Source organism: Rhineura floridana, chromosome 1 (genome assembly GCF_030035675.1).
Source record: "Rhineura floridana isolate rRhiFlo1 chromosome 1, rRhiFlo1.hap2, whole genome shotgun sequence".
Lineage (NCBI taxonomy): Eukaryota > Metazoa > Chordata > Lepidosauria > Squamata > Rhineuridae > Rhineura > Rhineura floridana.
In genome coordinates this window covers 302,722,828-303,011,185 of record NC_084480.1, presented here as the reverse complement: position 1 = coordinate 303,011,185, position 288,358 = coordinate 302,722,828, and the positions used below count along the sequence as shown (strand labels likewise).

The 288,358-nt window shown below is 42.8% G+C and overlaps 2 protein-coding genes and 1 long non-coding RNA gene across 4 annotated transcripts; 2 read left to right on the top strand and 1 right to left on the bottom strand.

The window, feature by feature from the left end:
• Positions 1–52,185: 52,185 nt before the first annotated feature.
• On the bottom strand, positions 52,186–184,348 carry FER1L6 (fer-1 like family member 6). The gene is made up of 41 exons (XM_061606195.1): positions 183,916–184,348; positions 168,719–168,801; positions 166,969–167,098; positions 163,377–163,431; positions 163,145–163,276; positions 161,873–161,935; positions 160,872–160,950; positions 159,139–159,295; positions 155,462–155,648; positions 151,734–151,926; positions 150,335–150,687; positions 149,418–149,526; positions 144,918–145,104; positions 131,076–131,196; positions 126,749–126,849; positions 125,832–125,922; positions 122,648–122,767; positions 121,441–121,593; positions 119,302–119,488; positions 117,970–118,094; positions 114,807–114,941; positions 113,402–113,551; positions 108,449–108,559; positions 101,805–101,966; positions 100,181–100,364; positions 96,230–96,447; positions 94,523–94,645; positions 93,745–93,784; positions 89,362–89,480; positions 87,474–87,605; positions 86,478–86,603; positions 86,094–86,221; positions 80,671–80,841; positions 80,146–80,306; positions 78,829–78,971; positions 75,789–75,877; positions 71,147–71,245; positions 66,756–66,997; positions 64,738–64,901; positions 56,832–56,932; positions 52,186–52,422 (listed from the first exon to the last, which is right to left on the bottom strand). The coding sequence occupies exons 1-41, from the start codon at positions 183,954–183,956 to the stop codon at positions 52,236–52,238; spliced, it is 5,652 nt and encodes a 1,883-aa protein (XP_061462179.1). The 5' UTR covers positions 183,957–184,348; the 3' UTR covers positions 52,186–52,235.
• A 2,139-nt stretch (positions 184,349–186,487) lies between these two features.
• LOC133374896 (uncharacterized) lies at positions 186,488–204,799 on the top strand. The gene is made up of 4 exons (XR_009760012.1): positions 186,488–186,572; positions 190,759–190,885; positions 201,183–201,232; positions 204,425–204,799. It is a non-coding gene; the product is annotated as an uncharacterized LOC133374896 (long non-coding RNA).
• Positions 204,800–243,273: 38,474 nt separating this feature from the next.
• FAM91A1 (family with sequence similarity 91 member A1) lies at positions 243,274–285,426 on the top strand. 2 transcript variants are annotated; one of them, XM_061606166.1, is made up of 24 exons: positions 243,274–243,496; positions 247,995–248,079; positions 250,183–250,334; positions 253,512–253,569; positions 254,988–255,055; positions 256,301–256,414; positions 261,525–261,615; positions 266,336–266,398; positions 266,910–267,016; positions 267,348–267,386; positions 267,522–267,634; positions 270,602–270,720; positions 272,271–272,383; positions 272,663–272,749; positions 274,273–274,405; positions 277,124–277,272; positions 279,362–279,496; positions 280,530–280,643; positions 281,786–281,858; positions 282,542–282,691; positions 283,188–283,295; positions 283,407–283,530; positions 283,667–283,736; positions 284,656–285,426. In XM_061606166.1, the coding sequence occupies exons 3-24, from the start codon at positions 250,251–250,253 to the stop codon at positions 284,863–284,865; spliced, it is 2,322 nt and encodes a 773-aa protein (XP_061462150.1). In that variant the 5' UTR covers positions 243,274–243,496; positions 247,995–248,079; positions 250,183–250,250; the 3' UTR covers positions 284,866–285,426. The 2 variants fall into 2 exon arrangements, with proteins under 2 accessions (XP_061462150.1, XP_061462140.1); XM_061606156.1 differs by lacking the exon at positions 243,274–243,496 and adding an exon at positions 243,504–243,771.
• Positions 285,427–288,358: the final 2,932 nt, after the last annotated feature.

Here is a 288,358-nt window from a genome sequence, read left to right as displayed (position 1 = left end):
ACTTTAAGAGCATTGGGTGGGTGAGTGGGTGGGTAGGTGGGTGGGAGAGCAAAAAGATAATATCAGAACAATACTGGTTAGCCATGGCTTTGTACTATCAGAAGTAATTTAAGAGTACTGAATTTACAAAGACAATAACAAATGACTTCTTGCCCTCACCAGTGTTTCACAATCATTCCATTTGGCCTGCTTTCTGCCTCCACTTAGTCAGAGTGCAGTCTTTGTGATGTGATACGATTGTGCAAAGGAATAATCAGACATATATGCAAAGGAATTAGGACAATCTACCTTGGTTGTGTTAGAACTGTGGCACAGGTCCTATGGAATCTGGTGTGCATCTGGTAAGGCTGCTGGGTTCCAGAATTATTAGCATTAGTATTAGCTAGGGATGGGAAAATCTGTCAATTTCTGTTTTCTCAGTTTCTCATTTTTCCAATCTTAAATTCAGTTCTCCACATTTCTGCAGCGATCTGCAATTTAAAAAAAACTCATGAAAATTGTCTAGCATTTTAGTGCAAATTTATCCTAATAAACACATTTTTGTAGGCCGTTTTGGCATTTCTGCAAGCAATTTCTCATCATATAACGTATTTCTGCATGTTATCTTTACTCATGTATTCATTTTTATGCACACTTTCCCCTAATATATGCATTTTTGTCAACATTGGTTGGCTGGCAAACTGCATGGCAAAATTCGAATAAGTGCGTATTTCAAAAGATGGCTGTGTTTTGGTTCTCATATTGTTTCTGAAAGGGCTAATTTGATAAATTCAGCTGCAAATGAGAACTGAATTGAAAGCCTTGCCCATCCCTAAAATCAAGGCAACTGGTTAGCTTAGGGAGTACGGTGCAGGCTAGCCTAGGGAGCTCGACGGGAAGAATGGCTTGGGTCTGCTGCTACAACTGCTGTGCCCCCAGCCCCTCACACATCCTGAGACAGCTGCGTAACGGTGCCTAATGGTAGGGCCAGCACTCTGCACAGCCTATAGCTAGATTTCTCCCCAGATTCACTAAGGTTGTTGGTGCTGATGCAAACAACATTACTGTGAGTGACAACTTTTTTATTCTCTTCTGGCCTGTTCCCTGTTCTATATTGATGACAGACACAGAGGTCAGCATTGATTTGGGCTGGGAAGTTCCCACGCCCAGACCTCCTGCTGAGGTGTTGATATGCTGAAATGCTAACTCAGTAAATCCTGCCATTTCTTGCACATTATCACCCCAGCTGCCGAAATATTATTCTGTCCAAATTATCAGTGGTATTTCAAACGTAGGCACGAATGCCAGCCAGGAAATAAATAAATGTAAAACCCCCAAACCAGAGCCTTGGCTTGTTAAACCTCTAATGAATTGTGTATGTGTTTTAAGCGCAATTATACTGTGTTGTTTCAGCCTTCCAGAAACTATGTATCTGAAAGATTTATGGGATGTTGGGAAGGTGTAGTAAAAGAAGGATGTTTGATCTGCTTTGTTGAGAGATCACATTTTCATGAGCCTCTGTGAGGATGAGACAGAATGAGATGAAAGTTAAAGGATTGTTAATAGGGCTCGTGTGCAGAGGATTCCTTCGCTGCAAGTCCCGCTGTGTGATCATGGCTAACAACCGGATCCTGCATAGTGGGCGTGGCGCATTGTTTCTCTCATCTTGCCCTCCTGGGAAACCTTTCCTCCAAGGCTTTGCTTCATCAGCAGAGGCAGCCCAAGCCTGCCCCCAGTCCCTAGCCTCCTGTACCACTGGCAACCGCTGCTTGCCCAGTGCCGAAGAGAAGCTCCCCAAGGTGCACAAGACTTGGCAAAATCTCATAAGACTTAAGCCAAGCTAGTAGCAAAATCTCGGGAGAATTCACTAAGTCTCATGAGATTTGGCTGGGTGAAACTTCCATGGTCTGGCCTCAGTCTACAGGCAGGGCTGCTGCCTTGTCAGGTGCTCCTCCAGCAATTTGCTGCCCAAGCAGGAAACTAGTAGCCATGCAGTGCCTGGCCAGGCAGAAGCCGTCACTCATTCACTTTCTCTTCTGCTTGAAGTGCCGTGACTCATGCACGTAAATCAGCAGAGAAAATTACCCATCGATGGCGAGGAACCTTTAACAGACTGAGGGCCACATTCCCTTCTGGGCAACGTTCTGGGGGCTGCATGGCAGTGGTGGCGGGGCCAGAGGGAGAAGTGAGCAGAGCCAAAAATGCCAAAAATGTTAAATTTAGTATGATGATTTGTTACATTTATATCCCGCCTTTCTTTCATCATTGAACCTAAGGCAGCATACGTGATGGCCTCATGTGCCTTCAGACCATACCCTATACAAATTTTCCTTTGTACAGTAGGCTAGTTTCTTCACATTCACAGTCCCGTCCCCTCCTCCATCCAGGCAAGCAAAGAAGCATGATTAGAGGTGAAGGATGCCCTGGGCTTCTACTGGGAGGAAGGGCGGGATATAAATTTAATAAATCATCATCATCATTTCAGCCAGGCAAAAACAGTCAAGGAAGGTGTAAAGCTGGGCCATGGTGGGGGATGGCTTGAGGAGTAGGCCCAGCCCATGGAGAGTTCCAAGGGCCAGATAAAGAGGTTTGGAAGGCCACTACTGGCCCCTCGGACTGTGGTTCCCCAACGTCTCTACAGCCTGGGTTGTAGAGTGCTTGCAGCTGCTCGAGCAGGAGTGGTGATCCATAGCCTGGGAGGGTGCTGGCTTGACCTCGGAGCTCCCAGCCAAGCTGTGGTACCTTGAGTGGTGAGTAGCAACAGCTAGCTGGGTGTGCTTGTTCCGGCAACTTGGGTGAGCCAGAAGCAAGGGTTAGGGCAGGGGGCAGCTCATGATAGAACCAGGCCTGTTCACTAGAAGCTGGCCCAGGACCAGGCTTGCCAAATTTTAATTTCAAAACAACTGGCCTGCAGTGTAGGAGCAGGAGGTGGAGCCAGAGTGCAACCAGTTGAGAGGATATACCCGAGACTCTGGACAGCTGTTGCCAGTTCCAGCAGAGCAGGGGTGGCAAACCTTTGGCCTGAGGCTGAATATGGCCCTCCAGGCATCTCTATCTGGCCCTTGGGACTCTCCCCAGGCATTACCCCCACCCTAGGCCATGCCTCTCGCTATTCTTGCTCCATGCCCTCCTTGAGTGCTATTCCCTGGCTGGAATGCTTGTTGGAAGACACCAAAGAAAGTACTTCTTCGTGCAGCGCAGTTAAACGGTGGGAATTCGCTCCCACAAGAGGCAGTGATGGGCACCAACTCGGATGGCTTCAAAAGAGGATTAGACAAATTCATGGAGGATAAATTACTAGCCATGCTGGCTCTGCTCTGCCTCCATAGTTGGAGGCAGTATGCTTCTGAATACCAGTTGTTGGAGAGGAGAGGAGAGTGCTATTGCCCTTAGGTCCTGCTTGTGGTCTTCCCATGAGCATCTGGTGGGCACTGTAGGAACAGGATGCAGGACTAGATGGCCCCAGGCCTGATTCAGCAGGCTCTTCTTATGTTCTTAATGTGCCTTTAAACTGCAGTAATGCCCCTTGCTTGTCTGGATCAATAGCACTGTGTGTAGAAACCTCTAACTTTTGTATGGCTGGAATGTAGCCTACTATAGAAAGGTAAGAGGTTGCACTCTTGCTCCGCCTACTGTTCTGCCACTGTCCCTCTCCTGGCATGCGGCCCCTGAAAGGTTGCCCGTGAGACAGTGCGGTCCCCTGAGCTGAAAAAGATTCCTCACCCCCGCAGTAGGCTTTGCTTTATAGCCTTCAGCCAAAGCACACCAGACGTGTGTACTGTGTTAGGGATAAATGGATTGATCAGTTTTGATTCTCTCCGTTTCTTGTTTTTCCACTCTTAAATAATTCAGTTCTCCACATTTCTCCAGGAATTTATGGGTTTTTTTTTTTAAAAAACCCACTAGCATTTTAGTGCAAATTTTTAGTAATAAACACATTTGTATGCAATTTTCCCTAATATACACAGTTTTGCACAGCAATGTTCCCTGTTATAATGCATTTTGCAGGTTATTTTCACTGGTATAAGCATTTTCATGCACACTTAACTGTAGTATATGCATTTCTGTACACTTTACCTGGTTGGAGGTCTGCATTGCAAAATTCAGAGATGTGTGAATTTTGAAAGATCCTTGTGTTTCAGTTTGTGTATTGTTTTGGAAAGTGCACATTTCATAGGTTTGCCTTTAACCTTATCCATATTTTCTCCATCCCTGGTACTGTGGAAATCAGATACATTCGCTCTCCTAAATAAAAGTCATGTGGATGTGCCCATAGCGAGGCTACACTGAGTTTGTGGTATATCACTGGGAGATAAAAGACTGGAGAGAGCGCATCTAGTTTATTGTAATGCCTGTAGCTTGTGCCATTTGGGGTCATAGATTTTGAAGGTAGGAAAAGCCATTGTTTACGACCACAGTACTGTGCAAGACACAGTTTTCTTGCTTGTCATGCATTAACTGATCTGTTTTCCTGTGTTCCTGTTTTATTACAGTGGGCTTATGGCATCAGTTAGCCATCTCTAATGATCAGACCTCCCGTCTTGCAGCATTTGCTAATGGAACTTGGACAGCTCTTCTCTGCCTAAATAGCTTTTGGGTTGTTAGGATAAACAGCGGGACACAAGCTTAATTTTCCTCTCTTATATTTTCAAAGCATCATTACTATGGAAGTGGGGGAGTGGGCAGATCCTTTTTGATTGTGCCTGGTAGTTGCTGCACTTTGCAATAAAAGTCCCAACAATGCTGCTGGGTTCCTGCAATTAGGAGACATAGCCTGGCATAGGGAAATTTGCATAATCTTCTCCATCTTTTGTTTGCATTTATCTTGCGTTGCACGTAAGTGGCATTTACTTTGATACAAAGGAAAGCATCTCATGAGGCTCTACAGCAGCTTGATGTGTTGTGTGCATAGGTGTGCAAGTGTATTTACTTCATCTCCTTGATAATGATCCTTATAACACAGGGATGGCCAACCTTTCCCGGTCTGTGGTCACATTTGGATTTTTCAGCAAGTGCCATGGGCACCATCTCTTCTTGTTACTTGTCTGCCCTCTTCCCCAGATCAGCCCTCACCCCTGGGAACTGAGAAACTTTGCCCACATACTTCATTTTTCTAAGGGATCTGGGTAAAAGTCAGATCCAGTAGAATTAATCTGAGCCTTGAAAAGCACATAGAGTTGAAAGAGGAAGTGGGAAAGAGCAACATTCTTTCACTCCAACTTCCCTCTTTGGCTCTATGTGCTTTTCAAGGGAGAAAAAGATAACCACACTCACCACCACATGACCAAGGCAGTAATGCTGGGTGGGGGGACTCAGAGGCTTCGTGGACATCAGGGGAAGACCTCAGAGATACCACTAGGCCCAAAGGCACCACATTGGCAACCCAGCTATAACACAAGGAAGCAACAACAATAATAAAGATCCATGGAATTAGCAATGGCTTGAATGGCTTTTTAAAAAGTTAAATAGAATAGGCACAGGCTCCATGATCTGATTGGGACCCCTGGTGGTGGATAGGAGGGTTTAACCCTTTGCTCTCCTGCTATGGTCTCAGACCAGATTCCCACCCCCACACTTGCTATTTGCATTAGAAGGAAGGATCCCATTCAGACCACGGGAAGCTTTTCTTTCAGTGCAAATAGCCAGTGCAGCCTCCACCACCTTACCCAGTCAGGGCCAGCACCACAACGGGAGGCAAAGCCCTCCTACCTACTGCCAGCCCTCCAGCCCTGTTATTTACTTTTTAAAAAAGCCATTCATGCAATTGCTATTTAAATGAATGGTATCATGTCTGGTTCGGCCCTAAATTTCAAACTATGTGATCAACTAGCATGCTGTGCCTACAGGGCCGGTATTGGCAGTGGGGGGAAATTACTATTACTATTAGGCTCCATCTGCATTGTTGTTGTTGTTGTTGTTGCTGCTGTTTATTATTGTTGTTGTTATTATTATTATTAAAGTTGCTTTCCTTGCAAAGCAACCCAAAGTGATTTACAATAAGACTAAAACCAATTATAGCAAACCTATTAAACCGTCTGATACCCCTTTAACCAGTCATAGTTTTCCCCAAAGAATCTTGGGAACTGCAGTTTCTGAAGGGTGCTGAAAGCTGTTAGGAGAGCCCCACTCCCCTCACAGCGCTACAATCGTCAGAGTTCCCTGGCAAGAGGGATTGATTGTTCACTCACTCTGAGAACTGTAGCTCTGTGAGGGGAGTAGGGGTTTTGTAGTGTATTGGCCCTCCAGGCTTGCCATACCAAGAACTGCTGAGTCAGCCCCAAGCGGTGGCAGTTTTAGTTCCAGGCCTGCGTTACAAGCAGCAGCATGCTGTGGGCCTTGTTCTCTGTATTATACAGCCATGAGAGTGGCTGCATACTATAGCCAGCATGGATTTTTCACATTCCGCAATGTGAAATGGAAAATATGCCCCCATGCCATTCTGAGGCTTCCCATAAGCTCATTTCAAAACAAAACCTTACAAAACTTATAGTTCTGAACTCAGAAATGCTTGCTTAACAACCCTGTCAATTTTCATGGCGATACACAAAACAGTCAGAGAGAACCAAGAGTTCAGAGTCTCAAAAGAGAGAGAAAAACCTCAGAGCCCTTTTGGACTTTTTTCTGCCAGAGTTCTCATAATCTGTTGAAATTCATTAAAAATCAGCCATGTTCACAGAGTACCTGTAATCCTAATATTGACCTTGCCCCATACTCTGACCTTCATCTACTGCAGTTTAAACGTTTTAAAAAATGCCTGGTTGATTTTTAATTAATTTAAGAAATTTTGGCTGGAAGCCAATGTTAAGGGCAGGCATGCTCAGTAAGGACTAACTGTCAGTGTTCTAAAAGCCTCACAGCTGCTGGGCTTGGCTAATAAGAGGGCCACACCCACACCAGACTTGATTTCACTTGAGACAGTCATGGCTTCCCTCAAAGAATCCTGGGAAGTGTAGTTTGTGAAGAGTGCTGAGAGGAGACTCTTATTCCCCTGAGAGAATGGTTGTCAGCCACTCTGATTGAAGGTCTGTGAGAGGAACAGGGCGTCTCCTAGCAACTCTCAGCACCCTTCACTAACTACACTTCCCAGGATTCTTTGAGAGAAGCCATGATTGGCTTTGAGCCATGGCTTTGAGAGAAGCCATGATAAATTCTTTTAAATTGTTTTTAAAAGATGTGTTTTTAAATTTGTATATTTCTTTTTATTGTTTTTAGTTATTGTAAACCTCCCAGAGAGCTTCGGCTATGGGGCGGTATATAAATACACTAAATAAATAGATAAATAAATAATGATTGTCCAAAGTGTAATAGAGGCCTGGTGTGAATGTGGCCAGGGACAGCTTTGTTTTAAATTTGGGTGGGAGGTAGGGTTGCCAGATTAAGGGGCTGAGACTGATCCTGTATCTTTAGTAGAAGAGAAAGTCAGCCAAGTGCCAGTGTTCTTGCAACATTGTAATGGGAACAACCACAAGGTAGAATTCTCCCTTCCCCCTGCTCAACTTTGAAAGATACAGAAGACAACTTGGTTGCCAGGCCCAGCCTGGTCAGTTTTACCTATCCTAATCATGATTGCATAGGAGTATATCCGATTCAACTCAATAATCATACAAATGATCAGACCTACCTTTTCCCTCCTTCCCCTTTCCTCTCCCTTTTCTCCTCCCCTCCCCTCTTCCTTCGTCCACCTCCCCTGCCCACCCCAGCCCTCCGTCCCTCCCCCCTGGTCAGTTTTACCTATCCTAAGCATGATTGCATGGGAGTAAATCCCACTGAACTCAATAAACATGCAAATGACCACATCTGTCCTTCTTCTCCCCTCCCCCTCCTGCCTGCTCCCATCCCAGTCCTCCCCTCTGCCTTTCCACCCCTCCCTCCTACCCCTCCTCCCTTCCCCATCCCCTGTGGTCAGTTTCACCTATCCTAAGCATGATTGATGTGTGTGTGTGTGTATATCCCACTTAACTCAATAAGCATGCAAATGTTCAATCCATTCTCAGCAAATTGCGCAGGATCCCATTTCTTACCTCCCGGATTAAAAAGCAAGGAAATTCACTAATACGCAAAAAACCTTGCGGTTTAAGAATGTACCTATAGCCCACATATATTTCTACCAAACTTTAAAAAACAGGGAAATTGGGCAGCTATAGTGAATGCACCAGGGGAGCAGGAGACCTGACCTCCTCTCTGAGATATTGTACTGCCCTACAAATTTGTAAAAATGCAAACACAATTTGGGTTGGTCTTTCACAGTCCAATGCACTTCCTGTGTAGCTTGGAAGAATTTGGTAACATGTGCCTCTGAGCATATGGTGAGTGGTGGCAACACCTGTAATCAGCCCAAATAATAGAAAGAAGATATGTCCTGTGCTGATCTTGTTTTAGCCGGGAGGAAGCAACATTATTAAGACAGTTGATATAGTTCAGATGGTCACTTTAAATATGTCTGATTTACTTTGCAATTTTAGTGAAGTTTCCTGTAGGAAATCATTTTCTTTTGCTTTTGTTTCTATGAATATGTGAAGTACAGCAACACTTTGCAAAATTTATACTAAAAAAACTCCAAACATAATTGTGGAATAATGGCACTGACTTCTGCAAAATAGTCTCCAGTGGACCTCAGAAGTATCTCAGTTTGTGCAAGATAAGACAGTGGAAGGTGAAATATATTCTAGCAAAATTCTAGATGTGGTCTATGTTTTTAATTGATCGTGAACACCTTGCCTTAAATAAAGTGGTTTAAACATAGCAGGCTGAAAACATGCATCCTCTTTTTTCCAACAGCTAGAGTCATTGCTGAAGTAGCAACATGTGATCAGTCTGATTTTACATCAAACTGGAGTTTCAGATTCAACTGTTAATGCACCCAAAATAGAAATAGAACATAACCTCCAATATAAAACACAAAAGGCTGTCTTCACCATCACATGACAATGACCAATAAAAAGGCTTTGAAATTAATGAAAATACATTTGACACAGATTTCTAGGATGAATAAGGAGGGGGAAATTTTTCTGGTTTAGATTCTCTGTAGAAACATTAGTAACACAGGAAAGAAGCAAAGTAAGAAGAACACCAACAAACATACAAAAATATAATTCTCCATCTTTGGAGATGGCAGGTGTTGCCACCACTCACCATATGCTCAGAGGCATATGTTACCAAATTCTTCCAAGCTACACAGGAAGTGCATTGGACTGTGAAAGACCAACCCAAATTGTGTTTGCATTTTTAGAAATTTGTAGGGCAGTACAATATCTCAGAGAGGAGTTCAGGTCTCCTGCTCCCCTGGTGCATTCACTATAGCTGCCCAATTTCCCTGCTTTTTAAAGTTTGGTAGAAATATCTGTGGGCTATAGGTACATTCTTAAACCGCAAGGTTTTTTGCGTATTAGTGAATATAATTAGTTATAGTAAAGTTCTCAACTGAGCCAGTGTGGTGTAGTGGTTAAGGTGCTGGACTATGAGGGTTTGAATCCCCACATAGCCATGAAGCTCACTGGGTGACCTTGGGCCAGTCACTGCCTCTCAGCCTCATGAAAACCTATTCATAGGGTCGCCATAAGTCAGAATCGACTTGAAGGCAGTACATTTACATTTTTTAAAGTTCTTGTTATTGTTATATCCTCTGGGTGTCCTCTTCCTTCATGATACTTTTCAGGTTTTCTAACAACTTTCAGCATCCTTAACAAACTACAGTTTTCAGGATTCTACGGGGGAAGCCATGATTGTATATGGTGGAATAACTGCTTTAAATATATGGATGTGGCCTTAGAGATGTAAGTGGCTAATAGCTCAACTCTCCTCTCCTCTCCCTCCTTTTTTTCCCAAAGCAGCCTGTAGCTTTATTCTTTTGCCTTTTGTTGCTACCTGATTTCTCCTGTGGAGCGGCATTGGCTCCCTTCCAGTTAACTTTAAGGGAGAAATGGACATTTTCATATAACACTTTTTTAATGGCTGAGGATTCTTTTTTTCCCCCTTCCCCGATACAAAAGAACAAAAAGGTCAAGACATCTCTGGATATAGAAATTTCACAGCTTTGGGGAATTGAGAAGAATATTAAGCAGTGGAAGCCTAAAGAGCAATTCATATTTTACTTTCAAAACTCGGGTGCAGAAAAAAAAGAGTATTTATTGAAAAGCATTTCTAACTTTTCCTTCCTCTCAAGGAGCCCAGGGCAGGCACAATACAGCAAAATTAAATCATGGCAGCACTTCAACAGTGCAGCAATGCAATAAATAATATATCCAGGACAGAAAATATACCAACTAGAATAGCATAACAACTCATGAAAATTCACAATTAATAAATGCCCAGGTAAATTATGGGCCTTTGCAGTTGTGACTCCCCTTGTGGAATGCTCTCCCCAGTGAGGTCTGCCTGGTGTCGTGATTAAAATCCTTTTGGCAGGCAAATATCTATTGATGTTTTTTGCTGCTGTTTTATTGGGTCTGTTTTGTAGGCTTTTATTGTCATGCATTGGTTTTTTTTCTGATTTTATGTTATGCTTTATGGTCTTAAAATTTTGTAACTTTTTTTTCCAGACGGTCCACAGGGATTAAGGTTTGCCAAAATTGTGCTGGATATCTGGGAATACAGGTCCCTAGAAATTTGGGTAGACTTTTTCAATTAAATTATGTACTGATCCTTAAAAAGATATCCTCACGGTTGGAAAGGTGGAAAGTTTTAGAACTGTCAATATTGGGTAGAGCTGCTGCATTGAAGATGGGGGCCCTTCCTAAGTTGTTTTCATTTGTTTCAAACTCTTCCAATGTTAATTTCAAACAAGAGTCTCCACAAATGGCAAGCACTGATTAATCAATTTATTTTCCAGACCAAAAAAGTAGACTTTCTTCTGTTCTTATATACTAAGAGCCCATCCATACCTAACCGTAAAATCCTCTTTTTCATATTTGGTCAGTTCCACAAAAGTCCTGTTTGTGGTCAGATTATTGTGAAAACCCAATTATCAAGCATCTGTATGTGTGGGCTTTTTTTGGTCTAAATTGCTTTAGCACTGACCACTCCCCTAAATTCACCCCTTTTCAGTGATTGTTCCATAACAGTCATTTGCTTTTTGTGCACTTTTTTGGAAGAGGGCAGAAAAGTATATCTTTTTTTTTAAATTCCTACGCATGCACAGGTTTGTGGATGTACTATTGGGTGGGAAGGAGATGGGGCTTGGCATATGATGGGGGAATGCCCACGGATCACTTATTGCAGGAAAGTCCACGGCATTGCTTCTGAGTGCACGGACATTAATGTGATTGATTATTGATACAGAAAAGCATACCGTTTTTCGGTGGTATTTCTAATGCTGATTTGTGAATGCAAAAATCCGTACTAGCGTGCAATGTCATATGGGCAATGGTGAATTAATGAGGACACAAAGCTATAACATTGCAGATTATACAGTCATATAATCCTAAATCTAGACTAGGTGGATGGAGTTTACAGCACGTATCGCTGCATTCCAAATTCATAATTTGATTCCTGTGTTGTTTTTGGACCAATCTAAAATGTGGGTGAATATGAAGGCAGTGGAAATTCCTTCTCAGCTGCAGAATGTGTTAATTCTCTCATTGGTCTTACTCACCCAATGGCACCATTTGAGTGATCTTTATACTAGGTGCATGTTGGAGGGTTGGAGCAGATGGCAGTGGAAATTAATATCACAACCATCTCCTTTGACTCTGCTCCCATTTCTTCACAGAATCATAGAGTTGGAAGGGGCCTATAAGGCCATTGAGTCCAATCCCCTGCTCAATGCAGGAATCCAAGTTTAAAGAATACCCCATAGATGGCTGTCCAGCTGCCTCTTGAATGCCTCCAGTGTAGGAGAGCCCACCTCCTCCCTAGGTAATTGGTTCCATTGTCATACTGCTCTAACAGGATGTTTTTCCTGATGTTGTTGAAATCTGGCTTCCTGTAACTTGCGCTCATTATTCCGTGTCCTGCACTCTGGGATGATCGAGAAGAGATCCCGGCCCTCCTCTGTGTGACAACCTTTCAAGTACTTGAACAATGCTATCATAACTCCCCTCAGTTTTCTCTTCTCAAGGCTAAACATGCCCATTTCTTTCAGTCTTTCCTCATAAGGCTTTGTTTCTAGTCCCCTGATACATCCTCGTCACCCTCCTCTGAACCCGTTCCAGTTTGTCTGCATCCTTCTTAAAGTGTGTGTCCAGAACTGGATGCAGTATTCAAGATGAGGCCTAACCAATGCTTCACACGATACTTTCCCTTTTTCAAGCCATTGATAAGGAAGCTCTTTCTGTATTACTAAATGGGGTGGGTTTCTTTTGTCTACATTATTTCCACTCTAATAATAATCCCTTGACTGATATGCAATTGGTGGCCCGCGATCGAGGTTTCAGTTGGACTTGGCTACATATTAGACAAATTAGCCATTTTATATCATTAGTAGAAGTAAAGGCATGGGGTACCAGAGCCCTGAAACCATTTGAGAAAACTGTTTTAGAATCCTTAGACAATTATAAAGGGATGGTTTCCAGGTATTATTATTATTGGATGTATTGTTTTTCCCCTTTGAAAGCCTTTGGACAGTATGGGAAACTGATTGTAGAACAGAAATTAATCAGGTCCGATGGAATAAGATTTGGTCATCGCACCCCTTCTGACTGGTCTCGGTCAACGTCCAAGAGAACTCTTTGAAAGTAGTCTACCAGTAGCATTATAATCCAGTTTGTATGTTTCATGTCCTGCCACTGTGTGCTTCATTTTGCTGGCAGGGGTGTTCAGAGTGAGGCACCTATTATCACATGATTTAGGACTGTAAATATGTATACAAGTTCTCAAATTCAGTTGTTAAGGAGATAAGTTTAATTAATGGTCAGGAGGTATTTTTGGGCCCTAGGTTATCTTTGCTATCTCTTTTTGATGACCAAAATACGGACATACCTTGTAAGGTGCTGATTATCATCTACTGGCGCCTGCGAGATAGGTGGTCACCCAGGGCTGGAAGTATATCTTGACCTAGGACAGCCTTTCCCAACTAGTGGGCCACCAGATGTTGTTGAACCACAATTCCCATTTTTCCTGACCATTGGCAATGCTGGCTGAGGCTGATGGGAGTTGTGGTCCAGCAACACCTGGTGGCCCACTAGTTGGGAAAGGCTGACCTAGGAGATGTGATTTTATTTGGTGCTCCTGATGACAATGAATGTTGACATTCCCTTTGGATTTCCCAATATATTATGAAGGTAGTAATGAAATTAGGAAATTATAAACATTTCCCATTAGTTATATGCATTGTTAAGATGTAGCACACTCCAAACCATTGTTGTTGTTGTTTGATTATTGTAATATAAGTTTATGTATTCTGTGGAAAATAATAAATTTAAATTTAAAAAATTGTAAGTCACTTGGAAACTCCTTATGTGGCAAGTGACTAGTAAACTGAATTATTATCATTATCATTATTATCTTTATTATTTCAATTTACCAATTCAATTTAGTAATTTTAAGTTGGTGGTGAGAGCTCACCAGTTTCAATGTCATCTGAGTCCCAAAGGGCCCTTTCACAAATTACTGCATAAGATGTGACATGTCCACATGGCACTACTGATGGGCCTCTTCTGCTGATTTTCAGACATGGGAGGTTGGTATGGAAGAAGGCACTCCTAAGCATCACAAGCACCTTGAACCTAGCCTGGTAGCATACTGGCAGCTAGTTCAGTTCCTGCAAGACCTGTGTCCTGTGGTCCCATAAGCAGAGCTATTCAGTATTCCAGCATTCTACATGAGCTGCAGCTTCCAGACCATCTTTAAGGGCAGCCCCATGCCCATGGATTTAATCCTAGGGATAAAGGAGGGGTCATTTAGATGCCCAGTTAAATTGGTCGTCTTAGTGACTCCCAGGGGATGCCAGGATACAGAGAGGGGTAAAAACTCTCTTAGAACCTCTGCTTGTTATAGAACCCCTCTTGGAACCTTTCTTTCAACCCAGGAGTAAGAACCTCCGGGTATTTCACAGTAGGGTCTCTAGATGGTTGCTCATCCAGAAGCTGCCCAATGCCAGACCTTCAGCAAGGAGGCGGTATCATTAGATTATTTACAGAGTACACTATTTGAGGCATATAGCAGCCCTAGTCAGGCACTTGGTACTAATTGAGTGGGTTGCCCCACCCTTTAAAGGTCACTGTGTCTATCATAGTTCCTGGCCTTGTGGCACACATTTGCTTTGGAGAGGCCGCCCAGTACTGCTCTGGGCCTGATTTGGTTGTCCTGACTGAAAGAACTGCCAAGACACTTAGGAATATCTGACATGGCTCATAATAAAACAAGGCAGATGGAAATCCTAAACTACATTATGTATAATTCTCGTGATTTCAAGGAATTCTTGACAGCCACTGTGGTGAAGTGGTTAGAGTGTTGGACTATGTCCTGGGACGCCAGGGTTCAAATCCCCATTCGGCCATGATGGGTGCCCTTGGACCAGTCACCATCTCTCAGCGTAACCTACCTCACAGGGTTACTGTGAGGATAAAATAGTGAGGGGGAGAACCACATACACCACCTTGAGCTCTTTGAAGGAAAGGGCTTATAAATGCAATGATAAATAAAATAAATAAATACATGTACCCCTGTTCAGATTAATACCAAACTTGCAGTACCCTGGGAGGGCTGGGGTTAGGAGGTGGGACTTGCTAGCTTGTTCTTGCCAGAATGCACCTTCACCCACACAGTTTCCATGGGTCCTAGACACCTGAATAGGGCTAGTCTGAACAGGATTTATCTACCCTGCTAATGAATTCTGGACTACATTAACATATTTTGTTTCCAAAAGTATGAACACTTTATGATTGCTGAATAATATCAATTCAAATGCACTCCAGGAATGTTTGATAGACATTTTCTCAGCGTATTTCACCCTCTTTCTTGATTATCAAAAGGCTACCCCACCATAAAGCCAGAACTCTGATTGAAGGTTATATTTGAGAGGTTTTTATCAGCATAATTATAAAAGATTTGAAATGTCAATGTCACTCAGTGAAAAGGGAAGATCCTGTATATTTCAGACATCTTCTGAGAATGTCTCTGTGGAAGGTTTGCTCTTATCGAAGAAGGCAGATTATACCGATGTCCATTTCTGTGAATCAGTGCTCATTTCTGCATGGCAACGGCGATAACGCCGCATTTCTTGCTCTTTATTTATCTCACATTAGATAAGATCCTCAAATTGCAGCAGTTCTTATGTTCCAGCAGCTACAGGGTGAAAATGTGTGAAGCGGAATAATGTTCAGGCAAACTCATAGGTAGAATATCTGTGGTACCTCCAACGGAAATAAAGAAGTAATTCATAGGACTGAATAAACAAAAACATACTCAGAGCTGAGCCACTGAAATTAGTGGTCTTAGGTACGTAAATTGATTTCAGTGGGTCTGCTCTGATTTAACCCATTATACATGTGTATAAATAAAAATTATATCCCATCCTTTTAGTGCCTACATACCACAGAGTGGTCGACAACAGATGAAACCAACCCTAAAATTCACTACAATTCACCCTTCAAAATAAAGTATAATAAAAGCAGAGACAGTTCAATAGATTAAAACAGAAGCACTGCATGAAACTTATAGGACTCTTGTTTGGGGCAGGAGGAGGGTAGTCTGGATGTCATCTTTAGGTCTATTCTAAGCCTGTGGTTTTATATCTGCAAGATGGGATTCTCTAGAACAGCCTTTCCCAACCTATGGATCCCCAGATGCTGCTGGACTACAACTCCCATCAGTCCCAGCCAGCATGGCCAATGGCCAGGAATAATGAGAATTGTAGTTGAGCAACATCTGGGGACCAAAAGGTTGGGAAAGGCTGCGGTCTAGAAAGAGAAGCTGCTCAAGTGGTCAAACCAGTCTCTTCGTTAAGTTAATGGTTCTAGCAAATTCTGTTACGTATTTCTTTGCAGGGCTAAAGAGTACAGGTGCATGGTTACCAAGGACACTACTAGCTGAGAGAACTACTACTAGAGAAAAGGCGGGTCAGAGGAGACATGATAGAAGTGTATAAAATTATGCATGGCATTGAGAAAGTGGATAGAGAAAAGTTCTTCTCCCTCTCTCATAATACAAGAACTCGGGGACATTCAAAGAAACTGAATGTTGGAAGATTCAGGACAGACAAAAGGAAGTACTTCTTTACTCAGCGCATAGTTAAACTATGGAATTTGCTCCCACAAGATGCAGTAATGGCCACCAGCTTGGATGGCTTTAAAAGAAGATTAGACAAATTCATGGAGAATGGGGCTATCAATGGCTACTAGCCGTGATGGCTGTGCTCTGCCACCCTAGTCAGAGGCAGCATGCTTCTGAAAACCAGTTGCCGGAAGCCTCAGGAGGGGAGAGTATTCTTGCACTCGGGTCCTGCTTGCGGGCTTCCCCCAGGCACCTGGTTGGCCACTGTGAGAACAGGATGCTGGACTAGATGGGCCACTGGCCTGATCCAGCAGGCTCTTCTTATGTTCTTATGTTCTTATGATGCTTCCAGAAGGGGGCAGGCCTTTCCCTGCTACCCTAGCTGACAATAACAGAAAAAATCCACCAGGAGCCAGTCTTGTCTTGTCTTGTCCTGGGCTGGGAAGAAACACAGAGGCTAACCTTTCTCTCTGCTGAATCCAAAGCCCTTCCATCTTATGTTCAGCTTGTATATATGTGTAAATAACACCATATGTCATCAAGACACCTCACCTTCATTCCAAGATAGGGATGGGGGAAGAAATTCAACATTGTTCACATTTAAAGCCGAATCTAACAATTCTCCATTTCCAAAACAGTATCAAACACTGAAACACAGCCATCCTTTCAAATTCTTGTTGTTGTTATGTGCCTCCAAGTCAACTACGACTTATGGTGACCCTATGAATCAGCGACCTCCAAGAGCATCTGTCATGAACCACCCTGTTCAGATCTTGTAAGATCAGGTCTGTGGCTTCCTTTATGGAGTTAATCCATCTTTTGTTTGGCCTTCCTCTTTTTCTACTCCCTTCTGTTACTTATCTGAATTTTGCGATGCAATTCTCCAACCAACCAATGTTTTAAAAAATGCATATATTAAGGGGAAAATAAATATAAGTAAAAATAACATAGAAAAATGTATTATGTTACAAGAAATTGCATGCAAAAATGTGTACATTAGTCAAAACTGCATACAAAAATGTGTATTTTAGGAGAAATTCACACTGAAATGCTGAAGAATTTTCATGAGGATTTTTTAAAATGCAGGAATGTGGAGAACCGAATTTAAAACTGGAAAAATGAGAAATAGAGAGAACTGAAATTGACATATCCTCCCATCCCTAGTAATGATACAAAGTTCTTCCCAGTGGCATTCTTGGTTGAAAAAACAAATATGGCTGCCACCACTCTCCCCCTGCCCCTGAAATGCCAGGAAGTCTGGGCTGAATGCTTTGACCCAGTATTACTTATACTTCAGTGGCTGAGCTTATGGTTTGCATGTAGAACAAGGATTGGGAACCTGTGGCCTTCCAGATGCTGTTGGCCTACAACTCCCATCATCCCCACCCAACATGGCCAATGCAGTCCAACAACTTCTGAAAGGCTACAGGTTCCCATCCTTGATGCAGATCCCTGGTATCTCCGGTTAAAATGATGTCAGATACAACATGATGGGACAGACTGAGATCCTGATGGGTCACTGTTTTTCTAACTTTAATTGCCAGATATGGGCATGGAGTGGAGTAGGTTGATTTTAATCAGAATTGCAGCTGGGGAGGGAAGAGTTAAGCCTTCCCAGGTGCAGCAACCTGATGAAAACTGGTGTGTGGTTGCAAACCCTGCAATTAAAGAAGTGTCTAGTTTGGCCCTGTCTACTTATTCCTGGGTCTGGTGAGAAATGGTGAGGAATGAAAAATAAAGGGAATTCTGAAAGCTGAGGTCTTAATTATTCCTCTGTGAGAGACGTTACTGAATGAAAAACAAGTCAATGCACACACAATGCACACACAACAATAAATCATCCTCCCCAAAAGCTCACAAATAACAAAGCAACAATAATGTTTATTTCTTTTTTTACTCCAACACCGAAGAGGCAGCCTGAATATAAATCAGGATAATGAATGCTGGCTGGACCTTGTGGGATCATTTGATGTCAGGAAGGTCAGCAGTCAGCTGGCAACATACAAGACAGCAGCTGAAAAGGGGATCTGCATTGCAAGAAAACTGCATGTCTTATTTTAAGATTTCTTTGCAAACAAATATTCAAAGCTATGCCATCTATTAGAGAGCCAGTGTGGCGTAGTGGTTAAGGTGCTGGACTACAACCTGGGAGACCAGGGTTCGAATCCCCACACAGCCATGAAGCTCACTGGGTGACCTTGGGCCAGACACTGCCTCTCAGCCTCATGAAAACCCTGTTCATAGGGTCGCCATAAGTCGGAATCGACTTGAAGGCAGTACATTTACATTTTTATGCCATCTATTGACGTTGCAAGAAACATTTATGAGGTGTTTTTCAGTTCAGATGCAGTTTAAAAAGTTGTGAAATGTTATGTTATGGTTTATTTCTAGGCCACCTTTTGGCCAAAAAGGCCCCCAAGGCAGCTCACACACAAACAGAAAAACACAATACAAAATACAAATAAAAACAACACACTTTACAAAAATTCAAGCCAACAAAATCCTAACATTTCTAAAAAGCAACAACAGCTAAAAACCAAACGCACTCATCTTCCTGATAAAGGACAGTCCCCAGAAAAATGTCACTAAGAGCAGGGGTGAGGGGGCAAAGCAGGTGGAAAAGCTGGAAATCTGTACATGAGCTATATGAGAGAGTGAGCAAACAACGCTTTGAAATGAAAAACGCAACAGTCCAAATAATTTAATTCTCTTTTTGTGCAGCAGGTCAGTTCCCTACAGAAACAAGTTGTCTGTGATGAATTTGCCTGCAGCACGAGTTGCCCCAATGTCTGCTGCTGACTTATGGCATTTTTAATTTATAGCTGTGGAAGGAACAGTTTCTCGTACCAATTATCTGCAAAATGAAAACAGCTAGCAAACCATGGCCGTTTTCCACATTTGGTGTTTTCTTGTCAACTAAAATGAGAACTGTGACATTAAAAAAAAGTATATGCATGCTAAAGGAAATTAAAGGAAAAGAACATTCAAGAGATGTTCACCCTGAGTCAGCTCCATACGCATGGCTGATCTGAGTACATGTTACAATGCTCATCGTGTCCCTATTGAAGTTCATGTGCATTTGTTATGCAGGAGGTAGATGAACAGCTCTATCCACACACAATAAGGTGCAATTAGAGTAAGCTATGAAATCAGTATCTAGAAGAAGTTCTGTCTGACCAATATTTCTAATTTTCTTTTTAAAGAAGAGGTGGGCTACTTAAGAGTATCTGTGGGTACTAGGTGTCCCATAATTTCACAAAGTCATAAAGGCATGCTCTTGGAAGTGTACAAAGAAAAGGATAGGTGTACTCTGCAAGCTGTTTGGAGTGTAACAAGATCAAAACATTAGAAGCTACTCTGTACCAAGTCAGACTGGTCCATCTGACTCAGTATTATCTACCCATTGACTGGCAATGACTCTCAGTGTTTCAGATGGGGACATTTCCAGCCCTACCTAGAGATACTAAGGGTAGAAGCTGGGAGTTTCTGCAAGGCAAGTGATGTGCTGTGCCACTGAGCTATGGACTCTTGCATCCTCTTTATATGCTTCTGATATAACAAATGCATACATAGTTTGTGACTCTTCTGTGTGATCTGCACAGGTTCCAGATATGCGGCAAGTTGATGCAGTTTCCCAAAGATGACATGCATAAGTGGCCATTCAAGAGTTGTAAGAGAATGCACAGTACTCATGCATCTTCTTCACTATATTTATTTATTTTATTTATTTTATTTAATTTATATACCGCCCTAAGCCAAAAAGGCTCTCTGGGTGGTGTACATCAGAGATAAAACAAGCACAATATATAAATACAATAAATATAAGAGAATCAAAAAAAAAAAAAAAAACAAGCAAGGAACCAAACTACACCAAAATACAACAATAATGCAATACTATTAAAATACACTATAAAATACACATAAGATACAGTTTAAAATGCCTGGGAGTATAAAAAAGATTTCACCTGGCGCCGAAAAGATAGCAGTGTCGGCGCCAGGCGCACCTCATCGGGCAGACTATTCCACAGTTCGGGGGCCACCACTGAAAAGGCCCTAGTTCTAGTCATTACCCTCCGAGCTTCTCGATGGGATGGTACTCGGAGGAGAGCCTTAGATGTTGAGCGCAGTGTACGGGTAGGTTCGTATTGGGAGAGGCGTTCCACCAGATATTGCGGTCCCATGCCGTGTAGGGCTTTATAGATCAAAACCAGCACTTTGAATTTAGCCCGGAAACAAATAGGAAGCCAGTGCAGACGGGCCAGAACAGGTGTTATATGGGCGGACCTTTTGGTCCGTGTCAATAATCTGGCCGCTGCATTCTGGACTAACTGTAGTTTCCGAACTGTCTTCAAGGGCAGCCCAACGTAGAGCGCATTGCAGTAGTCCAATCTAGAAGTTATCAGAGTGTGAACAACTGAGGCGAGGTCGTCACTGTCCAGATAGGGACGTAGCTGGGCTACCAATTGAAGATGGTAAAAAGCATTCCGTGCCACTGAGGCCACCTGGGCCTTGAGAGACAAGGAAGGATCGAAAAGAACTCCCAAGCTACGAACCTGTTCCTTCAAGGGGAGTGTAACCCCATCAAGAACAGAATGAACATCCACCATCTGGGCAGTGAAGGCACTCACCAACAGCGTCTCGGTCTTGTCTGGATTGAGCTTCAGTTTGTTTGCTCCCATCCAGTCCATTATCGCGGCAGGCAACGGTTTAGCACGTTAACAGCCTCACCTGAAGAGGATGAAAAGGAGAAGTAGAGTTGCGTGTCATCAGCGTACTGATGACAACGCACCCCAAAACTCCTGATGACCACACCCAGCGGCTTCATGTAGATGTTAAAAAGCATGGGGGACAGTACCGATCCCTGCGGGACTCCACAATGGAGAGTCCAGGGTGTCGAGCAATGTTCCCCAAGCACTACCTTCTGGCGACGACCCACCAAGTAGGAGCGGAGCCACTGCCAAGCAGTACCCCCAACTCCCAACTCCTTGAGTCTTCCCAGAAGGATACCATGGTCGATGGTATCAAAAGCCGCTGAGAGATCAAGGAGAATCAACAGAGTCACACTCCCCCTGTCCCTCTCCCGACAAAGGTCATCATACAGGGCGACCAAGGCTGTTTCAGTGCCAAAACCGGGCCTAAAACCGGATTGAAATGGATCAAGATAATCAGTGTCATCCAAGAGCCCCTGGAGCTATAATGACTAACAGTGCCCAGAGTAAATAAAATTTTATTTATTTATTTAAATAGCTGCACTGGCTGGGGCAGATGGGAGCTGTAGTCTGAAACATCTGGAGGGCACCAGGCTGGGGAAGGCTGGGTTTTTCAATGCACACTATTTCTGAGGTTAAGTGTCAACATTCTATTCTTTAGGAATTGAAGCAGGCTTTTCACAGACCTTTGGACTAATTGCAGTTAGGGATGTAAGAAGGCATTGTTTCCCATCCCATCCTGTATTTGTCGCATGCAGCACTGTTTCTGTTCTGCTGCAGTTGGTCTTCTGCTAAAACGATGCTAGTCTCGCTGTCTGCTGTGGTGAAATTTCATAAGCTGCATTGTCATTATGTTATCTCTCCCCATTCACTCCAGCACAAAGGAAATGCAATGCAGATGAGGAGGGGATGTAATTAATTACTTGGACAGCTCTTTGAGAGTTTGAACTAAAACCCAGAGCAGATTCCAGTGCCCCACCGACATGAAGCCACCAACCACCACACAGCAATTATATATTGTTTAGGGATTGAAAGCAACAACACCAGAGGATACCAATCATATTGGCTGGATTGATTTCCATTCTGGAGATGGGACAAATAAGCAAACATCAGCAATTTCCACTCCCATTTCTGTTTTCATTGGAATTCTCCAACATCCCTAATTGTAGTATGTCCACAGCTGTCATTTGACATCTGCGAAGGCTCTCTATGTTTAAAGAATACCTGCCTGAAGCCATTTTCAGCTAAAGAGATATTTGACCCATTGGCTTGTCATGGAGGGAGGAAAAAGCAGGAAGCATCTTCCTCAGGCTTAGAAGCAGGGGCCACAGGACCAGCTTTGTCCTCTCTCCTATTTTGGGGAGCCAAGAGCCCCAACCAATTAAAACAGGCAAGGGAAACATGGATGGCTGATAGCGGCTTCCTCTGTTTTAAAGGGGGAACTGTAGGTAGAGCCTGACACTGATTTTATGCCTTCTACATTAATTTTTTCTTTTGTAGTCCCTTTAGTACCAATCCCTATATATATGTATATGTGTGTGTGTATAATATTTTATGTATTTTAATTGTATTTTATGTATCTTAATTTATTTTAATGTTTTTGTGATTTTACTGTTTACAATTTTATTATGTACATGTTTGATTTTACTTTTGTAAGCCGCCCTGAGTGCCCTATTATAGGGTAGAAGGGCAGGATAGAGATATTTTAAGTAAATAAATGAAATGGCTGCTGGTGTGGGTGGGATAAAGAAGGCATCCACTCGCTTCTGAGTCTGTTAATTTCACAAACTAGTGAAGAAAGTTATTGCTTCACTATTTTGAAAAATATGCAATTAGAGTTAATAATGACTTTCACTAAGTGTCTGAAGATTAGCATTTAAATAACAAAGCATCTCAGTGTAACGTCAGTGCAGCTGCAAGATCTCCTAGATATCTCTGAACACTATTGCGTGTGTTCCCCTCCCCCTCCCAACAATGTGACCTTTTGGAGTTAGGAAAGAAATTAAGCATTGTATTGCCATATGCTCATTGCATAATTTTGCCATAAAACATTTGCCAGAGCTTGCTTTTCAGTCATCCATTCTGTTCTTGCTAGCATTAGAACAATATGATTTAGTGACCTGCATGCAGGACTGAGCAAGATCCTGAGCAAGGCTGAGTTCAACCCCCCCCCCACCTCCTCAGATGCAAGCTTGCTGCATATCCTTGGGAAATCACTCTATCTTGATCTCAGTTTTCCATCTGTACAATGGCACTTACAATCACCTGTTACTCATATTTGTTGGAAGGATGGGCATGATAAGGACTGTAGCACGCTCTATCCCATTGTGCTGTATCCCATTGGCTCTATCCCATTGTGCTCAAGGCGAGTACCCTGTAACGTGATAAAATTGTGCAAATGTGTGTACACTTGTGGGTGAGCCGTAATTGACAGTGGGTTCCACTCATGTACATAAAGGATGCACATGCTATCTTCACCATAATAATAGAAATAACAATAATACCATTACTAAGAGCCTGTTGGATCAGGCCAATGGCCCATCTAGCCCAACATCCTGTTCTCATAGTGGCCAACCAGATGCCCATGGGAAGCCCGCAAGGAGGAACTGAGAGCAACAGCACTCCCACCACTTGTGATTCCTGGTATTCAGAGACATACTTCCTCCAACAGTCAAGGCAGAGCATAGTCATTGTGGCTAGTAGCCACTGATGGCTTTATCATCCATGGATTTGTCTAATCCTCTTTTAAAGCCATCCAAGTTGGTGGCCATTTGGGATGGGGTTTGGTAGCTGGGTCCTGTCTGTTTGAATTCTGACAATCCAGCTTTCAATACCGCTGCCATTTTTTGTTCCCGATTGTTTGCGCAATTGCCGATTTGCAGGCTTTTTTCCAGTGAAAAAAAAATTGCTAACAGAAATGCTAATGAAAATGCTTATGCTGTAGTGTAGGCACTTCTTCTACTGAGTTAAGAATGTATCAGCTTAGAATAAAGCTGATTACGAAAACAAGAATGTAAACTTTGGAGTGGAATTTTTTAAAAAACAACAACATGCTGATAACAGCTGCAACCCGCCGCAAGAAATCAATGCGGATTGTTGAATTATGTCAGAATCTGATAATAAATCCTATTTAGCAAATATTCTCCCCCATCCATAGTGGCCATCACTGCCTCTTGTGGGCGCGAATTCCATAGTTTAACTATGTGATGCTCTCTAAAGAAGTATTTTCTACTACTATTAATATACATATTCATAAAGTATTTTCTCAATGATCCTTACAACCAGCCAGTAAGATAGATCAGTATTATTATCTAAGTATGGTTAGGAGGAGCTTGAGGCTGGGAAACCGTGGCTTAAGATCACCTAGTGAGTTCATGGCAGAGAGGTGAGATATGCATATGCTATGGGTGGTACCGAATGTTAATCCTATTCAGAGTGGCCCACCAAAGTTTAACAGACTTGACTAACTTAGGTTCATTAATTTCAGTGGGTCTACTGTGAACAGGACTTAGCTGAATACAACCCAGTGTGTACAGGTGTATCTTATTTATTTTTCTTCAGCCATCTGCATTTGTATAGGTAAAATATGATCTGAGAAGTGACTCTTCATCCTCTGCACCAATGCAAATATTTGCATTCTTCCAGGAAGATCAGCTTATGTCTACTTCAAGGCTAGTGCCTGGATTCCTAATTGGTTATACGCAATGGATGAGCCAGCTGTTATTATCCTAAGGCAGGGATAGCCAACCTGGTGCCCTCCAAATGTTTTAGACTGCAACTCCCATAATCCCCAGCCAGCATGGTTAATGTAGTCCACAACATCACAAGGACACCAGGTTGGATACCCTTGTAAGACATTGGAAGCTGGTCTTATCTGTTCATGTATCTCAGATGACTATGAGCAAGCAGTGGCTATCCAGAATCTCAGGTTGAGGTCTTCCCTTCACCTGTTACCTGATTCCTTTTTAACTGCAGATGCCTAGAACTGAACCTGGGACTTTCTACATGCAATGCAGGTGCTCTGCCACTGAGCTATGGCTTCTCCATAGTTCCTATTTGCTGTCCCCCGCCCCTTGCACTAGGATACTAGGAATAGTTAGCCTTTGTCAAGTTATTAACAGCCTGAGTCACAAACCAGTTAAGCCGTGAAAATGTGGTTTGAAACTGATTCCTCACTTTGCTGAACTGGATCTTGGAAGAAAAGAAAAAAGAGAAACCTTTTTGGCTTCTTAGCAATATAAGCTGGGATTGTTAGCACTTACAAGATCTGAACAGGGTGGTTCATGACAGACACTCTTGGAGGTCACTGATTCATAGGGTCACCATAAGTCATAATCAGCTTGAAGGCACATAACAACAATAACAAGGGAGGGCGCCTCCCCTAAAAAGAATTCCAATAGCTCCCTTTGGATATGCAGACTGACCATTTAATAAGTCCATTTAACTCACAGGCTAGCTTAACAAAGGAAACTAGTCTGACCAGTAGAGCTGGTTTCTTGCTTCCATATCCCAACTTCAGATACAAGATCATAGGCTTGAAGGGGACACAAAGAACTCATCTATCTCATCCCTCATTCCCATAAAACTATGAATTTTTGTAAACAGTGCTTGTTTGGAGAACTGCATCACAACATTCAGAAAAGTGTGCATTTCAGAGGATGACTGTGTTTCAGCTCATATTGTTTCAGAGAGTGCGCGTTTGATATATCAGCTTGAAATGTGAACTGACTCAATCCCCCCCCCAATCTGGGCCATTCATAATTATGAAAGCTGCTGCTGAATGCTGCTCCACTGCTGCTTGATATGGCAGCAAAACCCCTTTTTAAAAAACAAACCAACAAACAGTTATTATTTCTGACATTTATAGACTGCTTTTCCCCATAGATGGTCACAAAGCAGTTTGCACAACAACAAAACAATCCATGAATCAAGATAATGAGGAGAGACTGAAAGAACTGGGCATGTTTAGCTTGGAGAAGAGAAGACTGGAGATATGATGGCACTCTTCAAATGCATGAAAGGTTGTCACACACAGGAGAGCCGGGATCTCTTCTCAATCGTCCCAGAGTGCAGGACATGGAATAATGGGCTCAAGTTGCAGGAAGCCAGATTTCAACTGGACATCAGGAAAAACTTCCTAACTGTTAGACCCATACGACAATGGCACCAATTACCTAGAGAAGTAGTGGGTTCTCCGACACTGGAGGCATTCAAGAGGCAACTGGACAGCCATCTGTTGAGAATAGGGTTGCCAGGTCGGAAGCATCCCAAAACCTGAGATGTCATGGGGCGGGCCCTAGTGATGTCACAGGGCGGGGCCTAGTGACATCATAAAGCATGATACATTAAGTATCAACCACAGTTGCTTGGAGCATACCATTCAAACAAACAAAAAATGCCTTTCCTGTCCAAAACACCTTCTCTCGACTTCTGTGCAAGAACCCAGTAAATTCTTTGCAAACTTCAAGAGATGGACACCTAGGGATATTGGGAGGGGTGTGTGGAGAGAGAGAGAGAGAGAGAGTTGGGTTTGATGGCCTTATAGGCCCCTTCCAACTCTACTATTCTATGATTCTATGATAATATAGGGTTTAACACAAACAAAAACCATAGACCAAAAACATAAGTAAATTAAATCAGCACAGTGTAACTTAGTTGAAATGCCTGCTGAACTAAGAACTCCTGCCAGGTAGGATGGAGTTCCACAGAATCAGGCCCACAATAATGAAGGCATAGGCCCTAGTGGATATGAGCCAAGCATCTGAGCCATGAGGGACCACTAACAGAGACTCCCCCACAATCTTAACTAAAAGCAAGGCTGACTACAATCTTCTGCTGCTTTGTATCTGTCAGGAAAGCCCTCCATTAAATATAAGAAATTTCTCCCCACTCCAGAGAAAGCCTCTGAAAAAGCTCTCCTTCACTGTTGCAAGAGATGAATAGCACATTGAAATTGTGGTGGTGGAAAGAGACACTCCTAGCCCATCTTGATCTATCTGCTGCCAATAAATCACAAAGTCTGAAGTTTTGTGTAGGTGGTGGCTGTATTACTGAATGACCTAAGGGTGCTTCCAGACTGTCACTGTTTTCAGGTGAGATTCAATCACATACTGACAAATTCAGGTTGCACAATTACAGTTAACTGGGAGGTCTTGTGCAGCAAATCCACTTCAGCAGGGCCGGATTATCCATTAGGCTTAGTAGGCTGAAGCCTAGGGGCCCGGAGCTCTTGGGGGCCCATGCGGCACTGGCCTGAGGGCCCCTGGAGCTACAGGAGGCCCTCCACTCTCCTTCCGCAATCTGCGGAAGCATTCACAGACCGCCATCCCCCCGCTATTCCCCCGCTTTACCTACCTTTCCGTTGTTTTTTGCAGCACGCAGATTTGCCATCAATAAAGACGGCGGCTGAGGTTTCCTTAAGGGGCTGAAGCCTCTGCCGCCATCTTGGCTGATGGCACGCATGTGTGCTACACGCGTGCGTTGCTGCCATCAACCAAGATGGCGGCAGAGGCTTCAGCTCCTTAGGGAAACCTCAGCCGCCATCTTTATTGATGGCAAACCTGCGCGTGCCGCAAAAAACAACGGAAAGGTAGGTGAAGCGTGGGGATAGGGGGGCTCAAACACCAATCAGCCTAGGGGCCCTCCTCAGCTTAATCTGGCCCTGCACTTCGGCCTTTTGGACTTTTTTGCAAAGTGACTGGGAAATGCACTGGAAAGTGCGGGATAAGACATCATCTAACCTCTCCACAAACAAGTCGGGAGGAATGCTCAATAACCAGGAGGCCTTGACAGACCTGACTTTCCAAGATGCTTTATTCCTTCCAAAAAACCCTTGGGTGCCAGAGCAGTGGTTCTTAACCTTTTTTGGGTCACAGACCCCTTTGAAAGTCTGATGAAGGCTATGGACCCTCTCGCCAGAAAAATGCACATAAACACATACACACAGAACTATTTTTTTTTGCAACCAGTTCAGGGACCCCCTGAACCTTATCCATGGACCTCCTAGGTAAAGAACCCCAGGCCTAGAGTGACCACTTTTAGAACTGAAGGCAGGAACAAATGACCAACTCCAGAAAAACATGAAAATGGAAATGGACTGCCTTCAATTCGATTCTGACTTATGGCAACCCTGTGAATAGGGTTTTCATGGTAAGCAGTATTCAGAGGGGGTTGATCATTGCCTTCCTCTGAGGCTGAGAGGCAGTGACTGGCCCAAGGTCACCCAGTGAGCTTCATGGCTGTGTGGGGATTCAAACCCTGGTCTCCCAGGTTGTAGTCCAGCACCTTAACCGCTAAACATAGCACATGGTTAATTATTTTTTCCCTGTTATCTTTTCAGAGGAAGCCGCTATCATTAGAGAAAGCTGCATTTGTCAAATGAGGTCTCCCTTCAAGCTTAATTTCATTATCTGCTATAGGCTGCTTTGCTTTTTGTCTTTTACTACTTTTCTCCTGGGTTTAGTGGACAGCCATAAATCCAGCTCAAAACTAAAACTGGAATTATGGTCCGTGCACCTACCCTATCTATTAGATTGTAAATCCAGAATACTGGCTCCAATAAGCATCTGAAAGCATTGTATTTCCTTCTAATAAAAGATGCCTCCTACGTTGATTGGTTTCTGAAGAATAGATGCTCTTAGCACTTTTGGTTATATTTCTTCACTTGGATAACAGCTAGTGATTAGGTGGGAATGGCTCAGTGTAGATAGATTGGAATCTTGGTGGCCACACAGCCAGACCTTATGGCCAGGGCAAGAAACCTTTGTCAGCCTGAGGGCCATATTCCTTCTTAGCAACCTTTTGGGGGCCGCATACCAGGGGGGCAGTTGCAAAGTGAGCAGAGCAAGAGGCATTATCACCATTCAAGGCCACACTCCAGCCAGGCAAAAGCACTCAAGGAAAGCATGGGAGTGGATGTGGTCTAGGGAGAGTCCTGAGGGCCAAGCAGACAGTCCTGGAGGCTTGCATTTAGCCCAGGGGCCTCAGGTCCTCCACCCCTCCATTATAGTTTTGGCTGGGATATCTTGGTCCCCGTTTCCTTCCTTATGCCAGCATGATCAGTCATGACGTTGTACCGCGTGCCCATGAAAATACTCATGGTGGCCCCCTGTTGTTGCTGTTAAGTGGCACCCGCAACAAAAATGTGGAGAGCTCCAGTTCAGGGTCTGGCCAGCTGGCCAGGCTTTCTTTCAAGATACTCCATTCTCCTTGTTTTGCATTCCTCCCTCCTCAACAGACACTAGGAATCGGGGAGAAATTCAATGCAGTTCGCATGTCAAGCCAAATTGATCAAATTTGCACTTTCCAAAACAATATGAGAACTGACACACAGCCATCCTTCGAAAGTTGCTCTTGTCCAAATTTTGCAGTGCAGTTCTCCAACCAAAAATGATTACAAAAATGCATGTATTAGGGAAAGTGCATGTAAACATGAATATATTAGTGAAGATAACATAGAACTATGCTTTATATTAGGAGAAACTGCTTGCAAAAATATGTACATTAGTCAAACTGCATACAAAAATGTATTTATTAGGAGAAATTTGCACTAAAATGCTGAAGAATTTTCATGAGGATTTTTAAAAAAGAAATTTGCACACTGCTGCAGACATGGTACAGCTCGAGGATGTGGACAAGGTGCTTGGACAGGTGCGGGCGACCACGTCTGCTCTGGATCCTTGCCCCTCGTGGCTAATAAAAGCTATCAGGAATGGAACAGCCGGATGGGCCAAGGAGGTGATCAATGCCTCTTTATGAGAGGGAGTGGTACCACCCTGCCTGAAACAGGCAGTGGTGAGATCGCTCCTAAAAAAACCCTCCTTGGACCCTGAAAACCTTGACAACTATAGACCGGTAGTAAATGTTCCATTCCTGGGCAAGGTTCTAGAGCATGTGGTCGCTAGCCAGCTCCAGGCGCTCTTGGATGAAACTGATTATCTGGACCCATTTCAATTGGGCTTTCGGCCGGGGTTTGGTACAGAAACAGCCTTGGTCGCCCTGTATGATGACCTCTGTCGGGAGAAAGACAGAGGGAGTGTAACTCTGTTGGTTCTCCTTGATCTCTCAGCGGCTTTTGATACCATCGACCATGGTATCCTTCTGGGGCGACTTGTGGATTTAGGAGTTGGAGGCACTGCTTGGCAGTGGCTGTGCTCCTACCTCGAGAATCGTCTCCAGAAGTTGATGCTTGGGGAGCATTACTCGAGTCCCTGGGTACTCCAATATGGGGTCCCGCAGGGTTCAGTTCTGTCCCACATGCTCTTTAATATCTATATGAAGCCGCTGGGTGGGGTCATTAGATTTGGAGTGCGTTTCCAGCAATATGCTGATGATACGCAGCTCTACTTCTCCTTTTCATCTTCTTCAGGTGAGGCTGTTAATGTACTAAACCGCTGCCTGGCCGCGATAATGGACTGGATGGGAGCTAATAAACTGAGACTCAATCCTGACAAGACTGAGATGCTGTTGGTGGAGGGGCTCTCTGCCCGGATGGTTGATGTCCGACCTGCCCTAGATGGGGTTACACTCCCCCTAAAGGAGCAGGTCCGTAGTTTGGGGGTCTTATTAGATCCGCTCCTGTCACTGGAGGCGCAAGTAGCCTCGGTGGCACGGAATGCGTTCTACCAGCTTCGGCTGGTAGCCCAACTACGACCCTATCTGGACAGGGAGAACCTTACCACAGTTATCCATGCTCTGGTAACCTCTAGATTGGACTACTGTAATGCACTCTACGTAGGGCTACCTTTGAAGACGGTTCGGAAACTTCAGCTGGTGCAGAATGCTGCAGCCAGAGTTCTTACTTGGTCTAAAAAATCTGACCATATAACACCTGTCCTGGCCCAGCTGCACTGGCTACCAATATGTTTCCGGGCCAGATTCAAAGTATTGGTTCTTACCTATAAAGCCCTTAATGGCATCGGACCGCAATACCTGACGGAACGCCTCTCCCGCTATGTACCTACCCGGTCGCTGCGCTCGACGTCGAAGGCCCTTCTCCAGGTTCCAACACATAGGGAGGCCCGGAGAGCAATAACTAGAGCTAGGGCCTTCTCAGTGGTGGCCCCCGAATTATGGAACGCCCTCCCTGACGAGATACGCCTGGCGCCTTCCTTATTATCTTTTCGGCGCCAGGTAAAGACCTACCTCTTTGCCCAGGCATTTTAAATGTTAAATTTTAAATTTAATCTATTTTAATTTTAATTTTTTGTCTTAATTTTGTTTTTAAATATGTTTTTATATTGTATTGTACCCACACCTGTATTTTAATCTGTTTTTATCTTGTTGTACACCGCCCTGAGAGCTTGTCGCTAAAGGGCGGTCTAAAAGTGCAATAAATAATAAATAATAATAATAATGTGGAGAACTGAATTTAAGATTGCGAAAATGAGAAACTGAGAGAACTGAAACTGACAGATCCTTCCATCCCTAACAGACACTCAGCATTTGGTAGCCACTGAGCATGCTTAATCCTCACTGGTCTGTTGGAGGGGTACCCCCTATATTTTTTCAACTTCTGAAAATTTTAGGTTACTCCCAAGCATGCTAATACCTCTTTCTCTGTACTCAGTTTTGGCTACAAGGCCATCATAACTGAGCTCCTGAGTTTGCTATTAGCAGAGCTTGGAAAAGTTACTTTTTTGAACTACAACTCCCATCAGCTCCAGCCAGCATGGCCACTGGATTGGGCTGATGGGAGTTGTAGTTCAAAAAAGTAACTTTTCCAAGCTCTGGCTATTAGTATATATGAAGAAGAGGTCACGATAATATAGCACAGATAGGCACTTTTGACAGTGACTAGGAAGACAGTGGCTAGGAAGACAAAATCTCCTGAGCCAAATTCTCTAGCCACAGTTAAAAATAATTTTATATTCTTTTCTCCAGTGCAAAACTGCTCAGATTAGATGTAAAATGAGTTCCTGATTACAAACCTAACTTCTGTTTAAAGCAAAAGTTACTAAAGGCCATGATAATGGGAAAGTGAACCTTTCAGAAATCTCCACTCATTTAATCATGTCTGCTCTCCATTAAACTCTGTGAAATAGGAACATCAGATAAGATCAACAAGGAGGATATGATGTTTAGAACTTTAGAGGGAAAGTTGAGGAGACTGTGAGGGGTGGAGTTAGCAAGAATTCTGGAGCAGCCCTCTTTCCCTTCCCCTTCCCAGGTTGAATCAGTGCTGTCTGGATTAAGAATCATTTTTTAAAAATGTACTTACAAGATTCAGGTAAGCCACACAGTAATCTATATTCTCTGGGCAGCTGATAGAAATTTAAAAAATGAAAATACATCATTAAAACTCAATGATATACACAAAGTGTAGCATAAAAACCCTTTCTTTTCCAGCAGAGAAATCAAACCAATTTAGCAATACAGACCACTAATCAAACATGGTGAGCCCAGATTTCTTTGAAAGAAGCAAGCATTATTTAAAAGACCTAATTCAATTAAAATATCTTCATTTCATGCTGAAAAGGCTACAAAGAAGGTGTCAGGCAAGCCTCTTTGGAGAGACTATTCCATAGCTCGGGTGCCATGACCCAGAAGGCCCTCTCCCTGTTTGGCAGCTGCCTACCTCACGTCACTTGACAGCAAGACCTGGAACAAGAACTCTGAAGACAAACTTAAGGTTAAGATAGGCATATACAGGAGGAAGTGATCCAGATTGGACCTGGAAACAGACTGGAAGGCAATGCATTGGCATAATATGACCAAAACAATCCAATTTTGGACCAACTGGATTTTCCCAGATTGTTTCCAGACCCACCTGATGCAGGTAGGGAGCTGTTTTCAGACGGAAGGCCACAATCCCACCTGGACAGCCTTCTGGGGGCCACATGCCAGGGGTGGGTCAGGCCAGAGGTAAAAATGGGCCGACCAATGAATGTAACGTTTATCCTTGTGCAATAGGCTAGTTTTTACACGTACTCCTGTCCTCCATCCTAGTAGCAAAGAGACATAATTAGAGTTCAAGGATGTCTTTCAGCCAGGCAAAAACTCTCCAGAAGGGTATGAAGTAAGCTGGTGAGGGGTGTGGCCTGAAGAGAGAGGTGTGACCGAGGGGGGAGGGGGGCTTGGGAGCGTCCCAAGGGCCAGATAGATGGTATTAAAGAGGGATGCATTTGGCCCTCAGGCCTGAGGTTCCTCACCCCAGCATTAAGGGCTTTATAAGCTAAAAGCAACACTTTAAAATAGGCCTGGAAACAGACTGTGAGTAGTTCATAAAGTTTCCCCTTCTACTCTGTTAGGCCCTGTTGTTGTTGTGCTAATCAGCTTACCTGTGTTACTCCGGCTATTGCTAATGGGATTTCCTAGATAATTCTTCTTTTTATCAAGATGAGAATAAGTTGTTTTAGGAGTTTGGCAAACTGGTCTGCTGAAGTGCAAATATGCAAGCGGGAAATTTGGGCACCATAAATCTGGCTGAGGCACTAGCACTTCTGCAGACAGGATTTCAGTGCAGTTTCCGAAAGGCTCCTAAGACAGTTGTAGCTGCCTGGGTGGGATAAAGCAATCAAAAGATTGTGGCAGTCTTGCTCAAATAATTACAAATTGCTGTCCAGACAAATGCAGGGTGAAGTGTCTGTTAATAATTGGAATGTAAAATTCCAAGACAATGTCCAACCTTATATATTATTTTCACTCGTAAAACTGGACATCCTGCTTAGACTCAAATAACAACCAAGGACACTTAATCACTGTATACAGCATTTTTTAAAACCATAATGAACTTTTTGTGTATGAATACATGATAATTAGGAAATTATATTTGTATGTCACGTTTACATATATAGATGAAATATTTCATTTCTTTTGTAGTTACCTTATTTTTTGCAATAAAAAACATAAAGAAATTCCCAAACAAATGCAAATTGACAATAAGGCAAGGGGGTGGGGAGAATTTGAGGAGTACACTGCAAAAAAAAAATTAAGACAAAGAGTAAAAATGTATTTAAATACATGGCAAGCAGACAACCAGCTAGGGAGGCAGTATATTAGATGAAAATGAAAAATTATTAGAAAAAATTACTCCTGAATCAAAATTGTTCAGAAATATGACCACAAGAAGCTGATTTATGTTTAATGCATTGGGTCGTACTCAGCTAAGGCCTATTTAGGAATCAGAGTATTTATTTATTTATAAAATTTATGTCCCACTCTTCCTCTCAAAAGGAGCCACAGGTGGCAAACAAGAAAACACCAAAAACATCTATAAAACATAGTGAAAACAAAACATCTTTAAAAACATCATTTTTTTAGACACATTGAAATTAATAAACCTATGTTAGTCATGCCTATTAATTTCAGTGGGTCTACTCTGAGTAGGACTAACATGGAATACCACCCTCTTTTTCCATTTCCTATTTCAGTGATGATCCCTATGTTTCTAACTCCTGAAACCTCAGACGCTGTTCTAGAAAGACTCTCTAGGATGAAAAGGCCATGAATGTTGTGATTGTGAAAGTGCTTGATGTGATGTATTAGCTGTTGTTGCTCTTTATTAATGGCAGCTTATTTTTAAATTATGCAACGCTTACAAAATTTATTTATTTATTACAAAATGGTGCCAAAGGATTACTGACAGAGAAGATTATAGAAAGCCTTGATCAGCCTTTACCAAGTTGGTGCCCTCCAGATGTTTTGGCCTACAACTCCTATCCCATTAAAAAGGCTGCTCTATCTCTCTATGAGATCTAGCATCTCAACTTATCAGGTTGTCAATTAAGACATTTATAAAATTAAAAATGATGTGGGGAAACTGGATAGCAATACTCCCCCCCCCAATAACTCAGGAAGATGTAATAAAATTGATGGGCAGTAGCTTCAGGGGGACAGAACAAAGTACTTCTTCACACATCACATAATCCACTTCTGGAACTCATTGCCACAAGATGTGGTGAAAGCCGCTGATTTATATTACAGGCAGGACCGGTTCTAAAGGGCGGCCAGGTTGGGCACTGGCCCGACGGCCCCTGAAGCAACAGGGGGCCCCTCAGCTGCCCCTCTGCTCCCCTTCTGTGATCCACAATCCCCCCACGTCTCCCCACTTACCTGTCTGCTGTCTTTTACCGTTGCTCTTAAAGAAGATGGCGGCCATGGTTTCCCTAAGGTACTGAAGCCCCTGCCGCCATCTTAGTTGATGGCAGAGATGCGTGCGTGTAGCACGCACGTGTGCCATCAACAAAGATGGTGGCGGAGGCGTCATCCCCTTAGGGAAACCACGGCCTCCATCTTCGTTAAGGGCAATGGTAAAAGACAGCAGACAGGTAGGTGGGGGGGCATGGGGGGCTGCACGTGCACGTGCATGTGCGCACGCACACACACACATGCCGGGCCCTGGCATTCCTGGAGCCGGCCCTGATTACAGGGCCATTTCAGTGGTGGCTCCCTGTTTGTGGAATGCCCTCCACAGTGAGGTGCATTTGTCTCCATCACTATTGACTTCAGGAGGAATGTGGAAATATTCCTGTTTACTCAGGCATTTGATGGCTGAAGAGAACTGTTCCAGGCAACCTGAAGATCACTGATGAAATAATGTTTTTAACTATATTTTAGAATATTTTACTTGTAATTGAGTTCTTGAATGTTTTTAACTGTTTTTAATATGCTTTTCTTTTTTTGTTGTTGAATTGTTTTGTTTATGTTTGCTGCCCTGGGCTCCATCCAGCCCACATGCCAAATGCTCAGGGAACATGGGATTTGTAGTCCTGCAATATCTGGAGGGCCTGAGGTTGCCCCACCCTGATACTGCCCCTTTGATCAGTAATAAGACAGACATATAATAAAATAAAAAGTAAATAAAAATTAAGCTGTATAGCATCTGCTGATACTTCCACACCACCACCACCAAAATGTCTTCTGGCACACTGTATACCCATTCATCCCCCCCACGTTATTTTAGCAGATGATCTAGTTATGAGTCATAACAATCCTTTAATCTTTGGATTTCATGCCAGCCACACAGCTTAGCCAAATGCTCTCACATGGAGATAATCGCAAGTATGTTGCTACAGCCAGTGGTAAGGAGTATATTTTGTGCATTAATGCAGACAGGCAGAAGCTGTGCCACTAGGTAAGTGTGAGTCCTGTGGCAATTAGGGTAAAAGCACAGCTGGAAAGGTTTTACTGCATGGACAGGTGGTCAGTTGGAAAAAGAAAAACTCTAAATTGGCCTGGTAATTAAGTGCTAACTTCTGGACTTGGCTCAGCTGTTATTTAATCAAAAGGAGATAGAGGATGGATCAAGAGGTGTTTCCCCTCAATTAAATGCTGGTGAACTTTAAACCTCTGTGGGCACTGCAAGGTTTGGAAGGCAGCAGCCAGAAACACAACTAATTAAAATAGCCTCAAAGTAGTGATGTGCCACCTCAGGCCTAATCCTTCAAGCTGATGTAGCAACTAATTGAATCTGGAATATTTGTGGCCTGGTCCTAGAGTGAAGGACAAAAATGTTAATTGCTTTCTACCAGCCCTGATGTTGCTCTTTATAGATGGCGGCTTTGTTAGACAAGCAGTTTTTTGACTCAGGGAAAGGTGAGGGAGCTAGTGATCCTTGGGACCAAATTGCTGCATTTCTTCACATGATCGTGTATTTGAGTACTTGACTGCAAGGAGGCTTGTAAGTCTGAATGATTGAATTATTTGCCATCAGGGCCGGCCTTACCATTAGGTAGAGTGAGGCAGCTGCCAGGTTGGCAATAATTCCTCCACCATTCCCCCTAACCTGGCCTGCTCTGCATTTCCTAACTTGGCCTGCTGCCCTTGGGTAGTGATGGTGTTCCATTGCCAGTGCTGAAGTAAGATTGAACTGTCAGTCTGATGACAGATTCTGTACATAGAAATCTGGGGACACCGTCCTGCCCTTCTCCTCAGGCAGCCAAATGTCTTGGACTGATCCTGGTTGCCGTTTATGAAGGCTCAGAAGTGAGTAGCCACACAACCACAGAAACATCCATGACTATCCACATATATACAGTCACATTCATGATTCTCTTCCATGCGCCAGCCATGGAAATTAGCGGTGTCGGTTGACCTTTGGCTTTCTGCTTCTGCCATGATATAGCAGATGATTTCAGTTAGCTTTTAATGGAGCTAAGCTATCTTGGGAAGCCTTTGCTTTGATATAGCAAACTCAGCTGCTGGACCGCTGGCCTGAAAAGTCAATGGGGGTGGAATTCTAACTCAAAGAGAAGGTAGCCTCCCTCCCCACTGCCCTAGATGATATGAGACACCCAGCACAATATGTTCAATTGTGGCTCCTTGTACGCCAACATTATAGGCCCCTTTCAACTCTACTATTCTATGATTGTAATGGGAAAGGAAGAAAATGTAAACAAGGCATATAGTTTATTTACTCCACATGTAGCTCAAAGAAATCAAGCAAAAATTGTCTGAAATTTGTTCTCTTTTTGTTGTTTGATATAAAAGATCTTTCCATTGGCAGCTAGCACTAGGCAGTCATGAACCTAGTGCTGGCAATTCTGCAAGACCATAAAGCGGTTCTGTTGGCATATTCGAAAACTGCACTTGCAACTTACCTGAAGGAATTTGGGATCTGTTTCAAAGCAAACAGATTTTACAGGATTCAGCCCCTTAAAAGCACTTATATTATCCTAGGGCTCATCCAGACGACTGCAAAATGTGTGACACGCCTGCTATGTGTGTTCATTATTTTTCGGTCGTCCAAATGACTTCTCGCGCTGTTACGCATTTTCGCGGGTTAAATCCGCTCCTTGCAATACCGGCAAAAATGCGATTTGCTGTTTAAAATCAGGAATCATCCGCTGTGCCTTCAGGAGTTAGGATGCAATACCGCAGACTTTACAGCTGATGGACGGTTCTTGGGCGTTTGCCCTTGCCCCTTCTCCTCATTCCAGCCAATCACGTATCTGCACTTTTGTGCATGTGCGAGAATAAGCCCGGGAAAATTGAACCAATCATTGCAATGGTGGGGTGTTGGGGGGGGTGTCTGCAACTACTGCGCAGATGCATTTTATTTTTTGCCAGCCTGCAAACTGGGTGGCCAATCTGGGTGAGATCTGCAATGCACAGCAAGCGAGAAAGGGGGGGTCGGTTTCAGCCTGCCTCCGGAAAGCTTTGTCAATTTCATTCTACTTGCTGGGGTTTTTGCTTCAAATCAGAAAAGCATACATTTGTTTAAGTGTAATATCGCAAATCCAAACAAGAAAAGGGCTGTTGGTCGGTTTCACGCCTGCTCTGGAACGCTTTGTCAATTTCATTTTCGTGGGAAGAAAAGGGAGAAGGGTGTGTGTGTGTGACACATTTCTTGCCTTTTTGGAGAAATAAGTGCAATTGCCAGCGTGTGTATCTCCTTAAATATCAATAAAGACAGAAAAGCATACATTCGTTTAAGTGTAATATCGCAAATCCAAGAAAAGGGCTGTTGGTCGGTTTCAAGCCTGCTCTGGAAAGCTTTGTCAATTTCATTCTCCTTGGGAAGGAAAAGGAGAAAGGGGGGGTGACAGGTTTCTTGCTTTTTTGGAGAAATAAGTGCAATTGCCAGCGTGTGTATCTCCTTAAATATCAATAAAGGCAGAAAAGCATACATTCATTTAAGCATAATATCGCAAATACAAACAAGGCAGGCATGAAACCAACCAGCAGCCTTTCCTTCCGAGGCAAGAACTCCTTTACAGCCATATTGTGCTTCGCTGCAAAGGGGGAGAGGAGCATACGTAATTTTTTTGCTGACCAATTGGTTGATAGGAGGAGGTTTTAGAGGTGGAGCTTGGAAAAAGCGAAAAGAATGTAGGGGTCTTACTGCTGCACGTGCGAGTGCAAAAAAGCGTTTTTTTAAATTGGGAAAGAGCGAACTAAAAGGCAAAGTGAGGACTATCAGATGACAAACCAAATATGGAAACCGTGGATTATCCCGCTCTGTTTGGATAAGCCCCTAGTGAGGTTAGCTTAGTCTGGGGGTGGGGGCTGTCTGCATTCAGACATATAATTTTGGCTATAAATCATCATCTAATCTATCTAGTGATATATCACCCTTCAGTCACATCAATCAAGACATGAGTGTCCCTCGATGACTCCAAACCCATGACAGCCTCACACATTTATTTATTTCAATTTAATTCCCACCCTACCTCTCAAAGGAGCCCATGGCGGCAAACACATCAATAACCATATCATTAAAAACACTCTGAAAAAGGTTACAAACAATTGCATTCTTTCAGTCAATGATTTCAGTGTTGCCAGGGTCAGTATCTTTCAGCCGTCAACTGCCTGGATAAACAGGAATGTTTTCAAATTCCTCCTGGAAGTCAATAATAAGAGAGACAGATGCATGACACTAAGGAGGTCGTGGGGTGCCTGCTTTTCATCCTAAAATTTGGAACTGACATAACACAGAACAGAAAAGTGCTTTTTGCCTATACCATTCCCCATCTTCCCCCTCTCACTAGGATGTTATTTATATGTTCACGAAAATCTTCTGTAAGACACTTGGATTATGGCCAAGACAAATCTTGTAGGGAATTTGTGTGTACAGGATTTTGGAAGAAGCATGTCTTTGCATAGAAAAAGAAACAAAATAAAAAACAGGCCCTTATTGTGCCATGTAGTTATCAGTTCCTAGCTTTCTCATAGGCTAGACTGAATTTATAAGAAGCTTGAAGCAGCCCAAATTAGGGATGGGGGAGAAATTCAATTCAGTTTGCATTTATAAGCAAACCTATCTAAGACTGCAATCCAATACATGTTTGCTCAGAAGTAAGATCCACTGGGTTCAGTGGGACTTAATTCCAGGTAAGTGTGAACTGGATTGTAGCCTAATTCACATTTTCTGAAAGAGTTTGAGAACTGAAACACAGCTAGCTATCCTTCGAAATTGACACTCTCTTCAGTAGCTGACACCCGCCCCTTTCATGCTTATTGGCACCTAGGGGTGCCTATTGTTGTGGGAGAAGGCATTAACAAGGATCTCATTTTCAACCCACAGCAAAAAAAATGGGGGGGGGGGCGTGGCTGTAACTATCATGGAGAGACCCTGCGCTTCTGAATTTGGAACGACACTACTGGTTGGTGTGCAAAGCACTCAGGGGCGGCAGCTCCTAGTTAGGCAAAACTATATACAAAGATGTAGATATTAGGAGAAATATACAGTAAAATGCTGCTGAATTTTCACAAGGATTCCCCCCCCCCCAAATTACAAACTGTTGTAGAAATGTGGCAAACAAACTTGACTTGAAAAATGAGAAAGTGAGAGAAAGCAAAAATGACAGATTTGCTCATCCCTAGCCTGCATGGAGGTTGCATGTGGCAGTTGGTGCTACATGAGAAACTTACTCAGCACTAGAGGCTTAGTTTAACAGCTGATATACAAAGATCAATTTATAGATATTTGGATGCCATTTATAATATATGCAGGCAAGGTGTTGCCTAGAATCTTTCCATCAGTCTCTCAGAATTGCTTTAGGCTCCAATAACAGTTGCTGTTGCATATTGTAAGGCAGTTGCAAAATATTTGCTACTGTACAGAAAAGAAATGGTTTGTATATATATTTTAATAATGATTGTTGTATTTCAGGAAACTACAATATGGTAAAGAGATAGCTCCACCTACTGGCAGAGGTGCTCCCTGCAGCAATTTCTGCAATCAGTTGAACAGAGGTGGGGAATCTTTGGCCCTCCAGATGTTGCTGAACTATAAGGGAGTAGAAAAGTTTCGGTGTTGCTATATGCTGATGATATGATCCTTTTGTCTATTGTCCCTATTGGCCTACAGAGAATTCTGCAGAAACTCCAGAATTATTGCTCCAAGGAAAAGTTGCAGGTTAACTACGAGAAGACAAAAGTAATGGTATTTGACAAAAGACACGTCAAGCTCAAATGGTCAATAGCTGATCACCACCTAGAACAATGCCGACTCTTTAAATATTTGGGAATATATTTTACAGATACACTTTCCTGGAAAAAACACATTGAAATGACTAAAGTGCTTGCGGCTAAAACATCAGGGGCTATTTTAAAATTTTAACACACGACGGGTGGTAATCTAATTGAACCTGCTTTAAAAATCTTCCAGAGTAAGGTTATTTCCCAGATTCTGTATGGTGCAGCAGTATGAGGTTCGGATGAATCTTCTATCTTAAGCCTAGAGTCTATCCAAAATAATTTTTTGAGAAGGGTTTTGGTGTTACCCTCTGGTACCCCTGCAGCGATGCTCCGAGCAGAAACGGGATTTCCCATGCTGAGAGCTCGCATTCATAACATTCTTCTTAATTTTTGGAGATTGCTAAAAGAAACCCCGACTAAAGTACTACTTAATCTCTGTTTTGACCAAGCTCTAGGTGTTAAGTTATGGAGTCTAAGAGCTGATAATTTACTCCAAATATATCATATACTACCCCAAGACTCCTCTCTTTTAGCTAATAAAGTGAAGTTACGTGACACCATCTATCGGTACAGTGATTATCTAGATGGTTTGTCTTTGATTAACTCCAGAGTTTCCTGTTGGTATTGGACTTTTAAATTTGATCATGCTAGAGCTGCATATTTGACTCTTTCCCTCCCTGTAATACTTAGACAGGCATTTACAGCTCTTCGCTTTTATTCAATGCCAAATGTGATAAGAGAGGGGCGTTTTACTGGGACTCCATGGGCTCAGAGATTTTGTGTATGCAGTGGACGGAAGGTCGAGGACCTTCCCCATTACTTGCTGCTCTGCCCTATTTATTCGAACCCTCGGGTTAAATATCTGATGGGACTGCTGGCAAGTCAGAGAGTGTTCTTGCACTCGGGTCCTGCTTGCGGGCTTCCCCCAGGCACCTGGTTGGCCACTGTGAGAACAGGATGCTGGACTAGATGGGCCACTGGCCTGATCCAGCAGGCTCTTCTTATGTTCTTATGTTAAGTCGAGATCTGACTTCTGATCGTGAAAAAATATGCTATTTGATGGCTGATGTAAACGCTGATGTTACCCATAGAGTGTCTTTATATGCTTTGGCAGCTCAGAAATTATGTGCACAGTACACGTCGAATAAGTATGTCGATTCCAATTTTGTTTTACCCAGTGATGGTATAAGCCCTTGGTTTGTTAAATTTTGTACGCTTCGTTGAGCTGTTTGCTCATTTTATAACGATTTTACTAATGATTGTATTAACGGGTTATGGCCAAAATGCCTTGTGATAATTCTGTTAAATGGCCTTTTAGTATTGGTTTCAACCATTTTAACGTGGGCTGTGCTGTATTTGCAATGGCCTACGGCTCTGCAATAACGTTTAGTTGAGTATAAGTCCCATCAGCCCTAGCAAGCATGGCCAATAGTCAGGGATGATGGGAGTTGTCTTACCCTCAGGCCAGGTCTGGCTTCTCTTTCCATTCACTCTCCCGGAATGGCTTTAGGCAAAAAATTGATGTGCAAGGAGCAAGGAGCACAAGCACCTCACACTTCTGCCTCACCAGTAATAAAGATGTGCAACACAGTCCTGATTCAGGGACATACTTGAAAATGAGGCCCACCCAAATCCATTGGACTCACGTCCACTTAAGCTTGGAAATGGAAGACTTATTTCAGCAAAATAGGCTTACTGGCTGTAGCAATCAAAGCAAACCACTTGAAAGTGCTGCAAGGCCTTTAGAAAGAAACACTCCTCTTTATCTGAAGCTTTTATGTGCCTTCCCTCTATGCTGCCATTTAGACTGCTGACTGTCTGTCAGTGGTTGTCTGCAGAGTTTTCAGGTCTCGCAAGATTTGGCTGTATGGCAAATCACTCCAATATAGCCAGTGGCCTATGCCAGCCTCTATGTTATACAGGAGTTGGGAACCTTTCTTTCAGCCTGAGGGCCATATTCCCCTCTGGGCAACCTTCTAGGGGCCAGAGGAAGGAATAAGGGGTGTGGATTTTACTTTTACAGAGTGGACTAGTTTCTTTATGCACTCACAGAATCCCAGGGTAGGGCACCAGGCCATGCTCTGGGAAACACAGCAGTCTAATTTTGCTCCAGCTAGAAACAAGCTGAAAGGGATCCCTTTTATAGTAGTAGCAGCAGGTGCAACCTGATTGTTAGCACCACCTGTGCTGCAGGATGCTGCTCTGTTTAAAGGGCCCAAACCTTCTCTAGTAATCTCCTCCTGTGACAGAGCAGGGGAGACTCAGGTCTTACAGGCTCTTCTACAGTTGAGTCCTTAGCGTTTGAGGATGGCAGTGCCACAGCCGTGGAATGGGGGGGTCATTGGCCCCACAGATTCATCTGGTAGCAGCACCTGCATGTCCTTCTCCTTGAGCTCCAGAGTCCTTGCCTCCATCACCTGATGAAGAGGAATCAGATGCCTGGTCCCTGACAGTCTTCAGGATTACACACACAAGTGCAGATTATGGGGGTGGGGCCAAAGCATCGACAGAGTGCATGTTTTGCATGCAGAAGGTTGTAGGATGAATCCTTGGCTTCTCTAGTGAAAAGGATCTGGTAGCAGGGGATGGAAAGATGTCTGCCAAAAACCCTGGAAAGCTGCTGCCAGACTGTCTGTCTGAGATAGGTGGACCCCAGGGGAAGCAAGGTGCTGAAAGCACTTTGGACAGCTCCTTGAAAGTTCGGACTAAAAGCCGGAGTGGATTCACTGCCCCACTTACATTAGAATCACAGCCTCCACTGATGGACCCAGTCCTTCTCTGCTGGTAAAGTGTTGAAATTTGAATCCAGTGTACCTTGCTGAAAGGGATCCCACAGGCAACATTAAGAAAAAGTTCCTCTGCAGAGGTCTAGTCATTCAACTGTTGCTTCTTTGGAAACAATTAATAATAACCCCCCAGTAGGCAATAACAGCAGACATCCATTCACGGAATGATTGATGGAGAGAAAGAAAAATATGGATTTCTGTGGAGTTGCAATAGTCTGGAGAACTATTTTTTTTAGAACACAAAAGACATGCCCTTCTGTCTCTTTCCATGGTTGCTCCCCCACCCTAAACTATAGCAGGATCTATGAAGCATGCTCAGTCCCTAAACTCTGACTACCCACATCCATCCACCTGCTTACTTGTTTTCCTCTCAGGGCCAAGCTAAATGTGAAGTTAAATGCATGTAGGGGTCTAACGAGCACTTTTTTAAAAAAATTGTTGGTTAATTATACTGTTTGTCTTCTTACAAACATTTCATTTTACTAGTACGTTAAAAGGCTTTGCAATTCATACAATGTATTTTAGATTATTTATATATAATTATATATTTAATAACATTTACTGCTTTTTACAGTCCTGCCTCCTGGTGTATACACTGTGTTTCACAGCCATCCTTCGAAATCCACAATGTGGATTCCCTGCCAAAAATGCATATATTGAGGTAATGTAAGAATGCATATATTTCTGAAAACAATGTGCAAAAATGTATATATTGGGCAAAATTGCATTAAAAGTGTATATTAGGATAAACTTGCACTAAAATGCCAATAAATTTTTAAGAGGACTTTTTTTAAAATTGCAAACTGATGAGAAAATGTGGAGAACTGACCTTAAGATTGGAAAAATGAGAAACTGAAAGAAACCAAAACTGACAGATTCATCCATCCCTGTTTCAGACCTATATTGCAGTAGCTGTCCCTATAAAAAAAATTGACAGCTCCCAAGTGTCAGAAATCAACATCTGACATCAACAGTGTCAGAAATGCCACCTTCCCCTCCTCCCCTTCTTTCTCAAAATTTCTATGCAGTTGTAGCTAAATTAGGCAGTAACTTAGCAAGTCCTTGCACAGGTTCTGGCTTGGTATCAACTATCTGCCGAGCTTCTTCTATTTTTAGAATACTCATTCCACTTATCATCAAACAGTTGGAGAATCAGTTGACAGGATTGCAGAGAAGATGGATAGTGTCTGGCCACGCTCAGGAAACGTGTTCCATATGAAAGGAAAGGAGGGGAAGAGATGGATAGGTGAGTAAGTGATGAATGGGTTGAGAAGGCTGGCTGTCCAAGGCAGAAAGTACACTGATGGGAAAATCTGGAGTATGACAAACTTTGAACAGAGGGGGACAAAACTATTCAAGGCATCGAGGGTGCTAGGAAATAGCACAAACTGGATGCACCGTGCAAGAAATGGGAAGGAAGGAAGGAAGGAAGGAAGGAAGGAAGGAAGGACCAAACTGAGCTCATGGGATCTGCATTTTGTTTTGGTTGCAATCGAGAGTAAATGGATGACAAGGGGAGTGGCTGCTCAACTCTTCCACTTCCTGCTTTTTATTGATTGATTTTATTTAACTAAATACATATACCACTTAATTGTAATAGAACCTCAAAGTGGTTTACAGTTACCTGTTCTGGATGGGGTTGTACTCCCTCTAAAGGAGCAGGTACATAGCTGGATACATCTTTGTAATTGGAAGCCCAAGTACCTCAGTGGCTAGGAGTGCCTTTTAGCAGCTTTGTCTGGTACCTCAGCTATGGTCATATCTTGATCAGGATAACTTGGCCACTGTAGTCATGCACTGGTAACCTCAAGACTGGATTACGGCAATGCGCTGTTTGTGGGCCTACCCTTAGGCTTGGTCCGGAAGCTTTAGCTGGTGCAGAATGTAGTGGCTAGACTGCTAATACATCTGCACTGGCTGTCCATATCTTACTGGGCCAGGTTCAACGTGTTGATATACAAAACCTGCATTGAGTAGAGGGTTGGACTTGATGGCCTTATAGGTCCCTTCCAGTTCTACTATTCTATGATTCTAAGCCCTGAACAACTCGGGTCCAGGATATCTTAAGGACCACCAGAGCCTTTCTATTGTAGCCCAAACACTGATATTATCTAGAGAAGTGCTGTTAGTTGTCCCCCATGTTACAGAGGCCCAACTGGCCTCAACAAGAAGTTGGGCATTTAGTGTTAGTAGTCCCATACCATGGAACACTCTTGCAGCAGAGATTTGGCAGGCATCATGTTGCTGCTGACTGACCTGATGTTCTGTGAGAGGCTGGTACACTTTTATCAGTAGATAAACAATGTTTTAATTAAAATCAACAATAAGCTAAAAAGAGATTAAAACATATGTCAACTTCTACATGTTTGGATAGGCTCCCCTGCCTCCATTGTTTTAAGCAGGTGCTGAAAAGAGTACAGTGAAGGCGTATGCCTAATGTCAATAGGCGGGGAGTTCCAAAGTGTAGGTGCTGCCATGCTAAAAGATCGATTTCTTACATGTGTGGAACAAGCATTATGTGGCACCTGTAACAGTGCTATTTCCACAGACTGAAGTGGTTGATCGGGCACATATGAGCTAAGGTGGCCCCTCATTTGTTTGTTCAGACATGCTCACCCCACCCCAAAGTGCTTTTCTATCCACATCGGGAAAGAGAGGAGATTCCCATCAGCACCCCTTGAAAACAACACCTGCCAGGCATTTGCTCTATGCTTGTCACTGATTGGCATAGTGGAGCTTTAGAGTCAAATCTGAAGTTGATACATTTACAGGGCAAATCAGCTCCGGAAAGAGGGTGATGATGCTATTTATTTGGAGTACAGCTGAGATCGGGAGAGGAAAAGGTGGCACAAGGACAAGCCCTCAGTAAGCTAAGTCTCAGAAGGAGGAGGGCAGATTGGGAGAAACTCTGCCCTAACGAATCTGCTCTCATCCCCAGCCATTCCTTAGCTTTGAGTGCCCAAATCAACATTTGCTCTGGACACCAGATGTAAATATTCAGTGTCTGGGTAAAAAATGAGGAGATGAAGAATAATGCAACCCAAACTACATTAATTCCATTCCAGGTCTGGCTTCTGGTTAGCACTTGACACACTAAATGTATACAACTGATGAAAGCTACTAACAGGTAGTGAGATGCCATGGATCATTGCTTTTTACCCTGTAGGCAGATTCTCAGATGTTATCTAAGAGGCAATGATCTGTGATGATGACTTATCCCCTAGTGTTCTCTGCTAGCAATTTAAACGTAAGAATTCATTTTCAGTTCGATCAAAACAACAACCATTAAAAAACATTTTCCCAATGGAAAGTGCACTTATATGAAAACAAAATAAAACAAACTATTAAAAATGGCTGTGAAAAATATACCCCATTTGATATAAAAGCCAAGCAGTTCTTTGCCCTCAGGATCCATTCACTTTTGTTGACTCTAATTAACAGCACACTACATTTCCCATTTTAGGTATGGAAGAGAAATTGCATTTAAAGGAAAATCTATCTAGTTTGCATAGATATGTAAGCCAAAACACAACCATCCTTTGAAATCTGCACTTCTCCGAATTGTTCTCCAGCCAAGTAATGTGTACACAAACACATATTAGGCTAAAGTGTGCAGGAAAATGCATATATTAGTGAGAATAACATCATGCATTATATTAGTGAAAAATGCTTTGCAAAAATGTGTATATTAGGAGAAATTTGCATTAAAATGCTAATGAATTTTCATGAGGACTCTTTTTTAAAATCACAAACTGATGTGGAACTGTGGAGAACAGAACTTAACACTGGAAAAATGAGAAAGTGAGGGAAACCAAAATTGACAGATTCACCCACCCCTACTCATGATTCCCTGCAATCAGTGTTCTCCATGCAGCCAACAGTATTGGTAGATGTGCAAGAATTCCAACACATGTATGAGAATCAAGGGCCTCCGTATGAGATATAAAAGCCACCTGCACTTTTGTATGCCAATATCTGAGAATTGTGGAGTGCTCAGTACAGCCATATCTTGGACAACATGGCAGCAATACCTTGTCTTGCCAGCACCCCCCCCTCAAAAAAAGCTCAAGTGGGAGAACGTCCTAGGCAGCTGTAAAGAGAGCCTTAATTTTAATTGCTTTATTTTATCTTGTATTTTCTTACCCCATTTTATTCTTCTGTCTATTAGGATAATCTCCTCATGAGAGTTTTATGTCTCTATTTTATGCTGGTCATTGACAGTAATACAGATTTGATTTGATTATTTAATCTTGTAGGCTGCCTGAAGGTCTAAGGCCATTAAATTTTTAAAAAAATCAGTTAAAATATTGAAATAGCACACATACTTATATTTCATACTAGGGTTGCCAGGTTCAATCCCTGAGACTGATGCTGTATCTTTAGGAGAAGAGAAAGTCAGCCAAGTGCAGGTGTTCTTGCAACCCTGTAACAGGAAAAACCACAAGGTGGAATTCTCCCTCCCCCCCCACAACTTTTAAAGATACAGAAGGCCTCCTGGTTGCCAGGCCCAGCCTCCAAGACAGCCTTTCCCAACCAGTGTGCCTCCAGATGTTGTTGGACCACAACTCCCATCTTTCCTGACCACTGGCAATACTGGCTGAGGCTGATGGGAGTTGTGGTCCAACAACATCTGGAGGCACACTGGTTGGGAAAGGCTGCTCCAAGAGGTCTTCTGTATCTTTAAAAGTTGTGCAGGGGGAAGGGAGAATTCCACCTTGTGGTTTTTCCCATTACAGTGTTGCAAGAACACCTGCACTTGGCTAACTTTCTCTTCTCCTAAAGATACAGGATCAGTCTCAGTGATTGAACCTGGCAACCCTATTTCATACATATATTAAATGTATATCCTGCCCTTTCTCCCAAAGGAGTCCAGGGCAGCAAACACATCAGTGATAAAACAATATAAAAGAAAAGAAAAACAGAACCTTGGACAGTTCCTTGAAAGTACAGACAAGAAGTACAGATTCACTGTCCCACTGATATTGGAGCCACCAGCCTCCACTGCTGTCCCTCTCTCTATTATAGGTAAGAATAAAACAAAACCTAAACAGATGATGTCGACAGGCAATATCAGAGACAGCTGTCTGAGTACTTGTGGCTTTTGTTTTGTTTCTTCCATATGTAGTTCTCTAAAGGCATTGCCAACAGTGCAGAGCCCTGTGCATGAGGTTGCCAATGTGGCGCCTCCCTCTGGCACCCACAGGATTCCTCCTCTACTGAAATAAGGCTTGAAACAAGCTTTCTATTGTGGCTGCTAGAATTCATTGTGGTGTGTGTGTGTGTGTGTGCGGTGCCCACAACAGTGTCCCAAGTTTTCAAATATGCCCAGAGGCTCAAAAAGGTTAGCGGTCCCTGTATGTGTACACACATACACACAGAGCAGGCGTGGAGAACCTTCAGATATTGCTGAACTACATCATTCCTGGCCATTGGCTGTGCTTGCTGAGGCTGATGGGAGCTGTCATTGAGGATCATCTGGAGGACCAAAGGTTCCCCACACCTGACAGAGTGAGCTCATATTGTGAGCTATAGAGGAGAAAAAACACAACCCATATGGGATTTTCTCATAGACAAGAATAAGAGATTCCTTTTTACAAAAGGGTTGGCTGTGACAGACCGAGACATTGACATCCTGTAGCTGTGGCCAATGCTGTGCTCTAAGTTATTGTTTAGGAATGCTCCAGTCTGCTCAGTGAGGTCAGCTATGTAACAGGTGTTTCACTTTCACCATTCCTAGAGATGGGGGAGAAGTTTGATTCAGTTCACATTTAAAGCTGAATCTATCAAATCTGCACTTTCCAAAACAATATGAGAACTGAAATTTGCACTTATCCAAATGTTGCAATGCAGTTCTCCAACCAATGTTTACAAAAACACATATATTAGGGGAAAGTGTGCATAAAAACAAATATATTAGTGAAAGTAACATACAAAAATCCATATTAGGAGAAATTGCTTGCAAAAATGTGTGTTAGTCAAAACTACATACAAAAATGTATTTATTATGAGAAGTTATTATTCCAATGCTGAATTGTTTTCATGAAGATTTTTTTTAAATTTACAAACAGCTACAGAAATGTGGAGAACCAAATTTAAGATTGGAAAAATGAGAAACGTGAGGACCAAAACTGACAGCTCCTTCTGTCCGTAACCATTCCTACCTTTATCAGATCCAACCTACCCTTTTCTAACTTGCCAATAAGAACCAGCTAATGACTTTGCTTATAGCAGTTATTATGCCTCATGTTACCACGCATCAGACCTCTGCTTGTTTGCTACACCACTTAGTTGCTGTTACCTTTCCCGTGCCCTTTACACAGAAGGCCTGCAGATTGTGCAAATGTTTTTGCAATGCATCTACAGAGGATGTTCCCTCAAAGCAGTTTGGAATCTTCTTCTCTCTCCATTCCATCTGTGTTTCAGCTCCCTCTAAAAACTTGCTTTGTCTGTGCTTTCATTTCACTTCATTTGTCACTGGTGACCTGTGTTATTTTGGGTTTCTCTGGGCGCAGTGCAGTTCTTTCTCATGAAATGATTTGTCATCACTTTTCAAGGTCTGATTGTTTCTTTTCATTTTTGTACAAATCACGTTGGAAATATAACTGTACAAAAGTTGGTGGCAGCAACATCTGGTGCAAAAAAGACAGACACAATACAAACACGTAATTGCAAACAATTTTTATACATTGAATGTAATTTCATGTTTAACACACATGGTAGTTAATTATTTATATCAGAGCATACACCCATGATGCACCTCACCACTGGTGCAACACAAGGAAGTTACACGCATGCTGTTCAGCAAGTGGATGTGCATGAATTTGCACAAGTGGAACTGTGTTTTTAGATTCCCTCCATTAACCTCATAACATGTGCAGGTTTTTGCATACGTAGGAGAAGTGATCCAGATCTCAAAGACCTTTCCTCCCACATGTAGATTGCATTCTTTGGATTGCAATTAATAGCTACATGCTTGAGAAAGTTATTGGTACATTATGTGAAATCACTACAACATAAGCAACAGTGCACATAATCCCTACCAACTCAGATACAGTTTAAACCACTTTAATCCCCCCGCCCTGGACTCTGCTCAGTAGCCATGACCTCAAATTGTGTGTGTCCTCTGATGCTTGAAGGGAGAGCCATGCATGCATTCATTTGTGTGCATAAAGGTCTCCCTTCCAGTAAAGTGAATGGGAAGACCCTTGAATTGGAGTTCCTGTATCCAAAAGATGAACTGGGATAAATAATGCGACTGCAAGGGTTTTGTTTTGGTTTGGTTTTTTTTGCAAGGGATGCCAATGAAATCTAGATTTTGACCTCAGACTCTCACACACCTTCATTTTTATGGGCTCCTGAGCTCTCTAGATGAAGCCCAGAGAAGTGCCTTCTGTGCAGCGCTTTTCTGGGCATCACTATGACTGAGGCTTGGCATGGACTGACATCATCAGTGTACCAGACCTTAGCCCATATGTAGGGAGGGAGCCCTATTCTGAAAACAACCACACCTACCAGATTTGCAGATATTCAGCTGCCATCCAGGAAAATAAACCAGATGGCCTGGATTATCTTCAAACCAGAATAGGGAATTTGAATGTTCTTAATTTTGAATCCAGAATTTTACTTTTGACTGATATACAGATTTTTGCAAGCAATTTCCCCTAGTATAATGCATTTTTGCATGTTTTCACTCATATTTTCCTTTTTATGCACACTTTCCCCTAATATGTGCATTTTTATATACTTTGTATTTTTGGAGAACTGCAATGCAAAATTCAGAGAAATGTGAATTTTGAAGGATATGTGTGTTTTGGTTTGCATATTGTAATAATCTTATGTAAACTGCCTTGTGAGATCTGTCTGAAAAGCAGTATATAAATGCCTTAAATAAAATAAAATAAAAATATTGATTTGAGAATTGCAAATTACTTGTGTGGCAGAAGTAATTCTACATTGCTGCTACCAAAAAAGTCAGGTTTCTACACATGCCCACATCTCTCCATCCTCTAGCAAGAGGCATTATCACAGCTCAAGGACACATTCCAGCCAGGCAAAAGCACCTGAGGAGGGTGAGGAGCCCAACCAGTCAAGCATGTGTTCTGGAGAGAGTCTTAAGGGCAGGATAGAGAAGCCTGGAGGGTTTCCAGTTTGGTTTAAACTGCCCCCCCATGGTGTCTAGTTTGGCCCTGAAAGAGCAATCAATAGAGAAATGGGGGAAGATGTTAGGAATAAGAGATGGGGAACAAATATGATTCTGTTCACCTAGAAAGGCAAACCTACCTAATTTGCACTTTCTGAAACAATCAAACTGAAGCACAGCCACCCTTTGAAATCACACTTCTCTGAATTTTGCAATGCAGTCTCTAGCCAAGTAATGTGTGCAAAAATGTATACGGTAGGGTAAAGCGTACACAAAATGCATAGATTAGTGAAAATAACATACAAAAATGCATTATATTGAAGAAAATTGCTTTGCAAAAATGTGCATTTTAGGCAAAATTGCATACAAATATGTGTAGTGGAAATGCACATAAAAATGCAAACTAATATGGAAATGTGGAGGAGTGAAATTAAGACTGGATAAATGAGAACCTAAGAGAAGCCAAAATTGACCAATCAATGCCTCCCTATTAGGGTCATATTGGAGTATCACACAAGACAGGGTGATGTGTTATTCTGAGCATGGGGGGAAAGAGCTTCAGTTTATTGATTTTTTTTGCCTTGCTACTGCCATGATACAGAGATAAGTCATCTAAGAACTCCCCACAACAATCTTACGACTGATTGCACCGGGCAGAGTGTAGATGAAAAGTACTAAGAATATAACCAAGATCAGCAGAATTAGCCCAATGATGATGTATTTCTTGTAATTTCTCCAGATGAGGTGATACAAGCACTTGAAAGGATTCATAAACCAGGAGAAGGAAGTGTCAGGCCGGCTAAATAAGAGAGAGAGAAAACATTAATTTTGACAGATTCATATTAATCCAAAGTAACTGCATTATTTTAATTTTTGGAAGTCACTGGAAACGAAAACTGAAACAAGATGCAGATTTTGCATTTCCCATACAGTGTTTTTTTTAAAAAAAATTATACTGTAATAACGTGTTTTTCTCTCTCTAGATGCCTGCCAGAATCACATATGCTTGAGCAGACAATTAAGATAGGGAAAAAACAAGGCTGAATGGAAAATGGCGGCAACAAATTATTTACTGTCTTGTGTGCAACAAAGGATCCGTTCACACATTACCATTGTAGTGTGGAGCTGCTTCCACGTGGCTAGATCCCACACGGCATCCTGGCAGTGACATGGAGCCAGGGAAACACAGGAACATAGGGAACTGCCATACAGAGTCAGGCCACTGGTCTGTCTAGCTCTGTATTGTTGACACTGACTGGTAGCAGCTCTCCAAGGTTTTTCTCAGCACCATCTGGAGATGCTGGGGAACGAATCAGTGAGCTTGTGCATGCAAGGCATGTGCTCTTCCACTGAGGTACGTCCCTACCATGACATCTCCCCATCTCAAGTGGTGATTACAAATGCAGCATGGGACCTAGCCACATGGAAGCAATTTCAACATCAGGACTCCCCAAACCCCCAAAACTGTGTAACACAGCGCAACTTTCTCTGGGGGTGGTGCAGAAGTCATGTTACTACTGCACACAAGAGAGATTGGGAAAGCACTGCTCATCCTGGATCAAGAACATAAGAGCCCTGCTGGATCAGACCAAAAGGTCCAGCATCCTGTTTCAAACAATGAATAGGTAGATGCCTCTGGGAAGCCCCCCACCAAAAAAGGGACGGAGTGAAGGCAAGAGCCTTTCCCTGTTGTTTGTTCCCTGCATCTGGTAGTCACAGCATGTTCTGTCAGCTAAATCAGGAATGAGGAACCTGGTACCCTCTAGACATCGCTGAACTCGTTTCTATCAGCCCCAGCCAGGATGGCCAAAGATCAGGGATGATGGGAGCTGCAGTCCAACAACATCCAGAGTGCCACAGGTTCCCCATCCCTGACCTAATTGCGCACTGCAGTACCCTTTTATTTATTTATTTAAAATATTTCTATCCTGCCCCTTTACCCTACAGTAGGGCACTCAGGGCAGCCTACAATAAAATCACACACATACATAATAAAATTATACACAATAAAAACACAAAACATTACAGTAAATTAAAATGCATAAAGCACAATTAAAATACATAAAATACAATATGCATATATATACAGACAGACAGACATGTATATATATATATGCACAGATATATGGGGGAGTGATACACAAAGGACTCAAAAGATAAAATTAAAAATAAAGAGCGTAAAAACAGTGTCAGTCTCACCTGTCAGTCCCTCCCAAAGGCTCTCCGGAACAAGATAGTTTTTACAAGTTTCCGGAAAATCATCAGGGAGGGAGCAGAGAGGGCTTCTTGAGGAAGGGAATTCCAGAGCCTGGGAGCCACAACTGAAAAAGCTCTCTCACTTGCCTGTCAGTCTTTTATCCAGGCATGCAGAGGAGACCAGAGGCAGATCTTAAATCCAGGATAGGAACATATGGACATAAGCGGCCCCTCAGATACACTGGTCCAAGGCCATTTAGGGCTTTAAAGGTCAAAACCAGCACTTTGAATTGAGACCGGAAACAAATTGGGAGCCAGTGGAGTCGATAAAGCACAGGGGTGATATGCTCCCTGCGCCGTGCTCCAGTTAACATTCTGGCTGCTGGATTTTGAACCAACTGTAGTTTCTGAACGGTTTCCAAAGGCAGCCTCACGTAGAGTGTGTTACAGTAGTCAGGCCTCGATGTCACCAATGCATGTGTCACTGTGGCCAAGTCAACTGCTTCCAGGAATGGATGCAGCTGGTAGACCATTCTGAGATGGCCAAAAGCACTCCTGGGTACCGCAGCCACCTGATATTCAAGCAGCAGGGCAGGATCCAGGAGGACTCCCAAACTGTGAACCTGCTCCTTCAAGGGAAGTGCAACCCTATCCAGAATAGGTTGCAACCTTATCCCTGGCACAGTTTTCCCCTTGGCCAGCAACACCAACATCTTGTCTGGATTAAGTTTCAGTTTGTTAGCCCACATCCAACCCTTCACAGCATCCAGGCACTGGTTTAGGATGAGCACTCCCTCCCTGCAATCAGATGGTAGGAAGAGATAGAGTTGAGTGTCATCAGCATACTGATGACATTGTACTCCAAATCTCCAGATGACCTCTCCCAGAGGTTTCATATAGATATTGAAGAGCATGGGGGACAGAATGGAACTCTGCAGGACCCCAATAGAACAATGACCAGGTGGATAAGCAGTGGTCTCCCAGCACCATTTTCTGGGTCCTGTCCATCTGGTAGCATCAGAGCCACCATAAAACAGTGCCTCCCAAACCCATCCCAGCTAGATGGCCTAGAAGGATACCATGGTCCATGGTATCGAGGGCCGCTGAGAGGTCCAGCAGCACCAACAGGGATGCACTCCCCCTGCCTGATGCCCGGCGTAGGTCATCAAGCAGGGTGACCAGGGCAGTCTCTGTCCCATGACCAGGCCTGAAGCCTGATGGAAAAGGGACTAGATAATCCGATTCATCCAGGAAAACTTGGAGTTGAGCAGCCACCACTCTATCAATCACCTTGCCAAGAAAGGCAAGGTTTCCTACATTTGGGTTTATTTTTTAGGTGGGGGAGCTTTAAAATAGCTGGGGAAGAGGTTATCTGCAGGGAAAAATCAGTGAGTGCAAGAAGGATTAAGCAATTCCTCAACCACTTGCATATTCTTTCTTGCAGATGTCTCCCCCACCAACACTTTAGATTAGGTATATTTGCCTTCTAACATGTAATTTCCTCCTAAATCAGTTGCACCTTATGAAGCTACTTGTGGGGCATATAGTCAGTTATGCAGCATCCTTGGAGAACCTTAGTTATTCTGATCTCCTTTTCCAGGCTTTCACAGACATCCCAATAAAATAATGAAAATTAAAATAATATATCACGGTGAGTAACTGCTTTGTTTCCCCCTTTAAGCTGGTCTAGCACCATGCATCTTATAAATACATTATAGAGAATGCCAGTGTGTCAAGGTCACACAGTGCCAACTTCAGTTTTCTGAATGTCCTTGGGAGTTGGGGGGACTGACTTAAAAATGGTTTCTAGAAGTTCTAGCAACAAGGACTATTATTACAGAATACTGTATTCACATGGGACTGGATGGTAAGGACACACAGTTAATTTGGATAACCAGCAGGTTTTTTGGGGGTAGGGGGACATCATGTAGCTGATCTCTCTGCATCCTCTGATGTCTGGCATCACGAGCACATAACCTAGATTGAACCAACTATCAGCAAGAGGAACAGTACTCTGTCTCAAACAACCAGCAATATACAGAAAAGGGCCACCAGGATGATCAAGGGCCTGGAGCAATTCCTCCTTGAGAAACATCTGTAGAGTTTAAGTTCAGAACAAAGGTAATTAAAGGGTGGGCTTGATAAAATGTGCTCAACATTATTCATGGTGTGGAGAGAGAGACGTTTTTGTCCTTCTCTCATAATCCTAGGACACAGTGAAGCTGCATGTTGGAAGATTCAGGACAGACCAAAATAGGTACTTCTTCACATAGTGCATGTTTAAATGATGGAATCTGCTACCACAAGAAGTGAAGGCCACCAACAGGGATGGCTTTAAAAAGGAGATTAGACAAATTCCTGGAATATAAAGCTGTTGATGGCTACTAGAAATGATGGCTGTGTACCAGAGCTTGGAAAAGTTACTTTTTTGAACTACAACTCCCATCAGCCCAATCCAATGGCCATGCTGGCTGGGGCTGATGGGAGTTGTAGTTTAAAAAAAGGAACTTTTCCACTATTGGAGGCAGCATCACGAGTGAGAGAATGTTATTTACGCTCCTGCCCGTTTGTAAGCTTCTCAGAAGCATCTGGTTGGCCACTGTGAGAACAGAATCCTGGACTAGATAGGATGTGCTCCAGGAGGGCCCTTCTTATGGTTTTACGCTTCATTTTTCCAGCCCTTCCCAGAGTTTTGAGAATCCAACTCAGATATTAGTTTTGGATCTTCAGTTCCTCTACTCTCTGGGTACAATAAATACAGATATTTACTTACTTGGTAATGAGAAGATATGATTCATTAGAAAAGATAATAATGCTGGGAAAAACAGAAGGGAGTAGAAAAAGAGGAAGGCCAAACAAGAGATGGATTGATTCCATAAAAGAAGCCACAGACCTGAACTTACAAGATCTGAACAGGGTGGTTCATGACAGATGCTCTTGGAGGTCGCTGATTCATAGGGTCGGCATAAGTTGTAGTCAACTTGGAGGCACATAACAACAATAAAAACTTACTTGGGTTTTTCCAGAGGTTCCGGCTCCTTCCGAGCTTTGCCTACCGGATTCTTCTCGGCTTCCTCCACTGTGACTAAATGGAATTCAGCTTCCACTTTGCCCTAGATTGAGAAAGAGAGCCTGTTTTGGTTCACAGTGTTTAAATAGCTCATAAAGAGTGCATGGGCTCCGGCCGTGAGGAAGGGTGGGATATAAATCAAATAATAAATAAATAAATAATGAATTCTTCATTTGCTAGCATTTTTTAGCTATTCATTAAAAAAGGGTACTATGAAGTTGTAAGTTAAGATGGCGACAATAATCAACAGTAATTACCAAAATGACTCACTAATTGCTAGTGATTAATTAGCAATTAATTATTCAGGATGGTATTCAACTAAGTCCTACTCAGAGTCGACCCACTGAAATGGATCACATCCATTAACTTCAGTGGGTCTAGTCTGAGTAACACTTAGTTGGCTGCAGCCCTAAATTAGAAATTCATGAATAGGGTCATAACCCGATTCATTCCCCTAAATCTCCAAGTAGGTTTGGGGAACCAGGTCTGCCAACCTGGAAGGGCTGCTGCTGGGAAGTGCCAACAATGCTGAGCAAGCTGGACCACTGGTCTGATCTGGTATACCAGACAGAAACAAAAAATGTATTTTAAATGTTTGTTAAATGAGTCATTTGAAGTGTGGTCTCTAAAATATTTTGTTTATGTTCAAGACCACAGTGTTGGCTTCACTATAGTGATTTGAGTTTGTTTTAATGTTTGTAGCTCCTGACGAAGGACCAGTTCCGACATGCATTGAGCTTTTAATAAACTTCTTCCAGCACCAGAGCTTGCCTCTCTATCCTGCCCCCTGACCTGGTATAAGACAGTTCCTGCCTTCCTATGTTGCCTGACTCATAACATTTATCTTTACATTAGTTAACAACAATGATGAGCTTGGTGGGCAGGGGAGAAATAAATTACTTTCCAGAAAATAGCCCAACTTATTCCAAGCCTATTTCAGATCCTGGTGCACATGCAATCATGTCATAAGGAGCACAACAGGGTTCATTTCCTTCCCAACCCTTCCAGTGGGCTTCCATCCCGTTCCCTTCCTCTCTTGAAACTCCAGCCTCACTTAACTCTATTGCTGCTGCTCCCATGGCGGGAGGTGGGAGGGATCTGTCTCTCCCCTCTCCGATCCCTGTCACATTGCTATGGCTGCATGCAAAGCACAAGGAGCACTGGGAAATCATTTTCCCCACTGCTACTTATTTCACTAGTGTTGGGGAAACTATATTTCCCAGTACTCCCTGTGCCTCTCTCTCCCCATTAAAACCTGAGCCAGAAAGGAACATGCAATGCCTGCCTTGTACTTAAAGAGAGTATTAGGAGCCTTCCAAATTTGTATTTCTGAGCCAGGAAACACAAATTTTGGGTGTATCTCTAATAACAGCATACCTGAGAGTGCTCAAAGTGCTAGCATTATGTTGTTGCAGCTATAGTGAAGGTACATAGTTAATTATTATGATTGCAGAGAAAAAGCTGAGTTTTTGTTGTAGTGCAGATATACTGCGTCTACATGTAACTTACAACCTTCACCGGCAATTTAATTAAGCAAAGGCATCTTTGACATATATGTATCCTTCAAAATAATGATGAGAAAGTTAAATGCAATAACACTGTACTCTGTGGTGTGTGTGGAAAAGCTGGGGAATTACAACTAAGTATTAAAAAGTAAGTATTAAAAAGGTGCCTCGGGGAAAAAACATATCCTTTCCCACTATTGTCAACTGAAGAATGCTTCTGGGATAATTATGGCCGTTTCATCTGCCATAATCCTTTCCCTGTAATTTGCATTTACTCAACGCTAGTAAGGAGTGCAAAAATAGTATCAATCAAAACACTGCAGTCTGAGCTATATAGGAAGTAATCAGACTCTGAAATGGTTTAGTTCCTTTATATCCTTAAAGAGTTCTTCTTTGTGGGTGACAGTGTTTTTGCATGTCAAGTCAACATTCGTGAGGAACTGAAGTTCTCAAAGCAAACTGAGGGGACAGGGCCCCTCCAGACATCCTTTTTATTGTGTGTTCATGATGATTTGTGCTCATAATGCTATCGGGGCAGTCACACGTGATCCTGTGTTCAATATTATTCCCACCTGAAAAGGTTTTGGGTTGGGTACACAGCTTCATTTCTAATCAGTCCATATCCTATAACTTCCTGCTGAAATCCTGTAACTTTTTATACCAAAAATGTCCTAGTTAATTCTTGTCCAGCTTTTGTTGTCCTATAGCTCCTACGGGCAGCTATAATTTGGTAGCATTGGGGAAGCATCGCAGAACAAGCCAAATGAGAACAAATCCACCACTAATTTAATTAATTAATTTATTTATTTTATTTTATTTATTGCACTTGTATACTGCCCCATAGCCGAAGCTCTCTGGGCGGTTTACAGCAATCAAAAACATTAAAACAAATATACAATTTAAAACACATATTTTAAAAACAATTTAAAACATAATTTTAAAATTTAAAACAATATAAAAACAATTTAAAACACATGCTAAGATGCCTGGGAGAAGAGGAAAGTCTTGACCTGGCGCCGAAAAGATAACAGTGATGGCGCCAGGCACACCTCATCAGGAAGATCATTCCATAATTTGGGGGCCACCACTGAGAAGGCCCTCTCCCTTGTTGCTACCCTCCGAGCTTCCCTTGGAGTAGGCACCCGGAGGAGGGCCTTTGATCTTGAACATAGTGTACGGGTGGGTTCATATCAGGAGAGGCGTTCCATCAGGTATTGTGGTCCCAAGCCATGTAAGGCTTTATAGGTCAAAACCAGCACCTTGAATCGAGCTCGGAAACATGCAGGCAGCCAATGCAAGCGGGCCAGAATCGGTTTTATATGTTTGGACCGTCTGGTCACTGTTAGCAATCTGGCCGCTGCATTTTGCACAAGCTGCAGTTTCCAAACCATCTTCAAAGGCAGCCCCACATAGAGTGCATTGCAGTAATCTAATTTGGAGGTTACCAGAGCATGGACAACTGAAGCCAGGTTATCCCTGTCCAGATAGGGACATAGTTGGGCCACCAACCGAAGTTGATAGAAGGCACTCTGTGCCACTGAGGCTACCTGAGCCTCAAGTGACAGAGATGGTTCTAGGAGAACCCTCAAGCTATGAACCTGCTCCTTCAGGGGGAGTGCAACCCCATCCAGGACAGGTTGGACATCCACCATCTGGTCAGAAGAACCACCCACTAGCAGCATCTCAGTCTTGTCTGGATTGAGCCTCAGTTTATTAGCCCTCATTCAGTCCATTGTCGCAGCCAGGCACCGGTTCAGCACATTGACAGCCTCACGTGAAGAAGATGAAAAGGAGAAATAGAGCTGCGTGTCATCAGCATACTGATGGCAATGCACTCCAAAGCTCCGGATGACCGCACCCAACGGTTTCATGTAGATATTGAACAGCATGGGGGACAGAACTGTCCCCTGCAGAACCCCATACTGGAGAGTCCAGGGTGCTGAGTAATGTTCCCCAAGCACCACCTTCTGGAGGCAACCTGCCAAGTAGGAGTGGAACCACCGCAATGCAGTACCTCCCACTCCCAACTCAGCCAGTCTCCCCAGAAGGATACCATGGTTGATGGTATCGAAAGCCGCTGAGAGATCAAGGAGAATCAACAGAGTCACACTCCCCCTGTCTCTCTCCCGACAAAGGTCATCATACAGGGCGACCAAGGCTGTTTCTGTGCCAAAACCAGGCCTGAAACCCGACTGAAATGGATCCAGATAATCGGTCTCATCCAAGAGTGTCTGGAGCTGGCCTGCAACCACTCGTTCCAGGACCTTGCCCAGGAATGGAACATTTGCCACCGGCCTATAGTCATTAAGATTTTCTGGGTCCAAGGAGGGTCTCTTCAGGAATGGTCTCACTACTGCCTCTTTCAGGCAGCCAGGGACCACCCCCTCTCGCAGAGAGGCATTAATCACTTCCCTGGCCCAGCCAGCTGTTCCATCCCTGCTAGCTTTTATTAGCCAAGAAGGGCAAGGATCCAGCACAGAAGTGGTTGCACGAACCTGTCCAAGCACCTTGTCAATGTCCTCAAGCTGCACCAACTGAAACTCATCCAAGAAATCGGGACAAGGCTGTGCTCTGGATACCTTGCTGGATTCACCTGCTATAACGCTGGAGTCTAAGTCCTGGCAGATGCTAAAGATTTTATCCTGGAAGTGCCTAGCAAATTCATTACAGCGGGCCTCAGATGGTTCTACCATGTCCCTGGGGCCAGAGTGTAATAGCCCCTGGACAATTCTGAAGAGCTCCACTGGGCAGCAGATTGATGATCTGATAGTGGCAGCAAAATATTGTTTTTTTGCTGCCCTCACTGCCCCTAAACAGGGAAGTCACTAGGGGGGTGCGGCAGGTGCGGGCCACACCGGGTGACACCACCAGACGGGGGTGACACCCAGAGCCGCCACCCCCAGGCACCACCTAGGCACTAACGAGAGTCTTCGTGGTGGCGCGCCGGCTGCCTTCCTCAGCTCTTAGGAGGTGGAAGCGGTGGCAGACAACGAGGCGGCAGCGCGCTCCCGGGCCCTGTTGTTCGGCCGCATGCTCTGCCGCGCACGCGATCGCTCGGAGTCAGAGAGAAGGCGCTGCAGGCTGCACCGGGTGACACCAACCCTAGTGACGCCACTGCCCCTAAATACAGCTTACCATAGGCACTTACCAGTGTATAACTGCATCCACTAGGAGTTCGCCTCCATCTGCACTCAAGCCGTCTCCTATATTGTTTCATCGGTCTCAGCTCTGGGGTATACCATGGAGCCGTATGAGCTCTACACAGGAGAGGGCGCTCAGGAGCAATCATGTCAACCGCCCGAGTCATTTCTGTATTCCACAGTTCAACCAGGGTTTCAACAGGAGCGCCAGCCCTATCAGCCAGAAAACTCCCCAGAGCTGTTTGGAAACCATCCAGATCCATTAGTCTCTGGGGGCGGACCAACTTAATAGGCCCCCCACCCTTGCAGAGGGGAAAAGCCACTGTAAGTCTAAATTTCAGCAAGCAGTGATCTGTCCATGACAGAGGGACTGATGTAAGGCCCCCCAACATTCAGATCACCAACTCCATGTCCAGATGCAAAAACCAAGTCTAGAGTATGCCCTGCTATATGTGTTGGGCCAATGGCATATTGGGACAGTCTCATGGTTGTCATGGAGACCATGAAATCCTGAGCCGCCCTGGATAAGGTGGCCTCAGCATGGATGTTGACATCCCCCAAAACCAATAGTCTGGGGGATCTCAACAGTACACCTTAGACCACCTCCGTCAGCTCAGCTAGGGAGTCTGTTGGGCAGCGGGGTGGGCAGTTCACCAACAGAATCCTCAGTCTGTCCCGCTGACCCAACATAAGGTGCAAACACTCCAGACCAGTAGTCACATGGACGGGGTGTTTGCAGAGGAAGATGGAGCTCCTATAGACCACAGCAAACCCCCCTCCCTGACCCTCAGGTCTACCCTGATGCTGGACCAGGTACCCTGGTGGACATAGCTGGAAGAGACTGACTCCCCCCTGCTCACCCACCCAGGTCTTAGTCATACATGCCAGATCAGCTGCCTCATCCACAATTAAATTGTGAATGAGGGAGATCTTATTATGCACCCATCTGGCATTTAGCAGCAGCATCCGGAGGCCTGAGAGCTGGCTGATACGGCAACCAACAAACCTGCGGGTGTGGGGAGGACCGGAACAAGGCACAGCCATTAACTGCCTGGGCCACATTCCCCTTATCTGGCAGGTCCTCCTCACAATGCCATATCTCCCTCGACCCATCACTACACTAATTGGGGGGCCCTCAAATCTCCCCACTTGGCTCTGAGTCCTCTCTCCCAGGCACGTAACTGAATACCCAGAAAAAGGCAGACAAAACAGGAGCCACCTCAGCCAGCCGGCTTATGTATCCCCTCCAGAGAAGGGACAGGTGGAAAAAATCAGCCACAGCTGGCTGAGTACCTGGGGCCTGGTCCTGCAAGGCGTGACCCCCGCAGAGCAGAAGTCCAACCGGGAAAGGGTGGTGGTGGTGGTAGTAGCCGAGTAGCAGCAGCAAACAAGCAGGCAGGCAGGCAGCAAACAGCTCTCTTTCCCTAGAAGGGATGGTGGTGTTCCCCTTCCTCCTGCAGGCACTAATGCACTATTATTGTGTCAATAATATGTTTCAGAATACACCCACAATTAAACACCAGACTGGAGAAGCCCATTGGCATATAGAGTTAATGTGAGCTTCCATTTGTTTTCATTTGGTTTGTTTGTTTGCTTTTGCACCATGAATGCTCTTCTAATGTTTTATTCCCCAAAGTTTTAAATTAGGATATTGTATTTTTTCATTTTTGTAAGTGGCTTTGAGACTCAGGGCTCATTCACATGGGCGGTAAACTTCATATTAAAGACGCAGCTTTTGCTATTGCGATAGATTTGCAAGGTTCACACTTCCTACCTTCCAATCTGCTGTTTTCCATTCACACTAGTTGGCATTCCTCTGGAAAGGTTTAGTAGCGCCATTTCCTTTTGGCCCCGCCCCCAATTTTACATGTTTACTCCCTCCGGAGTATGGATATTGCTAATGGATGAGGTTAGGTTTTTTTGTCAGTTTCATTGTTTCTTGTCAATTGCACGCCTCTCCCAGCTGAAGACTGGAGAGTGTTGAGGTGCAATTGACACAAAACTATATGAAACTGAATAGAGAGGGGAGTGACGGAAAGGCAAAGTAGGCAGCTGCTACAGCAGCTTTTGCAACTGGCAGAGAGAAAGGGAGCTGGCGATGGGGCATAAGAGAGGCCGCTCACTAAAAAAAATAGCAGCAAAGTGCCTACATGGAGGAGTGCTGCGAAGTTGAGACAGTGTTTCCTTTCCTTCTCACATTATAATTCGAATGGGTTGATATGGATTTAAAGGGGAAAACTGCGTTCTAGCTTCTGCTTGCCTGCAACGTCATGTGAACCATGTGAATTACAAAAGGATGCAAGTAGGACCACACACACACTAAATCGCTGTGTGGATGAACCCTCAGATGTGGTATAAACCAGGATATTTAAAAAATATATATTAATAATAAAGTTTTAAATGTTGCATATTGTATTTTTTCATTTTTGCACGTGGCTTTGAGACCCAGATGTGGTGTAACACGGTGCATAAATTTTTAAAATAAATAATAATAAAACTGTGAGGGAGTTTCTAGATCCTATTTTACATAAACAGGAACATAGGAAGCTGCCCTACACTGAGCCAATCCCACTGATCTATCTAGCCCAGTATTTTCTACACTGACTTGCAGTGGCTCTCCAGGGTCACACCGGGAATCTCTCCCAGCCTAGCTGGAGATGCCAGGGATTGAACCTGGGACCTTCTGCATGCAAGGCAGATGCTCTACCCTTCAGCTATGGCCCTTCCCCTAAAATGTGTTTTGTTTTGTCACAAAAAATGTGTTTTGTTTCGGTTGGAATGGTTTTACTTGTTTTTATAATTTCATGATTCTTTTGTTGTAACCTGCCCTGGAAACTTATGGTGAAGGTTAAGAAATCTTATTAACAAATATTAAGCCAGGGATGCTGCAGAAGGACATGGAGACAAGGAAAAAGACAGAATTATGAGGAAAAAATTGGATTTACAACATTACTGTAATGTTGTTGTTAATTAAATTTATATCCCATACTATCTCCCAAAGCAGTCCAGGGCAGCAAACACAAGTGATAAAAAGAATTTAAACACCTAAAAACAACTCCAATACAGATGCAGACTGATCTGTTGCTGAGCTGTGTGCTAGCTGAGTCTTCACATATTTTTTAAAAGCATCCGTCGCTGTTATCAGTTTGACAACTCTAAAGGCTGGTGGGTTGTTGTTTTTTTAGCAACCTTGGATTACTTACTGTGAGTTCCCCAGTTTTGATAAAAGGCCACCAGCCTCTGACCCGCTTCTGCTGAAATATGGAAATCTTGTTCTCCTCGCTGGTTGCGGTCACCATGCTTACGTCACAGCGCTTGGCAGATTTGGCAGCTCGAGGAAAACCGTTCAGGTTCATTTCAAGGGAGCCTTGGGGGAGGGGCAGGGGCGAGACATAATTCCACATTATTCAGAGATCTAATGGACAATGCAACTTTCAAAGAACAGCTTCCATCTCTGATAAATTCAACCTATCTTCTGCTTATAAGGTTCCATAATTGTTATTATTGTGATTAGAGAAGGATGTAGGATGGCATATTAGCATGGAGCTGCCTTTCCTTTTGTAGGTAAATTAGCATGGTCTTCCCCATCCTCCATTCACAGGAAGGGCTGAGTGGCAGAGCACCTGCTGTTAGGGTGGCCCCTTATGTACTGCCACAAAAAAGAAGGCAGATTTGCATCAAATTTCCATATACTAACAAGTGTATAGGTGCAAATTTGGAAATGCAATATTTTTCACTACAGTGGGGAAGACTGTGACCAGGTGACCTATAAGGCTGCTCCGACTGCTGTCCTAGTGCTAACTGCTGACAGGCAACTTCAAGACCCCCCTGCTCTTCCTTCTTAGGGTTCTTTATCTTTAAACAAAACGTGGACCAAACCACCCTTCAAATAGAGAGGGCTGTCCTCTCTAATGGAAAACACAGAGCCACCCTGCATGCTTTCCATGCAAAAGGTCACAGGTTCAGTCCTTGGGATCTCCAGGTAAAGCTGGGAAAGACCCCTGTCTAAAACCCCAAAGAGCTGCTGCCACTGCCAGTCAGTCTACACAATACTGAGTTAGATGCACCAACTGTCTGACTCAGAATAAGGCACCTCCCCTTTCTGTCTTGCAGCAGTTCAGTATATCAAAAGCTTTTGATGCCTACGCATTGTTGTTCAGGGAAGGGATGGGTGAAGCTGTTCATTTCGGTTGCTCTTAATTTTTCCAATCTTGGGTTCAGTTCTTCACATTTCCGCATAAGTTTGCAATTAAAAAAAAATCCCCATGAAAATTCATCGTCATCTTAACCGAATTTCTCCTAATATACATGCTTGTATGCAATTTTGCCTAAAAGTACAATTATTGCAAATCAATTTTCTCTTATATAATGTACTTTGAATATTATTTTCATTAATATATGCATTTCTGTGCACATTACTTGGGTGAAGAACAGCACTGCAAAATTTGGAACAGTGCGCATTTTGGTGCACGGCTATGTTTCAGCTCTTGTATTGCTGTGGGAAGTGCGGTTTGTCTTTAAATGCAAACTGAATTGAATTCTTCCTCCATCCCTAGTTCAGGGTGAAAGGATCAGTCTGACTTTACATGAAATGACTGTACTGGATGATTCTTTAAAAAGTATTTGTTCTTCCTTAGCATACATGCACTAGCTCTAAGACTAATATCAGGATCACGCTATCCTGCCCCCCCATGCAACAAATGCAGTGTATGCGTGTACATACAAATGTCCATTCATGGGACGGCCTTGCTACGAAGAGATGACTGTTATTTTTTATTTTGGATGCAAGTCCACATAGGAAGCAACCAGAACTCTCTCCATTTAAGATGGCATCCAGCAGGCCTCAATTGGGTGGAGTACATAGGAACATAGGAAGCTGCCTTATACAGAGTTAGGCCACTGGTCCATCTAGCTCAGTGCTGTCTACACTGATTGGCAGCAGTTCTCCAAGGTTTCAGATGGGGCATTGCCCAGATCTACCTGGAGATACCAGGGCTTCAACCTGGGACTCTTTGCATGCAAGGCAGATGCTCTACCACTAAGCTATGACACTTCCCTAGTCATGCGATGGAATATCTTGCCCCTCCTGCTATTCCACCACTACCCACAGTATTCCACCCAAGCAGGACCCATAATCTGCTCTCACAGCCAGCATCACACGGATTCTACCAGTTAGCCTTTAGTCCAAAATCTGGATCATGCCACTCCTTTCAGGGCTTACCAAGAAAATCATCTGAAGAAAGCCTTTCAAAGTCCCACACCTGGAGCAACAGTTCTGCAGGTATTTTGCGCTCTGTCTTATCCAAAGAAAATATATTCTCCCTCTTGCTGACAACCACTTGTTTCTCAGCCGGGAGATAATGGAAAGGAAACACAAAGCGCCAGTTGAAGTTCCCTTCTCCCGTCAAAGAATTGTAATGCACATCCGTCTCTTGCTTGTCATCTTCAAGGCCTTTCAACCACCTGTTGCAAGTAATGTTGAGTGCATGTAAGAAGAATCAAATGGAGCTGGAGGGAACCTGCAATGATTAAACTAGCCTAGCCCTCTGTACCGAGATAAGATAGTTTTATGCATAAGGCATTCTGGAAAGGTATCTTGTCCAACTTGCCTCTCTTAGCATTTCCCTGAGAATTCCAAGAAAATTCCACAATCTGCTTGGGCATCCTGTTCCATTGTTGAACTGTGCCTCACCCCTGGTTAACGCAGTCTGCAGAACGTAAGTAGTTTAGGGCAAGCCCTTCCACTGCAGTTCTGCTTTCCTGAATTTATTTGAAAAGCAAGTAAGAAATGGTGGCTTGCTTAAGGCAGTTTGTTCATGGCAAAGGTGAGAGTTGGATACTTTCAGTCTCTTAACCACTGCACTAGATCTCTAATACAGAGAGCTACCTACTCATATCTCGCCAAGCCAAAAGCAGCCCACCTGACATGTACTTTGGCCTACCAGGTGCTTTACACAACTCTTATTTTGGGTAATTTATTTATTTATTTATTATTTAATTTATGTCCCTCCTTTTATTTATTTATTTAATATATTTATATCCCGCTCTATTTCCGAAGAACTCAGAGCGGCAAACAAGGAAAGAAGAAACAATCACATATAAAAATTAGAAAAATTAACATAATAAAAACATAATTAATTAAAAAACACAATTAATACCAAGCATAAATCAAAAATTAAAAGTCAACCTATGTAGCACAAATGAAATGGTTGATGAAATAAAAACGTCTTAACCTGACGACGAAATACTACAAGAGAGGGAGACAGTCGCACCTCTACCGGAAGAGTATTCCAAAATTTAGGGGCAATCAACGAAAAGGCCTTAGTTCTGGTTCCCATCTGATGAACTTGGGAGAATGGAGGAATCATAAGAAGAGGATCCATAGAGGATCTCAGGGGTCGGGAAGGTATATAAAAAGATAAGCGATTAGATAAATAGAGGGGGCCCAAGCCGTGTAAGGCTTTAAAAGTTAAAACCAGCACCTTGAATTAAGCCCGGAAGCAAACTGGCAGCCAGTGCAATTGTTGTAGAAGTGGCGTTGTATGGGCCTGTAGGTTAGCTCCTGTTAGCATTCTAGCTGCTGCTCTTTGAACCAGTTTAAGCTTCCGAGCTGTTTTCAAAGGCAATCCCACATAGAGCGCGTTGCAGTAGTCCAACCGGGATGTAACTAAGGCATGTGTTACCTTCGTCAGGTCGGGAATCTCCAGAAACGGGCGCAGTTGGCGAACCAGTCTTAGCTGGGCAAAAGCGCTCCTGGAGACCGCCGAAACCTGGCCTCCAGGTTCAAAGCCGAGTCCAGGAGCACACCTAAACTGCGAACCTGAGTCTTCAGGGGGAGTGTAACCCCATCCAACATTGGTATATTCCCAATATCCAAATCTGTCCCATGACTAACTAGAAGCACTTCTGTTTTGTCTGGATTTAATTTCAGCTTATTCACCTTCATCCACTCCATCACTGATGTCAGGCATTGGTTCAGGGGCCGGACGGCTTCCTTAGTATCCGGGGGAAAGGAGAAATAAAGCTGAGTATCATCAGCATATTGGTGATATCGAACTCCAAACCTCCAGATGACCTCCCCCAGCGGCTTCATATAGATGTTAAATAACATCGGGGACAGCACCGAACCCTGTGGGACCCTGCACATTAGGGGCCAAGGGTCCGAGCAGAAGTCACTGAGTAAAAACTCTCTGTGTCCTATCCTCCAGGAAGGAGCGGAGCCACTGCAGAACAGTACCTCGTAGTCCCATCCTGGAGAGACGGTCCAAGAGGATACCATGGTCAATGGTATCAAAAGCCGCTGAGAGATCAAGAAGAACCAACAGGGACACACTCCCCCTGTCTAGTTCTCTGCGAAGGTCATCAACCAGGCAACCAAAGCCGTTTCAGTCCCGTGGCCAGGCCTGAAACCAGACTGGAATGGATCATAATGATCTATTTCCTCCAGAAAACGCTGGAGTTGAGTGGCAACTACTCGTTCAATGATTTTACTTAAGAATGGTAGATTGGAGACTGGGCGAAAATTGTCTAAGCAAGAAGGGTCTAAGGAGGGTTTTTTCAACAGTGGTCTTACAATAGCCTCTTTTAGACATCCCGGAAGGTAGCCTTGTTGGAGAGAGGCATTAATTACCCCCCAGACCCAATTGACCAGTCCTCCTCTAGCCTGCTTTATGATCCAAGAAGGACAAGGATCCAGCGGGCAGGTAGTAGGTCTCATCCCACCAAGAAGTTTATATCATCAGGCTGAACAAGCTGAAAAGAATCCAACTCAATAGGACAAACAGAGTCTGAAGGTACATCCTTAGAGACTGCATCAATATTGGCATCCAAGTTCGAGCGAATCTGAGCGACTTTGTTGTCAAAGTGCAAGGCGAACTCTTGACAGCAAATAAGTGAATGGTCAACATTGAATTCATGATGGTCCGGATTAAGCAAACTTTTGACCACTCGATAAAGTTCTGCTGGTTGGTTGTCGGCTAAAGAAATAGAGACTGAAAAAAAAGATCTTTGTGCAGCTCGTCTAGATGCCGCATAGCACTTAGAGAATTCCTTAACACAACGTCTGTCAGATAAGCTCCGAGTTTTCCGCCAACGTCGCTCTAGACCCCTATAAGTGCGCTTCATAGTTAACAACTCACTAGAAAACCAAGGGGCTGATCTGGCCCGAGAACACACAAGGGGACGCTCGGGAGCAATAGAATCCACTGCCCTGGACATTGAATTATTCCATAAATCGACCAGGGCTTCGACTGAATCGCTTACTCAGGGAACAGGAAACTCCCCAAGAGCTGATAGAAAACTGACAGGATCCATTAATCTCCTGGGGCGGATCATTTTAATGGGTCTCTTTTCTCCCAGCAGGAGCCCAGGGCAGCAAGGTGGCATATAAACATGGCTCTCCCCCTTCCAATGTTATCCTCACAACAACCTTGTGAGGTAGGTTAGGCTGAAAAACAATGATTGGCCCAAGGTCACCCAGTCAGCTTCACAGACTGAGTGAGGATTTGAACCCTGGCCTCTCAGATCCCAGTCTGATACTCTAACCACTACACCACATTGTCTCTCAATAATAACAATAACAATAATATGGGCAGCCACTTTGGCAATTATTTTTCTGGACCGCTGAGGCTTCTTTGGCAAAGTAGTTGTGGCAGCAACTTTCTCTTCCTTTCCCAAATGTAAATGTCACCACGTGCAGTAGCAGAGCTCCTAATGGTAACTACAGGGCTTCCTAATCCTGCCCCCCAGAAAGCCTCCCCCTTGGAACTATATTGCTGTCAGCTTCATGAGAAACAAAATGCATCCATTCCCGACTCAGAGGTTTAACTGCTGGAGAGGGAGCTGAAGAATGAATGCTAGCAACTCGCACTAAAACACAATGTTAACAATGCAAGGAGACAAATTCAGACACAAGTATTTACCAGGGAGAGGGACCAGGAAGCAGAGGCTGTTCCTGGCCAAAAAGGGAAAGCTGGAAGGAATATGTAGCAGTGGGCTTAGGGATGAGCAACTCTGTCCATTGCAGTTTCTCTCTGTTTCTCATTTTCTCAATTTTAAATTCAGTACTCCACAGACGTCAGTAGCATGGTAACATTGGGGAAGCTTTGCAGGTTGACTGATGAAATGGAATGACGATGTGGATCGACCCGTATAAATCCACCACTTAGGCACTATTATTGTGTCAATGACATGTTGCAGAATACACCTACCAACCCCCCCCCACCAATCTGGAGGGCCCCCCAGTCCTACCTTCTCATAATTAACAAAAAAAACCCAAACCATGCCCCAAGTACATCCTGTGCAGTAAGGCATGTGTGAAGTGGGCCTCTGTTGCTTCAAGAAGTTTGAGGTTTCATCCTGGGGATGCAGGACCGCATTTTCTAGGCGTTGTCAGTTCTGTGCCTGCTTAATTCTAGTCAGATGTTGGATGCTCAATGGGCCACTGCAGCAAAATGCCAAGCTGGCAGGGTTGTCACATCCATGCACAGTGTGCACAGAACTTGCTAATACAACTGTGACTCATTTTTTGCTGAATGCCTTGGGTTATAAAATAAAACCATCCTGTCAATCAATAAATGAGAAGATCCATAGGCTATGCCAGGGCGAACTTACCCTTTTACATAGATGTCACTTGATTTTTGTCCTGTGAAGATATTCTCATCCTCTAAAATGACATCTTCTGTATTCCAGATTATTACTCTCAGTTCGTAACTGGGGGGGGGGGAGAGAAAGAGGTGGAGAGAACCAATGCAGATTGTGAAATCAGTTTAGCAAAAATGCTGCTTGTTAACTTGCAGTCAATCAGTTTTTTGGGGGGGATAGATCCTAATATTACGCTACCTAAATTAAAGGAAAAAGAAAGTGGCTGTTGACGAAAAATAAAAAGCAGGGCCTGGCCTCTTTTGCTTTAGATATTAACTTAAAATAGAGCAAATAGCTGTGTTAAAATGGAATGAGGGCATATCTACTCTGCAAATGTAATTTTGGATTTTATGATTGCTGTGTCATGGCTTCCCCCACCTACTAGGACTGTAGTTTGTTTGGAGAAGTCTGTTTCAAAAAACCAAAACCCTGTGGCTACTCACAGAACTACATATCCCAGAATTCATTTGGGAGAGGAAATGGCAATTGTCCATTTAAGACTGTAGTGTCCATACAGAGTCTGAGTGCAACTGCAACAAAGTACGGGCATGACTGCACCCATTGCTGCTGCTGCTGGCAAGAAAATGTAAATGTACTGCCTTCAAGTCGATTCCGACTTATGGCGACCCTATGAATAGGGTTTTCATGAGGCTGAGAGGCAGTGACTGGCCCAAGGTCACCCAGTGAGCTTCATGGCTTTGTGGGGATTCGAACCCTGGTCTCCCAGGTCGTAGTCCAACACCTTAACCACTACACCACACTGGCAAGATAGCCAGAAAGAGCCAGTGTTGAAGGGGTTGGGGTGAGCTTTAGGGGATGTGCATGAGGCAGGGGAGAGCCTATTCATTCAGGGAGGGCATGAACTCAAATGACCTCACCCTAGAAAGAAGGCCCATTGTTTAGTGATAGAGCATCTGCTTTGTATATAGAAGGTCCCTGGTTTGTAGAAGAGTTGGAAGGGGCCTATAAGGCCATCAAGTTTAACCCCCTGCTCAATGCAGGAATCCAGCTTAAAACTTCCCCAACAAGTGGCTGCCCAGCTGCCTCTTGAATGTCTCCAGTGTTGGAGAGTCTACCACCTCCCTCGGTAATTGGTTTTATTGTTGTACTGCTCCAGCAGTTAGGAAGGTTTTCTTAATGTTCAGATGAAGTCTGGCTTCCTGTAACTTGAGCACTTTATTCCATGTACTGCACTCTGGGATGATCAAGAAGAGACCCCAACCCTTCTCTGTGTGACAATGTTTCAAGTACTTGGGTTCCTGGCATCTCCAAGTGTGGCTGGGAATGTCCCATCTGAAACCATAGAGAGCTGCTGCCACTGAGCTAGATGAATCAATGGTTTGACTTGGTATAAGGGCAGGCTCATATGTTCCCAATAACAACAACAATGATCATACACATGTTTGGTGTTTCACAGACAATGAGATGGAACCTTCCCCAGAGGCTTTCACATCTACTGTGTTCATCTCAGAATGCACATGGGGGTCACTTCACTGAAAATGACCTAATATCAAAATGTAGCTAGTCTTTTCTTGGATGTCTGCATCTTCCATATGCAGACAATTTTGGGGGAAAGTGTTTTTTTCATACAAGAAAACCACCAAGCACATCTGAGTGGGCAAGGAGTTATTCCATCAACATTTTCATAAGCAACAAATTACCCTTTTTGGTAATTTTTAGGTATTGATATGAAAGAGGACAAATGGGGTTTTGTCCTCCATTTGCTTGAAGAGACTTGGTTTACCTTCAGCAATATCATCATGCTAGCTATTGATCTACAGCTGGTATAGCACAGTGGAGAGAAGAGCCTCGCTGAGAGTCCAGAGTCTGTGAGTTCAAATCCTGGCTCGTGACTCCTTGGTGTCAAGGGCCAGCTAAAGATCACCCCACAGGGAGTGGCTCAGGAGTTACGTGCCCTGCCATCTGTGCAGCTGTGGGCAAGCTGCATAGTCCCAAGGAGCCCAGTTGCTCCCCAGCTGGCAGTTGCAGACAAGGAAGGGGCTGGCTTGTGCAGCTGTGGCAAACTAAGCAGGCCCTAGCCAGCTGGGGAGAACTAGCCTCAGAGGGAGGCAATTGTAAACCCCCTCTGAATACTGCTTACCATGAAAACATGATTCATAGGGTAGCCATAAGTCGGGATTGACTTGAAGGCAGTCCATGTCCATTTTTCAACTATTGATCCCTGATTACCTAGGATCATCCAAGACACCAGTCTAAGAACCACTGCCCACACTCTAAATAGGCTTTGTTGTCCCCTAGGGATGTCAGCATGTAGCCAAATCTGATTGGTCAAATGTGGTGTCATGCTGTCATACATTCACTATATGATTAACTATGATACAGTAGTCCAGAAATGAGGGGAAAAAACCTTACCTGGGAACAAATTGTGTAGAGCAGATAGAGAAAAGAAAAAGTACTGTAACAAACAAGACTGAAAGAAGGCAACATTCTTAAGGGCTTTTCCAGAAGTTATTTGCCCCCCTCCTATCCCAACCACTTTGCCCTGATAATTGGAATTGGCAAACGTTCAACATAGTCCTAGGTACAGTCACAAGATAGGGTTGTACCATATGCCACCCCTCAGGGTTTGAATTTATTGTAGCTTGGCTTCTTCTGACATTATAACCTAAAGTTCTAAACTTTTGAACTGATAGATACATTATTGGTATTTTGAACTTCCTTGCAAGAAAAATGCTCAATTAAAAGCATTAAAAACTTCTTAGCCGCTATGAAGGCTACTTCTTTAGCCTTTCATTAATTCTTCATGCACAGAGATAAAAGTTTAATAGAGTCAGCTTCAAACTGAACATAGTACTCTTTTCTCTGAAACTACTCAACACTAAAAAAATTGCTGCCAAAGAGCCATCATTAAAATTATTTTAAATGTGCCTTGAATCTTCTCCTTGGCTCTTATATCTGTATTTGTATTCATCACACTCTCTCTAGCAGACCAGCCTATTCAATGAAGTTACAGGTTTTGTTATCTCCAATTATGTAGGTCAGGCCTTGTCAGATTTCCTCAAATTGTAGGACAGAAAAAGAAATCTTTGTGTGACTCATGGCAAATAAGGACCAATTTGCAAATTTACAAACTTATTCCAATAGCTTCTAGCGCTACATTTGGGGAGTAATGCAAATATTCTTGACGGGTAAAGGACAAAAGTTAAAATAATTATGGAGACATAGTTCAATGTAAAAGAATAAAGCTGGAGAAAGACTACAGTTTTTTCAGATAGCAGAAAGCAATTTGAAATAGGGACTGCTGCTTTAAAAACATCCTACTTTTGCCTCTGGTAAACAGACCTTGCAAGCTTTTATATTGTTTTTAACACTTGCAAAGCTTCTTTGGCTAGAGATGACAGTGGAGCAAACAGGGCCAGCTCCAGCTTTTCAAGGGGCCCTAGCAACATGGCGTAGGAGAGCTCCTTAAGTATCTGGAGGTGGGAGGAAGTTGAAGGGTGGAAAGAAGGGAGGACAATGTATTGAGAAACTGCCCTCGATTCCTTTGAGCCACCACAGAGAATGCTGGGGCACAGTCTCTGTTGATGCTTGGATATGTCACATTAGTGTGTGTACTGCCTCTGACCTCTGTTGGTTGACTTCTTAAATTGACAGCCCACCTGTCAATTACCTGGAGTCACAATGACATCAGGTGACCAAGTTTTGGCTTTGCATACCCTGCCGATCAGCTGATGGTAGAGGTGGGAAGGATCTGTCAATTTCAGTTCTCTCTATTTCTCATTTTTCCAATTTTAAATTCAGTTCTCCATATTTCTGCAGCAATTTGTGAATTTCTTTCTAAAAAATTCTCATGAAGATTGTCCAGCATTTTAGTGTTAATTTCTCCTAATAAACACACTTGTGTATGCCATTTTCACTAATGTACACATTTTTGCAAGCAATTTCTCTTAACATAATGCATTTTTGTATGTTATTTTCATTAGCGTATTAATTTTCATGCACACTTTCCTCTAATACATGCACTTTTGTAAGCATTCTTTGGTTGGAGAACTGCACTGCAAAACTTGTATATATGCAAATTTCAAAAGGTGACTGTGTTTTGGTTCTCATGTTGTTTCAGAAAGTGTGAATTTAATGTATTCAGCTTTAACTGTGAACTGTATCATACTTCCAGACCCTTGCCTTAATGGTCTTGGCTGTCAAGAACTGTCAAGCTCGCCAACATCCAATCACAAGACAAAAGAAATGCATGGGTACTCTATGGGACAGGAAACCACTCTCAAACCATTTTGAATTATTGTCTGTCTCCAGCCTGCTTTTATAAGGCACTGCACTGACTTCTTTTGCAGTTTGTTAATAAATTGATACTTCGCAAGCTTCATTTTCTCTACAGGCTTTTTTTTAAAGAAAAGAAAAGAACTGACTCTAAGAACATCCTTTAGAATGAGATGCACCAATTATGAAGATTGTTGATGAGAGACAGAGAGTGGAAGGGAGATTACTGTAAATCAAAAAGATGCTCCAGTCACTGTAGGTTTTAAGTTCCAAATTGCGTGAAAACCAATTTACACATCACTTGAAAGATGCAACACTACTAACAGGAAGTTAGTGAACCTATGTTTGCAGGCAGAGGGTGTGCATAATGAATTACCCTTTGGGCTTTCTTGGTGAAATATCGACAGGTGGTCCTGGGAGAGGCATATCCTTCGGAAACATGTCCACCCACATCTGAACACGGCCCTTCAGGAAAGAAAACACAAAACATGGAGAATGAGGCTCTGGTTTGGTTGAGAAATAACAAGATTAATTTCAGACACTTGAGAGGTCCGGGAATGGCCAGTTCCTAATGCTTCAGGTAGAGACATGCTTACTAGTTTGCTGGTTCCAGTGCATCTCCACCTCTCTTTTCTGAAAATGGAGGCACACGACGCTGGTCACACCCTGCCCCTTTTTCCTGGAAAACTTGGTGGGATCAGATCAATTTTTTTTTAAAAAAAGATCAGCTTCTAACAAATTTTGCAAATGATTGGCAGATCAACCTGTTGCTCCTCCAGGTGTGGCCGATGGAAACACTTTGCTAAAGGTGACTAGTGTGCTTGTAGCCTTCGTAAGAAGAGCCCTGCTAGATCAGACCAAAGGCACATTTATTCCAGCATCCTGTTCTGACAGTGGCTAACCAGATGCCTTTGGGAAGCCTGCATGCAGGACCTGAGTGCAACAGCACTCTCCCCACATGGGATTCTCAGTAACTGGTATTCAGAGGCATACTGCCTCTGAGAGTGGAGGTAGAACATGCAGAGCTTGGAAAAGTTACTTTTTTGAACACTCCCATCAGCCCAATCCAGTGGCCATGCTGGCTTGGGCTGATGGGAGTTGTAGTTCAAAAAAGTAACTTTTCCAAGCTCTGATCATGGCCATTGTGGCTAAAAGCCACTGATAGACAAATTCATGGAGGATAAGGGTAACTCCCTTTCAAAACCATGCAAGTTGGAAGCTTCAAGGGGAGGCTACTATGATGCATGCCCAACACCAAGGTGGCATGGAGGGGGAAAGCTATGGTGGATTCAAATGGAGCCACTACACACCCTCTTCTCTGTGGGTAGTGCAAGTAGGATTGCAGCTGTAGCATTTCAGGTGCTAAAGGTCTCCATCACAAAATCAGGGTGTTCTCATTCTTTAGCTCCAGATGTAACTGATTTAACATTCATGCTTCCTTGAATTCCACATTCCAGGTTCAACCTGTGCTTATGGTTTCCCCTCTATACACTGATGTAAAATTTCTATCCCACCCATAGGCCCAACACAGCGCCTCTTCAGGGTGGCTCACAGTGATAAGAGCCTAAAACATTTTTTAAAAAACCACAAGACCTGTTAAATGTCTGAAACCAAATTCACCTCACAATTAATAGCAGCAATATATGATCTATCATTGAACTGATTACACATTTTTTAGATTGATTGCAATTAGGGTCCCAGTTAGTTGGGTATTGCTCTGCCCAGACCCCCAAGCAACCTCATTCCAGCCAGTAGAGACTCATGGCTCCAATGTCGATGGGGCAGTGAATCTGCTCCAGGTTTTAGTCTGAACTTTCAAGGAGCTGTTCAAGGTGCTGAAACCTAACCTCAAAATAGGTTCAGCACCTTGGACAACTCCTTGAACATTCAGACTAAAACCTGGAGTGGTTTCACTGCCCCACTGACATCGGAGCTACAAGTCTTCATGGATATCGAGCTCTGAAATATAGGAGAGCTTGTGGCTCTCTGAAGGGGCTGCACCTCATCACACCCAGCCTTCCATCATTTTCTTTTCACCTGGCCTGGGGGAGATGAATTGTGGCCCTTCTCTTGCTGGAGAGCTGCAAGTGCTTACAAAATCCAAAGGAAGTGCTGCTTACTTCATGCTAACTGGCGTCTTAAGAAGCTGCCTTTCTTGAACTTTCTTGATCTAGTTCAGTACTGTCTACACTGACTGGAAGCAGCTTTCCAGGGTTTCAGGCAGGAGACATTCACTGCCTTACCTGGAGATGTTGGGGATTGAACCTAAGACCTTCTGTATGCAAACAGATGCTCTTCTGCTGAGCTATGCCCCTTTTTGGCAGAGACACGTGAGGTGCCACTTGCTACATGCCAAGGAGTCTTCTTGGAATGAGGGATGGGGGAAGAACATGCCTTCACTGGTACTCTCAGCAGGCAGCAGGCATGATATTCAGTGGGGAAACAAAATACTTGTTGCTGAGGGGCATGTTGGGGGGGGAGTGCTGGGCAATGTTAGGAGCAGCATGTTGTATCACCAGGATAGCCAATGTTGTGCCTTCCAGGTGTTGCTGAATTCCAACTCCCATCAGCCTCAGCCAGCAAGTCCAAAGGTCAGGGAAGATAAACATCTGGAAGGCACCACTTTGGCTACCACTGCTGTATAATTTAGACCTCTGATGTGATTTTCTTTTAGCCATTATAGCTAGCAATAGAAACTCTGCCCACAGAGGCAATATAACTTTGATGACCAGTTGCTGGAGAGAAACAACCATGGATGTTACAAATACAAAAGGCACTTGAACACACAGTGTAGAGGAATATGTAATTTTATGAAGTATGTTCGCTCAACAAATGGATGGAAGATTATAAAAGATAATTAAAGTTTTGGATTTGGTGAATACGAAATTTAATGGTATACTGAGAATTAATCAACAAATGTTTCTTTAACTGAATGACAGGGGAATAGGAGTCTCCTAACAACTCTCAGCACCCTTCACAAACTACACTGCCCAGGATTCTTTAGGAGAAGCCATGACTGTCTAAAGTGGAATCACAGTGGAATAAATGTATGATGTGAAAGTGGCCTAAGATTACTTCCAGATAACCTGTTTATTGTGCATTCATCCCTATTTGTTTGTGGGGAGATTAGATGACATTGGCTGTTTCATGAGCATCCATTCTGATTTGTTTGTGGGGAAGTTAGCCAATGTTACATCATGCAAATGTTATCTAACGCTTTTCCCTGTCACTTTTCTTATTGGAATAAATCCAATTCTGGGGGCAGATGGAGCAGGTTTGTTGTACAAGAGCCCCAAATCAATTTTAATTGTACAACCTGAATTTGCTAATATGTGATTAAATCCTACCTGAAGATAGTGACAGTCTGGAAGCACCCAAAGATCCTTTTTGCCATTTCTCTAGGCTGAAGCACTTACCTGCTCCATGCCAGGCTTATCTTTGTGGTAGAGAGGCCGAGTCTCAATGTGTTCAGGCACCAGCTTACATCCAACTCCAGGGACATCATTCCAGGAACGTAAAACCTTCAGAGCAAGGTGTTCATATGATTCTACTGGCTCCTCTGCATGAGAAAGGACAGCATAAAATGAGCAGTCAGAGCTGAGGTAGCACATAAAGCATCTGATTCACATGGTCAGGTCCGTTAACAAAGTCGTTTGTTACAATCTGTTTCAGTATAAAGACATCAGAGGAAGAAAATGTCATAAAATACATTCGCTACTTGTACACGAGAATGCACTAGAGAACTATAAAAAGTTCCATGCAGGAAAGGAAGCTAATTTCTAGAAAACTGTGAATTGTTGTAATATACAATGTGGCAAGGCTAAGGAGAGCCATGCTCATAAACAGGATAATGCATGAACATCACTTGCATAAATTGGATGAGTGAGGATGTCCTGTCCGCAGTGCTTTGAATGAGATGCACATGCCCATGGGTATTCAAATGTGCATCTCACCCATATTCTTATACACTCACCTGCATGTTAAATATCTTATTTATGTGCATGACCATAAGGTCATAGTCCATGTAGAATTTAAAGAGATTTGCTATCTCTCATCTTTAGGGTTCTGCCACCTCTCACAATCATTCACTCAAATACTCCCTAGAGATATTTTACTTGATTATGAGTTTGGCGGCTGTTATCTTGTGGTTTTTAATCTCATCTCTGTTTTTGTAAGTTTAGTAAGTTTGCAAATTCAGACAGGTTTATCACTGCAGCAAGACCCAGGCTTAGGTGCCAAGTGTATTTGTCATGGATACTCTAAAATGCCATTGGTGTTTGCTGTAAAGTAGAGACATATATGGATGCTGCCTTATACCAAATCAGACATTTAAACTATTAAGCTCAGTATTGTCAACAACGTGTGGCAGGAGCACTTCAAGGTTTCAGATACAGGTCATTCCTGTCTCTGCCTGGAGATGCTGGTGATTTAACCCGGGACCTTCTGAATGAAACTCACAACATCAAACACGGAATGGACTACCATGTGTCAAGGAACCATGATCACCTCAGTCGTTCAGGACTTGCACCACTTGCCATCGACATATCTCTCTGTGTTTGGAGATGCATGTCTTCACTTCACATCATCATCATCTATTTATTTATTTTTAAAGATGGTGATGATGATTTATTAATGCAGTGCCATCTATCTGCTTTACAAAAATATTTGTAATGTAAAGATATACTATTGGTGCAGTAGGTAAGACTGTAAATGACATCATAGAGCAGAGTTACCATTTTCATCTTCCTGGAAGACTGTCTGTCCCGTAAAGGCCTTGTCGCCTATTTGTATCTTCCCAGGTTGCATGTAGGGCCCGCTTAGCCTGTTATCTTTGCAGAGCTTGGTCAGGATCTCAGTTGGCTTGGTGGCATCTCGCCAGGCATTATATCCTTCACTGCAAATTAGAGAAGATGGTTTTGGATGAATGGTTGTAACAGTTGTTGTTAAAAGCCAACGTTCCTTTCAGAATGGAGCTAATCAAAACATTTAGTGTCATAATTCAGTTTTGGTGAAAGCCACAAAACTACCAAAGATGTATCAGTTCTTGGCTTAGAGGAAGGCAATGATAAATCACCTCTGCACACCTCTTACCATGAAAACCCTATGAATATATCCAAAAAAGATTCATAAGGTCACCATAAGTCGTAATAGACTTGAAGGCATATAACAACAACAAGCAGCATCTAATTTCCATTAGAACAACAGAAGTTTCTGAAACTTCACAGGCTGATCATTTGTCAATTAACGATAAGGCTTACATTTCGTATTGACTCTGTAACCCACAGGTAGCTCGGTGTCTGCTGTAAAAACGGTTTTCCAAATCAATTTTAGTTTCTCCAATGAGGTCATCTGAACCAATCAAATCATGGTCGTAGATCAGAACTGAAAGCAGGGATTCCTTAGGGAAAGTTGCCTGGATTTCAAATGACCTAATGCAAAAAGATTGATAAAATTATGTCAATTAAGTTGCAATCTTGAGTATGCTTACTTGCAGATCTGAAATCAATGGGCTTACTTTTGAACAAAGTCGCTTAGGATTGTTTAAGCTATAAGAATATGTCTAGCACAGGTTTCAGAGTTTAACCCAAAAAGATCAATAGCAAATTCTACAGTTGGGCAAATTCTCATTTTTCCACACTTCTCAGAAAAAATATCCTGAACCCATAATGCAGTTCCACAGGCCATTGCTCTCCCCATCAGCAATCAAGCTTACTCCCCCTACCATTTACTGGGTGATGCTGGAAGGAGAGGGTTTACATTTCTCTTCCCTGTTTCCCCATCATGTCGGCTAACAGGGTGATAGCGTGTGAGGGATTATGAGAAGGGAGTTCTCTCAAGGGAAGGAGGGAAAGTATTTGGCAGGGGTCAGCAAATACAGGTTTGAATTTCAGGGCTTTTGAAGGCCATCTTGTATTTTGAAGTGAACGTTATGTGCTCCTGAAGTTCTTATGTAAGCCTGGCTTGCTGACATCTCTACAAAACAATGATTGAAACAGTAACAAAGAATAAGATTCAAGAGAGATTATAGTTGCCTTTAAGGAAGTCAAAAGGCAAAGGCAAAATGGTTAATTCATGTGAAATCTTTACAGTTGTTTACATTTGCTTCAATGTTCTTCTCAACTTCTGTGGAGCCTCTACAAATTTAGCAACACCACTGCATGTAGCAAACTGCTCTTGGTTAGGCAAATTATCTTGGAGATTTGGATTAGATATATCAGTCAACAGGTTAACAGCAAATTTCCCTGTAGGTTCAGTATATACCATATAACTGTGAAAGAAATGCACTGAAATAAAATATAAATCCTTTATGAGGTCTGTTTGGGAGATTATGAGATTAAGTTGTTGGTTGACACACAGCACTGTGTGTGTGTGTAAAGGTGTCACAAACTAATTAGGGAAGTCTCAGTTGTTTTCTTTGAAGCTTCTGAAATGCTTGTTGATCGGATTGTAAATCAAAGGGGTCTTGAGACATTTACATTTGGATTAGATTAGAGGTTGGATCTCAGACAGAAGAAGTTGCAAATTTAATGTGAGCCATTAGCATTAGGGAACTGAATAGGTGGAAGGAAAAGGTGGATTGTGTTTAAACCTGTCTTTATTGTGGAGTAGAGGTTAAGGTGCTGGTTCGAATCTCCTCACAGCCATGAAGCTCACTGGGTGACCTTGGGCCAGTCACTGCCTCTCGGCCTCAGAAGGAGGCAATGGTAAACCCCCTCTGAATACTGCTTACCATGAAAATCCTATTCATAGGGTCACCATAAGTCGGGATGAACTTGAAGGCAGTTTATTTTTTATTTGGCTGTACTTTTGCTCCATTGGGAAGCTGTTCTGTGTGGATTGTAACCACCCTTATATTAAAACCTATTCCCAGAGAACAACTTTTTTAAAAATCCTGTTAAGTATTATTTTAAACTTCTAATATTAATTCAAAAACCTTGCAATGTCTCTTATTTGAAAATCAGCTCATGTCTAAGCCACATTCTACACTTTGAGGTGTTCTCAGAAAATGCAAGGAGATGTTAGGTTGATTGGTGAAATGCAGTCTTGTAGAAAAATGAATTCTTTCATTTAACGCAGCAATTCCCAATGTGGGCGGTAGCGCCCCCCTAGGGGGCATTACAGCCTTTCACGGGGGCCTTGGTGTGACTACAAATTTGGGGGGCGTTTGGGTTCATTAGGGGGGCATTGACATTTGGCGGTCTGATGCGACAGTTGAAGCATTTAAGTTTAATTTTATGTAATACACAAATCATTAATTTTTAAACTGTTTTGTCCCCAGTTAGAATGTATTTAATAGTCTCAGTTCATGGAAATAACACTATAAATAGTGTGTGCTCTTTAGTAAAGAAATTCTGAATAGCGGCCAGTGTCATATCAAGGAATGGGGATATTAGCCACGTTCCAGCACTTGGTAATGTTCCGATGCTGTCTTGAGGGATGTTGGAACCAGTCACGAGAGAGTCTTTGATAAGCTGGGTGTATTGGTGGAGGGCACATTCTTCCAACGGATGAGTGCCGTGTGACACAGACAGTCAGTTATTCACTGGGTTTCTTCAGGAATGGGACACACTCGCTACCCGTTGTTTCTGTGATGTTTAAATGAACTTGTTTAACGAAACAATGCCGGTAAACTGAATGAGTTTGTTGTTAAGTAACACAGTGTATTCTATTGGTTCATACTATGTGGACTTAATTAGTTTTTGCTTATGTATGTATATTAATAAATCATACTAAGAATTCAATGTGTAATCTAAGTGTAATAAACAGGCATGATAAAAACGATCAGTAATAATTAATCATTGAAAATACCTTTTATGCATTACTCATATTTTAAGGGAAGAATAGGAAGCATTGGCATATTCTTAATCTAAGGGGGGCATTGGGCACAAAAGGATTTTGCAAAGGGGCGTTGGGTCAAAAAAGGTTGGGTAACGCTGATTTAATGGGAAGGGTTAGCAAGCAGAGAAGAAAAACAAGCAAACTCAGGCACCACATTCTAGATGTTACAAAGTTCTTACAATGACCACCTCAGATGCAGACAGGTTTCTTGCAGTTAAAAAACAAAAAAAAGTTATGTCAGAAGTTGGCAACCTTTTTGGTCCAGTGGGCACATTTGAAAAAATTATAAAATGCCATGTGTGGCAGTCACACAACGGCTGCCAAAGGGCATGGCATAATACAAAATAGCTGTCACATCTAGAAGAGCAGAAAGAGAGAACAGTAAAAGGCGCAGCCATGCCCCCCATCAAACCGTTCTCCCCAATCAAAGGCACCTACGTCAGCCACGGCTACACTCACACACACATACACGTACACAAACAAAGAAGTTCCTTGCACCTCAACAGAAGAACGGGTAGGTGTCCAATCCTGGCATCCATTGAAATGTGGGCATGTTTAATGGGGCAAATAGGAACTGAGTTGGAACAGCAAATAGTCTCTTGTGCATTATGAATTTTTGCGGGGATCTTTACAGAGACTTTTCATGAATGCCATTGAATGTACTGGTGGGCACACTGTTGCCCGCGAGCACCATGTTGGTGACGTGAATACCACAGCAGCATATTAATATCAGCTAGCAGGCAGTTTCCTGCATTAGCCATTAGCATTTGGGCGAAATACATTAATACACAGAAAAACAAATATTCCTTCTAGTCTACTCTCACTTCCAAAAGCCAATATATGACCAAAGTAATCCTAAATTGAATGAAGTGTATAACAATTGACATTCTAATATAAACCTCTTGTCTGTGCAAAACACTGGCCTAAATATTTTGCTTATAGGATAGTTGTAGGCAGGGGTGTAGTTATCTGGGGTCACGGGGGTGGGGGGGGTTGTAGACCACTTTCTTTGTAGGGAGCAGGGTCCCAGCCAGGTCACTCAGCATGAAAGGGGAGTGTGTTAGTCACTGAGAAGAGTCCTTGGACTGGCATGCTGATTGGAGCCAATCAGAGCCAGAGTAAAAGGAGGTGAGTCAGTCACTGAGAAGACTCTTCCCAGTAGCTAACACAGCCTCCTCTTTCATGCTGATAGGTCCTAGAGACATCTGTTGTAGTGGAGTGTAGACTCGGAGATAACACAGAGAGCAAGGGAGATATGGAAAAGAGTGTGTGGCTGTGAAGGGGCATAGGGTAACCACATACAGGGAACTTGCACTTCTGAATTTGCCACTGTGCTACTGGTTGTAGTAGGATTAGCTTGTATCTACAGGTATATTGATGGATAAGGTAATCTATGTGATTATAAAAGAAGAAATGAAGCAACGAGGTTTAATTTGGGGAGATGCTGGACAAGCATAATTTGCAATTTAGATAATGTGACACACATCGAAAGAGACATGCACCAGTGTTTCACAATGTCCCAAATAATGGGAGGGAAATTACCTGTAGCTAGTTCATTAAGTTTTTTTTTTTTTTTAATAATTTTTATTCAAATTTTTCCAAAAACAAACAAAACAAAGTCAAAAAAACATAACAATACATCAACAAAAAATGAAAATAAAATAGTTGACTTCCGATTTGTCGCAGATCAGCTATAAGTATATAATATACATCAAACCTGTCCCTTAATGTATACATACAGAGTCCCTTTTCTCCGTAAGCTGTCTTAATTAATCGTCAAATCCCAGTATCATCATTTTATTTTGATCTTTCAACAAAAAGCCTAAGAGAGGCTTCCATTCCTTAAGAAATGTATCTGTCGATTTTTCTCTAAGTAAACATGTCAATTTGTCCATTTCTACTAAATCCATTAATTTCAATAGCCATTCTTCCATTGTTGGTGTTGATTCCATTTTCCACTTTTGTGCATATAATAATCTTGCTGCCGTAATCATATATAATATTATTCTTCCATATTTCTTTTCTATTTGTTTATCCATAAAACCCAATAAAAAAATTTCTGGTTTTGACTGAATATTTATCTTTAGAATTTTTTGCATCTTCCTACCTATCTGTGCCCAAAATGATTTTGCCTTTTTACATAACCACCACATATGATAAAATGATCCTTCTTGTTGTTTACATTTCCAACAAACATTAGAAACATTACTATACATTTTTGACAACTTTTCTGGAGTCATGTACCAACGGTACATCATTTTATAAAAATTTTCTTTAAGATTATAGCATAGTGTAAATTTCAAACCTTTTTTCCACATATTTTCCCATTGATCCATTTGTATGTTATGACCAAAATTTTTTGCCCACTTTACCATACACTCTTTTACTTGTTCTTCCTCCATATCCATTTTCAATAAGAGTTTATACATTTTCGCAATTATATTTTCGTCATTTGTACACAATCCTATTTCAAAATCAGATTTACTTATTTCAAACCCATACATTTTCTTGTCCATTTTATATCTTTCTAACAATTGTAAATAGGCAAACCATTGAAAACTATATCCTTCCTTTGTCAGTTGTTCTCTCTCTTTCATTGTATATTCTCCATGTACATTTTCTAATAGTTCTTGATAAGTTAACCATTTCTCTTTTCCAGCCATTTCTCTTCTATAAAACGCTTCTTGACTTGAGACACATAATGGTATTTTCGAATAAAACCTTGGTTTATATCTATTCCATATTTTCAACAGAGGACGTCTTATAAAATGATTGTTAAAGTCTACATTTACTTTTACTGCTAGTTCATTAAGTTTGGAACATCATGCAATTTTAAACTTACCTTCCAAAAACTGGGTTTAACTGCTTGGGAATATAATTATCTCTGTCTTTAATTTCTGTTTTTCCTAGTCTAAGCACAATATAAGGGTCTGATTTGCCGTCTGGATCAGCTGGACTAAGATTAAATGCCTGCAAAAAGAGAAAGGTTACTTAATAAATCCCAAACAATGCACCGCGCTGGCCAAGGCTCCAGACACCCAATGAAACTGGCAGGCACTTAGAGAGCCTGACCAGTGCAGCATTTTGCATCACAGTGCATGCCATGGTTTGATTCACCTCCATCAGCTGCCACTCACTCTCTGAAGTTGTTTGGGGCCTCCTTGGCTGCAGGGCCCTAGACCTTGGCCCCAAAGACCACACCAAGAGAGCTACTGGTTATACTTACTGCCACAACATATACTCTGATTAGAACTTTCACAGAGTGATTTGGAGGTATGCCCTGTAGAATCTTAGGCTGCCCTCCATCTCCTGAGCAGCAATCTTCTGGACTTTTGTATATGCAGAAACAGCCCTGTTAATACACATCATGGATATAGTTACTAGTGCCAAACCCAAATTAGTAAATGGAGACAAAATGCCATGCAAGCAACTGGGATTTTGCAAATGCATTCAATCCTTATTTCAAAAAGGGATTATTACATTATTCTTCCCTTTCATTTCCTGTGAACGATTGTATCATTTGGTATTTCTAAGGCGTCCCCAGCAATATTTTTAGGTTCCTATCAAAAGCTCCAGTATTAATGGATGAATGCAACAGCTCTGGGTGATCAAGCTATATGATTAATGCTCAAATCCTCAAATCAGGTCATTTGCATTTCTCCCTCTTACTTAAATGGGATGCCACCAGATTACCTCCCCAATCCTATAGGTTTATCCACTAACCCTATAGAGTCATTTATGGCACCAGAAACTGCATCTAGCAAATGGGGAACGTAATGGTTATACTTGTTATATGGATTCTAAGTTCTTTAAACAAGAGAAAGAGAGCCTTTGTCAACCACTACTTGGTTCTTCAGGGGCTGTTGGATTAAGGTGGAATAAGAGTCTTAACATTTTAATTAAGTGATTTGAAAACAACAGCCATAGGGCACATTTTTTGGTATGAAACTGAGAATAATTCTCTTGTCTTGAGTTAACTGAATTTATGATAGAGGTACTGAAGGCTTGTCTTCTTCTTTTTTTTACACAGATACCCTGCAGCTTTTCAGTCAATGAAGAATCACAGATTCTGCCAAAAACTTGCGATCAGCTTGGTAAATCTATCATGTACACATAGTAGAGGAACATGCACACAAACTTAAAATACAACCAAGTAGAATTAATTTCCGTGCAAGGTGGGTTTCTGTATTTCACACAGTATTGAATCTATATTTCACAATACCTTAAACTTCCCTATAATCCTGTCCTCATAGTCGCTGTGGTCTTCATCAGTAGATTTGCCTCGGAAAAGTTCAAACGTTTTTACCCAGTCTTCAAAATTGTTAAATTCAGTTTCCAAATCTCCATCATAGATCTTTGAAAGAGATTAACCATAATTCAGCGTTTCACAAGAAGAAAAAGCCAAGTTTGCTCCACTGGAAACAGCTGCAAAGCAGAGCTTCAATCCTTTAAAATAAAATGAGTGGGAGTAGAAAACTAGGGAAGTCTTCTGTCCATGCCCCACTAACATGGGCATGAGTCCTCCAAAGCGACTCCTGTCCTGTGGCTCAGTTCACAGTTGGATTTATGCATAAATCCCAGTGGGTAAACTCCCCACAATTTGTAGAGTCAAAGGCCTGCTATACACAAAACAAGTGGCACATGGAGTTATCTTGAAATTTCATTCACATATTGGCTGCCGCAGAAACAAAACAAAACGAAACAAAACCCTGCAGGACCAGACCAGAGGCCTGGTCTGCAGGGATGGGAGGGTTGCATTCCATTCTGGGCAACCTCCTGCAGGCCACATGACATTGGTGGGCAGGGTAAGAGGTAAAAGTGGGCAGAGCAGCTACTGTGAATTTTACCCTTTGAGCATAATCACAAATCCCTCTCAATTTTCCATCCAGGTAAGTAAGAAGCATTATCAGAGTTCAAGGATGCATTCTGCTCAGGTAACAACTCTTGCAGAAGGTGAAAAGTAGGGCTGTTGAGGGATGTGGCTTGAGACTGCTGTGGCCTACAGAGAGTCTCAAGGGCCAAACAGACAGGCCTAGGGGCCAATTTTAGCCCCTGGCTCTGAGGTTCCCCAATCCTATCTTCTGGCCTATTTAGGTCAGCATCCTGTTTCTACAGTGGCTAATCAGCTGTCTATGGGAAGCCTACAAGCAGGACATGGGCACAATAGCCATGTACCGCTGTTGTTCCCCACCAACTAGTATTCAGAGGCATTTTGCCTGTGATCCTGGAGACAGTGTACATAGCCATCATGGCTACTAGCCAGCGATAGCCTTATCCTCCATAAATTTGTCTAAATCTTTTGAAAAGCCATCTAAGTTCAGATCACCATATCTTGTGGCAGTGAATTCCATAGTGCTACATAAAGAAGTATACACCAAGCTATTGCTCTATAGATCAGCTGGCTGCTGCCAGAGGCCGTGTATCCATATCACCACAAAACTTTCTGCAGCACGGGGGTAGGGAGAGAAACACAGGGAGAAATATTCTTCCCTTTTTCATAAAGGAAGTGATGCACCACACCAGTAACTTGCAGAATTCACGGAATGAGAGATCTATCCATGTTCAGAGGTTGTGTACCTGAATGCCAGAAGTGAGGCGGAGAGAGCAGCAAATAGGGGCTGTCCCTCACAATACGGAACTTGATCTGATAGAGGACAATGGCCCATTTATATCCGCTGGCCATGTGCTCAGCTGCTGCACCCCACACGGTTCCAAGTATGAGAGCACCTGCCAGACCTAATTTGGCCTCCACATAGTAGCTGTTTTATGTGAAGGCCAAATTAGCAATTGTTTTCTACAAATGACAGCTAGACGGAACCTCTTTCTTTGGGGAAAACAGGGGGAAAGTGTTGCCTTCATGCCCCTTGAGGTGCCCACAGGAATCAGTTTGAATGCTAAACTGATGCACATTTCATCTGATCCAGCAGGTCTCTTCTCATGTTTTTAATTAAATGCAATTAAAATGAGAGGAAAGCAGAATTTGAAGCAGCTTCACGTTTTAGTCCATAGGACCAGTCACCTTGGATTCCATAAGCATCTATGCCAATTCTCCAAACCAGATATCCACATCAGCAGAATGATCGGAACTTCCAAGTATTAATGAACTCTACCTGCAGGGTTGCTAGATTGGGAGGTGCCTCTTTCACTGTCTTCTTGAGCAGTTTGTCTTTCTTCTTTCTGTCTGGTTCATCTTCAACGCTCAGTGCTACGTGGCCAGAAGTCTGCTTTGCTAAAGAGATGAATGGGACAGTTTTTACTGTTACAAATGACTCCATCGAAAAGTGAATCTCAGGGCTGCCACCAGTTTAGAGTTTAGAGTGCATTTGTGAATTGCAGCTCATGCACAATCCTATTATTTAGTTTTACAAATAAATAACATAGCAGTGAGGTAAAACTAGGGATGGAAGACCATGTCTTCAATAATGATTGCATTCCTCCTCTTTTTGAAAATAGTATGTATTCTAATTATATCCCACCTCTTACAGAGAGTTCCCAGGTATCTCCCATTCAAGCTACTGATCATTTGTTGAACTTCAGCAATGCTACAGCATCAGATTCTCAGAGGAAGGGCCAGAATTCAGGGGTAGAGCATCTGCTTTGCATGAAGAAGGTCCCAGGTCAATCCCTGGTATCTCCAGGTATGGCTGGCAGAGGCTTGTGCCTGAAACCCTGGAGAGCTGCTGCCAGTCAGTGTAGACAGCACTGAGATAGATGGATCATTGGTCTGACTCAGTACAAGGCAGCTTCCTCTGTTTCACTGCTGCAGTGATCGCACTCTTTTTACTCTCCATATTTTTCTCCCTCATTTAATTTTTTAAAGCGATTATTTAACAAGATTTATATACTGTTTAATCATAAAAACTTCTAAGTGGTTTACATAAAATAATAAAATATACATTAAAATTGCTGATATAAATCAGATGTTAAAAACAAGTTAGCTTTTAAAATGTCAAAATAAAATCAGCAGTTTTAAAATATACATTATAAAATAAAGTTACATATTAAAATATAAATGTCAGACTTACATAACTGGGTAGGCTTGTTTTTAAAAAATGTTTTCATTAGGCACCAAAAACAGAACAGTGAAGATGCCTGCCTAACATCAATCAGCAGGGAATCCATAGTGTAGGTGCTGCTGCTATTAATACACCAAGATGCTTTTTACACAGTGCCTAACCTCAGGTTTTGGCAAAATATTTATAATTCCTTTGCACCAGCATCAAGATTTTATGATCTAATATCAAATTAGTTGACACCCAGCCCTACATAAGACCAAAATAGTATTTCAAAGGCCTTGGGTTCACACAAGTATAAAATGCCCATGTGCCCAGATGCACTTTCCTATCCCCTATTCAAAATATACAGGCAGGATGTTTCATACAAATTCTTACCCACCATCTTCATCAGAGTAAATGGAAAATTATAGCCCACTGGCAACTGAACTGCAAAATTCTATTAAAGGTGGCATGCAAAGTTATTTTGGACATAGACATAGCATTCAGGAAAGGGGCTCTGTGTAGCTTGCCTGGCCTATCAATACATTTCACTCATGCAGAGATGCAAATCGCCTGCATAATGAGATTTCTGGCAAGCTCTACTGCATCAGTGACTTAATTATTGCAATTCCATTCACCTGACACTCAGGCCAACAGTAAATTAGTTTGCATCTACTCTGCATTAATGGAATTAGGTTTCAAAAGAAAAAAAAAAGATGAAACACATTTATAAAAGACAAGATATATCAATAACTGTAGGTTTAAGGACCCTGCTCTTTAGCAAAGCCTGGCTTGATACAACTCCCTTCTTTCCTCTCATTTGATTCTTTCTTAGTACATCTACATTAGGGCCACACTAGATGTGTTGGCAAGTGCAGAAATGCAATTAATGAGCATGCTTTTTGTTATGTAAACAACAGCTGAGGGGGAGCCTGAGCAGCACTGGAACCACAGGGGGTGGGAGTGGGAAAGAATATTTGGTCCCAACAAAAATGCCCCCCTCCAGCTGAGGCATCATGAGAGACGGCTGGGAGAGATAGATATTTATTTATAAATATATTTGTATAACGCTATTTTGTTAAAAATATCAAAGCAGTTTACAACATATTAAAAACAATAACAACAACAAAAGCAACCATAGAATAAAAACATTAAAATACAATTAAAAAAAAGGTCAACTGTTGCACATTGGGAAGGATGGTGGCAAATTTGGTCAGGACCATGAAGGGATGAATGCATAACAGGGTTCAGACAAATCCCCTCATACGTTCAAATAATATGTGGAGGGATCTCAGGCTCCATGGGCTAGCCTCACCAGGTGGGGATGTCCCATGCTACCTGTACTTTTGGGACATGCAAGAAAGAGCCGTACACATGTACCAATAAATGTGCGTACAGCTCTTTCTTGAAAGGGGATTATCCTGTTTAAGAACATAAGAACCTGCTGGTTCAGTCCAATGGTCCATCTAGTCCATCCTATTCTCACAGTGGCCAACTGGGTGCCTACGGGAAGCCTGACAGCAGGACCAGAGTGCAACTGCACTCTCCCCACCTGTTATTCCTAGTAACGGGCATTCAAACCCATATTGCCTCTGTCACTGGAGACTAAACATTGGCCTAGGGTCCCACAAACACATGGAAGAGCTCTATGTGAATATGTTGGTGTGCACCTGCAATATGGCCCCTTTTCAAATGCACCAAATGAAAGGCCAGAAGGGGCATGACTAGAGCGTGCATTGGCCATGGAGCAATGTGGCTCTCCTCCCCACTCAGTGTGTCTTCTGAACACCCTATGCACATTTCAACATCTGGGACATATTATATTATAGAGATGGGGCTTCCAGCATGGTACATGAAAGTCCAACTCTAGAAGCAAGTTCTGTTGTAGCACATATTGCTGATGCTTCCCCTTGATGGCACCTTAAGCAGAAAGAGTGGCTGGCTCGATAATTGTAAAGAATGGGGTTCATGACTATAGCTGAGTGGTAGAGCATCTGCTTTGCATGCAGAAGGTCCCTGGTTCAATTCCTGGTATCTCCAGGTAGGGCACGTAATGTCCTCTGCCTGAAAACCCTGACAGCTGCTGCTAGTCAGTGTAGGCAATACTGAGCTAGATGGACCAATAGTCTGACTCAGTATAAGGCAGATTTTCCTACGTTCCTATCTCTACAGGAGACCCACAGCAGGTGGGATGGTAAATACACTATGAAAATGTGTATGGCACTTGGCATGTTTGTCTGGGTTGCATAACCAAAGCTGCTAGACTCTGATCCACCAGAGCCCTTCAGACATCCTTTTTATTGCACATTCATGATGATTTGCACTCACGATGTGTGTGTGATAACAACAACAACAAGATCAATGCTTTTCAATACTGTTTGCACCTGCAAAAGTTTTGGGATGGTTATACTGCTTCATTTCCATCTAGTGCACATCCTGCAACCTCCTGCTGACATCCCATAACTTTTCATACTAAAAATGTTCTGGTTTATTTTTGTTCCACTTTTGTTGCACTGTAGCCCCCCCAGACAACAGTAACGGGGTAGCATTGGGTAAGCATCTCAGAACAAACTAAGGCAGAATAAATACACCGCTAATGCACTATTATTGTATCAAGAATGTGTTGCAGAACACACCTGCAATAAAACACCAGTCTGGAAGGGCCCCTTGTCTGTAAAGTACACACAGTAGCTTGGGATTGGTGTTTCCATGAGCAGAATTCTCACACTGGTGGGAGGCAGGGAAGATGGTTCTTGTTCATACTCCCTCCCCCCTTCCATCTGGCTGTGCTGGATGAAAATCTGCTCTGAGTAGTTGGGGCAATCCTTTGTTATGCTGGGAAGGTGGTACAGGAGGTTGCAGGGGCAAGGAGGAAATCAGAAAAAAACTGTCTTCTAGGGATGGAAGAATCTGATAATATTGGTTCTCCTAGTTTCTCATTTTTCCAATAATAAATTTAGTTATCCACATTTCTGCAGCAAATTGTGGTTTTTTTTAAAAAAAATCCTCATGAGAATTCTTTTAGCAGTTTAGTGGGAATTTCTCCTAATAAACACATTTTTGCATACAGTTTCGACTAATGTACACATTTTTGCAAGCGATTTCTCCTAATGCATTTTGTATGTTATTTTCACTAATATAATCATTTTTATGCATACTTTCCCCTAATATATGAATTGTTTGGTTGGAGAACCACACTGCAAAATTTGAATAAGTGCCAATTTTGAAGGATGGCTGTGATTCAGTTCTCATATTGTTTCAGAAAGTGCTACCTTGGTAGATTTGGCTGAATCAAATTTCTCCCCCATCCCTATTGCTTTCCTAGCTGGAGCATATGAAAAGAGTCCTTTCGTTCACACAAAGGACACTCAGGATCTGGGCAGTTAACAATAAGAAAAATAAAATAACCTTTCCTGGAACCATTTGATCAGTTAATGTGTAGCTTTCATCATGAACCAAGACAAAGAATGTTATAACAAAATGTAAATCTATACTCACTTTTTTCTGGCTTTCCATCACTGAAATCGAGCACTTTTGCCTTTCAAAATAAAATAAAATAAAATAAAAAATATATTAAAAAAGAGAAAGAACAGGAGAGACACTTGCAAAAATGGAACATTACAAATCAAGCCCGGTTATTGACAATCCAGCTTTAACATCCCTATTTTTGCTTATCAAAGTAGGAGTAAAATTGCTTCCTTTCTTTGCAAAAGGGATTCTCTGCTACCCCCTAATAATTTCAAATGTTTGAGTTTTTTAAACTTTCCCCTGGAGTTTCATAGTGATAACAAAACACCCCCAATGCAAAAAGGAAAAAAAAAAGAATCCTGTGGCATATTAAAGGCTACGAAGAGGTTGAATATGGCATTTTTTTCTGGACTACAGACCACTCAATCCAGTAGTACAGAAAACGCTATCCTCAGCTGGCAGATGTGGGTGCACCGCATATACACATACATGCACACAGGCCAAAGCGTCATTAAATATGTTTATAAATGTTGTTGTTGTGCCGACAGGCATATGCCTATTTTACACACACACTGCACTGCCCAATGTGAATTTTAATGAAAATCTATTAAAGAAAACTCTTTTCTACATTTTCTCATGACTGTTTGCCTCCCTTGGAAACAAAGCATTCTGGGCATTCACATTTCCCCCCACTACTACCTGTTCAGAAACGATAAATATGTGAAATTTTGTGTTCCATACTCACATTTTAGGTATATAATCCTATATCATCATACATAAGGAATGTATGCTCCTCCACGGTCCTTACCTTTTGTACTTTTTGTACAGAAGCATAATACTTTGACCACCAATCAATAACATTTTCAGCAGATTCATCAGCTATTGTCCTCTTTTTTCTCCTGGTGGAACGCCGAGTTGATTTTCTTGCGTCCTGGAAAGGAAAAACTTGGGGTAAAAGTGGTTGAACTTCTGTGCTTCATGATCCAGGTATCGTCTTTGATGTGCACACCCTTTGTGGGATCCTGCTGTGCATGTACAAGGAAGCAATGGGTTTGTAGAACTGCTCTGTCCTCTGCATGTGGAAGCCCATATATTATTTATTTATTTATTAAATTGACATCCCACCCTTCCTCCCAGTAAGAGCCCAGGGCAGCAAATAAAAACACTAAAAACTCTCTAAAACATATTAAAACAGAGTAAACATATTAAAACAAAACATCTTTAAAAACATCTTTTTAAAAAACCTTTAAAAACATCTTTAAAAGCAATTCCAACACAGACGCAGACTGGGATAAGGTCTCTACTTAAAAGGCTGTTGAAAGAGGAAGGTCGTCAGTAGGCACCAAAAAGATAACAGAGATGGCGCCTGTCTAATATTTAAGGGGAGGGAATTCCAAAGGGTTGGTGCCACTGCACTAAAGATCCACTTCCTATGTTGTGCGGAACGGACTTCCTGATAAGATGGTATCTGCAGGAGGCCCTCACCTACAGAGCGTAGTGATCGACTGGGTATATAAAGGGTAAGACAATCCCAATGTGAATAAGTAACAATGAGTGGATCTGCAGATCCGTTCCAGCAGGACGAAAAATTGTGATATGGGAGGGACAGCTACTTGCATCTTAATATGAATGTGGCTATATATCTTCATCAAAATACTATGTGCAGAAGTATCCATGTGCAATGCTTGCTTGCTTGCTTAATTAATTAATTAATATCCCGCCCTTCCTCCTGGCAGGAGCCCAGGGCAGCATTTAGCGCACATGAACTGAACACTTCAGTAATAAAAACCTCACTGAGGAAGGTGCTCACTTTTAAGCATTGTTCAGACCCAAATGGAAAAGGTCTAGGTCTTACTTCCATCTGAAGACTGGAAAAAATGGTCCTATCCCCTTTACCCCTTTGTCAAGAGTGTACAGCGACCTGTTGTTGTTCAGTAAAAAAAGATTTAGGCTTAACTTTAGGAAGAACTTCCTAATGGTACAAGCTGCTCAACATTGAAACAGACTGCATGAAAAGATGGCGGACTCTCCATCACAAGAGATTTCTAAGCAGTGGCTGGAGAGCCACCTACCCAGGATGCTAAAGTAGAGGTTTTACTGCATTAGCAGGGAGTTGGACTACATGACCTTTGAGATCCCTTCCAACACTACAGCTCGATGAATAATCCCCCGTTGTAACTGGAGCCTTGTGAGCAGATTTATCATGGCTGGGGCCTTTGGCTAGATTTATTATACTGGGACCTTATAGGTGATATGCTTGTAGTTGTTGCCTACAATAGTATCATTGCCCATTAGTGGTCCTAATTCCTGTCTGGTTATGATAGAGTCTGTTTAACTCCTAATTTTGAGAGCTGCAGAGGGTACCACCTTAGAGTCACAATAAGGGTTACTGATTGATATGGAATGGAATATTGATAGAATATTAGATTCCATTAATATAGAAGAAAATGTATTGTCTAGAGGAAAACATCAAGAGCTCCAAGTTGAAGAAGCCAGCTATTGCAATGCTACCTACCTTTCGTTTCTCATCTTTTGTAGGTTCCGAGGTAGGAGAAGAAGTAGGTTTCAGTGAAGGTGCTGGAGGTGCTGGTGGAGGCAATGTGGATGGAGCAGGTGGTGTTGCTGGCTCAGGGACAGTGAACTCAGGTATACCATGTTCTACATCAATGTAGACATGATCTGTTGGAGGCTGTTCAGATTGGGGTGACTGAAGTTGTGCTGGAGTGGGTGAAGCTGGAAACCAGAAAAGATTATTGTTGTTGTTGATCTTTACACACCCTTCATCATGAAATACCAAAGGGTGTTCCAAGAATTTCAAAATACAGGGTGGTATGGTATCCATGTGCCTGCATGCCCCAACACCCCAAATCTGCTCCAGAGGTTTGGGGAAACAGATTTAGGGGGATGTTGGGGGCATGCAAGGAAAGGAGAGGAGAGGGAGCGTAAGTTCCATTATGCAGCAAAAAGTCCTTGTGGTGGCAGAAACACTCTATTGGATACCACTCAAAATATTAAAATCCTTGAAAACAAATCACAGTCAAGAGAACAGGGTGGGTCCTAAAATATATCATAGAATCATAAAATAGTAGAGTTGGAAGGGGCCTATAAGGCCATCAAGTCCAACCCCCTGCTCAATGCAGGAATCCAAATCAAGGCATTCCTGACAGATGGCTGTCCATATATCTCAGGTGTCAAAGGACAGCGTAAGGAGGTGCACCTTCTTCAGCATAAGATGAATCTGCATAATGAAGATGTCAGATATACCTCTGTGGGGAAAGAATTCCACAGCTTAGGGATTGCCACAAAGAAAGGCCTCTCCTGAGCCACCCACCCCCCAGCTTCTGAGGGTAGTGGAACTAAATATAGATTTAGATGACACCATACAAAAATATGTTTAACATACTGGTTCAGAGAGCATGTTGAGAGATTCAGGGCATATCAACAACACAACCCTGAACTGGTTTAATAGAAATTCCCTCTTCCAATGGAAGTCTGGTGATTGTAGTTCTGTGAGACCTGTTAGCAATCCCTACAGTTAATTCTCACCACACACCACAAACTACGGTTCCCAGGATTCATAATAATTAATGATGTACAAAAGCAATACAAGCTTATTGTGTAGATCTGCCTATAAATTGTGATGGCGGAGATCAGCCTTTCATGATAGCCATTTTGGATATGACAAAAAAGCAGCAAGGAGACAGGATGCAGGGCAGATCTGAACTTCCTGTTCCCTTGTGAGGACTGTGCTCTGGGCAGTGGTCTAGAGTGAATCAGGAGTCACATACCTATGGGGGCAGCCATTTGCTTGTCCATACAATATTATTGTAAGGCTACCTGGACCCTTGTATGGAAAAAGATGGCTGCCATTACGGGTACTCTAAACAGATTAAAATGTTAAAAGGAAAGAAGAGACAGCTCTTGGAGCACCTCATAAGTACAGTATGGATCCATATGTGGTTTGGTCCATTGATTATGTGGCTTAGTCCACATATCTATGTTCTGATCTGTATGTGGGTCCAAGGGAACAAAATGAGTTATTTACTATTATTATTTATTATGTTTATATTCTGCCCATCCTCCCAGTAGGAGCTCAGGGCAGCAAACAAAAACACTAAAAACACTCTAAAACATCTTAAAAACAGACTTTAAAATATATTAAAACAAAACATATTTAAAAACATATTTTAAAATACCATATTTAAAAACATATTAAAACAAAATATCTTTAAAAATATCTTTTAAAAACAAGCTTTAAAAACATCTTAAAAAGCAGTTCCAACACAAACACAGACTGGGATCAGGTCTCTGCTTAAAAGGCTTAAAAGAGTTCGCTTCAAAATGCAGAGTGAACCAGAATCCTCTAGCCCTAGTCAGGACCAAAGCACAATCTAGACCAGAAGGCAGGACTACTAGAACAAGGAGGAGTTAGGACCAAAGAGCAAGACCAGAAGCATAACACATGCTAGAGCTGAAGTAATCCATGTTGCTCAAGCAAAGCACCACTGAGGCAGGAAGCCTTCTTATGGAGACAGTAGGGAGGTAAGAAAACATCATTTTGGGTTCTGCCCCTATATTAATCATAGGCAGCACTGTTTCCGTTCTGTTGCAGCATGCCTTCTGCCAAAACTTGTCTACTGCAGCAAAATTACATTATTTATGTAATTTATTACATTAATGATGTAAATTACATGGTCATTATGTTATTCCACCCCATTCATTCAGTGCAAATGAAAGATAACGCACTTGGGGAGGGGGCATAATTCAATTATATATCATTTGTGGACTGAAAAAAAAAAACAGGGAATGCCAATTGTATCCACTGGATTGATTTCCGTTCCAGTTATGGGATGAATAAGCAAACTCTGGCAATTTCTGCTCCCATTCCTGTTTTTGTCAGAATTCTTAAGACATTCTGTGGAACCAGGCTAAGTCCAGAATGTTGTGCCCCAAGAGGCTGCAGTTACGTGGCTCACCACATGGGAGAGAAGCCAGCAGTTCCTGGCATCCTTGTTCTACTCCACCGCAGCGGAAATGAGTAGCCCCAGCTGGGAGATCTGCAAACTGCCTCCATAGGAGCCAGGCTGGTCCTGAGTCACTTTGGTCAGTCTGACGCAGCACTTTCTACTCCAGCTGTCAGCTGCACTCTAACATCTCACTTAATGGTCTTTCCTGGTTCTGCAATCTGAGAACCTTTCATAGAATCATAGAGTTGGAAGGGGCCTATAAGGCCATCAAGTCCAACCACCTGCTTAATGCAGGAATCCAAATTAAAGCATACCCAAAAGGTGGCTGCCCAGCTGCCTATTAAATGCCTCCAGTGTTGGAGAGCCCACCACCTCCCTAGGCAATTGGTTTCATTGTCATACTGCTCTAACAGTTAGGAAGTTTTTCCTGATGATTCAGTTGAAATCTGGCTTCCTGCAACTTGAGCCCACTATTCTGTGTCCTGCACTCTGGGATGACTGAGAAGAGATCCTGGCCCTCCTCTCTGTGGCAACTTTTCAAGTACTTGAAGTGTTCTATCATATCTCCCCTCAGTCTTCTCTTCTCCAGGCTAAACATGCCCAGTTCTTTCAGTCTCTCTCTCCTCACAGGGCTTTGTTTCCAGTCCCCTGATCATCCTTGTTGCCCTCCTCTGAACCTGTCCCAGTTTGTCTGCATCCTTCTTAATGTGCAGTGTCCAGAACTGGACGCACTATTCAAGATGAGACCTAACCAGTGCCGAACAGAGGGGAACCAATACTTCATGCGATTCAGCTGAAGATCCCAGGGACTAAACCTGAAGCCTTATGCAGAATGATGTGCTATATCAGTAAGTTGTGGTGCAGCTCTCAGATATAACAAGGCTGCATAATATTGAGCGTCAGCCACTGACACATCTACTGGACAAAGATAAGGGGATAAGGCCATCAATGACTATGTTCTCCCTCCACTGTCAGAGGCAGTATACCTCTGAATACCAGTTGCAGGGAATCGTAAGTGGGGAAAGGGGTGTTGCACTCAGGTGCTGCTTCTGAGCTTCCAATAGGCATCTGGATGGCCACTGTGGGAAACAGGATGCTGGACTAGATGAGCCATTGGCTCTTCTTCTGTTCTTTTGTCAGATCTTTCAGCCCTGCCTGACATCCTGTAAATGGAAATCTCAAGGACTGAACCTGGGACATCATGCCTGCAAAGCAAGTGTTCTTCTAACCCTTTGCAGGAACGTCTGCTGAGGAATTATGGTAGATATCTGGGTAAGAAATCGCTTGGATCACACACAGTGATAATGAGGGAATCCTGTGGTGGGCCACACCAAAGGGTTCATTATTGCCAGGCTACATTGATCAACTTCAGTCTATAATGCCAGCCCCCTGCAAAAAGCTAGGCTATAAAAATCTTCCAGATATTTTCTGCATGAGCTCACACATCATGCAATATATAAATACGAGTCTTTTGGGTGCAGTTGCTCAGCACTTCTTACGTTTGTCAATTTCCACAATGTCAGGTTGTTTTGCTGATGCAGCAGGTAGCTCCTTAGGCTTATACAGAAACTGTTTAAGGCAATTGATGGTGTGTGTCCCAACCAGAGTGCTACGTCCAAAGGCTCTCCAGTCAACAACACAGATGCTGAGTGGTGGGTGCAGCAGTTCATTTTCAGGCAGCTCCTAGCAGAGAAGAAAGTACAAGACCCAATCATAATCCATTGTCTTCTGGTGCAGTAGTCACCAGCATTTACTCACTGGGCTGACTGATAATTTTGTTTTGACCTAAGATGTATCATCTATCTATCATAGAGATGTACAAGAAAATCCTCTAGAAATATGGTTTCACTAATAGAATTGAAGATTTTTTTGTTTCAACAGAAATTTGGCCTCGTTAGGACCTTCCATACTGATGAGATGGATTTCACTTTGTGCATAATTTGTGAAATTTCACTTGAGCTTCCTTCTAAATACCTGTGGATGTTTCTGTATATATGTTCTTTACCCAGGGGTCTCAATGATCTCTCATCCACACCTGCTTAGTTTCAGCAATGTTGTAACCTCAGATGATTCAAGACCACCCTTGCTTCTGTTACAACTGAGGACCCTCACATTTCACTCTGCACAAAACCTGGTAACTAACCCTATCCATTAATTCGCAAGCCCCATAGAGCAAAAGACTTGCAACTTCTTGATAACCCCAAATGTTTATAATATTCCTTGGACTATACTCTTTTATAGCAGATGAAAAATGATGGAAATCCAGCCCTATTCGAGTTTTCGGTTTTGTATTTGGCAAGTCTAGCTATGAGATTTTCAGGAAATAGCGGTGCCTCTCCCAGCTACACACTTCAGAGGGTTTATTCATTTAAACACCCCCTTACTACATCTCTTTCCTATTATTCCTCCAAGTAGTATCTCAGGATGGAATTAGGGATGGATAAATCTATCCGTTTCAGTTTTTCTCAGTTTTTTATTTTTCCAACCTTAAATTCAGTTCTCCATTTCTGTAACAAATTGCAATTTAAAAAAAAATCCTCATAATTGCCAGCATTTTAGTGCAAATTTCTCCTAACACAGTTTTTGCAGTTTTGACTTCCATAATTTGCAAGAAATTTCCTCTAACAGCATACATTCTTGATTATTATTTTCATTAATATATGCATTTTATACACCATTTCCCCCCAGTGTATGCATTTTGGTACATGTTGGTTGAAGGAATGTGCTGCAAAATTTGTAGAAGCAAATTTCAAAGGATAGCTGTGTTTCAGGTGTGTATTAATTCAAGAAGAGTGAATTAGGATGTTTTTAGGTAATTAAAGTGCAAACAAAATCAAATATCTTCCCCATCCCATGGAATATATGTTTCCGCCTATTTTATTCCCCCTATCTGAGGTAGCTTTAAGTTAAAACATCATGATTGGCCCAAAGTCACCCAGTGAACTTCAGATCCGAGCTGAAATTTGAATCTGCATCTCCCCAGCCCCTTAACTCTTAACTCTTTCCTCTTTCATACAGTGCACCATGCTGGCTCTTAACTATCCCATGGGTTATTCCCAACTCTACTACTAGTTTTTCAGTAAAAAAAGAAAGTTTGATTTGCAGAGAGTAGTATGTACTTACAACTTCAAACCAGTCTGCCTGGACATTAAAATTTGGATTATTTTTGTAGCTCTGGATGACACATGATTTCACACCTTTGCTGGCACATTCAATGAGAACTTGTGGGCGATCCACAGAGAGGAGCTGCACCTTCTTCAGCTCACGAAGACCCCAGAACAGAACCTGCAACAGGAATAAGAACACTTAACATGTACACAATTCATTTCAATGCATTATCTGAGTAATACAATTGCAACAATCCTGAAAGGTAGATCAGGTTATTGTCTTCATATTGCAGATGCAGGGGTAGAAGGGATGAAGCTCACAGAATGGTGACTGGCCCAAGGCCATCTAGCAGGTTTGAAGTTCAGCTGAGATTTAAACCAGAGATAACCCAGCTCACAGCTCACTCTCTTAACCACTATGCTATGCTAGCTATCAGAATAAACGTGGACCAACACCAAGATTCCTATTTATATATATATATATTCATCTGTTCTATCATTTAAAGAAAAAAACAGACCAGACCAGAAGGTATAATTAATATTCTCCAATGTATTGGCGTGTATAGACATTCAGTTAATTGCATAAAATAAAGTCCATTTTGCCTGCAAGTTTCTTGGACTTCCCTTAGATTCCCCCCTCCTTTTTAAAAAAAAGAAAACAGTTCTGCAACAGTCATGTGCTATAGGGCTTTGATCATGGATATTTCTTTGGGACATAAACAAACTCTATAGCCACTGGTTGTATCCAGCTCTACTCAGAGAAGACCCATTGGAATTAATGCACCTAAGTTAGTCATGCCCATTGATTTCAGTGGGTGTGACGAAGTTAGTTGGATGCAATCTACTGTATTGATTATCAAACCCCTCATGTCTTCTTCTATCACATCTCCCAGACATCTCAACCATTATTGATTCAAGATTTTAGGCCTATCTAGTCATGCCCAATTAAATTAATTCATGCTTTGTCTTTCTATAAGCCCACTGAAGTGAGGTATGAATTAGCTCCCCAAATTGTCACTCCCAATACAGATCATGCCATCTGTGACACATTCAAAGAAGGGCTGTAGCTCAGTGGCAGAGCACCTGTTTTGCTTGCAGACGGTCCCAGGTTCAATCCCTGACATCTCCAAGTAGAGCTTGGAAAAGACCCCTGCCTGAAATCCTGGAGAGCTACTGCCAGTTAATGTAGACAATACTGAGCTAGATGGGCCAACAGTCTTGTTTCAGTTTAAGCCTGTTCCTATGTTCTAAATTACTCTCTTTAGGCATTCATCCTGAACACAGGAGGGCAAGAAATATGTAGAGGGAGCGTGCACATGATCTGGTCCTGCTGCCAACATCCCCCACGTGTCAGCCTGCACCCGACAGGAGCTGAGGAAGGTCCGGTTCGGAATAAACCTCCCCCCTGGGATAAAAACCAAAGAAATGATGAAATTTTAAAAGGGGTAGGCCTAGAAGTAGGCATTGTGAGAGCAGGGGCACAGCATATAAATTCAGAAGAGCAAAATTACCACAGGCCTAACCACAAGTGCCAAAGACACTTGAAGAGAGACACTGCTTACAAGTGCCTGTACGCTAATGCTAGGAGCCTCCGAACCAAGATGGGAGAACTGGAGTGCTTGGTCTTAGAGAAGAGCATTGATATAGTGAGCATAACCAAGACCTGGTGGAATGGAGAAAACCAGTGGGATACGGTTATCCCTGGATATAAACTATATCGGAAGGACAGGGAAGGACGTATTGGTGGCGGAGTCGCTCTATACGTGAAAGAAGGCATTGAATCCAGCAAGCTCGAAACCCCAAAAGAGGCAGACTCCTCCACAGAATCGTTGTGGGTGGTGATACCGTGCCCCAGGAGGGACTTAATACTGGGAACGATCTATCGTCCCCCTGATCAAAATGCTCAGGGAGACCTTGAGATGAGATATGAAATTGAGGAAGCATCCAAACTAGGAAATGTGGTAGTAATGGGTGACTTCAACTACCCGGACATAGACTGGCTGCATATGTGTTCCAGTCATGACAAAGAAGCAAAGTTTCTAGATATTCTAAATGACTATTCCCTAGATCAGTTGGTCATGGAACCGACCAGAGGGACGGCAACCCTGGACTTAATCCTCAGTGGGGACCGGGACCTGGTGCGAGATGTAAGTGTTGTTGAACCGATTGGGAGCAGTGACCACAGTGCTATTAAATTAAACATACATGTAACTGGCCAATTGCCAAGAAAATCCAACACGGTCACATTTGACTTCAAAAGAGGAAACTTCACAAAAATGAGGGGATTGGTAAAAAGAAAGCTGAAAAACAAAGTCCAGAGGGTCACATCACTCGAAAATGCTTGGAAGTTGTTTAAAAACACTATATTAGAAGCTCAACTGGAGTGCATACCGCAGATCAGAAAAGGGACCGCCAGGGCCAAGAAGATGCCAGCATGGTTAACGAGCAAAGTCAAGGAAGCTCTTAGAGGCAAAAAGTCTTCCTTCAGAAAATGGAAGTCTTGTCCGAATGAAGAAAATAAAAAAGAATACAAACTCTGGCAAAAGAAATGCAAGAAAACAATAAGGGATGCTAAAAAAGAATTTGAGGAGCACATTGCTAAGAACATAAAAACCAACAACAAAAAATTCTACAAATACATTCAAAGCAGGAGACCATCTAGGGAGACAATTGGACCCTTGGATGATAAGGGAGTCAAAGGTGTACTAAAGAACGATAAGGAGATTGCAGAGAAGCTAAATGAATTCTTTGCATCTGTCTTCACAGTGGAAGATATAGGGCAGATCCCTGAACCTGAACTAACATTTGCAGGAAGGGATTCTGAGGAACTAAGACAAATAGTGGTAACGAGAGAGGAAGTTCTAAGCTTAATGGACAATATAAAAACTGACAAATCACCGGGCCCGGATGGCATCCACCCGAGAGTTCTCAAAGAACTCAAAGGTGAAATTGCTGATCTGCTAACTAAAATATGTAACTTGTCCCTCGGGTCCTCCTCCGTGCCTGAGGACTGGAAAGTGGCAAATGTAACGCCAATCTTCAAAAAGGGATCCAGAGGGGATCCCGGAAATTACAGGCCAGTTAGCTTAACTTCTGTCCCTGGAAAACTGGTAGAAAGTATTATTAAAGCTAGATTAACTAAGCACATAGAAGAACAAGCCTTGCTGAAGCAGAGCCAGCATGGCTTCTGCAAGGGAAAGTCCTGTCTCAGTAACCTATTAGAATTCTTTGAGAGTGTCAACAAGCATATAGATAGAGGTGATCCAGCGGACATAGTGTACTTAGACTTTCAAAAAGCGTTTGACAAGGTACCTCACCAAAGGCTTCTGAGGAAGCTTAGCAGTCATGGAATAAGAGGAGAGGTCCTCTTGTGGATAAGGAATTGGTTAAGAAGCAGAAAGCAGAGAGTAGGAATAAACGGACAGTTCTCCCAATGGAGGGCTGTAGAAAGTGGAGTCCCTCAAGGATCGGTATTGGGACCTGTACTTTTCAACTTGTTCATTAATGACCTAGAATTAGGAGTGAACAGTGAGGTGGCCAAGTTTGCTGACGACACTAAATTGTTCAGGGTTGTTAAAACAAAAAGGGATTGCGAAGAGCTTCAAAAAGACCTCTCCAAACTGAGTGAATGGGCGGGAAAATGGCAAACGCAATTCAATATAAACAAGTGTAAAATTATGCATATTGGAGCAAAAAATCTTAATTTCACATATACGCTCATGGGGTCTGAACTGGCGGTGACCGACCAGGAGAGAGACCTTGGGGTTGTAGTGGACAGCACGATGAAAATGTCGACCCAGTGTGCGGCAGCTGTGAAAAAGGCAAATTCCATGCTAGCAATAATTAGGAAAGGTATTGAAAATAAAACAGCCGATATCACAATGCCGTTGTATAAATCTATGGTGCGGCCGCATTTGGAATACTGTGTACAGTTCTGGTCGCCTCATCTCAAAAAGGATATTATAGAGTTGGAAAAGGTTCAGAAGAGGGCAACCAGAATGATCAAGGGGATGGAGCGACTCCCTTACGAGGAAAGGTTGCAGCATTTGGGGCTTTTTAGTTTAGAGAAAAGACGGGTCAGAGGAGACATGATAGAAGTGTATAAAATTATGCATGGCATTGAGAAAGTGGATAGAGAAAAGTTCTTCTCCCTCTCTCATAATACTAGAACTCGTGGACATTCAAAGAAGCTGAATGTTGGAAGATTCAGGACAGACAAAAGGAAGTACTTCTTTACTCAGCGCATAGTTAAACTATGGAATTTGCTCCCACAAGATGCAGTAATGGCCACCAGCTTGGATGGCTTTAAAAGAAGATTAGACAAATTCATGGAGGACAGGGCTATCAATGGCTACTAGCCATGATGGCTGTGCTCTGCCACCCTAGTCAGAGGCAGCATGCTTCTGAAAACCAGTTGCCGGAAGCCTCAGGAGGGGAGAGTGTTCTTGCACTCGGGTCCTGCTTGCGGGCTTCCCCCAGGCACCTGGTTGGCCACTGTGAGAACAGGATGCTGGACTAGATGGGCCACTGGCCTGATCCAGCAGGCTCTTCTTATGTTCTTATGTTCTTATCCTCCACTCCTAACCTTCACATATTTAACTGGAAGATCTTAAGGAGGCTTCTAAGTGTGTTCAGCTGAATACTCTTAGAAGTCTCTCTACAATTAGGGACACTGCACTATCAGTGTCCTGATTGCAAGGAAGCTTCTAACCACACTGGTAGAAGCCCCATTCAGACCTTCCCACTCAAGGTAAAATGGGGGTGAATTGGACATGCCCAGCAGGCATAGTGATGTTGGGGGTGGTACCAGTGCATGTTCCCCTGGCCCCCTACACACTTTTTGCCCTTGCATTCTCAGGCTGAACGGGGCTATTTTCTTCACCTGAAATGATGACAAACACCACCTCAAGATGCTTCTTTTTTTAAAAAAAAAAAAACCTGATTTACATACTGAGGAGGAGTGAGGAAAGGAGACAATAATGAGCCATTTTCAAAGATTTATATCCAGCATGATTTCAGTCCTACTAAATAAGCATATCGTTTGCCAACAACAAATAATTGGAATCTGTATAACTGCATCCATTTCTCATGTGTCTACAAGAAAGTATTTAACACTGGAATCTACAGAGAAGGGCCATCACTCATGGGTAAAGCGCATGCTTTGCATGCAAAATGTCCCAGGTTCAATCCCCAGTATCTTTAGTTAATGCTGGGAACGTCCCTGCCTGAAACCCTGGAGAGCTGCTGTGTCAGTTTTGACAATACCAGGCTAGATGGACAAATAATCTGAGATGGTATAAGGTAGCCAGCTTCCTATGTTCCGAGCAATATACGGTACAGTGCATGAGACCTGGTGTGGACAGAATCAATCACACTCCAGCAAATTCTAATTGCACAATTAAAGTTGATTTGGAGCTCTTGCACAACAACCCCCCCCCAAAACCCCAGACTTTTTGTGATAAGGAGAATGATGGGAAAATGCACTGGGAAGTGTTGGGATAACATTTACTTGACACAATATTATCTAACCTTGATGAATGCTCAATAAATAGCTGATGACATCTAACCTCCTTGTAAACTCTGTGCAAACAAATCAGGATGACTAATCAATAAACAGGTTGTCTGGAAGTGACCAATGTCCACCTTGATCTGGAAAGACCTGGGTTCAAAGCCTTATTTGACCGTGAAGTTCATTGCCGTAGGGCAAGTCACTATCTAGTCTCAGCCTAGCTTAACTCATGGAGGTATTTGGAGGACAAAGTGGGATAGACCCAAGTGGTATGCAAACAAGATATACTCTGAAGAACATTTGGGTTTTAAACTTCTTCAACAAAAGTGTGTACAACAGATTACATGGCTTTAGCAGTGAGCCTTCTGTGGAAGTACACTCCCTACGCTGCATTTTGGGTGCTTGTAAAAACCTTCTCTCCTCAATCGACCTTAGGAGAAATGTGCTTTCCTGGTTTGAGAGCTCTGATTGGCCAGCCCTTGTGTCACTTATGAAGCCATATAATTCTCCTCCTTGACACAAGGCTGTGCAGAGTGCTGATTGATGGCCCTTGTTGTCAGTTGTGATGCCACATTTCTGCTCCATCCCCCTTTGAACAGTTTTTAGAATGTGAAACAACCTATTTTTTTAGCATTTGAGCAGAAAAAAACATGCAAGCAAGTGCTTGAAAACAAAAAAAAAAAAACCAAAGTGGAAAGTCTAGCTAAGGGATTTTTGGGGTGGCAGGGGAGGGATGAGAGTCATAGATCTAGAACCAGCGCAGGTGTGAAGGCAGAACAAGCAGAACTTTCCCCACAGCAGCTGTTCCTGTTTAAAAGTATGTTTGTTTGAAGCCTATGGTTGAACAGAAAATCCTCAGTGACTGGCGTGGACAGAAATTCTGACACTATGTGCTATTTATTTATATCCCAGCTTTCCTCCAAGGAACTCAAGGTGGTGTATATGATTCTCCACTCCCCATTTTATCCTCCCAACAACACTGTGAAGTAAGTTAGGCTGAGCGACAGCAGCTGGCCTAAGGCCACCCAGTAAGCTTCATGGATGAGGGGGGATTTGAACCCTGGTCTTCCAGGTCATAGTCCAACACCTTAACCATTACATTACACTGGCTGTCTTAGCACCTCACCTCTACTCTGTATTTAGTAACTCACCTCTACTTTGTATTTACTTAAGATGGGTCTGATGTTGGCTGGGACTGGGTAGATCATACTGACATCTGGAGGATCCACAGGTGGAAGGTTTTCAGGACCAGATTCAGAGAGCTGTAAAATGAAACCACCTCACTTTTTTACTGTTTAGATATGCTGCTTTCAAAAAGACCACCAGAGATTCTCCAACAATCCTCACTGCAAGGCCATCACATATATACAGTAAAAGGTTTGTAAGAACCAGTGGCCATTTTTTTTCAGTTATGCCAAGAGGATCAGGCGTGGGGTGCCCCTAGAGTATGGATGTCAGAGAATTCACATGTAAACAGAAACAAGAGTGGGAATTGCCAATGTTTGCTTATTTGGCCCATGTCCAGAATGGAAATCAATCCAGCATTAATTGTTACTGCTTTCAGCCAGCAAATGATACATAATGAATTATTCCCCCTCCCCATTTGCATTGCGTTTCCTTTGCACTGAATTGAAAGGTGTGGAATGACGTAATGACAACATAAATTATGTAATTAACTATGCAAGTTACGCAATTTTGAGACAGTGACAGAGAAATGAATAACGTAGTTTTTGCCAAAAGATGAACTGCAGTGGAACAGAAACAGTGCTGCATGCAACAAATACAGGGCGGAATGGAAAACAATGCCTTATTACATCCCTGTCCTAGAGTATGTGGTGGGGAAGATGTGTCTGCTGAAATATTATTATTATTATTATTATTATTATTATTATTATGACTAAAACCCTGGAGAGCCCTCGCCAGTCAGTGTAGACTACACTGGGCTTAGCGGACCAACAGCATAAGCCAGCTTCCCATGTTCCTTATTCTTAGTAGCATACATGGTTTGACACAGTCATTTACTCCACAGTAGCCACAACAATGTTGCTGAAACTACACCTCCAGTTTTAAGGCCAGTTTTGGATCATCTGCTATGTGGTTGGCTTGTTCCACAAATTCCATCCTATTTATTGAACAGTAAAGATCTCTTTTTGGGCTTTCATTCTGTTTGCATTTACTGTGGCTAAAATTAGGCACAAACTTTGGAAGAGTGAAAAAACTAAAAGGATTTAGAGGGCTGTTTTGCTGTACCTATACCCAGTCAATGGGTATAAGATCCCTGGAAAGCTCTTGTGTGTTACTGAATTACTTGAATCCAAGTAGTGGTTGAAGCCAATGACCTAGAAAAGGAAATTAATTCCTTGACTACTACAAAGGTTTCAAGGAGCTTATTACTGGAAGACATTCATTGCTGTCCCCCACTCCCAAATCCAAGTGATTCTACAGAGTTTGGGGTGTTGCATGTGTGTGTGTGTTTCCGTTTACACCCTGCCTTTCCATAAAAAAACGAAACCTCAAGGCAGCTTACAAATAAAAATACAATAGTGCAATCCTCAGCAAGAAGTCTTACTGAGTTAAATGGGACTTACTCCCAGTTAAATGTGTACAGCAGGGATGGGGAACCTGTGGCCCTCCAGACACTGTTGGACTACAACTCCCGTAATCCCTCACAATGGACCATGCTGGCTGAGATTCATGGGAGCTCTAGTCCAACAATACCTGAAGGGCCACAGATTTCCATCCCCAGTGTAGAGCGCAGATTAGAACAATCTTAATAAGATGAAACAAAGAGACAGCAGTAAAAATAGCATCATAAAAAACCAGCTGGAACAGCAAAGTAAAATGTCACCAGAGGCTCTATCCATAAAATACACAGCAGAATAGAATGGTCTATTTCAGACCAAAATGGATATTTCAGCATCTTAGAGGCCCACTGAATATGTGACATTCCTGATCTCCTAAGCATGTTGTGGGGCCCAGGCATTGCCTCCTAACTTCCACTATGCATGCAAGTTCCCCTTTACTTGTCTTTCTGGAGCAGAGCAGAATCATGGCAATACCTATGTTACAGTTAACCATGTTTAGCTTCAGACCAGTTTTTTGCTAGCAAGATTAGAACTAGGAATGGCAGAGAAATTTGATTTAGTTTACATTTAAAGTCAAATGTATCAAAATTTATACTTTCTGAAGCAACATGAGAACCAAAACACATCCATCCTTCAAAATTTGCACTTATCTGAATTTTGCGATGCAGTTCTCCAACCAATGTTTACAAAAATGCATATACCAGGGGAAAGTGTGCATAAAAATGAGTATATTAGTGAAAATAACTTACAAAAATGCATTCTGTTATGCATAATATTTGCTGTCCTGGGATCCTACTGGGAGGAAGGGCGGGATATAAATTTGATAAATAAATAAACAAATAAATAATAAAATTATATTAGGAGAAATTGCTTGCAAAAATGTGTACATTTGTTAAAACACATTTTTGTAGGAAAAATTCTGGAGAATTTTCATGAGGATTTACTTCTTTTAAAAAATCACGAATTGCTGCAGAAATGTGGAGAACCAAATTTAGGACTGGAAAAACAAGAAACTGAGAAACCAAAATTGACCAATCCTTCCATTCCCTAATTAGAACCTAGTTTGCAAACTCTGTTTAAAGCTAACCATGTTTAACCTAGGTTAGCAAAAGAGTTTCTCACTCTCACTGCAAACTCTGTGGCTTGAATCTAGCCATAGTTAGACTCAACCTTAGAACAGAGCAAATACCCAGCTGATGGCACCCTTAGAAGATTGAGAACATTACATCTGTACTGGCCGTGGTGGTTGGTGCCTGTTTGGAATGGCAGGGCAGAAAGCTGGAAGGCCAACAATAGGTGGAGACAAAGACAGGCAGGGTCAACAAATTCTAGTTTCTCCTCTCTACTGACTTCTATAACGGCAACACTTAGACTGAGGAGGAGGAAGTTGACATTGAGGGCCACCCCTTGGACTGGTTGTAAAGAAGAAGACAGGCAGATGGGGGGCTGCTGAGGGCAAGGTAAGGTGGGTCCCACTCACTCTAATGGCAGCCTCCACTGCATGCTTGTCCACTGTGATTTCCCGAGTCAAATATTAAATTTCAATTTTCTTAGGGAGCAGTCTGATTTACACAATCATTACTTCTACAGGTTCGTTATGAGACAGAAGAGTTTGCAACAAAATAGCCTCAGTGTAATTACATGCATCTATTGGTAGAGTCATAATGCAATTATCACTGCTCACAAATGAAATGTTATTCAAAGTGCTTCACAGCTATAAAGTTAAATTATTTCTCTTCGAAAGGCTAAGGCATCAAGGAGCATTCTTGGGGGACAAATAAGGTTTGCAGGTTTTTGTACCTATCGAATGGGTACCATCTGTTTTTTATTGACTGAGAAAAAACAAAAGGGAGAGTTTAGACGTATACTGAAAAAGAAAGGCTGCCTTGAATACTTTGCTGAAGCACAGAAAAGACTTGTCTAAATAGGCTGGTGAGTTACGGCAATATGGAGTGTGGTGATAGCTATAATACGATTTACTGCCCTTTATATATAGAACAGTTTGCAATGAGCACAATCCCAAAGCACTTGTAAGTAAATTGAGAAAAAAGCCTTCCAGACTTTTGCCAACTCATAAAGCTGATATTAATGACTCCGCAGGGATGGGCAAATCTGTCTATTTCAAGCCCCTGTCACTTTCACATATATCCACCCATAAATCTGTTTGACCCCATTTTCACTTTAATCCTCATTTGCACAAAAATCACATTTGAATGCATATTTAAATACACATGTAAGTATCTTCCCTGCCAATATGAATTCTAAATGTATTTTGATATATTTTTTTGAGCCTCGGGCTGCATTGGAACTAGGGATGGAGGAGAATTTTTTTTCAGTCTGCCTTTTTAACCAAACTGACCTAAGGTTTAAATACTGATTGGAATGCAATCAGATTGTGCATTTCTTCCAGTTTTATCATGTAGCTTACAAAAATATGCACAAAATATGTGTTTTATAGAGAAATGCATTGAAAACATTAAAAATGCATACTTTAGAAGAACGCATACAAAATGCATAGTTTAGGGGAAAGTGTGTACTATTTAAATGTGATTTTTTCATGCTCTTTTAATCTACAAAAATATGAAATGCCATCTTGTCCTTTGCTGAGGCAGCAAAATGTCTTGGGCCAGCCCTCCATCAGCCCCAGACCAGTATGGTCAATGGTCAGGGATGATGGGAGTTGTAGTCCACAATCTCTGAAGGACACCAGTTTGGCCAGCCTTACCAAAACAGCAGATCTGCCAGTTGGGAAGGATTCAAATGCCCAGATGGAATCCTCCCCACTGATCAATTTTCTCATGAGCAACCAACCCCATCTATTGCTTCAGGCAGCAGCTGAGTATTTACACTCATCGGGCTGGTTTGCACATAATGCTAAACTATGGTTAACCATAGTTAATAAACCATAGGTAAAGCTGAGCCATAGGGCAGACAATCACTTAAACCTTGGTTTATTATGTCATAGAATAGTTAAAAGCACCACTGAGAGCAGATGAGCCTTGAGAGTGGTTTGCATTATTTGCAACTCTTCACTCATGGCTCTGAAGCTTTTGGGCAATGACAGCTCCTTAACCATGATTAAGGAGGAGATCTAGGTTCATAAGAACATAAGAAAAGCCTGCTGGATCAGGCCAATGGTGTTCACACATAATATTAAGATATAGGTAATGTTAACTAAATTTTATAAACCAAGTACAAAACTTGATTAACAAGTGATCTTTAACTATAAACATAGTTAGGATGCTGGGCTAGGTTCACACATAACACTATGCCATGGTTTAATAAACCATTGTTCCATAAACCATAGATTACCGTTATGTGTGAACCAGGCCATTGTGCACACATATGCAAAATGCAGCAGCAGAGAACTTTGGAAAGATGAAAAGACACATGAAAGAACAGCTTGCATCTGCTTGTCCCAGCAAAACACCCCCCCCAATACTGTGTATTTTCCTACCCCGGTTGTTTTCATACATTCGCAATTGAAAAACAGTGATAAGAAAATTCTTCTAAGCTCACCTGCAGCAGCTCAAATGCAGCAAGGAGATCCCCTCCAGAAAGATTTCCAAAGTAGACTGGGTGGTAACTAAGTTTAGGTGGCTCATATTTCTCACCAGCCAATGTTGTTACAGGGGCAGCAACGGTAGAGCCAATATATTCTGATTTACCCTAGATGTTAAAAATATATATATTCAGCATTACATCATTTATCTGCACATTTTGCTGGTCATACAAAATCACCCCAGCAACCAGAATCTGGGATATACAGAAAGGCTGTTTAGGTTACATCCACACCATGCATTTGGAGTGCATGACATGCCCCAAAGAATCCTGTGAACTGTAGTTTACCCTTCACACAGCTACTGTTCCTAGGTTCGTACTAAAGCCTGGAGCAGATTCCACTGCCCCAATGACATGGAGCCACCAGTTCCCACTGGGTGAGGGACCTTTTTTCCTATCATGAGCCACATTCACTTGGGGATAATCTGTCAGGGCTCATATGCCTGGGGGTCAGATGGGGTCAGAGCCAAGAGACAATGGGGGCACTCCTTTTCTCCTTTCCTGACACCCTGCTTCCTTCAGTCTCACATCCCCTTCTTCCTTCCCATCCAGCTGGTTGCTCTAGCTCTATTTCTGAACTGATCATTTGCAGAGGGCTTTTCCATCTTCCTCTTTCCATCAATCCATCTATTTAGCTTTTTCTTCCTGCTCTCCTTATCTCCCTCTGGGATGTCCTCACCACCTTAAATTCAGCCAATGGGCATAGGCTAGTCACCTCTGCTCTATGATCTAGCCCTGTGGTTCCCAAACCTTTTCCCATGGACCACTAGATATTGCTGATGATCTTGGTGGACCACTTCATGGTATTTCTGCTTGTTGTAACAACTGTAATGCACTATGCTAGATGCTGTATGATTTTAATTGTATTTTATTGCTTCTTTTATTTCTTATATTGCATTTTATTGTGTTACAATTTGCATTCCATGGAATTCAAATTGCAATACAATAAAAGAAGCAGTAAAATACATTTAAAAAATCAATATGAATATTTAATAGGGACATATCACAGACCACCTGAATGAAGCTCATGGACCACTAGTGGACTCTAGGACTAGACCAACTGGGTAGAACCTGACTCTGCCTCAAGCCCTAAATTTGCTTCTGTTATTCCAGTATTTCTGAAATCAAAAGCTGTCCCTAGTAAAGGGACAAAGCATCAGTGCCTTGCTTAGCCTTTTCCCCATGGTGGGTAGAAGTGGAATATGTAAGAGAGAGAGAGACTGTACTCTATTCAAAAGGCCAGAAAATTGTATGCAGTTAAAGAGCTTTGTATTAATTGTTTGCATGTTCAGTGCTATTTGCTATGTGATTGAATGTAATATAGTGACTCAACAACCCCCCCCCAATAAACAATCATCTTTACCACTGCATCATCATCATAGAGCTCTACAACAATCACTGGGGGGAATTCAGCAATTTCTTTCCCATCCCCATGAAGCAGAATATTATTGAACAGCAGCATCTGATTCCAGGTTGGAGACAAAGTCTGTTGAATGATCTAAAGGAGGGTAAAAGTAGTGCATTAATAAAGCAGCAGAAATACCAGCAAAGTACACAGGACATCTGCACTGTTTATGAGCTCTCTTGAGACATTCTATTCACGTTGTAGGACTAGGTCATAAATAATTTGGTTGCTCATATTCTGATTGATTGATTTAATTTCATTTATGAACCGCTTCCCATGAAACACCCCAAAGCAATTTTCCAGTAAAAAATATCAACAATAAAATCATACAGAAACATAATTTCTAATCTCACAGAGACACCTTCTGGGTTAAAAAATCTCAAAGGCTTGCTGAAAAAGGGAAGTCTTCAACAGGCACTGAAAAGAGAAGAGATGGTGCCTGTCTGATATGTAATGGGAAGGAGTTCTGTGCACAGAAACACATTGCTTTCAACCACGTTGTCCCTGTCAGAGGGAATGGATAGTTTTTGTTACCACTGCAAAACTGTCCCCAAGTGCAGAATTTCATTTTTCTCTCTGAATGACACCTGTACACGTACATGGGAGAAAGTAAACAGTGCCCTTGGTGTCACCACTGGGTTTCAGGTTAAATTTCCTCTCTCTTTCTAGCAGTGGTGATTGGTACACATTAGGACTAGTAGGGTGGAAGACAGGAAGACCAACAGTAAGTGGAGCCAGAGCCAATCACAGGCAGAGCCAGTCCCTGGCTGGTTGTAATTAAGAAGGAAGGCAGGTGAGGGCAGACTGAGATTGGTGGGGCAATGCCTCATCTACCCTAATGGACCAGCCTCCACTGCTTTCTAGTGATCTCAGGCATTGAAAAAATCAAGCTGGCTCCAATCAACACAGTTTTATCTGTTTGTGGTGTGTTCTATCTACACTGGTGCATGATAGAATGTTGAAAAGCGGCCTATATTATGTTGATGACCTCCAACTTTCTCTCTCCCTCTTTTCTTCAGTAGATGGAGCTCTGAAGTTGAAAGATAGCAATTTGCCCAAGACCCACCCCCCACCGAAGCTATGGTTACAATGGACTTTCAGTTTCTGAAGTGCAAAAGAAAACACATTACTAGCACAGAAAGTCAGGTGCATTTCAGTACAATGACAAATGCTTCTGTGCCATTGACCCAAAGTATGCCATTTTTTTGGATTCTGTCCATAGGAAATTCAGAACTGAGCATTTAGCCTTATAAAACTGGACTGGACAGGTTGTCTATTGTGACTGGCAGAAGCTCTCCAGAGACATAGGTCACATCCTAGGAACTGTAGTTTGTTAAGGGTGCTGACCTCACAGATCTACAATTCCCAGCACCCTTAACATACTACAGTTCCCAGAATTCTCCATGACTGTTAAAGAGGTATAAATGTGCTTTAAATGTGTGGTGTGGATGTGACCTCTGAAAGAGAAAGGTCAATTCCATTACTTACTATCGGATCATTTTTACTGGCGATAGCAGGGAGTCCTTCTGCATGCAATGCATGTGCTCTACTACTGAGCTAGGATCCCTGTGGAAGCAGCCTCTTAACTGTTCACAATGGCAAACACTGAAAATTATGTTTTAAAGAAAGAAAAAAGTACTGAAACTGGGTGGGTGAGTGGGGATCACTTGAACAGAAATTGCTGGAATGCCCTTATATAGAAAGAAGGCTTCTGCAGCACTAACTTATTCTTTATTGGAGCGTTAATACCATGATAAAAAACAATTTCATGTATTGCCTAAAATATATTATTTATAGAAAACATTGTTTGTGCATATATAAAGTCTGACATACTGTTTAAGATTTACAGTGCAAATGGATATATGTCAACTCAGATGTATGTCCCCTTTATTTCAGTAGAATGTAAGCATGTACAGGACTGCAACATTACAATGCTACATAAGAGAAGGAGGGGGGCATGCTATAGGTTTATAATATTTTGCATGACGTGGAGTACATGGATAGAGATAGGGTCATAAAACACTAGAACTTGTGGTCACCTAATGAAATTGATGGGTAGTAGAATCAGGACAGACAAAACAAGACTTTTAATATACACACAATTGACTTATAGAATTCCCTGCTGCAGGACATAGTGATGCCTACTACCATAGACAACTTGAAAGGGAAATTAGACAAATTTATTTGAGTCTACATCCCACTCTATCCCATGGGCTCAGAGCAGCTTACAACAGTTTTTCTAAATGTTAATAGTCTTGCTCCCAAGTGGCTCACAATCTCAGCCAATCTGAGGGATAAAAGAAGCCAAACAAAATGAAAATGATATAGTAAATGTAAAATCTATTACACACACATACACACACACACATCACCAACACAATTCCAACAACCCAGGGATAGCCAACATGGTGCCCTCTAGATGGCGTTGAACTCCAATTCTCATCAGCCCCACCCCTATGGCCAATGGTTAGGAATCATGGAAGCTGCAGTTCAGCAGCATCTGGAAGACACAAAGTTGGCTACTCCTGCAATAACCAGTCCAAAAAGCCATCCAAAGCACAATGCTGATTTGGCAAACAATATGCTTATGGAAACTTACTTACATATACCAATTTTTCTTAGATGGTTTGGGGTGATCACAGGTTCATTTCCACACATCTCCAGTTAGAAAAGGTAATAACCAGGCTGGGAAACACCGCCTTGCCCTAGAGCTTGGAGAACCACTGCCAGCCAGTCAGAGTAGACAACACTGAGCCGGAAGGGACAGAAGCTCTTTGACTCAGTAACAAGGCAGGTTTATAGGATTCTACTCACCACAGATGACCAGGTTCATTTAAAAACCACAGCTTCTAATACCTGCTCAGCAATTGCTGGGAGATTACTTTAGTGCTGGAAAATAGTTGTTTGTGGTGTAGAGCAGCCTTTTCCAACCTTTGGGTCCTGAGATGTTTTGGACTAAAAATTCCATCAGTCCCAGTCAGCATGGCCAGTGGTCAGGAATGATGGGAATTGCAGTCCAGCAATATCTGGGGGCCCAAAGGTTGGGAAAGGCTCCATTTCTTATACTCTTCCCCCCAAAAAAAACCAGCAGCAAGCAGCCTTTTCTTCTTTCTGCCCTTACCTTTGTGGTCTGACAGTGCGAAACAAAAGTAACTTTGGCAAAGGGATCAGAAAGTCCACTGCTGTCAGCTGCAATAAGCCCCCTGGCCTGATACATGTGAGCTCTCAGCTGGAAGACATTCTTGGCTGTGTAAACACAATGGAGAGAAGAACAGTATTACTTTGGGGAAATCAAAGCAGTTTATCCCAATTCAGTAGAGGGAACGAGACATTTATTTAACTAAATCCTACTCAGTGTAAACCAAACAAAATTAATGGGTCTAAGTTAGTCGTGTCTATTAATTTCAATGGTTCTACCCAGAGTAGGACCAGCACTGAATACCAACCCTTTATTTTTAAAAAAATTACGTGATTTAATATAACAAAAATCTAATCTAATAATAAATAAAAATAATCAAAATACAGCAATAACATCCTGCAACATTTCTTAGATGAAGGCAACATAATATATCACGAATAAAACTGAGCAGTGTACAAAGCAGAAAACATTAAAAATTGCAAGTCAGAGTTCAGGAAAGCTTTGGTAAACATGTGCATTTAAGAGGTGTTTAAAGGTCATTATTGTCTCCACCTCATAAATGTCAAAATAGATGAATGTTCTTTTAGGTCTGTGGTTCTCTGATAGCCAGAACAAATGCAAAAACTCAAAGTTAACGCCAGAGTCATAATCCTAGATGTACGGTAACCAGTGTGGTGCCCTCTAGATGTTGCTAGGCTACAATTCTCATCATCCCTGACTGCTGGCCATACTGGCTGGGGCAGATGGAAGCTGGAGTCTAACCAAATCTAGAAGGAACACAAGAGAAGCCCTAATGGATCAGGCAAATGGCCCATCTAGTTCAACATGCTGGCCAACCGGATGCCTACAGGAAATCCTCAAGCAGGACCTGAGTGCAACAGCACTCTTCCCACTGGGAATACCATTTGCTGGGAATCACAACATACTGCCTCTAAAACTGGAGATAGTAAGAACATAAGAAGAGCCTGCTGGATCAGGCCTGTGGCCCATGTAGTCTAGCATCCTTGCTCACAGAGGTAAACCAGATGCCTATGGGAAGGCTGCAAGAGCATTCTCCCCTCCTGAATTCCAGCAACTGGTATTCAGAACTATAATGCCTCTGAAGATGGAGGCAGAACATAGCCATCATAGCTAGTAGCAATTGATTACAGTTAAATCCTCAACACTTCCAGGTAGAGCCGAGAAAAACTCTCTGTCTGAAACTCTGGAGAGTCAATGCCAGTCAGCGGGCAGACAATAATACGCTAGGGGGACCAATGATCTGATTCAGCATAAGGCAGCTTCCTGTGTACCTAAATTTAAGATATGCCTTACTTTTGTAGACCAGACTGACAGGCGGAGAAGTGGTGTGATGTCCTGCACTTGCTCCTGAAGGTGTTTCCGTTTCATATCCAACAGGTAAGTTGTCCAAAATAGTGTGCGCATATTTGGCAGAGCCAAGCCACAGGTAAGTGTCGACTTTTCCATGAACATTCCAGCCAGGAGGCCGTTTTCCTGGCAACTGAGGGAAAGAAATGACCAGAAAGCCACATTTATTTAATTATTTATTTATTAAGGGTATTCCTAACTTGCTCTTCATCCAAAAATCACAGGATGGGGTACAATACGTAATCATATAACACAAGTTAAATCAATTTAAATAATCAAAACCATCAAAAAGCATGAACAACAGCTAAAAAACAACAGAAGGGCTGGGAAACTATTAAAAACAGCAAGGTGGCCTACATGTCCTCCATCAAAGCCTGATCTAACAGCCTGCAAAGCCTGGGCCAAAATGCTACAGGAGTTGGAGCCAGGCATCCTTCCAGAGAGGGACGCTGCCCCAGAGAAGGCCCTTTTTTTACGCTAAAGAGAGAGACTACTGAATAAGGACCTTAAAAAAGCCTGGATGCTGGATCAGGCCAAAGGACCACCCAGTCCAGCATCCTGTTCTCACAGTGGCCAAACAGATGCCCATGGGAAACCCTCAAGAAGGGCTTGGATGCAACAGCTCCCCACTGGTGTTCAGACACATACTACCTCTGACACTGGAGGTAGAACATCACCAATGTAGCTAATAGCCAATGACAGCTTTATCCTCCATGAATTAAGTATTTTTGACAAGTATGAACTTGTTGAATAAAAGCTGCAGTGACACAGAAACTGCTTTTATTTAACATATTTATACCCCTTCTTTCCCCCAGGGAGCTCAAGCTGACCGCATGCCCATTAATTCTCAGTTAACCAAGAAGCTCACTGGGTGACCTTGGACCAGTAACACTTTCTCAGCCTAACTTACCTCACAGGGCTGTGTGCATTGGCTACAGCCACCCTTACCAAGATTGCAATCTTAACCAGATCTCCCACACGTGCTTTTTTTTTTTTAAGTTAACACAATTTATAATATTATATGTGCTGAAGCATGAATGAAGAGTGAGGGAAGCTTCCTCTGTGGACATGATCTTAGTTTACAGAACCTATTATTATTGTTTAATAATAATAATAATAATAATAATAATAATAATTTCAACGAGAAAGAACAAACATTTTAATAGGCTGTAAATGTTTTCTCCCCAAAATGCAGATCAAATAACTCTCCCTTTCCCCATACTCTTACCTAACTATAAGTATTTGCTGTTGCCCCCCTTTTTTTTTTACTCTATCAGGGTGCATAAATGTATCCAGTAAGTCAGATCTTGTATACTTTGTATTTTAATCAGAGACCAAATATTGTGTCACCATGAGCGTTATCTGGAATGGGCTCTTGACAGGGTTGCCTTGGAAGTGTCTCTGAGATTTATCCTGATTAGCAGACGGATATTTTGTAGAAGAAAAACATTCACAGTTCTTTCATTTGAGGTTTCCAACAGCTACTCCTAAAACCATTTGGCTTAATTAAACAGTTTGTTTTATAGAATTTGGAAGGGACTTATTATAAGCCAGTTTAAATTAAAAAAAAAATCCAAACATTGCCTTATTAAAATACATGCTATAAAAGTTTGCCTAGCTAGCCTGTTTGGGTCAGGAAGGGTGCCCTAACCTAGAATGAAATTTCTCTGAATCATGAACAACTACTGTATACTGTATATCAAAAGATGGAATACTGTTGTAAGGTTGAGCTAAGGATATACTTTTCGCAAAGATTGTTCGACTCCAACTCCAACCATTCCTGACCATCAGCCATGCTGGCTGGGGCTGATGGGACTTGGAGTCCAACAAAATGGGGAGGGCAAAATGTTGGTTTCTCCTGGCATAAACATTTGAAACCTGATCATTTTGTCAACAATCTCAAAACCTGATTACTTATGTAGGGAGGGAGGATCCCCTGCTGATCCATATCAATTCTTTTTGGGAAAAAAAAGGAAAAGGAAAAAGGAAAAAGGGGGGGTGGTTGCATTACTTTTTCTAGTGTCTTGATGACACATTGATAATAATGACTGCATCCTAAAATTATTAGAAGATTCTCAGACTTACTTTCAAGAAGTGTGTTTTAATCTTTCCACAATGTTTTCCTCTCTGCTCATTCACAGGGGAATAGAGCAAGTCTTTGGCTGGGATTCTTGCATACGCAACTCTTTTGTTATTGCTCAGCATCCAAATGAATACGTCAGGCACCGTATGTTGAGGCTTGAAACAGACAGAAAAGTGCATTGAACATTAAGGGCACCATTAGGCTCATTAAAGGTGTGCTTATTTCTTAGAAAATCAGCCATCTTTGATTTTGCATGAGAGTCAATCAACATGCAAAAGCCTATCTCCAACTAGTGGATTTCTTGCTGGTTTCTTCAAACCACTCCAGAAGTCTCCTGCAGTATCAGAGAGGTTTGAAGGAAAAAGCAGTAAAAGGTGGCAAGGGAGAGGAGGGGGCTTCCTGCAGTATGGAGATATTTGTTTTTCCTACTCCCCCTCAGAAGCATCTCTGATATCTCCATGCAGCAAGATTTCCTCCTGCAGAAGGAGACTCTTGGAGACGTTTGGAAAAAACAGCGAAAAAGAGGCTCAGGACTGATCTGATTCCCCTCCCCACTCTCAGCAACACAATACGACCTCTGGATGCTTGACGCTGAAGCTGAACATCAGATAGATAAAACTGAAGAGAGGAATTACCTTAATTTGAAGAAAAATTAGCATACACACATCTCCCGCCCCAGACACTCAGGCATTAAGCAGCTCCAAACATATTTTTTTGTTATTAAAAGTCTTGCAGAAATCTGCTCATGTGAGAAGCATATGGAAGTAGGGGTGTGGCAACAGAGGCTACCCACTGAAGTGTCACCACTATGTGACAACCCCCCCCATATACTTCCACATCATCGTTGACTCCAGATGTGTAATGGGTTATTTTTACTTATATTGGGTTTTCAGAGGTAAGGGGAAATCCAGATTACACTAAGAAAAAGTACAGCCTGGCATTTTGATGATGAGAATGTTGTGTGGTCATTGCGAAAGAACTTCTGTGCTGATTCCACAATAAACTGCCGTGTGGAAGCACCCTCATCATCTCCCATTTACAATGTCAAACTACAGTCTTATGAATGAACTTGGGTGCCATAGGGCAAAAGGCATTCCACATGTATCCTGTCTGAGGTGGCTTCTTTATCAACAGCAGAGGAACACTTGAGCAGAGGGGCAAGTGTTGCCAGGTAAGTTGCAATGGCTCCAGAAAGCAAGATGGAGTTACCTCATCAACTAAGAAGCGGATCTTCCCAATGTAGTTCTGAGTCTCGCGCATCATTTCATCCAGGGGGATCTTCTTCTTTTGTTGCTGGATGATCCCTTTGGCATCTTTGGATATTGCTTCCTACAAGAACAAATATGTTACTAAAGACACCCATACTGTCAAATTCATATCATACAAATAGGGATAGGTTCAGTGAAGGCTGGCCCATTAGGGCAAACAGGGCACTGCCCTTCCAATCTCAGTCTGCTTGTAGCCAGCTCCCACCTGCCCCGGGCCCCGGCACTCCCCTTCTGCGATTCACGGCAGGATTGGTACCGCGGATCGCAGGGCGGGAGCTCCCAAGCCGCCTGCCATTCACCCACTCCACCTACCTTTCTCTGTGCTGTTTTTTGCTGTGCTGTGCATTCACCTGCTCCACCTACCTTTCTCTGTGCTGTTTTTTGCTGGGCTGTGCATTCACCTGCTCCACCTACCTTTCTCTGTGCTGTTTCCCTAAGGGGCTGAAGCCTCTGCTGCCATCTTGGTTGATGGCATGCATGCGTGCTACATGTCCCAGGGGCCCTCAGCCAGGGCTCCACCTGGCTGCCCTTTACAGCCGGCCCTGCCCACCTGCCTGCCTTCTTACTTGCATCTAGTCCAAGGGGATGGCCCTGGCTGTTAGCTTCCTCCTCCTGAGTCTCAGTGTTGCCCTTATAGAACTCAGCAGGGAGAAAGATGGGAGGCAAAATTAGTATTGGTTGACTCTGCCTTTCATTTGCTCTGGCTCCACCTGTTGGTGGGCTCTCTGCCTTCTGCCCCAGCAGTCCCGATGGGCACCAGCCACCACTGGATGGGTGAACCTGTCAATTTCAGGTTTTCTCATTCTTCCAGTCTTAAGTTCAGTTTTCCACAATTCCACATTTTCATTTTTGTTGTTCTTTTTAAAAAGTCCTCATTAAAATTCATTAACATTTTAGTGTGCATTTCTCCTAATAGACACATGCTTGTGTGCAATTTTGCCTAATATGCACAATTTTGCAAAACAATTTCCCCTAATGTAAAGCATTTGTGTTATTTTCACAAATATATGCATATATGTACTTTCACCTAGTTATGCAATTTGAACACATTACTAAGCTGGAGAAATGCATTGCAAAATTTGGAGAAGTTCTAATTTCAAAGGATGGCTATGTTTCAGCTCATGTATTTTTTGGAAAGTGAGAATTAGATACGTTTGCCTTTAAATGCAAACGGAATCAAATTTCTCCCCTATCCCCCCCCCCCAATTCTTCATTATTCACTGGGACTTACAAATAAAGGTTGCCTTATCTTTCTTTGGCTATTTTGGCAACATCTTCTAGCAAATAGGAGATAGAGCTAATGGTTATCCCCCCCCCCAGCTTCCACAATCGGATAGATTAGATGTCATAAAAGGATCTTATCTTTGCAAAAGATGCACATTCCTACCTGCCTTTTTAGTGCATGTTAGGCAGATGAATTATTCAGAGAGGGAAACAAGCCATCATTTGCAAGAGCTCTATTACTTTCCTTTTCTTGTTTCTCATCACTCCCTCAGTTCTGTGTAAACATGCAGAACTAGGCCAGTTCACACATGTATGTGTGTCATTTGAACTCTCATCATTTAATTGCTCACCATTCCATGATGTTCATCTGAAAGCATGAGCTGTCTGTGTTGAAAAATTATTGCATTTAAACTGATATGAAGTGGGCTAGCTCAAGTTTTTTTTTGCTACATGGAGCACGTGTGTCATATTGATGTTGCAATGGATTCTGGACACATTCTCAATTTTTCTGGGGAGCCAACCATGACCAAAGCAACCCCCAAACCAAGATTTCTGACATGACAGATAACTTTTCAGTTGTGCCTCCCTAGATACCTGCTTAGTCTGACTGGATGATTACTTGGAGCAGCCATGTTTCCCCCATACAATTCTCCCTGGGAGAGCTAGAATATCATCAAGCCCCATTGCTCCCAGGAAGACATGTGCATTGAAAGTGCATGGTGGAATGCTAGCCACTCAAGCTATGGGTGATTGGATACACAGCTTTAAAGCTAAATTTTTGGGTTAGGGTTTAGGAATGCAGGCAGTGTACAACCCCACATTACTTAATAAGCTTTAAAGCAAAAACAAAAGGGAGGGGTAGTGGCAGAACACAACAGCCAGACCATCTTATACTGGAATCCACCAAACTACAGATTCTGAAGTGTGCCTTTGATCTGATCTGGTTCGTTATCAGCCTGAACTGGATCAGGTGAATCCACTTTGGACTGGAATCCAAGTAGGGTGGATTCTTCCTCCATCCTTACCTAGAATCCTACCAAATGTCTTCTGCATCTACAGGGGAAGGTAGATAATTTAAAGGGGATTTAGAGAAATTCACGGAGGGTAAGGCTATCAACAGCTACTGGTATTGATGGCTGTGTGTTGCTGCCACTTTCAGAGGTGGTATGCCTCTGAATATCAGTTGCTAGACATCACAAGATGGAGAATGTTGTTGCACTCATGTCCGGCTTGCAGGCATCTGGTTGGCCACTGTAAGAACAGGATGCCGGACTGGATAGGCCTTTGGTCTGATCCAGCAGGGTTCTTCTTATGTAGGTAGCTGACTTATATACCCCCACACTGTATACTGTATGTAAGCAAGTAAACAAATAAAGTATTATAAAGTTGCTGGAAGTGTTGGGGTACAACTCAGTTTGATGGGAGTCTACATGCGGTTAAGGTAGATAGAGAGGGGAACCTCCATGCTTCCTAGATTGTTCTGATCTAACCTGTGCTGACCTTCCTTCAGGTACTAGACTTAGGGCTGCTGACTTCATTTCCTGCTCCCACCTTGGGAGAGGAGATTTTCATTTTGTCTCTCTCTCCTGCAGAGATGAAAGAGCAAGTATGGCTCTTTGCATCACGTACTTTAGTCAGCTAGAACTAAGATCTTTCCTATTAAGTATGCATTTTCTACAATAAATGTAAGCTTTCTTATTTTCTAATCCCAGAGTCTCAGTGTGATCATATCCAGGGTAAAGTGTGCTCCTTCAAACCAGGATTCATACACAGCTCAGCTATCACTGTTGTGCTAATAAAGAGCCAGATGCAATCTGTGGCACTTGGACACAACTGGCTGGCTGGATGTAGCACCTTTAATAGCCCAATGCAGCAAGTATCCAAGAAAATATCTCACATACCAATTCTTGCTTACAAAGTGTCAGCCTCTTTTTGTCCAAAGGAGTCCGATTCATCAGTTTGGGCTTCTTTTCAGCATTCGCAATGAAGGCCCTGGCATGAAGACAGAGAAGCAATTTTTGGAGACAGTAAGAAATGATATCTTCATAATGGTGGATAATCATTCTCCTGGAGCAAGTTCATCTGTGCAGCACAGCAGATGAGTCAGAAGATACTAAGTGCTTGGATTCATAATATAATATTAAAATGAAGGCATCATTTATTGTTGCAAGAAGTATAAAGAAACAGAAATACAATTTGTATGGTGATATGTGGCTATTTTGCATCTCAGCTGTTGTACACAATAGAGTTTTGAGCAAGTGAAGCCCTTTGTGTGCATGTTGACCTTGCAAATTTTTGCATAATATATTTGCAAAGGATTTATCTGATTATTTCCAATGTATGCTATGTAGTTCCCAAAGCCTGGTGGGGAATCTAGTAATTAACTGCTGGGAAACGAGCAAAGGAATTGAAACTGAAAAAATATTTGTGTATATAATGTTGGAGCTTAAGGCAGCAATATATTTTGCATTCATCACAAGACACAAAGTTAAGCAAGCAGGGCTGCAACCCTATGCAAACTTACTTCAGAGAAGACATGAATAGGATTGTGCTGCTAAGCAAGCAACTATGGTATAGCCCAGGGATGGGGAACGTGGTCCTCCAGATTATGTTGGACTCCAGCTCTCATGAACCCCAGCCAGCATTGCTAATGATGAGGGATGATGGGAGCTGTAGTCCAGCAAAAATGTGGAAGGCCACAGGTTCATTAACCCTGGTATAGACACTTTCATATTCATCATTAATTCCTTACCCACCTTTTCAGAACTGTTACCCATCAATAAAGTAAGCTGTCAGATTTTCGAGTAGATGCTCTTACCTACTTTGGTTAATAAAATCAGTTAGAGTGGACTTCATTTTCTCTTCTGATGCAGCCTCGGAAACTTTGATAAAATCTTTCACTTGCTCTAAACCTTCTTCCTAAGGGGTGGGGTGAGGGCACAGACAGAGACAGCAGTTACATAGAAGACATATAAACGTCACCAGTTGCTTTAAATTAATGCAGTTAATAGGGGGGAAAGCCTTCTCTGACTAATTAGCATGAGTGATAAATGATAATTGGTTCCAACTAATTGACATGTATCACACATTTTTAACTCAGAAATGAATGTATCACTTCCTCAACTCACTGTAGACTCAGAACAGTTTATGTTAATTAATTCAGAGGTCTCCTATAAGAGGGCACTGCTGCTGAGGTCCTCTTATAAACAATCTTATTATATAAACAATCTTTTTATATCTTCTAATGGTAACTGATTTTTTATAGGTGCCATATTTTGATTTTTGATAGTGCCATATTTAACAAGGACTGAATCTTGACTTTGACTCATGACCCACTCCCATGCAGGTAGAGAAAGTGTAACGGCTGGTATAAAATGCTGCAGCTGGACTTGATGGTGACAAACCATCACCAGCATGTGCTCAAAAGCTTGCACTGGCTTCCCATATCTTACTGGGTCAGGTTTATGGTTTATGTATTAATTTACACGGCCCTTAACAACATGGACCCAAGATAACTTAAGAACTGCCTGATCCCTCACATCCTTACCCAAACACTGTGGTCTTGAGGGGAGTCACTGATAGCGGTCCCATGGTTTGGATGCATGACTCCTACCCACCAGGAGCCTGGCATTCAGTATTCTGGGTCCAATTTTATGGAACATCTTTCCAGTTCAGGTCAGACAGCCCCATTCCTGTTGAATATCCAGCTCCTACTGAAGACTTTTTAAAAATTCGAGTAGGCATTTTAACTTAATTCTGATTTTATATTTTAACCGATTTTTATTTTCATTGTACTATATCATTTGTACAGTGCTTAGAGACTATTCACAGAATGGTAGAGTTTGAAGGGGCCTATAAGGCCATCAAGTCCAACGTGATGAAATATTGTTTAGTTTGCATCTGTGTTGGAATTGCTTTTTAATATGTTTTTAAACCTTTTTTAAAAAATGTATGTTTTTAAGCCTTATTTTTAAAGATGTTTTTAAATCTTTTAAAAATGTTTTTAAAGATGCTTTGTTTTAATATATTTTAAAGTCTGTTTTTATGAAGTTTTAGAGTGTTTTTAGTGCTTTTGTTTACTGCCCTGGGCTTCTACTGGGAAGAAGGGTGGGATATAAGTAAATAAGTAAATAAAATTAAGAAGTTCAGACATTTTCTAAGCAACATAAATGAATGTCATTGCATTAGCCTGAAGATACCTGTGAAGCTGTAGGGCAGGGATGAGAAACCTGTTGCCTAATTGAGATGTTGTTGGACTTCAGCTCTGATCAGCCCCACCTAGCACAGCCAATGGTGACAAATGATGAAAGTTGTAGTCCAACAACTTCCAGAGAGACACAGGTTCCACTCCACTGCTTCACATGATCAGTTATCAATATCCTGAATTTCAGACGAAAACACTCTCACATATCTTCTTGAATCTCAGATGGAAACCTTGAATCTCAGATGGAAACCTTACAGATGCAGTAACAGGAACAAAATATCAAGACGAAAACAAATTGCTTTCAGTTTATGACCACCACTTACCTTGAGTTTTTAAAAAAGCTTTTCCTGAAGTTACTAGGTACAATCATTCATATATAATTACACACAAGCACACCAAAATAAAATATAGTATCATGGTGAGCTTTGTTTTTTATAATAAACAGGTGAACAAAATATATAACCATCTCAATACTAACCTGTATTTAAAATTAAAATCTTCTAACTGTTTAGTGAAATGCAGATTTAGGGGAGGCTACCAGTTTGATTCCAGCAGCTGTGCTAGGGAGAGGAGGTGCTTAATTTTCTTCCCACAGGCCCTTTTGCAATCAATATAAGAAGTGGAGCCACTGTGAGGTTCCCAGTAGGTGGGTCGCTGTGCTTACTGGGAGGGGGAAGGGGTGAGGTGGCAGTAGGGATGAAAAGATCTATCCATTTATCTCCGTTTCTCATTTTTCCAATGTGTGTTTTAAATAATCCTCATGAAAATTCTCCAGCATTTTAGTTCAAATTTCTCCTAACTTTTTGTTGGCAGTTTTGATTAATGTACACGTTTTTGCAAGCTGTTTCTCATCATATAATGCATTTTTGCATTTTTTAAATTCATATATTCATTTTTATGCACATTTTCCCCTAATATATGCATTTTTGTAAACATTGTTTGGTTAGCAAACTGCATCGCAAAATTTGGATCAGTGCAAATTTTGGAGGATGGCTGTGTTTTGGTACTCATATTGTTCCAGAAAGTGCAAATTTGATAGATTGGGCTTGAAATGCCAACTGAATCAAAATTCTCGCCCATCCCTAGTGCCGGGGAGATCAGTGTGGTGCAAACTCGCTGTGAGGGCGCTGGATTCGTGCATTTTTACCATGCCAACCTCTCTACCACCTCACCTGTTCTGGTAAGCAACAGCAACCCACCTGCCAGGAAGCTACTGTTGCAGCTCTGCTCCTGCCTGTGTAAGCCGCTCTGATCAATATCCATCCAAGACCAGTCCAGATCTGCAGCCCAGAGACTGCAGAGCCTATTTCTAGCCATAATACCTGCAGGTTTCATGGAGAGGCGGTGTGTATGGATAACCTTCTTGTGACAACCATCCTGGAATGTACACTGCTTTAAACCAAGATCACCTCTAGGGACCCAGAAGCAGAGGCAAAGGCATTTCTGAGCAGACGTCAAGAAGTGGAGGTGCAGCACCCACCTGGCAGCACGAGGTCAATAATCCTTGAGTCCTGCTCATGAGGAGGAAGCCAGACTTCTGACATGCTTTGGATCAGGGCCCTGATGACAGGCCATTTGGAGGGTGGGGCAGCAGAGCCACCTATACAGCTGCTCAGCTGGGGTCTAGCCAGCATGCCGAAGCAACTTTTTAGCCTGCTCTGTTCCCTGTGAATTCTTGCTGGATACCTCCCCTGCAAAAGATTGTTGACCTACTTGAAAGATCCTTGCCCTCTTTAGGAAAGCAGAATTTGCAGCCACATGGCAGAGGTGCTATGAGCAGAACACTCCACTTTGCAGCTACCCGAGCCTGCATTTCTCTCCTTTTTTTGTTGTTGGTAAAGAAAGACTTTGGGAGATTGTTCAAAGATCTCCAAGAGTCACTCATTCTCTGGAACTCTCTGCCTATTGATATTAGGCAGGCAACTACATTTTGTAATGTTTGAATGCCTGCTAAAAAGTTTTTCTTTAGGTGAGTCTACCCAGACATGTAATTTTATCGTGTACTCTAGTGTGGTGTAGTGCTTAAGGTGTTGGACTACGACCTGGGAGACCAGGGTTCGAATCCCCACATAGCCATGAAGCTCACTGGGCCAGTCACTGCCTCTCAGCCTCATGAAAACCCTATTCATAATGTCGCCATAAGTCGGAATCGACTTGAAGGCAGTACATTTACATTTAGTTTTTTAAATGAAATTCTTGATTCTGGGTTGCATCCAATGCTCGTCCTACTCTGAGTAGACCCAATAAAATTAATAAACGTGACTAACTTTGCACTGTTTATTTCAGTGGGTCTGCTCTGAATAAAACTTAGTTGGAGACAACCCTTTAGCTACATTTTGATAATTGTAGTATGTTTACTGTCTTTAAAGTCTGTTTCTAGTGCTATTTTTAAAATAGTTTATACTATTTTACGTAAACCACTTAGATATATATTTTATTAAGTAGCATCTAAATCTCAGTAAACATATAAATCACTCGTAACTTCAGTCTTTTTGAAAACTCCTAGTTTAAGCCACTAAAAGATTATCCCACTGTAAGCTTGCGCTGACCTGTATCAGGACAACTTTATTTGATTTTAATACAAGTACTCTATATGCCCACATGTAATGAAGATCAAATTGAGAAAAACTTGGAGATGATACACAGGAATCATTTGCAGAGTTACAGGCCTTCCATTTTTCTTTTTTGGTTTTATTGGTGCAAACAAAGCTTAAATTGCCATTACGCTTCTCTCACACTGCTGCAAAGGGAAAAGTGTGGGGCAGGCACTTGAAATGCAAATGAGCATTCTAGCCAGCTGTATTACAATTGCATTCATAAAGCCAACTCAAGCAAGAGAATTCTCTTGAGAATCTAAATGTGTGAAAATGCCCCCCAAAAGTCTGACAATCAGTTTGGAGAAGCAAGTTTCAGAAAGACATTGATATTCCAGCAGACTTACCAGGAGATCTGCCATTTTCTCAAGGATGTTAGAGACATACAGTCTGAAAGTCTGGTCACCCCAGAAACTCTTTATGTAGATACAGGGTTTCTTCTCATCATAGGGCAAATAATGATAGTTTCTGTTGAAAGAGATGAGATATTGTCATCAGTACTTTTGGGGATGTGCTGCCTAAAGGGTCGCCCCTTTGGGGGAGCCACTTCGGAGGAACACAAGGGCAAGGTCTTGTCCTGCTGCCCAGAAGAGGGGAGGAGGGTGCAGAACCACAGAGGAGTGGGGGCCTGGTCGATAAGTAATGATTTTAAATTAATTGTTGGTGGGGGGAAGGGTTTTTTGTTTTTGTGTGTGGGTTTTTTGGGTTGTTGTTTGATGGTTTTAAGGGTGGGTGGCCTGCCTGAGTTGTGGAAGCCAGTGTCAGGGGCATGTGTCAATCGGAGAGGAGTGATGGGGGAGGGGGGAGGCCAATATATAACGAGGCTGGGAAGCAGATGCTGGTGGAGTGCTAGGGGCAGGCCAAGTCAGGTAAGAGGAACTAAGGAGAGATGCGTAATATCTGTCCCCTGTTCCAGGCCTGTCCAGAGCCAAAAGATAGCTGGGGGATGCTTGACTCCATACTCTGGCCTTCGATTGCTGCTGTGCAATGCCAGGTCTGCTGCCCAAAAAACATCTCTCATCCATGATATGATACCGGATGAGGGCGCGGACCTGGCATGTATTACGGAAACCTGGCCCCATGAGGCCGCTGCTCCTATCCTCGCGGCCATGTGTCCAGCTGGGTTCTTGTATGCACAGCAGCCGAGGGTCGGTAGTCGGGGAGGGGGAGTGGCAGTTATTTACCGAAGGTCCCTGGTTCTCACCAGGCCTCCTCTCTGTGAGACCAAGGTTGTTGACTGCATGTACTGGAGGTTGGGCCCAAAGGGCAGTCTAGGGATTCTGCTCTTGTACCGTCCAGCCCGCTGCATGACAGACTCCCTGGCCGAGGTACTGGAGGTGGTCTCGGATGTGCGTGCGCAGTCCCCAAACTTGTTAGTATTGGGAGACTTTAATGTACATTCGGAGGCCATCCCCACAGGGGCGCCTTGGGACTTCATGGAAACCATGGCTTCCTGGGAGCTGCACCTTATTCCAACGGGGCCCACGCATGTAGCTGGTCATGCACTTGACCTTGTGTTTCTCTTGGGAGAGGAGGGGAGTGAACTGAAAATTGGGGGTACATCCATCACCCCCTTGTCATGGTCAGATCACTACTTGGTGAGGGTGGACTTCTTGGTGCCACAAACCCTCCGTGGGGGTGGAGGACCCATTAGGATGGTCCGCCCCAGACCATCCAGATGGATCCAGATGGATTCCTGAATGCGCTTGGGGATTCTTTGGAGCATGCACACAGGCACTTGGTTGAGACCCTGGTGCAGGGGTGGAATGCTGCAATCATCGGGGCATTAGACTGGGTGGCTCCGAAACGCCCTCTCCCCCTGAATAGAGCTCAGACGGCACCGTGGTATACTCCACGGTTATGAACTCTGAGGTGGGAGGTGAGACGGCTAGAGCGCCGGTGGCGGAAATCTCGCTCTGACGACGATTGGACACGGGTCAGAGCGGCTGCGGCAGCCTACCATGTGGCGATGAGGGCAGCAAAAAGGGATTTTTATGCTGCCTCTATTGCGTCCACAGAGTGCTGTCCCAGGAGGCTGTTCCAAGTGGTCCAGAGCCTGGTCGGTCCAGTTGCCCCGGAACCAATGGAACATGCTAAGGCCTCCTGTGATGAGTTTGCAAAGCACTTTATGGAGAAAATCGATCGTATTAAGAGTGCTATTCCACGCGTTGTGGACACAGTGAGCGAGCCAGAGGCGGCCAGTGGTGCTCCGGTGGTGTGGGATCGGTTCCAGCTTCTTCCTTCTAATGAAGTGGACAAGGTGCTTTCAACCTTAAAGCCAAACACTTGCTTACTCGACCCTTGCCCGTCGTGGCTCATTATGAGCTGCAAGGACAGACTGGGTGAGAGGATCCAGATGGTGGTAAATACGTCCCTGGAAGAGGGAGTAATGCCATCAGTTCTCAAGGAGGCAGTAATAAAACCAATTCTAAAGAAGCCCTCCTTGGATCCCCAAGATCTGAACAACTTTCGCCCAGTCTCAAATCTGCCATTCCTGGGCAAGGCGGTTGAGCGGGTGGTGGCAAAGCAGTTGCAAGTGCATTTGGAGGAAGCGGATTATCTGGATCCATTTCAATCAGGCTTCAGGCCTGGACATGGGACTGAAACGGCCTTGGTCGCCTTGGTGGATGATATGAGGAGGGCGTTGGATAGGGGCGAATGCACCTTCCTTGTCCTCCTGGATCTCTCAGCGGCTTTTGATTCGTTGACCACGGTATCCTTCTGGACCGCCTGAAGAGGTTAGGCATAGGGGACACTGTATTGCAGTGGTTCCATTCCTTCCTCTCTGGTAGGTACCAGAGAGTGGCATTGGGGGATGAGGTTTTGGATCCTTGGCCTCTCACTTGTGGGGTGCCACAGGGCTCCAACCTCTCCCCAGTGCTGTTCAACATCTATATAAAGCTGCTGGGGGCTATCATCAGAAGATATGGGCTACAGTGTCACCAGTATGCGGATGACACGCAGCTCTATCTCGCATTCAAATTTTCACTGAGGATGGCTGTAGAAACTCTATCCAAGTGCCTGGAGTCGGTGAGTGGCTGGATGGGAAGGAATAAGCTGAAGCTGAACCCTGACAAAACAGAGGTACTGTTTGTGGGAGACAAGGGAAGATTGGGGGATGTTGACCTGGTGCTCAATGGGGTACAATTGCCCCTGAAAGACCAGGTCCGCAGCCTGGGGGTCATTCTTGACTCCCAGCTGTCCATGGGGGCTCACGTCTCGGCTGTGAGCCGGGCGGCGCTGTATCAACTCCATCTGATACGGAGGCTGCGCCCCTACCTTCCCAACCATCTGCTCCCATCTGTGGTACATGCCCTGGTCTTCTCTCGCCTAGACTACTGTAATACACTCTATGTGGGGTTACCCTTGAAAACGGTCCGGAAGCTGCAACTGGTACAGAATGCGGCGGCTCACCTGGTTAAAGGCAGCCGCCGGCGAGATCACATCACTCCAGTACTGAAGGAGTTGCACTGGTTACTAGTTGTTTTCCGGGCCCAATTCAAGGTGTTGGTTCTGACCTTTAAAACCCTACACGGTTTCGGCCCAGTCTATCTGAAGGAGCGCCTCCAACATCATCAGGGATGCTGCTCAACAAGATCAGCCTCAAAAGGCCTTCTCTCTATCCCACCAGTTAAAACAGCTAGACTGGTGAGAACTAGGGAGAGGGCTTTTTCAATTGTGGCCCTCACTTTGTGGAATTCCCTCCCAAATGATCTCTGCCATGCCCCCTCTATGATGAGCTTCTGCTGGGCCTTGAAGACCTGGCTCTTCAGGCAGGCTTTTGGGGTGGGTTAGGTTTTATTATTATTGTTGAGATTTTTAATGTTTTAATGTATTTGTATGTTTTTATTTTGTACGTCACCCTGAGTGGCTGGACAGCCAGTCAGATGGGCGACTAATAAATTTAATTAATAAATAAATAGATAATGCAGCCATGTGCAAGTCATTGCAAGTGGAGCATCAGTAAGTATCCACAAACAGATCAACTGGCTCTCCAAAACTAAGCTGAGAATATTCGATTATAATCTCTCTCACTTTGAAAAGTTGTGCTCCCAACTGTGCCTTTATTCTGCTTTTGCTTATTTGCCTGTTAGTGTTCTTGCCTTCAAAATTAATATTCTTCCAAAGGTAGAGATGAATTTTGCCCATTTCCCTGCAGCCCTAGGAATGGGGGAGAAATTCAATTCAGTTCGCATTTAAAGGTGAACCTCCCTAATTGTTGTTCCAAAACAACAGGCAAACTGGAGCAAAGCCGCCCTTTGGAATTTGCACTTCTCTGAATTTTGCAATGCAGTTCTCCAGCCAAGCAACATGTAGAGAAATGCATATATTTGGGTAAAGTATGCATAAAAATGCACATATTCATGAAAATAACATACAAAAATGCTTTATATTGGAGAAAACAGCTTTGCAAAAATGTGTATACTATATGCAAACTTGCACACAAAGATGTGTGTATTAGGAGAAAAATGCACTAAAATGAAGATTAATTTTCATGAGGATTTTTAAAAAAATCCACAAACTACTGTGGAACCTGGAAAACTGAGCCTATGTTGGGGAAAATGAGAAACAGAAAAAGCAAAATTGTCAGCTTTGCCTATTTCTATGCAGCCCGTTTTCCTTGCCCCCATGCCATCCCTCCTGTTCTGGAGGGTCCCCCAGCTCTCTGGAGCTAATTTTCAGGTGATAGTAAAGACTGCAGGGTCCGCCTCTTCTTTTGTTCGTGGGCACCTCTGCTGGACCAAAAGCCATTCCATGAGTTGAAGGGCACAATTGAATCCCATCCTTTGTTTTTGCAGCATCCATGCAAATAAGTCTTTAATGCTGACTGATGAGGGGGAGGGGACAGAAACTCTGCATGGGTGGATGGAATGGAGTATCCTGGGAAAGGAAATGGCTGGTTGGAATTCTAAAAAGGAGCACTCTACACTGCAAAATTTTATTACAGGTCCCATTTGTGTACGCATGATAGTCATTTGTGACTGCGAGAAGCTTCATGGCCTGGTTTTCCTAGGCCATCTGTCTAGGCCAGGGGTATCACTAGGGATCATCTAGGCCAAGTGTGGGAAACCTTTGGCACTCCAGAGGTTAATAAACTACAAAAAAAACCCCCATGTACTCTGGCCATTGGTCATGTTCGCTGGGTCTGATGGGAATTGGAGTTCAGCAACATCTGGAGTGCCAAAGATTCCACACACCTGGCCTAGATAATGATCCTTACTTGCCACCAACTATCTGATGAGTAACTATTTATAAACTTAGTCTAGTAGTAAAAATTAGAAACATCGAAAGCTGACTTACATGAAACCAGACCATTTTTTTAACCTAGCCTAGTACTGTCTGTTCTGGCTAAGAGTGGCTCTCATGCAGTAATGTAGTGGCAAATTCAAAAATGCAGGGTCCCTTCATTATAGTCACACCACACCAATTCCACACTCTACTACAACAGACATCCCTAGGTGCTAATCAGCATGAAATGGGAGGCTGTGTGTTAGCTACTGAGAACAGTCTTTTCAGTGGCTGACTTACCTCCTTTTGCTCTGATTGGCTCCAATCAGCATGAAAGGACAAGGACTCTTCTCAGTGACTAACACACTCTCTTTTCATACTGATTGGCTCTTACATAGGGATATTGCTGGACCCTGCTCCCAAAAAAGTAAGGAGTCTGTGACCGTCTATGACCCCCTGTGACCCCAGATGACTACACCCTTGCAAATTCAGACAAAGAAAAGTCTGTCACATCACTTGCTATAGAGCAAGGCACATCCTGATCTGGAAAAAGGTCATAGAGACAAGGGAGGAAGTGGGAATGGAGGGGTTGTAGTGGAAATGCCAGGGATTGTTTGTGGCTTCCAAGCTGTGAGTTGTCTACATGTGTACAACCTGATCCTTTTTAAACTGGAGATGCCAGGGATTAAACCAGGGACCTTCTGCATGCAAACCAAGCAATCTACCACTGAGAGCTTATCCACAGGGGAGCATACCTTTGTACTAAAGCCGCTGCTTTTACCGTCATGATAGATTTGCAATGTCCACACTTGGTTCTCAATGGTAGCTTCAAATCTACTGTTTTTCATTCACACTAGGAGGCATTCCTCTGGGAAGGATTAGTGTCACTGTTTCCTTGTGGCCCCACCCTCTAATTTTACATGCTTACTCCCTCTGGTTCAAGGCTTAAGGCAGGAGAGCGCCTTGGTGTACAATTGACAAGAAAGAATGAAACTGACTAGACCCCACCCCACCCCTTCTCCATTGTCCAAGCCTGAGTGAAAGGCGGACGAGGGGGAGGGAGGGAATGACAGTCAAAGCAGGCAGCAGCTGCAGCAGCTTTTGTGAGTGGCAGAGAGAGAGGGAGCGGGCAATGGGGCATAAGAGAGCCCGCCCACTAAAAAATTGAAGCCAAGTGCCTACAAGGAGGAGCACAGCTGAGACAGTTTTTCGTTTCCTTTCCGCATTATCAGTGGATTGAATTAATATGGATTTAAAGGCAAAAATTGCATGATAGTTTCTGCTTGCCTGCAACGTCATGTGAACCATGTGAATTATGAAGGGTTGCTTCGCCTGTGCCTGCCTTTGAGATGAGCTCTCGTCTCAGAAGAAGCTTTTTCAGTTTTAAAATCAGTCAGAACGTTTTTTTTGACTGGTAAAGACTTTCTCCCGGGAAGGGAGAAACGTAGAGATTAACCACAAAAGCTTGTGTTTGTTGGGGGGACTGGATTTCATTAGTTTATGAAAGAAGGTTCAGCCAGCAGCACCGGACGGACTTTCAAACAAGCTCTAACTGATTAAGCGAGACGTTTATCTTTTCTTTAAAGAAAAACGGATTAACAGGCAAGCACCCCTCTTTCTATTTTTATCATCTGGCTTAAATTGTTACAGCAAAAAGAGATTTGTCAATGAATCAGCTATAAAGAATCCCTGGGTGAGTTATAACTCTTCTCTCTCATTCACGAAATTAAGGAGGAAAGAAATCGAAATAGCTTATCTTTGTTTTTATTGCAAAAAGCTGGCCTGGAATTGTGCATTTTAAAGATACAAATGGATGAGGGATTTCTATTCTGAAGAGAAAAATAAATAAATCTGATTTATGAATTTTTGAGTATTATATGTCTGGGACTATTTTATTTCATTTTGACAAATCTGCTTGTTCTCGATGCCACTAACTGTTTTGATGCTGTGAACTAAATTTGTTTTGCATTCCTGAACATATAAGAGATAAGGCAGGCTGTGCTGTCTACACTGTGATGTCATCAAGCTTGGAATATTAACCCCTTTGTTGCTGGAATAAGAAGTGGGGTTTTTTTTCTTCGTGGTTTTAAGAATGGCAATCAAGAAAGTGGCTGAGACCCTGGAAGTAATTATGTTTCAGAAAATAATGGATGAGATTGAGATAACGAAACAAACCCTGAGACAGGGCAGACAGGAGATGAAAATTGAATTTGGCAAAATAAAGCAGGAGCTTAAAGAAATAGGGGATTTTGTGAGAGGGGAGGTTGATGAGATCAGAGATACAACTGGACAAGCATCAGAAGATGAAAAAAGAAAAATTAAAGGGAAGATGCAAGCCCTGGAGATTGGAACAAATGTGGAACTGGAAAAAGATTTGGAGTTTATGGATATTAGAGATAAAGTTTACTGTTTGGAATTCAGCGTTGTCCTTGAAGAAATTAATGAAGATATCAGAGATAAAGTTATCAATGTCTTGGATAAACTTCTGGATTGGAATGATGTGATGGAGCTTGACATAGAAAAAATCTATAGAATTAATTACAGATATGTGACAATGGAAAAACTCTCAAGAGATGTGTCAGTGCATTTTGTAAAAAAGAAGAACAGATATATGATTTTACAACAATATTTCAGCAACACATTCAGAATTGATGGCAAGGAATTATTTGTGATGAAGGAAATTCCCATCAGACTCTTATTATATGACTATGGCTATGACAGCAAGATTATTATGGGACACTGATAATGGAAGAATGGCTACTGAAATTACTGGACCTAACAGGATTATTATGGGTGCAAGGATGGAAGATGGAATTAACACTGATAATGGAAGAATGGCTATTGAAATTATTGGACCTAATAGATTTGATGAGATGGATTAATTGACATGCTTATTTGGAAAAAAATCGATAGATATATTTCTCAAGGAGTTGAAACCTCTCTTTGACTTTTTGTGGAAAGAATAAAGTGATATTTATGAGATTTGATGATTAATTAAGATAACTACTGGAGGAAAGTGATTTTGTAATATAATTTAAGAGACAGGTTTGTTATATATTGTAGACTTATAACTGATCTGCGACAAATCGGAAGTCAACATTTTATTTTATTGTTTAATTTGTGTTTTTGTTTTGTTTTGTTTTTGAAAATTTGAATAAAAATTAATGATAAAAAAAGAACCATGTGAATTACAAGGGGATGCAAGTAGCACCACACACAAGTTACAATCAGTGAAACAGTAAAGTAAGAAAAACTTTTTGAACATGCAGTTATACAATAGGGCAATATTATTTGTAAGAATAGGCTATTCTTATAGCCTATTCTTCAGATTTGTACAAAACCACAGAACGACACACAGGACTCAATTGCATCTTATTCTTTTAAATTGGACAAAACCACTTTGAGAGACAGATTACAGCAGCGTCTCAGTTGTAAATGGTTGATATCATTCTTTCCCCTGACAGTATTTTTCTCCTGAATCCAAACTCAGAAAGTTCTGGCTTTGCACTTTTATTTTTACTGCTTGCAAAATAAAATTCTCTGTACAAAGCAAGTGTGCCAGAGGCCAGCTTGGTTGGAGGCTCTGTGAAACGTGTCAGCCATCAAGCATACAGCCCGATGTGTTCATCAAACGCTTGCTCTATCAGTGTACTGTTTTTAGAAGACCATTTCCAAGACAGCCTTGTTTGCAGTTAAAATCCACCTGTTAAATTGCTTTTATTGTAGATGATTTCCCTTTAGACAGGCAATTTCCATACTATTAATCCTTACCTGACTAATTAAAATGCACTGGGTATATCTTTGCACAGCTTTACACAACATGCTAGAGTGGAATAGAGTTTATAGAAAGGGGAAGACTCTGACTTTGTTAGAAGAAAGTGGAGTCTGGTTGCCACGCCTGAGGAGGGCCATAGCTCAGTGGCAGAGCAACTGCTTTGCATGCAGAAGGCCTCGCATTCAATTCCCAGCATTTCCAGATAGGGCTGCGAGAGAACCCTCTCTGAAATCCTGGAGAATCTTTCCCAAGGACTCATAGGAACATATCTGAAAAAGATTTAATGGTCGAAACACATCTGTAACCAGTTGTTCCGTCGCATTATTGCTCACTGTCCTATTTTTCTCTATTTGCTCCTTGAAGTACATTACAAATATATTTTCATATTTGTGGGTCTTATTGCTGATTGTGTCTGACTCAGTATAGCAGCTCTCTATGTTCCTATGAGGCTTTCAAGGCTGGATTTCAGTAAGTACATCTTTGACTCTAATGCAATGCCACACTGAGGCCAGCTGTATTAGGATGAAATGATAGTGCTTCTGAGTATTATTTATTTATTACATTTACATTTCTTTTCATGATAGAAACCCAAGGTGGCTTACATATGGTTCCCAGGCAGTCTCCCATCCAGGCACTGACCAGACACCAGTGCTGGCCTCATGTGCCTTCAGACCATAGCCTGGGAGTAGATGTATGAGTGACACATCCTTGTCCAGACAGAAACAGTGCTTACACAATTCACTGTTTTGAGGCCTAAGACAGGATGGAACCCTTTAACATCTGATGATGCTCCTCGGCCAATGAATGCAAACATTAATTTGCAAAACTACCTTATATTGTCTCATGCCAGATTTGCAGAGTAATATGGTTCATTAACAGAATATGAGTGTGGCACATTCATAAAGGGCCCAAGATGGTCCACCCTCCCACTCCATGCCACTCACTTATCTGCATGCTAAGATGAGAGGGGAAGAGACCTCCTTCCCTTCCTCTTTTCTTGTTGGTGCTCAGAATGCAGGAGGAGAGGGAAAGGAACAGAGAGCAGCAGACCTCTCTCCCCACTGCTGCAGCTGTCAAGTAAGGGAGACTGGGGGCTCACGGAAGGATTGGGGGAGGGATTCAACCCTTATTACACACCCTGAGTATATCACCAGGAGAGCAACAGGATCCAAATTGGGCTTGGAACTAAGTAAATTATTTTCTAATTTGGTGGTGTTAATTTCTCTGAGCTCAGTTCTGGAATGAACTGGAGGGAGCAACACCTTCTCCAAAGTTTAATAATTTTGCGTAACTCATTCACTGTGTAATTATTTGGATTCCCCCTCCCCCACTGCCCATCTAATCCACTATACTCTCACTGTTTGGTTGAACAAGAGATATAAGCCAAGAATGGATGACTTCTATATTGTCAGGGCCACTTGATGATCCTGCTAAATACACAGGACAAGAAATGCCTTTTTCTGTTGTAAGGGAATAGAAATATGTAGACAGTTGTGGAATCACTGTCTCTTCCACAATGTTTGCAACAAAATATCATTTATTCAACCCATACCAAGTGAAACTCTTGGCAAAACATTTACTACACCCAGATTAGAATTTGCTAGGAGCCAGCAAGGGCCAAACAAGGGGCATGGTTTGCCAGTTGCCTACACCTGATACAGAGCATAAAGCTGCTATATTTCATGCCAGAAATTTAGCTGGCCACAAGTATCCCATAAGGAAAGGGGAAATGCAAAATCTGCAATAGTTTTGCACCTACATCAAAAAGAGATACCAGTCTATAATGAGTGGTGGAAGGAAGTGGACAAATGCTGTAGCTGCTGGTATAAAGCAATTGCATATTTGAAAACAGTTTCTATTCTTTTATTGCAGCTCTTTCAATCTGAATTTATATCTGGAGAAAACATAACAATCTACCAGCTGGGTCTCCAGGATAATAGCTGATCATCTATATTCTCTAGCACAGTCGTGAGGGAAAATAACTACTTTCTTGGCAGATTCTATTTTCTGTCTCTTATCAGGACACTGTCCTAAAAGCCCTTTTCTCTTCTATTATAGTCTTGCTAGCAATGATTGCATTTGACCATGTTGTTTTCTCAGAACATATTCCTGTTTTTTTCTGAAGTTCCAGGATATAACATCAGGTACAGAGATGAAGGGCCCATGCAAATATCATATTCCCAGTTTCCATTCTCCTCGAGAACAGTACAGATCAGACATATATTGCAGGTTCATAATCTCCCTCCTATGCTTTCTTGTGAGGAGTCCTCCCTCTGTCCCATGGTTTGCTTTAACATTATCAGTATTACTATGGTTGGCACAGACCAGAATTACCCCATAACCAGGGTTTGCAATTTTCTGTTCAAATCCTGGTTACAAACCAGGGTTATGAGGGACTCTGGTTACCAATGCAATAAGGGCTTGTACTTACATAATTATGAGGATGGCATAGTGGTTAGAGTGTTGGACTAGGATCTGGGAGACCAGGCTTTGAATCCCCACTCAGCCACGAAGCATTGGGTGACCTTGGGCCAGTCAGTGTCTCTCAGCCTAACCTACCTCACAGGACAAAAGTGAGAGGGCAGGGGAAAGTAGTATGACACCCTGAGCTCCTTGGAGAAAAGATGGGATAGAAATATAATAATAAAATAAACAACATTAAATCTTACTGGTTTCAGTAAGATTTATTATTTCTATCATTTTAATTAATACTGGAGATTATTTAAAGCTGTATGTAAATCTTATCTAATACATAAAGTAATTAAATTTTTTAAAATGTCATTATTCAGGAAGTTGTTCCATCGGCGCAGTCCATCAGTACAACAGCATTGCTGTTTGTGCTATCAGGTCAGGATGCTACTTCCTTGTCCCACCAAAATTTAGACCAAACAAATATGTTGAACAGATGGCCATCTCCCCTAGCAACTAGCCCCACTGACTTAGGAATGGAGAAAAATTCAATTTTGTTTACATTTTAATAAAATACAACTTAATTCACAATTCTGAAACCAATTTGTGAAGCGAAACACAGTTATCCTTTGAAATTCTCCAAATGTTGCAATGCAGGCCTCTAAGCAATGGTACAAAATGGTATACTTTAGGGGGAAATGTGCTTTAAAATGCATATATTATTGAAAACGACATACACAAATGGTTTATATTAGGAAAATTTTGGTAAGCCTCTAACCCAGCCTTTTTCAACCAGTGTGCCTCCAGATGTTGTTGGACCACAACTCCCATCAGCCTCAGCCAGCACTGCCAATGGTCAGGAAAGATGGGAGTTGTGGTCCAGCAACATCTGGAGGCACACTGGTTGGGAAAGGCTGCTCTAACCTGTCATGTTACAGTTTTTTTGGCCACAGACAGGTGGCGCTGCAAATTGCAGCATGACCTAGCTGGGCTCAAGATGGGGAGGGGGAAGGCAGGGAGGCAGGCAGGCAGCTGGACGATGACACCAAGCAGAGAGTGGGTGGTGACTTGGCAGATCCACACACCCGCTTCATGGGAGGCCTTGGTTTCGCTACAGTGAGGCCTCCCTTTTCTTCAAGCCTATGACCCAGTAGAGAATGGGAGAGTGAGTGGACAGCAGCCTAGGCAACTGGTGGGGCTGCACCTGGAAGAAAAAGGGGAATGGAGGGGAGGCAGCCCAGGGAAGGGCCAGAGACAAAGGCGGCCTGAGCAGCAGCAACAGGAGGAGAAAGAGACAGAAGCAGTAGCGGCAGCGGTAGCAGCTATGCCTGGATGGAGAAGGGGGATGGAGGGAAGGCAGCACAGGGCAAGAAGTGGTGGCAGTGTTTGTTGAGGGGCTGATGATGCTTCCTCTTTCTTCTCCCTCTGGTTCCCTCAGATACCATCCACACATGCACACGCTCCTCACTCTAGCCCAATCTTGACAGCAGAGAGGGTAGCCCAGGGATTGCTGGCTTGGCTTGGCAGGCATTGTGATGGGACAGGAGATGAGTGAGAGAGGGGAGGGGAAAGAAAATGACGGCAACAACACATGCACCAGTGGTGGCAGGTCAATGAGGGTGACCTGAAGCCTTCCTCTGCCTTCCCTGACTTCAGTCAGTTCGAGTTAAGTCAGGGTAAAGGCTGGGAGTGGAGACAGGAAAGGCGCAAAGGGAAGGAAAGAAAGAAAGAAAGAAAGAAAGAAAGAAAGAAAGAAAGAAAGAAAGAAAGAAAGAAAGAAAGAAAGAAAGAAAGAAAGAAAGATGTGTGAGGGATGGAAAAAAGGAAAGACAAAGGCACCATGGGACAAAAGCAGGCTGTCCGTCCATAGATTATTTTCCCCCTGAGATGGCATTGCATTTGTTCTGCTTTCTTCAGTGATAGAGCTGAAGAGCACTTGAGTGTGGAAAGTCTCAATAACAATACAGTTCATTCAATCGTGTCTCTGAGCATATACAGAAAGCATTCCCCCAATCTTGTGTTTTGCTGCAGCCTTGCCCACCGATTTGGGATGGAAGTGTTTCCAGATCAAAAGCTGACTTTGATCCAGAAAAGCCTGAGCCTTTTAAAAAAAAATCTGTGACAGAGAGAGGAACTGGCCTAGTTCTTCCAGCCCAAGCTGCAGCTGAACTAAGGACTTGTGGGCTTTTGTTTCATTTGATGCAGATTTGCAAGGAACTCTGAAAAAGTTACTGGCCCACAGGGGGCATCTGCACTGCTAGGGAGGAGGAAGAGGAGTCATATGGGTAAATGAGAGGGATATGGGATGGAGGGATAGAGTGCAAAGGGTGTGCAAATTGGGGGTGCAAAGGGGGGCTGCAAAATAGAAGAAAGAAGCAGCTTCAGAAAGGGGGCTGGGAAGGTGAAATGGGGGCTTAGTAGTTGCACAAGGTGAAAGGGAAAGGTCCAGGGGGTTACCATGGTGGGAGTGGGGGTTGGTGAACAATGCAAAAGCAGGGGAACAGCCCCTAGTGTACATATATGCATGCAGTACTGTATACAAAATGTTTTTAGGAAATACTTGCACTAAAATGCTGGTGAATTTTTGTAAGGGTTTTTAAAAAACAAATAAATCAGAAATTGCTGTAGAATCAGAACTGAATTTAAGACTGGAAAAATGAGAAAGTGGGAGAATCAAAAGGGACAGATTTATCTGTTCTACTTAGGAAGGCCTCTCTCTGGAGAGGCAGATCAAGGAGAGGGATTTAACAAAGGTGATAAGCTTTTTAGGCTCTACCTGTTTCCCTCAGTGATAAGTGGCTTCTCAGGGTGTGTGGTAGATACTAGCGGCACTGCAATGTCATGTGAAGCTTCTCCCGTTCCTTCATGCAACAACGGGGCACTTTCTTCCTCCTCCCCTTCATGGGCTTTCTTTTTGCCCCCAGCTCCTGGTGACACTCCATCAATAACATTGCCAAAATTCCCTAGAAATACAAACCAAACTTACACATGGAAAGGAGGAATTGAATCAGACTGCAGTAAGGAGTAAAGTATTTAAACACAACAGGATTGTAGCTAGGCTTTTTCCCCGATATATACATCATTTTAAAGAGCAGTGTTAGAATTCTGAATTTTTAAAGCCTTCCTCTGGTTGACCCTATTTCTGAAGATTCCTCCTATTTAATTTTGTAGGAACAAAGCAAATGGACCTTTAAGATCACTGGTACAGCTCAATCAGTTCTTTGGGTGGGGAACATTTTTCAGCCCAAGGGCCGCATTCCCGTCTGGGCAAATGTCCTGGGGCCATATGCCAGTGGTGAGGAGGAACAGACGCAAAAGTGGGCAGGGCAATGAATGAAAATTTTACCTTTATAAAGTAGGCTAGTTTCTACGCCCACTCCTCTATCCTCCATCCAGGCAACCGAGAGGAATTATTACAGTTCAAGGACACATTCTTATACCTGATATAAACTCCTAAAGCAGAAGACATTTATTTTTTGTAATGGCAGCTATTCCCCCCCCCCAACTGAATGCCCTGGAACAACTCTGCACATGTGCAATGTCAGTTGTGACATCAGTCCCATCTGCACTATACATTTAAACAGTATTTTTTTGCGATGGTACTCACTGGTACGGAGTACTGTCACCTCTTTTTTTGCTGTCCATGGCAGCCATTTTGAGCTGGCACCCATGACACTTTTATCATGGTATGAGTACCTGCACCTCATTTTTTTTACCAAAAGGACTGCATTTAAAGCAATATCATCTGTCTTTAAATACTCACGGAGTTCCCCAAAGAATCCTGGGAAGGGTAATTTGTGAACGGTGTCAGGAGATCCTTATTCCCCTCACAGAGCAACAATTCCCAGAGTTTTTTGGGAAGAGGGACTGACTGTTAAATCACTCTGGGAATTGTTGCTCTGTGAAGGGAATAACGGTCTCCTAACAATTCTCAGCATCTTTAACAAACTACCCTTCTCAGGATTCTTTGGGGGAAGTCATAATTACGTAAAGTTTTATGATACTGTTTTAAATGTATAGTGCAAATAGGGCCTATGTCTAAGGCTCTCAAGGGACAGGGGGGAGAAACAGCCATGACATACAGGTGGCTGTCTAGAGGTGCTCTGCTGTTGCAGGCAGTGGTTTTTATTTGTTGTTTTAAGTCTTGAAATAAGACAGAAATGAACTGCCAGTGGTAAGTCCTCCTAACTGTCACAAACCTTTGAAAGATTGTTGCCCCTCTGAAAAACATCACTAAAATCTATATTATTATTATTATTATTTATTCCGCACTTCCTCCCAAAGAAGCCTAAGGCGGCAAACATATAAACTACCATATCATTACAAACATCTGGAAAACAGTTGAAAATAATCACATTCTCTCAGCCAACGTTTTTAGGGTTGCCAAGGACACTATATTTCACGCAACAAATCCCTGAGTGAACAGGATTGTCTTTTAATTCATCCTGAAAGCCAATTGAATGCCACCCCTCCCAAAATTTGCCACTTGTGAATGTGGCAGGTAGTGAATGGGGGGGCATTTTCACTTAGCCCAAATTTTCACTAGACAAAAGATGTGGGAAAATCTTTGACAGGTCACCTTCATTAAAACTGTTTTGGCTTTCACACAAGAACAACATGACACAAAACATCTCATCCTCATAGCAGAAGCCACACAAGTACCAAATGTTTCATTTAATCTCCATCCTCACTTAATCAAAGTGCATAGTGATATGGACATGGGTTTTAAAGGACAGCAGAAATGAGGCCAAATAGGTAAATTGTTTGCAAAGAACCTGAAGGCAAACACTAACAACAAAACATTTTTTTAATTAACTTCAAAATAAATACCCTCAGAACATCATATTTTTCCAGGGAAAAATTTTGAGAACAGGGGAAAATGTTATTTGCCTGAAACAAGATGCTTCCTTAAGAAGGATGTCTGAATCTCCTGTCTGAATAAAACAGTATCAAACTGAAAACAAAACAATACATTGTACATTCATTACTCCAAATGAATGATTATCAAGGGAGGCCTTTAGTGAGAAAATGCAAAGTATGACTATACAAATTGTGCAGCTAAAGGGAATGCAATTCAGTCCTGCTCCTTTAAATAAATCCAAAACATAAAATAAATCCCTGGTTAAGGAAAAGAGCTCAGAGCAAGGCTTAAACAGAGTTCAACTGGAGCAGGAGGTGTCTGACACTGATAAGCAGGTTTTGTGAAGTCTGATTTCTTCAGGACCTGAGCGAAGTCCCTGCAAGAGCCCCCAGGCAAGGCAGAAATTGCTTCAACTCTGTGCTGAGTTCAGGTGAGCCCTTAAATACCCTCCTCAAGTGCCCAAGCCCCACCTATTACCAGAACTTTAAATAGACAGAAGACCTGTTATTTAAATTTTGGATTCTGGAGTTCATTAAGTAGCCTTCAGGAATGACCTTAGTCTTCTTGGCTGAGTGCTTACAATGGAAGGAAGGTGGCTGGTGGCTTGGTGAAGTGGTGGAGCTACTGATTTTAGCTCCATGAAGTTCCTTGAATGAGGAGTCTGAACACCTGGTCTCTGTGAGAGTCAGGGATCAGTCCTCTTCCCTCATGTGGCCTGAAAAGTGCTTTCCCTCTGACTGAACCTCACAAGTGCTTGGGATCTGTGGGATGTCCAAGACAGAGTGCATGAGACCAATACAATTAGAGGCTCTCTCTAGCTTCCTTTCACTATCTATATCCAGAAAATAGGGGCATGACAAGAACACTGCCTGATCCTTCTTCAGAACAAGGGTTGTTCACCTTTTCTTGGTCTGAGGGCCAAACATTCCAGGGGTCACATGGCAGCAGTGGGTGTGGTGAAAGATGGGCATGGCCACCTCACACTCTTCACCCAACCCAGCACCCTAATTGGGATGCAAATTGCCCACTTTCTGATCATCTGATTGATCATTAGATGAGTGGAGAGGGGACCATAATGCCTACCTCCTCAGCTGATGCGGGTGCAAGTTCATTTGATGATCAATCTGATGAGTGTGGAGGGGGCTGATCTGCTCCCCATCAGGGCACCTGGCTGAATGGAGAGGTTCAAACCTCCCTGCTCACTATAGTCCCATGTAAAATTATTTTTTCTTTTTTCTTTTTTGCTGCCTCTACCAAAATGGGTGGAGTCTTGCAGGGGGAGAAAAGTTTGCTGGGGGGGCGATTATGCCCCCAGGATGGGGTTATAACCAACTTTAGAAGAAGAAATCTGAATCAGGCTAAGACCCATCACGAGGTGTGGGGATGGCCACCAATTTGGATGGCTTTAAAAGAGGATTAGACAAATTCTAATCTACAACTGTGGCTATTAGCCACAATGTCTGGGTTTTAACTTACTGTCAGAGGCGATATGCTTCTGAATGCCAGTTGTTTGGAATCACAAGTGAGGAGAGTGCTGTTGCGCTCAGGTCCTGTTTGTGGTCTTCTCATTGGCATCTGGTTGGCCACTGTGAGAACAGGATGCTGGACTAGATGAGTCTTTGGCCTGATCCAGCAGAGCTATTCTTATGTTCTTAATTTTTATTGCTCATTATTGTGCAAATACACAAATGAAGTTCTTACACATCCAGCCTCTTCCAAGCCCATGTTTGAGTAAACATTGCCTTGTTTGCCTAGGAGGCCTTTCCCTAGACACCCAATTCTGCAAAAGAAGTTTCTCACAGTGGCCAACCAGATGCCAATGAGAAGACCACAAACAGGACCTGAGCGCAACAGCACTCTCCTCACTTGTGATTCCAAACAACTGGCATTCAGAAGCATATCGCCTCTGACAGTAAGTTAAAACCCAGACATTGTGGCTAATAATGCAGGGGTAAGATACTGCTTTAAATGTATAATGCAGATGGGGCCATCATTACGCAAATATGCCATATGACTCCCTTGCACACAGGATGCCAAACCAGTATTATACTAGATCTATGTCAAGGCAAATATCTTTTTACACTTTATCAATCCATAACATGCAACCAGGGTCTCAGAAATCATCCATATTGATGAGCATGTATGTGCACAAATATGTGTTGTATGTGCACCCCATCATCTGTATTTCCCACCACTGAAGATCCAACATCCTTCTCTCTGCTTCTATGACAATATTTACACTGGTCTAAAGTGTGAAGGAGGAGGAGGAGGAGTTGATGCGGAACCAGATTTACACCAGATCCTCCAAACTCACTACCATCACCACCACCAAAGAACAGTCAGACAAATCAGACTAATATCAACATCATCTTGTAGACTTTCGATCAGGTGTTTGAAGAAGAATTTTACACTTACCAACAGACACCTCAAAGCTTATTGGTTTATCTCCAACTTTCCTATCAATCATTGTAGCTTCAAAAAAGGCCCCAAAGAGAAGAAATTCCTCAAATTGTTCCTCATGGATCTGTAGTGAGTGAAAAAAGAAAGAAAGGAAAAATAACAAACCTCATTTATTGTGCATCCACTCTCTTAGATGGCAGGCACGGGTGATTCAAATTATCTCACGAAGAGGAAGTTAAGGGAGCCGTATCAGTTTAAGCTGTGCGTTCTTGTGTCATGTCAAATTTCTAAGCAGGTTTAATCTGTCATCGTCTTGGATTGACAGCCTTACACACCTGGCCAAATTTGTGATAACCACAAGAAAATGCCTGTCAATGGTAACTCCTGGCCAACTGAGACAGAGGGCTCCCTTAGCACTGGCTCCCCTAAGCTAGATGGACCAGCAGACTGATTCAGTATAAGGCAGTATCCTATGTTCCTGTGAGTAACAGCAGAAGGGTCAAAGTGCTCTGTATACTAACCGTGGGGCTCTTGCCAGAAAGTGGGCCTCAGCAGCCTGATTATGCCAACCCCTGACGCTGGCCCTGCATATAATCCACAATAAGACTCCAATGGTATGCCAACCATTAGAGATAAGTGCTTCCATAACAACATTGCTACACTACAAGCTTAAATAGGCATTTATTCCTTTTGATCCTCATGCCATTTAGTGTGAATGTTGGGGACTGTTGGAGATCCCTAGACCCCTCACAGAGCTACAGGAGCAGAGAAGCTGTGATGTCTAAACCAGGCAGGCCCTAAGCAAAAGCAAAATCATCATCCCTAGTCCTTGGCCATGCTGGATGGCTTGGATGGGAGTCCAATAATATTGGAGGGCTATAGCCTTGTAAATTAGACCAACATTTCAAATTGAGCATTTTTTTAAAAAATACCTCAGGGGGTACATCGAAAGGCTCCACCTCTACATCTGTTGAGTTTGTTTTATCTGAATGGGAAGCCGATTTTCCATCCTCAGCTCCTTTATCTTTGTCTTTTCCTGACCCTTTTGAACCTTTGGAGTCTTTGTCTTTGGAAGGTAGCTTTATGTCCTTGATGATCTTTGAAAACTTTGATTCGTGGGCTCCTCCAGAGAGGATCTCCACCACGAGCTCGATCAAGAGGCGCCCCCTGAAAGAGACGCCTTCCCCATAGCCTTCGTTGAGCTCCTGGTGGTCATCCATCAAGGTGTGGTTCCTGGGTGAGCCATAAAGATTGATCCAAGCAGGCCCAAAGGTAGGCAAGAACCCTGAAGAAGACACACATGCAACAAACATCAGAGGAACAATGAGAGGGATTGAGGGGTGGAGAGAAACATGTTCAGTTCAGCTAGGCATGCCCCCCAATTTACTTGGGGGTAGGTCCAGCAGCTTTCTGCTCAAAGAGGCAGCTTGGTAACTTACTCACTAGTAAATTTACACAAGGAGATTTAACCATCAACAGCACGGAGCCAAATGTGCCCCAATAGTGCTGGGGAGGGAACATAATACTTTTATGCAAGTCTTTCACAACTCCCACGTTCCAGGTATTCCTCAAACATGACGTGATTCGCATTGCCACAAGCTCTTCCAAGCCCTTCCTCCTAAACTTTGACATGTTTATTATCATATATAATGATATAAAGAAGTGTTGGCCTCCAAAAGTTTGCTCAGGCTGGAAAGGTTTACTATGCTTCCAAAGATGCTCAGGCTTGGGTTCTGCTGGTCCTTGAGAGAAAGAGAGTGTATTGTGAATAGGGATGAGAATTCCTAGGGATGGGTGAGAATTTTGATTTAGTTGGCATTTCAAGCAGAACTGATCAAATTCGCAATTTCCAAAACAACATGGGAATCAAAACACAGCCATCCTTAGAAACCCGCATTTATTAGAATTTTGGGATGCAGTTCGCCAACTAAACAACATTTACAAAAATGCATATTATTAGGGGAAAGTGTGCATAAAAATGAATACATGAGTGAAAATAACATGCAAAAAGGGATGAAACGATGAGAAATGGCTTGCAAGAACGTGTACCTTTGTCAAAACTGGCTACAAAAATTTGTTTATTTGGAGAAATTCGCACTAAAATGGTGGAGAATTTTGATGAGGATATTTTTAAAAGAAATTAGCAGATCACTGCAGAAATGTAGAGAACTGAATTTAACACTGGGAAAATGAGAAACTGAGAGAACCAAAACTGACAGCTCTTTCCATTCCTAATTGTGAACACTAGAGAACCTTCACCTTTATACCACAGACATTTCTTAACAGCTCAGAGTTGTTGTCGTTTGTTAACTGGCACACACAGCTCTTTACCTTTATCACCATCCTGTTCATTTGAGATCTTCTTCAAGTCTATGAAGTGGGTGGCTAAGGCCACGTCATTCATGCTCCCTTCATCCCACACCTGGAGTTTGACCCTTCGGCAGAGAGGGGGAAACATTTCCTTAAAGACCACCTGTTCATGCCACACAGGATCAGCACAGTTCTTCTGCACTGTAGTCCGTCCCTACAAGGAAAGGCCAGAAGGTAGTTTGTAAATTTGTCCTCAAATCAGTGATCTTAGAGATCAACAGGAATGCTGTGTGCACACAGAACAGTTGTTTGACAGTTCATAGCTCTCTACCAAATATTGCTGTGAATGAAGAACAAGAGGAAACCCACTGCTCTGCCAATAGGCATGCAGAAATGTACACGGGATGCAAATGACTGTGGCTGCCCATTTTGTGGAACAGCACGCCTGCTGAGATACAACAGGCACCCTCTGTCGAGAAACAATTGAAGACATTTTTGCTCTGACAAGCTTTCCCAGCTGGATGAAGAGATCTCTGCCATCTGTCTCTCCTTCATATTGTTTTTCAATTCATCTTTTTTTGTGCTGTTTTCAAACTGTTTTTATTTTATTATGCTGTGTACCAATTGCCTTGGGACATATGTGGAAGGCAATTAATTAATTAATTACTTTAGAAGCAGTCCCTGCGCAGACCAGCCAGCAGGAAGGATCTAAGAATGAAGACAGACGTGTCATTTCTGGAGCAGCGGAGACATTTTTGTAGCACTCTTACAATGTTTAAGACAGGCCCCATCTACACTATACATTTCAAGCAGTATCATACCACTTTAAACAGTCATAGCTTCCCCCAAAGAATCCTGGGAACTGCAGTTTGTTAAGGGTGCTGAGAGTTGTTGGGAGACCCCTATTCCCCTCACAGAGCTCCAAATCCCAGAATGGTTTAACAGCCAATCCGCTGCAGCCTGACACAATGCATATTCAAGAGGGAAAGAGTCATGTGTACCAAATGTCCACAGTACCTCACTCTATGTTCCTTTAAAGCAAGGATGGGGAATTTTTTTCAGCCCAGAGGCCACAATTGCTTTAGGGTAACCTTCTGAGGGCCACATACCAGTAGTGGGTAGGGACTAGGGTTGCCTCAGACTGATCCTGTATCTTTAGGAGAAGAGAAAGTCAGCCAAGTGCAGGTGTTATTGTAACACTGTAATGAGAAAAACCACAAGGTGGAATTCTCCCTTTCCCCTGCACAACTTTTAAAGATACAGAATATCTCTTGGTTGCAAGGCCCAGCCTCTTACTAACTAGCAGAGCTTGGAAAAGTTACCAGCATGGCCACTGGATTGGGCTGATGGGAGTTGTAGTTCAAAAAAGTAACTTTTCCAAGCTCAGTAAACTAGGTTTAACTTGGCGGCACTAAGACAGTGACTCAGCAACTATCCCTCCTCCCTCGCCCAGCTTATGTAGGGCTGGGCGGCTCCCTGCTTGCGTGTGCCCTGAGTCACTGTTGGGTGCATGCATGTAAGCACAGACTCCTCAGCTGGGATTGTTGAACCTCCCACTGCATATGCTTCCTGGTCTGAGGTGAGGGCAGGACCTCGGTCACTGTCCCATCCTCTTTCTCCTCAGGGGGAGGGCTGTCCGGCAGTGGTGCAGATGCTGGGAGAGGGGCCTCGTCAGGCTGAGAAATGATGGGCAGGTCTGGTGGTCTCTCCAGGGGGGTATCTGGAACTGCTGGAGGTGACCCGTCAACGTCCAGCATGGGGGCTGCTTCAGCATGCCACCCCTCGCTCGGTCCTTCCCTGGCTGGAATGTCCCACTCCAAGTCCTCTTCACCTGCCTCATCCTCATCTGTTCACCCCCTGCTAGCATGGCTCCTAACACCTACAGATACACACCTCTCTCTATCCAGGCAAGCATTATCAGGGATCAAGGACATATTCAAGCCAGTCAAAATCACTCAGGGTGTGATGCAGAGCCAGTGAGGAGTGTCACCTGGGGAGAGAGGGTGTGGCATAGAAAGAGTTCCAAGGGCCAAAGAGAGGCCTAGAGAGCTGCATTTGGCCCACGGGCCTGGCTCCCACCCCTGCTCTAAAGCAAGGATTTATGGCTCCACAAATGTTGCTGGATTACAACTTCCATCATCACTGCCGCGTGGCCATGCTGATGGGGAAGGAGTCCAACAACATCTGGATGGTCACAGGTTCCCCACCTATCTCTAAAGGGATTAAGTCATTGTCTAGTTGAGCCTTTATGCCATACTTCATATCAGTCAGCATATGAAACTGTCATAGGTTTGTTCAGGCTCTAGATATTTGTTCAGGCTCCAGTGAGGGCAGGTCCACTTGATGGTTTCATAATCATACCTCAATTTATCAAAAAATTAGTGAGAAGACAGGTGCGAACTTACACAGAGGCCGTATACAGTGTCCCATATGCACAGATCTTATTGTGGCCATGATTGTATTGTGTAACCATGAAAGAATTAGACTATTAGATGCGGCATGGTACTGTGTATCGCTATGCCAGACTAATAATGCTCGACTTGTAAGCAATCTCTCACAGCTCCATAGCTCCTTATTACCTCATTCCTAGATAAGGATGTTTTTCTTATACTCTTCTGTGGGAGACAGAAGCCAATGCCCCCTTCTGCTGAGGGGAGTAGGCTATTCCCCAACCTGTTTCTCATGGCAGCTTCTAGAATTGGGTGGGTGGGGGTATAAAATCTTAAGCAGGCAGATTTGCTCTTTGTTCTCACTCTGGGAGGAAGAAAAAGTTGCCCGCTTCCCAAAGACCTAAGGCCTTGGAGCAACTCCTCGTTGCATTTTAGGGATTGAGGAGATCCAGATCCACCAACTGAAGGGTAGAGACACATTTACTGTTTTGCCACTTCCAGTGCATCTTCACCTCTCTTTTCTGAAAATGGGGGCACATGACACTAGTCACATCTCACCCTTTTTATTGTAAAACCTGGTGGGATCAGCTTGAGTGCACTTTTTAAAAAATTCAGCTTCCAACAGATTTCACAACTGATCAGCAGATCAACCCATTGCCCCTCCAGGTGTGGCCAATAGAAACGCTTTACTGCAGGCAACTAGAGTGTGCTCCCAGCTGAAGAGGCATTTGTGAGCTTTCTTTGCATTGATTGTAAATGATCCTGCATCCATATTCCAACTGTGTAATCAATAAACTATATGATATTATTTCACACAAGTGGCTTTGTTTCACCTTGGTAACCTTAGAATCTGATTTGATAGGGCCCTGAGTGGATTAGGACCCCAGGTTAATACACCTAGGAATTGTAGCTCTGTGAGGGAAAGGCCTAGAGAGTACTAACGAAGAATTCTGGACAGGTTTGCGGGTGGGCAGGGCAGTCTATGACAATTAAAGTGGTAAAAGACCCAAGGATAGTTTGTAACACAGAGAAAGAGATTCAAAACATAACCAGGGCCTTAAAATCCTGACTGGGATTCCTTTCAAAATTTAATCCTTTCAATTTGTGTTTGCATGATATATGACATTCATCTGACATCAGTGTACTAAGAAGGCAAACCACTTGATGTCACCAAAATGGATTTTGCTATATTGAGTGAATATTGAACACTGAAGTTCAACATTCACTCAAAATACAAGACAGCCGTTTAAAAGTTTTGAGGATTTCTGGTTGACAGTAAGAGGATGAAGAAAATGAAAGACATAGGAATTCAACTGACAGGACGGGATTATGTTTGCAATCACGGTGACCCCAGTTTACCATTTGCCCTGCAAATGTGACCACCACAAATGGATCCACAAGGTCCTTGCTGTCGCCCATGAATGCTTTTGTTACGTTGGCCATGATGCTCGAATTCATTTTGGGGAGCCCCTCAGCTTTGTAGATTCTCACGTAAAATCTGGCCCAAGGCCTTTCTGATGGAAATCCTTTGGGAATTAAGAGGCTCCTAGAGAAAAAGAAAAACACCAATTATCTGAAGAAAAGTATTTCAGAAAATACTGAAGTATTTCAGAAAAATATTGCTCAAACTTGGGACCAAATTAGACAAGACACTATTTCCACAATAAACAATTGTGTGAATTTCTTAATAAAAAATGCAGCAGGGGCTGATCCAAATCAGGACTCGGGGGGGAGGGAGGGAGCTTTAACACTTTGCCTCCATCATGGCCCTGATCCTCTTTGAGGAGGGGCATGCCCAGTATTTACTTGTTTAAAAGTCATTTACGGAATTGCTAATTTCATGTTAATTTCATTTATATACTGCCTTTCTGCCAAGGCATCTAAGAGGATTTACAATTTAAAATATTAGAATAAAAGCATGCTACAGAATATTATCAGGCCAACCTCAGGAGCTCATGTCATGACCTCCCTGGCCTGGGCTTCCTCCAGTGGAAGCTGGTGCCCATTGAGATTGGCAGGGCGGAGGGGAGGGAGAGTGAAAATAGTAGAGCCAAAGCCAATGATAGATGGAATCAACAAATACTAGTTTTTTCCCCATCCTCCTCCCTGCTGAATTCTGCAAAGGCAACTCCTTGCCGCCCTGGGCTCCTTCTGGGAGGAAGGGCGGGATATAAATAAACAAACAAACAAATAAATAACAAATTCTAAGGAGGCGGAACCTGACCACCTGTGTCACCCCTTGGACTGGTTGTATGGAAGGAACCAGGCAGGTGGGGGTAGAGACATGAAGGCCCAGGGGGGAAAAAACAGAAATTTTGGGGGGGAAATGTTTTTCTCTGTTTTGTTCCCCCCCCCAAAAAAAAATAGTTTCCCCCTAAAATTTTCTATTTTTTTCCAGGACCTTCATATCTCTAGGTGGGGGCTGGCTGGCTAACGGTAAATTGAGGCTAGTGAGGCAGAGCCCCATTTGCCATAATGCACCTCTCTTGTGAGGGGATTCCATAAATGGGGAGCTATCACCCAGAAGGCCCTGTTATAGGTCAGCACCAAATGGGGAGCACCCAGCACCAGCAACCAAGCTGCGGGGGGGGGGAGGCGGGAGCAGTAGTGGTGTCTAGCTTGGCCCTACATGATTAGGAATGGTGAACGTGAAGGACAGGGGTGTAGTTGTCGGGGTCTCAAGGGGTCTTAGACCCCTTACTTTTTTGGGAGCAGGGTCCCTATGTCTCCAGCATCCTACGAGCCAATCAGCTTGAAAGGGGAGTGTGTTAGCCACTGAGAAGAGTCTTCTAACATGCTTCCTTGTCCTTTCCTGCTGATTGGAGCCGATCAGAGTGAAAGGAGGTGAGTCAGCCACTGAGAAGACTCTTTTCAGTAGCTAACACTCTCCACTTTCATCTTAATTGGCTTCTAGGGACATCTGTTGTAGTTGGAGAGGATGTTAACAAGGATCTCATTCTCAGCCCAGCAGCAAAAAATGTGTGTGTGTGTGTGTGTGTGTGTGTGTGCGTGTGTGTGTGGCTGTGACTATCAAGAAGGGACCCAGCGCTTCTCAATTTGCCACTGCACTACTGGTGAAGGAGTATGCAATTGCCCCACGCCTTCTCCTATACACACACTGAAACATTTTTAGTTATGAGAGCTGTGAATGGAAGCAAGACAAATACATGTGTGCAATGCCCTTATCGGGTGATCTGTTCCAGACATGGATGCTCTGATTATCCCCCTCGCGGAATGGCTTCTCCTCCATTTATTTTAATGAAAGAAGGTGTTCTATGCACGCATATGTTTGTTTTGCAAAACTGGCAGATTCTGCTGTGGGAAATGAAGCAAATAATGCATCCCACTGGCAACAACAAATAGGCAGCCTTAACAGAGAAGGTCCCAGGTTCAGTTTCTCAGCAGCTGGATCTGGGAGAGACTCCTGCCTGAAATCCTGGACAGCAGCTGGCTGGCTGTGTGGAGAATTAATGATCTAGATGGACCAATAGGTCTGACTCAGAAATAAGGGAGCTTCCTTAGGTTTTTTAGGGGGAAGGGCCATAGTTCGGTGACAGAACATCTGTCTTGCATGCCCAAGGTTCTAGGTTCAATTCCTAGTGTAGACAGTACTGAGCTAGATGTGCCAATGCTCTAAGGCAGCTCCCCATGTTCCTAAGTTTGAGGGGTTTTGGATGTGCCATATACAGTGAACTGTACTTACAAGATCTGAACAGGGCGGTTCACGACAGATGCTCTTGGAGGTCACTGATTCATAGGGTCGCCATAAGTCGTAATCGACTTGAAGGCACATAACAACAACAATATACAGTGAAACTTGCTGGTTTGATTAACTGTTTGTATACTCTACAGTATAAAAACCTCCCTCCACAAAGAACAATAGCCTATCAGGGAAGGCTAGAACCCTTCTCCCTGACATGCTAGCTTTCTACATATAGAGAGTTTCATACATAGGGGACGATTCAAATATCTGACTGCCAGCTTGTTTGGTAATTTACAGCAACAGATACATATCCACCTTTTACTGTCATGGCTTCCCCTTACAGAATCCTGGTAATTGTAGGCCACATTCACACTGTACATTTATTCCACTATTATTCCACTTTAAACAGTCATGGTTTCCCCCAAAGAATCCTGGGAAGTGTAGTTTGCCAAGGGTGCTGAGAGTTGCTAGGAGACAGACCCCTATTCTCCTCACACAGCTACAATTCCCCAAGCAGTTTAACAGTCAGTCCTTTTTCCCAGAGAACTCTGGGAATTGCCGGCCTGTAAGGGGACTATGGCTTTCCTAACAACTCTCAGTATCTCTCACAAACTACACTTACCAGAATTCTTTGGGGGAAACCATGACTGTTTAAAATGGAATAATAGTGGAATAAATGTACAGTGTGAATGATAGTCTGCCCGTGTTAATAATTGTCTGTTAGAGATAGGGATCTATCACCCCTCCTCAACCTACAGTTCCTAGGGTTCCCTGGGGAAAGGGAATGGCTGTAAACTAGGGAAGACTGGTCACTAGGGCAAGGTGGGCCACAGTCCTACCACTTTTGTTTCTGCAGCCTAAAATCCAAAGCTAGAGTGCAGCAGTCTTGTGTCTAGGCATAAGCAGAACTGAAAAACCACAGGTATATCTAGGCATTTGATGCTGACTCCTAGAACAGTAAAATTTCTAGGTTTCCCACTTTTCGATTCAACGGCTGCAACTTAAATGTCTGGTGCTTGTGTCTGGGAATTGCTTGTGTGGCCACTGGATCTTTGCTAGGGAAGAGAGTGGGGAGTAAACCAGAATAAGACATCTCCACCTCCAGCGATGCCCCTGGTCACCACTGCTGTAACCAGTTCAGGTTTGTGATATAGGTAAGTCCACTGCAGCAAGATGGAACAATTGCCTCTTTTGTCAAAGGATCAAAAAAGATACCAGCCCAGCTACAGCAGTGAAAAAGCCAATCTGCAAGCATTTGCATTGCAACTGTCAACTATATATATCAGGGTCAGAATGTCAGCAAGACAGAAAAGTAATTAAGTTGTGACTGTACTTCTCTATCTGTTCTTCTGCATCACTTGCTTTCTGAAGGGCTTGTACTGTGTCTCCTTTCCCTGCAACGCTGATATCACACTTCAGATATCCTTTGGCTCCTGTCCTAATGTCAGCAGGGTCTGTGAGAAGAGCCCACTTGTCACAAAACTGATGACCTGGGGAAAAAAAAATAAGTATGTGCGAAGGGTACACACAGGAGGGCTTTTGAAATCTCTGCCTCTTGGGGCGAGGGGGGAAACATGTGCATTAGCAGCCAGCGGATCACCAGCAATAACTATTCTATCTGCTATGCAAATAAAATTGGGGACACTCTAGAAAGTAAATTTATTTCTTTAAAATGCTTTTAGCCTGTCTTTCAGGATTTTTTTAAAAAAAACCTCTCAAGGTGGCTTATTTACAGTACATAAAATGAGCAAATGAAGAATACATCCATATCAAGACCCAGCAGGTAAGGGCGAAGCAGAAGGTATTGGAAAGGGCAACAACACAGTGCTAGAGTGTTTGGCTTTCATTCAGAAGGCCTCAGGTTCAATCCCCAGCCTCTCCAGGTAGCGTTGGGAGAGACTCCTGTCTGAAACCCTGGAGAGCTGCTGCCAGTCAGTGTAGACAATACTGAACTTGATGGCCCAATGGCCCAACTTAGTACAAGGCAGCTGCTCATCTTCCTATGTTCCATTCAGATCCACTAATTTAAATGTCACAATAATTTCCATAGTGTTTTATATCTTTATCTTACACTGGAGAGAGATGTTACGATAAAACAGCTGCTACTTTTGTGGCACTCCCTTCACCTCCATAATGCCTATTTCCCCATCCATCTCTCTTGCCACCTAATTAATACAATTTCCCACCCACTCCTTGTTAACAGCAGAAATGATGTGAAGGAGCAATGGAGAAAACCGCAAGAGTTTATGGATGAATTGCACTAGACATTACAGAGGAGGACAAGGGAAACTAGACACATGGCTGCCATTTTCTACGGTAGCCACATATACCTTGCAGTGTGTGGTTCTAGCAGTAGTGGGTTTAGCGATAGTTGGTTTCTGTGAGTGGCTGACTTTCCTGAAGGGAATTGCATTGATAAGATAAGGACTGGACTGTGGCTTCAACCATGCTTTGAAGCTGTGATACCCTCTATGGTAGAGATAGACATACCAACACAAAGAGGAGAGCAGTAGCAGCCGGCGGAGAAGGACACAACCACACACCTGACTCCCAGCAGCAGAGTCGCTGCCACTTACCAGGAGGTTACCAGGTTGGAGGTGGCAGGGATATTAGCATTGTGCAGGTGCCCCAGCAGGAGCATTGCATTGGCACTGCCAGTGCACATGAACAGCACCAATGACCCTGCGGCCTCACCCTTCCTCCTCTCCCTGGTAAGCAGCAGCAACTCCGCTACCAGGAGGTCAGCTGCGCAGCAGTGCCCCTCCCCACTAGCCACTACTGGAACAGACACCTATTCGCCTGACTCTCTCACCAGGTGTGTGTCTATGAATAATCAAAGAACCAAAAAAACCTGAATTATTTGGAATTTCTCACTCTTGAGAGGATGTGTTCCAGGCCCCCAGTAAAGTCCTTACAAAGCCTGTTCACGATGGACAATCTGCAACCTGTTTTTTTTAAATGGCAAGCCATGTTCTCAGAAATCCTGTGAAACAGACTTGAGATGCAACTGGGAACAAGACCACTGTTTAACAAAAAGAAGGATCAGAATGAAAATGTATACCTCACCTGGCTCATTGTAAACTGTCCCCAAATCTACTTTAAAGGAGCCGATCAATAGGCTCCCTATCAGCTTGTTATGCATAACCTGTTGGAGGAAGATGCATAAGGGATTATATGGCTTGATGTCTAAAGTATTTATCTAACAGAGATCAAGCACTATTCATATAGATAATGGAAGGAGCTAAGCATTTTCAATATTATGACAATGAAAGTCTCACATCTTAAAAATAATTCCCTGCTCTGACTCTATGTCACAGTCCAGCCCAAGGAAGAGATGGATGAATTCAGCCTGCTCACCACCATACACCTCTTCCCACAATGGCTAGTAGATTTTGTTTATTCACTAATTTGATTTAAAACTCAGACAGAGCAAGACAAAGATTTCTGCCTGGTATGATGCCATTTGTTTCCACAGAGCACATATTTGTCTCAGTCATTCTGTTTTGTTCTGTGGACATATTTTATTCTCAAAGCAATGCAACAAGGTAACTAACAAGATTTTTTAAATTATTATTACCACAGTGAGTGTTAGCATCAATGCAGTAAGTTAGTGCATCCTTTAAGCACTCCACTGCCTTGCAGCAATCAAGAAGCAAATCCTTAACCAGAACAAATCCCTCTGTCTCACCAAAGGAGACAAGGTTTTTACATTAGCTGAGATTCTGTCACACTTCCTTAAGGCTGAATTCCAATATTTTACAGCCCAGCCTTGTGCTGTAATAAGGGAGCAATATAAAATGCAAGAACCAAATAACAGAACATAATTTGGTAATATAATGGATAACTGTTAACTACCTCTAAGGTGAAAAGGCAACGTTAAAAATGCATGAGCAAATTATTAGTATAGAACAGTCGAATCAATTTTGCATTTGTACAAGTGCATGTCGCCTCTCTTCTACATAATTGAGAAATCTCCTGGTTTCATCTCTTCCTTGGTCATTGTTCTCAGTCCTTCCTAGTTCAGAAAGACAATTTCATTTCTTGCACACCAGGATGTATATACTCACAGAGACTTTGATAATTTTGTCAAACAGATGTACTTGGGGCCCAATGAAGTCAAAGAGAAAATACTGGGGGAAGGAAAAAAAACAGAATATCAAAATCAGTGTATATTTTTACTATTACATGCATCTTTTTACCGTGGCTTTTGACACCACAGATGTATATTTTTAGGACTCGCCCTATTTTGTAATTTTAGGTTGTTTTTAATGCTGTATTTTCAAATTGTTGTGACTCGCCTTGGGACCTTTGGGTGAAGGGCAGGTAAGAAATGTTAATAATAATAGTGTTGTTGCCATCGTTATCATAATCGGCAACAAACAGCAGCTATGGAGCTTAATGGAAGGGAATCTTACAAGTACCTGTAAGTTTTCCACAGCAGGACAAATAGCAGCTTCAGGGGGAGAGCAGTATAATTAGGATAACAGTATGTAGGAAGGGATTAATCCTTTCTTCTCCAGTACTTTGGTTCTGATTTTGTTTGGGGAAAGGAAGTCTTCAGCTGCTATTAAATACACACATACTATATCTCCTAATCATGGATCTCCTGTATCGGCACCATACATTTAAAGCACTATAATTTACCACTTAAACAGTCATGACTTCTCCCAAAAACTCTGGAAACTCTAGTTTGTACAGTGTGGTGAGAGTTGTTAGGAGACCCTTATTCCCCCCACAGAGCAGCATTTCTTAGACTTCCCTGGAAGTGGATTGATTGTTAATCCACTCTGGGGACTGTAGCTTTGTGGGGGAAAGTGGTATAACAATGCTTTAAATGAATGGTGCGAGACTGGACAATTTCATAGCAATAGTGCTTCATACAACACTGTGTGCCTGTATACGCCACAGACTCAAACTAGTTTAATAATTATGCTTTCTCTCCAGGGAACTGTGGGAGCATTAAGGATCTCTAACATAATTCTCAGCATCCTCAGGATTCTTTATGGAAGATCAGAAGTTATACAGTAATAAAACTAAGATCATTTTGTAGTGTAGATATGCTGTGGTGTGGAGGGAAACTGACACGATGAGCCATGAACAGGGGGCAGAGCTGGCTTTGACCATGTTTATTTATTGAGGAACGCACCCACACAAAAATGAGTTTTCAAATTCTGCTGGCACATTAAAGGTTTGCAACAACAGAATATAGCAGAGGAAGCCAATGTATTCCCCAAATGTTGTTGAACTACAACTCCCATCAGGCCCATCTAGGACAGCCAATGGTCATGGATGGTGGGAGGCTTGTAGGAGAGTACAATATAATAGAGAAAAGCATATACTTCATTGTAAAATGGTGAATTGGTTCCTTCTTTGACAGTTGTCTGCTTCTTTTCATCCCCAATTTCAATAATCACCACAGGATCTATGTTCTCACCGGCAAGCTGACGGGCTTCAATTATTGTTATGGCAATCTGTAAGGGCGAAATGCAACATATGCATGTAGCTTCCTATCAGATCTGAGGGAGTTTTCAGTCATCTCTTATAGGCACAGAACATTTTTTTATTATTTACCTGATAATTCAGGGATTTCACCTCGCCTTCATGGACCTTCGACTCCACCTTCGCTCTGTTTCCATTTCAGAACACAAGGACACGTGTCAGCCTCTAAAAAGGGGTGCTTTTTCATCTTTAACAACTACAAAGCAATTCAGCTTAGCACCTTTTCCTGCTATCTACATGTGATCACTTACAGTTGGAGGCAGGAATAGAGGAGAATTTCATTTAGTCTGCATTTTTAAGTGAACCAAACTAATTTGCATCTCACAGACTGATATATTACAGACTGGAACATAATTAGCATTTAGATTTCACACTTATATGAACTTTGCAATTTAGTTCTTGATTCAAAGGTTTTACCAAAATGGATTCTAAAATTCCTATTTTAGAATAAAAACATTTTAAAATACGTATTTTGTGATAAAATACATTTGAAATACAAAATTTCATACAGATGTGGGGAAAGGATGGAATGGACTTATGAACAGATGTGAAATTGACACAGACCAGACATAGACATTCATCCAACCCTAGCTGAAGACTATTCAGGGGCGAATATAGTCCAAGGTTAAGGGCCCATAGCTCAGTGGTAGAACACTATTGCCAAAATGCTCTCCAGTAAGTGGGCCTGGAACATTACTCTTCTGTGTCCTTAGGGAGGTGCTTCAAGGCACACTAGAACATTCAGGGCTAGATGTGCTCATGTTATGTGCAAAGCAGTATGGGGAATTGGGAAGGAATGATCTGTCAATTTCAATTCTCTGTTTCTCATTTTTCTAATCTCAGATTCGGTTCTCCACATTTCTGCAGCAATTTGCTTTTAAAAAAAAAAGTCCTAATGAAAATTTTCCAGCATTTTAGTGTGAATTTTTCCTAATACATACATTATGACTAATGTACACATTTTCGCAAGCAATTTCTCTTAATATAATGCATTTTTGGGCTCCTGCTAAGAGGAACGGTGAGATATAAATCAAATAAATAAAAAATGAATACATTTTTGTATTTTATTTTCACCAATATATTTATTTTGTGTACACTTTCTTCTAATATATGCATTTTTGTAAACATTGCTTGGTTGGAGAACTGCATTGCAAAATTTGGATAAGTGCAAATTTTGAAGGATGGCTGTGTTTTGGTTTTTATATTGTTGCAGAGAGTGTGAACTTGATAAATTCAGCTTTGATATGAACTTAATCAAATTTCTCCTTCATCTCAAATCGGGAAGGCCCATTAGTATAGCATCTCCTTTGCATGCAGAAGGTCCCAGGTTCATTCCCTAACGTCTCCAGGTAGAACTAGGAATGTCACCTACCTGAAACCCTGGGGAGATGCTGCCAGTCAGTATAGATAATAGTGAGTTAGATGGACCAATGCTCTGACTCGGTATAAAGCAGATTCCTATGTGCCTTCAACTTTGTACATTATAAGATTTTGCAGAGTGGTCACAGCTCCATAGAGCACTGTTCTTCAATCTTGGGTCCCCAGATGTTATTGAAATACAAGTTCCATCATTCCCAGACAGCATGATCAATTGTCAGGGATGATGGGAATTGTAGTCCATCACCATCTGGGGACCCAAGGTTGAAGAACACCGCCATAGATGAATGTGTGTTTTGTATGCAGGTGCTACATTCATCCCTTTGGAGAACTCCAGTTGGAGTAGACACATTTGATGTGGCCCAATGGTCTGGTTTTAGTATAAGGCCATTTAATACAGCCTTTCCCAACCTGGTGCCCTCCAGATGTTTTAGACTACTCAGCCCCAGTCAGCACAGCCAATATCCATATGAGGAGTTGGACTAGGATGGAAAAGTCTGCACTCAAATCCCAGTTGGGTTACTCTAAGCAAATAACAACCGATTGGCCTCATTTTCTCACCTGTACAATGGGGATAATAGCAACCTATTAACAGGATTTTTATGAGGATAAAGATTGTAATGCACTTGCAGCAAGCACTGCAGAACAGAGTGAATCACTATTGTTTCAGGGCAAGAATATAGGAAAAGTCCTATTAATTAAAAAAGATCTCTTGTTTCACGACAAGGCAGAGTTGTTTCAGTAATACAGCTCACATTTGAATCATACCTCATCTAGCTATAAAATCTCAGGCTCAAGACCATCTGCTTAGTCAAGTTTGACTGTGAAGGCCTAGGCAGATCATTGGAGGCCCCTCCAAACTAATGTTAAAAGTAACGACGTATTGGCAGAAAAACAGAAATGTCACATTTCATAAGTGACCTTCAGACCCAGCTACTGTGTGAAGAAGATATGGCAGGCCTTTCTCAGTTGCACAGACCAATGACAAAGCCTGACTGATTAGCAAGAAGCCTGGATAGAATCAGGGATTGTCACCTGACCTGGTCTGGCCTATCATTCTTAAGAGGCTTCCTGGTTAGTCTGGCTGATCTCCCTACAGTCCCTTCCTTGAGCCAAAGCTGTATGGTTGGTGGTGAGCAGGATGAATCCTAACCAGGCATCCCTCATGTCACCAGTTCAAAACTTGCTTCAAACTAAAATTCTGACAGCACAGATGCTTTTTTTTTTTCTATACAGGGATTATTTCCAAATATGAAATGTTCACCTGTAACGTAGGGACGGGGGAGAAATTAAAAGACAAGCCTACCTCATTCACACATGCTAAAACACTACACAAACTGAAACACAGCCATCCATTGGCATTCACACTTCTCTGACTTTTGCAGTATAATACTCCAGCCAGGTAATGTGTACAAAAATGCATACACTTGGATAAATTATGCACAGAAATGCATTTGCAAAATAGGAGAAATATGCACTAAAATGCTGATGAATTTTCATGAGGACTTTAAAACAAAACTGTTATGGAAACGTGGAGAACTGCATTACTACTACTGGTGGTGGTGGTAGAATTTTAAACTGTTGTAACTTGCCCTGGAACCTATTGGTGAAGGTTGGGAATAAAGATAACAACAGCAACTTAAGATTGTAAAAATGAGAAACGGAGGGAAATCAAAGTGATCAGATTCGTCCATCCCTACTATAAAGTGACACTTGGAGTTGTGTCAGCCCAAAGAGAGAAGAAATGCCAGGAATGTACAGGGGCCTGTTTGTATGCTAACCAGATAGGTTTCTTTCTTCACTTTATACCGCTGTCTGTCTCAAACATATGAGAAACATCACTGTATATTTACTTGGTAGCTTCAGCTATAAAGCAGACCTCAAAGACCGATCCAATTTCTGCTGAAGTCAGGAGCTGCTTTTCTACTGACAATAGCAACGGCTTCATCCAAGACCACTGATCTCTTTGTTCCTAGCAGTGCCTGTGGCAAGCCCTGGCAATTACAGCCCATTCTCCGTGCCATGTTTGTGGGCAGAGCCTACTTGTAGTTCTCCTACCATCGCCCCCTTCTACCATACGCTTCCATTCTGGTGACAGTTTTGTCTCACGGTGACAATATTTTGCTGACAAGGACATTCCGTTGGTGTGCAGATAAGCACAATGGTCAAGAGATAAGCTCTTCAATTACATCGGTTTTCTGTCATTAGCCATGACAACAATAGCAGTGCCTTCCGCAAGGGAAGAAGAGAGACTAGGCAGCCATTTTGTGATCTTGCAGCACAATACCTCTTCTGCAAAGGCCCCGAGGCACCAAAGTTACTGGTGGAGGCAGAGTCGTCATACATATTTTCACCTTCTTCCCAGTCTTGACCAGCTGGGAACTCCTGGTGTAGGCTGTCAGTGTCGTCATGCTCACCTGAGAAAGAAAGAGTCACACATGTAAATATAGACTCAAGAGGTTTACTTACTTGCTTGCCAATAGGGATGCACCAAGCCTACTATGAACCCTACTTATTACTCTTTGGACCCACATTCATCACCTGTACATCCATCTGCACTATACATTTATTTATTACAAGCAGCAGTGCAGCGGCAAATTTGGAAGTGCAGGGTCCCTTCATGCTAGTCACAGCCGTTCTCTCTCCCCGTTTTTGCTGCTGGGTTGAGAATGAAGTCCTTGTTAATGCTTCCTCCAACTACAGATGTCCCTAGGAACCAATCAGCATGAAAAGGGAGTGTGTTAGCTACTAAGAAGAGTTTCCTCAGTGGCTGACCCAGCTCCTTTCACTCTAATTGGCTCCAATCAGCAGGAAAGGACAAGGAAGCATGTTAGAAGACACTTCTCAGTGGCTAACACACTCCCCTTTCATGTGGATTGGCTTGTAAGATGCTGGAGACATAGGGACCCTGCTCCCAAAAAGGTAAGGGGTCTAAGACCCTCTGAGATCCCTAACAACTACACCCCTGGTTACAAATAAATAAATAAGGGAAGAAGGGCAGGATACAAATTTAATAAATAAATAAATATTTTATTATAGACATGCAGTATACATTTAAAGCAGTATCATACCACTTTAAACAGTCATGGCTTGCCCCAAAGAATCCTGGGAGATGTAGTTTGTTAAGAGTGCTGAGAATTAGGAGACCCCTGTTCCCCTCACAGAGCTACAGTTCCCATACTTCTCTGGGAAGAGGGACTGACGTGTTAACCCACTCTGGGAATTGTAGTTCTGTGAGGGAAATGGGGGTCTCCTAAGAACTTTCATCACTCTTAACAAGCTACAGTTCTCAGGATTCTTTGGGGGAAACAATGACTGTTTAAAGTGGTATGATACTGCTTTAAATGTATAGTGCAGATGGGGCCCCAGGCTCTGTATACTGGGACCCTCATACAAAACAGCCAAGAAATACGGAATGTTTTATTAACTTCAAATCCATATTCCATACAGACACGAGTAGCCCATGGGATGGAGCGGAGCCAGCATCCTGAAACCGGTGTTGCTGCAGCTTACCTGAATGGGTCTAGGATGGGACAGGGTGGTGGCAAGTTCAGGGCTCCATACGTGCACCAGTGGAGCCAATCAGGAGCTACTACTGGTGCACTTGCACAGCCCTGACCTTGTCCCATTATCCCCCATCTAGCAGATGTGGGGAATCTGAGGCTGAGTGAGAGCATCTTGCCTGGGGCCACCTAGTGAGTTCACGGTAGAGGTGAAATTCGAACTGGAGCCTTCAGTGATGTGCAACTCAGTCTCCTAGCTACTACACTATACCAGCTCTTGTGGTGTCTCAGCCCCCATGTGGCCTACAGGGATCAGGCACACTGACTCGGTGCTCCTCCAGATACTTGAAAAGCTCTCTGGTAGGAAGGAGTCGGGGTTCATGTTTCACCAAGACAAACCTAACATGTTATCTCTCACTTTATCACTTGTTTCCAAGGTTCAGCTGAAACAATTGCCCTGTGACATGAAAGATGACATCATCTCACACTCCTTCTCATTGAAACCAGCCGTAATATTGACCTAGTAGGTCTTACCCACTGCTCCTTTGTTTGCAATCGTTAACCCCTTCTCTCCTTTCTTCTTCTTCTTCAGCTTTATTCCTGCAAACAACCCTTTTCTGCAAAAGTAAAAATAAACAAACAATGAGCAGTCAGAGAAACCAGTGGAACCTGCAACAAAATATTGCAGTGTGGAGTGGTTCTCTTCAATGTTCCACCAAGCCTCTTTCAAGGTATGTCACTCCATTCCACTCCTCCTATTTTCCATTGTCCCCCCACTACAACCACCAGTCAGCATTCTGTGCCCACTGAGCAAGCTCAGCCCTCACTGAACTATTTTGGGAGGGAGGTTCCTCCTCTTAAGAGTTTTTCCCCTAGTCTTACTGTATTTCTGCAAACCTTAGAGTTCACCCAGACTGCTGATACCTCTTGCTTGTCTGTGGAGAGCCCTGTTTTGGCTACATAACATTCACACTTGGAGAATGTTTGCTATTAGCAGAGATGATGTTACTACTAACAAACTTGGCTTACTTTACATACAGAACAGAATTTGTTTTTCAAAGATTTTGCACCTGAGCAAGGCAGTTTGTGTGTCCTGATAGTTCAGAGAAAGCACAGAATCCCATACAGGACAAAGGATCCAGCTTGCCAAGACTCTCAGCCAGAGCTTGGAAAAGTTACTTTTTTGAACTATAACTCCCATCAGCCCCAGCCAGCTTGGCCACTGGATTGGGCTGATGGGAGTTGTAGTTCAAAAAAAGTAACTTTTCCAAGCTCTGCTCTCAGCTATCTTTCCTCTTTTTTAAAAAAAAAAAAATGTTTCTAGTCTTTATATGGTTAACAGTATGTGGGGAATGCCTGATAAATGCTGAGGCCAGAGGTGGAACCTCAGTGCCCTATATCACTCCTTGTCTCTCCTCAGGAACAGTCAAGGCAGAATAAATTATACAAACTAAGAGTTATTAGGGAAATTTGTTTAACTTATATGTGCTGAATGGGTTGCAGAAACCTGCTTTTCTTGGTTCATAGGATTGTAGTCAACTAAGTCCTACTCATGAGAGCCAGTGTGGTGTAGTGGTTAAGGTTGCTAGGTAGGATGCTGAAAGCCAGGACCTCCAAGGTGGCTTTCTCTGAAATGCTACCGGTTCCACGCGCAGGCCCAGCCAGACAGGCCCAGCTTCGCAGTCTCAATGCGTGGATGAGACGATGGTGTCGGGTGGAAGGGTTCGGATTTGTTAGGCACTGGGGAACATTTTGGGACAAGCCGGGCCTGTACAAAAGGGACGGGCTCCACTTGAACCAGAATGGAACCAGACTGCTGGCACTTAAAATTAAAAAGGTAGCAGAGCAGCTTTTAAACTGACTGAGGGGGGAAACCTGACAGGAGCTGAGAAAGGTCCGGTTCGGAATAAACCTCCCCCCTGGGATAAAAACCAAAGAAATGATGAAATTTTAAAAGGGGTAGGCCTAGAAGTAGGCATTGTGAGAGCAGGGGCACAGGATATAAATTCAGAAGAGCAAAATTACCACAGGCCTAACCACAAGTGCCAAAGACACTTGAAGAGAGACACTGCTTACAAGTGCCTGTACGCTAATGCTAGGAGCCTCCGAACCAAGATGGGAGAACTGGAGTGCTTGGTCTTAGAGAAGAGCATTGATATAGTGAGCATAACTGAGACCTGGTGGAATGGAGAAAACCAGTGGGATACGGTTATCCCTGGATATAAACTATATCGGAAGGACAGGGAAGGACGTATTGGTGGCGGAGTCGCTCTATACGTGAAAGAAGGCATTGAATCCAGCAAGCTCGAAACCCCAAAAGAGGCAGACTCCTCCACAGAATCGTTGTGGGTGGTGATACCGTGCCCCAGGAGGGACTTAATACTGGGAACGATCTATCGTCCCCCTGATCAAAATGCTCAGGGAGACCTTGAGATGAGATATGAAATTGAGGAAGCATCCAAACTAGGAAAGGTGGTAGTAATGGGTGACTTCAACTACCCAGACATAGACTGGCTGCATATGTGTTCCAGTCATGACAAAGAAGCAACGTTTCTAGATATTCTAAATGACTATTCCCTAGATCAGTTGGTCATGGAACCGACCAGAGGGACGGCAACCCTGGACTTAATCCTCAGTGGGGACCGGGACCTGGTGCGAGATGTAAGTGTTGTTGAACCGATTGGGAGCAGTGACCACAGTGCTATTAAATTAAACATACATGTAACTGGCCAATTGCCACGAAAATCCAACACGGTCACATTTGACTTCAAAAGAGGAAACTTCACAAAAATGAGGGGATTGGTAAAAAGAAAGCTGAAAAACAAAGTCCAGAGGGTCACATCACTCGAAAATGCTTGGAAGTTGTTTAAAAACACTATATTAGAAGCTCAACTGGAGTGCATACCGCAGATCAGAAAAGGTACCGCCAGGGCCAAGAAGATGCCAGCATGGTTAACGAGCAAAGTCAAGGAAGCTCTTAGAGGCAAAAAGTCTTCCTTCAGAAAATGGAAGTCTTGTCCAAATGAAGAAAATAAAAAAGAACACAAACTCTGGCAAAAGAAATGCAAGAAGACAATAAGGGATGCTAAAAAAGAATTTGAGGAGCACATTGCTAAGAACATAAAAACCAACAACAAAAAATTCTATAAATACATTCAAAGCAGGAGACCATCTAGGGAGACAATTGGACCCTTGGATGACAAGGGAGTCAAAGGTGTACTAAAGAACGATAAGGAGATTGCAGAGAAGCTAAATGAATTCTTTGCATCTGTCTTCACAGTGGAAGATATAGGGCAGATCCCTGAACCTGAACTAACATTTGCAGGAAGGGATTCTGAGGAACTAAGACAAATAGTGGTAACGAGAGAGGAAGTTCTAAGCTTAATGGAGAATATAAAAACTGACAAATCACCGGGCCCGGATGGCATCCACCCGAGAGTTCTCAAAGAACTCAAAGGTGAAATTGCTGATCTGCTAACTAAAATATGTAACTTGTCCCTCGGGTCCTCCTCCGTGCCTGAGGACTGGAAAGTGGCAAATGTAACGCCAATCTTCAAAAAGGGATCCAGAGGGGATCCCGGAAATTACAGGCCAGTTAGCTTAACTTCTGTCCCTGGAAAACTGGTAGAAAGTATTATTAAAGCTAGATTAACTAAGCACATAGAAGAACAAGCCTTGCTGAAGCAGAGCCAGCATGGCTTCTGCAAGGGAAAGTCCTGTCTCAGTAACCTATTAGAATTCTTTGAGAGTGTCAACAAGCATATAGATAGAGGTGATCCAGTGGACATAGTGTACTTAGACTTTCAAAAAGCGTTTGACAAGGTACCTCACCAAAGGCTTCTGAGGAAGCTTAGCAGTCATGGAATAAGAGGAGAGGTCCTCTTGTGGATAAGGAATTGGTTAAGAAGCAGAAAGCAGAGAGTAGGAATAAACGGACAGTTCTCCCAATGGAGGGCTGTAGAAAGTGGAGTCCCTCAAGGATCGGTATTGGGACCTGTACTTTTCAACTTGTTCATTAATGACCTAGAATTAGGAGTGAGCAGTGAAGTGGCCAAGTTTGCTGACGACACTAAATTGTTCAGGGTTGTTAAAACAAAAAGGGATTGCGAAGAGCTCCAAAAAGATCTCTCCAAACTGAGTGAATGGGCGGAAAAATGGCAAATGCAATTCAATATAAACAAGTGTAAAATTATGCATATTGGAGCAAAAAATCTGAATTTCACATATACGCTCATGGGGTCTGAACTGGCGGTGACCGACCAGGAGAGAGACCTCGGGGTTGTGGTGGACAGCACGATGAAAATGTCGACCCAGTGTGCGGCAGCTGTGAAAAAGGCAAATTCCATGCTAGCAATAATTAGGAAAGGTATTGAAAATAAAACAGCCGATATCATAATGCCATTGTATAAATCTATGGTGCGGCCGCATTTGGAATACTGTGTACAGTTCTGGTCGCCTCATCTCAGAAAGGATATTATAGAGTTGGAAATGGTTCAGAAGAGGGCAACCAGAATGATCAAGGGGATGGAGCGACTCCCTTACGAGGAAAGGTTGCAGCATTTGGGGCTTTTTAGTTTAGAGAAAAGGCGGGTCAGAGGAGACATGATAGAAGTGTATAAAATTATGCATGGCATTGAGAAAGTGGATAGAGAAAAGTTCTTCTCCCTCTCTCATAATACTAGAACTCGTGGACATTCAAAGAAGCTGAATGTTGGAAGATTCAGGACAGACAAAAGGAAGTACTTCTTTACTCAGCGCATAGTTAAACTATGGAATTTGCTCCCACAAGATGCAGTAATGGCCACCAGCTTGGACGGCTTTAAAAGAAGATTAGACAAATTCATGGAGGACAGGGCTATCAATGGCTACTAGCCATGATGGCTGTGCTCTGCCACCCTAGTCAGTGGCAGCATGCTTCTGAAAACCAGTTGCCGGAAGCCTCAGGAGGGGAGAGTGTTCTTGCACTCGGGTCCTGCTTGCGGGCTTCCCCCAGGCACCTGGTAGGCCACTGTGAGAACAGGATGCTGGACTAGATGGGCCACTGGCCTGATCCAGCAGGCTCTTCTTATGTTCTTATGTTCTTATGTTCTTAGGTGTTGGGCTACGACCTATCCCCACACAGCCATGAAGCTCACTGGGTGACATTGGGCCAGTCACTGCCTCTCAGCCTCAGAGGGAGGCAATGGTAAAACCCCCTCTGAATACCGCTTACCATGGAAACCCTATTCATAGGGTCGCCATAAGGCGAAATTGACTTGAAGGCAGTCCATTTCCATTTTCCAAATCCTACTCAGAGTAGACCCACTGAAATGAATGAACCTATGTTAGTTATATTTAGTAACTTCAGTGGGTCTACTCTGAGTAGGACAAGAATTGAATATATCTTTTCATTCTATTTGTATGCTGCTTTTCCACACAAATGCACCCAAAGTGGCTCACAACACACACACACAAATACATATCAATACAGCATGACAAAAACAATCCAACAACTATTCAAACACAATATAACAATCCAAACAAAGAATTCATTCTGATAACATAAGAACATAAGAAGAGCCTGCTGGATCAGGCCAGTGGCCCATCTAGTCCAGCATCCTGTTCTCACAGTGGCCAACCAGGTGCCTGGGGGAATTATGTTATATTTATAACATAATTATGTTATATTTATAACATAAATGTTATAACATTTAAAATACACTATCAGAACATATGAGCCAGAAGAATTAGACATTAAAAACGTATCAGGTACAGTGAAATATCAACAAAAATATAAGCACCAGCCAGTTCTGAAACAGGCTCTTAGTATGGTGAAAGAGGAGTCCAGGCTTCCTAACTAAAGGATAACAAGCTAGTAATTTTTGCAGCTCTTGTTTTTAACTGTTTGAAACTAAACCCACTTCTCTTAATGTTAGAACTTGGGGACTTCCAAGGAAGCTGAATGTTGGAAGAAGATTCAGGCATACTGTGTTTCCGTACCAGAGGTAGTGACCAATAACCACCAACCTAGACGGCTTTGAAAGAGGATTAGACACATTCATAGAGGATAAGGCTATCGCCACAATGGCTGTGTTCAGCCTCCAGTGTCAGTGGCAATATGCCTTGAACACCAGATGCTGGAAATTCCAAATGGGGAGAGTGAGGTTACACTCAGGTCCTGCTTGCAGCCTTCCCGTTAGCATCTGGAGAACAGCATGCTGGACTAGATGGGCCTTTGGCCTGATCCATTAGGGATTGTTCTTATCTCTGTTTTAGCATGTCGAACATTTGGCTGCTTGATGCAGGAAATCCAGAGCTAGGGATGGGGGAGAAATTTGATTCAGTTCACGTTCAAAGCTGAACTTATCAAATTTGCACTTTCCAAAACAACATGAGAACAAACACACAGCCATCCTTCAAAATTCACATTTATCTGAATTTTGCGATGCAGTTTTCCTACTGAGCAATGTTTGCAAAAATGCATATATTAGGGGAAGTGCATAAAAATGAATATATTAGTGAAGATAACATACAAAAATGCATTGCATCAGGAGAAATGGCTTGCAAAAATGTGTACATTGGTCAAAACTACATACAAAAAGGTGTTTAGTAGGAGAAATTCTCACTAAATGAGGATTTAAAAAAATGCAAATTGCTGCAGAAATGTAGAGGACAGAATTTAAGGCTGGAAAAATGAGAAACCGAGAGAACAAAAATTGACAGATCCTTCTATCCCTAGAGAGCCAGTGTGGCATAGTGGTTGGAGTGCTGGACTACGACCTGGGAGATCAGGGTTCGAATCCCCACACAGCCACGAAGCTCACTGGCAAAAAACAAAACAAAAACCTGTTTTGGTGTGCCTGGGAGATGAATCAAGCTTAATAAAAACTGAACTGCATTTGATCTTTCCCTCTTTCCAAAGTTCCCTTCCATAATGAAAACTCTCAGCACGATATGTGTTATTCAAAATTAACATACTAGGTTAGTTGTACTTTACCATTACAATAATTACACAATTCAGGTTGCTCTTTAACAATGAGTCATTACAGAGCTGCTGTGAAAAGCATCCCCTTTTGGCAATTTTTAATGGGGGTGCTCATAAGGGAACAAAACTGTTCACACATTGTGCAGCAGCAGCAACCTAACAAGAATGACGAAGGCACAATAAGCGAGGAAGTTCTGGCACTGTGTTCTCCTAACCATAAGCATCCACTCAGGTGGCAGCCAAACTCCCATGCTCACCTGCTAAAGCCCATTCAGAGTGAGGGCAGTATGATGCAGGTAACATTCCCACAGTCTGAATTGGCTTAATGTCAATAACTACATGGTCAGTGATTGGCTGGCATCACTCTAGGAAAAGGAAGGCTAAAAATTCATGTTAGAGCATCAGCATCATTTGGCACAGACTATAGGCCATATAATTATAGCTCATCATATCATATAATAGCAAACTCATTGTCTGAGTGCCAGTCCTTATGTAGCCAAAACTACACCTGTGGGCCCTATACCTGTGAGGAGTCAGGCACCTTGATCCATGAGTCGCATGGAGGATAGGCCCAAACATGACTACCATTTACCACCACAGTCAACAGGAGTACAGGAAGTTTGACTTCACTGAGGCTTTAACCCCTGCTACAGTCTCTGACTCCTTTTCCCCAAGCAATACGGGTCTACGTTCCCACACACAGGGTCACCACAAGTCTTTCTGAAGGCCTTCTGCCTGAATTTTATCGGAGTCCTCCCCGAGGCAGCTGCTGTGGAAGCCCAGAGATCCACCTTTCCAATGTCCTTGATGGGTTGGGGCTGGGGTCTCTTTCACTTCCGAGACCTGTGGCTCCCCAATAGCCTCTTTCTCAGGGTTATGGGGTTTGGGGAGGGATATGTCCAGGGGTCCTCTCACTGGCCTCTTCGCAGGATACTCTTGGGTCACCCTCAGTGGACCAGTCACACAGTATCCTTGCCCCAGGGGTTTGGGTGGTCAGGGAAGCCTCTTCTGCAAGCCCCCTGTACCTCCCAGTTAGCAGATGAAAAAGCCACAGGAGCAAGAACAGCTGCTCCTTGGATCTCTGTTCCATAAGTCCCCCCCCCCAATGGAATTAATACTCAACAGCTCCAGGAGACCTTCATCAGTCCCAGGCAGTAGCAGCTTCTCCCTGCCCCCCACCCCATCTCTTGGCTTGGCTGAGTGAGATGCTTCCCTGGCCCCTGCAGAAGGGGATTGGGGCCTTCTTAAAGGGGCCACAGTGCTCAGAGCCCTGTGGCCCAAGATGACCCCCTGCAGACTTTCACAACACCATCCACGCTTTCCTGCTCTCTTTCAGCATGGAATGTATTTTGATACATCACCCAGAATGCTTTGTATCTGTCACCGTTGCTTCTCCAACTGTCCCCCCTTAAAGACTTCTGTGCTCTTAATTGGCTCCACTCATTCTCCCTATGCTTGGACTCCCTCCCCCCAGACACCTATAGAGAGCCCCCTATTTCTGTTAGGTCAAGTCCTTCCTCAAAATCCATCTTTCTGAAAACACAGAAACTTCTGAAATTTCTGAATCAGCCTTCATGCTACAAATGTGATTTTGAAAAATAGCCCAAGTGTGACTGGTTCACTCAGTGGCTCATGGAAGTTTTAGTTTTATCGGGTATGCTGAACATGTGCAGAGTTAGCTTCCAAACCCCCACAGCACTGATACAATTCTGAAAGAAAACAAATGCCACCTGAGCATGTGCAGAGTGTCTTTTCTTTGTGAACAGAACACTCTTTTTTATGTTCAGTCTCTGGATATGGCAGGCAAGGGGATCTTCTATCCTACATGTACGACAATGATGTTGATAATAATGCATTTATTATTGCATGTTGCCACAGACAGACTAGAACCAATGGTTGGAGATTGCAAGGACGCAGATTTCTGCTAAACATGAGAGGGAACTTCCTAATGCAAAGTGCTGTTCGGCTGTGAAACAGACCACTTTGGTCACCTTCCCAGCAAGGGGTGTAATCGTCTAGGGTCTCAGGGAGACTTAGGCTGCATTAAAAAGTATAGTTTCCAAATCACGTGAAGGATTAGTTCCACTCTATTCAGCACTGGTTAGGCCTCATCTTGAGTACTGCGTCCAGTTCTGGTCTCTGCACTTCAAGAATGATTCAGACAAACTGGAACAGGTTCAGAAGAGGGCAACAAGGATGATCATAAGACTGGAAGCTCTATGAGGAGAGATTGAAAGAACTGGGCATGTTTACCCTGAAGAAGAGAAGACTGAGGGGAGATATGATAGCACTCTTCAAGTACATGAAAAGTTGCCACACAGAGGAGGGCCGGGATCTCTTCTCAATCGTCCCAGAATGGAGGACACAGAATAATGGGCTCAAGTTGCAGGAAGCCAGATTTTGACTGAACATCAGGAAAAACTTCCTAACTGTTAGAGCCATACGACAATGGAACCAATTACCTAGAGAGGTAGTGGGCTCTCAGACATTGGAGGCAGCTGGACAGCCATTTGTTGGGAATGCTTTGATTTGGATTTCTACATTGCGCAGGGAGTTGGATTTGATGGCCTTATAGGCCCCTTCCAACTCTACTGTTCTATGATTCTATGAGTCTTAGATCTTACTTTTTTCAGAGCAGGGTACCAACAGCGTCCCAATGTCTCCAGCATCCTATCAGACAATCAGCACCAAAGGGGAGTGTGTTAGTCACTCAGAAGACTCTGAGTCTTCTAACATAATTCCTTGCCCATTCCTGCTGGCTGGAGCCAATCACAGTGAAAAGAGGTGAGTCAGCCACTGAGGAGACTCTTCTCAGCAGCTAACACTCTCCCCTTTCATCCTTATTGGCTCCTGGGGATATCTGTTGTTGTGGAAGAAAGTTTAAAAAGGATCTTGTTCTTAATCCAACAGCAAAAAGAGGGTGGGGGTGGCTGTGACTAACATGAAGTGACCTTGCACTTCTGAATTTGGCACTACACTATTGTTCCCGGCCAGTGCACTAGCGTTCTTATTCCTGCATTGAACAGGGGGTTGCACGCAATGGCCTTAAAGGCCTCTTCCAACTTTACTGTTCTATGATTCTATGGAAGGTCATGGTCTCTCTTTCACTGGAAGGAGGAGAAAGGGCCATCTGTCAGGGATGCTATAGCTGCAGATTCCTGCATGGAGTGGAGGTTGGACTAGATGACCTCCAGGTACACTCCCAACTGTATACTTCTATGATTCTCTTCTGGCATCCAGAAAACTCTGTCCGAGCCTGAAAAATCATAGCGAAACAGAAGTGGGGGTTTCAACATATGCAGCCTCCTAGTTTGGAGGCCACTGAATCCCAGCTGCTGGGGAACAACAATGGGAGAAGTCTGTTGCCTTCATGCCCTGCTTGTGGTTTCCCAGAGGCATCTGATTCGCCATAGTGGGAAACAAGATGCTAGACTAGATGGACCTTTTATGTGATCCAGCAGGGTTTTTACATTTTGACTGTTGCTCCAAACTAAGCAATTCCTGCATAAAGTTTCTCTCATTCCTGCTGTGGGATGCATAGTTCACTGCATGAGCTCAAGGAATCTGTCTTCTAGTTGGTGCACTGCTCAGACACTTTTTTTAAAACATATGACCACACGACAGCTTAACAGGTTGCATAATGTGTATCATTAAATTAATAGTATCTAATCCTCTATAATGACAGCTGGTATAGCACAGCAGGGAGGACAGTCTGACTGGGAGTCCAGAGTCTGTGCATTCAAATCCCTGCTTGTGTCTCTTGGGCATCAAGGGCCAGCTAAAGATCACCCCCACAGTGAGTGGCTCAGGGGTTACATGCCCTGCCACTTGTGCAGCCATGAGCAAGCTGCATAGTCCCAAGTAGCCCAGTTGCCCCCCAGCTGGCAGTTGCAGACAAGGAAGGCGCTGGCTTGTGCAGCTGTGGCAAGCTGAGCAGGCCCTAGCCAGCTGGGGAGGACTATCCTCAGAGGGAGGCAATGGTAAACCCCCTCTGAATACCGCTTACCATGAAAACCCTATTTATAGGGTTGCCATAAGTCAGGACCTACTTGAAGGCAGTCCAGAGGCTCACAGAGGACTTGGGGGCTCACACTCTCTTCAGGAGTACGATCTGATTGGCTTGGCGTTGGGCTTGGAATGAACTGAGCTATTCTCCGATTTGTTTGTTTGGCAACCCATTTTTTTCCAAACCTGCACAGCAGAGACTGCAGTGTGCAAAGAGAGAAGGTACAGATCTAAGAGACTGATTCCCAGGATGGTGAGTGACCCATAGCATCTTAAATATTTTCATGTTCAAGTGATTGAAAGCGCATTTGTGGAACAAGACGGCATGCTTATACAGAGCAACTTGAAGAAATGCCTCACAACCACCATCCTCCCCTTTGACAGGCCTTGCAACAGCCTTTGACTGAGCGGTGATGTGCAGGGTTGCTAGAATATGATGAGACACACACACCACTAATGAAGTAAAATATGAAGGAAATGAAGCAGGATGATTGGTGCTCCAGCAGGAAAGAGTGAACCTCTTTCCGTGCTGGGCCTGTGCCAAGAAACAGCCAATTCATAGGACCATTCTGCATGGGGATAGCTACGGTGGGACTTAAGACTCAGGCATAGCGCAGGCCACCGCAATCTCTAGGTTCAGGGACAGGAAACTTGTGGTCCTCCAGATGTTGGTGGGACTACTGCTCCCATCATCCCTGACCACTGGCCATGCTGCCTGGAGGCATTGCAATCCAACAACATCGGGAGGGCCACACGTTCCTGACCCCTAGTCTAGCCTTTTTACAGTGGAGATCGAAAGGTAAATGTGCAGGCAGAATTTTACCCACATGCTTGTTAAGAATTAAGCCTGCTTCAAATGCTTGGCCCTGATTAGACTATGTCTATATTGACCACATTGACTCATGAAGCCATTTGCCTCCTAGAGGATCCACTGGCACAAGTATCTGACATGAGTCTTGTCTGCCACTGCAACCCCAGGGTGAGAAGGGCTGTGCTTCTGGATAGGATGACCAGAGGTGGAATTATCAAACTAACTTGTTCCATCAGCGGAAGGTTTCCACTTGTACGGTGGAACTCCTCTACATCTCTTTGCTCCTCTCCTCACCCTGCACATGCACCCTGCACCCTCCCCATATCTGCTCCAGAGGGTTGGGGGAACCCCCAGAACCAATGTAGGGCACACAAGGGGAGAAGAGAGGGGGGGGAACATTCTGTTGTGCAAGCAGAATCCTTGCACTGATGGAACAAGTTAGTTGGATACCACCCCAGGTGTCCTACTTTACAGAGGGCAGTCCTCTGTTTGAAGGAGCCCTCTATTTGAAGAGCTCTCCGTTCTAAGCCTGGTTTACAGATAAATAATCTTAAAAAGAGAGCATGAGGAGGGGCCTGAAATTGCCCATCAACAGTTAGCACCTCTACAGAAGACTGAGCAGGCATGCAGGTCACAATACTTCCCATTATGGTGAGAGGTATTGTATTGCTTTTAAAACCAGAGTTTTCTGTGTTTGTATCTATACATATAAATTAGCATGTGCAAGTTTTATGCAAATCTGTATCCTCCCCCACTTTTGGTTATGCATTTCCTCTTTTGAGGCAATACTGCTCAACCAACTATCTGAGGGCTGATTTGCGCATAATTTTTTATTACATGATGATTACAACATGCATTGAGGATTTGCACATGTGAATGGGCCATCCCAGATCAAACACCCACACTTAGAACTGTCACCGCATGTCATCACAGTCACATCACCTCAAGCACAAGGCTTTTCTGTGACAATAGTTCACAGATTCAGCTACTAGTAATCAAAAACAGAGAATTCAAGTGCAGTCAATACATGCATGAACCAGCCCTAGGTTATTTGTCACAAGTGCAAATTAATCAAGCAACTCAATCAACATAAAAATGGAAGTGTGCCTTCAGCTTATGCTCATGATAAATGCTCCAAAAAAAAGCCATTTGCTTGGTGCACAGGGCAGTCCAAGCTGGGGGTAGAAGAAGAAAAATATGGTGTGATCTTTCACACAACCACAGTAGAAATCACAGAACACAGATTTAACCAGAATCTGGTCCAAATGGGTTGGAAGCAGTGTAAACCAAAATCACACATCACATAATGGGGATACTCAATAAGAGGGATCTGCCCATACTTAGTTTTTAAAGCAACTTTCTACTGCTGTCTATATACAAAGATCCCAACCAGTCTAGATAAGGCTGATGCCTCTGGATGAAATCAACTCTTGCTCCTGATGGAGAGTCAAACTATATCAACTAGTATGAAGACAAAAATTTGGTTTGCTACCAGATGAATACCCAACACGAAGCTGCAGCCAGTTATAACTCTCACTTACATTCAGATGTTACATTTTTGTGTGTACGCTAGAAATAGCTTAGGTGCTCACCTTATTGCTCAAAGTGGCTCCAATGAATATATAGAATGACACAAATCATCAGAATGTATGCACACCTAATTCCAGGGCTATGTATATTTTGCAGTTCTGCAGAAATACAGAATTAAAGCTCCCTGAGAATCTAAGCTTCAATTGTTTTTTAAAAAGCAAGCATCTAGACCTAATGGTTGCAATGAAAATAAGTGGAAAATGCCTAGTGAACTCAGAAATTGGGGGGGGGGTGAATACGATTTCTAGTGGTTTGGGGGAGCTGGCCCCCAAATTTGTCAAAATGCAAACACAATTTGGGTTGGTCTTTCACAGTCCAATCCACTTCCTGTGTAGCTTGGAAGAATTTGGTAACATGTGCCTCTGAGCATATGGTGAGTGGTGGCAACACCTGCAATCAGCCCAAATAATAGAAAGAAGACATGTGCTGTGCTGATCTTGTTTTAGCAGGGAGGAAGCAACATTATTAAGACAGTTGATATAGTTCAGATGGTCACTTTGAATATGTCTGATTTCCTTTGCAATTTTAGTGAAGTTTCCTATAGGAAATCATTTTCTTTTGTTTCTATTTCTGTGAATATGTGTAGAGCAACACTTCGCAAAATTTACACAAAAAAAACTCCAAAAATAATCTGCAGAATAGTCTCCAGTGGACCTCAGGAATGTCTCAATTTGCACAAGATAAAACAGTGGGAGGTGAAATATATTCTAGCAAAATTCTAGGTGTGCTCTATGTTTTTAATTGACCGTGCCCACCTTGCCTTAATTGAAGTGGTTTAAACATAGCAGGCTGAAAACATGCATCCTCTTTTTTCCAACAGCTAGAGTCATTGCTGAAGTAGCAACATATTGTAATCAATCTGATTTTACATCAAACTGCAGTTTCAGATTCAACTGTTATTGCACGCAAAATAGAAATAGAACATAACCCCCAATTTGAAATATAAAAGGCTGTCTTCACCATCATATGACATTGACCAGTAAAAAGGCTTTGAAATTAATAAAAATAAATTTGACAGATTTCTAGGATGAAAAATGAGAGAAATAAATTTTTCTTGATTAGATTCTCTGTAGAAACATTAGTAACACAGGAAAGAAGCAAAGTTAGAAGAACACCAACAAACATACAAAAACATAATTCTCCATCTTGGGAGATGGCAGGTGTTGCCACCACTCACCATATACTCAGAGGCACCTGTTACCAAATTTTTCCAAGCTACACAGGAAGTAGATTGGACTGTGAAAGAACAACCCAATTTGTGTTGCATTTTGACAAATTTGTAGGGCAGTCCAATATCTCAGAGAGGAGGTCAGGTCTCCTGCTCCCCTGGTGCATTCACTATAGCTGCCCTATTTCCCTGCTTTTTAAAGTTTGATAGAAATATCTGTGGGCTATAGGTACGTTCTTAAACCACAAGGTTTTTTGCCTATTAGTGAATATAAGTAACAAAAAGATAAAGTCACAGGAAACGAAGTGACAATAAAATGAGTGATTAGGAACACAGGAAGCTGCCTTATACTGAGTTAGCCCATTGGTCCTTCCAGCTCAGTATTGTCTACACTGACTAGCTGCAGCTCTCCAGGGTGTCAGGCAAGAGTCTCTCCCTACCTGGATCTGCTAGAAACTGAACCTGAGACCTTCTGCCACTGAGCTGTGTCCTTTCCCTTATTGTTTGAACTTTACATATAAACATGTGCAAGTATAAGCATATAGAAAACCAAATTACAAATTTATCCAAGCTGTAACAACTATATAAAAAATAACGTTCTACAAATAATACAGATATTTGATGAGCTCTCCAGGTTTGTATCTTGTTTCATGCTTCTTCAGAAACAAATTGGAGAATTACTCATGGATGGCAACCATTAATCCCCTACTTGCCTCAAAGTTTTCTTTTAAAAATGTCCTTCCTTTCAGGAAAATGTTATTTTCATTAACTATTATTCATTCACCTAGTCATTTGACTCCAGCCTAAAGAGTTGTTACTTCAAGCAAAAGAGTTTTCAAATCATAGGGAAGGGGTGAATATATTGATATGCATGACCTGCTAGTGGTGATTCAGAACATACTCCCCCCTCTATGTTAAACATGGTCCTATCCAACAGGGACAACTCAAGCATACAGATTAGATTGTAAATCAGAGCTGTTGGCACTGATAGCCTACGAATCTCTGGATTGAGAAAAAAGGTTTGTGAACCCATAAAACAGTAAATGCAGTCAGGATGCAGCATAAGCTTATGCATACATACTGGAAAATAAGTCCTACTGCATTTGATGGAGCTTGCTCCAAAATAAGCAAACAAATTTAACTAGCTGGCACAATATTTTTTAAAATAATCCCGAAGTATCTTTTAACTTTACCTGTCAGATTGTGGAGTGCTACCTGAGGGTTCCATCTCCATGACAAATGCTTCCCTTCCAGCACTCGTCTTTTACATTCTGCACATATTCCCCACCTTGCAGTTGTATCTGAGATTTATTTATTTTTAAATGGGGTTAGTCAGATCTGCAAACACAGGCCTAGGATGGAGAACCTGCTGCTTGAGCAAACATTAGACTCCTTGGCTCAGCTGGAAGTTTTGGCTTTTCCAATGTTATTTCAGTGAAGAATTTCCCCATCACCACCTCCTTACGTTGTGAAGCTTCACAGAATTCAGAGGTTCCTTCCACACAAGAGTCCTTGAAGACCACAGAGATTCATTGCTTTTCTGCAATCAAGTGGCAGCAGAAACAAAAGCGTACAACACGCAGGGCACAATCCAACTTGTATTTACGCCGGGCTGAGCCAGCAGGGTCTAGGGTTGCCAGGTTCAATCCCTGAGACTGATCCTGTATCTTTAGGAGAAAAGAAAGTCAGCCAAGTGCAGGTGTTCTTGCAACAGTGTAATAGGAAAAACCACAAGGTGAAATTCTCCCCCCCCCCCCGCACAACTTTTAAAGATACAAAAGACCTCTTGGAGGCTGGGCCTGGCAGGGGGGGGGGGAGGGAGAATTCCACCTTGTGGTTTTTCCTATTACAGGGTTGCAAGAACACCTGCACTTGGCTGACTTTCTTTTCTCCTAAAGATACAGGATCAGTCTCAGGGATTGAACCTGGCAACCCTAGCAGGGTCCCAGCTCTACTGGGTTTCACTGGAAGAAGCCCCTCACCCCAGTTCAGCTATGGCTCAGCCATGGTGCAGCTGGGACCCTGCCAGCTCAGCCAGGGGTCCACCAGGGAAGCCCAGCCCGATGGAAGTGGTGGTGGTGGAAGCAGGCGTAAGGCCTGAAAAAGGGGCATTTTGGGAGGATGTCAGAGGAAGGGCCGGGGGGGGGAACTTATGCAATATCCAACTGCCATTCAGAGCATTCCTGCAGGTTCCAATCTGGGCCAAAGCTACACCAGGAGAAAGGTCAGTCTAATAAAATTATGACAATGGAAGTCTATGGAGTGTGCTTATTCCCTGGCAGGGGTATTCGTGAGAGCCAACTTTTACTTTCCAGTCCCTGCGCACAACTCCCAGCTGAGCCCGTGTTCAGCCAGCCTGGAGGCTCCCGAACAGCAATTGGATGCCACGGAATTGGATTGTTCTGCCCATATGGTTCTATATTATCCAGCTGTACCCTTCCAAGATCCTTCTATAATAATGAACAAAACTCCCCAGCAACATTAGTTAGTAGCTTCCTCCTTGCTTTAATGGTTGGTTTTTATTCATTTTTTTATACTGACACACCCGTTTTTACTATAAAAGAAAGAGGAAAATAATGAAAGAAAACTAGTAATTAAAGCTCCCCCCCCCAAAAAAAAGCTGACCAAAATTATTTTCATGAATGTAACACATGAAGGGTAGCATGCTTCTAGCCCTACCCCTGGCACGGTGACTCCATGCCAGCCTCTCCAACATCCAAATGTTGATCAGAAGCATCTGAAGAGGAGCTCCTATGTATAAGCAAAATGCAGCAGTGTGACTGCTTACTGCGGCAGGATCAGAGCTTGGAAAAGTTACTTTTTTAAACTACAACTCCCATCAGCCCCAGCCAGCATGGCTGCTGTAGTGGGCTGATGGGAGTTGTAGTCCAAAAAAGTAACTTTTCCAAGCTATGGCAGGATATCACCAACATATGACCCCGCTGCTGAAATAATTGCACTGGCTGCCCATTAGCTGTTAGGCTAAGTTCAAGATTCTGGTTTTAGTGTACAAAGCCCTATACAGCTTGGGACCAGGATACCTGAAAGATCATCTTACCCCTGATATACCCAGTTGATCACTACGCTCTGCAGGTGAGGGCCTCCTGCAGATACCATCTTATCAGGAAGTCCATTCCGCACAGCACAGAAAGCAGATCTTTAGTGTTGTAGCACCTACCCTTTGGAATTTCCTCCCCTTAAATATTAGGCAGGTGCCATCACTGTTATCTTTTCAGCACCTACTGAAGATCTTTCTCTTTCAACAAGCCTTTTAAGTAGAGATCTTATCCCAGTCTGTGTTGGAAGTGTTTTTAGTGTGTGTGTTTTTAAAAAAAATGTTTTAAAGATTTCTGCTTAAAGATGTTTTAAAGATGTATTTAAACGTGTTTGGTTTTAAAGGTATTTTAAAGATGTTCTTCTGTGAGGAGGGGCAGAGTAGTAGTAGTAATAATAATGAAGCTGTTTATGATTTTTGTGCAGACAATGAAGCATAACACTGGATGTGGGGTTAACAGCACAGCTCCACTCATCACATAAACCCTCTTCATGTGGTATATGTATAAAGACGGTTTAATTAAAAGGCAATTCATCATTAAGCTATGCTGAACAGGAAGAAATAACAGTGGTAGAACCTGCAAGGAGGAAAAATAATTAATATGACCTCTACTGATTTAAATTTGAGCTCCACCCCCTTTTCCAACTCTGGTGGGTGGGAGGACAATTAAGTTGGTGGTTACCAAATGTAAGTTCAAATTTCACATCAGTTGTGAACTCTGCTTCAGTCCTCTGCTCACCCATATCTGCAATATGGTGAATACTGGTCTTTCTCATGGGGTTGATGCCTAGTTATGTAAGCTCCTCTGGATTCAATAGGACTTATTCTCAGTTAAGGATGTGCATTATTGTAGTAAAAAATTCTTTTGTCCCTGTTCCCAAAGTCTTGTGGAACAGGACCTTAATCTTCAATTATTTGGATCATTGATTCGTATTCTTGGCATTTTCTGAGACGTTTGTGCTCATTTTGGAAATGTCATTAAGCCACGCCACTAATCAGCAAGGAAGTGTGTGAATTTCATTCCTTCTTTTTTCCTTTAAAAAATGTATACAAAGGTTAAATAGAAACTGTGCTATGTTTACAAAGGAGGTGTTTGTTTGGACATGATGATAAATTTAGGTGGGAACTAAATCTAGCCACAAGCCATGTTTATCAGGGCTGTGAAATTAACAGGCTTATGCAAGAAGAGGTGTTTCCACTGAATTGAAAAATGACTCCAGTTCAACCCTTTTATGACAGGGCAAGGACTTTCAACCAGGGATGGGATACAAATTCAATTCAGTCTGCATTTAAAGGCAAACACCTGATTTGCACTTTCCGAAACAATACACATGCCTCCGCATTTTGCATTGAAGTTCTCCATCTAAGTAATGCGTATAAAAATGTAAATACAACAGTAAAGTGTGCATATAAATGCATATAAGAGCAAAAATAACTTACAAAACTGCATTATGTTGTGGGAAATGTGAAAAAAAATGCACCCGCAACAATGTGTATTTTAGGAGAAATTTGCACTAATATGTTGAAGAATTTTCATGAGGACATTTTTATAAAGAAAAACCGCAAACTGACAGGGAAGTGTGGAGGACTTAATTTAAAATGGGAAAAGTTAGAAAAAAGAGAGACCTAAATGAAGATATTCACCCATCCCCAGCTTCAACACTCAAGCAATTGCTATAGCTTTGTTCCCTTTTGTTGTTCCCCAGAAAATCTAAATGCCACAGTGAACAACTCTGTAGAGCAGTCTGATCCAAATTGGTGCCCCCAGGCCCACCCTGCATAGCCAATGATCAGAAACAATGGGAATTGTAGTTCAACAATATCTGGAGGCCACCAGGTTTGGGAGGCATGTTTTCGAGTACAGAGCAGAGCCAAAGTAGGGTAATGGCTAGAGTGTTTGACTTTAACCAAGAAGGCCTGAGTTGGATTCCCCACACTGTTATGGCCCAAACTTGGACCAATCATCATCGTTCAGTCTAACCTATCTCACATGATTGTTATGAGGATAAAGGGGAACCACATTCATGCCCTGAACTTCTTGGTGAAATAGTGAGAAATAAGATATGACCAGACTAGGGCCTTCATATGACATTGGACTCCCATCAGCCCCAGGCAACCTGCCTGGCCAATAGTGAGGGCTAATGGGAGTTATAATCCAACAACATTAGGGTTGCCAGGTCAGAAGCATCCCAAAACCTGAGATTTTAGGGGTGGGCCCGAGTGATGTCATGGGGCGGGCCCAAGTTAAGCATGATACATTAAGCATCAATCACAGTTGCTTGGAGCGTACAATTTAAAAAATATCTCACTGGAAATTAAGCTAGACATCTTAGCTAAAAGATGGAGCCTGGGTAGGGAACATTTAATCTATCCTACTAGCCTACTTGCTTTCAGCAAGTAGGGTTTAAGTGCCTTCAGGCCAGGCCAGTCACCAGAAGGTCACTGTAGGAAGAAAGGAGCCTAGTGTTGTGGAGATGTTAGATGGGAGCATTCAGGAGTAAAGATGGATGCCCCTGAAGGCTGCAATTCTAAACACACTTACTAAGGGACTAAGCCCCCATAGAACTCAACAGGACTTACTTCTGAGTAGATATAGTTTGGATTGTGCTGTTGGTAAACCTTGACTAGGGATCCTCTGCAAAGACATCCATATCCAAGCAGGGTTGGCAACCCCCTGCCTGGAATGCCCTGCCCTTAACTTTTAATGTGGCTGCTCCAAACTTCTTTAGAGATTTGACCCTTCACTTCAGAAAGTGGTCTGAGAAATAAGTAACAGTAAGAAGATTCTCTACCCTTTCTAAGAACATAAGAACATAAGAAGAGCCTGCTGGATCAGGCCAGTGGCCCATCTAGTCCAGCATCCTGTTCTCACAGTGGCCAACCAGGTGCCTGGGGGAAGCCCGCAAGCAGGACCCGAGTGCAAGAACACTCTCCCCTCCTGAGGCTTCCGGCAACTGGTTTTCAGAAGCATGCTGCCCCTGACTAGGGTGGCAGAGCACAGCCATCATGGCTAGTAGCCATTGATAGCCCTGTCCTCCATGAATTTGTCTAATCTTCTTTTAAAGCCATCCAAGCTGGTGGCCATTACTGCATCTTGTGGGAGCAAATTCCATAGTTTAACTATGCGCTGAGTAAAGAAGTACTTCCTTTTGTCTGTCCTGAATCTTCCAACATTCAGCTTCTTTGAATGTCCCCGAGTTCTAGTATTATGAGAGAGGGAGAAGAACTTTTCTCTATCCACTTTCTCAATGCCATGCATAATTTTATACACTTCTATCATGTCTCCTCTGACCCGCCTTTTCTCTAAACTAAAAAGCCCCAAATTCTGCAACCTTTCCTCGTAAGGGAGTCGCTCCATCCCCTTGATCATTCTGGTTGCCCTCTTCTGAACCTTTTCCAACTCTATAATATCCTTTTTGAGATGAGGCGACCAGAACTGTACACAGTATTCCAAATGCGGCCGCACCATAGATTTATACAACGGCATTATGATATCGGCTGTTTTATTTTCAATACCTTTCCTAATTATCGCTAGCATGGAATTTGCCTTTTTCACAGCTGCCGCACACTGGGTCAACATTTTCATCGTGCTGTCCACTACAACCCCGAGGTCTCTCTCCTGGTTGGTCACCGCCAGTTCAGACCCCATGAGCGTATATGTGAAATTAAGATTTTTTGCTCCAATATGCATAATTTTACACTTGTTTATATTGAATTGCATTTGCCATTTTTCTGCCCATTCACTCAGTTTGGAGAGGTCTTTTTGGAGCTCTTCGCAATCCCTTTTTGTTTTAACAACCCTGAACAATTTAGTGTCGTCAGCAAACTTGGCCACTTCACTGCTCACTCCTAATTCTAGGTCATTAATGAACAAGTTGAAAAGTACAGGTCCCAATACCGATCCTTGAGGGACTCCACTTTCTACAGCCCTCCATTGGGAGAACTGTCCGTTTATTCCTACTCTCTGCTTTCTGCTTCTTAACCAATTCCTTATCCACAAGAGGACCTCTCCTCTTATTCCATGACTGCTAAGCTTCCTCAGAAGCCTTTGGTGAGGTACCTTGTCAAACGCTTTTTGAAAGTCTAAGTACACTATGTCCACTGGATCACCTCTATCTATATGCTTGTTGACATTCTCAAAGAATTCTAATAGGTTACTGAGACAGGACTTTCCCTTGCAGAAGCCATGCTGGCTCTGCTTCAGCAAGGCTTGTTCTTCTATGTGCTTAGTTAATCTAGCTTTAATTATACTTTCTACCAGTTTTCCAGGGACAGAAGTTAAGCTAACTGGCCTGTAATTTCCGGGATCCCCTCTGGATCCCTTTTTGAAGATTGGCGTTACATTTGCCACTTTCCAGTCCTCAGGCACGGAGGAGGACCCAAGGGACAAGTTACATATTTTAGTTAGCAGATCAGCAATTTCACATTTGAGTTCTTTGAGAACTCTCGGGTGGATGCCATCCGGGCCCGGTGATTTGTCAGTTTTTATATTGTCCATTAAGCTTAGAACTTCCTCTCTCGTTACCACTATTTGTCTCAGTTCCTCAGAATCCCTTCCTGCAAATGTTAGTTCAGGTTCAGGGATCTGCCCTATATCTTCCACTGTGAAGACAGATGCAAAGAATTCATTTAGCTTCTCTGCAATGTCCTTATCGTTCTTTAGTACACCTTTGACTCCCTTATCATCCAAGGGTCCAATTGTCTCCCTAGATGGTCTCCTGCTTTGAATGTATTTATAGAATTTTTTGTTGTTGGTTTTTATGTTCTTAGCAATGTGCTCCTCTGTTTGCATAGATGCCCTCATCCTTCCCCTGCGCCCAGCAGAAGCTCTGGGCCAGGTGGGACGCAGTGGCATCTCATAGAGGACACCTTTCCCTTTCATGGGGTGTATGATTTGTCCTGGCCCAGAGCAGATTTTGGGGTGGGCACCCCCAATTACTTATTTTTCCTGTATGTCTTTTTCTGCTGTTATTTTGTATAGATGTCTTATTCCGTGCCCTGCGCCCAGCAGAAGCTCTGGGCCAGGCGGGACGCAGTGGCATCTCGTAGAGGACACCCTCCCCTTTCCTGGGGTATATGATTTGTGCTGTCCCAGAGCAGATTTTGAGGTGGGTACCCCCAGTTACTTATCTTTTTCTATGTGTTTTTGTCCATTTTGATTTTGCATTGATATACCCGTGCGTGCCTGATGCCCAGCAGAAGCTCTAGGCTGGACGGGATGCACTGGCATCTCGTAGAGGACACCCGCCCCTTTCCTGGGGTATATGATTTGTCCTGTCGCAGAGCAGATTTTGGGGTGGGCACCCCCAGTTACTTATTTTTTCCTGTATGTTTTGGTCTGCTTTGATTTTGCATATATGCCCTCCGTGCCCTGCGCCCAGCAGAAGCTCTGGGCCAGGTGAGACGCAGTGGCATCTTGTAGAGGACACCCTCCCCTTTCCTGGGGTATGTGATTTGTCCTGTCCCAGAGCAGAGGTTGGGGTGGGCACCCCCAGTTACTTATTTTTTATGATTTTATGCATCATTATGTATTTATGATAATATCAGAAGCCTGATGATTTTGATTGCATAAATGTATTGTTATTCTTGATGGGGAGAGTCCCCCGATCACAGTGATATATCATACAGGGTACCCCAACTTATATGTTGGGGTTCAGAGACATGTTAAGTTTGGTTTGAAGTTGCTGTAGTTGTCAACTCTTCTTTTTTAGTGTTTTGAACTTTCAAGCAAATAAGGAACTGGGAACTAGGAATCAACTTCAGTGTCGTATCAGTTAAATAGATTAAACAGTCGTGGGGGGGCGGCTGACGTTTTGGTGTATATCTTGGGTACCAGACCACCTAGAAACTTAATTTTTTTTTAATTGAAGCTGCGAGTCTGGACATTAAGGGGTGCTAGCCGGAGAGCCAGAGGGCCCCCCAAAAAACCTGAGACTCCGGCCTAAAACCAGAGACCTGGTAACTCTAAACAACATCTAGAAAGACACAGGTTACCTATTCCCATGAGAGAGAGAGAGAGAGAGAATGCATAAAATGTAAGCATTTTAATAAGCGTTTGGACTAAATTGATGAACAATTCTGAACAGGATGCACTTGACTCTTGGTTTGACCTCGTTCTTTTGCCTTTCCCCATGAACATATTATTTTGTTATGTTCTTGGAAACTATAAAAATTATTTTTTAAAAGGCAGGTGAAATGGAAAGACAGCGGAGAATAATGTGGAGAATTTGAGGCAGCAAATTAATTTCAGCTGCACAGTAAAAGCACTCTGTCAGAAGGCAGAGGTGCTATGATGAAACCTGAATTGAGGATGGGCTTCCTGTGATTCTCTCTGATCTCTAGTCTCTCTTGCACCATCTCATCTTTGTTAGCTAAAGTAGCAGCAGTAGCAGCTTACTCCTGTTTAAAAAAAAGAGAGAAAAGAACCCCTGAAGGGTTGATTTGATATAAAATAAAATAAAGAAACTGAAAATATGTCTTGGACATTAACAGTGATGTTTAGATTTTATTAATCTATCCATTGCGCACACACAAAAATGCACCAGCAGGGACTAATAGCAAAGGGACCCAAGGAGATCATTGTGGAAGTGATCATTAGGCACAGTTGTAGAATAAAAACAAACTGTTTGCTGCGGGGGAGAACCTGCATCTCACTTGCCCATCATGCCTCTCTCTCCATTTTAAAATGCTGTCTAATATACCATGAGATTTTTCTCTAAAGTTGGTGAGTTGTTTAAATATTCAGGAAGCTTGCTTGGGTGCGGTGGTGGCTGGTGGCTTCGTGTCAGAGAGACAGTGGAATGTGCTCTGGTTTTCAGTCCAAACTTTCAAAGAGCTGTTGGATAGTCCCTTGAAAGTTTGGACTAAAACCCAGAGCAGATTCCACTGCCCCACTGACATGGAGCCACCACCTGCCACGGTTTGAGTGTTTCTCACTATTACTCTGGTAAATATTCAGATCAGTCATATTTTATTCATTTATTTATTAAATTTATATCCCTCCCAAAGTGAGTCCAGGGTGGCAAACAAATGATAAAAGCACTAAATACATCTTAAGAACAAAACATCTTTAAAAAACGCATAGACTTTCTTGACTTAATCAACAGTGTGCAGGCACCTTTCCCCCCCATTCCAACACACATGGGATTTTATTTTATAATAGCCATTATTTATTTATTTATTTATTACATTTATATGCCGCCCCATAGCCGAAGCTCTCTGGGTGCTTTACAGCAATTAAAAACATTAAAAACAAATATACAAATTTAAAAACGCATTTTTAAAAAAATAATTTAAAAACACAATTTAAGTTTAAAAAAAAAAATTAGGCAGTCCCGACAATTGTTTAAGGCCACATTCACTGCAAAGGTGTACAAGGTTTTCCACAAAGAACGTACTAGAGCTATGTTCTGGAGCGGCCAATGGGAGGGGCTTGCACCTGGCCTCCTGAGAGGTTAGTTGCTGAACTTCCTGGGAGAGAGAGGCGGTGGGGAGATCAGCATGGTGCAGGCCTACCCAAAAGTTTGAGAGCCACTGGTGGAATAGAGAGAAGCATCTCTGAATCCAAACTCTATGCAAAAGGTGTGCTAGAGGTGGTGTCGCTCTGTACATCAAAGCAGATCAAGAGCCCAATTAGCTAGAAATCCTACAATGGGCAGACTCTACCACAGACTTTCTGTGGCATGCCTCTTTGAAAGCACATGCCCAGTGCCAATCAGCTGGTTAGGGCTGAAATAATAATAATAATAATAAAATTTAATTTTTGTGTCGCCTATCTGGCCGAAGCCACTCTAGGCGACGTACACATTAAAATTCAATAAAACACACATGTCTCCAAGAGAGGCTGCTGTAACCATTCATCAGATTCTGCCATCGAGTTTCTGTGACAAGGTTCTTTAAGGGTGTGCTCCCAGCACCAATCAGCTGATTGGCACTGAAGGCATATTTCCAAAGTAGGCTGCTATAGCCACAGGTCAGCTGATTGCTGGATATGGCTATCTCCTTTGAATTTTGACTGGTGTTAATCATGTGACATCATAATGATGTCAGAGGATAGCAGGTGTAGGACAGGTATGGATGTGGCTACAAAGGAATAATCAGAAGCTTAAAGGGACCTCCCAATAGGGGTATAGTCATCCAGGGTCTCGGAGGGTCTTAGACCCCTTACTTTTTTGGGAGCAGGGTCCCTATGTCTCCAGAATCCTATGAGGCAATCAGCATGAAAGGGGAACATGTTAGCCACAGAGAAGAGTCCTTGTCCTTTCCTGCTGATTGTAGCTAGTCAGAGGGAAAGGACATGAGTCAGCCACTGAGAAGACTCTTCTCAGTAGCTAACACTCTCCCTTTTCACGCTTATTGCCTCCTAAGAACGTCTGTTGTTGTGAGAGAAGGTATTAACAAGGATTTCATTCACAAACCAGCAGCAAAAGAAAGATTGTTCCTTTGCAAGCAGGGCTCCTTATAAGTGACAGTGAGCTCATCAGCACTGACAGGGAGCCCTCATGGGGAATGCAAATGGGGACAGCACCATTGGATTCAGGTCCTGCTTGCAGGCTTCCCATAAATATCTGGCTGGCTGCTGTGAGAACAGGAAGTTGGAGTTGATGGGCCTTTGGACTGATCCAGCAAGGCTCTTCTTAATCTGGGTTGAAGATCTGCTGCAATATCAAATGATGTTGCACATGTGTGAAGTTATAGGCTACAACCATCTTTTATTTTCTGTCCATGTGTGGTAGGGTTGCCATGGAGACACTGTGCACTGTAAAAGGCCAAGAGTCTCCTGAAGAATATCAAGTGTGAAATGGAGACCTGTGATATTCCTGAGGTGGCTATGGACAGAACTGAGGTCTGTAGTGGGGAAAAATACTAACTAGTCTCAGCCCATCCCTAAGGCAAATAAAGGTTGAACCAAGCAGACATCTTTGCTTCTCTGGCATTTGTCACCACTTTTGAGTCTGAGAGAAAGTGATATTTGTCCCCAACAGTGCTGTAGTGGTATCAAAAGTGCAAAACCCAAAGGAGAGGGAATTCCCTTAAAGAAACACAACTGTGCAACTAAAAGGATGTCTTTGCAGTTGTTGTGGTATCTTTGTTTTTATCTTGCTAAGTGAGAAAACATGCAGAGCTCTTTGTTTTTAAATAGGTAATCCAGTAAGCATGCTGATGAGAGGAACTCTGAGCTGAAATAGAGTGGTTTACATGAACACTCTCATCCACTGCAAAGATCTCCCCCCTTTTTTTTTCAAGGGGGCTTGAAAGGGGGGAAACTGTTCATAGAAGAGCAGATGGGTAACTACCAGCATTGTCTGGAGATAAAAGCAGTGGCCTCAGTCCCTTTTTCCATGCCACCCATCCAGGAGACACACAAGCCCATTCAGAGAGAAGGCAATGAGGTACAGGAAGCATTGCCCTCACTCCAGATTAGCTTCATGATGGCAGATAACCAAATATGATTGGCTATATGGTGTTGTGAGATCATTGTGCTCACTATATAATCCCCAAATAGTTGGGTGCACTATTCCTGAGGAAGATAGCTTGAAAGCAAATAATCAGAGGAGATAATAGGAATGTGGAATCAGAAATGGGAAAAAGCAAAGGGGGAAGGAAATGTTTTTCCCTCCCCACAAAGCATTGTTTTCTCACCAAAATGGTTCAGTGTGAAAATTTGATTACTACAATGCACTCTATGTGGAGCTTCCCTGCTCTTGGTGTGGAAACTGCAGTTAGCGCAGAATGCTGCAGTATGATTGCTGACAGGAACGAGGCCCAGCATATAACACTCCTGTTCAGAGATCTGCACTGGCTGCCCATTTGTTCCTGGGCCAAGTTCAAGGTGTTACTGTTAGTATATAAAGCCACTAACGGCTTGGGACCAGTTTACTTGAAGAATCTGCGTACCCCACATATGCCCACTCGACCACTTAAGTCTATGAAACTAGCACCTTTTACAAGTGCCACATAATGTTTGTTCCACACTTGTAAGGAATCAAGCTTTTAGTGTGGTGCTTGTGCCCATTTTTTGATTGGCCCCACCTACCACTGGCATGCAGCCCCCAGAAAAATCATCATGAAGAAATGTGGCCCTTGGGCTGAAGCAAGTCCCCCACCTCCGATCTAGGAACCAAAACGGTGCAAACAGGCTGCATTTTGTAGGTTACTAACTACCGGCTCCAAGTATTGCATAGAGCCATAGACAATGACTGCATTTTTGCATCACCTAGTGGTTCTGGAAAGCATATAAAACCAGCTGGAGATTTTCCCCATATATTTTTAAAACGTCTCTTCACTTTATCAGAGAAACTATAGTCTGCCTTAATACAAGGAGTGGCTTTATTTGTATACATTTTCTGAGCATGCTGCCATAGAAGGGATCCCTCTCTACCATTAAATGTATTGGCCTAATTTGTCTGCTGCTGGGTGGGGGAGTAAGTCACTCACAGGGCAGAGAGATCACCTGGGAATATGGAAGCCAGCATTGGACGAGATAAGGCAGAAGAAACCGGGTGTGTTTTTTAAAGGCAAAATAGTTCTCATACTTTTTCCTGATCTGACAAACGGTCCAGAAGATATCAGTCAGGAGCAGGCATGGGGGACAATTCAGTTTGCATTTAAAGGCAAAATTATCAAATTTGCATTTTCTGAAACAATATGAGAACCAAAACACAGCCAATCTATGAAATCCGCACTAATCCAAATTTTGTGATGCAGTTCTCCACTGTTTACAAAAATGCATATATTAGGCGAGGTGTGCATAAAATGAATACATTTGTGAAAATAACGCACAAAACGTTATTTATATTTGGGTAAATTGCTTGCAAAAATACGTATATTTGTCAAAATTACATCTCAAAATGTATTTATTAGGAGAAATTCACAGTGAAATGCAGATGGGAAAGGGCTGTAGCTCAGTGGGAGAGCATTTCAGGCAGAAGGTCCCAGGTTCAATCCCTGGTATCTCTAGGTGGAGCTGGGAGAGAACCCTGCCTCTGGAGAGCCACTGCCAGTAAGTGTGTACAACACTGGGCTAGATCAATGGTCTGATTCAGTTTTAGACAGCTTCCAATGTTTCTATGAGGACTTTTTTTTACCAAACACACAAACCGTTATGTGGAGAACTGATTGGAAAAATGAGAAACAGAGAGAACTGAAATGGACTCCCTCGTCAGGAGCGACAATAATAGTCTCAGTTAGTGTTTTCTGAAAGCAACGGAAGGGATACTTGGCAATTAGCTGCTCAAAGAAATCAGTGCAGTGCTGGCATGTATGACATGGGTAAGCTGGTTCCGAATAAATCAGTTTTGAAACAAATGCTGTTGAAAGTTAAAGAGGAAAGCACAAAAGTAGGACTACAGCTGAACGTCAAGAAGACGAACGTTATGACAATAGAAGATTTATGTGACTTCAAAGTTGACAACGAGGACATTGAACTTGTCAAGGATTATCAATGCCTTGGCACAGTCATTAACCAAAATGGAGACAATAGTCAAGAAATCAGAAGAAGGCTAGGACTGGGGAGGACAGCTGTGAGAGAACTAGAAAAGGTCCTCAAATGCAAAGATGTATCACTGAACACTAAAGTCAGGATAATTCAGACCGTGGTATTTCCGATCTCTGTGTATGGATGTGAAAGTTGGACAGTGAAAAAGGCAGATAAGAGAAAAATCAGCTCATTTGAAATGTGGTGTTGGAGGAGAGCAATGGAACCGACTGCCTAGGGAGGTGGTGGGATCCCCTTCGCTGGATGTCTTCAAGCAGAGGCTGGACAGCTATCTGCGGGAGATGCTCTAGCTGTGGATTTCCTGCTGTGAGCAGGGGGTTGGACTCGATGGCCTACAAGGCCCCTTCCAACTCTATGATTCTATGATACCATGGACTGTGAAAAAGACAAATAATTGGGTGTTAGAACAAATTAAACCAGAACTATCACTAGAAGCTAAAATGATGAAACTGAGGTTATCATACCTTGGATACATAATAAGAAGACATGATTCACTAGAAAGGACAATAATGCTGGGGAAAACAGAAGGGAAGAAAAAGAGGACGATCGAACAAGAGATGGATTGATTCCATAAAGGAAGCCACAGACCTGAACTTACAAGATCTGAACAGAGTGGTTCACGACAGATGCTATTGGAGGTCACTGATTCATAGGGTCGCCATAAGTCGAAATCAGCTGAAGGCACATAACAACAACAAAGGTAGATGATGCAGTCATCTTGCTAACGCTGGTCACTGCCTGGATGGAAGACCATCTGAGAACTACATGTACTTTGCTATGAACTTCATAATGGAAGATAGGGGGGATGCAAATGTACTAAATAAATTAAAGCATACAGTGATAGTAGTTTGTTCTTGGCTAAATCTGAGCCATAATTAACTAACTACCCAATGATCAGCTCCCACATTACTCACAGGCAAATCTGGGTTTGCCACAGAGTATATATTTAACAGGAAGTTTCAGATGAATATATGTTAACAAATATGCCACTATAATATGTAGGGGGGTGTTGGGGTGTTTACAAATATACTTGGCCTGTCCATACCTTACACTTTTAGGTCTACACCTTTAAACATATAACGGATGCAGTCAGCCTGAGCCTGCTTTAAATGCCTATGACCAGCCAGTGGTGGAAAAATGAGAAAAGCCAAAATGGACAGATTTGTCCATCCCTACTCCCCTGACATGCCCGTTTGGGGAGCGGGGGAACCTGTGGGGTACCACCATCAGTTTTGCACCTGCTGAGCTTTCTAACACCACACTAGGCTGGCCTACAGCAGTGGCCCCCTCTCTCTGGCCATGGGGATGGAATTCCACAGTATCCAGGAGCCCCTCAGCTGCCTCCCTTGGGAGCTTACAATTGCATCTTTAAAGAAATATACCCAGAGCTTGGAAAAGTTACTTTTTTTGAACTACAACCCCCATCAGCCCAATCCAGTGGCCATGCTGGCTGGGGCTGATGGGAGTTGTAGTTCAAAAAAAGTAACTTTTCCAAACTCTGAATGTACCTCTATATGCTATGGAGAATGGTGCTAAATGCCCCTCCCCACCAAAGCTAGTATTAGACCCACAGGGGAAAACATACAGATATAATACAGGTACATGTATTTTAACTCCATGGAGCTAATAGCAAATAGCTAATAGCAAGTTGGTTTTGTTTTTTAATTGTGTGCGTGCATGCATGCTATTTAGATTGGTGAAATGGTGAAGAGTTGGATGATAAGGGAGTCAAAGGTATACTAAAGAACGATAAGGAGATTGCAGAGAAGCTAAATGAATTCTTTGCATCTGTCTTCACAGTGGAAGATATAGGGCAGATCCCTGAACCTGAACTAACATTTGCAGGAAGGGATTCTGAGGAACTGAGACAAATAGTGGTAACGAGAGAGGAAGTTCTAAGCTTAATGGACAATATAAAAACTGACAAATCACTAGGCCCAGATGGCATCCACCCGAGAGTTCTCAAAGAACTCAAATGTGAAATTGCTGATCTGCTAACTAAAATATGTAACTTGTCCCTTGGGTCCTCCTCCGTGCCTGAGGACTGGAAAGTGGCAAATGTAACGCCAATCTTCAAAAAGGGATCCAGAGGGGATCCCGGAAATTACAGGCCAGTTAGCTTAACTTCCGTCCCTGGAAAACTGGTAGAAAGTATTATTAAAGCTAGATTAACTAAGCACATAGAAGAACAAGCCTTGCTGAAGCAGAGCCAGCATGGCTTCTGCAAGGGAAAGTCCTGTCTCAGTAACCTATTAGAATTCTTTGAGAGTGTCAACAAGCATATAGATAGAGGTGATCCAGTGGACATAGTGTACTTAGACTTTCAAAAAGCGTTTGACAAGGTACCTCACCAAAGGCTTCTGAGGAAGCTTAGCAGTCATGGAATAAGAGGAGAGGTCCTCTTGTGGATAAGGAATTGGTTAAGAAGCAGAAAGCAGAGAGTAGGAATAAACGGACAGTTCTCCCAATGGAGGGCTGTAGAAAGTGGAGTCCCTCAAGGATCGGTATTGGGACCTGTACTTTTCAACTTGTTCATTAATGACCTAGAATTAGGAGTGAGCAGTGAAGTGGCCAAGTTTGCTGACGACACTAAATTGTTCAGGGTTGTTAAAACAAAAAGGGATTGCGAAGAGCTCCAAAAAGACCTCTCCAAACTGAGTGAATGGGCAGAAAAATGGCAAATGCAATTCAATATAAACAAGTGTAAAATTATGCATATTGGAGCAAAAAATCTTAATTTCACATATACGCTCATGGGGTCTGAACTGGCGGTGACCGACCAGGAGAGAGACCTTGGGGTTGTAGTGGACAGCACGATGAAAATGTCGACCCAGTGTGCGACAGCTGTGAAAAAGGCAAATTCCATGCTAGCGATAATTAGGAAAGGTATTGAAAATAAAACAGCCGATATCATAATGCCGTTGTATAAATCTATGGTGCGGCCGCATTTGGAATACTGTGTACAGTTCTGGTCGCCTCATCTCAAAAAGGATATTATAGAGTTGGAAAAGGTTCAGAAGAGGGCAACCAGAATGATCAAGGGGATGGAGCGACTCCCTTACGAGGAAAGGTTGCAGCATTTGGGGCTTTTTAGTTTAGAGAAAAGGCGGGTCAGAGGAGACATGATAGAAGTGTATAAAATTATGCATGGCATTGAGAAAGTGGATAGAGAAAAGTTCTTCTCCCTCTCTCATAATACTAGAACTCGTGGACATTCAAAGAAGCTGAATGTTGGAAGATTCAGGACAGACAAAAGGAAGTACTTCTTTACTCAGCGCATAGTTAAACTATGGAATCTGCTCCCACAAGATGCAGTAATGGCCACCAGCTTGGACGGCTTTAAAAGAAGATTAGACAAATTCATGGAGGACAGGGCTATCAATGGCTACTAGCCATGATGGCTGTGCTCTGCCACCCTAGTCAGAGGCAGCATGCTTCTGAAAACCAGTTGCTGGAAGCCTCAGGAGGGGAGAGTGTTCTTGCACTCGGGTCCTGCTTGCGGGCTTCCCCCAGGCACCTGGTTGGCCACTGTGAGAACAGGATGCTGGACTAGATGGGCCACTGGCCTGATCCAGCAGGCTCTTCTTATGTTCTTATGTTAAATATTCACTCTACTAGTGCCACTTCCCCTGTTCCTGCCTCCTTCAAAGCAGCCTTGAAAACATGCCTAATTTAGCCTCAAGACTTTGTTTCAAGAAGGGAAAAAAGGATTTAAAAAAACCACCCTTCAAATAAATAAAGTGAAATTTCTCAGGAAGCAGGTAGCAGACTAGTTTTTCTAGTTTCATGATAGCTGTAATTTGCATCCCTGTATGAATATATTGGCTGTAAAATGGATTCTCCATTCACAGTGCGTTTGACTTCTCTCTTTCCCCCTCACCTCTCTTTCTGTCCCCCTCCATGTCTAGGTGTGGCTCACCTCAACTTTACAGACTTGTCTGCTATTAAGACAGAGCAGGTATGCTTAGTTATTGGCCTGCAATCCGGCTTGCCCTGGTCGTTTTTATTTCTTTATTTTTATTTGGCATTTTTAGTACCAAAACCTTGCATGTAATTTTTGGAAATATTTTTGTTGTTCCCAAATAGAGAAATGTTTGTACGTGAGAGAGAAATTTGGTGAAGAAAATTAATGAACCCAACTTCTGAGCATGTGTCCGACTACCCCAACACTAATTGGCCACCGGCAGGTCACATGCTCTGCTGGAATTAAAAGGCCAGTCTACAAGATCAGAGGGCTTTTGAGCTTGCCCAAGGCTTTGCAACAAGCAGCTCACAAATCACTTTCAGTGTGACCTATCATAGCACCAAGTGGTTCTTGTCACCATCATCCTTGTGATCATTGCGGAGGTCTTAGGTGTGAACCATGGTGGTTTCCCTATTAGTCCATATGACTGACGGAATTTAGTTTGGGCTGTATAGAATAGGGATAGGGGAGAAGTTCACATTTCAAAGCAAACCTACTTAATACACACTTTCCAAAACAATGTGAGAACCAAAACACACCCATCCTTCAAAAATCACACTTCTCCAAATTTTGCAGTGCAGTTCTCCAGCCGAGTAATGTGTATAAAAATGCCCACACTTAGATAAAGTGTGCACAGAAATGCATACATCAGTGAAAATAACATACAAAAATGCATTATATTAGGAGAGATTGCTTTGCAAAAATGTGCATATTAAGGAAAACTGCATACAAAAAATTATGTTAGAAGAAATTCACACTAAAATTCTGACAAGTTTTCATTAGGACTTTTTTTTTTAAAAAAAGCACACTAATGTGGAGATGTGGAGAATTGAGCTGAAGATTAGAAAAATGAGAAACTGAAGGAAACCAAAACTGATAGATTTGTCCATGCCTAGCATAGACTTTTAGTGTCGGAAGGTGGAGGTTATTGAGTCTGACCCCCTGCTTAATGCAAAATCTACAATGCAGGGTGCAACAACAGCATTCCTGAGAGATGACTATCCATCCTGTTGTTAAATACCTTCAGGAAAGATAGCATAGCTGGATTCCTAAGCAGAGCACATAGCTATTCCAGGATTGGGGGGGGACAGGGAAGAGTAGTACTGGGTTGTAATCAATATTGTGCAAGTGGCATTGCATTCACACAGTTGGACTTCTCCTTCCTCTCCTCTCCCCATGCAACCCCCAAATCTGCTCCAGATTGCCCCCCAATCCTCTGGAGCAGGTTTTGAGGGTGTGCAGGAGGCTGCACAGGAAAGGCACAAGTGGAAATCTGTTGCACAAGCAGAACAGTGGCACTGGATACAACCCATTGTTTGTTTGTTTAGAGTATTGATGCCATGTGTTTCCCTATAAAGTCCTGGTAGCTTATAACATTAATCATAACAATAAACAAATAAATAAATAAGATAAATGAAAGAAAAACAGTCGGGGAAAAGCAACAATTACCAAAGATCACATAAAACCCAATAAAAGCAGCTTATTCTACTAACAAGGTACATATAATAAGGGCAGGTAGTGCAGTCATGCCTCCAAAGGCCAAAATATAAGTAATTGCATTCTCTCAGAACTCCCAAGCTCCTACTTGACATCATGTATAAAGAAAATGGCGCTCTGGGTTTCTCCTAATTCATTCCATCAGTACGCAAGAGAGAAATAAAGTTACTTGCAGTGCATTTATGCCCCTTTAGCATCAGTTTATCCAGTCTAATATATGAAACCTAACTGTAGCCTCAGAGGCAGGGAAGGAAAATCTATTGGATTAAGAAAAGTTTTCTTCCTTGCTCAAATACCAATAGTTTAAATTATACTGCTTTAGCCTTTGTGGGAAACTTCTGAAGGCTCCAATTCAAAGGCAAAATCGTGACTGAATATACACAATAAACAGTGCGGGCAACTGTATTACTCCTTCCGAAACCTTGTGCTTCTTTTACTTAAGAGTCTTGATTATGTGTATTCTCATGCACAAAGTGGCAGAGCGTTGAGCCTGTAAACGGGGTTCACAGGGGAGGGGAACCCACTCACCAGTTTTGCCTAAGCTCCAAGGCAAGAAGTCTGAAGATCTACTGCCTGGGATGAAACTAGGAATAGGGGGAAAATCTGGTTCCGTTCACATTTAAAGGCAAATCTCCCTAATTTGTACTTCCTGAAACAATACATGAACAAAATGCAAGGATCCTTTGAAATACACACTCCTCCAAATTTTGCAATGTAGTTCTCCAAGTAATGTGTACAAAAATGCATATGTTTGGGTCAATTGTGCATTATTGTGCATAGTAGTGTAAATAACATACAAAAATGTTAAGGAAACCCGCTTGCAAAATGTGTATATTAAGCAAAATTGCATACAAAAATGTGTATGTTAGGGGAAATCCACACTAAAACGCTGATGAATTTTCATGAGGACATTTTTTATTAAAAAAGGAATTAGCAAATTAATGTGGAAATGTGGAGAACTGAATTTAAGACTGAAAAAATGAGAAACTCAGAACGGATGGCATTGTAGTTTGAAACTAGACAGTTTCAGCTCCAATGTAAACTCCCTTTTACCAGACTGGACACATTTGTTAAATATCACACCATGGCATGGGCAGAAAAAGAATTTCTTTGCTTGTTATCCATGATTTCACAAGCATATAGATGCCCATTATACTCACAGAACCATGTTCCTGACATTCCCCTCCCCCCCAAAAAACTTGCAATGGCACTTTCGCAGCAAGCATTAATTTACTTTGTATTAATTTACTAAGCCCTGAACAACTTAGGTCCACGGTGTCTTAGGGACCGCCTGAACCCTTATATCCCAGCTCGATCACTGAGATCATCTGCAGGAGCTGCTTTGACCGTCCCCCGAGTTGGCAAGGCTCATTTAACATCGACACGAAATCGAGCCTTCAGTGTCGTCAGCCCTGTTCTCTGGAATGTTCTGCCAACAGAGATTCATCAGTTTTAACTTTTAAGCGCCTGCTGAAAATCTTTCTGTTCCGCCAGGCTTCTGCAGGCAATTAAGAAGATGCTTTTTTTTTGCAACAGTTGACCTTTGTTTTCCTTGTATTTTCAATGTTTTTATTCAATGGTCGTTAGGGTTTTTTTGTAATGTGTTGTAAACCACTTTGACGTTTTTAATGAACTAGCAGTTTACAAATATTTTTATAAATAAATAAATAATATATTTTCTTCTTTCAGTACATAAGATGCTGCTTTGTACCATGTAAAAACGATTTGTCCATCTAGTTCTATCTGCAGCGACTGACTGCGGCTTCCTGCACTCTGAGATGGGGATTCCTCCCGTCACCTGTTTCATTTGTTAACTGGAAGTGCCAGAGCTTGAAGCTGGGTTTTTCTACGTGCAAAGCCTGTATTGTACAAATGAGCTGCAGTTTCTGCTTGGGAAAATATGATACCTCTCCAGAATAGAAGTACTTCCTTGAGGAAAGGTGCCTGGGTCCTGTAAAACAATGGATTGACAACTGCGCATTTGCTGTAGCACAAACTGATTGGCTGGAAGCCCATGGAATGTATTAAGCCACAGCCTTTGTAAATTAATCCAGCTAATTTGAAAAGCCAAATTAAACTTGCTTGCTCCAGAGTTCTCCTAAGGTACATCCCCATTCTTACAGACTCAGGCTCCCCTCCACACTGTTGTTGGTGTTACTGTTGTTGTTTTGCAAGTATATTCTGCAACATGTCATTGATGCAATAATAGAGCATTAGTGGTGTTATAGAGCCAGTGTGATGTAGTGGTTAAGGCAGCCTTTCCCAACCAGTGTGCCTCCAGATGTTGTTGGACCACAACTCCCATCAGCCTCGGCCAGCATTGCCAATGGTCAGGAAAGATGGGAGTTGTGGTCCAACAATATCTGGGGGCACACTGGTTGGGAAAGGCTGGGTTACAACAACAACAACGATCTTTATTGCCTAGTCAACAGACCATTGCAAGGCAGAATTTGGTACAAGAACAATAAAACATAAACTTTAAAATGGGTTATATAAAAAGACAGTTTCAATCAGTACATAAATTAGGGACAGTGCACAGTCATATGAGATCTAACCTCCATGGCCTGGTTCAGAAATTTGGCCACTAGAATGGTGGTTGCTTTATCAGTGCCCTCAAGGAGGGCTAGTAGAAGATCAACCGGAGAGTGACCTGGGAGAGATTGCAAAATGGAGTACAAGAGATCTTTTCTGGCCCCGTCACAGAATCTACAGTCAAATAGAACGTGTAGTATCGTCTCTACCTCAGACTTTTCACAGGGGCAAACCCAGAAAGGCTGGGTTAAGGTGTTGGACTACGACCTAGGAGACCAAGGTTTGAATCCCCACACAGCCATGAAGCTCACTGGGTGACTTTGGGCCAGTCACTGCCTCTCAGCCTCAGAGGAAGGCAATGGTCAACCCCCTCTGAATACTGCTTACCATGAGAACCCTATTCATAGGGTTGCCCATAAGTCGGAATCAACTTGAAGGTAGTCCATTTCATTTTTTCATATATTGGACCATCCACACATTATTCCTCTTTATGAGTTGTTCTGCAATGCTTCATCAATGTTATCACATTATTGCTGTTTGGAGGGGCACTCTTGCACTGCAGTGCAGCAAAAGTGGGACAAAAAAGTAAACCAGAACATTGGTGGTATAAAGCGTTACAGGATTTCAGCAGGAAGGTTCAGGACATGCACTGACTGAAAACAAAAGGGTATCTCAAAACATTTGCAGGTGCAAACAGTATTGAAAGTGGGACTCCATATAACTTCCCCAGTACCATCATGTGTACAAATAATCATGAATACATAATATAAAGGACAGGGGAATGAGGGTTTAGAGCACCACCCTAACCATGTAAACTCAGAAGTTAAGTTCCATTGCACTGAAAGGACCTACTCCCTGGAAAAGCGTGCACAGGATTGCAGCCTTAAATTGGCTTCATAGTCATCCCTCCTGCCTAGGGAACCCTTGAGTTGGAGCCAGGGGTGGTCCCTTAGAATCCTTCTGGACTCCATTTAGGATACATAATCCTAGGCATAGCATTTAGGCTCCATTAGCCTAATGGTTCATTCTCTGTGAAGCTGAGCATACTAAACCCCTCCATTTCAACGAGCTTATTCATTCTGAACTCTACACAGGACCAGGCTGCAAGCTGGTTATAGAATATAACCTAAACAGTGCGATCCTGTGCATGTCTACTCAGAAGTCAGTCTCATTGGGTTCGTTGAGACTTGCTCCCAACCAGCGTCCATAGCACTGCAGCCCCAAAGATGCTTGCAAACTGTCAGTCAGATGAAGCTTAAAATAAAAAAATCAGAGAAAGAGGAAAAACACTAATCAAAACATAACATACTGTGTATCTGGCTATTTTTTCAGGAACCACTTGTAGGCACATTGCCCCTATTCCTAAAGCTGGTTTCTTTTCCTCCTCTGCGCAACCGCTCTCTCAGTCTCCCAACGTGACCCAGAAAAGGAAACTTACTTTTGAAGTTTGTCCATTGTACAGCTCTCCTTGACACTCCACAAAAGGCTGTGTCTTCTGTTATGAATCCAGAGGCATGTCGTTCTGCCACTGCCACCAGCTATAGGGTTTGCCAAGAGTTAAACTTACCAAGGTATCGGCCAATCCAGCAGGGTGGGGCTGTTTAAACATATGACTGTATTTATGATTTTTTCTCATTCAGCTCAGGAATGCCCAGGACCATGAAATTAAATGAGGCAGTGTATAAGTAGGCAGATTTGGCATTTTCCTTCAGTGGGGATCATGTGATAAGCATCAGTTACTAATTCTTTCAGGCTGTTTCCATCAGCTCCTCCAACAGCCTCAGACTGATGTGTACTGAACAGCACTTTTGCCATGCTTCAAATCTGTTTTGTTTCAAAACAAATGTTTGTAGGCACATCTCTATTCCAGTATAATTAATACCAACATATCTACTATGCTTTTCTCCCAAGACCCCTGAAAAACATAGTTTTAAGGGTACTGAGAATTCTTTTACAGGTCCCCTGAGAACTACCATTCTTCAGGTCATTGGGGGGGGATGGGGAGTATGACTATTAAACAAAGAATCAGTTCTCATTGGTAAGTTGTATGTTTTTTCCAGTGTATGACAGTGCAGTTCTATATATATCTACCCCAAAGTACCATTAAACTCTATGGGACTTTCTCGCACAAGTAAGTGGAGTTAGGATTGTAGCTTAATAATTCAGTCCTATGCATGTCTACAGAAGGATGTCTCCCAGGTAAATGTATATATGATTTCAGCCTAAACTACCCATTTGCAATTTATAGCTAGGTATAGGTGCTTAATGCTGCAGTCCTATACTCACTTCCCTGAAGTAAGTCATCATGGGAATCATCCTGACCTCCTTGGGGTGGGATAAGGCTATAAGCCTTAGACAACTGATGCTGCAACTGATACATGCTTGGGGGAGGGAATGCTTTGTATTCATCTTTAATAATAATAAAAATGTTTGCCAGCTTAAAGCAGACATTTATTTTGAGAAAAGAGGGTTTGCCATATTTATTCAAACCACGCCAGCTGACTTCACCTACTGATCAAACATAACAGGAGATATTAAGATGACAGGTGTCAAGCACATCCATTAGCAGTTTCTTCAGTAAAAACATGCACGCTCATCTTTTATTGCCTGGTAAAGTTATTTGGAAGAACCCAGCAGCATGCATGGAAAACAATGGGTGCATACAGCATGAGTCTTCTCAGAGAAAGAAAAGGAAACTAAAAGAAAGGCATCACCAGGGCTGGAGGATCCAGCAATACTTACTTAGGCTGTGTACTACATACCATACATTTAAAGCATATGGCTTTCCTCAAAGAATCCTGGGAACTGTAGTTTACCCCTCATAGAGCTACAATTCCCCACCATCCTGACATTTACACACTACAGTTCCCAGGATTCTGTGGGAGAAGTCATGTGATTTAAAGGTATGGTGCATACGCAGCCATAGAGCCAAGTGCCAGAGAATACAGTTTGAATGGAAGGCCTCAAACAACTTCAAAGGGCTGCATTAATGATCTCCTGGCAGGACTTGCCAACTTGGGAATTCTAGGGAAGAAATCTGATGGGAACAGACTCTACAACATGACAGTCATGGCAAGTCAATCAGGACAAATAGCCATGAAAGGAGAACCAGATAAATTACAGCTCTGAGCCAAATCTTCAGCAGTCCCATGCTACGTGGAGTTCAAACTGAGTGTAAAGCTCAAATAGGCTTTACAGAAAGCTCAGTATATTCAGCTTGCATTTAAAGGTGAACCTACCTAATTTGTACTTTCTGAAACAATATGTGAACTGCAACACAAGTATCCTTCACAATTAGCACTTCCCCAAATTTTGCAGCTCTCCAGCCAAGTAATACTAGAGTAAAGTGTGCATATAAATGCACAGATTCATGAAAACAGCATACAAAAATGTGTTAGGTTGGGGGAAATTCCTTTGCAAAAAGGTGTATATTAGGCAAAATTGCATAATTGTATATTAGGAGAAAAATGCACTATAACGCTGATGATTTTTCATGGGTCTTTTTCTAAAAAAAGAAAAGAAACAACAACTGTTGTGGAAATGTTGAGAACTGAACTTAAACATGGAAGAACAAGAGATGGAGAGAAACTGAAATTGACAGATTCGCCCATCCCTAACCAGAGGTGGGGAACCTTAGACTCAGAGGCCAAATGCGGCCCTCCAGGCTACTTTATCTGACCCTCAGGACTCACCCCAGGCCACACCCCTTATTAGCCCTTCTACATCCACTCCTAGAAAGTTTTTGTCTGGTCTGAAGGAGTCCTTGAACGCTGATAAAGACTGGTGCTCCTTGGATGGGGGACAGAGAAGGGTGTATAAGTGGATGTAGAAACCAGCCCACTGTGCAAAAGTAACATTTACATTCATTGCTCAGCCCACTTTTGCCTCTGGCCCTGCATACCAATGGCTTGTGGGGCCCAGAAGGTTGCCCAGAAGGGTATGTGGCCCTTAAGCTGGAAAAGGTTCTTTCAAATAACTTTACGAGATAAAAGATACCAAGGGCTAGACCAAGATGTTTTGCTGCCTGAGGAAAAGTTAAAAAAAAATGGAACCCCCTTTCCCCCCAAAAAATTCTACATACACAAGCTGACCAGGCACCAGACTGTTAGCTGAATATTATATTACTCCAACTCTGGCTGCCTCTACTACAGCAGGCTAGCTCAGGGTGCATACCACCCACATCAGTGTGGGAACAACCAGCATAGTTCAGCAAGACAGCACACTGTTTGCATGCAAAAGGTTCCAGGTACAATCCCCAGCATCTCCAGGTAAGGCTGGGAAAGACCCCTGTCTGAAGCCTCGGAGAGCCACTGCCAGTCAATGGGCAGACAATGCTGAGCAATGGTCTGACTCAGAATAAGGCAGCTTCCTGTGTTGCTAAAGTAGTAGCAGATGTAAAGGAGAAGGGGGGAGATACCAGACTGCAATCTGGCAACCATGCAGCCCCAAACCACAAAGTGCCAACTTTTTAATTTGCCATGGTCCTGTGCCTTTAACAGCAGCCTAGCATGCAGAAATTAAGTAAGGCTGCTTCCACATCCTGATTTGTTTGGACAAAGTTTGTGGAGAAGTAATACAACATTGGCTGTTGAGGATTCATCCTGATCTGTTCGCCAGGAGCTTATACAACATTGCGTCAAGCAATTGCTATCCCACACTTTCTGGGGCATTCTCACTTGTTGTTATGTGCCTTCAAGTCGACTACGACTTATGGCGACCCTATGAATCAGTGACCTCCAAGAGCATCTGTCATGAACCACTCTGTTCAGATCTTGTAAGTTCAAGTCTGTGGCTTCCTTTATGGAATCAATCCATCTCTTGTTTGGCCTTCGTCTTTTTCTACTCCCTTCTGTTTTTCCAAATGAATCCAAAAGAATTTTCTAGTGAATCCTGTCTTCTCATTATGTGTCCAAAGTATGATAACCTCAGTTTCATCATTTTAGCTTCTAGTGATAGTTCTGGTTTAATTTGTTCTAACACCCAATTATTTGTCTTTTTCGCAGTCCATGGTATCTGCAAAGCTCTTCTCCAACACCACATTTCACATGCGTTGATTTTTCTCTTATCCGCTTTTTTCACTGTCCAACTTTCACATCCATACATAGAGATCGGAAATACTATGGTCTGAATGATCCTGACTTTAGTGTTCAGTGATACATCTTTACATTTGAGGACCTTTTCTAGTTCTCTCACAGCTGCCCTCGCCAGTCCTAGCCTTCTTCAGATTTCTTGACTATTGTCTCCATTTTGGTTAATGATTGTGCCACAAGTTCAATGTCCTCATTGTCAACTGTAAAGTTGCATAAATCTTCTGTTGTCATTGCTTTAGTCTTTTTGATGTTCAGCTGTAGTCCTGCTTTTGTGCTTTCCTCTTTAACTTTCATCAGCATTCGTTTCAAATCATTACTGGTTTCTGCTAGTAGTATGGTATCGTCTGCATATCTTAAATTATTGATATTTCTCCCTCCAATTTTCACACCTTCTTCTTGGCCCAATCCTGCTTTCCGTATGATATGTTCTGCGTATAGATTAAATAAATAGGGTGATAAAATACACCCCTGTCTCACACCCTTTCGGATAGGGAACCAATCGGTTTCTCCATATTCTGTCCTTACAGTAGCCTCTTGTGCAGAGTATAGGCTGTGCATCAGGACAATCAGATGCTGTGGCACCCCCATTTCTTTTAAAGCATTCCATAGTTTTTCATGATCTACACAGTCAAAGGCTTTGCTGTAATCTATTAAGCACAGGGTGATTTTCTTCTGAAATTCCTTGGTCCATTCCATTATCCAACGTATGTTTACGATATGATCTCGGGTACCTCTTCCCTTTCTAAATCCAGCTTGGACGTCTGGCATTTCTCGCTCCATATATGGCAAGAGCCTTTGTTGTAGAATCTTGAGTATTACTTTACTTGCATGGGATATTAAGGCAATAGTTTGATAATTACTGCATTCCCTGGGATCCCCTTTCTTTGGAATTGGTATTCCAAGTATTTTAAGAGTAGCTTTCACCTCACATTCTAAAATTTCTGGTTCTTCATCATATGGTTCCTCCGTGAATGAATCTGTCATCCTGGCATCTCCCTCCCTGTTCAGGCAGGCCTACAAGATTTGGACAGATTAATTTTATGTTATAATTGAATTAATGGATGGTTTCTTTAGCTTAACATTTGATTATGTTGATGTATATGGATTGTTTTTATTCTTGTTGTTCGTCGCCTAGAGTGTCCCTAACCCGGACAGATAGGCGGCTGAAAAATAAAATTTATTATTATTATTATTTTATAGAGTTCTTCAGTGTATTGCTTCCATCTTCCTTTTATTTCGTCTCAGTCAGTCAGTGTGTTCCCCTGTTGATTATTCAACATCCCTACTCTTGGTTTAAATTTCCTTTTAATTTCTCTAATCTTTTGGAACAGGGCTCTTGTTCTACCCTTTTTGTTGTCCTCTTCTATTTCTATACAGTATCATAACAGTTCTCTTTGTCCCTATGTACTAGTTGCTGTATTGTTGCATTTAGGGTTCTGACTGTGTTTCTGTCTCCTTTTGCTTTTGCTTTTGCTTTCCTTCTCTCTTTAACCATTTTAAGAGTTTCTTCAATCATCCATTGAGGTCTTTCTTTCGTTTTAACTAGAGGTATTGTCTTTTTGCATTCTTCCCTGATAACGTCTCTGACTTCATTCCATAGTTCTTCTGGTTCTCTGTCAACTAAGTTTAAAGCCTCAAACCTGTTCCTTATTTGATCTTTATATTCTTCTGGGATGTTATTTAAATTGCATTTTGGCATGATGATTGCTTTGTTGGTCTTTTTTAGCTTTACTCTGATTTTTGATACGACCAGTTATCTGTACCGTAGTCTGCTCCTGGTCTTGTTTCCGCAGAAAGTATGGAACTTCTCCATCTTCTGCTACCAATTATATAATTAATTTGATTCCTATATTGACCATTTGGTGATGTCCGTGTGTACAGTCGTCTTTTCGGTTGCTCAGAAAATGTGTTTGCAAGAAACAAATTATTGGCTTCACAGAATTCAATAAGTCTCCTGCTTCGTTTCTGTCTGCTAGGCCCCATTCCCCCACAATTCCTAATTCTTCTCTGTTCTCTACTTTTGCATTCCAATCCCCCATGATTATCAGCACATCTTGTTTTGGTGTGTGATCAATTTCTTCCTGTACTTCTGCATAAAATCTCTCCAATTCCTCTTCTTCTGCATTTGCCGTCGGGAGCATAGACTTGGATGATGTTGATAGGTTTCCCATTTAATGTCATTGATATCACTCACTCAGACCTTGCGTTGTAGCTCCTAATTGCTCTTCCTACATCACTTCTCACTATTAAATCAACCCCATTTCTTCTTAATTTCTCATTTCCTGCATAAAATATTTTGTAGTTGCCTGATTGGAAATGTCCCATTCCCATCCATTTTAGTTCGCTCACACCAAGTATTGTAATGTTGATGCATTCCATTTCTTGCTTGACAATTTCTAACTTTCCCTGGTTCATGCTTCTCACATTCCATGTTCCTATTGTGTGCGTCATACAACTCCGGACTCTCTTTTGCATCTTTGCGCATCAGCCTCTGGGCTTCCTTTCGGCTTTGACCAAGCTGCGTCATTAGTCACAGCGCTACTCGTACTTGTCCTTTGTTCTTCTCCAGTAGCTCGGTGAGTGCCTTCTGATCTGGGGGTCTCATCTTCCAGCACTATCTCATGTTGCATTTTGGATACTCTGTTCATAGGGTTTTTGTGGTAAGAGATATTCAGAGGCGGTTTACCATTGCCTTCCTCTGAATTTGGATGCATCTTAGTCTGGTGTTTCATCTTTGACCATTTCACCTTGGGTGCCCCTGCTAGGAGTCTAGCCTCTTGGTCTAGACTCCTGACGGCATTGCTCTCAGCTTCTTCAACACACTCAAACCCCCTCACCACGTTAAGGTGTGCATCTGAAGAGGAGGGCATTCTCTCTACACATTCCGTACTACAAAAAGTCTGATTTTTTAAAATTTGTTGTGCAAGAGCTCTAAATCCACTTGATATGCCCAGTCTGAATCTGCCAGCATGCAACTGAATCCCACCCACAAAATAGCAACAATCTGAAAGCATCCTTAGTGGCGCTTTTCCTATCACCATGTCAGGAAAAGTTTCACCTGCTAAATTTATGGATGCTAGGTTGCTGCTAAAGGTAGGCTCAGTTGGAAAAAAACTGAGCAACCCCAAGGGCATTCCTATACCAAAATGACTTTAGCCTTTTCTCTCCAGGGAACCTAGATATTGTAGTTAAGAAGGGGGTGTTATGACGCGCGCTCTTGGGAATCTGAGTGTGTGAACTTCCCACCCCCATGTCCCATGAAACACACCTCCTTGAGAGGAGGCTTATCTTTTGCTAGGGATAAGAACAAGCACTTTGCCCTGAAGTGTGCCTAAATGGTGTATCTATATTTTCCCCAAGAAATGCAGGTCCAAACCAAAATAAAGCAAAGCTTGATTTTATTGAGAGAAAGAGTAGGAAAGCATAACAGAATTACTTGCTAGGACTGATTACCTCTCCTATGCCCTGAGTGGGCAAGTGAATACAGCTGAAGCTATGTGGAGGAGCTCTGATCCAAAACCAGGAAGGAATCTCTTGGTCTCAAGGTGTAGCACCAAGACCCAGAGTCTCTCCCCGGTTCTGTCCCTGCAGTCCTTCAATGCGTTCCTTGAGAGCGTAGTACACGTGTCGGAGCTCTGATCTTCCTCGGGCCCCCTTCTCCTCCTTTACTAGATTCAAGCCTCGGTTTTAAAAGTCTTTTTCCTCTCTCCCCCTCCTGCAAAGGAGGGGTCTGGGCATCTGGTGATTTTGTGTATGTGTGTATTTGCATGTATATTTCTAACTGACCCTGAAAAACTACGGCTCCTTCTAATGTACAATGGAATTCACTGTGGCGCCTAAGGGAAGCCTGCCAAAGAAGATACATTTATGCAGTAACTTTAGTTAATTTTGTATCTTAATTCTGTCCTTGATATTCTTTGCACAAAACCTCTTGGGAAAGCATAACCAACCATACAAGAGGGTGTGGGTGTGGGGTGGGAATTGTAGTTTAGCAGGCTCCAGGGCCTTGCCTTATAACAGGGGATGGTAGAGATTTTTAACAGAGAATTCTCAGCATCCTTCATTAAATTATAGTTAGGATTCTTTGGAAGAGAAGGCATGTCGCATAACCATCAAGTTCTAAAGAGTAGGTTATCTTTACAAAGTTTAGATGGCTGACAAATCATGTCAAAAACACTCTAGTGTAATTGATAAGGCTCCCCATGGTAATAGCGATAGATAGTGCTACTCTACAAACATTTACTCCCAGCTCTGCTCAGTAAGGTTATATTTACCTTTGATTACGAAAGCTGTGGAGCCTGTAATTTTTGCATTAATTCTTTAAGTGGCTCTTCCGTCACAGGGAAAGTAAATGTTTATTGAAGGCAAAATGACTGCTGATATCACAAAGGAATAATAGGCAGTCTAATACACTGGAAGTACTTCCAAATCCACAGTTGGGCACTACCTTTATTTGGACCAGCTAAAAAGTCACTAACAATGAGCAGGCTTTTGAGTTATTGGAAGTATGAAGTTGAATGTTGATACCTGGAGGAAGAGGTTCAAGCTGGGGTTGGGAATCTGTGGCCCTCCAGGATCTTGCTGGATTACAAGTCCCATCCTCCCTGACCATTGTCCATACTGGCTACAGTCCATGCTAATGCGATTTGGGAGTCCAATAACATCAAGAAGGCCTAGGGTTGCCAGGTTCAGGGCCTGAGACTGATCCTGTACCTTTAGGAGAAGAGAAAGTCAGCCAAGTGCAGGTGTTCTTGCAACACTGTAATGGGAAAAACCACAAGGTGGAATTCTTCCTTCTCGCTGCACAACTTTTAAAGATACAGAAGACCTCTTGGAGGCTGGGCCTGGCAGCGAAGAGGTCTTCTGTATCTTTAAAAGTTGTGCATAACCATCAAGTTCTAAAGAGAAGAGAAGAGAAGGGAGAATTCCACCTTGTGGTTTTTCCCATTACAGCATTGCAAGAAAACCTGCACTTGGCTGACTTTCTCTTCTCGTAAAGATACAGGATCAGTCTCAGGCCCTGAACCTGGCAACCCTAAGAAGGCCACAGGTTCACTACCCCTGGGTTACAGCATGCCATCCTTTCAATGCTTCGCAGATGGAAATAGAGATAAGGATGGAGACTCTTGTATATCTGGAGAGAAAGTGGGGAGAAGAGAGACATGCCTTGTTTGTGTGTGTGTGTATGTGTGTGCATGCATGCACATGTGTGCGTGAATGAGAAATAGCCTGATAATTACAGCTGTTTTGCCTTTGACCAATGGAAGGTGCTGTCTGCCTGAATCTGCGATGGCACCTTCATGTATGGAAGTTCTTGAAGTTCTTGTCATCAAGTGAGAAATGTGCACATGTGAACCAGCCCACAGTCTGACTCTTGCCCCATAAGGCTGTGAAATTGTAGGACAGCTTTTAGCACAGAACTAGTCATGGACGCTTTTCAAATGCAGATTATCATTCAATGGACTTGTGGAGCTGCTGCATTCTGTGAAGCAACATGTAGCTTGGGTTTTTAAATCAGTTGGTTTTATGGATGATATGTGAATTCCAGGACAGACAGACATCACTCTAAAGACTGATGATACACTGAGATTTAGATAGGATACTTTTATTACAATAATGTGCTAGTTATATATATCTTGATCATGTTTATGAATTTACACTGTTTATTCTTTTTGTCAGCTGCTCTGGGTATTTATTGTAGAAGAGCAAGAAATAATTAAAATGTAAATGTATTGCCTTCAAGTTGATTCCGACTTATGGCGACCCTATGAATAGGATTTTCATGAGGCTGAGAGGCAGTGACTGGCCCTAGGTCACCCAGTGAGCTTCAGGGCTATGTGGGGATTTGGACCCTGGTCTCCAACGTTGTAGCCCAACACCTTAACCACCAAACCACACTAACCATAACAATGGTATTAATGTTAATTTTCCAGGTTTCCTCCTTATTTTTCCTGGCTTTTAAAAGTCTTTTCCCTACTCTCTCTCTCCTCTTTTCTATGTAGGTTCAGAACAGTATTTTATTGGCTTAACAAACATTGTGGGTGAGCATAAGTTAAAATATAATGGCTATATTAATATAGCCATTATATTTTAACCCTGTATTCATATTTCAACATGTCCACGTAAAGAAAACATTAAGTTCAATATGTCTTGCAGATAAACTGTTTCTCATGTAGGATTAATCACCTCTCCATTTCAATACAAAGAGAAAACCTAATAATGTTGATCTCACTTATGTCTGTTACCTATACTACAATTTCTAGAAAAGATAATATTCCCTCCCACCAGTGCCAACCCATTTAATAACTGCTTTTAAAATAGAACATGGAAAACTATTGTTCTAATCGTAAGTGCAATGCTGTTTTTCCAGACAATTGCATAGTATCACTTGCTTTGATCTTGCCACTAAATATGCCTTTCTGTTCCACTTCTACATCTCTACTATTGAAAATGGCAAATTTGGTAAACTGCTGCCAAAATCTGGGAAATGAATCAGAATTTGATGGTAGATCTTGATGGTAGATCTTGGAGTGCAGGCAGAATAGAATTCAGGGATATTGAATTTCAGAGCTCTGCCAACAGTTCATAGGAGGAAACAGGGCATTTGTGTACTTGTAATGCCTATTCTCAAACCCAGGATCTCTGTCTGAATCTCTTCCTTTCTCTCTCTCTATTGTATTCATACACTTTGCAATAGCATGTTCTGCACGGGCTTCTAAATCAGGGGCTGTGTATACACTACACATTTAAAGCACATTTAAAGCACATGGCTTCCCCCCAAAAATTCTGGGAACTGTAGCTTACCCCTCACAGAGCTACAATTCCCAACACCCTTAACAAACCACGGTTCCTAGGATTCTTTGGAGGAAATCATGTGTTTTAAATGTACCTTAAATATGTGGTGTGTATGCAGTCGACATGCATTAGTCAGACAGGTCAGTGTACCATAACGGCCAGAGCAGGCATGAGAAACCTGTGGCCCTCTCCAGCTGTTGTTGGACTACAACTCCCATCATTCCAGACCACTGGCCATGCTAGCATGGGTGTCTATGGGAGGGAGGCAGTTGCCCCCCTGATGATCCATAATCCCAAGATTCCCAGCTTTCTTTGTTAAAAAAGCATAAGCATTTATAGACCTGAGATGTGAGACAAAATATACAGACAATATTCCACTCATTTTGTGAGAAACTAGCAATTTCTCCCTTTTATTGCTTGCCTTGAAAAATCCCTCCTGAACCACCCCCCAATTCCATGGATGACCATGGAAGCTAGTTGGGGTGAGAATTGGAGTCCAATAACATCTAAAGGGCATCAGGTTCCCAGCCCTTGAGACAGATTATCGGATTAGCACCAGGGAGACCCAGGCTGAAATCTCCACACTGCCAAGAAGCTAGCTGAGTGACCCTGAGGCACTCATCTTGGTCCTAACCCACCTCCTAGGATCAATGCAAGGATAAAAAAGGTAGTCGAAAACCATGTGCTGTTGGCGAGTGCGTGTATAGATCATACAAGGATGGAATCCAAGAGTCGCATAGAACAGGAATAAGCCAGGCCAGGCAAGTTTCATGTAAGAGTCTTTACTAGGCAAAGACATTAGACACAGTTCTCTTCACAGACAGCTTTTCCCCCACACTGAGATTTTCCAAGCATCTCACCTTATCAGGCTTCCCAGCCAGCTGCTGACCTTGGCAAACCTGGCGCTCTGTTCTCACAGCTTAACCCTTCTGCTTCAGGTTTCACTCTCTCTGCTAAAAACCCTGTCTGTGAGTCTCACAGCCTGCTTCACTGACCAACAGCCCCCACCTGAGACTCACAGATTACAAAACTTCATTGTTCATCATTACATTTCTACAATATTAACTTTTCACTACAATACATATCAGTACATGGTTTGTTTTCTTACAGTTTCTATTTACATTTTTCAGTTCAGTTCTTGTTTCTTTATTTCTCTATTCACACAGGTTTCACAGAGTCATTTTTGTTCACTTTTATTTGATAATACATTTATATTTCATTCCTCAACACAAAACTTCCACATGAGATCCATCGTTTCTTTATCTATTGGTCCTTCTTTTTCCCATTCTACTGGATATTCATCTGTTTCATCATTCTGTTGTGTAACATTAAATGTGAATCTCTGAGGTGGTTGACCTTTCGTTTTTCTTTCTGATCTCCTAACATTATCTATTTCCATTTCTTCCTCACTTTCAATTTTACTTGGACCTGCACCTGTTCCTGCATTGGTACTTGGCATTTCTGTATCTTGCATTGCCATGTCTTCACTTCTCAGCCTTTTTACAGTATGTTTGCCACCGTGTATTAGATCAGTCAATGCAGTTCTTAATGGAATTTGCTGCCCAAAAGGAACATCTGCTGCTTCCTGCTTGCTTGCACTATCAAGTATCACTGTTTGACTGTCTCTCCAAGGTTTATCTATCACCTTTATGCTTCTGCTTAACACTAATTGTTGTTTCTCAGGCAACCAAACTCTATAGTATGAATTCTGAAATCCCAAAATGCATCCTGCCTGAGCTCTTGAGCCTAATTTACCATGCCTTTTCTGTTTTGCAACATGTACCCAGCATTTTGCCCCAAAACGCTCTATGTGTTTCACCCTGGGCTTTCTTCCAGTCAGTTTCTCATAGGGAGACATGCCTATTGTTCTGTGCATAAGGCGGTTCTGAATATAAACAGTGTACAGAATACATTCACCCCAATAAGTGTTATTCATATCTGCATCTGCTAGCATGGCTCTCATTGAATCCTGCAGTGACCGGTTCCTCCTCTCTGCAGTTCCGTTGGAGGATGGGCTGAAGGGAGCAGTGAGACTCTGTATTATTCCCTTCTTTTCCAAATATGTTTTAAATGAATTACTGGTAAATTCCCCACCTTGATCTGATTTGATATTTTTGATAACAACCCCATATTGTGTCTCTGTCCTCTGTATAAATGCCTTCAATTTCTCTTCTGCTTCACTTTTCTTTTTCAATAAGAACACATGTGTAAATCTGGAGAAATCATCCACAATCACTAAATAAAACCTTGCTCCACCTTTTGAGCACTGGAAAGGTCCAGCCAAATCCACATGTATGAGCTGATAGGGTTCAGTGGTCGTGCTTTCACAGCTCTTATTCACCGGAGTCACAGTCATTTTTGTTTTATAGCATACCTCACACTCATCCACATGCTCACAATGTGTTAATTTCAAATCTTGACTATGCTTTGGGGTGTTTTGTACCTTTTTGAAATGTGTGTGTGCCAATTTTCTGTGCCATTCATGTAAACAATTATGTTTATTTTTATTAACTCCTATCCAGGCACACGTGGGTTTATCAAGATTGCACTCAACCATAAACATTTGGTTCTGTAATTTCCCTTGCATGCATATTTCACCATCCTTTCTCACAAAACATCTATCCCCTTCAAATGTAACTTTACAACCTATTTGAGCCAATTTTCTTACTGATAGAATGTTATATTTTAAACCAGAAACCAATAACACATCTGTCAATATAGTTCCCAAATTACCCAACCTGAGCGTGCCTTTTGCAATCGCGTCCTGAGTCGATCCGTCAGCCAGATAAATCTTCTCCTGCGTCGGCTTTGAAGTGTAAAATAAACTAGAGTCTGTGATTAGGCAATTAGACGCTCCACTGTCGAGAAGCTTATTAGAGTTAATGAGTTTATTGTCCTCCTTAGTAACAAAGTTCACGCTTGTTCTCTGACTTCCAAAGTCCCTGTTATTCCTCTTCTTTAAACAATGTCTCTGTATATGTCCACGGGACCCACAAAAGTAACATATTTTATTCTCTTGCCTGCTTCTTTGATTTTGTTGTTGTTGTACAGCCACAGTTTCTTTTAACTCAGTTTTCTTATTCTCTTGTCTTCTATTCCACTCTTGTTGAAGTTTCTGTTCTACAAAGTCCAAATTCAGATGTCCGTCGGGTAAAGTTTCCAGACTAGAGACCGTGACGTCCCATTTTTGATCAAATGAAGATAACAGTATATAGACCATCTGAATGTCACTATGATGCACTCCTCTATCTTGCAGCTCAGCATTTAATCTACGAAATTCAGCCAGATGCTCTGTCATAGTCACTTCATCTGTAAAACGCATCTGATAAAGTTTCCGTGCTAAACACAGCCTGCTCCCAGCAGTTTGCTGCACATGAGCGGCTCTTAGCTTCTCCCACATCTGATTAGCTGTCGGCTCATTACTCACCAGCAACAGTTGAGAATCAGACAGCCCCAGAGTAATAAAAGCCTTCGCTTTCTCATCTTTCTTCAACCACGCTGCTGAAGGAGCTGCCGGAGGGGTTTTTTCTACAACATCATTCAAATCTTCTTTAATCAGCACTGCTCTCATTCTCCATTTCCAGCTGGAGTAGTTTACAGCATTCAGCCTCTCCATCGGCATCCCGGATAACAGGTTTCCAGCCATGTTGCCCACTCTTACTTGCCTCTTACTTGCACTTTGTTTCTCTCTGCAACAACGTCACGTCAACACTCTCGAACCCGTTACCTTGTATGATAAGCTGGGCCCATAACCCCTGTTGGCGAGTGCGTGTATAGATCATACAAGGATGGAATCCAAGAGTCGCATAGAACAGGAATAAGCCAGGCCAGGCAAGTTTCATGTAAGAGTCTTTACTAGGCAAAGACATTAGACACAGTTCTCTTCACAGACAGCTTTTCCCCCACACTGAGATTTTCCAAGCATCCCACCTTATCAGGCTTCCCAGCCAGCTGCTGACCTTGGCAAACCTGGCGCTCTGTTCTCACAGCTTAACCCTTCTGCTTCAGGTTTCACTCTCTCTGCTAAAAACCCTGTCTGTGAGTCTCACAGCCTGCTTCACTGACCAACATGTGCATCACCGTAACACTTTTGAGGGGAATGTCAATAATAAATCAGTAATAGTTTCCGATTTAAAAAAAAAAAAGATTTGATAATTGAAACTCTATGTGTGCATGCATGCCCTTGCAGAAGATCTGATGAAATGAGAATTTTCACCAATGTGCAAAGACTTTTCTTTGTTTGTTTCCATGCTAGCAGCTCTTGCACCAGGAGATTTTAAAAAGCAGCTCTGGGATTCAGTGGGAATGCTCCTACAAGGTAAATTCTTCACAGACCTTTCAGTGAGTGTATTGAGGGTGCAACCATCACTGAAGGACAGTCAGATAGATCCATTTTGAGATGAGTGCCACCAACTGTGACAGCATCAATTTTATCTTATTTACTTGTTTATTTAAATATTTAAAACTGCACTTTCATATCAAATATCACAAGGCAGTATACAGACTAAAAACACAATATTACAGAGCCAGAAAAACTGGGCTATAAATAAACAAACAAACAAACATCCACATCAGTAAGAGCTGGTTGGCAAAAAATATCAGATTTAAAGGCCTGTTTGAATAATACAGTTTTCAGAAGACAACTAAAAGCAAGCAGGGATGACTTCTGCCGAATTTCTATTGACAAGGAATTCCACAAGGCAAGGATAGACACCAGGGACTGCCCCATGACATCACTAGGGCCCACTCCTGTAACATCACTTGGGTGCACCCCTGAAATCTCAGGGTTTGGGATGCTTCTGACCGGGCAACTATCGTAGTTCTGCGAGGGGAATAGGGGTCTCCTTAACAATTCTCAACACCCTTTACAAACTACCCTTCCCAAGATTATTTGGAGGAAGTCATGGCTGTTTAAAGTGGAATAACAGCTGAATAAAGGTATGGTGTGAATGTGGCCCTCACCAGCCACTGGTTCTGTTTGTCAGTTAAACTGTCGACAACCTAGCCTAATTAAATTTTGATATAAGTTATAATTATTTCTGCACAGATTTATAAACATAATATGACAAATAATTGTGTAGCCATTAAGTGTATTTTTGACATATCAGAACAATAATGTCTGTTTTAGAGTCTGTTTTCCCTGTTTTCTTTAATTTTTAACCAATTATGTAAAAACTGACATTTAGTTTTTAAAAACTATTTAGGGCTCACCTACAGGGTGGTTTACTGTGTGTTTGGTGCTACTCACATCTCCTTTAAATTGGCATGACTCACATGATGTTACCGGCAAATAGGAGCTATCACGCAGTTTTCCCCCTCTAAATCCATATTAACCCAATCCACTGACAGTATGAAAAGGGAAGAAAAAAAGGCTTCACTCCCTTTCTCTAGTGCTTGCAGATGCTTTGCTCCGATGCTTTTAGGTGGGTGTGTCAATCCTTCCCCTCTCCACGCCCACTCCCTCCTCTCCCTTCGTTCATTTTATTTTCTGTAGGCTGACAAGCAACATCTGGTTGCTCTCCTCCATTCTGCTGCTCTTTTTTATGTTGCTGCAAATGGTCCCTTTATTTTATTTTCCCCCTAACTTGTGTGTAAAAGCATAACACTGCTGAAACAAATATTTGTATTTCAGCTGTACCCTACCAGGGAAAACACAGATATTCACACTTCCAGGTTTTTTTTGAAAGGAATCTACTGCAGCTGGTAGAACAGACTGAGCATACTTGGTCGCCTAGCCACCAGAGGGAGTAAAAATGTATAATTAGAAGGCGGGCCCACAAGGAAAAACCAAGACTAATCCTTCCCAGAGGAATGCCTGCTTGTGTGAATGGGAAAAAACAAATGGCAGCTAACTTTTGAGCAGGAATTGCAGACGATGCAAATGAAAAGTGAAGGTAAAAGAAGTGTATTTCCCACAAAAAAATGCTCCCATATAAATGAGCCCTTAGAGGCCTTGCATAATCTGAGATCCTAATCTGAAGCATACTTAGTTTGTATATAAATCCAGCACTGACTGAGAGTCAGGGCTGGTGATCTCAAGCCAAATGGGAAGGGTCCAACCAAGATAAGCTTAATCTCTGCCTAAAGAGCATATCACTCACACTGAAGATCCAGGCCAGAGTCATCAGCTTTACATAACCAGTTTGAAACCTATTGGTCCCTTGCATCACCTGACCTCTGATGTCATGACCCACACTATTGGCTGTGACCAGGGCACTGATTCAGAGAGAGAGGGGCCTGCTCACTGGGTTGGGGTCCTGACACCAAGCCTGTAATGAGCCTTGTAGAGAACTCATGGCCAGAGGAGGAGAAAGACTGGGATTCAGGAGAGCGGACCAGTGATCTGGGACTTGAGGATGAGGTTAATGGGGAGGTTGCCAAGTGATCTGCATGCTGACAGCTTAGCCACAGAGGCACCACACCACACAATCAAGGGGGCTGAGTTGCCAGCCCGTTCCCCTTCCCCACTTTTGTCAGTATGTCTACCTCTCAGCCTTCCCCATGCTGCTGACCCACCCCCAGCTCAGGAGAGAATGCCAGAGACAGCAGGGGGAGAACCTGGGTGAGCCATCCCCACCTGTGTTACTATGGAGGTACTGGAGGAGGCGCAGATATGAACAGACTGAACCTGCCAACAAGCCTTTCGTAGGGGTGCCCACTTGCTTTCCCAGTCCTGAGCTGGCAGAAAAGTCCCATGCAAGTAGTCGTGCCCTCTCTGTCCACTTAAGGGGAATACAGGGGGCATGTCAAGCATTGTGGTGACGTCTTCGCTGGTGTAGCCATGCCTAGCAGTGTCCTGGCTCCCAACCAAAGAAGCGGACTCAGGACTCGGAGACTGGATTTTTCTGCATGAAGCTTTATTCCAGAAGTCAGTACAGGAACACAGCATCACACTCTAGGCTTGAATCAGGATAGAATACTGGAGCAAACTAGACCGCAAAATACCGCTGAGGGGCCAGCATCCTCACTACCAATGGCTACATGCCCCATAGCGCCTACTTGCCGATGAAGTCAGTGTGGCAATGGAGTGCAAGATTCCAAGCCAGAGGGCTGCGACTTTGAGGTCCTTCGTTCCTTAAGAATCTGGGAGGGAGTGTCAAGCCTAAGGAGAATATAAGAATTCAGTTAACATCAAGCATAAAACATGAATATGGCTACTAGCCATGATGGCTTTGGTCTCCCTCCTTTGATCTACCAGTTGCCAGGAATCACACGTGGGAGAGTGTGGTTGCGCTCAGGTCTTCCTTGCAGGCTTGTTATAGGCATCTGGTTGTCTTCTGTAAAAACAGGATGCTGGACTAGCTGGGCCTTTGGCCTGATCCAATCCGGGAAATTTTGATATTTGGGCTGCTGCTGGCTCTGAAGTGTAGACAGGCAGTGACCGTCTGTACCAAATGTTAGCCAATGCATTAAGATTAGCTGGTTTGGATAGTCAGGATTATTTCCTGATTGACTGTGTTTTTTAGGTCATTTGCATGTTCCATTCCTTTCCAAAGGTAAATACATGATAGCGTTGGACTCAGTGACTTCCTCTTTGGCTGTTTTTCAAATGCATCTGCTATTGCAGCAGCACAGACAGGCGCTTGTGATCACAAACAACTGTTTTATTTACCGTCTTATATTCCACACTCTTCGCATGATCGTACTCTAAGGCTGATTGAATAAGTCCTATTAAACGCAGCGAGATTTACTTCTGCATAAACATACTTAGAACAGCACTCTTAACAGGATTATTTATCACATCAGCATACAGGACCTTTTGCAGAGTAACATAACAAGATAAATCCTCGCTCCAGGTAGCTTACAATGTAAACATTTACAGCAAGGAAGACAAGACAAAGGAAATGAGAAAAGGAAGCAAAGGTAGTAAGGGATGGTAATAAGCAAGAGAAGTTGTATTTAAGAATTGGCTTCACACTTTTTTTTCCTAGGAAAGGCAGACTAGTTAAATTTGTACTTCTAGGCCAGGGAACTTTTTTCATCCTGAGGGCCGCATTCCTTTCTGGGTAACCTTCCAGGGGCCACATGCCAACAGTAGGGCAGGGCCAGAGGTAAAACTGAGCAGAGCAATGAATGTACATTTTACCTTTGTACAGTAGGCTTGTTTTTTACACACACAAACAGACTCCTTCCTGTCTTCAGGAGTCATTACCAGAATTCAAAGACACTTTCAAGCGAGGCAAAACACCTGGTGCAGGTGTGGCCTGGGGGATAAAGATGTGGCTAAGGAAGGGGTGTGACTTGGAGAGAGTCCTAAGGGCCAGTTAGAGAGGCCTGGAAGGCTGCATTAGCCCCCCACCCCCGGGCCTGAGGTTCCCCATCAATCCTGCTTGGATTTTTTTCTAAAAGTAGCTGAAAAATTATTTCTTTTTTTTTTTATATATAATTTTTATTCAAATTTTTCCAAAAACAAACAAAACAAAGTCAAAAAGACATAACAATACATCAACAAAAAATGAAAATAAAATAGTTGACTTCCGATTTGTCGCAGATCAGCTATAAGTATATAATATACATCAAACCTGTCCCTTAATGTATACATACAGAGTCCCTTTTCTCCATAGGCTGTCTTAATTAATCGTCAAATCCCAGTATCATCATTTTATTTTGATCTTTCAACAAAAAGTCTAAGAGAGGTTTCCATTCCTTAAGAAATGTATCTGTCGATTTTTCTCTAAGTAAACATGTCAATTTATCCATTTCTACTAAGTCCATTAATTTCAATAACCATTCTTCCATTGTTGGTGTTGATTCCATTTTCCACTTTTGTGCATATAATAATCTTGCTGCCGTAATCATATATAATATTATTCTTCCATATTTCTTTTCTATTTGTTATTTCTTCATCATCATCATCACCATTTCCCCTGTGACATTACTCAGGGAGAGGTAAGTTTCAGGAGAAAAATCATGTAAACTGTTTTTACACAAAACAAGCATCTACCTAAAATTAGAAACTTATGTGAAGCAATTAGCAACTAGCAGTTGGCAACGCAGAATGGTATATCCAAAACACTAAGTACTTATTTAAAGGTTAGAAAGCTGCTCCTGGTGATAACAACCTGGCAATTGAGCACCGCTCATCTCTGAGGTGCTCCAGTCAATAAACACCATGTGATATGAAGCGGCTTTATGACACCTTTCTTAAATTTTTCCAGTTCAGAAGCCCGCTCTATAGGTTAGAAAATATTATTAGCATAGTGCTGTTCTTGAGAAGGGAGATTTATGCCATGACTGCTCTGGAAACCTGCACATACTTTTGACGTGGTTGTGGCTTTCATAGAGACAATAGGGGAAAGTTCTCTTTTTGATTCCAGATGGCCAAAATAACCTCATGTACCATCTGCTCCAAGACAGCACACACTGTGAAACAAAATTTGGGGGCGGTGATCTTTCGCTACATATATTGCTTCTTGAGTACACCATTCAATTTAGCTTTAAAATGTTCATACATTTCCATGGAAACCTGTAAATATCACCTAAAAAATAATAGTGAAGTATCAGCTAAATGGTAATCTTGAAACCACTGCATTGGCTGCCAATGAGCTACTGGGCCAAATTCAGGGTGTTGTTGTAGTAGTAGTAGTAGTTATTGTTGTTGTTGTTGTTGTTGTTGTCGATTACTATAAAAAATTGTCTCAAAGTGACTTACATTTTTTAATGCATGGTGCTAGTTAGTACTAGCATATAAAGCCCTAAATGGCTTGGGACCCAAGTACTTAAAAGAACGCCTTCCCCAGTATCGACAACCATCTTGGACCCTGCAATTGGCAGGTGAGGCCTTGCTGGGGATGCCACCATTTGGAGGGCTGCCTGGTTGGCGTTGACCCATGACAAGGCCTTCTCTCTGGCATTTCCCATTTGTGGAATGCCCTTCCTGATGAGGAGCATCTGTTTCCCTCATTATTGACTTTTAGGAAGAATTTAAAAACATTCCAGGCACCTGATGGCTGAAATACACTGTTCCTTGAGATCATTGATTGTGATAATGTTTCTAACTGCTTTCAGAATGCTTTTATCATCCTTGTTATTATTGATGTGTTTGCCACCTTGGGCTACTTTGGGAGGAAAAGCTGGGTACAAATTGAATAAACCATCATCTTGACCTTCAGCCTGGAAGCATTCAAGAGGCATCTGGACAGCCACCTGTAGGGAAAGTTTTAAGTTGAATTCCCGCATTGAGCAGAGGGTTGGACTCGATGGCCTTATAGGCCCCTTCCAACTCTACTATTTACAATTTTATAATTCAGCCTAAATTTTCCCACTTTTGATTACATACCTATATATTGCAGTTTTGGTCAAATGCTTCTGCCTCCCTACCACCATCACACATATACTATTCATCCTTTATTAACAAGGAGGAACCCACGAGGCATTGTTGGGAGGAAGGTGGGAGGGAGGGACTGTTTTTATTCCTTTAACCTTCCCCCTTCCTTTCTACATTGCCTGTTGAACCTTGATGGCCAAATTCAGTTCCATAAAGGATTAGTAACTTAACAGATTTATACAACTTCTTGGCAGGGCTCTTAACACCAGCTTGCAGCAGGGCTTCTCCTTGGCATGGGACAGAAGACAGGGCTGAAGTCTGGAGGCTGGCTTGTGCTTAAGTGAACAACACCCAGTTCACAATTCATTATGCTCAGTAACAACACACTTTTTGCAGCAACAAAAGTTAAGCAAGCAGAAGATGGTACTCTGCCAATCAGTCAAGAGCAGAAACCCTAGTCTTTATGGCAGACATGACCAAGCCAGAGACTTCATACCACTTTCCATTCACAGGGCTCAGTATTGTACCCTGTGATTCCCTTCCACACCTGAAGAGGGCCCTGCAAGTTGAGAACACAAACAGTCCTATGTATGCACACTAGGTTAAGTCCTAACTTCATTCAGTCCATGTGTTCATGGCTGAGGCCGTCAATCACCTATCATTTAGGACGAAAATGATAATTTTCTGGAAACCATAGTTGTGGTTTGTTTGCTTGTTTGGCACCATTTAGCATGCATCTGAGCATGTTCACTGTAAGCAGACCAGGGGGGAAAGAAAGTAATTAAAATTTGTGCAAATATACATACAGCACCATTCTGTTTTCTTCTTCTGCCTACTGATTGTAATAGCAGCTAGTCTCTAGCGCATGTACAATTGTACCAGCTGTGTTTAGCCGAGGTCGTTCATAGACCCCTTGTGATTAAGACACTTTCAGGCTGATCCACTGTTCAATGAAACTGCTCTCTACTTGTGGGAATAACAATAATAAAAACTCTACTTATACACAGATTAATTACTTAGGATGATTTGAGTATATAGGAACTTGTCTCTGTGCAATAGGATGGATTTGATTAATATAAGGCCCCAAACTCTCCATTCAGTTCTTTTTAATTAAAGCATATGTACAAAAGAACACATTGTCAATGAGTACCCAGAGAGCACTGTTTTCCTTTTGAAAGGTGGAGTCATCCTTTATTCCGGGTTCAGTTTAAAGGAATGTTCAGCCCGTGTGTATGTGTGTCACCCTTTTTAGTTATCAGAAAGGAATTGCATTACTCTGTTGCAGCAAAAACTACCAAAAGTCTTGTTTTACCTTTAAGGATAACAGATGTATTACTGAAGGAAGAGGTTGAAAGAGTAACACTCTCACATTGGTTCCCCAGCAAGTGTTATTCAGAGGCATATTGCCTCTGATACTGGAGGTAGTACTAGAAATGTGAAGGCTAGGGTTACCAGATGTCCAGTTTTCGGCAGGATACTCCAGCTTTTGGGGGTCCTCTCTGGGTGAGTTAACGTAATCTTCGGACTCTCAGCTTTCATTTTTTAAAAAAAGTTACGTTTCTAGGTGGTCTGGTTCTCGAGATTACCCCAAAACATCAGCTGCCCCCCCCGCAACTTCTGTGAAATGATCTCTTAGCTGGTTGCTCAACATACATGCTGAGATTAGTCTCATAGGGCCAGCTCAGGCTTCATGGCTGCCATGACAACCATGGGGCTGCCCTTAATATCTTCTGGACCAATTCATGTGGCAGGACACATGCTCGATCTTGTGCTTTGTTTGGGACAGGAAGCCGGTGATCTGAGGGTGGAAGGGTTCACGGTGACTCCATTGTCATGGTCAGATCACCACCTGATTAGGTTTAGAGTTAGATAACCCCCGCAGGGGTGATGGGCTGATTAAGATGGTCCATCCCCAGAGACTTATGAATCCTGATGGCTTCCTGAACACTCTGGGGCATGTTCCCAACATGCCTGGCGCTACTGCCAAAGCCCTGGTCAACCTCTGGAATACGGAGGTAACCCGGGCGGTGGACACTATTGCTCTAAAGCACCCTCTCCCACCAGGGAAGGCCCATAATAAACCTTGGTTTACTCAAACCTTGGGCCTGATCAAACGGCAGGGATGATGGCTAGAGTGACGATGGAGAAAAATTCAATCTGTCTCTAACTGAACACTGGTTAGAGCTCATTTTTTAGCCTACCATGTGGCGGTGATGGAGGCAAAAAAAGCTTCATTCTCTGCCACCATTGCATCTGCCCAGTGCCGTCCAGCGATGCTTTTTCAGGTGGTCCGGGGTCTTTGGGGCTGTGGCCCAACAGTATACTCTGAACCATCAGTTGCGTGCTGTGAAATGTTTGCAAGATAAAATTGATTGCATTCGGAGTGACTTGGACTCCTCGTTAATTACAGTTGTGCCAGATGTCCCCACTGCTCTGATCATTTTTCCATGGATACTTTTCAGCTTGTAAAGCCTGAGGATGTGGACAAGATTCTGGGAAAAATGAGGGCCACTACCTGCTCGCTTGATCCTTGCCCAGCCTGGCTAATTAAATCCACCAGATTGGGAGTAGCGGGTTGGCTGACATATCTGATTAACACCTCCCTAAGGGAAGGCTCTATGCCAACACTGTTGAAGGAAGCTGTGATTAGACCTTTGTTAAAAAAAACTTCATTAGATCCTGCGGATCTTAATAACTTCTGGCCAGTCTCTAATCTCCCCTTTTTTGGCAAGGTGATTGAGAGGGTGGCAGCGGCTCAACTCCAAGTTTTCCTGGATGAATCGGATTATCTAGTCCCTTTTCAGTCAGGCTTCAGGCCTGGTCATGGGACAGAGACTGCCCTGGTCGCCCTGCTTGATGACCTATGTCAGGCATCTGACAGGGGGAGTGCACCCCTGTTGGTGCTGCTGGACCTCTTGGTGGCCTTTGATACCATCAATCATGGTATCCTTCTGAGCCGTCTTGCTGGGATGGGACTAGGAGGCACTGTTTTACAGTGGCTCCATTCCTACCTGATGGACAGGACCCAAAAAGTGGTGCTGGGAGACTACTGCTCAACCCCCTGGCCGTTGGCCTATGGAATACTGCAGGGTTCCATTCTGTCTCCCATGCTCTTTAACATTTATATGAAACCGTTGGGAGAGGTCTGTGGCGTCCTTCCCCAGCACCACCTGTGAAGCTCTCACTTGTGGCTACCAGCAGACAGGAACATCAGGTTTTCTTCTTACCCTTTACAGCTCTAGCACAGTTCTCAACAGATCCCCCTGCTAGGCCTTACTACCCAACACTCTGTATCTCTTATAACCTTTAGACTGTGCCTTAGTCTCTGCCAGTTTATCTCAATACCTTGTGTCTATGGGTATAGGTAATTCCAACCCCCCCCCTGCAGCCTCTTGCACTGAAGCTTACAGCCCTGGGTTTCTCTGTGGTACTGCATACAATATCTTTTCCTCCGCTGCTGCCACCATTCGATACAATTACTGTTCAGCCTTGGTTACTCTGCCATCGCCCCTGGATTGTGTATCCCAGCTGAAGAATCAGGCTTTTTGTAAACCAAGAAATATTTATTAAGGATTAGAAATAACAAGATTACTTAATTACTTTGTTGACAAGTTTATGGTTTCATATATGTTCTGCTATGTACTTGACTTCTTACTAATTGCCTCAGAACTCCAACTCACTCTCAACAACAACAACAACCTCCAAACACCACCAAAACCTCTCTTTCACCTCTCAACCTCCAACATCCACCCCACTGATTCAACTGTCAGGGTTGGACAAAGATCAAGGGCACCATGGGACCACTGCTTTCAGGGACTGCCTACTGGGACATCTTCATTGGGTCTGTAAGTGTTCACCAGGGAGTACAATTCCTTCTGTACTTTTACACTCTGGGATTCTGGCCATCCTGATCTGCTACCACATCCAGAACTGAGGGAGGGCCTTTCTTGTGGAACAGTACAGCTACCCTCGCTAGCACAGATTTCACCTAGCCATTCTTTACTCCTCTGAGGGCAGCTTTCTGAAGGAAGGCCACATCTGCTTTCAACTCTTAAGGTTACTTGGGACCTGCCGACTTTGGAATACTATCAGCTGGGCTTGGGCTCAGGGAACAGAGTGAGGAGTGGAACCAGAAATGAAGGTACACACTGAAGCTCACCTCAGAAGTGATCCGTTCAGGGATCCATACCCATTCAATATACCTGTATTGTACCCCTAGGATTAGCTGGTGATAAGCCTGGATACATAGCAGGCCTCAACCGCTGAGTGAAAGAGCAAGGGGGAAATTAGCATGTTTTGTAACAGCCTCATAGAGGGTTGAGCCACACTCAGGCTACTTAGAGAACGAAGACAGTGAAGGAGGGAATGATAGGCTAAGGATGTTGCAGAGAAGCTGAATGAATTTTTTGTGTCTTTTGTCACAGCAGAAGATATAATAGGGCAGATTGGTTTGCTTGAACTAATTTTTGCCATTTCTTGAGGCTTTCGTTTGGGATGGCAATTGGAATGTCTTGGAAAAGGTATAATGATTTTGGAAGCATTATCATTTTTGTTGCTTCAATTTTCCTAGGCCATGAGAGATGCAATTTATTTCCATTAACCACTGTGTGTTTAATTTTCTTAATAAGCGGGGGGGGATTCGTTTTTATAAACTGATTTAAATTTTGGGAAATTAATATACTTAAATATTTTAAGGATGTTGTACAATTTGGAACATAAATGTTATCAAACCCATTGAGAAAAAAAGTTGGGGCCTAACATCTTGTCAAATGCGTGGAAATGGCTATGGAATATTCCAAAGTGCTACACTGAAAGAAAACTGGTCAAGTTTCTATTTAGGCGACATCTGACATGTATGAGATTGAATCAGACATATCCAGTGGCTAATAATGTACATTGGAGATGCAGAAATTAGCATGCTGACATGCTGACCACATATTTTGGTCTTATCCAAAAATAAAATCTTTCTGGTGCTAGCTGCAGGGGTGTGTGTGTCTTAGACCCTTGTTTGGGAGCAGGGTCCCAGCAGAGTCCCTATGTCTTCAGCATCCTATGAGACAATCGGCATGAAAGGGGAGTGTGTTAGTCACTGAGAAGAGTCTTCTAACATGTTTCCTTGTCCTTTCCTGCCGATTGGAGCCAATCAGAGGGAAAGGAGGTGAGTCAGCCATTGAGAAGACTCTTCCCAGCAGCTAACACTCTCCCCTTCCATGCTTATTGGCTCCTACAGACATCTGTTGTTTTGGGAGAAGGCATTAACAAGGATCTCATTCTTAACCCAGCAGCAAAAAAGGGGGCGTGGCTGTAACAAACATGAAGGGACCCTGCACTTCTGAATTTGCCACTGTACTACTGGCTAGCTGAAATAGCAATTATAATGGGTTATATTTTATTAGTAGATCCCCTAATTGTACTTTTAGGGTGTATTAAAAAAACAAGTATTAAGGGACCACAGAGAGATGGTTACCTACACTCACGATCACTTCACACTGGAAGAAGATGAGTCCCCTATCATTAGAAAACTGTATTGCAAAGCTATGGGAGCCAACCCAAAAGCAAAAAAAGTGGGGAGAGGCATGCCTGTGACTAACATGAAGGGACCCTGTACTAAATTTGCTACTACACTAGTGTTCCATCTAGCTTAGTACTGTCTACACTGACTGGCAGCGGTTTTCTTCTAGCTTTTCCTGGAGACACAGGGGATTGAACCTGGGGCCTTCTGCTTGCAAGATGCTCTCCCACCAAGCTATGGCTCCTTCCCTAGTCACTTAGGGGTATACATGTTCATGTTTTCCACCAGCAGAAAGTTGTCGCACAAGAGGATACATAAGCAGGTTGCTGTTAGAGATGGGTGACGAATTCAATTCAATTTGCATTTAAAGCTGAATTTACCACATTTGCACTTTATGAAACAATATGAGAACCGAAACACAGCCATTCATCATAATTTAAACCTATGAGAATTTTGCAGTGCAGTTCTCCAACCAATTTTTAGAAAAATGCATACTTTAGCAGAAAATGTGTATAAAAATAAACATAACAGTGATATTGCTTACAAAAGTGTGTACATTAGTCAAAAATGTCTTCATTAGGACAGCTGCTGCCTCCTTCTCCTCCTTTATCCATGTTCTTGCCCTCCGGCTCCTTTCTCCCTCCACTCCATTCTCCACCACCACCATCCATTTTTTTAAACAATTGTTTTCTTCACTCCACCCTGTCTCACTCTCCACCTTCTCCCTCATCGCCTCCTACCCACCCACAGAGCATGATAGAAGAGTGACAATGCACAGAAGCCCAGTTTGAGGCACATGATTTTCATCCACAAATCAGAGGAGCAGAAGACTTCCCCTGCTCCCCCCCCAAGTAATGCCCAAAAGTAATGCTGGAAACATCACACTCCACAAAAGTAATAAAATTACTCCTGGCTCTATTACAATCAAAATGTAAAGGAATTACCCACTCGTTCCTCAAAAAAGTAATGAATTAAAAGTAATTTAATTTTTGTAACTAATTACTTCCAAGCTCTGGACTGACTAGATACTATCAGATTGTATTTGATCAAATTGCTCTCATATATCAAGTTGATCTTCATACAGTTGTTACAGTCACTTTCTCTCTGGTAACTTTAGAGTGTAGCTTATTGTTCTTTGTTCCAAACCCATTTGGTGGAACTGAGAAGCCTATAAATCTTAATGATGTAATACTGTCCAGTTTTCACACCATCATGCCAGCAGCCCATTCAAAACCTATTTGCTTTGAATTTTCCTGGGGGACTCCTTGTCAACTCTGCAAGACTGATTAATTATGCTTATAAGAGTTCTTCAGCTCTGCTGTGCAAGAGTCAACTAAAAATACTGCCAGATGAAAACACCTTAGTAGCTGCTTATTTTGGCAGCAACTGTAGGGCATGACTGCAGCATGGCTCTGAAGCAGGGAAAAAATAAGCCCTGGCCCGCACATTCTCAAAATCAAGGGGCTCGAACTCAGGAACCATAGCTGGAAGAGGCAGGAGTACAGGAAGGAAATTCTGATTTATTGCTGACTATCGCCATTCTCCCTGTAACTTGCTTCTGAGCTACTAGTTACCTGCTCCCAGCCAGTGCCGGATTTAGACTTGGTGAGGCCCTAAGCTATATAAAGCTTGGAGGCCCTTTGTTAAAAAATTACACCAGATATATATATATATATATTCAGTACACATAAAATTTTAAAAGCCCCCCGGATTGTGAGGCCCTAAGCTGTAGCTTGTTTAGCTTATGCCTAAATCCGGCACTGCTTCCAGCCAAGCTTCAGTGACTGTTCCCAACACGATGACTGCTTCACCAGGGGTTGCCAATCTTTTGGGGCCTGAGGGCACATTTAGAATTTTGACAAAGTGCAGTGGGTGCTAGTGACAAAATGGCTGCCAGAGGGGTGTGGCATATCACAAAATGGATATTTACAGAGACCTTTTGAAAGTGCCATACTGGAGGACACACTAGTTCCTGTGGGCATCATGTTGGTGACCCCGTCTTATGCATTGCCAAAAAAAGAGGACACAGATATGCATCAGTCTACATGTGCTGATTTATATGCAGTGATGCAAATTCAGAATTACTATAATTTAGACAGAAAGAGTACATCTCATCACAGTTGGGGAGCCTTCACCAGGTGACCAGTGCGCCTGCTCAGTCTGCTGTCCAGGCGCTGCAAACTGTTGGTGGGCAACTTCAAGGCCTCCTCCTTGCTCTGTCTTCATAGGGTCATTTATCTTTCAACTGGACTTGGACCAGACAACCCATTAAACTCCCTGGAACTCCCTACCTTTAAATATTAGACAGGGGCCATCTCTTATCTTTTCGGCACCTATTGAAGACCTTTCTCTTTCAACAAGCTTTTTAAGTTGAGACCTTGTCCCAGTCTGCTTCTGTGTTGGAATTGCTTTTTAATATGTTTTTAAACCTTTTTTAAAAAAAAACAATATGTTTTTAAACCTTTTTTTAAGATGTCTTCAAAGCTTTTAAAAAATGTTTTTAAAGTTGTTTTGTTTTAATGTATTTTAAAGTCTGTTTTATGATGTTTTAAAGTGTTTTTAGTGCTTTTGTTGCCGCCCTGGGCTCCTGGTGGAAGGGCGGCATATAAATCAATAAAAAAATAATAAATAAATAAATAATACATTAAGCAGAGCACTCTCTTCCCAAACTCCCCCCCTGCCCCCCTGCCCCCCCCCCATGGATCACTTGAAAATTGCTGAGAGTCTTGGAGGACCACAATGATTTTTCTGGCTATTGTAGCAACTGTAATTCCAAATAATTCTAATTGTATTAGAATAAAATACAATATAAGACATAAAAGAAGCAACAAAAATACAATTAAAAATCAATATCTGTCATCTTCCATCTTCAGCCAGAAATTCACTGCTATGTTGTGGACCTCCTGAATGAAGCCTGCAGACCATTTATGGTTCATGGGCCATTGTTTGGAAACCCCTGAAACAAAGCACTCCTTCAGAAAGGGAACTATTCTTTGACAGCTCTTCACATGGAAGGGTATCCTCTGTAGAGGAAAACATACAGTCATCCAGCTTACTTAACTGTTGCTCTTTAATTTCTTAGGGGTGGTTCTCTTCTAAAAGAGAGCCGAGCTCCAATTTCTGTCTTCTCCTGCAAATGTTGAGTGGGAGGTTAGACAAGTGAGAGAGAGAGACTGATAGGTTTGTTCTCTGGATTGTCAATGTTCTGTAACATTCAATATATGACGCTCTCTGTGGGCTTGGATGTCTGTTCACTTTATTAGCTTAATTAGTTATAAACAAGTCCCCAGAGAGCCATACTGACATTTCTACTGGATCATTTATGTTTTGATGATATTCAATGTTGTTCAAGCAAATGACATGTAAATACTTTGAAGAAGATCTATTTCAAGCCTGGATATGCTATCGTGAGATGTGCTGCATTTCTATTTAAATGACAATTAAATGAGCATATGCAATTCTTATTCAAGTATGTGTTCTCTTTTGGCCTTTCTCTTCTTTTTTCTTTTCTTTGGAGATGTGTTAAGTGGCCATCCCATCCTCAGGCCAAGTTCATTTCCAGCAGAAGCCTGTCTGCACCACTGCAGTTAAATGGAATATATCATGTGCATGGAGAGTTAAGAAAATTAAGCAAAAGTATGACAGAAGAATTACAGCAGGGATGGGGGACTTGCAGCCCTCCAGATGTTGGTGGACTACAGCTCCCATCCTCCCTGACTGTTGGCCATGATGGCTGGGACTGATGGGAATGGGATTCCAGCAAGTTCCCTATCCCATAATAATAATAATAATAATGATGATGATGATGATGATGATAATGAGGCATCATTCAAAACTGTTAAAATCACAAACATCACAAAAAATAGATTGGGTTCTAAAAATATACATCTCCAGTGTCAAAGGCTAGGGCAGCCTTTCCCAACCAGTGTGCCTCCAGATGTTGTTGGACCACAATTCCCATCTTTCCTGACCATTGGCAATGCTGGCTGAGGCTGATGGGAGTTGTGGTCTAACAACATCTGGAGGCACACTGGTTGGGAAAGGCTGGGCTAGGGTAAAGTGATGAGGAGCATCTTCAGCATTTGCTGAAAAAGTGTTTAGTGGAGTTGCCAAACACACCTCAGTGGGCAGAGAGTTCCACAATGTAGGGGCTGCCACAGAGAATGCCCTCTCCTGGGCCAAGACCACCTGTGTGCTTCCAAGGGCGGCAGAACTACTAAGTGGGATCCCTCTGCTGATCTTAACACACAAGTGGGTCTATAGAGAAGGAGGCAGTCTTTCAGGCATTTACAACCTAAGTTGTTTAGGGCTCTAAATTCTAGTGAACACCTTGAATTGGGCCTGGGGACAAACTGGCAACCAGAGCTTGGGGCTTGTGATTTAGCACTGCAGACCTGATGTGGTATATGGGTTAGCCCAAATTAATCCTCCATTAAAATTTTAGGGAAGGGACTTACCCCATCTATGCCTGCCAGTTTCCTCCTGAGTTTATTCATGGTGATGGGATTCCACATGCTGTCAATACAACGCATTGAAAGAGGAATTTTAGAGGGAAGAAACATTTTGAAGGATGGATGGAGTGTGTGCGTGCGTGCATTATATGCACATTTGATCCTTCTGTAGTCTTTGTAGAATCAAACTAATAAAAGCTGCTGACATTTCATTTACTATTGTGGGTAAAGTTTGAAGCTAACTTCCACCCCCATTTGTTTTTGGCATTAAAATAATGTTTTTCATGGGTTATACTAGAACTTGTCACACATTTTAAAAAGATAACACACAAGAGAAAAATCTGTATGCCAGCATTATGCAGTACTAGGAAGTTGGTGTAGTCTAGTGGCTGAGGCTGCAATCCAATACACACTTACCTGGGAGTAGGTTTCATTGAACCTAGTGGCGCTTCCGAGTAGACATGTATTAGACTGCACCTAAGAGATTGTGCTACAAATCAGGAAACCCCAGTTCGGATCTTGCCTCTGCTATGAACTTGCTAGGTGCCTCACAGCCCTTTGATCTGAAATTTGGAAGATAATACTGGTTTACCTTATGGAGTTGTTAGGATTGCAGCTAGATAATGCTTGTGAAGCACTTTGAACATTTGAAAATGCTACACAAACTTTGTTATTGTTGTTGTTATAGTTGTGTATGAATCACCTTAAACTTTGTAGAACCTTTGTAGGGTTACTAGGTCTCTGTTTTTTGGGCGGAGTCTCCGGTTTTCGGGGGGGCCCTCCGGCTCTCCAGCTAGCACCCCTTAATCTCCAGACTCTCAGCTGCAATTTTTTTTAAAAAAAAAATAAGTTTCTAGGTGGTCTGGTTCCCGAGATATACACCAAAACGTCAACTCGCCCCTGCGCAACTGTTAAATCTGTTTTACAGATCTTTAGAACAGCTCCTAGCTCTAACTACAACTCCCATCAGCCCAATCCAGTGGCCATGCTGGCTGGGGCTGATGGGAGTTGTAGTTTTAAAAAGTAACTTTTCCAAGCTCTGGCTCTAACCCTGCCCTTTCAGGATTGTATCCAATAAATGAAGCCAGGTTGTGACTTGTTGATCCAGGCATGCTTAGACTTAATGTCAACATCAGAAAATGGTGGCTTTGAGATTTTGAAGTTTGCGTAAGTAATATGGCTTAAAGGTTTGTTTGTTTTCTCTTCTGTGCAAGAGTCAGACCCTGGGCTATGAAATATGAAAATATTTAATCCAATACCTGCTTTTCTTGGAGTAAAGCAATGCTAATCCCATGTACCTGGAGTAAACCCCATTGAACTCCATTAGGACTTACTGTTGAGTAGACATGGTTAGGATTGTGCTGCAAATTAATGGGACTTTTGAGTAAACATAGCACAGACTTGTGTTTGTGTTGTAAATCTTTCTCTCCCCCTCCAATCCTATTTTAAAGCAATTAGGCAGGGTTTACCTAGGTATCACAGTTTTTATTATGTAGGAAACTAATACCGATTTTTTAAAAAAATGTTCCTCAATGAACTGGTTTGACAATAAACTATTGTATGGGGTATATTTTTACACCTGCATGTGTGTGTGTGTGTGTGTGTGTGTGAGTGTGTGTATGGAGCCTTTCCAACAACCCTGTGAGGTAGGGTTGGTGATTGGAAACCAAGGCAGCTCACAGTAAGAAATAAATCATTTTAAAAACCAATAACCATAAAACAAGTATTAACAGTTGCAAAACAGCTTAAAGTGGCATGATTCTGAATTTTGGGTCGGGTGAATGAAGTTTATTTATTTATTTTTATTTATTTATTTATTTATTTATATCCTGCCCTTCCTCCCAGTAGGAGCCCAGGGCGGCAAACAAAAGCACTAAAAACACTTTAAAAATCATAAAAACAGACTTTAAAATATATTAAAACAAAACATTTTTAAAAGCTTTAAAAACACTTTTTTTTAAGAAAAGGTTTAAAAACATATTAAAAAGCAATTCCAACGCAGACACAGACTGGGATAAGGTCTCAACTTAAAAGGCTTGTTAAAAGAACAAGTTCCTTATCACTTCAGGGTACAGTTTTCCCTGGTTGAGTAAGCCCCATTGAATACATTAGGACTTGCTTCTGAGTAAACAAACATAGGATTGCACTATAAATATCTTTACAGGTTGTATAAATAATAAACATATTTGATAGTCATGCTTATATAAATATTTTGTCATACTGTGTCCTCCCAATAAGTATCCGATTTCACACTATGGTTGTACAACCTCTGCATTTTAAGTATGCCTTGGGGTGGTCATGGTTCTCCATTGTTTTCATCCTGAGGGGCAGATAGGCTGAGAGATGGTGAGTAGCCCATGGTCACCCACTACAGTTTATAGCTCATTTCCATTTTGAAAAATTAATTAAAACAATTTACATGCAGGCAAAATTTATTAAGTGGATTCACACAATACGTTCAAAGCACATCCAACTCGCATTTAAAGCGCACGACTTCCCCTAAAGAATCCTGGGAAGTGTTGTTTCCCCCTCACAGTTATAGTTCTCACCACTCTTAACAAACTTCAGTTCCCATGATTCTGGATTGGGATTCGCTTCAAATGGGTGTTGAATGTGCTTTAAATGAATGGTGTGGATCTGCCCTAGGTATGATGAGCATTCGAAAGAGAATTGAAACGAACAATTGTAAAAGATACTTCTTACTCTTACTCATTTCTCAGACCTCTTTCTGAAGTGAAGGGTCAAATCTGTAAAGAAGTTTGGAGCAGCCACGTTAAAAGATAAGGGCAGGGCATTCCAGGCAGGGGGTTGCCAACCCTGCTTGGATATGGATGTCTTTGCAGAGGAACCCTAGTCAAGGTTTACCAACAGCACAATCCAAACTATGTCTACTCAGAAGTCAGTCCTGTTGAGTTCTACAGGGCTTAATCCCTTAGTAAGTGTGTTTAGAATTGCAGCCTTCAGGAGCATCCATCTTTACTCCCCAATGCTACCATCTAACATCTCCACAACACTAGGCTCCTTTGTCCCTACAGTGGCCTTCTGGTGACTGGCCTGGCCTGAAGGCTCTTAACCCTTCTTGCTGAAAGCACGTAGGCTAGATTAAATGTTCCCTACCCAGGCTCCATCTTTTAGCTAAGATTTCTATCTTAATTTCCAATCAGATATTTTTTTAATTGTATGCTCCAAGCAACTGTGATTGATGCTTAATGTATCATGCTTAATGACATCACTCAGGCCCACCCCGTGACATCACTCGGGCCTGGTCCTCAGATCTCAGGTTTTGGGATGCTTTTGACTTGGCAACCCTACATACCAGCTAACATACACACCATACAGTTAAAGCATGTTTCTCTCTGCCCCACATAATATCATAAAAAGTACCAGATACGCATACTTTTAAAACTAGTTGCCTAGACCCTCAGAAGAGGGCAAGTTAAGAATCTAAATATAAGTGAGCAGGTTTAGCAACTTTCCTTGTTGACAGTGCATGGCCATTTTCCTCAGGAATGAACACGGTATCTTAAATGGCTTTTTTGCTGGAGTTGGAGAGGATTGAAATAGTGAATGACTGACACCTGCAGGTTGAAAAGAAAATTCCAAGTACTAACTGTTTAACTTTACAGCAAAGCCTTTGAATGTAGATCATGAAAAACTATGGAATGCTTTAAAAGAAATGGGGGTGCCACAGCATCTGATTGTCCTGATGTGCAACCTGTACTCTGGACAAGAGGCTACTGTAAGGAGAGAATATGGAGAAACCGATTGGTTCCCCATCGGAAAGGGTGTGAGACGGGTATATTTTATCACCCTATTTATTTAATCTATATGCCATATCATACGGAAAGCGGTATTGGGCCAAGATGAAGGAGGTGTGAAAATTGGAGGGAGAAATATCAATAATTTAAGATATGCGGATGATACCATACTACTAGCGGAAACCAGTAATAATTTAAAATGAATGCTGATGAAAGTTAAAGAGGAAAGCAGGGCGGGTTCCAAAGGGTGGCCAGGTGGGGCACTGGCCTGAGGGCCCCTGGGGCTAGAGAGGCCCCTGAGGGGCCCCTCTGCTCCTCTTCTGCGATTCGCGGCAGGATCACTGCCGCGAATCGCACTGCAAGAGCTTCGGGGCTCTGCCATTCCCTTGCTTCCTACCTTGTTCTGCGGTTGTGCACGCAGAGGTGCCCTTAACAAAGATGGCAGCTGAGGTTTCCGTAAGAGGCTAAAGCCTCTGCCGCCATCTTGGCTGATGGCACGCATGTGTGCTGTGCATGCACATCACTGCGCACCAAAATGGCAGCAGAGGCTTCAGCTCCTTAGGGAAACCTCAGCCAACATCTTTGTTAAGGCCACCGCTGCGTGCTCAACTGCAGAACAAGGTAGGTTAAGCAACGGAATGGCAGAGCGCCGAAGCTCTCGCCATGAGATCCGTGGCAGCGATCCTGCCATGAATTGTGGAAGGGGAGCGCTGGAGCCTGGGGCACGCTTGTGCCCAAGGGCCCCAGAATGTCTAGCGCCAGCCCTGGAAGAAGCATAAAAGCAGGACTACAGCTGAACATCAAAAAGACTAAAGTAATGACAACAGAAGATTTATGTAACTTTAAAGTTGACAGTGAGGACATTGAACTTGTCAAGGATTATCAATACTTCGGCACAGTCATTAACCAAAATGGGGACAATAGTCAAGAAATCAGAAGAAGGCTAGGACTGGGGAGGGCAGCTGTGAGAGAACTAGAAAAGGTCCTCAAATGCGAAGATGTATCACTGAACACTAACGTCAGGATCATTCAGACCATGGTATTCCTGATCTCTCTGTATGGATGTGAAAGTTGGACAGTGAAAAAAGCGGATAAGAGAAAAATCAACTCATTTGAAATGTGGTGTTGGAGGAGAGCTTTGCGCATACCATGGCCTGTGAAAAAGACAAATAATTGGGCATTAGAACAAATTAAACCAGAACTACCATTAGAAACTAAAATGATGAAACTGAGGTTATCATACTTTGGACTAGGGTTGCCACTGGACACATAACGAGAAGACCTGGTTCACTAGAAAAGACAATAATGCTGGGAAAAACAGAAGGGAGTAGAAAAAGAGGAAGGCCAAACAAGAGATGGATTGAAGGAAGCCACAGACCTGAACTTACAAGATCTGAACAGGGTGGTTCTCGACAGATGTTGTTGGAGATTGCTGATTCATAGGGCCGCCATAAGTCATAGATGACTTGAAGGCACATAACAGCAAGAACAATCATAGGTTCTAATTTTTTCCCCTTATACTTCATTTTAATGTTTTTTTACATTGTAAGTTGCATTGAGACATTGTGAAAAAAGCAACTAATTAATAATAATGATACTTAAGAGTCTCTCTGAATTTTGCAAGACTTACTTCTGAGAAGACATGCATATAGCGCAAGCCCATCTATGTCTACTCACAAGTAAGGTCCATTCAATTCAACGGGGCTTTACTCTCAGATGAACGGGTACAGGATTCAAGCCTAACCGATTTGTTATGGCATGTATGCTTTCTTGGGCAAGAGTCGACTTCATCAGATGAAATAAATGTTATCTCCATTTGGCAGATATATATATATATATATATATATAATATTTTTATTATATGATATTGATGCAGAATAAAAAATGCACGAAACTTAAATCCAGTGAGGAAGAAAAGAAGCTGCTTATATACAGTACAAGAGTCTGTTGCCAGAAAACACTTAAACCCCGCCCGGGCTGCCTCATCATTCGCTGTTACCTCACAAACGAAAACGGCCTTTTCTTGCAAAGCATCACGGGATTTGTAGTTTCGAGGCAGCCCTGACGCAAAACGACGTGACTGTGACGTTAAATTCCGCGGCTTCAAAAGAACTAAGCCCGCAAAATTTCCGGTAAATGGCGTGGGGTGTTTTGTTTGAAAAGGAGACGATGATGCTGTAGGCCTTTAAAGACCGGAGTTTATCATTGCTTATCGACCGGAGCCGGCCTCTTCTCATGTTGCTCGCCTCAAAGGTCGCGTGCCTTCCGACTACTACGCACAAGAACCGGAAGTGACGTTGCACGGAGGGGGCGGGGTTGCCGGTGCCCGTAACACGGAAGAGCGCTGTGAGGGGAGGTAAACGGGGGGAGGGTGAGAAGGAAAGGAGAGTAGAGCGAAGTCCAGCTTTGGGCTGCTGCTGCTTTTTCCTCGCTGGGTCGTGGCAGTTGCGCGCCGCTCCTCAGGTCCTGGGTTGAGGTTGTGAGGAGGGTTGGGGGCCGCTGCCGCCAAGCGTCATCCCCTCACGCGAGCTCCCTCCACCCCATTCCGGGGTGCCTGCCATGAATGTGGACGTGGAGTTTCACATTCGCCACAACTACTCCTGGGCCCGCCTCCCCGCCAGCGTCAAGCAGGTACTGACTGACCCTTCCCGGCACCTATAAACAACAGCAACAACTCTTTCCCCCTCCCCGCCATCTCTCTTTCCCCTCACCGCCACTGAGTCTTCTGGCTTCCCGTCCCCCACCAACGCCGTGCAAGTAGAGACGGGTCTCCCTTGCACAGCCTTCCCTTTAACTTCCCCTTGCCGATGTCGGGCAACTTTCTGAAGTTCTTCCTTTGATGTAGACCGGGGAGGGCGGACTTCAGGCGTCCGCGATCCACTTTTGTGTTTTTAGTAGAACTAGAACCCGAGACCCACCAAATGCCAAAAGGCATTTAGAATTAAAGTACAGGTTACCTCTCTCTGATCTGAGCAGTTGCTGAGCGCAGGGTATTTTGTTTTGCGTGCCCGAACTGAGCTCAGAGGACAGAGTCCTTCCACACAGAAGTCCACTGCTGGTTATCCCAAGCTTGCTTTTTTTTAGCACTCTAATCGGGGAGTGGAGGGGGATATGGTTGCTATGGTTAAACACGAGTCAGAAATCTGCTGCAAATTACCTTTCTTCCCACTCCTGATATATAGCCTTGCCCCTCCCAGGCACCTGTTTGTTTCTTAGTTAAAATCATTTCTGGACCACCCTCCATCCATGCGGATACTACAGTGCTATATAGTAGGCATGAATGTAATTAAATGTGCCATTAAAAAGCACAATATAACAAATAAAATAGGCCACCATCATATAAAACAGTTGGAGAAGACTGAAATGTCAACTTCTCTTTGCCTTTGCCTTCTCTCTTCTCCGCTATCAGGACAGCTACTGCTAAGCCAGTGTTTCTTCTCAAACACACTAAGCTCTGGCCCATCTTGGGAAGGAAAGCTAGAAGTGGATTCTTGTGTGAAAGCTCTGTGAACTCTGTTCCAGTACTAAACACAAATTTCTGTTTCAAGTGTGCACTCAGGGACACTGTTCCTTGATTTTTAGGATATTCCTTCCCTCCCAATCTACTGTTTGTAGTTAAGGGTTCTAATAAGAAGGTTTCCATAAGCCTGAAATCTGACCATTCTGGTATAGTCTAATCATAATGCCATTGTTTATTTAATTTAATCCATTCTTTCTTTCAAAGAGCTCAGTGTGGTATGTTTGTTTTCTCCATTTTGTCTTCACAACAGTCCTGTGAAGTAGACTAGTGAACATCCACAGTAAGTAGAGAATTGAAGGTGGGTGTGACTAGTCTAGGACAACAATGCAACCACTTCTCCACACTGACTTTCGTTAGAAGAGGAAGATATGTTATATGAAGTTGTCTTATGATGGGCTTTGGCCCATCAACTTCTGTGTTTTCCATCTGGTTGGCAGCAGCTTCCAATTTTTCCCCACCCTTCTTGCTAGAGGTCTTTTTAATTTGATATGTCAGTGTCTTACATGAGACCTTCTGTCTACAAAGTGTGCACTCTGTTGCTGAGCTAGAGGATGCCTCTGAACCACCTGTAAAACCACACACTGGGAAATATCTATCACAATGTGCCTAAAATGTTTGGCATTCTGTGCTGAGATTAAAAGATAAGGTGATCTCTACAATCTAGGCACAATACTGAAAGAATAGTGTGGGAAATTCAAGCACCCATAGAAGTTCCATGAGGACAAAGCAGAGATTCCCAGGTCACATTAAGGCGGGGATGGGAAACCTGTGGCCTTCCAGATGTTGCTCGACTCCAACTCCCATCAGCCCCAGCTAGCATGGCCAATGGGCAGGGATGATGGGAGTTGTAGGAGGGCTACAGGTTCCTCATCCTTGCATTAGTGAGTTGATGTACTAAGGGTACAGACACCTGCACAAATCCAGTGTGGATCAGTGAGGATATACTACCGGGGCCAGTCATTCTATTCCAAGTCTTGGATGGTGGGTAAGCAAGGCATTGCGTATCTCAGGATTCTGTCCTCCTTGAATGTTGTACCCTCCTCCAACCCACAACTTTGAGAAGCCTTGTATTTGTTCACTTGCTGACTATAGTCTCTTGGTGATGTCATACAGGCACTGATATAGATCGTCTTCCCCACACCCACCCCAGTTCCTCTGTCGAGCACTAAATCAAACAGGAATTAGATATAGATATATATCTGCTATGGTTAATGTGAAATATGGTGAATTACTACTTTTGCAAATGACCTAAAAAGATATATCTGCCTGCTAAATTCACTGCCTTTGTCTGAGATTGTCAGCATTCACATGACCTGTCAACTGTTCAATCCAGTATTGATTTGTTATTGATTTATTTTATATATATGATTAAGATCTTTAAGTGATTTTCTAATGAAAATAGAAGTGACATTCAGTAAAATTTTGTAAAAACAAGATTAAGCAGAACAGAGCAACTATTGCAAATGAAATTAAATATCACACAAAACAGAATTACAAATTAAGAGTCAGTTCGGGAAAGCTACAATAACGTAAGTTTTTAAGTGCATTTAAAAGTCATCCCTGTTTTCTACTCATGAGGTCATTCCAAAGAGTGTGTGCTGTCGCCAAGAAAAAAATGCTCTTTTTGCATCCAGTATCCAGCAGATAGGAATTCCTACCCATGATCCTAATATTGTATGACTTCTTTTCATTGGATAGGTATCAGTTCCTTTTTGGGAAACTTGCACATAATTTTTATGCAAAACTCATTCTGCAGTAGAGAGTGTTGTGTATGGAAATCAAAAGATACATTTGAATACTAAGTAATAAGTGAACTTTTGGTGTTCTGCAAGGCATGCTGTGTTAACAAAATAGCATCTTTGCTGATCACCAGTGGTGCTATAAATAAAAGATTTAAAAAAAACCACTGGTATGGTATTTAAGCACTAACCTGGTAGCCATTGGCGTCAAGGAATTGCATGGTGATGAATGGGAGCAGGTTGATGGCACTGAATCCAGAGGGAGAAACCCCCTCCCCTGTACCCCTGTACCCAGCATAGAAGAGCAGCAGGCTGCCGGAGGAGGGATGGTGCTCTCTGTGTCTCCTTTGCCAACCCCAGCAGGCTGGTAGAATTTTTTCTTCAGGCTCATCTCTTTTGTGGGCTTGTTTACAAGGTTTATGTCTACTAAGTAGTTTGTTGCAGGAGATCTAAGTTGATATGCTTTGGTTAATTATCTCTAAACTGGAAAGCATGATTTTTATGTGTATAAATCAAATGAATTAATCTAACCCTTAATTGTTGGTCTAAGCTATGTTGCTTGATAAAACTCCTTTTAACGGTGACCTCATAGTTCAACTTTCACAAGCCTGAGCTATAAAGTTATCTATAGGACAGTGGGTCAACAGCTTGTTCATCTCTCAAGACCATGTTGCAAATTTCTGCCACTGCATTAGCAGCTGTATCACTATATTTTGCTTTTTTCAAGCAACATTTAGGATTTCGAGCACTTAAACCCATGAGCTACACAATTGAAAGCTGTTTGCGACCCTACAAGTGACAGTCATCCTCCAGTCTCAAGCAGAAACCTCTTCACACAACCATCCTTGGTGCTTGAAAGCTCTGTGTGTTCTGGCTCCTTGCCTGTGGCCAGCTGACTGTATGACCCTAACTGCTACAAGCAGAATCCAGCTATCAAAGAGTTGGAGCGGGGTGGGGAAGATTTGCAGTGGCTTCCCAGTAGCAGCACTTGGCAGTGAGTGCATTCTACTATGATGCCACAAATAAGGAGCCAGCACACACTATTTTCAAGTACTTTTTCTGCAACAGAATGAGGTGGTATCCAATTGGTGTCTTTTGGGTGGCAGAAGACATCTGTCAGCAGAAGGGGGAGGGAGGCAATTTTCAGATATTCCCTCTTCCTCTCCCCCCCCCCAATTTGGCTGTGAAGGGTCTGGAGCAAATCTGGAGGGGGTAGAGAATAGGCAGAAGGTGCCTCCCTCTCCCTTCTGCTGACAAATGCTTCCCGTCAGCGGAAGAACACCAACTGGACATTGCACTGTGTGAATTGGCTGTAGTCATCAGTATTTTTGGAGAAATGCCTCAAACTTTTTAACTTTATGATTTTATAACAACTTTTTAGGTCAAGAGTGCCTTGAAATGTTGAGGTTGCAGGCCTAAGCATGCCTATTTTCTCAGTAGTGACTCCCATTGAGATGAATGGCATTTTCTTCAAGCATTGTGTGCCTACGATCAGGGGTTTACTTTGTAAAAAAAAAAAAATCGGTGTAACGCATTGTATGATGCTTTTAGCAGTTTAACAAAATGAGTATGGGTTGTGTGTTTTTTTTTGGTAGGGTCTTGGAAACTCGCAGCGAGAATATGAAAAGCAGGTTGTGTTGTATAGTATCCGCAATCAGCTACGGTACCGAAATAACTTAGGTGAGTACAGAAATATAAAATTGGGAGAGGGGAAAATATTTTTGTAAACAAAACATAACAGCTACCTCAGAGAAACATGTCCATACCAGCTGCGCCCTCAGCACTGAAGTGCCTATGCACACCACCTTGACTAATGCATATACTAATAGGAAGTTCAGCTGAAGGACCAAGGAAGTACATGATCTCCTATGAACTATAGCAAACATTTATAAAATGGCATAGGAACAACTAAGAAGGAAGGGTGCTACAGTATTGTTGCCCATTCACAGCAGTAACCAGAAAGCGTTGTAAGATTTGCCTTGAACTTAAGTGGATATGTAAGGTGTTATGTATTTTAGAATCATAGAACAGTAGAGTTGGAAGGGGCCTATAAGGCCATCAAGTCCAACCCCCTGCTCAATGCAGAAATCCAAATCAAAGCAAAGCATTTTAAATAAATGCACTGAAAAATCATCAATGTATAACTTGGAAATAAGATCCAGTGACTTCTTGTGGTTGATTTTTGATGGAATTTAAATTCCACACAATACATTGTGTATCTGGGTGCACACATTACCCAGTGTTACCACGTTATTGTTCTGCAACCCATTTTATGCTGTTATGCTGTCTTCCTTTACTCCTCCCCTCCCCTTGTTGTTTTCACTGCTTACTGTTAAGTTTTTCTTACTGGTATGTCTGTAGTTCTCAAGTGCATGGCAGGACTTCCTGTGTGCCCATTTCTCTCCTCCAAACTTAGCTTCAGTACTTGGTGACAGTGTTGCTGTCCTACAACAGGGATGGTCAGACCTATTTTCTCTCAGGGGCTACTTTCCTTGGGGTAATCTATCAGGGGTCGTATGCCAGCATTGGGCAGAGCCAGACATAAAAGTGTTCTGGATTAATTTACCTGGAATAAAAATCACACTGCTTCAATTTTCACCATGGTTACGTCAGATTAGAATTCTCAATCCTATGCATAGAATCATAGAATAGTAGAGTTGGAAGGGGCCTATAAGGCCATTGGGTCCAACCCCCTACTCAGTGCAGGAACCCAAATTAAAGCATACCCAACAGTTGGGCGCTCCAGCTGCCTCTTGAAGGCCTCCAGTGTCGGAGAGCCCACTACCTCTCTAGGTCATTGGTTCCAATGTCGTTCCACTCTTTAACAGTTAGGAAGTTTTCCCTGATGTTCAGTCAAAATCTGACTTCCTGAAACTTGAGCCCATTATTCCGTGTCCTGCACTTTGGGATGACTGAGAAGAGATCCTGGCCCTCCTCTGTGTGGCATCCTTTCAAGTATTTGAAGAGTGCTATCATATCTCCCCTCGTTCTTCTCTCAGAGCTAAACATGCCCAGTTCTTAAAAGTACAGGTGATTTTTTTTTAGTACAGCAGTCCAATATAGTTACTGTTCAGGAAAGCAAGTAAATGTAATCCCTTTCTGACTTCAGTATGCTCCGCATAGAGACATATTGCAGAAACCCGCCAGTTTGTTCTCAGCTGGGGAAAGGACATCTTTTCCCCAAACCATTAAAAAAATATTTTTATCAAATAAAATACTGCTGCTTCCAGTTATTCTGAAGCTCCAAAGAAGCAGGAAAAACACTTTAAAATGCCAAAAAAGTAAGGAGGAAATTAACAGGGAAAAGGGGACTCTGATGGGATGGAAGAATAGGGCATTTTCAGGAGGTGTCTGGAGGATTGCATAAAATAGTTTCCCAGGCCACAGATTGCCCACCGGTGATCTACAGGTTTATTCCAAGTTCCTTGTTCCAAAACTGGCTTATTCCAAGAGCTCTTGTTAGTTGACTGCCTTCTAATCCATCTGTTTGGATTAGTGGGAACAGGTAACTGATGAGGAATTCTCTTGCATTTGCAACAAGATTAGTGTTATCTTCTGCTATGCCATAGACTTCAGTATACCTACCTGCTCTCCTCTTTTTGTTTAGACTCTCCCCCCCCCCCTTGTGTGAGTACACAGGGCATGCTCCAAATCTCCGTGCAAGTCGAGCTTCAAATCTGCTCAGGAACCTCCCCCAAGTTCACACCCAATAAAATTCTTAGCATTCTAACAAATTTATGGAGACACTTCCTACAACATACTAACACTTCCTTCCTGTCCCAGTTAAGCACGTCAAGAAAGATGAACGCAGATACTATGAGGAACTGTTAAAATACAGTAGAGATCATCTCATGTTATACCCTTACCACTTGTCTGACATCATGGTGAAAGGTCTGAGGATAACACCCTTTTCGTATTACACAGGAATAATGGAGGTGAGTTTGGATAAATGCTTAAACAAGGCATGTCGTGTCCTCCTAGCAGTTTATGCCACTGCGGTGGAAAATAATGTCAGCCAGCTGGAGTCATGTGACTATTATTGTTAGCTTTTTGCCAGGCTGCTGCTGGTGATAAGTGGCAGGAAACACAATCTCCATAGCATTGAGCTGGCATTAGCACTTTGGGCTTGCAGCCCAATTGGTCCAATGAAGGAGCTTGCAAACTTGCATTCAGTGAAAGCAGCAAAGAGCACTTGGGTGTCTCTCAACACATGGGAGAAACAAACAATGCATAGTGTGCTGCAGAGTCAGTTGATCATTGCTGGTGGCTGTAGTCAGTGTCCTGTTCTTTCTTAATGAGAGTATTGCCACTGAATTCCATAAAATAGGTCCATAAAATTCCTTGAAACACAGGCTTGTATACTGCTGTCACTAAAGCAGCTTTTTACATGAGGCAAGGGAAGCTGCTATTATATCTATTATCGCCAATTCAGTCCTTCCTCCAAGGAACTCAGGAGGGTAATTTCATCTTGGTCTGCCATTCCTCAGATGTATTTCCATTACAAGTGTTTGCTACCCTGTAAAGTGGCAGAGTCTAGGATCACACCTCTGTGTTGAACTGAATAGCTTCTAAAATACCATGAAATAGGATGATGTCTAGTCCAGTCCTGTCGTCCCCTGCACCCAAGCATTCTTTTTATTTTGTTGTATCACCACTGGTTTTGGATTTTGTGGTGATGTGGTATCTAATGGCTTGGCTGCAGTATATTTACTGTAATTCTCAAACTGATTAATCTGGAATAGTCTCACAGCTGGAAGAGATCTGGAATCATGTTTTTATGGTCACCCATTGGGTAAGCCCTTCCACCTCAAGGTAGTTGTGAAGATAAAATGGAAAGGACGGATGGACCTCTGTACACTTCCTTGGGCTCCTTGGAGCAATGGCTGGGCATATATGTGATCAATTACAAAAGAGAGCAGCTCCAAAGTCAGTGGTATGCGTAGTGTAGTGGCAAATTCAGAAGTTCAATGTCCCTTTATGATAGTCACAGCCGCCGCCCCCTATTTTTTTACTGCAGGGTTGAGAATGAGATCCTTGTTAATAGTAATAATAATAATAAAATTTTATTTCTGGGCCGCCTATCTGGCCGAATTAACGGCCACTCTAGGCGGCGTACATAGACTAAAATATAACATAGAGTAAAATATAACATATAATACAAAACAACAATAAGTATACTCAATCCAAACCTACCCCCATCATACAAAAATTTAAACTAAATTAGACAGAGGTCTCGAATGCCTGCCTAAAAAACCATGTTTTCAGTTCTCGGCGGAAGCCTGTCAGGGAGGAGGCATGGCGGAGATCATAAGGCAGAGAGTTCCAGAGGGCGGGGGCCACAATTGAAAATGCCCTCTCTCTGGTCTGCACCAGCTTAGCTGTTTTGACTGGTGGGACCGAGAGAAGGTCTTGGGAGGCTGATCTCGTTTGGCGGCCTATCTGGTGATGCTGAAGGCGTTCCTTTAGATAAACTGGACCAAAACTGTGTAGGGCTTTAAAGGTTAAAACCAACACCTTGAATTGGGCCCGGTAAACAACTGGTAGCCAGTGCAGATCTTCAAGTACTGGAGTGATATGGTCTCGGCGGCGGCTGTTCCTGATCAGACGTGCCGCCGCGTTCTGTACCAGCTGTAATTTCCGGACCGTAGCCCCACGTAGAGCGCATTACAATAGTCTAAGCGAGAGGAGACCAGGGCATGTACCACCCGTGGGAGCAGATGGACAGGGAGGTAGGGTCGCAGCCTTTGTATCAAATGTAATTGATACCAAGCTGCCCGGCTCACCGCCACGACCTGAGCCTCCATGGACAGCTGGGAATCAAGAACAACACCGAGGCTGCGAACCTGGTCCTTCAGGGGCAATCTTACCCCATTGAACACCAGGTCAAAATCACCCAACTTCCTCCTATCTCCCACAAGCAGTACCTCGGTCTTGTCAGGGTTCAGCTGCAGCCTGTTTCCTCCCATCCATTCACTTACGGCCTCCAGGCACTTGGAAATGGTAACCACAGCCATCTCTGGTGAGAACTTAAATGAGAGATAGAGCTGAGTGTCATCCGCCTTCTCTTGCAACCACAGACGTCCCTAGGAGCCAGTAAACTTTTAAAGAGAATATTAGCTACTGAGAAGAGTCTTCTCAGTGGCTGACTCGCTTCCTTTCACTCTGATTGGCTCAATACAGCAGAAAAGGGCAAGGAAGCATGTTAGAAGATTCTTATCAGAGTCCCTTTTCATGCTGATTGGCTCACTGGATGCTGGAGACATAGAGACCCTGCTCCCAAAAAAGTAAGGGATCTAAGACCCTCCCAAGACCCTGGACAATTACACCCCTGGCAGTATGAGAATTGTGAAGTTCACATGTATCCTCTGTCCCATTCTAACAATCTGTTCTGTGCATTGGAGTATCATTGTTCAAATGGAGCACCACTGTCCCTCCATCTCTGTCTCCTACTGCCCCCCCCATGTATTTTGATGAGGGAAGCACAGAAATTCATTATTTTTGTGTCTGGATCACTTCTCTCAGTTGAAATGAATGAGACACTCTGTGTTCATGTCTAGATCTGGGTGTTGTTTTTCTAAAATCAATTTTCCTTCATTTTGCTCATCTAATTTTAGGTTCAAGAGTTGGGATTTTATTCATCTATGTAGGGTTGTATCCAACAGGACATTCATTTCCTCTCCTTCCCCTACACACACCCAAATGTGCTCTGGTTGATTCCCCCAACCTCTGGAGCTGATTTTGAGGGTACAAGGGCTGGAGGGCACAGGAGGAAGAAGTAGTTTAATTGCACACACAGACATCTGTGGCACAAGCTGCAGTTCTGGATACAGCCCTTATATTGTAAATATTTCTATACTGCCCTTCATCCAATAATGTCAGAGTGGTTCATTATACAACTTACAATAAAATAAAAATACCACAAAACACAATAATATTCCAAGCGACTGTTACACTTATAATGTGAAACATTATAAAACCAATAGTTAAACACAACCCCCCCTTGAACTAGAGCTTGGTTTCACATATTTACCAATATTAACATCAGTGCACAGTTATGAAATAAAGAGCTACAGTAATTCAAGCTGACACTGCAACTTTTTTCCTTTGTAAAGGATATAATGAATAGTGAAAAAAGCTACGATTCATTGCCCAATTTTACTGCTGCAGACTGTAAGTATAAGATTTCATTCTGTTTCCACAGGCAAAATAATTTTTTTTAAAAAAGCTCGTTTCAAAAGCATAGATGCATGATAGCTCCTTGTTGAAATTGCAAAATTTGTTTAATATTGAGGATGAGAATTAAATGCCTGATGTTTTAAGAAGAGAACAAAAAAAAGATACTGATTAAAAGAAAAACCAGTTAAGGAAGTAAAACACTGGCCCACAAGTGAAGCAACTGTCTTTATAATAACTGTGTTGTCTTGGCTATAATATTTGCATTTGGATAACTTACATCATTCCACTTTACCCATTTAACAGCCACCACATTGGCTTTTACGGAGATGTTTGTCAGCATAGTAGCTCTAGGAGCAAATGTAGTATGTAAATAAGTCATAATGTCTTTTTCCTTCCCACTAGGAATGGACTTGATTTTTTTTAATCACTTGGAACTCCAGCTGGAGGAGGGAGACAGTGATAATTTCTGGGGAATTGCTAATTTCTGGGGCTGCCCTTCTGTCAGTTGTCACTTTTGATGGTCTTGTTACAGAGCCAGACCAAATGGTAATGAGACAGGCCTTCCCCTTCTCTCTTGCACCAAATGTGGATCCTTTAAAACCCACAGTTCCAGAACAAACTGCTAAGACAGTGGATTGCCTTTGATGAAATCGATAACAATTGCATGCATTGTCTGAAACCTCAAAGTGGCAAAAGGACTTAAGGAAGCATTTTATGGTTCAAGTTGATTAATTCTGTTTCTATTCATGAGGGTGCTTCAGACTGAATTTCCAGGCATCTTTCGTGGCAAGGATGTAGTTACATAGTGCTACAGCTGTGTGCATGATAAGAATGGGAGAGCTGCAAATAATGTACCCTGCTTGTAAACAAAACAAGGAAACCATTTAGATTTATTTATTTATTTATAAAATTACTTAAATGCCACCTTTGGGGCATTGCTCATCCGAGGTAACTCAGAATCAGAGACATAAAATAAATTCAGAAAATCTAAAAATAATTGAAACTGACCGAAGCAGTAACTTTAACAGTTATTAAAAAGGCCAGTTAAAAACTGATTGGAAAAAGCCTGATTTAAGAAAAGATGTTTTAAAAAAGGTTGGTTTTAAAAAGGTTTTTAAAAATGTGTGGTGGAGAGACCACAGGGGAGGGCCATAGTCCGGGGGGTGGGGTGGGCACCACACAAAAGGGCCTGTCTTGTGCGCCTGCCTGGGTGAATATTTCCAGGTGAATATGTTTCAACTCCAAATGACAGACACCAGATTCATTTTCTCATAGATGTTCCAGCCACTGGCCTTGCTAAAAAGCTCCTGCTTGGCTGCAAAGCAACTGATGAAAACAGTACTGTGGAATAATGTGGTTCAGAGCAGTTTCACAAGTATAATTCTGTTTTAATGGTTTTATTTTTTTTTCAGGCCTAAGACTTCTTGGCATAGGAAGAAACCAGTACATTGATCTAATGAACCAGTGTAGATCATCAAAAGTAGGTGGTTCAGGGGTTTTTCCCCTCTCCTGTCTCCTCTCCCTACTCGCCTTCATCTGATCTAATATTGATTAGAAGTTTTAGAAGTGCATAGCATCCTTTTAAAAGAAGAACATATTTGGGGGGGAAATCCCAATCTCAAATATAAAATGTTTTGAACCCCCACCTGCCATTTCTGAGCTGAGCCCTGGCTCATAGTGACCATAGCAACATGAAAAGGTCTTGCAGCGCTTCTGAAGGTATAGCAGAATTGGATCAACTAGTTTAGGTCTCTGGGATAAGTAGCAGCAATAACAGCCTATCCAGGGGCGGACAACCCTTTTCCTGTCAAGGGCTGCATTCTCTTGGAGGCAGCCTGGCTGGGGCTGGAGCCAAAACTGGATGGGGCCACCCCTTTCAACACAATGCCGCAATCCAACCTGAATGTTACCAGGGTCATTAAATCATAGAATCATAGAGTAGTAGAGTTGGAAGGGGCCTATAAGGCCATCAAGTGCAACCCCCTGCTCAATGCAGGAATCCAAATCAAAGCATTCCCAACAGATGGCTGTCCAGCTGCCCCTTGAATGCCTCCAGTGTCGGAGAGCCCACTACCTCTCTAGATGTGAGTGGGTTGAATACTTATGCAAACAACATGTTTCAGTTTTTTATGTTTCTTACAAGCATTTCCCAACATAAAACCAATGTTACCTTACAGTAATTGATTTTGAGTTTGTGTTTCAAAATAAAATACCATACAGAACGAAATTACAATGTGCCATTTGTAATTCAGTAATATGAGAGCATTGGTCACGGGTCTGACTACTTTTGCAAGGCATTGTATAACCTTAAAGCAAAACTGTAGCTTCTTCTGTCTCAATTTGTGTGACAGAGAGACATTTAAGCATAAAGCAGAACAGAAACGTCTTTCCCTAGAAACTGTCACACTTGCTCACTTTATTCCTTCATATTTTTTTAAATGTGGTGAAACAGTCTATTTCTGTTTTGCACAGTTGCACAAAACCTTTCTGAAGATCAGCAATGAAAAGTGGCACATTTCCTTCCTTATTATAGTATATTGTGCTTTAGGGAGGTTTAGAGATCTGAGTGTTGTGTTTAGAAAATATGAGGACTTAATAGTTGCTTCTAAGATAGTAAATTGGCCACTTCCTTGTCCTTTAACATATACAGTTTATACAGTCTTGTGATAGTTTGAAAGTGCAGTCTAGAAATATTTAAATAAGCAAATGTACTGTGCCACTTCAGAAATTTTTCAGAAGGAAAACTGCTCGTGATCTACTACCCATGAAGCCAGTTGAGATTGCAATAGAGGCGTGGTGGGTGGTACAAGCCGGTTTCATCACCGAGGACGACATAAAGGTATCTTCACAAAAAGAAGTCTTGCTCTAACCAGTCTTGATCTTTGGGTGTATAACTGTCAGGCAGAAATCTTCTACACACTTACCTGGAAGTAGGTCCCATTGAACACAGTAGAAACTACTAGAATGTGTGTAGGATTCCAGTGTAGATTGTGTATTTCTTCCTCACGTTCTAGATCAGGAACGTATAAATACTTGCTGTTGTGATCACAAAAATCTCTTGTGTCATAGGTATTTGACACAATTATTTTATAGTTATGGCATTAATGATATTTACACAAAATGCGTCAGACTGCCTTGTGGATTTGGCGATGATGCGGTCAAAATGGCATCCCATGTAAGCCAAGCAGGATACCTTACATGATTCTGGAAAATGGTACTTGATTCCTATTTAACAGCTTTCTGCTGTCACAAGTGTATGTTACTGTTAAGGGAATGGTGCTTCTCCAGTGGCTCATGTGATGTTCCCAGCATTTATTATTATTATTATTATTATTATTATTATTTATTAAATTTATTAGTTGCCCATCTGGCTGGCTGTCCAGCCACTCGGGGCGACGTACAAAGTAAAAACATACAAATACATTAAAACATTAAAAATCTCAACAATAATAATAAAACCTAACCCACCCCAAAAGCCTGCCTGAAGAGCCAGGTCTTCAAGGCCCAGCAGAAGCTCATCATAGAGGGGGCATGGCAGAGATCATTTGGGAGGGAATTCCACAAAGTGAGGGCCACAATTGAAAAAGCCCTCTCCCTAGTTCTCACCAGTCTAGCTGTTTTAACTGGTGGGATAGAGAGAAGGCCTTTTGAGGCTGATCTTGTTGAGCGGCATCCCTGATGATGTTGGAGGCGCTCCTTCAGATAGACTGGGCCGAAACCGTATAGGGTTTTAAAGGTCAGAACCAACACCTTGAATTGGGCCCGGAAAACAACCAGTAACCAGTGCAACTCCTTCAGCACTGGAGTGATGGGATCTCGCCGGCGGCTGCCTTTAATCAGGTGAGCTGCTGCATTCTGTACCAGTTGCAGCTTCTGGACCGTTTTCAAGGGTAACCCCACGTAGAGCGCATTACAGTAGTCTAGGCGAGAGAAGACCAGGGCACGTACCACAGATGGGAGCAGATGGTTGGGAAGGTAGGGGCGCAGCCTCCGTATCAGATGGAGTTGATACAGCGCCGCCCGGCTCACAGCCGAGACGTGAGCCTCCATGGACAGCTGGGAGTCAAGAATGACCCCCGGGCAGCGGACCGAGTCTTTCAGGGGCAATTGTACCCCATTGAGCACCAGGTCAACATCCCCCAACCTTCCCTTGTCTCCCACAAACAGTACCTCAGTTTTGTCAGGGTTCAGCTTCAGCTTATTCCTTCCCATCCAGCCACTCCGACTCCAGGCACTTGGATAGGGTTTCTACAGCCAACCTCGGTGAAGATTTGAATGAGAGATAGAGCTGTGTGTCATCCACATACTGGTGACACTGCAGCCCAGATCCTCTGATGATAGGCCCCAGCGGCTTTATATAGATGTTGAACAGCATTGGGGAGAGGATGGAACCCTGTGGCACCCCACAAGTGAGAGGCCAAGGATCCGAAACCTCATCCCCCAATGCCACTCTCTGGTACCTACCAGAGAGGAAGGAATGGAACCACTGCAATACAGTGCCCCCTATGCCTAACCTCTTCAGGCGGTCCAGAAGGATACCGTGGTCAACGGTATCAAAAGCCGCTGAGAGATCCAGGACAAGGAAGGTGCATTTGCCCCTATCCAACGCCCTCCTGATATCATCCACCAAGGCGACCAAGGCCGTTTCAGTCCCATGTCCAGGCCTGAAGCCTGATTGAAATGGATCCAGATAATCCGCTTCCTCCAAATGCACTTGCAACTGCTTCGCCACCACCCTCTCAACCGCCTTGCCCAGGAATGGCAGATTTGAGACTGGGCGAAAGTTGTTCAGATCTTGGGGATCCAAGGAGGGCTTCTTTAGAATTGGTTTTATTACTGCCTCCTTGAGAGGTGAAGGCATTACTCCCTCTTCCAGGGACGTATTTACCACCATCTGGATCCCCTCACCCAGTCTGTCCTTGCAGCTCATAATGAGCCACGACGGGCAAGGGTTGAGTAAGCAAGTGGTTGGCTTTAAGGCTGAAAGCACCTTGTCCACTTCATCAGAAGGAAGAAGCTGGAACCGATCCCACACAACCGGAGCACCACTGGCCGCCTCTGGCTCGCTCACTGTGTCCACAGCGCACGGAATAGCACTCTTAATACGATCGATTTTCTCCGTAAAGTGCTTTGCAAACTCATCATAGGAGGCCTTAGCATGTTCCATCGGTTTCAGGACAACTGGACCGACCAGGCTCTGGACCACTTGGAACAGCCTCCTGGGCAGCACTCTGTGGACGCAATAGAGGCAACATAAAAATCCTTTTTTGCTGCCTTCATCACCACATGGTAGGCTGCCGCTGCTGCAGCCGCTCTAACCCATGTCCGATCGTCGTCAGAGCAAGATTTCCCCCACTGGCACTCTAGCCGTCTCACCTCCCGCCTCAGAGTTCGCAACCGTGGAGTATACCACGGTGCCATCTGAGCTCTATTCAGGGGGAGAGGGCATTTCGGAGCCACCCGGTCTAATGCCCCGATGATTGCAGCATGCCACCCCTGCACCAGGGTCTCAACCGAGTGCCCGAGTGTATGCTCCAAAGAATCCCCAAGCGCATTCAGGAATCCATCTAGATCCATCAGACATCTGGGGTGGACCATCCTAATGGGTTCTCCACCCCCATGGAGGGTGTGTGGCACCAAGAAGTCCACCCTCACCAAGTAGTGATCTGACCATGACAAGGGGGTGATGGATTTACTCCCAATTTTCAGATCACTCTTCTCCTCTCCCGAGACAAACACAAGGTCGAGTCCATGACCAGCTACATGGGTGGGCCCCGTTGGAATAAGGTGCAGCTCCCAGGAAGCCATGGTTTCCATGAAGTCCCGAGGCGCCCCTGTGAGGATGGCCTCCGAATGTACATTAAAGTCTCCCGATACTAACAAGTTTGGGGAGTGCACACGCACATCCGAGACCACCTCCAGTACCTCGGCCAGGGAGTCTGTTGTGCAGCGGGGTGGATGGTACAAGAGCAGAATCCCTAGACTGCCCTTTGGGCCCAACCTCCAGTACATGCAGTCAACAACCTTGGTCTCACGGAGAGGAGGCCTGGTGAGAACCAGGGACCTTGGTAAATAACCGCCCCTCCCTGACTACCGACCCTCGGCTGCTGTGCATACAAGAACCCAGCTGGACACATGGCTGAGAGGATAGGAGCAGCGGCCTCATCGGGCCAGGTTTCCGTAATACATGCCAGGTCTGCGCCCTCATCCAATATCATATCATGGATGAGAGATGTTTTTTGGGCAGCAGACCTGGCATTGCACAGCAGCAATCGAAGGCCAGAGTATGGAGTCAAGCATCCCCCAGCTATCTTTTGGCTCTGGACAGGCCTGGAACAGGGGACAGATATTACCCATTTCTCCTTAGTTCCTCTTACCTGACTTGGCCTGCCCCTAGCACTCCACCAGCATCTGCTTCCCAGCCTCGTTATATATTGGCCTCCCCCCTCCCCCATCACTCCTCTCCGATTGACACATGCCCCTGACACTGGCTTCCACAACTCAGGCAGGCCACCCACCCTTAAAACCACCAAACAACAACCCAACAAACCCTTCACCCCCACCAACAATTAATTTAAAATCATTACTTATCAACCAGGCCCCCACTCCTCTGTGGTTCTGCACCCTCCTCCCCTCTTCTGGGCAGCAGGACATGCCCTTGCCCTTGTGTTCCCCCAAAGGGGCGGACCCGCCCCCGCAGGAGTCCTGCTTTTATCTGCCAGCCCCTCAACTGCTACAGCTGGGTTAGGTGGTACTTGCTGGCAGAAACTGCTGAGTCACAGCTGTTGGGGCCTGGGTCTGCAAGGAGGTAGATCTCTCACAGAAGTCCCACAGGTGGCGTCAACCCGACAGAGCAGCAACAGCAGCTAGATGGTACACTTGCCTGGCGTCATCTCTCCTGTAGAGATGTTCGTGGGGGCACTTCCTCTCCCTGTAGAGTATGCTGGAATAATCAAAAATATTCTGCAGGTAACCTAAGTTCGAAGCTGTAGCCACATTGCATGGGAGTGAATTCCATAAGCAAATTATGTGTTACAGAATATTTTATTTTTGTCCATCCTCATCCTGCTGCCAGTCAGTTTTATTAGCTGAGTTCTAGTGTTATTGGGGGAGTGGAGAGTGTTTCATCTATTAAAAAGTATTCAATCCCTACTTGATTAGCCCCACCAAATAAGTTTGGGTTTGAGGTTAGACCATCTGCATGGTTGAAGAGCCCTTATTCTGGAACTTGAGAAGCCCCCAATAAAGCAAGAGTGCCTCTGATAGTCCCAAAGCTATAAGGGTTCTACTTAGTTAGGATGGCTCTTTGCAGAGCACACCTGAACAAAATTAAAATGGGCGGTTCTCCCTACTTTCAGCCTTTTTATTATATAAAATAATCTCTTGTATATTAATAAAACAGTCTTGATCAGAAAAGTCAAAGGGACCGATAAAAGTCAATAGACTATACATATAACCAGTCAATTGATTTCCTTCCCTTAGTCCCAATCGTAATATTAAAGCAGGTGGGCAGAGTGCTTGACACGTGTGTGTGTGTGTCTAATCCTCGAGCCACCTATCTTTAAACCCTTCTTGCGCTCTCCTCAGCCTGTGCAAAGACCTTAGGTTTACTTGGTAACTGTATCTCACCACGAACTCAAGCAAGTAAACAAGGCCAGTGAAGTTGGTTAGCTCCATGATAACATAACGTCTCAAAATATATCCTTGGAAATAGAGTGCAGTTCACTGGTCACAAAAATTGCTTCGCTGGTCATGGGATTACAAAATGGTTCTCCTCTGCATTCTTTTTGGAGGCTTCAGTTCTCCGTTAAATAGCTAAGTACGAGGTACCAACTGGGCCCATCTATCACAGGGTATCTGAGGTCTGTCACAGTTGTACTTTCTCTTTGTCAAACTGCAGTCTAAATGCTAATGCAAATATGTGATTTAATATGGACATTTCTCACTAGATTTGCACTACCTCTGAAAAATCTGCTGTCGATAAGATCATTGATTCAGGTCCTCAGCTTGCTGGATCTCTGGATTACAATATAGTTCACAGTGAGTTCTAGGCATTGTTTTCTGTTTGCTTTTGCCAGTTGTATTTGTTTTTCTAGATTTAGGATAAGATGTGCCCAAGGTTACACTCCACACTGTGGCTAGGATCCAAACAACTTTTGCAAGGGGGTCTCGCTAAAGCAGTGGGATTTTTGCTTTCGTTGCTGCTGTTGGAATCCTTGATTGCCATGCTGTATCACAAAGCTTTTGAGGCTCCCTTCAATTTCAAAAGTGGTTTTGTCATGTGGTATTGGAGGTGGGGGGTAATAAAAGCCTGCTTTGACACATGGAACTTGTTTCATAGTTGGTTTTATCCTGGCTGGTGTAATTTACCTTGAGCCCTGAATGTGTTTTCTGTGAGATGGCCAGATATGACAGATACATAACTGAGAGAATAATGGAGTATAATTCTCAAGGGTTTTGTTGGAGAGTGGCGAAATTGGGAATGGAGAGACTGAGTGAGCCTTTATGTGTGTTTGAATCTTTGCTAAAGATTATACCTTCCCTGCAAATTAGGCAGAGCCTTTCAGCTTTAAAATAAGAAATAACTACTTTATTCTGGAAATACATGCTGGATAGGAAAGAGTTCTACATCTAGCTAACTAGCTTAGTTGGAGATGCAAACACTAAGCCTAGTGTTTGCTCTCATGCTTGGAGGAGAGGGAGAGACAAAGAATGTCTGCTCTCCCTCTCAAGAGAAAGAAGAAGAAGGAAGGGAGGAAGGAGATGTGGTCAACATCCTATGCATATCAGTCTAGCAGTAAGGGAGAGACAGCAGGAGATCAAAGGATAGGTATTAGCCTAGCAGGAGGTCTCCTCTCTAGCTACCCTTTTTTAACCCCATGCAGCCTCAACCCACAAGTTGGAGTTGAACCACATATTCCAACAGGTTTCACCATAGTTACACATGGACTGGCATATAGGTCAAAAACATAAGAGGAGCCCTGCTAAATCAGACCAAATGCCCATCTAGTCTAGCATCCTGTTCTCACAGTGACCAACCAGATGCCTATGGGAAGCTCAGAAGCTGAATGTGAGTGCAATAGCACTGTCTCTACTTGCGGTTCTCAACAAGTGATATTCAGAGACCTACTGTCTCCTACGCTGGAGGAAGTACATAGCCATCATGATTAGTAGCTATTGATAACCTTCACCTCCCTGAATTTGTCTAATTCTCTTTTAAAGCCATTGAACTAAAACTCCCAACTAGGGATAGGGGAGAAATTCAGATAGGTTTGCATTTTAATGCAAGCCTACCTACATCTCATTTCCGGAAACAATACATAGATCGATATGCAGCTGTCCTTCGAGGATTGTACTTCTCAGATGTTGCAATGCAGTTCCCCAGACGGAAAATGTTTACAAAAATATATCGGGAATATATATTAAGGGAAAGTTGCCTTGCATACAGCAGTGAAAATTTATTTATTTATTTATTTATTTTATTCGATTTTTATACCGCCCACAGCCAAAAGGCTCTCTGGGCGGTGTACAACATAATTAAGATACAATAAAATCACAGAAAACGATAAGAACCTACATTTTAAACAATTAAAACAACCTGATATATATTAAAAGCTGAAAATAGATGAAAGTAGATTAAAATGCCTGGGAGAATAAAAAGGTTTTAACCTGGCGCCGAAAAGATACGAGTGTAGGCGCCAGGCGCACCTCGTCAGAAAGACTGTTCCATAATTCAGGGGCCACCACTGAAAAGGCCCTAGATCTGGTTACGACCCTCCGAGCCTCTCTATGAGTTGGTACTCGGAGGAGGGCCTTTGATGTTGAACGTAGTGAACGGGTAGGTTCATATCGGGAGAGGCGTTCTGCTAGGTATTGTGGTCCCGCGCCGTGTAAGGCTTTATAAGTCAAAACTAGCACTTTGAATTTGGCCTGGAAACAAACAGGTAGCCAGTGCAAATGAGCCAGAACAGGTGTTATATGTGCGGACTGCCTGGTCCTCGTCAACAGTCTGGCTGCTGCGTTTTGCACTAGCTGTAGTTTCCGAACTGTCTTCAAAGGCAGCCCCACGTAGAGCGCGTTGCAGTAATCCAATCTAGAGGTTACCAGAGCATGCACAACTGAGGCGAGGTCGTCGCCATCCAGATAGGGGCGTAGCTGGGCTACCAACCGAAGGTGGTAGAACGCATTCCGTGCCACCGAGGCCACCTGAGCCTCGAGAGACAGGAATGAATCGAAAAGAACCCCCAAGCTACAAACCTGTTCCTTCAGGGGGAGTGTAACCCCATCCAGAACAGGTTGAACATCCACCATCTGGGTGGAAAAGGCACTCACCATCAGCGTCTCAGTCTTGTCAGGATTGAGCCTCAGTTTATTAGCTCTCATCCAGTCCATTATCGTGGCCAGGCAACGGTTCAGCACATTAACAGCCTCACCTGATGAGGATGAAAAGGAGAAGTAGAGTTGCGTGTCATCAGCATACTGGTGACAGTGCACTCCATAGCTCCTGATGACCGCACCCAGCGGCTTCATGTAGATGTTAAAAAGCATAGGGGACATAACCGATCCCTGCGGGACTCCACAATGGAGAGTCCAGGGTATCGAACAGTGCTCCCCAAGCCCTACCTTCTGGAGACGGTCCACCAAGTAGGAGCGGAGCTTCTGCCAAGCAGTACCTCCAACTCCTAACTCCGTGAGTCTCCCCAGATGGATACCATGGTCGATGGTATCAAAAGCCGCTGAGAGATCAAAGAGAATCAACAGAGTTACACTCCCCCTGTCCCTCTCCCGGCATAGGTCATCATACAGGGCGACCAAGGCTGTTTCAGTGCCGAAACCGGGCCTGAAACCGGATTGAAACGGATCCAGATAATCGGTTTCATCCAAGAGCACCTGGAGCTGGCTGGCAACCACACGTTCTAAGACCTTGCCCAGAAATGGGACATTGGCTACCGGTCTATAGTTGTTCAAATTATCTGGATCCAAGGAAGGTTTTTTCAGGAGTGGTCTCACTACCGCCTCTTTCAGACAGCTAGGGACCACTCCCTCTCTCAAGGAGGCATTTATCACTTCCCTGGCCCAGCCGGCTGTTCCAGCTCTGCCGGCTTTCACTAGCCAAGAGGGGCAAGGATCCAGTACAGAAGTGGTTGCACGCACCAGTCCAAGCACCTTGTCAACGTCCTCAAGCTGTACCAACTGGAACTCATCCAATAAATGAGGACAAGACAGTGCTCCGGATACCTCATTAGATTCAACTGCCATAATATTGGAGTCTAAGTCCCGGCAGATGCATGAGATTTTATTTTGGAAGTGCCCAGCGAAATCATTACAGCGGGTATCCGAGAGCTCTATAATATCCTGAGGACTAGAATGTAAAAGCCCTCGGACAATTTTAAAGAGCTCCGGTGGGCGGTTGAGAGATGCCTTAATAGTGGCAGTGAAGTATCGCTTTTTCGCTGCCCTCACCGCTGCTGTATACGACTTCGTAGAGGCACTTACCAAGGCATAATTGCATCCGTCAGGAGTACGCCTCCATCTGCACTCGAGCCTTCTCCTCTCTTGCTTCATCGCTCTCAGCTCCGGGGTATACCACGGGGCTGCATGAGCTCTGCATGGGATAGGTCGCGCAGGAGCGATCGTGTCCACGGCCCGGGTCATTTCCGTATTCCACAGTTCGACCAGGGTTTCGACAGGAGTGCCAGTCTTATCAGCCGGAAAATCCCCCAGAGCCCTTTGAAAACCCTGAGGATCCATTAGTCTCCGAGGTCAGACCAACTTAATAGGTCCCCCACCCTTGCGGAGGGAAAGGGACGCTGTAAGCCTAAACTTCAGCAAGCGGTGATCTGTCCATGACAATGGGGTCAATGAAAAACTCCCCACCTCCAGATCACCATCTCCATATCCAGTGGCAAAGATCAAATCAAGAATATGCCCCAACACATGCGTTGGGCCAGTAGCAAATTGAGACAGCCCCATGGTTGCCATGGAGGCCATGAAGTCCTGAGCCACCCCAGATAAAGCAGCCTAGGCATGGATGTTGAAGTCTCCCAGTACCAATAGTCTGGGGGACCTCAACAGTACCTCCGAGACTACCTCTGTCAGCTCAGTTAGGGAAGCTGTTGGGCAGCAGGGTGGGCGGTACACCAACAAAATAACATTCAAAAATGGATTATATTAATTGCTTGCAAAAACATGTTGATTAGGCAAAGTTGTATATGAAAATGTGCACATTAGACAAAATGCTGACAAATTTTCATGAGGTCTTAAAAAACTGATTTGCAAATGTGACAAACTGAACTTAAGTTTGGAAAAATAAGAAACGGAGAAGATGAAATTGACAGATCTGCTCAACTGTACTCCCAATGTCCCCAACTATCGGCCATTCCAGCTGGGGCTGATGGGAGTTGTAGTCCAGCAACATCCCAGGGGCATCGCATTGGCTACCTTTGCCTTAGGTCATGGCTTACGAAGTTGGGAGTGTCAGGTGTGACCTGTTTTATTAGATCTTGCGTGTGGCACTTCCTCATGTTCTACTGGACAATCTTGTTGCTCAAACATCTGTTGACTTGCAATAAACTTTCAAATAAAACTACATTATCCAGGGATGTGAAAATGTTTAACATAACACATGGTCAGTGCTCCACATGCAGTTTTCTGGCACATACTTAACTTTTTTAGGGTCTCACTAGATATAATGGTATAAGGGTGATGTTGGTGGAGATGGTTGTGCTTTTGTAAAATGATGCTATTTCCCTTTCTATAGGCTTATATAATAAAGGGTTTATTTACCTTGATGTACCAATATCAGATGACAGTTGTATAGCAGGTAAGTGTGAATGTTTCTTAAAGACTTTATGTTCTTTCAGAGCTGGGATGATCTGTATAGTGGATTGAGTAGAGTTGAGACAAAGGAGGAATTGACAGTTTGTTAAAATAAGCCAGTGTGTGAAAAGGGGGTGGTAGTGATGGTTAAAAGTAAGTAACCACTTTATTTGTTTTGCCACAACAATCTTAAAATATCAACAAAAAGTAAGATTGAGTAACGGCATTTGCGTAGGCACCTTAGATGTTGAGCTTGGTGGTTAAAAGGACCTTAAAGTGTGGCGTACATATGAGTGGTCCCATAGTTGTAACATTCTCAAATTCCCATTTTCTAAAATATAATTTGAAAGACCAAAGTATCTCATTGGCTTGAGATGAGAGTCTATTCTTTAGATCAGATTGCGTGTGTGAGAGAGATGGGGGAATAAGTGTTTAAGTGCTGATAATTAACAAATATGGGTTTAGACCCCTTTTTGTAGATCAACGATACCCTTGAACATTGCTTCTCTTTACAGTCCCCCCACTGGAAGGTTTTGTTATGAACAGAGTGCAGGGTGATTATTTTGAAACCTTGCTGTACAAGATATTCGTTTCAATAGATGAACACACAAATGTGGCAGAGGTAAGTCATTGTTTCAGCATTTGTCTGTCAACAAATATCAAACTGTCAACAAGCATCTGTCAGGAAAGGACATGCTAAATTAAATGTATGCAAACATTCAAACTCTCCAAGTGATGGGGAATTAGGATTATGTCAGTCCTTGCTTTCTTGGCACACTAACTGCATGCTATCTGTAGCTCATGTTTCAATGTTTGTATGAAGACTGTATGCAAAGCTCAGTGCTCATATGCCTGATCTGCACAGTCCACACAAGGTTGCACAGATCAGCTGTGAACACATTAGATTTGATTTTTCAAAGTTATCAGTGATCTTTATTTTTCTGTTCCTTCAGCTTGCAAATGTCCTAGAGATAGACCTGTCATTGGTGAAGGTAGGACTCCACTCAGTCTTATTGCTTAAGCAGGGTGGGAGGGGGAGTGATCCTTCACTGCATACTCTTTCTCTCCCCCTCTCTTTTGAAACAGAAATGCAAAATGCTGATTTGTAAATATTGTCTTATCTTTAGAATGCTGTTTCCATGTATTGCCGGTTAGGGTTTGCTCACAAAAAGGGTCAAGTCATAAATCTGGAGAATCTTCATGCATCGTGGCGGAATGTTCCATCTATAAACAGGCTGAAGTAAGTATGTGGCTGCATTCACATGCAGCAGCTGTGAAAAAGGCAAATTCCATGCTAGGAATACTTAGGAAAGGTATTGAAAATAAAACTGCTGATATTATAATGCTGTTATACAAATCTATGGCACAGCCGCATTTGGAATACTGTGTACAGTTCTGGTCACCTCACCTCAAAAAGGATATTGTAGAGCAGGAAAAGGTTCAGAAAAGGGCAACCAGACTGATCAAGGGGATGGGGCAACTCTCCTATGATGGAAGGTTGCAGCATTTGGGGCTTTTTAGTTGAGAGAAAAGGTGAGCGAGTGGTGACATGACAGAAGTGTATAAAATTGTGCATGGCATGCAGAAAGTTGATAGAGAAAAGTTTTTCTCCCTCATAATACTCGAACTCCTGGGCATCCAATGATGCTGAATGTTGGACGATTCAGGACAGACAAAAGAGAGTACTACTTCACACAGTGCGTAGTTAGACCATGGAATTCGCCCCCACAGGAGGCAGTCATGGCCACCAACTTTGATGGCTTTTAAAAGGATTATTATTATTTATTTAAAAGATTTCTATTCCGCCCTTCTACCCTATAATAGGGCACTCAGGGCGGCTTACAGAAATAAAATCAAGTACATAATAAAATTGTAAACAGTAAAATCACAAAAACATTAAAATAAATTAAAATACATAATATACAATTAAAATACAACACACACACACATATATTTGTGTGTGTTGTATTTTATTTATTTATTTTATTTATTTAATTCCATAGATATATAGGGATTGGTACTAAAGGGACTACAAAGGTAAAATTGAACGTAGAAGGCATAAAATCAGTGTCAGGCTCTACCTTAAGTCCCTCAGGTACGTTGGTCCAAGGACGTTTAAGGTTTAAAGGTCAGAACCAGCACTTTGAATTGAGCCCGGAAGCAAGTTCGGAGCCAGTGGATTCGATAAAGCACAGGGGTGATATGCTCCCTGCGCCGTGCTCCAAATTAGACAGATTCATGGAGGATATGGCTATCAGTGGCTAGTAGCCATGATGGCAATGCTCTGCCATAGTTTCCATATGCTCTATAGTCGAAGGCGATATGCTTCTGAATACTAGTTGCTGGAAACCGCAAGAGGGGAGAGTATTCTTGCACTCAGGTCCTGCTTGCAGGTTTCTCGTTGGCATCGGGTTGGCCACTATGAGAACAGGATGCTGGACTGGATGGGCTCCTGGCTTCATCCAGCAGCAGACTCTTCTTATGTTCCTCAAAGGTGGGCAGCTTCCTTAGCCCAGGCTACCTGGCTTAGCAGAGTTCTTACCCCTTAACTTGGTGTGCTAGTATGTTTGCATTTGGGGATTTATACAACCCTTGTTTAGAGGCTCATGCTAGGTATCAGTAAGTGATAAACATCATGCAGCCTTTTCCAATCTGATGCCTTCCAGAAGTTTTGGACTACAACTTCCATTGGCCCATGCTGGCATGGCCAGTGATCAGGGCTAATGGCAATTGTAATCCAAAACATGAGGAGAGAACCTGGTTAGGAAAGGCTGATAATAAGGGTTAAAATTGCACACACCCCTGCATGGCTAACAAAATCTTCCCAGTTCCTATGCTGATCCTGAAATGTGTTAAAGATAGAGCTCTAGTAAACTTCCAGGTAAAGGTAAGTGTGGGGTAGTTACTCAGAACACTCCTTAAGTTCCAATTTAAATACTACAACTGTTTGCTGAAAGTCAGATTTAACAGTAGCAGAAAGAGTAGCACAAGCACCTTGTGGATTGGCTTCAGATGCAATAGAGGTTTACATCTAATTTATATAAAGAATGTGAATCAATTAAAGAATTTTAGTTAATTAACCATTTTGCAAACTATGGGCAACTTTCATTGATGACCACCAGCTTGCGTAGTGGAAACCTGCTTTTGCAGTGGGACTTCTGGTTTCTCTTCGCTCCCCTCCAGCCCTCACTGCACCCCTCCCCAATTGGCTCCAGAGAGTCCTCCAACCCCCTGGAGCAGATTTAGGGTACATGCAAGGGGCTACAGGGGGAGAAAGGGGAAGAAGAAGCCCCATTGTGAGAACAGATCCTATGCTACATAGGATCTCATCCAAATAACTGACTAAGATGTACCTATTACTTCAGTGTGGGTACCTTTTTGAGTTTACAGTTTTAATAAAGTAAGAGCAATCTTGCACACCTACATGCTTACTTGCGAATAAATATCATTGAATTTAGTGGCACTTAACTTCTCAGTAGCCTTGCATGCTAATAATCGTTAGAAGGGAAAGGATAGCTTTAATATTTTCTTCTTCCTATTTTAAGAACGCGCCAGAATCAAAATGAACATGTGCCATTAATTTACAGCCTCACTGATTAAAGCTGGAGTATGAAGCCTCCGTGTTGCAGAGTGCTAAGCGGCGGTAACGCAGCCGAAGCTCTGCTCACGGCCGGAGTTCGATTCCAACGGAAGGAGGAAGTCGAATCTCCTGTAAAAGGGGTTGAGGTCCATTCAGCCTTCCATCCATCCGTGGTCAGTAAAATGAGTACCCGGCATATGCTGGGGGGTAAAGAAAGGCCGGGGATGGAACTGGCAATCCCACCCCATATATACGGTCTGCCTAGTAAACGTTGCAAGATGTCACCCTAAGAGTTGGAAACGACTTGCACTATAAGTGCGGGGATACCTTCACCTTTACTTTTTATGAAGCCTAAGATCCATGATTCAAGCCGGTTTGCCTTGGATCAGATCCTGGAGGCTTCCATGGTCATAAGCTGTTTTGAGGTGGTGCTTCTTCCCAGTGTCACAGCATCAGAGTTTCTGGGGAACCACAGTGGGAGAGTCCTGCTTATGGGCTCATGTTTTGCTTGTGAACTTTTCAAAAGTCATCTGGTTGGGCTACTGAGGGCAACAAGATGCTGGACTAGACAGGCCCTTTGGTCTGATCCGTCAAGCCTCTTCTTATGTTCCTTGTTCCCATTGTTAGAACTACTTTGGACCCACAGAAGATGCTGCTATCTTGGGATGGTTCAGAAAGCAGGAGTCCTGTACAAGAGGCTGGATCATCTGCTACAGATACAGACACAAACAGCCAAGATGATCCAGGTGAGCCGTAGAGCCATGAACGCTAGTCTAATAATTTTATATACATCATTCATTTTTATGGTATTTATATAGGTCAGGGCCTAGCTTTCAGTACTGTGACCATCTGTGCCCTGGATTATGTAGCTTAAAGCTAGGCTACACATGACAATGATAACTGGAAAAGCAGTTTGCTCTGGCTCATAAGAATCATCAAGGTCCTTCTTCCCACTGTCTTGTCCCTGCAGGTGAGGAAATCTAGAAGGGCTTTAAGTGGGGAGAATTCCAGCTGTCCCACTTGTAAAGAAAGAGGAGCCACTGGTTGGGTGGAAAAAGAGCTGGTGAGGGTGTGGATCAGAGGTGGGGAAGCTCCAGTCCATGGGCCAAGGAGGGGAAGACATTTTCCATTCAGTGGAAACTGCTTCTCCCTGCAGGCACAGTTCCATTCCACTTCAAACATTGAGGATGGAAAGGAGAAGCATGGGGTTTGCAAAGGGTAAGGGATTTTGACAGATGGGTGGGATCATGTGGTATCATAATATCTTTCTGGTATTGAGACTGGCAGAAGGGACCCTCTTGGTGGTTCCACCACTTCCAGAAGTTTGTGTCGTGGTGGCTCAGGAGAGGGCATTCTCTGTGGCAGCCCCTAAGCTGTGAAATTCCCTCCCCCACAGAGGTGCATCTGGCACCTTCATTGTACAGCTTTTGTCATATCCTGGAGACATGCCCTTTGACATTTGAGAGAGATATTTTTAGGATCATTTTCCTGCCTGTGCCTAGTCCGCTTCAGGGCTCTCTTGCAAGTCTAACACAAGCCCACTGTAACATAAGAGAAGGTTAGCCAATGGTGTCATGAAGGTCCAAGAAGAGGGGAGGCTTGATGATAGACACAGTGGCCTGATTCACATGTTGCCGTAAACAATGCCTTGCTGTGAGTGCGTGGGTTCCCAGATACGAGATCATGGCTACTTTGCTTCTCCCCATTCATTTTGCTGCTGTGCTAAGCTGTGTGTGTTGTCTAAACCAGAGCTCATGGATTAGTTCCTTCCACACTAACCACGAGCTATAACCAAGGTTTGCTTCTTTGTTTACATCTCATGGTATACAGGCATACCCCGCTTTAACGTTCGCAATGGGACTGGAGAGTATACTTTAAGCGAAAATATACTTTAAGTGAAGCAATTGTCTTCACTTGTACTGCACGCAATCACCACTAGATGGCAGTGGCGTCATGCCAATAAAGTGTACGTTATTGCGAAGCGCGTGAACATTAAGCGGGGTATGGGGACGTATGGAGCATGTACGTTATAGTGAGGCGACGTTAAGTGAAGCGACGTTAAGCGGGGTATGCCTGTATCCGAGTGAGCTGAACCACAAGCCTGGGTGTGGATGACACGCTAAGCAACGTCATGGCTTACCTCATTGTGGCTCCTCAGGAAAACAACTGGAAAGGAATGAAGCAGCCACAATCTCCACAATGGTTTATCTTAGTATAACGTGCAAACCAGGCCAGCCTTTTGGATTGTTGTCAGAATGATTTAAGATGGTAAACCTGTATATGTTTGCATTCTCAGCTGATTCTGCCAGTGTCAGCAGCTTAAGTCTGTCTAGTGGGCACACGAAGCGCATAGCCTTCCTCTTTGATTCAACCCTCACTGCATTTTTAATGATGGGGAATCTCTCACCGGTAAGATGCTTAGCTTCTCAGTATCAAAGAGTTAAAACTTTTCATGTATTCCTTAGTTGTTGATGATATTTTTCTTTAAAAAGTTTTCTAATATGTTCTTTGCCCAAATGATATGTATAGTCAATTTTTTAAAACAAAAAATACTGACTTGCAAGAACATCACATAAAAGGTGTGTTGTCTATATTACTAGTTCTTCATTGTGAACTCTTGTTGAATACTGGATAGATTTGCAAGAATTAAGAAGTCAATGTTTCCCTTTCTATTTGCCTTTCTTGCAGAATTTGAAAAGTCATGCAGTCACCATGTTTGAAGTAGGAAAATTGTCAGATGAGTCTCTGGACAGTTTCCTTGTAGAACTTGAAAAGGTAAAGTTTTAGGTGGTTCATTATTGTTATAGGATGTGTATGGTCAACATACACATCTTCAAAAAGTGTGTTTTTCTACATAATCCTTGTGAGTAGTCAAATTCTATGTAATAAAGTTGGTGCTTGTGATGTTCCTATATTAATGTATATATGGTAAGTGTTGTTGTTTTAGAAGATACATGGTAAGTGGAGTGAAAGAGGAGGGGGAGTGACTGGGCAGTAGAATGCGAGATGATTGGCTGAGTGTTTAAAATGGCTGAATGTATAAAAGGAAGAGTGAGAGTGGAATCTGGGGGGGGAGAAGAGAAAGAGTGGATTGCTTGGTGGGGTTTGAGAGAGTTTTTTGCCAGGAGAGCGTGAAGAAGGAGGGAGGTGGAGTTCGGATTAGTATTGAGTAAAACCATATGCTTATGTGCCTTAAGAAGAAATCTTGTTAATCTTGTTAGCTTTGTTATCTGTAATAAATACTTAATTTGGTTTACCAAAGGCCTGATCTTTGGCTGGGGTTTCACAGACCAGAAGGGAGGGTAAGGTAATGACCAAGGCTGAAGGGGAACTGTAACAAATGGTGGCAGCGGTGAAGAGAATAACAATACCAGTATTCAGAGTCTCTGGGAATACTAGTATTGGGACGTTACTGGTGGTTGCCTAGCAGGGGGATCTGTTGAGATCTGTGCTAGAGCGGGGAGAGAAACCATAAGAGAGTGCGGTCCGGACTGGTGGAGTCCCTGGTGGTGCCTAGAGACAGGCAGTAACCACGAGCAGGTAGGAACCTGACGGGGAGAGCCAGGGAAGGACGCATCACAGTGCTGTCTTGCATTAAAGGCTTCACAGTTACAGCATGCGTCCATTCACAAATATGAAAGAGTAATGGAACATTAGCCTTCAGAATATCTTCTTACAAGTTTCTTTTCTCTATGAGCGAAAGTGCAAACTAGGTCAAGGCATCACAGGCCACATAAACCACTTAAAGGGCTGGATCCAGCCCATAGCCCACTGGTTGTGAAACTGTAAAGTATTGTTCTTCCCCTTTTTTTTCTTTAGTAATTATCATTCAGGACATAGCTTTTTAATATTTACTTCCATCTGATCATTCAGACTACAGAAAAATAAATATGTCATTACCTGTTGTATGATCAGTTTGTCAAATCGCATTTTCCTTCAGGTAAGGCCGAACAAAAGATTGGTTTAAACTCCATATCGGATGTCAGTGTCTAAATGTATAGCTACACGTACAGAAAGCTGACTTGCAGAGATGTATCAAGCAGTTTATCAAAGCTATATAAAATGCTGATAAAAGTTTGTCTTCTGTTTTTAATGGGGAAAATAACACAAGTACTAAAAATGTTACAGCACTTATTCATCTGACATGTAAATATTTTTTCCCTTTGTAGTATCAAAGCAGCTGCACATTCATAAATACTGAGTTGGGAATGTTTTGTAATATCTTAATTCAATTTTCTGTGTCAATAGTATTTGCACAAACAGTTCATGAAAAGTACAATTTCTGTTCCCTTATTTAGGTCCAAAGCACAGGAGAGGGAGAAGCACAAAGATACTTTGATCATGCCCTTACCCTGCGAAATACTATACTGTTTCTGAGACACAACAAAGATCTGGTGGCTCAAGTTACACAGCCGGAGCAACCCAATAACGGTACATTGAAAACATCTTTAATTTGGAAGAAAGCTGTTTACCCACTTTATGTCTGTGTTTGCCAGAATTCATCAACTTTGAAAAAGTGTTTCAAACATATGTACTTACAAGTATAACCTTTGGGAACAGGGGCTCCATTGTTCATTGTTAGATGATTAGAGACCTAAAACAGCCATCTTGGTAGGGTATTAATGTTGCAGCAGATACTGTAGTCAGAAATGCACTCTATAGAAGGCCAGGAAGAATCCAGGCCACAAAGAAGTCATCTCATTAAATAACATCAACCTGACTTATTTATAAACCTGTGCAAGACCTAGTATTTGCAGGTGAACATACTGGAAAGCATTATCCAAAGCATGAAAAGAGTACATTAATTTATGCAAAAATGCTCTAAGCGCGCAGTATTTGCATTAAAGTTTTAAGAGTTAGTTATGACATTCACATTGGGGAAAATGTTGTTTTGGTATCTTTCTATGAGACCTACCTATTTCCACCATCGGAGGATAGCAACCTGCCACTACTTTTCACCCCAGCTAGCACATCTAGGATCTTTTGGATCCTTTGCATTCCATCTTGCAACTACCTGTTACTACTCACTCACTCCCCACCCCGATCTCTCTCTCCTGGTCCAGCTGCACCAGTAACTCAAAAAGTCACTTGGGATAACATGTCTCCCATGTAATCTGCAAGATATACCCTGGGAATCCATTAGGACATCACAGGATGCTTGGATATACATCTCAAATTCATGCACTATAACTGTATTGGGCTATGCAGTGTCTTGAGCCAGCCCTACACAATCTTTTTGGCCAGAGCCGTGTTGTTTTGGGAGAATGTGGCACCAGTAATTCCCTTTAACTGTAACCACTTATTTTCCTCCAGATGCAGTTTCATAAATCCTGGTAACCATAATTTTCCTGCAAGGTTGTACATAGTTTGTATGTCTCGCAAGTTAATTTTTTTTAATGGGGAAAGAATTAATTTTTCTCCATAAGTTTTTCCCGTTTAAAACATTCAGCTGTATCTACCATCACCTAAGTCCCAGTTGAGAATCCTGGGGGAATCTTTTAAAAGTGCACATAGAACAAAAAAGATACAGAGAATGAACCCCGGTTATCTAGGGCTTTTTTCATTTCTAGTTAACTTTATCAGTGGATAGAGTATCTTTTGATCATTTAAGAGGATTACAGGAATAGGACATGAAGTGAACTTTTTTTTCACAATAAAAGTTTGCTTAAACAAGCAATATCCATAACTGTGGGTTAAAAAAAAAAGTAGCTTCTAGTTGCTTATATAGTTGATTTTTTGAAGTTGACCTTGCACAGTTGCTTTGTGCCCCTGGCGAAGCTTAACCTTTCACATAGACATTTATCTTTTTAGACTTGAGTAGTCTAAATAGTGGATGGTGTTCTTGAATGATCACTCTGGTTTAAATGGCCAAACCTGAAAAAACCTGGTGCTGTAGATTCAAACATCCTATTCAAAAAGGGATTTATAGCGACCAGCGTGTAAGAGCAGCCCTGTTGGATCAGGTCAAAGGCCCATCCAGGCCAGCATCCTGTTCTTACAGTAGCCAACCAGATGCCCCAATGGGAAGCGCACAAGCAGAACCAGAATGCAACAGCAGCTGTCCCCACTTGTGATTCCCAGCAACTGGTATTCAGAGGAAGAGGAATACTGCCTCTTACTGTGGAGGTGGAACATAGCCATTATGGCTAATAGCTAATGGTAGCTTTATCCTCCACGAATATGGCTTATCCTCTGTTAAAGCCATCCAAGCTTTTGTCCATCACTACACTTTATGGTAGCACGTTCCATAGTTTAGCTATGCACTGGGTGAAGAAGAACTTCCTGTTTGTCTGCCCTTAATCTCCCAGTGTTCAGCATCATTGGATGACCCCGAATATTATCTGTGTAAGAGAATTTTCTCTCTGTCTAGTTTTTCATACAGTGCATGATTTCATACAGCTCTTATCATGCCTCCTTATCTTTCTTATTTTATTATTTCTTCCACAACTGAAAATCCCCAACGTTGTAACCTTTCTTCATAAGGGAGTTGCTCTAGCCCCTTGACCATTTTGATTGCCCTTTTCTGGGGAAATAAAACCTATGGCTGGAATCCAAAGAACTACACAGTGAGTGAGCTGTGTTCAAGAAAATCTAATACAAAGGAGAGTTTGTATGAATGTTTCTTGAACAGTAGTCTCCTCTGTGTCCCACTGTCAAACACCCTTTTGAAGCGGGTGTAGTTTTCAAAAGCAGTTTGTGATTATGGGAGGGGAGTCTGCTGTTCAAAGGAGGACAAAGTGAAAAATTCCACTGGATCTACTTAAAGTAGCTCTTTGGTTCCCAGCTGTTGCTTCCTTTTTGACACTTAATGTTCCATGTTGCTGGTAGTATGCTCAAAACTGGTGCCCCTAGCTAATAGCATCTTTTAAGTCAGCCTTTCCCAACCTTTGGGTCCCCAAATGCTGGTTGCTGGACTATCAGTTCCCATCATTCCTGACCATGGGCTACGCTGGCTGGGGCTGATGGGAGTTGTAGTCCAGCAACATCCAAAGGTTGGGAAAGGCTGTCATTACGTTGAAATGTAAGTATCTAGAAAGGGAAGAGACCGTCTAAATTGATATTTTTCCTCCCCCTTCCCTGTACCCCTTTCAGTTGTATTATGTTTGTTCTCTATCTGTATTCCAAGTGTCTCTGACATTGTTGATGTAGGTTTCCCTCTGGATTTACTGCGCTGTGAAAGCTTGCTTGGCTTGGACCCTGCAACGTGCAGCCGAGTTTTGAACAAAAACTACACGCTGCTGGTCTCCATGGCGCCTCTCACTAATGAAATTCGACCCATCAGCAGCTGTACTCCCCAGGTAACAAGAGACCTCCTCAAGCGAATCCGTTAATGGAATGGGAGGGTTGCTTCCTGTGTCACTCTTTGCGTTTGGCATCTACACCAGACTTTCAGTTAGCAGCGTGGATACTTTCTTTATTTGTGTCTGCTGCTTTCCCTCAAGACAGTTGACTTTACTGGTTTACATGGCTTTATCCTAACTAGCCCTCTGCAAATGGAAGGGCTCCTTCTGTTCACAGAGGGACCTGGGATCCAGCAGAGGCTGCCCCTGGAGCCACAGGGCCAGAGCAGCATTTTTGTTATTTCATAGTGTCTCCTAGCCCCTCCGTAGCAGATTTTCAAGGGGCAAAAAGTGCTGCAGGGGAAAAAGATCCAAGGAAGCTGCCTTACACCGACTGGCAATGTTGCTTCAGAGTTCCAGGCATTCCCAGCCCTTCCTGGAGACACCAGGGATTGAACCTCATGCCCGCAAAGCATGTGTTCTATGCCCCTTCCCCAGTCAGGGGAAAAGGCCGCCCCTTTCCACTGACGGGAGCATCCTGCTAGGGGACCTCTGCTCATGGGATGCTCCCACCAATGGAACCTTGATAGGATTGAAGCCTTGTTTCGTTTTGCTTTTGTTTTTCCTGCTTTTTAACAAGGCCTGCAAGGCTGCTCCCAACAATTTTAAAAAACAGTGTGCAATAATTTTTATTCTTATAAACATTTTACACTGAATTTCGTTCCAAACAGAAGGATAGTCAAAAGGTGCCAGAGTGACAGCAGGTATTAAAACTGTACAGTCATAATGAAGGCGTTGCAAGAATATAAAAAGGCTTTTCTTTAAAAATAGAAGATACTGTATGCTGTACAGAGCACTCCCAGACATCCAGTCTGCCATGCTGGAGAAGGTTTGGATATGGCAGAGATCTCCCTTGGCTCAGCTCTGTCCTACCAGCAATGAGCACCCCAGTGGGAGCTACTTCCAGCCAGATGGGACATTCTGGGGGGTGGGGTGGAGCAGGACCTTCACAGGGACATTTTTTCCCTGCTCCCTCCCCTTCTGCCCAGGCCTCTGTGATGCAGCAGTGGCTGCACCACTCCCTCAAGTCCCGCCACTGCCGGCCAGGCGTTAGGATTGCAACCTTAATGTCAACAAAGTGTTCCACAGGACAAAATTGTTTTACGGCTTTTAATGCTGCTGTGACTTTTAATCCTTGTTTCAGTTTTTAACATCTCGTACACATATATTTTATAAGAGAGGGGGGTCTTTACATGTAGAAAGTACCAGGTTCAATCCCTGATACAGTCTCAAGTTGGAAAGATCAAATAGCAGGCGATGGGAAAGGCCTTTGCCTGAGATCCTGAGGTCCCTCTTCCAGACAATATGATGCTATATGGGCAATGGTCTGACCTGGTAAAAAGCAGCTTCTTAAGTTTTGGCTTCTTATGTTTGATTCTAGTGTGTAGGGTAGCTGCTATTTTCTTTGTTATAAGCCACCTCATGAATTTGGCCTGGACCAAATAATCAAGGTGAAAATCAAGCAATGAGCAAATTTCTAAAAATGTAATCAAATGACTTTTGCAACCATTTAGCATGGCAGTGCTAGCTTCTTAGTAAGCCTAGTTGGTTGGAAGACTGATCTTGTAACTGTTCCCAGGACTTTTAAGTTGCCACACTTCCGCACTGCTCAGTGGAAGCAATGAAGCCCTCTGACATAGTATAGATTCCACTGGTGACTGTGCTCCCCATATTTGAAGCTGCTTTTCTGAGACAGTGTGGTGTAGTGGTTAAGGTGTTGGACTACGACCTGGGAGACCAGGGTTTGAATCCCCACATAGTCATGAAGCTCACTGGGTGACCTTGGGCCAGTCACTGCCTCTCGGCCTCAGAGGAAGGCAATGGTAAACCCCCTCTGAATACTGCTTACCATGAAAACCCTATTCATAGGGTCGCCGTATGTCGGGATCGACTTGAAGCATTTCCATTCCAATATTAGTCAGGAGGGAAACTGCAGGATCTGATAGAAGCTCTCTTACTGCCAGTCAAGCTTAGAAATAGTATTGTGTGTTTCAGTCTTCCTTCAGTGGCAGTTATTACTTCAGATGTCTTTTTAATCTTTCCGCAGCATATTGGACCAGCTATTCCAGAAGTTAGTTCAGTATGGTTCAAGCTCTACATTTATCATATTACTAGGCAAGGGCCTCCATCCCTTTTGTTATCTAAAGGAACAAGACTTCGAAAACTTCCAGATATATTTCAGGTAGGCATTATGTATTTGGAGGCAACAAGCTCTCCCTAGGGAGGCACGCCTGGTACCCTCCTTGCTCGTCTTTAGGCACCAGGCTAAGACATTCCTGTTTACCCAGGTGCATTTCATCTTGTCAAGTTGTTTTTCTTTTTATAAAGCAACTGATAAATGTAATAAATAATTATAATAATCTTCTGTAGTGGCATTGATTCTGAAGTTGTTGCTCCTTCTGCCTTTACGCACACAGGCTGAAAGTGTTGGTTTGAGCAAAACAAGTTGCTAGACCTGGAAATGTAGGGAATCTTGATTCTGGGGTAGAGGCCTTTAGCTATCTTTCTCTTCAGGTTCAGATTAGTGTTTTGGATAATAAACAGATACATTTAATTGACCTTAACAAACTTTACTGAGCAACACAAACTCTAGAATTCATTAAATTCAGATAATTTCAAAATGAGAGTCCTCTTTTTAACTTTTCTGCTTTTAACTTTTGTTTGTTTATGTGTGGGATAGGTTATTTTTTTATATCCATACTGTTCCTTCAGAATTAACTGAATCAATCTGTTAGAGCAGGGGTAGGGAGCCTGTGGCCCTCTAGATGCTGATGGATTCCCAGCTTCCATCAGCCCCAGCCAGCTTGGCCAATAGGTATTGTAGTCCAAAAACATCCAGAGGGCCACAGGTCCCTCATTCCTGTGTTACACTATTAATAGGTAATACAGACCAGTATGTCTGTTGATAACACCTTTTCTCCAAATTAATTGAAAAGCGGACGTGTAGGTATATGAATATAAATAGGATTTGGATAAACGGTTTCTTTCTAGATTGTTTAAAGCTTTCGTCTTGTACAAATACGTTTTGGGATATTATACTATCAGACAGGAAAAGGAATCCCTTTTAACTCAGCTGGTAAGGCTGACAAGAGCTTGGGTAACAAAATTTACAGATGGATATAGACAGCACTTCTTCACAAGACAGTTCTCTTGCAGGAACACTATAGACATCTCAGTCTTAATCTGACCTCTGTGTCTTCGCTTCTGCTTCCTAGGGTTATGACCGCTTATTAATAACATCTTGGGGGCATGACCCAGGAATAGTCCCAACTTCAAACGTGCTCACCATGCTGAATGATGCTTTAACCCATTCCGCTGTTCTTATTCAGGTATGGAACACATCTGTCAAAATGATCCAATGTCACTGACAGTTCTGATACTTCTGCTGAAGCAGCGGGTTTCAAGGGATGTGGGGGAGGGGAGAAATGAGCGAGCATGAAAGCTTGTTTGCGAAATATACAGATGCCCAGCAGTGGCTGTAAGATGGTTCACTTAATGTAGTTTCTTACTTAAAGCGTTTATAATTAACTTACGGAGGTTGACATCCACAGGGTGTGATACTGGCTTGTGACTTAAGATAATTTTTAGAAAGGGTTAGACTAGGCTTCCCCAGCCTGGTGACCTCCAGATGTTGTTGGACTCCATCTGCCATGGACAGCATGGCTCATGGTCAGGCATGAAGGGTGTTGTAGTCCAAAACCTCTGGAGTGTCCAGCTAGCTTTAATGAGCTGGATGTGCCAAGGATGGGCTGCACATGCTGATTAACAGTAGGGCACGTGCCGTGGAGAGAGTGGCATAGAGAGGTCAAGATGGCCTGTTTACACCGGAACAGTGTACCTGCACGTAGGCAGGGCAATCCATCAATTGCCTTGACACCCTACATCAAGGGGTTCTGATACTACAAAGAGAGTAAGATGATGGCATGAACTCTATTAATCATAGATAGCTTTGATGACTAGTGGTGATATAGTCTGATTAATGATGTACTCTGTCAAGATGCAATGATTTGATGTAAGATAGCGGCTAATGATGTATTCCGTCACCGCTTTGCCTTGCCAAGATTTTCTCTATAAAAGATGCCCATGTAGCCCAGCTCGGGTTTCAGACCTCAACGCCTCTCTGCGAGGGACCTTGAGTCTGTTCCACTGGGTAGGCATGCCTGATATGTACCCAGTTAAAGCTTTCTCCTTTGTGAGTAAACCATGAGTCTGCCTCATTGTTCTCCTTGATACTGACCCTAAAATATTTGAAGCCCACGGCCAGGGCAAGACACCTTGAAATATTCAAATATGAAATATTCAGACACAAGCCCTTTTTGAAGAGTTGAAACCAGCTTAGAAATCAGGGACAAATATATCTTGGTGAGACATTTCTGTGTCACAGTGAGGGCTAAACATCTTCAAAAATGAAAAGCTGAAGGTTTTCACAATGATGTGGATTTTGTGCCTTAACTCTTACCTTGGTGTTTAGGGACATGGTATGCACGGCATGGGGGAAACTGTCCATATGCCATTTCCATTCGATGAAACGGAGCTGCAAGGAGGTAACTATGTTTGTTTACAAGAATTATCTGTTCAGACACAATTTGTGTATAATTAAATCCTCAAAGCTGCATCTTGCTGCTCGCAGTAGCAAGGTTATATTAAAGGGTAACAAGGGGAAAAGTTTCCACCATATTGGGCAGAGATCTTTCACATCACATGCAACTGATCCTCTTTTAACTAAAGATGCCAGGGATTTAATCTGAGGCCTTCTCCAAGCAAAGCATGTGCTCTACCATTGAGCTATGGACCTCCTCTTGGATTTTGGCTCAGAGGGTGTCAGACTTCGATGCTAGGAGAATTTAATCCCTACCTACAAGAATTCTTTTTTAATGATGATTTGGTTGTACATTTTTGAAGAAATAATATAACTAAACAAGATGAAAACGTACATCCAAAAATCCCTGTAAAGCAGGACTAAGAATTGCTGTCAGTTAAGAATCATTCATGAAACCTTTTTCTAACTCTTTTGCATTGTTCTACAGTGTCTTCCTCCTTTATGTGAAAGTAAAAACACAACTAATAACTCTGTTCCTAGATTCTTCTGCCACTGCAATCTCTAACGTTTAAAACCTGGTGGTGAAAATGGTGCAAAGTGCTAATCTTAGATGTTGATCCTTAGTTTTTGTTTGTTTACTGTAATAATGTGGTCATTTGATATGACAGTTTTGGGGTTTGTGTTTAGATTTTTCTCGTCTCAACATGGGTGTTCATAAAGCATTGAGGATATTAAGGGAAAGGATGGATTTGCAGCACTTCTGCGGCTACATAACTATGTTGAACCCTTTCAGTCACCATGTAAACAGAAAACTGAGTGATGCTTCTGATGGAAAAGGTTGGTCAACAATAAATCTTGGTTGTCGGATTTGGTTATAACATTTGGGTTTGTGTGAGTCCTTGTACACAGTGAAAGGCAGTGAAATGGAAGCAAGCTGTGCTGAGCATCTGCTAGGAAGTATGCAGCCAAGAGGCCAGATTCCAGAGCCTCATACCTTGGGAGGGGGGGTCTTTCTATTCTGTTTTGTGGGAGGGGAACAGTCCTGTGCATGCATAGACATCTATCTCATCGTTGAATTTTCGTCTTGGAAAAGCAATTGGGAATATGGGTGTACAGGGGATAAAGTCATAAGATTATATCCAACACTGTCTGTGCACAAGTGGAATGGACTTGAGGGGCTCTCCAGAGTATTTTGAGGGTGCACAGGTGGCTGTAATGGGGAGAAAAGGAGGGTGAATTCCTTGTGTCCAACGGTGCATTCTGCTCAGAGTTGTTGGATCGTAAACGGGTGGCTCACGAGTATACCTTAAACAACTGTTTCTTTTCCTGTAAGGTGAGCCAGAGCTGGCACTGGGCTCAGATGTGAATGGGAGCACAGAATCATTTGAAATGGTCATTGAAGAGCCAGCCATGGATTCTGCAGCTAAGCAAAGTCCTGAAGGTAATATTTTAAAAACAGGGTGTATTTTGTTTACCAGGCAGACGGTACTGGCTGTGGCTGATGAGAGTTGTAATCCAAATTCCACATTGTCTCTTCTCTGTATCTTTACAGCTCCCACAACAGAACAGGAATGGGTCCCCCTGGAGCTGTGCTTTGGAATCCCACTCTTCAGCTCTGAATTAAACCGCAAAGTCTGCCGAAAAATTGCAAGCCACGGACTGTGTAGCAGAGAGAGGTGAGGACTTTTTTTGATTACCCTGTTTGCTTACATATCATTGGCAGAGGTAAAAGTGAAGAAATTAGTATTTGTTCAGCATGCACGTTGATCCCTTAAACCACTTATATGACTTTTCCCCCCAATCTTTTGGCAGCCTTCAAAAACTGTTACATTCCAGTAGAAAACTGTCCCTCCAGGTCCTTAGCTTTGTTCATTCATTCCAGGTAAATATATTTTTTTAATCACACACTTTCATTTGGGTTAATATTTATACCTAGAAGTTCCTTTTCGACATTACTTAATTGCATCCTAATGGTTTAACTTTTGTTTCTCTATGTTCTTCTTAACTTTGGTGTAATGCCAAAGGGTGCTGTTGAGTAAGACCGAGGAGAAAATCATCTGTCTGGTTCTGTGGTCGTCTTCTCCATACTATATGCTGTGGGATTGACTTCATAGTCAACTACCTAAATGGCATCAGGGCTATTGTTGTCATCAAACCTCTTTTCTGACAGACTTGCACCCACAGTTTTATTCTCTCTCTCTTTGCCAGTCTGCTTGCCTGGTCCCTCTGAAGGCTGTCAATCTCTATTGGCATAACAGTGGTCATATAGCAGTTGCTGGATCCTAGCTTCAGATGACCCTTCTTGATATTATAGGGCTCAGTATCTGTCCAAGTGTCACAGCTCCACTGTCTGCTCCATATGGGCTTAGCAGGAGGGCAGAGAGTGGGAAGGAAAAGGGAAAGAATGTGCAGTGGGCTGGGTCCTTCGGCCATCAAAGAGGGGAAGTTGGGTCAGTATAAAATAGAGATCAAGACACACTACATTTGTGGATACTCACAAACCCCTGCTTCACCTCTCCAAAACCTTGGTGCATCAAAATTAAGAACATAAGAGGAGGCTGCTGGATCAGGCCAGTGGCCCATGTAGTCCAGCATCCTGTTCTCACAGTGGCCAGCCAGATGCTTATGAGCAGCCATACAGAAATTGCCAGCAGTTTCAACTCCCTTCGATCGCTTGTGCAAGATTATCACAGAGATCTGCACTAGCTAGTCCACAGGGTGGGACTATGAGTGAGTTGTTCGCTAAAAATGAATGCCAGCCAGTAACCCTACTGAAGCACATTTCTCTTTTTCTTCCTTAGGAAAGCATTTCAACTGTGGAATTACTTTCAGAAGCCAGCTTCTCCTCTTCTTCTACTTCAGGTTTACTTTCGCATCCAGCCACTGCAGACACAGGCATCCCACTTCCTGCCAAGAATCTGATGTTCAAGGACGGTATATTATCAGAATGGAGTGGATGGTCTCCTTCCTCTGTCCTTATTGCAACTGTGCCACCCGAAGACTTGAAATAGCTTTGAGGATTTACCCTATGTGGTTCACATTTTGCCTTTTTACGCCTGGTAACCAACTGCATTCAACTTACAGTGCCAACCTTCTTGGAAGTCTAATGCTACCACAGCATGACCTCTGCAATGATAGTGTTATTAAAGCGTGTAGTGTTGCACTTAACGTGGGGGAGACACGTCCTCTCTCACCCATCTGTCCATTACTGCATGTCATGCTGCAGCAGAAAGCATCTTAGTTGTCAGCCTGCTCTCTTTTTACCTCAAGACCGTCTTTCTTTTATAACTGAAAACACCCTTCGTGGGCTTTCTGATTATTGGATTTCTATGCCCTCACAGCAGACAATAGTAATTTTATACATTTGCAATGCAGACCTTAAACTTGCTTTTTTTTTTGTATTGCATTAACACAAACAGCTAAATGGTTTCTGGCATTAGAAAGGCACAAATGATATTCAAAGCGTAACAAAAATATCAGTGACTGCTTGGGGGGTGGGGCCTCTATTGCTGACATACTTAACAGTTCACTGTTATCTTCCTGATTAAAAGGATGGTTTGGAGGTAATGGCATCAGTGTGTTGATGCTGTTTTGTAAATGGTTTTCGTCTGAAACTTAAAAGCACCTACCGAAGCCTCATAGGAAAACCTTTAGTGATTGGATTAATTTTTCCATCCTTGGTGGAACCTTGTGATTTGATGGGATTACACCAGTCTTAAATGTGGTGCTGTCTGTACACAGAAGTCCTTGTTAATAGACTATGCTTCTCCAACTTCCGTTGCTGGCATGTTTGCAGTACACTAAAAGAACCTGAGAGCCTTTTGCTCTTTCTTCTTTATTTTCCAAAGTTCATTGAGAGTCTGCTCACACAGCCACTTCATTACGTGATAACTATATAAAAATCTCACACGTGATGGCTTCCGAACCATAGCAAGCCAGAGTCCACCACCATGTGTGGAATTCAGCATTTGACTAAATTTGACTTGCCACTGCAGTGGTGTCCCAAACCTGGATCCTGCATATGGTGGTGGCTTCACATGGATTTTAAAGCACACCAGTGTGGCTGCTGGGAAAAGTGGTTGTGTGAATCAGTTCGAAACGGGCAGCGATACAGAACACTTGATGTGCTGTGCAGAACATTGGATGACATCCACAAAATATTTGCACTGCACAATGTCTGTCTGTTTGCTGTGGAGGCTGCATTTTCTTTTATTCAGTGGATTCTTCCCCCGATGACTGACGTTGTTATCTGAGAAAGTGATTGTGCAGAAGCAGGTCAGGCTCACACTGAGTCTCTCATCTTCCATGTAGTAATAGAAACTAACTGAGCTCTCAGAACTGTAAGCAGGCCTGGTGTTTCATTGGAAAGTTTAGGGTACAATCCACTAGGAACTTTCACACACCCCACTGAAGTGACAGAAGCTGCACAAGAGCACAGGAAACAATCTTGTGCGGCTTGCATTTTTCAGTTGAGCTTGTGCAGTAAAACTTTTCAGTGGGTTGTGGCCATACTGTGGGGGTGAAGGTATTCCATCATGGGGAAAAAACCACATATTAATTGAAGATTGCCTTTTGATCCTTTCTAGATTTTATCAAGGGTCCCTTCCTAGGAGGGCAGGAGAATGTATGCAGTGTTGTATAACAGCTAACTCTGTATAGTTTATACAAACTCTTGTCTTGTGATTATTCTAGTTTCAGAGTCTTCTCCACAACTGCAAAATGGAAAAAAATGCAGTTGTAAAACGTTAAGAAATAGAACCGTTAGTGTCAAAATCATTGTGGTCCAGAATGCTTGATGTCAGGGCTTTGAGGAAAGTGTTTAGTTTTGTTGTACTGGAATACTTTTTTAATATATATATATTCATTAGCAGGCTTTACTGGAAGGAATGTTTTAGGGACCAAGAACCCAGAGACAGACAGACAGACACACAAAGTGACATTCACAGTAGATTGCAGTATTAGCATGTTCCTCTCTTCTTTTTTCCCTTTTTTAAATTTAGGGCAGCAACATAGGATTTACTGGGCATAATCTGAAAGTGTAAAAAAGTGTAAAAAAAATATCTTGCATTCTTATAGTTGGAAATTTAATCTTTCTTTCCCCCTGCCCCCCCCATTTTCTCTCATTTTTTTTACATCAATTCTGGAAATAAAGGCTTCCCTTTTATCTGAAAAGCAGGAATGAATAAGATCTTGCACAAACAATGCTTTTAGCCATCTCTTTCCCTTTGCATTTTTTCCATTCCCCCCCTTGCAGTATTAGAAAAAAGGACTCTAATTCTGCATGCAACAGAGTGTCACCTGATGAAATGTCTCAGCATGCACATCAGTACCTCATTGACTCATTAGAAAAAAAGGTTCAGCTCTGCCATCGTATTGGAGATCAAGGCAGTGGCTGCTTCATTACCTTCTAACAAAAGGAAAGGTGGGGTTGGGATGGAATGGGGATTGAGATTGATTGCAGTTCACAGCCAGCCAGTTACTAGTTTAGAGCTGCCAAATGACCTGAAAATAAGAACAGAACAACATAAATCTGTCTTCCTCTTTTGCATCTAACAGCATCTTGATATGTAAAATCAGCAGGCTGAAGATTTTCACAGCCTGTATAGAAGCATTTGTTACCTATTAGTGTTGGCTCTCGTTAGAGGCCAACAAGAGCCGGGGTCGGTATAAAAGAGTTGGCAGCCCTCAAGTAGATTGTTCAAAGTCATCTGATCTGCTAGAAAGAAATTATTTGTGTATTACAACTACAACATCGCTCTCCTCCCCATGGAAATACAAGAAGTACAGAAATCAATGGCTTTTTTTTGCCCGAGAACTATCCTAAGAACAGTTGATTTACATACCACCTATCCAGCTGCTGTTCAATCTACACATGATGCAAGCGATCCATTGACTGGATCTAACACTTTTTTGGCTTATACTTCAACTAAGCCTTTAAAGGGCTCTAAATTTTATCAGAGATCAAACAGAACAGGGTGTTTAACTCCCCCATGCCGTTTTCCTATTCTCAATTGTCCCACCCCACAAAAAAAAGATGTTCAGGGGCAAATTTAGTAGCATGTAGTGTGTGAAGATTAAACACTGCCACCCTTAGTGTCACTGTTCTGATAAAAAAAAAATTGGATACCTCCCCACCCTGCAGCTGATTTAAAGCAAAGCAAAGTGCTAGGATATCAAGGGATCTCCCACATCACATGATGATTGAACTTCTTGTAACAGTTCTAAGTGGTGGGGCAGAGAGGCCTTCTTGAAAATGATGCAGCTGTGTAGCCTTGTAGTACTGATAGTGTTCTGCTTTGTGTGAACTAAAACGTGGACTTCCATCAGGGAACCCCCAACATTCTCCAGCTTTTCTGATGCTGTTATCAAAGATGGGCTGAAATTCCCATAAGGTTCAACTTGAATCACCTTTTCCCGATTACATTCCCCAAGATATGTCTTGCCCTTCACTCTTATTTTTGAAAATCTTGAACGCTCAGTAAAGCTAGTGGCATGAGTGCTGCC

Excerpts from the sequence above, each read along its gene's own strand:
- FER1L6 (XM_061606195.1), bottom strand. The coding sequence starts at position 183,956 with ATGGAGATGGAACCCTCAGGTAGCACTCCACAATCTGACAG. Across the intron at positions 145,105-149,417 it reads AAGCTTTGAGGTGTCTGTTG|GGAATTTTGGCAATGTTATT; the intron begins GTAAGTGTAAAA and ends TTGTATTTCTAG. Across the intron at positions 66,998-71,146 it reads AGTGACATCTATGTAAAAGG|GTGGTTGAAAGGCCTTGAAG; the intron begins GTAAGTTCGCCC and ends TACTTGCAACAG.
- FAM91A1 (XM_061606156.1), top strand. The coding sequence starts at position 243,700 with ATGAATGTGGACGTGGAGTTTCACATTCGCCACAACTACTCCTGGGCC. Across the intron at positions 253,570-254,987 it reads CAATTTTACTGCTGCAGACT|GCCTAAGACTTCTTGGCATA; the intron begins GTAAGTATAAGA and ends TTTTTTTTTCAG. Across the intron at positions 267,635-270,601 it reads CCATCTATAAACAGGCTGAA|AACTACTTTGGACCCACAGA; the intron begins GTAAGTATGTGG and ends TCCCATTGTTAG.